Raw genomic sequence first — 216070 nt, 5'->3', positions numbered from 1 at the left:
GCACCACCTCATCCTCCAAGGCTCAGGGCTGGGCCAGCAAGTCCTGCAGAAACTCCCAAAAACCTTCCAGGGGCAGCTTCAGGAGGTGTTCTGGGCAGTGCGTGTGAGTCAGACTCAGAGGGGTCCCACCCTGTGGCCTCCCAGGGGCAGCAGCTGGGGGTCCAACTGTGGCCAGGAGTGCTACAGGCAGTGCCATGGCCCAGGGGAGGCCCCATGCCTGCTGCTCTTCTCAGGGGGCCCCATTCAACCCACCTGCCTGGCTGTCCCCGCCCCCCTTCCAGGCCTGCACACTGCTCAGAGCAGTGGACCAACACCCTGCCCCCCAGCCTCAGCCACACCTAGGCTCCCACTGGCTCACTTACTACTGTGCACCTTGAGAATCATGTAAGCCATGGCTGTGAGCACGCACTCCCTGTCCAGGGTGTAAGTATCCCAAAGCTTCAGGGTGAGCAAAAAGAGGGTCTGTGGGGACAGCTGGGGTGGGAGGGGTGGCCTGAGCAGGGCCCATGGGGGTCTCTTCCCAGAGAGCAGAACTGCCTTCCAGGCCTGGAGTGGCAGGGCCAGAGGACCCTCGTCCTCACAGAGACCCCATTGGGTCGGTAGCCAGGCTGAGGACCAGGCCTGTCTGACCCAGCATCCTCTTTCCTGTAGTGGCCACAGTGGGGGCAAGCAGGTCCCCAGCACCAAGGGACAGGGAGTGCAGGCCACAGGGAGGGTGATGGATGTGCATGGCCATCTCTGGGGCTTGGGAGGCAGGCTGGCTGCACAGAGGAGGAGGGAAACCTGGGCTTCATTTGGCAGGGTGGCCTGGCAGGCAAGCAGGCAGCCAGACAAGAGGCTGAAGGGGCAGCAGGAGTGCAAGACTAGTCTGCAAATGGTGGGGCCAGTGGCTGTGATTCCAGGACCCTGAAGACCACCTGGGGAGGCAGTGCCCTTGCCAGTGGGAAGGTGGGCTGGGTGGTGGTCCCTGCCTGTCCCACTGCCGGAGCAGCCCTGCAGGGAGGCTCTCCTGAGCTCCAATCCCATCCAGTGGCTAGTCTAGCCCCTACCGTGCATGGCATGCCTCTCACTGGTCATCAGTTGGGCCAGTGCCCAGAAGGCATCATCCTCAGTCAGGTACATCAGCAGGATGGCCACAGTCTGGCTCATGCCCTGGCAGTAGCCCACCTCCTGCAAGAGCCAGAGCCCTATGGAAGGTGTCCACCCTGGAAGCCACCTCAGCCCTCCTCAGCTCAGGCATCAGGCTCCCACAGCTTCCTCACAGCCGACTCTCTCAGAGGGTGCTCCCAGAGGGCGAGGAGAGCAGGGTGCAGAGCTGCCCAGACCAGCTAGGAGCCAGCATCATGCAGCCCCTCTACTGAACCCTGCTAGTACCATGCCAGGGCCCCCTTCCTCAGACCAGGAGGAGGTGCCCCTACAAAGTGTGCCAGGCTGAAGGGGATCAGCCCGGTCTAGAGACCCCACCATGAGTGCAGGTCGGAGGCCTGACTGTGGCACCTGGGAGGTCCCATGAGGGTAGCAGGGCCAAGATACTGCCATTGAGCTGTGGAGTGTCTGAGCTGGTGTTCCTTGGGGGAACCTTCTGGAATGTACAATTGAAGGGGAGCAGCCTCCTGGTCTGCCATGGCCTTATGCAGTTCAGGGGAATGGGAGCCTTCCTCCTGTCCAATTTCTGATTAGTAGTCTGGTCTCTTCAAGACCCAAGACCTGAGTTTTAGGACAACAGCGGTGCACACTAGAGCCCCTGGCAGCCCCAGCACTCAGGCACTCAGGTTCTCTCCCTCCCAGCAGTGAGGTCTGCATCCCAAGCCCCCTTTCTGGGTCCTAGAGGAGAGAGACCCTTCCTTGCATCTTGGGACAGTGGGAGCTGGGGTCCTAACTATGTATCTTGTTTGGTCACAAATACTCAAGACAAGGATACCTGTGGGGCAGCAGGCCTGGGTGCAGGAACACTCATGGTGTTGTACATGGAACAGGCCAATAGCACATGGAACAGGGCTTGCTGCCTAGGAGGGGGGATGGTAGGGTAGTCTGCTCAGTCTGGCCATATGCCCAGCAAGGCCGGCAAGGTGCAGATACCAGCCACACAGGCCCTGCGGTCTTCAGGGCACCTCAGTGGGGGACGTTTCTCTGGGGTCAGGTCTGCACACAGTGACACGCAGTGATTTTAGACATACGACTCCTGGGCTCTCACAGCCGCTGTTCCCCCCTCCAGCTCTGGAGCAGCCCCCTACCCTGAATGACCCCTGGGAGCCAGGTGTTCTCCCTGCACCCACTCCCAGTAGCCCCTTATGCCTTTCCTCCCCCTGCTCTGGCTTGTTCCTGATATCCTGTGAACACCACCAGCCACCATCTGGCCGCCTGCTCTGAGCACACGCTGCAGGTGCATCCATGGCACTGAGCGCATCCACAGTGCCTTCCTTGTGTCCCTGAACTGGATTCTGTTAGGGGTTCCCATGCCTGCTCATCCAAGAGCATCTTGGGTGCTTCTAGGTTTGAGCTATCGTGAGAAAGCAGGGAACATTCATGCAGGTTTGACATGGATAAAAGGTTTTGAACCAGTTGCGCCACTATAAGTACTTTGAGGCGTACTGTGGTGAGGCCCCGTTCAGCTTTGCCAGAAGCCACCCACCTGCCTTCCCACATGAGTCTGTACCCCCACTCCCTCTGCCCTCTGTGCCAGGACTGCTGGAGGCTGATTCACCCTGGACCAGGGGTCACAGGTCAGCCTGATTCAGCTGCACTCTCTGAGGGCCAAGGGCAACACAGGGGTCACCAGTTTCCTTGCATGGAGGAGCATTGACATCTTGTGGTGAGACAGTCTGAGTGGCCCCCTGAGAAGTCCCAGTGCACCCCTGGCTGGCGGCTCCTCAGCCCCATCCCTAGCAGCCCTCCAGGTCAACCTCCATGGGCCCCTGGGCCAGCACCACGGTCCAGCATGCTCTGCACACAGACAGAGCTCCATCCTCTGCCTCCATCCACCTGCACCCACCCTGTCTGGGGGCACACTGCCTTCCCCTCCCTTCTGTTCAGCCCCTGGGGACTCTACAGGACACCCGGGCTTCTGCTGGGAACAGACCATCCGGAGAACCCTAAGATGGCTGGGGAGGCGTGAACATGCCCCCACACTAAGCAGCTGCATCACATCCTTGCAGGGGGACAATGGTGTGGGGAGCATGCAGGCACAGGACATCCCCATTTTCTAAGATGCATATGGAGACATCTACAGATAAAGTTGACCCCAGGTCAGGGTTGCTGTGACACACTTGCTGCTGGAGGTGCCTATGGTCAGCACAGGACCCTGGCTGAACCAGAGATGGCATCTGGGTGGGGAGGGGGGGGGGTCATCATACTATGTATGTTTACAAACAGTGCAAATTGTCTAAAATAAAATGCAAAAAATTCAAAATACATAAAAACACCAAGGGTGAGGGGGATCCCTGGGTGGCGCAGTGGTTTGGCGCTTGCCTTTGGCCCAGGGCGCGATCCTGGAGACCCAGGATCGAATCCCACATCAGGCTCCCGGTGCATGGAGCCTGCTTCTCCTTCTGCCTATGTCTCTGCCTCTCTCTCTCTCTGTGACTATCATAAATAAAAAAAAACAAAAAACAAAAAAAACACCAAGGGTGGTGTCACTTTGGCTCCCCTCATTCGGTCAATGTGTATCCTGGTCCAGCTGCAGCTGTGCTACCTGGCCCTCAGGTCCCCTAATGCCCTCCCACAGCCCCCACCCTCTGCCCCCCGATCTTTACAGGCCAGCTTCACACCACCTTGGAGTTCGGCTCATACAGTGATACTGGGAGGCCCTATCCTCAAGCCCTTTCCATCATGAAGACCCCGTGGAGTGAGGGGGGTGGTCACGTGTGTCATCCCGAGCACTTTACCATGCAACAGTATTTTGTTTGCTGCTGTCATTCCCTTCCCCCTGTCCTCAGAGACCCTGTGTTCCCCATCCAGAAGCCCCCTGGGCCTCCCCTGAATCCTGGAGTGTCCCCTGGGGCCCCCAGAACCCTGTTTGCCCAGCAGCCTCACCTGACCCCATAGTAGTTCCAGAACATGATGTGGTTGTGGAAGGTTCTGTTAACATTCAGGTTGATTTGTTTGATGTCCCGGGAGGAGACCTGGCCTCCTCCTTCATTTCCTGTGGGGAGAACCAGGGAGGAGGAGCCAGCATGAGGGACACAGAACCCTGTCACCAACTGCCATCCTAAGCAGGGAGCACTGCTGGCCACCAGGTGAGTGTATCCTGCAGAACCTCCTTCCTTCCCCTGTCTGTGAAGCCCCCTGGGGCACATGTCCGGGCTCCTGCTCAGTTGTCGTGGGCAGGGAGGAGACTCCCAGGAGTCAGCCCTGGGCAGGGAGGGGACACGGAGGGTCAGCCCCAGGTGGGGAGGTGACACAGGGGGTCAGCCCTGGGCAGGGAGGGGACACCAAGTGTCAGCCCTAGGTGGGGAGGGGACTCCTGGGGGTCAGCCCTTGGTGGGGAGGGGACACGGAGGCTCCTCTTCTACCCCAGCACAGGGGCCTGTCCAGGACTGAGTGCCAGACTGTGCCAAGCTTGCCCCCAGGGAGGCTGCTCCCTGGAACCTGCTCCCAGGGTGCCGTCCTATCTCTGGCCACCTAGGAATACAGGGAGGGTCAGGGAGGCCTCTGCCCCTCATGCCCACCTGAGTGCTAGATCCACCCCCAAGTGGGGCACAGCACAGGCCAGCTTTCCTCCCTTCCCATCCCCACCTGAGAGCTCATTCTGCTTCATCCAGCAGGAACCTGGCACCTACCCACCTGCTCGGCCCCACTCTGGGCTCCTGGGTCAGGAGGGCTGCTGGAGCTCCAGGCCTGTCCAGGGTGCCAGCTTCCATAACCTTGACACTAACCCTGCCCAGGAGGAGCTCAGAGCCCTGCAGTCCTGTCCCTCTCTGGACCCCAGGCCTACCCTACTCCAGGGACAGTGGGACTGAGATAGAGGCAGCAGGTGGGGCCCTCGGGTCTGGGAGGCACCAGGAGATGCTGGGGCCACCCCGGGTCCCCAGGCAGGTGACTTCACCCCATCCCCATGGGTTTCCCTCAGTTCCTGCCCAGGCCTCCACTAAGGGCCATGCCTCTGCTGGGAGTGGAAGGACCCTACCTGGTATTTCCCTGGGTTCCTTGATTTTATCTTCTTGATGTCCAATAGACACAACCACACCTATCCCCACACCTGGGGAGGGACCCCCTTATAGCCCTGATGACGCAGCTATAGGAAGGAAGGCAGTGCTGGTGAGACGGACCCAGGGCAGCACCCTGGAGCCCAGAGAGTGGGTGGCATCCAGAAGATTCTGGCTTCGGCTCCACAGTGTCTCCAGAGAGGCTGGGTCTCCCTAGAGTGGGGCCCTGTCCCCCACAAGGAGCAGGAGACCGTGGCCCTGACCTGACCTTTCCCCCACCACTGTCCTTGGGCCTGGGGAGGCTTCAACTCTGGCAGTAGACTCTCCCTAGGAAAGAGAGCTCTCCGGGGGACAGGGACAGGAGGAGACTGTGGGTGGCTCCCCCCACCTCCATCAGGACAGAGTGCCCTCAGGGGGCACCCAGCACCCTACCTTCTCGCTCTGATGATACTGGCCCCATTTCCTCACCCACTTGTTGGCTCACCAGGTCTCCTGGTGATGTTTCTGGAAAAGAACAAATGGGAGCAGCAGATGAGCCACCAGCTGTGGTGGGTTGGCCCTTGGTGCCATGTCCAGTTGTCTGACTCAGAGGAGCCAAAAAGGCACAGGGCTGCTCACGCTGACTGCAGCTCTGGGTCTCGGGTGTGTCCCTGGCAACCTGCGTAGTGCTGGGATGGGATTTGGTAAGCTACCCCTGGGGGGTCCTGAGGGACTGGGACTGCTGACAGCTGGCCCCATGCCTACTGACCATGTCCCACCAGGTGCCCAGGACGGGTTCTCACCTTTGCCTAATGGGGGCTGGGGCCGGGCAGCTCCTTCTCCCTGGAAGCAAGAGAAGCAGAGCCCTGAGGACCAGGCCCGACAGCCCCACATCTGGGCACAGGAGACACGGAAGGGGAAGGCTCCCCCCAGGGAGGGCAGGGGCTACCGGCTGCCTGTGGTTGTGTGGGGGCAGTATTCTGGGTGGGGGGCATCTGAGAAGGTTTGTTGCTGGTGGTTGGCTGGACGGGCCCCTCAGCACCCCCAGGAGGTGACCTGTCACTGTCTTGGGATGGACCAGCCTGAGAGCTGTCAGCGCGGCTTGGGTGCCCCTGTGACTGGCTGAGGTCGCCACGCCTTCCCAGGGTCTGACTGCCCACCATCCAGCCTGCCTCTCCCTATACCCTGGCATCTCCCCATCTGTCCCCTGACCCCCCCCCCCCTCTTGCAGTCACTTCTGCCACTCTGGCCCATTTTTACCTCTTGTCAGAACCCCTGAGCATGACCCACCCCTGACCCATCCACTTGCCACTTGCCACTGGGAGGTAACCAGGGAGAGAGGGGGCCAGGAGCACCCCTGTTGGTCCCACATGGAGTCTCCTGCCTCTGTGAAGTTCTTGTAGGACTGTCAACCCAGCTTCCTTCCCTCCGACCAAGGCCACTGGGCTGTCCCCCTTACCCTCGTTCCCACCCCAGGGCAGCCTCCTCCTCCTCTTCCCTCCTTCTACCTAAGCTGGTCATCCACTCCCTCTGCTGCATACCCTACCTCCCAGACCTTGCCTTGTACCTGGCATCTACCTGCAGCTGAGCAGAAGTTTTTAGGACTGTGGAGGCCCTGGCCTGGGGGGTGTCAGTGAAGAGCACCCCTCTGGCCCCATCCCAGACCAGACTGTCCTCTTACAGAAAGGATGCCACCATCCCAGAGTCCCTCATCCTCTGGAGCCCCTGCTGAACTGACTGGGCCCACCCTCTGGATGCAGGAGGCAGATACCTGGCCCTCCCCAAAGCAGGCATGGAGGCCACCCCTCTGAGTACCCAGGGGCCTGCCCCAAAGCCCAGCTCCATTCTTGGCTATTTCCAAGGTTTGCCTCCTGGGTCTCTCAGCTCCAGCCTAGTGCAAACATGGCCATGAGAGGGTTCCGGGGGATCAGTCCCCTGACCTGGGGAGATGGGTCAGCCTCCAGAGAGGCATTCTTGCAAATGCAAACCACCCCTGAGATGGATGAAGTGGTGTCTAGCGGACTCACTGCAGAAAGCCGTGATGGTCCATGACCTTCCACAGTGACAGGTCAGCATCATCCCAAAGGTCCCATGGATGGAGACCCTGCTTGGAGAGCCTGAAACAGAGGGGGCTCCGTAATGAGGACCGATCATAGCTAGTGACATGGATGCCTCCCATGGATGCCTCGGGTGCCTCCCAGACCCGAGGGCCCCACCTGCTGCCTCTATCTCAGTCCCACTGTCCCTGGAGTAGGGTAGGCCTGGGGTCCAGAGAGGGACAGGACTGCAGGGCTCTGAGCTCCTCCTGGGCAGGGTTAGTGTCAAGGTTATGGAAGCTGGCACCCTGGACAGGCCTGGAGCTCCAGCAGCCCTCCTGACCCAGGAGCCCAGAGTGGGGCCGAGCAGGTGGGTAGGTGCCAGGTTCCTGCTGGATGAAGCAGAATGAGCTCTCAGGTGGGGATGGGAAGGGAGGAAAGCTGGCCTGTGCTGTGCCCCACTTGGGGGTGGATCTAGCACTCAGGTGGGCATGAGGGGCAGAGGCCTCCCTGACCCTCCCTGTATTCCTAGGTGGCCAGAGATAGGACGGCACCCTGGGAGCAGGTTCCAGGGAGCAGCCTCCCTGGGGGCAAGCTTGGCACAGTCTGGCACTCAGTCCTGGACAGGCCCCTGTGCTGGGGTAGAAGAGGAGCCTCCGTGTCCCCTCCCCACCAAGGGCTGACCCCCAGGAGTCCCCTCCCCACCTAGGATGAAAGAAGGAGCAGAATGGCTCCTCTCTACCCTGAATCCTGAGGGAGCTAGGACCCTCTGAGATTGGCTGGGCATGAGAGGAAGTTCCTGTCTGCCCAATGGGAGCAGCCTGAGAGCCTCACCTGCTTCTACCAGCGACGATCCCCACCTGGGCCTGACTTGACCTGGTGACTCTGGTCCGCACCTGGGCCTCACTGCTACTCTGCCTATGATCCCCACCTGGGCTCATTTGCTACCAATGACTGTGATCCAGGACACACCCTCACTTGCTACTGATGCCCAGGACCATCCCCATGGTCTCACTTGTTCTTGATGACTAGGATCCTTGTTTGAGCTGACCTGGCTCATCCTTGGTTCTGATCATTACCTGGGCCTCACCTGGCTCTGAGGCCTCCAGTCTTTTCCTGAGGCCCTGTTCCTCTTGTTTTCATTTCTGCCTGGGCCCTACCTATTCGGCTTAGAGTATGATCCCTATTTGAGTCTCACCTATACTTGCTGGCTAAAACACCCTCCTGGACATCAGGTTCTCCTGCAGACTATGATCCCTGCCTGGGCTTCACCTGTTCCTACCGGCAACAGTACCCACTTGGGTTTCAACTGCTCCTCTGCCTATGATCCCTACCTGGGCCTCATCTGCTACCAATGACTATGATCCAGGATGGACCCTCACTTGCTACTGATGCCCAGGACCATCCGCAGGGTCTCACTTATGCCTGATGACATGGTCCTTTGTCTGAGCTGACCTGGCTCATCCTTGGCTCTGATCGCCACATGGGCCTCACCTGCTCTTGCAGGTTATGGTCCCCACCTTTCATGGGTGCTCTAGTGTCTATGGTACCTCTCTGGGCCTCACCTGATGGTATTTGGCTATTATATCAGCCCTTTCCAAGGTCAGCAGGGTCTCCAGGTCCTCTTGCATGATGCTGCAAACTAAACATATCCAAAATGACACTACATGAAAACCTCCAGAGAACGCATGCATCTGTTTGGCAGATCCCCATCTGTCTGACCAGAGCATGGAGACAACCCTATAGCTCTGAGGGGGACATGCTAGGCTGGCAGTCTCCCACCTGCAGATCACTTTCCCAGCCACTGTCCCAGGACATGCTATCATGCTGAGATGACAGAGATCTCCCACCCAATTATCAGGAGCACACAGGGGGCCCAGGAGCCTCCGGGGAACTGCTGACCTGATTCTTGGAATGACGTCTCCCAGCCCGGGGCTGGTGCCAAAAGGATGGTGGATGGGCCAGCCAGCGAGTGTTCTGTGGGCTTGGGGGGATTGAAGGTTTCTCTTAGATTCCACAAATTCAACAACCAAAGGGAAAAGCAATGAAGTGGGCTTCCATCAAAGTTAAAAAATTGTACCAGCAAGAGGGTGAAAAAATTACCTATCTTGAATGCAATGATTTGTGAATGGCCTAAGGAAGAGTCTGGGGGGAGCATGAGGGACTCCATGTTCCCTGTTCATGAAGAGTAAGTCTGCTCATGGGCCAGGAGGACCCAGAGAGCCCTGACCATCCACCCAGGGCCACAGGGGTCATCATGTGTTGGGGTCCATGGGTCTAGGATGGGCTGGAAAGGTCGTGGCTTGGGTCTCCCCTGCACAGCACAGGGCTTACAGTGGAGTGGGGGTTCCGGGTGAGCTGCCCGAGCTCTGACCTCAGCCTCCTTCCCTGGGCTGGGGCAGCAGAGTGGCAGCCCTCACCCTATGGAGCTGTGGAAGGGCTGCAGGAGCTGCCTCATGGTCATCACATGGGGGTCAGTGTGTTCTTGACCCCAGCCCAGGAGGCCAGCGCCCCCACACAGAGCCCACAGGCCCCACAGTGGCCCGAGGGGAGCAGGGAGCTGCTCCTACTCCTGTGACCTGCCGCTGTGTGAGCTGCACCTACTGTTTATACACTGGGGCATTGGGAGAGTGGGACAGTTCAATTGTGGCAGAGCCAGATACGGAGCACGAGTGCCTCCAACTGCCTGTGGATACAGAGTGAGCAAGCACCAGGCAGTGGCGGAACCGTGGGGCACCGCAGTTCTCCCCACAATGGGATCCCACATTATCACTGTAGGCTGGTGGGGACCAGTCAGCACTTAGCCCTTTACCCTTTACCCTGAAGGCCAAGCATCCCGGGGGAGGGTGCTGTCACCACGCAGGGTGGGAAGGGGATGCAGGCACCCTGCCACATCCTTAGGCTCTCCAGGCCTCCTGCCCTTTTAGGTAGACTGGGTATCGCAAATGTCCTCCCACCCCCAAGGGTTCACAGCGTGCATTTTACACTTAAGAACATTTGAGGGGCTCCTGGGTGGTTCAGTCTGTTGAACATTTGACTCTTGATTTTGGCTCAGGTCATGATCTCTAGGTGGTGGTATTGAGCCCCATGTGGGGCCTGGGCTCTGGGCTGGGTGAGGAGTCTGCTTTAGATTCTCCCTCTCCTTCTGCCCCTCCTCCCTGCTTGCTCTTTCAAATAGTTTAAGAATTAACATTTAAGAACATTTCAGAAATCTTTATCACTCTACAGAGGTGACTTCATATTTTTAATGGCTCCATAAATGCATTTCATGGATCCACCATGATTTCTCTCAGAAATTCCTATTCTTTAATATTTATTGAAGTATAGTCAACACACAATGTTATATTAGTTTCAGGACTACAACTTAGTGATTTAATAATTCTGTACATTACTCAGCTCTCCCCTCAAGAGGTGTAGTCACCATCTGTCCCTGTACAGAGTATTATAATAGTTCTACTCTATTACTTAGACTGTACTTTTAAAATTTCCATGACTTGGGATCCCTGGGTGGCTCAGCGGTTTGGTGCCTGCCTTTGGCCCAGGGCACGATCCTGGAGTCCCAGGATCAAGTCCCATGTCAGGCTCCTGGCATGGAGCCTGCTTCTCCCTCTGCCTGTATCTCTGCCTCTCTCTCTCTCTATTGTGCATAAATTTAAAAATCTTAAAAAAATAAAAATAAAATTTCCATGACTTGTTTATTTATAACCAGATGCTTATAGCTTTTATTCTTCTTCATCTATTTTGCCCATCTCCCCCCTCCCACTTCCCCTCTGGCAATCAATCAACATGATCCATCACATTAACAAGAGGACAAAAACCATATGATCATCTCAATAGTTGCAGAAAAAGCACTTGACAAAATACAACATAAAAAGCTTAGTGCGTTTTGGGGCAGCCCCAGTGGCTTAGCGGTTTAGGTTTAGCACTGCCTTCAGCCTGGGGTGTGATCCTGGAAACCCAGGATCGAGTCCCACATCAGGCTCCCTGCATGGAGCCTGCTTCTCCCTCTGCCTGTGTCTCTGTCTCTGTCTCTGTCTCTCTCTCTCTGTGACTCTCATGAATAAATAAATAAAATCTAAAAAAAAAAAAAAAAAAGCTTAGTGGATCTTGAGGAAACGTACAGCAACAGAATAAAAAGGCTGTGTATGAAGGTCCACAGCTGACACATCCTATTCAATGATGAAAACCTGAAATTGTCTCCCCTAAGAGCAGGAACAAGACAAGGAATTCCCCTCATATCACTGGAAGTCCTAGCCACTGCAATCAGACAACAAAAGGAAAAGACATCCACAATTGTAAGGGGGAAGTCAAACTGCCCCTATTTGCTGAAGACATGGTACTATAAATAGGAAATCCTTGAGATTCCACCAAAAACTGTTAGAACTTGGTACAGCCACTCTGGAAAACAGCGTGGAGGTTCCTGAGGAATTTAAAAATAGAGCTGCCCTATGACCCAGCAATTTCACTACTGGGTGTTCACCCCAGAGATACTGATGTAGTGAAATCCTGGGACACCTGCACTCCAATGTTCATAGTAGCAATGTCCACAATACCCAAATTATGGAAGGAGCCATGATGTCCTTCGACAGATCAACGGATAAAGAAGATGTGGTATATATATATATATAATAGAATATTACTCAGCCATCAGAAAAGACAAATACCCACCATTTTATTTGATGTGGATGGAACTGGAGGGTATTATGCTGAATGAAATAAGTTAATTGGAGACGAACAATGCTCATATGGTTTCACTCATATATGAAATATAAGAAATAATGAAAGGGATTATAAAGGAAAGGAGGGGAACTGAGTGGGAAAAATTAGAGAGGGAGACAAACCATGAAAGACTCTTAATTCTGGAAACAAAGGATTGTGGAAGGGGAGGTGGGTGGGGGGATGGGGTAACTGGATGACAGGCACTGAGGAGGGCACTTGATGGGATGAGCACTGGGTGTATTACTATATGTTGGCAAATTTGAATTCAAATTAAAAAAAACATTAAAAAATGTTAGAATTAATGAGTGAATGGGACGCCTGGGTGGCTCACCAGTTGAGCATCTGCCTTCGGCTCAGGACATGGTTCTGGAGTTCCAGGATTGAATCCTGCATTGGGCTCCTGCATGGAGCCTGGTTCTCCTCCCTCTGCCTATGTCTCTGTTTTTCTCTGTGTCTCTCATGAATAAATAAATAAAATTCTTAAAAATAAGAACTAATGAGTGAATTCAGTAAGGTTGCAGGGCACAAAATCAACATACAAAGATCAGTAGCCTGGGGATCCCTGGGTGGCGAAGCGGTTTGACGCCTGCCTTTGGCCCAGGGCGCGATCCTGGAGACCCGGGATCGAATCCCACGTCGGGCTCCCGGTGCATGGAGCCTGCTTCTCCCTCTGCCTGTGTCTCTGGCTCTGTCTCTCCTTCTATCTCTCAAGAATAAATAAATAAAATCTTTAAAAAAAAAAAAAAGATCAGTAGCCTTTCAGTGTACCAACAAGGAACTATCCAGAAAGGAAATTATTCCATTCTCAGTATCATAAAGAAGAACAAAATAGTTAGACTGAACCAAGGAAGTGAAAGACTTATACACTGAAAACTACAAGACATTGGGAAGACATCCTGAGCTCATGAGGTGGGAGCCTTCATATTGTTAAAATGTCCATGGTACCCGAAGCAACTCTCAGTTTCAATGTAATTGCTATTAAAATCATGATGGCAATTTTTATTTATTTATTTGGCAGTTTTTAGAAATAGAAAAAAACAACCCTAACATTCATACACACCCCACAAATGACCCTGGACAGCAAAAACAGTATTGAATAACAGAGCTGAACACAGCACTTTCCCATTTCAAACTACGTTACAGAGCTACAGAATTAAAACAGTGTGGTTTGAGGGCACCTGGCTGGCTCAGTAAGTTAAGCATCTGACTCTTGATCTCAGCTCAGGTCTTGATATCAGGGTCATGAGTTCAAGCCCTATGTTGGGCTAAAGACAGGGTGTGGAGCCTACTTAAAAAAAAACAAACCCACAACAGTGTGATTCTGGTGTAAGCTAATGGAGCAGAAGAGAGAGCCCAGAAGAAAATGCAATCTGATATGGTCAACTGATCTTTTTTAAAATTTAATTTTATTTTAATTCAGCTAAGTAACATATAGTGTATTATTGGTTTCAGAGGTAGAATTCAGTGATTCATCAGTTTCATATAACATCCAGTGCTCATTATATCACGTGCTCTCCTTCATGCCCATCACCCAGAATTATTAATATTTGCATATAAATTTAGAAATGTGTTCAGATTTGCAATAATTTTTAACCTACATTTAAGATAAAGAAGGAACAGTAAGAAATAAACAAGATCTCAAAATACCTAGAAGATTATTGTCCTGAGAACTGTTGAACATATAGGTGACTTGAGGTTTGAATTGAAGATTGAAAGAAGAAAGGGACAGGGGTGCCTGGGTGGTTCAGTCGGTTAAGCATCTGCCTTCAGGTCAGCCCAAATCGGACTCTCTGCTCAGTGAAGCACCTGCTTTTCCCTCTCCCTCTGCCTGCCACTCTGCCTACCTGTGCTCCCTCTCAGTGTCAAACAACTAAATAAAATTTAAAAAAGAAGGAAAGAAAGAAAGAAAGAAAGAAAGAAAGAAAGAAAGAAAGAAAGAAAGAGGGCAAAGAGGTCAACACTCAAGAACTAGGTATCTTCCAAGGGCAGAGAAAATAAGACACCTTGTCATAATTGCACCTTATTACAGTGGGCTACATGCTCAGCTTATAGCATAGTAGAATAGTGTAGATCAGATCTAGTATGTGGTTAGGAAATAAGGTATAGGGATGCCTGGGTGGCTCAGAGGTTGAGTGTCTGCCTTCAGTTCGGGGCTTGATCCTGGGTCTGGGGATCGAGTCCCACATCAGGCTCCCTGCATGGAGCCTGCTTCTCCCTCTGCCTGTGTCTCTGCCTCTCTCTCTCTGTGTCTCTCATGAATAAATAAATAAAATATTTAAAGAAAAAAGGAAATAAGGTATAGATTCAGATTTGGGCTTAGGGTCAGAGTCTGGGGTTAGGGGTTTGGGGTCAGAGTCAGGGTTAAGTTTAAAACACAACTGGCTTTCTTCCCCTCCCCCTTCCCGGGGCCTCCAGGGTGAACAGGACTTGCCCAGGGTCACATGCGAGTCCAGGATTGAGCTGAAGCGTTGGTTTTCTGCCTTTTGGTCCTGGGCTCTAAGAGAAGAGTGAAGTGTCTACCTGGTCACTATTTCATATCCAACTCAACGCCAGTCAAGGGTTGTAGAGGGTGTCAGAGGTCATGCTCTTTCCACTCTCCCACCTGGGAAGAGTGCTGGTGGCATCATTCACATTGGTGACTTCATAATGATAGAGGATGTAGAGCATATTTTTGTAGGCTTATTTATTAACTCTACATCTTCTTTGTCCAGATGTCTGTTCAGATATTCACCCATTGTTAATTACGTTGTGTTTTTAATGTTGAGTTCTGAGAGTTTTTTGTATAGATTGGATAAAAATCAAATAGTTTGAATATCAGGTGTGTGTTTTGCAAAGATTTAATATAGTTTGTGAGTTGTCTTTGAGTTCTCTGGGCAAAATCCTTCCCAGAGTAGAAGTTTTTAACTTTATAAAGTTCACATTATCAGTTTTTTTTCTTCTCTGGATCAGTGTTTGATGTTGTGGTTAAAACGCATCCCCAAACTCAAAGTCATGTAGATTTTCTTCTTTGTTTTCTTTTTGATTTTTGATAGCTGCGTGTTTTAAATTTATGTAAATGTTGAGTGAATTTTTGTGGAAATTGTAAAAATTTTGTCCACATTTTATTTCATATCATATGGCTTCCAATTTGTTGTTCCTTAAGTATTTCTGGAGAAGCTGGGATATTGTACACCATTTCAGTGAGAAATTTCCAAGGCTTATTAGACTCAGCTGGGCCCTGGAAGGAGGCAGGCGCCTCCATGGAGCGAGCGCACCGCAGCCCGCACGGCTTCCTGCAGCGCCTGAACTGCCCGCAGGGGGCGCCCGAGCCCAGCTCCCGGAGGATCCGGGCACGCGTGCGCAGTCGGGCTTGTCCGCCTGCAGCAACAGGAGCCCGCCTTGAGGAGGCTTCGGGAAGATGTGGGGCAGCGAGCACGCTGACAGGAGCCCCGGCCTCCTCAGGACCCGCTGCGAGGCTTCGAGAGGGCGTGGAGCCCTGTCCACACAACAGGAGCCCGGGCTCCTCAGGCCGCTACGAGGCTTCCGGAGGACGTGGGGCGCGTCCACAGAACAAGAGCCCGGCTTTCCTCAGGCCCCCCCGTGAGGATTCTGGAGGACGCGGGGCAGCGTCCACGCCGACAAGAGCCCTGCCTCACAGGACCCACGGTGGAAGAGGTGGGTTAGGATTAGGGTTACGGGTTAGAACTTGGGGAAGTCGTAAGGGTTAGAACACGGGTTAGGGTTAGGGTACCCGACAGGGTATGGGTTAGGGTAAGCGTTAGGGTTAGGGTACCTGTAGGGGTTAGGGTACGGATAGGGGTTAGGGTTAAGGGTTAGGATTTAGGGGTTAGGGTTTGGGTTTAGGGTTAGGTTAGGTTAGGTTAGGTTAGGTTAGGGGTAGTGTTTGGGTTAGGGTTAGGTGAGGGTGAGCGTTAGGGGTTAGGGATAGGATTAGGGGTTAGGGTTAGGAGTTAGGGTTAGGTTTACGGATTAGGGAATAAGGGTTAGAGTTTGTGGTTGAGTTTATGGTTAGGGTTAGTGTTTATGGTTTGGGTTAGGGGTGAGGGGTTAGGGTTAAGGTTATGGTTATGGTTCAGAAGCTCGGATGTTCCAATATGCTGGCATTGGGCAGACCTCCTGGCAGGGCTGAGTTGAGGGCAAACCTTAGCATGAGGCTCAGGTGCAGGGCTCCGGTGCAGAGTGGTGCTGAACTTGGGACTCCTCTCATCAGGCCCTTCAGATTGTTTGAGCTCTATGTATGTGCTGCTTTCCCAAATGGCACCATATCAATCTGGGTTAGAGGTTTAAGGTTAAGGCCTTGGATCTTGCAAGATCAAGTCTTAGCCTGAGGCTCAGGTGCACGGTTTTCGCACAGCGCACAGCGGGGCGCTGAACTTGGGACTGGTCTCAGAAGGCCCTTCAGATTGTTGGCTCTCGCTATGTGACATTCTCCTAAATGGCACCCTATCAATCTGTGTGGGTGGCCAAGCTTTCTTTGTCACACATGTGCCTAAAATCCCTTGGGATTTAGAGCCAGGCTCTGGGGCTGGTTGGGCACACACCCAAACTAGGGTTAGGGTTAAGGCCCAAGAGCTTTAAGGTCCTATTTGCCTGTATGGTGGAGACCTCCCTGGAGGACTGAGTTGAAAGTGAGGCTCAGGTGCTCAGCTGGTGTGCAGGAGGGCGTTGAAATTTGCCTGGACTCAGGGAGGCCTTTGTCTGTCTCAGGCGCCTTTTATCTGCCCCTCATATAAATGGCACTTTTCCCTCCTGGGGTGTCAGCCGTGCTTTTTGCTGTTGCTCACTAGCCTCCATCCATCAAAGTTCAGAACCAGTCTCTGGGGCATGGTCAGGGCAGAAACCCAAAATAGGATTAGGGTTAGTGCCCAGGAGTTTGGACAGTCCTATCTGCCCACATGATGGAGACCTCGTGGGAGACCTGAGTTGAGGGCATGGCTCAGCATGTGGCTTAGCCTCAGGGCTGATGTGCAGGGAGCCGTTGAACATGTTGACTGGGCTTAGGAGACCTTTCTGAGTTTTCACCCTGTAATCATCTGCTGGCATTCCAAATCGCATATTTTCATCTGGGTATATGACCCAGCTATCTGGTGTCACTCTCGTGTCATCCATCCTTCAGGATTTAGAGCGAGGCCCTGGGGTTCGTTTGGGTATGTACCTAAACTAGGGTTAGGGTTAAGGCCTAGGAGCTTGGAAGGTCCTACCTTCCTACATGGTGGAGACCTCCCGGGAGTGCTGAGTTGAGGGTGAGGCTCAGAGTGAGGCTTAGCCTCAGAGCTAATGCACAGGGTGCCGTTGAACATGTTGACTGGGCTTAAGAGGCCCTTCTGATTTTTCAGGCTAGAATCATCTGCTGGAATTCCAAATCGGAGAATTTTATCTGGGTGTATGGTGCAGCTTTCTGGTGTCACTCACGTGTCCTCGATCCCTTGGCATTTGGAACCAGGCTTGGGGCCGAAGTTGAGACAGAACCCAATCTAAGGTTAGGGCTAGGGACCAGGAGCTCAGACCTTCTAATCTGCCAGTATTGGGCATTCTGGCAGGGCTGAGTGGAGGGCAAGGCATAGCACAGCAACCCCACACACAGACGTTCATGGTAGCTGTCTTCATGACTGCCTGGACTTGGAGGTGACCAACTGAGAAGTCCTTCAGGAGGTGAACGACTCTCTAGGCCCAGGTACATCTGGGCCACAGAATGTTTTTCGAAGGTGTTGAAAAGAAATGAGGGAGCTACAGAGCCCTGGGGAGCCAGGCATGGGAACCTTCCCCACGTGGGTCTTCCTGACTGAAAGATGCCAATCTGAAAAGGTGACTCCGTAGGTAGATAAGCACAGTTCTGACTCTGTGTGACCTTCTGGAGAAGGCCAGTCTCTGGAAAGGGTGACAAGATCTGCAGGGCTGGAGAGCAGAGTCTAGCATTGTGGCAGATAGCATCGTGGCCGGACCCGTGTCTAGAGAGGGTTTCTCCACATCTTTGAGCAAGTTTTAGCAGAAGGGAGTACAGCGAGCACTGTAGTCCACGGAGGCATCATGTGCTTCCAAAAAAATCTTGAGGAAATGTATTGCAAGCAACAGGAGTAGCTGTTGGTTCAGGCTCTGAAGGGAAGGGTGGAGAGATTCAACCAAGGCACATGAAAGTTGGAGATAAATGTCAGCTCCCAGAATATGGAGGCATCGAAGTATTCTAGATGACACAGATCATTTCTGACTTGGTGACATTCTCGGAAAATATGTAGACTGAAATAAATCGTTACTGAAAGGGCATCCCGTGAAACCACCCGTTCCACTGAAGTTGTGAAATCTTGCATCATGTAAATAATTTCCACGTTTCTCTTTTATAATAAACTAAAGATATCCAAATTAATGATTTTGGTGGGGGTGGGGGTATGGGGAAATGATGAATAGAGCCCAAAGCGTTTACTTTGAAAAAATTAGAGAGTGTTTTAACCAGGTCCGAGCTGCCTCGATACCACAGCTAGGAATAATAAATAGGATGTCGGTTCTATTTTGTTGGGTTTTGGAACTGAGTCCATGATTAAGAGGGACAGCCAGGGGCATTTGTATTGTGCCACTAGAGGTAAAATTCTTGGACCGGAGTAAGATGGACCAGAGTGAAAGCATTTGCCTAGAATGTTTTCATTCATCAAGAATGAGAGTCGGAGGTTTGAATATAAGATACGGTTGTAGGGATCCCTGGGTGGCGCAGCGGTTTGGCGCCTGCCTTTGGCCCAGGGCGCGATCCTGGAGACCCGGGATCGAATCCCACGTCGGGCTCCCGGTGCATGGAGCCTGCTTCTCCCTCTGCCTGTGTCTCTGCCTCTCTCTCTGTCTCTCTGTGACTATCATAAATAAATAAAAATTAAAAAAAAAAAAGATACGGTTGTAGTTCTGACCATAAACAATGCGGACTGGCGATGCAGTGGCATTATTCCCATGACCCGCTGGGCAGCTTCCAGGAAACCACATTCTTTGGGTTCTGGGGGAAGTATGGTTGCAAAGCTGAAACTTAAAGGAATTGATGGATAGGGCACCACCAGAAGTGGAACCTTCAGCTTATTTGACTCAAGACGGAAAACCTCACCTGGCCTGGACATGGACAGGGTTGACAGATTGATAGCTTTTTCTTGATTCCCTGGGTGGTGGTGCATGGCTGTTCTTGGTGGAGCAATTTGGTTAATTCCAATAATGAATGAGACTTTGGTATGCTAACTAGTTATGCAACCCCTGAGAGGTCGGCATCCCTCAACTTCTTAGAGGGACAAATGGTGTTCAGCCACCCAAGATTGAGCAATAACAGGTCTGTGATGCCCGCAGATGTCCAGGGCTGCACGTGTGTTACACTGACTGGCTGTGTGTGTGCCTATCCTACCCCAGCAGGTGTAGGTAACCCATTGAATCCCATTTGTGATGGGGATGGGGATTGCAGTTATTCCCCAGGAGCAAGGAATTCCCAGTAAGTGTGGGTCATAAGCTTGTGTTAAGTCCCTGCCCTTTGGGAACCCTGGGTGGCTCAGTGGTATGGCGCCTGCCTTTGGCTCAGGGCATGATCCTGGAGTCCCGGGATTGAGTCCCACGTCAGGCTCCCGGCATGAAGCCTGCTTCTCCCTCTGCTTCTCTCTCTCTCTCTCTCTCTCTCTCTCTTTCTATAATAAATAAATAAATAAATAAATAAATAAATAAATAAATAAATCTTAAAAAAAAAAAAAAAGAAAGTCCCTGCCCTTTGTAGACACTGCCCTCCCTACTACAGATTGGATGGTTTAGTGAGGCCCTTGGATTGGCCCTGCGGGGTGGGCCCAGGGCCTTGGTGGAATTTGACTATCTAGAGGATGTAAAAGTCGTAACACGGTTTCCATAGGTAAACCTGAGGAAGGATCATTAACAAGAATGTGGCAGCAGCCCGGAGGTTGGGGCCCGTCTGCTGGCGAGGTGTTCACGGGTCTGGGAGAAGGCGGCTGCTGGCCGGGAGGGACACCTGCCGCCCAGTACGTTCTCGGGGCAGCGGATCCCCGCCCTCCGATCCCGCCTCCCGCCGCGGACCCCCGCCCTCCACCGCGGACCCCCGCCCTTCGTGACCGTGGCCTGGGTCTCGGGTATGGGGAGGGATGGGGGGGTAAGGTAAGGTGGCGGGTGTGTTCAGAAGCGAGGGGACCCCGCCCGCCCCTGCGGCTTTGGGGGCGGGAAGGGACGGGATTAGGATGGTGGCGGGCGGGCGGTGGCGGGGCCTGTGACAGCGAACTGCGGCCTCGGTCACGGGCGGGCAGAGACCAGGGTTCGTGCCCTGCGGCGCGTTGGCTGCGGCCGGCCGGATCCGCGTCGTGGCAGCGGCCTGTGGCCTCGTCCCCCGTGTCCCTCCCCCCCCCCCGCCCCCCCCCCCCCCCCCCCCCCCCCCCCCCCCCCCCCCGCCTTGCAGGTTCCCGACCCCTTTTCCAGGTACCTAGCACTTCCTGGCGTGGAGGTTTAAAGACCCTTTAGGAGTCGTCCATCCGCCTCCGGTCGGGGCAGTGGGGCCAGTGGGGCGCCCCCTCACCATCAGGCACTGCACCTTCGTGGGGAACCCGGTGCTAACCCGCAGACGACCTGCTTCTGGGTCCGGGTTTCCTAGTAGCGGAGCAGCTCCCTCACTGTGATGGATTGGATGTCAGCCCACCCACTGGAGGGCTTTGTCCCGTCACCCGCCCCCCTGGCCTCGGTGGGAGCCGGGTGGGGGCTCGCAGCCTTCCCATCTGTCGCTCCTCCTTCCTCTCGGGCCGCTTTCCGGTACCGCCCCCGCCCTGCCTGTCGGAGCTGTCGCCGGGTCTCCAGCACACACCCGCGGTCTCCTGCACACACCCGCAGCCGGCGGGGTGGGGTGGGGCCGGGTCAACCGAAAGGTGAGGGGGGCGCACCGCCGCCTTGTCCCATGTCAGGGTGGCTGGCACACTGACCCTCTCCCGCCCTGCCTGGGTGCTTGGCCCCAGGCTGGGACGGGAAGGGCGCAGGTGGGTGGGCCTAGGCCCACTGGCGTGTGGCGTCCTCGGGGGCAGCCGCGCGGAGCCCTTCCCAGAGGGGACACGAGGCTGGAGGGTGGCTGGCGCGTGCCCCAGGGACACCGATCCATGCCATGGCCCTTCCCCTTTGCGGGTGTCAGCCGGGGGAGGCGGGGGTGGGGTGTAGGCCCCTGTGCCCCTTTTCCTTCACAGGGTGGGCTGGTTCCACCAGCAGCCAGGTCGGGGCCCTGGCCCAAGCCTCTCAGCTGGGCAGCGCTGCAGTCCCCTGGGTCCCCAGGTGGACCAGGAATCCTTTCCTCGCTGCCGCTGGTGGTTCTCACTCTGGTAACTTGTACCCCTTGTTCCATCACAACTGGAGTCTGTTCACCTGTACCATGGACCCACCAACTGGGCCCCCAAGCCAACCCTGATGGTGCCTAGTCCACCCCTCTTATTCTCCATTGCCACCCATATTCTTGCGTGTACCTGTTTCTCTGTGAAACACATGACCTCCTGCTGTATCTACTTCCATCTCTAGACATCTACACCCAATGAGACCTGACTAGGGAATAGACTAAGATGGGACTGATTCTCATTTGACCACTCTTGTGTTGAGGACTATCCTTGACTTGTTTGCTGTAGTGGTGGCTGTGAAACAAAGGGTCTCTATCCACAAATGGTGCCAGGTCATGGGGAGATGACACAGGAAGTGCGGGTTTCAGTTTGCGGAAATTTCTATAGCTGATTGGGAATGGCTCCTACCATCGGGTATCCCAGGTCTTTGGGGGTGGGGGTGGCAGGATGCCTCAGATGACATTTACAAGTGCACCCTTGCCTGGGGCTAGAACCAACCACTGCAACCTTGGCGGTTTGGAAGGTGCTTGTGGCAGCTGGGGTGGGGGCATGCCTCCTAGCGGTGCAGATGTCTCCGTCCCAGGGAGGAGGGAAAAACATCCCCAAGGCCTCTCTTGGGCTAATTGCACGCACAAGTGTCCACCTGTCCTGAGTAGGGAAATGCTACTGACCCGGTGGATCCAGACAAGGCTGCATCCCAGCCACCCTGCGATCCCATATTTGTCACACCTGGACTCACCAGAGTGCAGGTTTTCAGGCCCTGCCTGCCTGTCTGCTTGTCTCTGCATCTAACTTGGAACTTTAAGTCCGTGAGGTTGGGAGCTTTAGCTCTCTAGTTCTTGCTATATCCCAAACACAGAAGGATGTTTGCCATACAATAGCATGAAATTCAATAAATCATCTGTTAAATGAATATTGAGGAAGGAAATTGTCAGCCTTTAATGTTTCTGGGTTCTGCTCCTGGGCTTTCACATTGACCCAGGTCCAAATGGCTCTGAAAAACCTCAACACGTGGGCTCTGTTTCTACCTCCCTGGACACACACTGCATGTCTGCTTCCTTTAAAAATAAACGGATAACTGGGTGGCTTAGTGGTTGAGTGCCTTTGGCTCAGGTTTTGTTTTTTTTTGTTTTTTGTTTTTTTTTAAGATTTTATTTATTTATTAATGAGAGACACACAGAAAGAGAGAGGCAGAGGGCCCGACATGGGACTCGATCCCAGGTCTCCAGAATCATGCCCTGGGCTGAAGGCAGCCCTAAAGCACTGAACCACCCAGGCTGCCCTGGCTCAGGTCTTGATCCCAGAGTCCTGGGATGGAGTCCCACATTAGGCTCCTTGCAGGGGGCCTGCTTCTCCCTCTGCCTGTGTCACTGCCTGTCTCTGTGTGTCTCTCATGAATAAATAAATAAAATATTAAAAAAATAAATGAGTAAATAAGTAAATAAACAATTAAACAAACAAATAAAATCAATCAAGGGCTGCCTGGCTGCTGGCTGGCTGTCAGTGGAGTATGGGACTCTTGGAGTATGGGTTGCAAGTTTGAGCCCTACGTTGGGTGTAGAGATTGCCTAAGTGTAAAATCTTAAAAAAAAAAACTTCTTTTTTCTATCACAAATAAATAAATCTTAAAAAAACAAACAAACAAAGAGCAAATAGGTAAACCTTTAAAATAGATTCCAAAATCTTTGGTGACCTGAAAGTTAAGACTGACTCTGAATGAAACAGGAAATACAGGAAATTGTAGAAGGGATTTCTGAAGGAGAATTTTTGAAAAGGAATTTTAGGCATGGTCAGGACTGAAATCGGGAGAAGTGAGTTTTACAAGTACACTGGTATAATAAGATTGAGATTTGGCTTTTCTCTCTGTCAAAACAAGGTTTTCTTGCATTGTTAGTCTACTCTTGATAAGAAATTATGAACAGAGAAGAAAAGACAATTTTTTTCTTTACCTACCCAGAACAACAAGGTTCTTATATTCATTTTTATCCGGTCTTTACCTACGCAAGAAAGTGAAAACTTCCCAATATTAAAGGAGCTACATTTTGGTGACAACTCTATAACCTCCTGTAGAATCTCCTAGAGCCACCTTGGTGAAACGGATAATGAAGTTTTCAGTTTTGTAATCATCCGTGATCCTTTGTAGCACATGCCTTGAAACCTTCTGAGATGTTTGTTTTTTGGTTGATTGGTTGGTTGGTTTGGTTGGATGGCTTGTTCACTTGTTGGTTCATTCTTTCATTTATTTTCAACAGATTCCCAGAAAGTCAAACCCTAAATAGTCTGTTGACTAATTAATGTAGTTTATTTGGTATATTAAGTCACATGGGAAGCATTGTCAAACAAATAATGATAAGCCCTCTTAGATATATTGGGTATGTGAGTGCTGTAGCTGTTCCAAAAATTAAATGAAATTCCTAAAGTTTTAATATGTTCTGGTACAGTGCCATCACTTGACATTCAAATTGTTTTTTTAAAAGGTTTTTTATTTTTTAAAGGTTTATTTATTTATTATGATAGAGAGAGAGAGGCAGAGACACAAGAAGAGGGAGAAGCAGGCTCCATGCAGGGAGCCCAATGTGGGACTCGATCCCTGGACTCCAGGATCACGCCCTGGGCCAAAGGCAGGCACCGCTGAGCCACCCAGGGATCCCCTTGACATTCAAATTGTTAAAATGGAGGATCCCTGGGTGGTGCCACGGTTTGGCACCTGCCTTTGGCCCAGGGCACGATCCTGGAGACCTGGGATCGAATCCCACATTGGGCTCCCGATGCATGGAGCCTGCTTCTCCCTTTGCCTATGTCTCTGCCTCTCTCTCTCTCTCTCTCTGTGACTATCATAAATAAATAAATAAAAATTTAAAAACAAAACAAAAACAAATTGTTATAATGCTGTGTGTTACAAAAAATAATCAAATTTTCTTATCGACTGCATTATATTGAACTGTCATCGGGTCTTTAAGCATGTCTATTTTGTCCTGTCATTTACAGGTATTGTTCTGATGCTCTTGCAAAAATATGGTCCAGCTTCAAGAAGATGCACAAAAAGCACTTTTAACAAATACTGGTTTCTGGTCACCCTAAGATCATAAAACTAAAGTATGAATTTCCAGAACTAATGAAGAAGTTGCATTTAAACAGAACAAAAAGTAATAACATGGAACTGAATGACTTAAGGAAAATGATGATTGGTTTGTTTGTTTCTCAGTATGGAAAAGGATGACCCTTTTGAAGGATTCTTGTTCAAAATATTGTTATCCCCTCATGTTTGCTCTTCCAGATTGAAGGAAACTTTTTCTCTTGAGATATCTATAACTTACAGAAATCTTATAAAAATGTTACTTTGTAAACAAATTAAAATACTTATCTTGTCTCTCTACCTATAACCCTCCAGAATTCAGAAACTCTCAGTGAATATTCTTTCTTTCATGGCAACAGTAAATCATCTGTGTAAATTCGGTGGGCATCTGTTTTCATTTTAACAAGACACTGTTGGAAGGATTGGTTATATTAAGAAGGCCTTGACTACAATGGCATCTTTTCCCCTACCCCCACCCCAATTTTATTTTTTAAAGTAATCTCTACTCCCAATGTAGGGCTTGAACTCATAACCTTGAGATCAAAAATCGCGCTCTCTACTGACTAGCCGGCCAGGTACCCCCGGAATCTCATCCTTAAGACACAGGCATAGACTCAGATAAGGATCAGACAGCTTTAAGAAACTCAGATGACTTTATGGAGTCAATAAAGCCCCTTGAAAATGTTGGCCTGATACCTTCCTTACGGAGTTCCCCACCCACAGCCTTACCAGGTGAGTCAAGAGTGCCACCTCCTGGCAGATGAAAGCAACAGTCAGATGCTTACCCCCAGTGAGCCTCCCAGGTGCCCCTAAAAGGTGCTTTTAAATGCTGAAGTTCTTCCTTCCTGCCTTGGCTTTACAGGAATGAGGACATCTATGCCTACTGTCACTGACTATATCTGTCACCTGGAGAAGAAGAAAATATTCTAGATTGCTCAACCCTGGTTTTCCACAGTGCGGACCACAGGACCCCCTCCAACCTGAACCAAGAACTCCCTTACTCTGAGCCAAGGACAGGGGGTCTTGTTGTTTTAAGTTGTGGTTAAAAACAGACATCACCTGGGATCCCTGGGTGGCTTGGTGGCTTAGCACCTGCCTTCGGCCAAGGGCGGGGTCCTGGAGTCCTGGGATTGAGTCCTGCATCAGGCTCCCTGCATGGAGCCTGCTTCTCTGTCTCTGCCTCTCTCTCTCTGTCTCTCATGAATAAATAAATAAAATCTTAAAAAAAAATAGACATCACCTACAATGGAGCATTTTAGCTGTTTCTAAGCATAGAGTTCAGTAGTATTAGGAATGTTCACATCCTCCTCACCGTGTTATCTTTCCATTCCATTTTTTTTAAGAGCCAAACATTACATGCTTAATTAAAAAAAAATATTTTATTTACTTGACAGAGAGTGAACACAGGCAGAGGGAGCAGCAGACAGTGGGAGAGGGAGAAGTAGGCTCCCCATTGAGTAGGGAGCCAGATGCGATGGGGGAGGATGGGGTGTGATCCCAGGACCCTGGGATCCCCACCTGAGGCCTGAGCTGAAGGCAGATACTTAACCGACCAAACCACCCAGGTACCCCGTACATAACTTTTTTAAAGTAAGTTCATTCATTTTTCATTATCTCTAGACCCAATGTAGGGCTTGAACCCTGATTGAGATCAAGAGTTGAGTGCTCTTCTGACTGAGCTGGCCAGATGCTCCTTCCATTTAATTTTTTCAAGAATCCTGGGATCATGGCTCAGAGTCACCGTTTGTTCAGAGAGACCCCCCCCCCACTCACCCCTCCATGCGGAGGTGCCATCTGTTGGGCTGGTTCATGTTTGTCCATCTTCCCTCCTCCTTTTAGTGGACAGAAGGTGGCTTGTGAAACAGCCAGTGATTATGTGGAATAAGACTGAGGATTTCCCATGGGAAGTGGGTGAGAGAGGGAGGACAGGTTGATGGAAATCAGTAAACTATTGGCATCGCAGTAGAGGAAGGAGTGTGCTTGCTGCGCCCTTGCCATCTCAGGGTGGATGAGTTAGGTGTTCAAAACCTGTCCCCTGCCAGGCCTCCCTTAGCCCTTCGCCCTTATCACTCCATGCCTATGTTTGGCTTCTGAATCCTAAGACACCACCGTCAAGTGTTTAAGGTGCCCCTCAGACTCAACAGGCCACACCATGCCACACCCTCACAGATGCACCCCCACCCCTGGAAGGCATTAGAGATGAAATTCAGTAAATTTATAGTAACAAAATTCCAATAATCTAAGTGCCTAATGTAGTACAGCCATTAATATGACACCTTCCTACATTAATTATAATTGAAAAATGAACGTAATATACTAATTTAAAAAGCTATAAATAGCATATACAATTCAATCCCATATATTTTTTTATTTATTCATGAGAGAGAGAGAGAGGCAAAGGCACAGGCAGAGAGAGAAGCAGGCTCCATGCAGGGAGGCTGACGTGGGACTCGATCCTGGGTCTCCAGGATCAGGCCCTGGGCTGAAGGTGGCGCTAAACCGCTGAGCCACCCGGGCTGCCCTTCAATCCCATATTTGCAAAAAATTTAATATGTACACGTATAGGAGCATAGAAAGCAGTCTGGAAGAGGTGCCTGGGTGCTCAGTGAAGTGTCTAATCTTGGCTCAGGTCATGATCCCAGGGTCATGAGATTGAGCCCCACATCAGGCTTGGCACTCAGCAGGGAGTCTGCTTCTTGTCCCTTGCACTTCTGCTCTTGGGTTGTTTTTTTTTTTTTCTCTCTCTCAAATAAATAAATAAAATCTTAAAAAAAAAAGAAGAGAAGAAAAGAAAAAGCCGACTGGAAGACTATAAATAGATCATCAATGACTATTCTCTTTTGTTTTTTAAAAATCTTATATTTAAGTAATCTCTACACCCAACATGGGGCTCAAACTTAAAACCCTGAGATCAAGAGTTGCATGTTCTACAGACTAAACCAGCTAGGTGCCCAAAGACTATTCTCTAGTTAGTAAGATTACAGGCTTATGGTCTTCCTTATAATTCTCTGTACTTTCTACTTTTTTTTTTGTACTTTCTATTTTTTAAAATGAGCTTGTGTTACTTTTTGGAATGAGAAAAAGTATTTTGAAAAACTAAAAATGTTTGTGATTAAGATCATATAAAGAAAGCTCTTCAAGATTCTTAGAATTATTCAGAGACACAGCCACACTTTCATTTCCCACAAGACTAAGACCTGATTTTAACCTGGTAAAAACAAAACAAAGATATGAACTTATTCATCATCCTGAAAGTTAAGTTGTAACTTCTCTACTGGTTCAGCTTCACTTTGGCTACTGGGAGATGACTCAGAACGGAAAACCTCCCTTCTACTAAATAAGAAGCCTCAAAATCAGGATACCTACACAAAAGAAATTTGTTTTGTTAATTAAATTAAGCATATTTAAAATTCACCATGACATTAGGGCCACATGACTATAAAACCAACTGCTAGGGGATGAAAACAAATAGGGCCCTTGGTGTTCAAAACCATCATCTCACGTGCAGAGCACTGAAAATCTATGTATCAGGAACAAAGTGTATATGTATTAAACAAAAGTCACAGAAATCTTTTTTAAAAAGATTTTATTGGGGATCCCTGGGTGGCTCAGCGTTCAGCGCCTGCCTTTGGCCCAGGGTTTGGTCCTGGAGTCCCGGGATCGAGTCCCGCGTCAGGCTCCCTGCATGGAGCCTGCTCCTCCCTCTGCCTGTGTCTCTGCCTCTCTCTCTCTCTGTCTATCATGAATAAATAAATAAAATCTTTAAAAAGAAAAAGGTAAAACATTAAAAAAAATAAAAGATTTTATTTATTTATTTATTTATTCATGAGAGAGAGAGGCAGAGGCAGAGGGAGACGCAGGCTCTGTGCAAGGAGCCCAATGCAGGACTCGATCCCAGGATCATGCCCTGAGCTAAAGGCAGATGCTCAACCTCAACCCCTGAGCCACCCAGGCATTCCAAGTCACAGAAATCTTAGAGCTAAAAGTTTTTAGAGTTTTAGAGTTAACTCCTTCATTCCAAACATAAGTATAATGCTTCTTACCAAATGTTTAGGTTGGGAGGAAGACAGGAAAGGAGTTAGATATTTAAGCAAACTCATAAGAATTTATGAACCCCAATTCAGGACTCATTGGAAAGCCAATGGATCTTGTATTACCAGTAGGAGACTCACGTTGGTTTCCTTCCAATTCTCCTTTTTGGCTTCTTCTTTCCCCTCTATCATCAAGGTGAGCGGTGCTCTGTGCTGGACTGGAAGCTTCAAGGACAGTTACAAAATCTTCATGTTGGCATCACTAGTACCTAGTGTAGTAGCTACAATACTAAATATTTAACAACCGAATGAAGTGAATAAATAAATGTCTGATAGTTTGGGTTAGGGGCTTCAATTCTTCCATAAGAGAACTAGGTAAAGGTGGGTAGGCTACTCTCATCCAAAACTGTCTAGACTTCTCAGTAATTGTCACCCCCCCCCCAAAAAAAACCCCTCATTTCAAAGTAGCACTTCTTTAAAAAAGAAGTTCCCATTTGTATTCCATTGCCTATTTTAATAGATGTCAGATTATTTCTATTTTTTCCCATGTTTTGTTTAAAGTCCACCTCCTGAACCTCAGTCCTGCCCTCCGGAGTGGCCCTGGACAATGTAGGGTTTAATCTGTGTCCTTCCAACGCTGGGACAGAGTTACCCTAAACGGTTGGAAATGAATGAGAGGAAACCTCAGAGCGAGAGGACTCAGCCACGCGTCCTACCCCCTCCCAGGCAACCCGAGGAAGGATGCCCTGAGCGGGGCGCGGGGGCCGAATTCCCGCCACGGCCGCGCACCGCATCCACGCGTCCCGAGGCGGGCTCCTGCCTGGCCCCTCCTCGCCCGCGCCACGGTCCTGGCGCCTCCCTCCCACGGCCGCCACCCCCAGGGCCACACCCAGAGGCCCCCCTCCCCCGGCGCCCAGGGCAGGGTCTCCCCTATTAGGAGGGAGAGGATTTTAGGTGGAGGCTGCACTAAGGTGGGAGCATACCTGTGTTCAAACAGCAGGAAGGAGGCTGCTGGAGCGTAAGCAAGGATTTTGAGAGGTGGAAACCAGGAGAGGGTGAGGTCTCCAAAGGTTCCCTCTGGTTACGGTGGAGTGAATGGACTGATGGGAGGCAAGCCTGGAAGCAGGAAGACCACTCAGGAGGCTGGATTATCAAAGGGGTAGGGATAGGTGGAGAGGAGCACCAGGGCATTTCCATGTTTACTTGGGTGAGGAGGGATGGACATGGAGACTAAGGATTCACAGCGGCTGGAGGCAGGAGGAAAACACAGTGTCTCAGAAGCCACAGAAAGAACTTCTGTAAAAGAAGAGAGAGGGATTCCAATGTGTCAAATAAATTGAGGACTAGGAAGTGACCATTGGAATTAGCATAGGGTTAGGTCGTTGGTAACCCTGACAAGTGGTTTTGGTGGAAGTAGGAGGAAGCACAGTAACGTGGGAGAGCAAGTTTAGGAGCGAATGGGCGGTGAGTATCCGAGATGGTGAGTTTACTGCCAAAGGTAACCAAGAAAGGGTGCTGTGATAGCTGGCGAATGTAGTGGGTCTTTTTTGGTGGGAGAAGTTACTGCATATTTACGTGGTCATAGAAATGGTCTGGAAAAGGAAAATCTGATTATGTAAAAGAAGGGAATTGGTGGAGCAACACCTTTACAAAAAGGCGTTGAGAAGCTGGGATCCAATGTGCTGTGGAAGGAAATGATTCGAGAGAGAGCACTGTGGATAATTCCTCTGTATTAGCAGGTAGGAAGGCAGAATGTGTGGGTACATGTGGTAAGAAGCTGGGGCTGGGGGAGTCGTCTTTTCAGCGCTCAGAGTCTCTCAATGCAGTAGGAGCCATGCCATCCACTCAGGGGAGAGGAGGAGCAGGGATGTGTAAACAGTCATGGAAGTGTGGGAAAGTGAACGGAGAGGGAAATAGTGGCCTGTCAGACAGCATCAGGAGTCCCACCTGAGGATCATGGTCGTGGATTTAGTGTGACTGTGATGTTCTCCCCAACGCCGTTCAGCTGTTGGGGTGCTGGCAAAGTACGAGGGGAGATGTGGCTTTAAATAGGCTTGTGGTGGGGGATCCCTGGGTGGCTCAGCAGTTTAGCACCACCTTCAGCCCTGTGTGTGATCCTGGAGTCCCAGGATTGAGTCCCACATTAAGCTCCCTGCATGGAGCCTGCTTCTCCCTCTGCCTCTCTCTCTGTGTCTCTCATGAACAAATAAATAAAATCTTTGGTAAATAAATAAATAAATAAATAAATAAATAAATAGGCTTGTGGTTTGATGAAAGCAGTGAGGGATGAGGAAGTTGAAGGTGTGTGATGATTGGCCATGGGATTTGGGTTAAGGAAGAGGAGAGGACAACAGAAGGGTGAGGGAGTGTGAGATGTGGTGCTATGAGTGGATTGGGGGCTTGGGTTGCATCAAAGGATTACAGAGTTGAGTTGAGGTATTAAGGCAGATGACATGAGGGGTCATAGATGACTCCAGGCTAGGAGGCTTTAATAAGGATGATCTGGAAGTTGCACTGAGGGGACCTGCTGATGGAGACACACATTCCATCTCCACACCCAGGGATTCCAAGGCTGTGGGAGAGACGGACAGTCCCCATTTGCCAGGGTTTAAGGGGGACAGTGTCCTCAGATCATCCCGGTTTTCCCTGGAGCAGTGAGGTGAATGGGACTTTCACTGGAGGGGCTCAGGAATAGCAAGATGGTGCTGATCCAGAGTTTATTTGTTGGGCTGGGTAGGGGGAATGTGCTTGTGGATCTTCGAATGTCAGTGGTAAGGAGTCCTGGGCTTGGTGAAGGGCATCATGAAGTTGGTCCCACAGAACTGATGTTGGCAATGAGACAGGAGACATGGGGGGGAGGGGAGGAGAATATTGGAAGTAACCTCTTGACTCTGATGTGGGCCAGAAGGTCTGGGATGTGGTCTTGTCTCTTGCTGTTAATGGAAGGTAGGAGACCTGCTAAGGTGGCGTCCTAGATGCTCTGAACTGACCTCACTCTAGACTTTCATTGGGTAGAGGCGAGTGCTTTGGGGCTATTCCTTGCCTCCATTGAGTAGCCTGAAGATCAGGGTTGTTAGTCTGAGAGCCAGGACTTCCTCTGGCTGCTGTGATGGTCAGTGCACAAGCCTGCAGAGGCGTGTTCTTAGTCCCTATGTGAAGGATGGCTTCTGTGGCTCCTTCTGGGGGAGGGTGGAATTTATGTTTTAAAAATGTCCTTATTCTGGACAGCCTGGGTGACTCAGCGGTTTAGCGTTGCCTTTGGCCCCGGGGCATGATCCTGGAGACCCGGGACCAAGTCCCACATCGGGCTCCCTGCATGGAGTCTGCTTCTCTCTCTGCCTGTGTCTCTGCCTCTCTGTGTCTCTATGAATAAATACATAAAAGTCTTAAAAAAAATGTTGAAGGCATTGCTACATGGTGTGAGAACTCTGATGTCATTTTGGTAACTGACCGTTTATAACTGAACTTTTTTCTCCGTGGAAACCCTTAGAAGAATTTCCCTGAGTCTGTGGTAGGTGCCCCCTGCCCCAACTAAATTCTAATTGGCATCAATCCAGAGATTTGTGTGCTTTCGTTCTAGATGATGACTATTACTTTGGTAATTTTATATTTTTCTTTCTTTCTGAGACTATTGTTTTGGATTGCCTGGGTTGGTCTATTTCTATTATTTTTTCCTTTTTTTTTCTTTTGTTTCAGTGCAAACAGACAATGTTTTAGATAAAGTTCCTAATTTTTTCCTACCCTTCTATTAAATCATTTGGCAGTCATAATTTTGAGAACTCTTTTTCCTGGTCTTTTTTTTTTTCTTTTTTTTTTTTTATAATGGCTCCTTTTTGTGAATGTAATAGCTACTTCAATGTTTTCTGAGAATTCTGAGATTTTTTTTCAGAGTTCTATAAATTATCCTTGTCTGTGGGGTTTTTTACTTTGTTCATCTTTTTTTTTAAGATTTTATTTATTCATGAGAGACACAGAGAGAGAGAGACAGAGACAGAGACAGAGACAGAGACACAGGCAGAGAAGCAGGCTCCATGCAGGGAGCCTGACGTGGGACTCAATGCTGAGTCTCCAGGATCACACCCCAGGCTGAAGGTGGCACTAAACCGCTGGGCCACCGGGGCTGCCCTACTTTGTTCATCTTTATTTTTACTCTCAAGCTGCTCTTCCTGCATTTGATTTATGGCTGTCTTTTAGGTTGCTAGTGCAGGCTTATGGGTATCCAGGTCTCATTTTAGTGAAGTCTTCATGCAAGCTGGGCAGTTCTCTTGGATGGCTTTATTTTAGGGCAGCAGGCTGAGGAGTCTAACATTAATTTAACACAGCAGTTTAACACTGCTGTCACCACCATAGCTTCTCTCTGCACAGCCATTTCATATGCCTTTTCTGGAGAAGAGCCTTCCTAGGTGTGCAAGCATCATGTTGACTCTGCTGTTTTGTTTGTGTGGATTAGGGAGCAGGAGTGGAATACTGCCCAGTATGGGCATCTGATAGACTTTCACTCAGCCCCTCACTCTGGACTCCTTTTGATGGGCTAATAAAAGCAAGTGATAGGTATGTATAGTTTTGAGGAAGTGGATTTAGGGGAGGTGGTTAATTTAACTGGCTCTGTTATAAAGTTCTAACGGTCACAACTACAGTTGACCCTTGAGTGACCCATGGGTCCACTCATATACAGATCTGTTTCAATAAATATGTAGTACTATAAATGCATTTTCTCTTCCTCATGATTTTTTAAAAATTTTTATTTATTTATTCACGAGAGACACGGTGTGGGGGGGGGGAGAGAGAGAAGCGGAGACACAGGCAGAGGGAGAAGCAGGCTCCATGTAGGGAGCCCGACACAGGACTCAATCCTGGGTCTCCAGGATCAGCCCTGGGCTGAAGGCAGCGCTAAACCGTTGAGTCACCCGGGCTGCCCACAATGGGGGCACTTTAAAAAATATAAAGTAAACCTAAATATCATGACTTGTTTATTTCATGTCACCATCTTCCCTCCTACACCACCTTTTTAAAAAAATATGTCATATAGGGATTTTTATTGTCTTTCTTTTCCCCTTCATATTCTCTTTTTATTTATTTGAAATATAATCAACATATGTTAGTTTTAGTTATACAATATAATGATTCAATATTTGTATATACTGTGAAGTGATTAACACAAGTCTAGTTAATACCTGTCACATAGTTACAGAAATTTTTTTTTCTTGTGATGAGAACTCTTTAGATTTACTCTTAGGAACTTTCAAATTTGCAATACATTGTTATTACCTGTAGTCACCATGCTATCCATTATACCCCCATGACTTACTTATTTTATATCTGAAAGTTTGTACCTTTTGACTCTCTTCACCCATTTCTCCTTCTTCTGGTCCCCCACCTCTAGGAACCATTAATCTTTTTTCCTGTATCTATAAGCTTTTTTTTTTTTTTTTTTTTTAAGATTCTGCAGATAAATGAGATTATATGGTATTTGTCTTCTAAAGCAGAGACAAATCTTCTCTGGGGAAATGTCAAGTTTTAGGATGAGCAGTCCTAAATGAATAGTACCAAAGCATTACCACCTGGTAGAGATCACATTCTGTTAAAAAGGTTAAATTATCTAAAAAAAATGTGCAAGTCTTCAGGATGGCACACACAAAAAAACAAAAGGTTAATGCTTCTTGGAGCACATTTCTTAGAGGGCTTGCCTAGTGTGTAGATAACTGACTTTTGTTTGTGTTACATGACTGGTGACTTCATCGAAAATCTGCACAATTCGGTTTTAGCTCTGGATTACTTCAGTTGACCTTTGTGAAGGTTTTATCTGTGTAGAATGGTTGTTTGACTTGTTTTAACTTATTAGGGTTTTGTTTTTTTTTTTTTCCACCCTGTATTAAAGTAAAATTGTAAAAGAAAAGAGGTGTGTGTTAATGCTGAGTGGGTTGGTTTAAGGTTTGGTTTCTTCTAGTCAGGCTTTGTGAACCTTGAGATATTAGATGATAAATCCTGAACATGGAGCTCTTCAGTTCTAAAATCTTAGTTTGAAAGCCTTTTACTTGAACCCAAACCAAAGTACTCTCATTGCCTCTTTTCTAAACGTTCAGGAAAAACATATCACCAATTAAGACTTTTCATAATAAGGGAGAATCATTTGCCTACCTTATAATAACATGACTCAGTGCTTATCTTTAAAACTGGATTTTAAAAATTGGATAGTATAAATAACAATAAGGAGTGAGCCACTTTTTATGGGCACCCTATAGTTTTATAGTTATTAATCTAAACTTAAAATTTGGGGATCCCTGGGTGGCTCAGCAGTTTAGCACCTGCCTTCAGCTCAGGTTGTGATCCTGGGGTCCTGGGATCGAGTCCCACATCGGGCTCCTGCATGGAGTCTGCTTCTCCCTCTGCCTGTGTCTCTACCTCTCTCTCTGTCTCTCATGAATAAATAAATAAATAAAATCTTTAATAAAAATAAACTTAAAATTTTATATTTCTTCCTTATGGCGAAAACTACAAGCCACCACATGCACAGACTACACAGTGAGTTGGGTTGGCTCTCCCACAGCTTTTGAGGTGTATTACAAGAGTTCTGACAATTATCATCTTCCTCCTGTTATTTTGAAAAAAAATTTTTTTGTACATTTTGGCTACAATATTGGTGGTAGAACATACTATAATATGGATGATCTCTTAAAAATGGTCTTATATCTCAATATATAAAACATGAGATTTCAATTAGCCAACATATAGTTTTATATTTAGTTTTAGATGTAGTCTTCAGTAATTCATCAGTTGCGTATAACACTCAGTGCTCATCACATCGTATGCCCTTCTTAATGCTCTCACCCAGTTACACCATCCTCAAGCCCACCTCCCCTCCAGTGACCCTCAGTTTCCCAGAGTTAAGAGTCTCTCATGGTTTGTCTCCCTCTCTCTTTTTTTCCTGTTAGTTTCCTCTCCTACCCTTTACTCCTCTGCACTATTTCTTATATTCCACATATGAGTGAAACAATATGATAATTGTCTTTCTCTGATCGACTTACTTCACTCAGCATAATACCCTCCAGTTCCATCTGTGTCAATGTAAATGGTAGGTATTCATCCTTTCTGATGGCTGAGTAATATTCCACTGTATATACAGACCACATTTTCTTTGTCCATTCGTCTGTTGAAGACATCATGGCTCCTTCCATAGTTTGACTATTGTGGGCATTGCTGCTATAAACATTGGGGTGCAGGTGTCTCAGTCTTTCATTGCATCTGTATCTTTGGGGTAAATCCCCAGCAGTGCAATTGCTGGGTCATAGGGTAGTTCTATTTTTAAGAGCTACCCTACGAGGGTAGGTGGCTAGGTAGGTAGGTTCCTCTTTGAGGAACCTCCACACAGTTTTCCAGAGTGGCTGTACCAGTTCACATTCCCACGAACAGGGCAAGAGGGTTCCCCTTTCTCCACATCCTCACCAACATTTGTTGTTTCCTGTCTCGTTAATTTTAGCCATTCTCACCAGTGTGAGGTGCTATCTCATTGTGGTTTTAATATTTCCCTGATGGCAAGTGATGTGGAGCATTTTTTTTCATGTGTCTGCTTTGGAGAAATGTCTGTCCAGGTCTTCTGCCCATTTCTTGACTGGATTTTTTTGTTTTTTGGGGTGTTGAGTTTGATAAGTTCTTTATAGAACTTGGATACTAGCCCTTTATCTGATAAGACATTTGAAAATATCTTCTCCCATTCTATAAGGTTGCCTTTTAGTTTTGTTGACTGTTTACTTTGTTGTGTTGAAGCTTTCTATCTTAATGAAGTTCCAGTAGTTCATTTTTCCTTTTATTTTCCTTGTCTTTAGAGACACATCTTTCAAGAAGTTGCTGCAGCTGAGGTAAAAAAAAAAGTTTTTGCCTGTGTTCTCCTTTATGATTTTGATGGATTCCTGTCTCATATTTAGATCTTTCATCCATTTTTAGTGTATCTTTGTGTATGGTGTAAGAAAGTGGCCCAGTTTCATTCTTCTCCATGTGGCTGTCCAATTTTCCCAAATCCATTAGTTGAAGACACTTTTTTCCATTGGATATTTTTTCCTGCTTTGTTGAAGATTAATTGACTATAGAGTTGAGAGCCCATTTCTGGGTTCTCTATTCTGTTCTACTGATCTATGTGTATATGTTTGTGCCAGTACCATACTGTCTTGATGATCACAGCTTTGTAATATAGCTATATTATATTTATTAAATTATATTATATTAAATTATATTAAATTATATTAAATTATATTAAATTATATTAAATTATATTAAATTATATTAAATTATATTAAATTATATTATATTATATTATATTATATTATATTATATTATATTATATTATATTTTGTGATGCCTCCAGGTTTGTTTTTATTTTTCAACATTGCTCTGGCTATTCGGAATCTTTTCTGGTTCTACACAAATCTTAGGATTATTTGTTCCAACTATGTGAAGAAAATCCATGGTATTTTGGCAGGGATTTCCCTGAATGTGTAAAATTGCATGACATTTTCATATTTATTCTTCCAATCCATGACCATGAAATGTTTTTCCATTTCTTTGTGTCTCCTCAACTTCGTTCATAAGTGTTGTATAGTTTTTAGAGTATAGATCCTTTACCTCTACGGCTAGGTGTCTTAGGGATTTTGGTGCAATTGAAAATGAGATTGATCCTGCTGCATCCTGGAAATATGGCTGGATTATTATCGGGAGGACTTTTGTCAGCTCCCAGAATTTGCCTCCCTGAAGAAGATTCAGGAATTCATAAGGCAGCGCACGCCAGGCACAGACATGGAACTCCGTGCACGCCAGCGTTATCTCCAACAACTCAGAGGCCTCCATGCAGCGGAGCCAGAGGCTGGGGCTTCCGACGAGCAAAACACCCTGAACCACTTCAGGAGCCCGCCCCAGCTCCGACTGCGGGGCCTGCTGCCTCGTCAGGGCCTGAAGTGATCGAGGCTGTCCTGGCTGCTGGGGCTGAGGGCTTGGCCACAGCTGAGGTGCCAGCTGGGGAGGCGAAGCCCCTGTAGATAGTGGTCACTGCTCTAGTTCACCGCTCCACCCTGGAGGAGCCACCTGCACCCGCGGCCACCCTAGAGGAGGAGCAGGCCCCGGCCTGCAATCGGGGTCCCCAGACCTCAGAGCCACCACCTGCCTCCGGAACAACTGGCTTCCACCCCTGAGCAGCACCCTGACCACCTCGGGAGCCCGCCCCAGCTCCCACCGTGGGGCTCGTGATGGGTGCAGCCCAACGGAGGCTTGCCCTCCCCTGTCATTTCACTGTTTCTATATTTTGAGTTTTTCTTTAACGTGTATAATGGCTTATGAGTTTTATTGTAATAAAGTATAAGTTAACTTCAAAAAAAATTATTTCTTTTTCTTCAGCCTCATTATTAGTGTATAGAAATGCACCTGATTTCTGTGCATGATTTTGTATCAAGGTTGCTGAATTGCTGTGTGAGTTATAGCAATTTTAGGGTGGAGTATTTTGGGCTCTTCATAAACAGTATCTTGTCATCTGCGAAGAGTGCGAGTTTAACTTCTTTGCCTATTCAGACATGCCTTTTATTTCTTTTTGTTGTCTGATGCTGAGGAAGGACTTCTAGTATTATGTTGAACAGTGGTGAGACTGGACACCCCTGTTGTGTTCCTGATCTTAGGGGAAAAGCTCTCGATTTTTCTCCATTGAGAATGATACTCGCTGTGGGCTTTTCATAGATGGCTTTTATGATATTGAGGTATGTTCCCTCTATCCCTACACTTTGAAGAGTGTTAATTAGGAATGGATGCTGTATTTTGTCAAATGCTTTTTCTGCATCAACTGAGAGGATCATATGGTTCTTGTCTTTTCTTTTATTAATGTGATCTATTATATTGATTGATTTGTGAATTTTGAACCACTTTTGCAATCCAGAATTAAATCCCGCTTGGTCTTGGTGAATAATCTTTTTAACGTACTGTTGGATCCTATTGGCTCGTATCTTGGTGAGTATTTTGACATCCATGTTCGTCAGGGATATTGGTCTCTAACTTTCCTTTTTGATAGGGTCTTTTAAAAAAATTATTTCAGGGATCCCTGGGTGGCGCAGCGGTTTGGCGCCTGCCTTTGGCCCAGGGCACGATCTTGGAGACCCGGGATCGAATCCCACGTCGGGCTCCCGGTGCATGGAGCCTGCTTCTCCCTCTGCCTGTGTCTCTGCCTCTCTCTCTCTCTGTGTGACTATCATAAATAAATAAAAATTAAAAAATAAAAAAATAAAACGGACCAGGTCTCTGAAGAAAGTCCATGGTATTAAAAAAAAATTATTTCAAATGTTTATTTGAATTCCAACAGTACACATTCCAACAGAGCTTATAATTTGATAGCATATTTATACACACACCTTTATCGATTTCCTACTGTTCTGTGGTCTACTCTAAATACTAAAACAAAACAAAACAAAACAATAAATAAATAAATAAATAAATAAATAAATACTAAAACAATATTGATTTGTTATAAATGCAGATGCATATTGAAGCTGCCAAGATGGGGGGATCCCTGGGTGGCGCAGCAGTTTGGTGCCTGCCTTTGGCCCAGGGCGCGATCCTGGAGACCCAGGATCGAATCCCACGTCGGGCTCCCTGCATGCAGCCTGCTTCTTCCTCTGCCTGTGTCTCTGCCTCTCTCTCTCTCACTGTGTGCCTATCATAAATAAATATAAAAAAAAATGTCTGAAGCTGCCAAGATAGTGTCTTTCACTGAAGAGGAATTTATGAAGGTACTTGAATGGGGAAATTCATAAATGATCTACTTTATAATTGAAGTATACAGACTAATGTCTGTATAACTGACTATGTGACCCATATACATTTTATTTAAAGTTATAATGATTTATTTTTATTCTTTACAAGTAATAAAGATAGTTGGTGAAAAGCAAATGAAATCTAAGCAACTCCAGAGAATTTCCTGTTTAAATTTAGGGGATACAGAATTGACATGTAATTATTAAAGGAAATATTTTGTAAAATAATAGGAATTTAACTTTTGATTCTTTCTTGTGACCCACTTGCTCTCTTATGTTTTACAGATTCAGCTTTAGTTCATAAATGATAGTTTGTGTGATAGAAATTCTGTTAAGTTCTTATTGACAATAAAACACTTTGAAATTCCTCAGTCTTAACTATTCTCTTCCCTTATAGTATAAAGAAAAAGAGGGCAGGCCCCGTGGCGCAGCGGTTTGGCGCCACCTGCAGCCTGGGGTGTGATCCTGGAGATCAGGGATGGAGTCCCACATCAGGCTCCCTGCGTGTTGCCTGCTTCTCCCTCTGTCTGTGTCTCTGCCCCCTTCTCTCTGTCTATGAATAAATAAATAAAATCTTAAAAAAAAAAAAAGAAAAAGATACTTTGGCCAAATCTGGGAAGTAAAGTTCCTAAAACACAAATACCTATGGAACTGTAGTCTGAATGGAGATGCAGAAAAAGCTCTAAGCTGTAGGAGTAGAATGGAGAAATTAGTCTCTTGGTTTGGCCTGTAATGTATTTTTATATATGGAGTGTTGTGACATGGTATGCAACTCAGATCTTCAAATTATCAGTACAAGAACAAGAATTTCACTAAAAGCAATTTTGCAGCTAAAAAAATATTCTGTAATTTTTAAAATCAGAAAACAAATATTTTCTTTTTTTTAAAGATTTTATTTATTTATTCACGAGAGACACACAGAGAGAGAGAGGCAGAGACACAGGCAGAGGGAGAAGCAGGCTCCATGCAGGGAGCCCAACGTGGGACTTGATCCTGGGTCTCCAGAATCATACCCTGGGCTGAAGGCAGGCGCCAAACCACTGAGCCACCCAGGATGCCCCAAATATTTTCTTATAATTGTTTACAAATGATGAATTACCAGAGATGCTTTTAGAAAATCCAAATAGATTACATTTCAGGGATAGTGAATCCATAAAACGAAAGTTATAGTGACATCTAGCGGTAAAAACAATCCATGTTTTGCCACATCTTTGATGGTATCACTTTTCTTCACAAATTTCATTCCTTTTCCTAAATTCTTCACCAAACATATCAATATCATCCTCTTTTTATTTTTTTAAATTTTATTTATTTATTCATGAGAGACACAGAGAGAGAGAGAGAGAGGCAGAGACACAGGCAGAGGGAGAAGCAGGCTCCATGCAGGGAGCCTGACATGGGACTCAATCCTGGAACCCCAGGATCACGCCCTGGGCCGAAGGCAGATCTAAACCGCTGAGCCACCCAGGGATCCCCTATCCTCTTTTTAGAATACTCCTGTAGGGAGATATCCTACTGATTTCGTAGCATGTTCTCTAAGAAGTTTTAATCTTTCTTCAATAATTCCATCAATGTGTCCTTGTTTTCTTTGCTACAACTGCCATTCTTCCAGTTCACATTATCTGTTAGGAACTGGTTGCGACGCTCTTCAGTGAGTTTCCCATAGCCCTCCTGTATTCTAGTTGCTTCATTCTTTGTTTCTGAGCATTCATCAGTTCTATCCGGTCATCCTCAGCAAGATTAGCAAGCATAGCCTTTCAAAAGCCTTCCTCAAAAAAAAAATAAATAAATAAATAAAAATAAAAACAAAAAAACAAAAACAAAAACAAACAAACAAAAAAACCAACAACAACAAAAAAAAAACAAAAGGCATCCTCTTCCTCTTTGGCAGCTTGGAGTACTAGTTCCTTCATGGCCATTTATTCTATAAAATTTTGCTTCAACTCCTTTTGCTTTTTCTCAATTTCTCTTCTGCTTCTTTTTTTAGTTTCATCTTATGTATTTCAGCTTGTTTTTCCTGGTATAATTCTTGTCTCACTTGTTCCAGATCTTCACGTTGCCACAGCATTTCTTCCAATTTTTGAATCAGTGTATTCTGAAGCTGTAGCCTTTTTTCCTCATTTTCTTGAACTTTTGCCATCTGATCTTCTCTTTGTTGCTGCATGTTGGCAAATTCAATGCTTTTTCTGTTTTCTTCTTCCATCTCCTCACACTTCTTCTTCGTTCTCTTCTTTCTGAAACTCGTCTATATATCTTCGAGTTACATTCATTTTTTTCTAACTTTTGTTGTCTTTCCAATTGATCTTCTTCATAGATTTTCCAAACAATCACATCAATCATGAGTTTCTCTTTCAGGAACTGCTCATACCCTTCCTCCTTTTTCTTGTTCTTCAAGTTGTTTCTCTAAGTCCAGATAATACCGTACTTTTACCTTATTTCATTTGTCCTCTACAGCAGTCTCCTCTTTCTTTTTTTTTTTTTTTTTTTTGTTTTTTTTTTTTTTTTTTTTTTTTTCCTTTTTTTTTTTTTTTTTCCTCTTTCTTTATTGCTCTCTCATGTTCTTCCATCCTGGTTTTGGCTAGTTCAGCATCACATTTTATTTGCTTGTATTTAATGGCCTCCTTCTCTGCAATCTGGGCTGCCCTTTCTTTGTTCATGTAAACTGCTTTTAACTTCTCCAATTCTCTGAGCTCAATACTGTTTTCTCTTACTTGTTGCCTCATCTTTTTATCCTTTAGAGTTTCATGTTTTAGTTTTGCGAATTCTATAGGCAATGTTTCTTTTTTCAAGCTGGAGTTCCCTCAATCTTTTGTTTTCTTCTGCCGTTTGAATGGCTTCTTCCATATCCAACTCAAATTGTTCATTCTGTAATAATCCGAGGAGTCTCTTGTGCTCCACGTGGTCATCATTTTCATTCTGCACCACCCAGTCCCTGATATTATTCTGTATCTTTCTTAGTGATTGCACATGCAGTTGTTCACAGTAATTTATATATACTGATTTCTGATGCCTTTCACTGAAGCTCAGAGTTTGCCTTCTGAAAGCCATCTTGGCAGAGGGAAATCCCCCTCTTGGACTCTGGTGGCCACCACTTCCCACTGTAAAAGCAGTGGCAGGCATCCTTTTTGATAGGGTCTTTGGTTTTGGGATCAGAGAAACACTGGCTTCATAAGAAGTTTGGAAGTTTTCTTTCCATTTCTATCTTTTGAAACAGCTTCTGTAGAATAGGTATTAGTTGTTCTTTAAATGTTTGGTAGAATTCCCCTGGGAAGCCATCTGGCCTGGACTTGTTTCTTGGGAGTTTTTGATGACTGATTCAATTTCCTTGGGTTATTGGTCTGTTCAGGTTGTCTATTTCTTCCTGTTTCAGTTTTGGTAATTTGTAGGTTTCCAGGAATGCATCCATTTCTTCCATTCCTGCCTAATTTTGGCATATAGCTGCTGCTAATACCTTTTTAAAAAGATTTTATTTATTTATGGTGGGGGGGGCAGCAGAGACATAGGCAGAGGGAGACGCAGGCTCCATGTAGAAGCCTGATATGGGACTCGATCCTGGGACTCCAGGATCATGCCCTGGGCTGAAGGCAGGCGCTAAACCGCTGAGCCATCCAGGGATCCCTCATAATATGTTTTCAAAATCATTTGTATTTCCTTGGTGTTGGTTGTGATCTCTCCTCTTTCATTCATGATTTTACTAATTTGAGTCTTTTTTTTTTTTTTTTTAATAAGTCTGGCTAGGGGCTTCTCTATCTAATTAATTCTTTCAACGAACCAGCTCCTACTTTCATTGATCGATTCTACTGTTTTTCTGGTCTCTATTTCATCGAGTTCTGCTCTAATCATTACCTCTCTTCTTCTGCTTGGTTGAGGCCTTGCTGTTCTTTCTCTAGTTCCTTAGGTATAAGGTTAGCTTTTGTATTTGAGATTTTTCTAATTTTTGAGAGAGGCTGGTATTGAAATATATACCTTTGCCGTATCCCATATTCCAATATATGTTTTCATTTTCATTACTTTCCATGAATTTTTAAAATTCTTCTTTAATTTCCTGGTTGGCCTGTTCATCTTTTAGTAGGATGCTTTTTAACCTCCACGTGTTTGAGTTTCTTCCAAATTTCTTCTTGTGATTGGGTACTAGTTTCAAAGCATTGTGGTCTGAAAATATGCAGGAGATAATCTCAGTCTTTTGTTACTGGTTGAGGCCTGATTTGTGACTTAGTATGTGGTCTGTTCTAGAGAAAGTTCCATGTGCAGTTGAGAATGTGTATTCTGCTGCATTAGGATGGAATGTTCTGTATATATCTGTGAAGTCCATTTGGTCCAATGTGTCATTCAAAGCCGTTTCTTTGTTGATCTTCTGTTTAGAACATCTGTCCATTTCTGTGAGTGGGTGTTGAAGTCCCTTACTATTAATGTATTATTATCTATGTGTTTCTTTACTTTCGTTATTAATTGGCTGATATGATTGGCTGCTCCCGCAGTAGGGGCATAAATACTTATAATTATTAGGTCTTCTTGTTGGATAGATCCTTTAAGTATGGATATAGTGTCCCTCTTCATCTCTTACTACAGTCTTTGATTTAAAAATGAATTTATCTGATATGAAGGTTATTACCCCAGCCTTCTTTTGAGGTCCATTTGCATGGAAAGTGGCTTTCCACCTCCTCATTTTCAGTCTGAAGGTGTTCTTTAGGTCTAAAATGAGTCTCTTGAGATAGTATATAGATGAGTCTTGCTTGTTTATCCAGTCTGGTATCCTGTGTCTTTTGACTGAAGCATTTGGCCCGTTCATATTCAGAGTGGCTTTTGAAAGATATGTATCTAATGCCATTGTATTATCTGTACAGTCCCTGTTTCTGCAGATTGTCTCTGTTTCTTTGGACTCCCTTTTCACTTACAGGATCCCCCTTAGTATTTCTTACAGGGCTGGCTTGGTGGTCATATATTCTTTGTTTCCATCTGTCCTGGAAGCTCTTTATCTCTCCTTCCATTAAGAATGACAGCCTTACTGGATAAAGTATCTTTGGCTCCATTCCAAAGAATGGAATTCCAAAGTTTTTCTCATTTAGTGCCCTGGATATATCATGCCAGTCCTTTCTGGCCTGCCAGGTCTCTGAGGATAGGTCTTCTGTCATTCTAATATTTCTCCCCCTGTATATTAGGAATCTCTTGTCTTGAGTTACTTTCAGGATTTTCTCTTTATCTGAAATTTGCAGGCTTCACTATTATATGTCAGGATGTTGATCAATTTTTTGTTGGTTTTGGGAAATGTCCTCTCTAGCTCTTGGAAATGAATGCCTGTTTCCTTCTCCAGATTGGGGAAGTTCTCATCTGTAATTTGTTCAAATACACCTTCCGGTTCCCTCTCTCCATGTCCTCAGGAATTCCAATAATATGGATTTTTTTTTTTTTCAAACTAACACATCTCTTGGAGCCTCTCTTCATGGGTACTTAGTTATTTTTCTCATTTTCCTTCTTTTTCATCAACTTGTCTTCTAAGTCACTTACTCTCTCTTTTGCCTCATTTACCCTAGCTTATCATCCAGTTTAGACTGCATCTGTTTTTTCTTTTCTTTTCTTTTGTTTTAAATTTTGGCTTGATTAGATCTCATTTCTGCACTAAGAGATTCTCTAGTCTTTTATGTTTTCAGGCCCAACTGGTAACTTTATCATTGTAATCCTGATTCCATCTCCAAAATTTTACTTAGATTCATATCTATTAGATCTATGGCAGAGAGTATTACCTCTGGTTTTTTCTTTTGTGGCGAATTCTTTGTTCTAGTCATTTTGTCCAGTGCAGAATGATGTACAAGTGAGCAGTCAAAATATCGACCATGATTCAAGCAAAATACACACTAGACAATTCTGAAGAGATAAGGGACCAGAAAATTTGTATAAGAACAAATACAAGTAAAGAGAGAAATTAAAAAGGGAGCAAAGGGTGGGGGAGAGACTATAATGTCGCAGAGTGGACCAAAATAGTGATCCCCTTGTTTCTGAGTGTATTTTAGCCTGTGTATCAGAATGTACTAAATTCCAATTTAAAAAAAAAGATTTTATTTATTTCTTCATGAGAGACAGAGAGAGAGAGAGGGAGAGAGAGAGAGGCAGAGACACAGGCAGAGGGAGAAGCAGGCTCTATATAGGGAGCCTGATGTAGGACTCGATCCTGGGACCACAGGATCAGGTCCTGAGGTGAAGGCAGACGCTCAACCACTGAGCCACCCAGGCGTCCCTAAACTCCAAAATTATATAAAAAAGCAAAACTTATATAGAGTGACAACACAAAAAAGAAAAAAAATGGGAAGTAGTGGAGAGGGAGAATATAATCTCACAGAATGGACCAAAACCGTGATCTACTTGGTTCTGAGTATATTTTGGTCTGTCTGTTAAAGGGTACTAAATTCCAAAATTATAAAAACAAAAAGAAGACATACATATACAATATATACAAAATTAAAGTGAATATGGTGAAAAGTAGCCAGAAATGAAGAATATATGTATAACATGTAATTGTGAAATACGAAAGTTAAAAAAGAAGAGAACTTAAAAACGAAGAGTTGATAATATATTAAACTGAGATGAGAGAAAAGAAAGCATATTGGAAAATCTTAACTTGAAATATAAACACATCGTAAGACAGAAACCTTGATTTCTACATACTAGTTCCCCTCAGTCCTGGAGTTTTCCAGCGCTGACTGGTCAGTAAACTTGCTGCTTCCCTGTTCTTCCAGCTGGTCTTCTAGGGGAATCAGCGAGCGCTGATTCTCAGTTGTCTGTACCTGGGGGGAGATGCTCTGCCTCTTGCCAGGTGGCCAGGCTCAGTGTTTGCAGTTTGCTGCTGAGCTCTTTGTTCCCTGGAGGCTTTTGGGCCTCTTTTAGGAGTGAAAGGAAAAAGAAAAAAAAAAAGGGGGGGGGGGGGGGTTGGGCCGGGGCCCAGATCTCCAGACCGAGCTGAGAGATCCTGGCACGTGCCTAACTGCAGACTCCTCTCGTGTCCGGGGTGGGGGCGGCCAGAGGGGGTGGGGGGGCAGCAGGGGACACTGCTTTGTGCAAACCAGGGGGGAGGGCTTTTGCCCGCTTGTATGCACACCTGTTCCGTTTCTCCCAGAGAAAGTGGAGGGGCGCCCTGCTTCTGTCCATCGAGGAGCGTTCCCGGTGGTCTCAGGTGCCCCTTTCCCAGCGACCCCCGGGGGCCGCCGCTGTTGGTGGCCTGTGGAGGAGCTGGTGGAGTCGGTAGGGGAGTCCGCGGTTCCCTCCCCACCCCCTCGGTGGCCGGGTCTCGCACGTGCCTCCCCCGCCGGCCCGCAGGGGCGAGGGGCCCGTCCGGTCCCCAGGCGGGGGGGAAGCAGGGTCCTGCGTACGGTCTCCGCGCTGCATGTCTCGGGGGTGGCGCCCGGCGCGGGCGCTCGGCCTGGAGCTGGGGCCGGGGAGGGGGAGGCCGGTGGGCCTTGGCCGACAGGACCGTGGGTGTCGCGGGGGGGGGGGGTGGCCGCACGGACCCCTTCCCAGAGGGGACGTGAGGCCGGAGGGCGGCCAGCGCGCGCACCTCCCGGGACGGCGGTCAGCGCCACGGTCCTTCCCCTTCCGGGCCTCGCGTTGGGGGCAAGTCTCGCCAGATCGCACAGTAAATCTGACGGGAACTCAGCAGGCGTGGAAGTCTGAAGCCTGGGCGCCTGTGCCGCGTGAGAGGAGCGCTGGGACCACCTTGTTCGGGGAGCTCCGGGAACGCCTGCAGGGCCCTTCTGACTTGGGGGTGCACAAAGCACTGAAATCGAGATGCTGGGGCATCTGGGCCCCTTCCTGCCACTCCAGGAGGGCATTAGGTCCTGAGAGGGGCAGTGAGCCTGCCCAAGCGCTGGCTCGGCTACACAGAAGGGCTCGCCCGTGCATTCCCGGCTTCCAATCTTTCAGGACCGTCGGTGTGAGCTGCCGCAGGCAGGAGCAAAGCTGTCACCGGGCTTTGCCAGATCGCACGAGATTTGGCAAATCCCGAGTGATCTCAGTCCACATCTCATGAGATCTCATCAAAATCTCCGAGATCTTGGGCCCGGCCAGGGAGCTCTAGGGCGAAACGGTGAGATGTCTTGCCAAAGCTGCCTGCCCTTGAGCGGACGGTCCCTCGCCAGCAGAGTCTGCTCTGGGCTCCTCACACACGTGATGACGCACAGCAGGACTGGGCACAACCTGCACCATTTCTGATTTCAGAAGTGCTCCCAGACACGATGTGCCAGAAGACACAAGGTATCTCACACGCCAGTCCCTGGGGCTTCACGCCCCCCGTGAAGTGGGCCTAACACGACAGCCGCGAATTCAGGATGGATGATCCCCGTGGTCTCTTATGCACAAGACACCAGAGGGGCTAGAAGCTGGAGGGCAAGAGAAGGAAGAAGCCATGCGCCCCAGAGGAGGCCATGTCAGCACCTGGGCGGGGTCCCGGCGGCTTGGCCGGTCTTCACCATGTGAAGGCTATCTGTGCCTCACAACATACCAGCAAAGAAAAAAAAAGAGAGAGAGAATCGACCTCTTTCCTTGCCGGATGTCATGTAAGCTGGTAGCAAGTCTCGGGAATTCTCTGGCTGCCTTTCAGGAATCCACCGACCAAATCTCACAAGAACTCTGGCCAAATCTCATGAGATCCAAGTTCACTCCTTGACCTGGGCTCAAATCCCCGAGACATTGGGCAAATCTTGCAGATCTCATACGAAATCTCACAAGAGCTAAGGAGAAATCGCAGGGGAACTCAGCAAGGGGTGGGAACTCCCTAGCCTTGAACCTGCACAGCAAGATAGCCGGTGCTTCGACATTCCTGTGGGGAACCCTGGGAGCACCTGGCATTCCATTAGGCCTGCAGTAGCCCTTCTGATGTTGGGCTCCAAACAAAGCAGTGAAATAGGGACATCGAGGAGTTATCTGGGTCCCTTACATATATTCCAGGTGAGGTGGTAGCACAGGAGGGCATAATGTCCAGGAAGAAGAAATGAGCCTGAGAGTTGGCTCATCTGTACACAGAGAAGGGCTCTCTGGGTGCTTTCCCAGGCTTTCGAATATTTCAGGACACTCTCTGTAAGAGTTGCCACCTGTGGGAACAAGCCAGGATCTGGCTTTGCTAGTCCTCACAAGATCTTGGGGGCAAATCTCAGGTGATCTCAGTCCAAATCTCCTGACGTCTCCTGTAAATCTCGTGAGATCTCTGGCCCAGCCAGAGAGATCCAGGGAAAAACTAGTGAGATCTCTGGTCAAGCTGCCCTGCCCTCCGGAGGAACTGGCACTCCCTAGCAGAGTCCGCTTTGTGCTTCTTACATAGGTAGGGATCACACCTGCCAGGACTGGAACACAACTGCTACCCTTCCCGCATTCAGAAAAGCTCCCCAACGCGACCTGCAGGAAGTCACAAGGAGTCTCATCCCAAACATAACTGGTGTTTTAGCCATTGGGTGAGGTGCTGTAAAAAGGGAGAAGTGCATGCAGGACAAATGGGCCCCATGGCTCTTTTTCCCAGGAAAATGGAGGTGATAGAAATAGAAGGGAAGGAGGAAAAGGGAAATGCCATAAACCCCAGAGCAGGATATGTGACCACATAGGCAGGCTCTCCCTGGGGGTTACCGTCTCTTACACCCTCAAGACCGCCTGTTTGTCTTGCAAGCCCCCGAAAAGCAAAGAGAAGCCACCTCATTCCTGAACCAGATCTCACATCCATTGGCCTATCTCACCAATTCTCTGGCTCCCTCTCAGGAATCCTCAGACCAAATCTATCAAGAATCTGGATAAACCTTGGCAACCACAAAGCTCACTCACAGGAACTAGGCCCCAGGCCCCTGAGCGGTGGGGCCAAATACCGCCAGATCTAGATGGAAACATGGAGAGCACTGGAGCACAAGGGGACCTTGGCAGGTCTGGATACTCCTGAGGCTTGATACCTGTGAGGCCTCAGAGCTAGTGCCCTGACATTTCCATTTGGCAAGGCTGGGAACACCTGGCATGCTGCTAAGGTCACAGAGGCCATTCTGATGTGGGAGTCCAATGGGAGCCCTGAAACGGGGAAGAAGGGATCCCCAGGGCCCCTACCTTCAGTATGTGAGAGGCAGTCCACCCAGGAAGGTTTAGGTACAGGAAGAGGCAAGAGGAAAAAAAAAGAAGCCGCCTTGTTCCTGAGCTGGATCTCCTGTCCTCTTGGGGCTGATCTTGCCAATTCTCTGGCTCCCTCTCAGGAATCCTCGGACCAAATCTGAGAATCTGGACAAACCTCGGGATGGCAAAGCCCACTTGTGGGAACTGGGCCCCAGTCCCGAGAGGTGGGGTCCAATCTTGTCAGATCTAGAAGGAAATCTCATGAAATCTGGAGAGAAATGTCAGGGGACCAGCCAAAAATGCTGTTTCCCAGGATTATTCCCCAGCTCCCCAAGGTGCCTCTGTTTTAGAGATCTTGATTAACTGATCATTTGGGCCACTTGTTTTTTCTCTTCCCCTTTTAAATTCTTGCTTTTAACTCCACCAATAGAGAGTGAGCCCGGCTAGATCTTGGATCTTCTCCTCCCTTTAATAAAAGCAGAACCCCAGGCCTGGGTGTTCTCTCTCACTGTAAGCTTGCTGGGTTACAGCTGTGCCATGCAATTTCCAGGTCCTGTAAAAATAATAAACCTTTTTTGTTGTTGTTGTTCCCATTTCGTGATTGTTCTTGCTCAAGAGGATCTTGCAATCATAGGGTTGCACAGGGTTGGTTCCGCCACAACACCAGTTATTGATAGGCTGAGACCACACAACAGCAGGGCTGGGACGAAGGCAGGTCTCTCCCAGGCATGAACAGAGTAAAGCCATGGCTTGGTAAGCCAGAGCAGGTTGACCTTTGGTTTTTTAGAAAATCCTGGTGTTTGACTTATAATGCCTAAGCAAGTCAACTCACATTATTCACCTTTTCACCTTGCTCTAAATCTCCAAATCCCAAATCAAAGCATGCGCCCGAAGTCTACAAAAACAGTCCTTCTATGCAAACCTCCCAGGGAAGAATCCTTTGTTAGATGTATGTGAGCAGGTGTATAGGTAAACAAACATACTAGTTGGGGCAGATGTAAAAATCCTAGCTCTGCCACTCACTTGCTCTAATTCCTGCTACTGAACTCAAAGGACTTGTTCACTTGCTACGTAGAAAGACAACGAACTGTATAAAACTAAGTCCGTTCCAGTGCAAAGTGCAGTGGAGCTCAGGAAGGCATGGCCGACATAACCCCTGGGGCCGACCTACCTTCGAAGACCAAGGAAGTCCCCTGGAGAGAAACTATAAGCAATCAGAAGAGGCCCTGAGCATGTTCCTAGCGCTGGCGGTGGCTGGCTGCTGCCCACTGTGCCTTGTCCCCCAAGGAACTAGAGCCGGCTGTCCACCTCGCCAGCCTACAGGGTATCACCCCAGCAAAGCTCTCCCCGCTGGTCTCTTCCTTCCTGCTCTCTTGTCCGGTCTGCACGCACATGCTCATCTGCATGTAAAGCTCTTTGCTTTCTCTAAAACAAAAACCTCCTTGACTCCATATCTTTGTCCCTTCTCCCCTCTACAGTACACATCACTGAAAGAATTATCCATACTGTTTTAACCTCCTTTCCTCCCCTTTTCCCTGAAACGATGCCAGGCAGGTGTTCTTTGGCACCACTCAAAAAAAAAAAATGCTGCCCTACCCGCCAATGACCTTGCTAGGACAGGGATGCTTCTGATGTCTCCTCCCATGTGATGTGGGCTCCACTACTGGAACCTTCCTGCTTCCACAGCCCCTCACAGACCCCCAGGAGAGAAGCGATCATTGCGAGTTTGGAAGGCATAACAGCCTGGCCACTTCCTCCCTTCTAAGACTCTCCAGCCTTCCGGGAACAGTCTGTTCCTCTCTACTTTTGCTCCTTGGAGGTGGCCAATGACAGCAGCGCTGATGTCCCTTGGAAGCTGACAGGAAATGCGTAATTTTGGGCAGCACCCCAGACTGCTGGGCCAGAATCTGTTCGGTAAAAACGCAGGGGTGTCTGGTGCCTCCACGCTCTAATCCTCACATTCTCTAATCGAACCTTTAGTAGTGATCAAGGAGATTACTTTGATCTGCCATGTACCTACTGTTTCTCAGCTGGCTTTGAAACTGGGAAAAATGGATGGTATCCTCTGGCCCTTTCAACCTCCCAGACCTCCCTGTTGCTCAAAGCTGTGGGTGCTGCTTGGTTCTGACCTTAAACTGTGAGCTGCTCTGGACACCATCCTCACTGCCTTCATCTTCAAACATATCCTCAACTTGGCTGCTAAACATCCCCCTCTCTCCATGGCCCCCTCCTGGCTTGTCCTGGTGGCAGTGTTCCAGGAGCTGAGCCTTGGCTCTCACTGGCCACTCATTTCTGGGCCTCCTTGTCTCCTGTCACCCTCATGCTGACAACTCCCAAAGGTACGTCTCCAGCCCCATCTCTCCCCTTGAATCCAGCTGAGTGGCTGTGCTGTCAGGTGGAAACAGGGTCTCCAAGTGAACGTGACCAGGACCAAATCCTTCACTGAGCACCACCCCCCCTCTGCTCTCCTAATCTTTTCCATCTAAGCAATTGCGATGCATTCTTTGTGTTCAGGCACACATCCCAAGTTACCTTTCTCCCCAAGCACATGCAGTGGCTTAGCAAAACTGTTAGTTCTAATGTTAGAATATCCTGAATCTGACCACATTTCCCACCTTTGCTGCTCCCACCTGGGTTGCAGCAGCCATCCTCCCCTGGGGACACTGGGCAACAATTTCCTATTTTGCCTCCCTTCCTCCACTAGTCCCCCATCCACACCCCCACAGGCTGTTTTCCACTCAGCTCTTGGAATGATCTTTTGAAAACACAAATAGAACCATGTTGACTCCTCTCCCCCAAACTCTCCACTGGCTTCCTATTTCACACTAATAAAATTAGGGTTACCTAAGCCTTAAGCCACCTGGTCCTTGGTTACTTGCTGCTGCCAAGACTCTAGGGCTCTCCCCGTTACCCAGACCAGCTGCCTCCCTGCTATCTCTGGAACCTACAGAGGACACTGCTGCCCCAAGGGCTTAGCTTCTCTATCTGGAGACCTCCTTGCCAATGGCTTTGCATGCATATGTGTCCCTTCATTCAAGTGTCTGCTCAAAAGTCCTCTGCTAACACAGGCCTTCCCTGATGACAAGGCCTAAAAGGATGCCTCCCTCCATCCTTTCTCACCTTCCGCTCAGCTGTTATTTACTCTGTGACTGGCCACTCGACGTTACACATTTCGCATTTGTGTCACGGAGTTCTTTCCCCATGGGGACGGGAACGCCGGGGCGTGTTCTTGTTTGCTGCTGAGTTATCACATCCCGGGTGCGGCCATGTGGTGGGCACGCAGATGTGCGCTGACTCCATCACTGCCCTTTGCCTTAATGCTGCTTCTCCCTCTTCTTCAGTCTCTCCCCAAACAATCAGGACAGTGGTCCCTGCTCATGCTCTGCTCACAATGGGAACTTGTTAAGTTAAGCCAACAGGGTGAGTGCTTCAACTTCTCCACCTAGAAAAACCACACCACTGCTGGAGAATCACTGGCAGGTGTGTAAGAAGGAGCTCCAGGAGAACCTAGATAGAGCGCTGGAAGAAAGCACTTTCAGAGAAACAGCACAAAGAAATAGCACCCGGCTATGTAACAACCCTGCTCTGAATGATCAGAAAAGAACACATAGGTCACACCACCGTATCTTTGCAAGTCAAGAAAAGGGATCATGTGTAAATACCTTCCAAAGGATGCAAGAATAAATGCACATCAAGAGCCTTCTGATGCACTGGTTGTACCTTTATTGTTTACCTCGTTCACTAATAGTTCCGTGATGCAAGGTTACCATACACAGTTAGATAATGTTTGCATTGCACATCTAAGGCTATACAGCAAAAGAACCAGAATTAGTACAAATACAAGAACTATATTTACATTCTGTATACTCAAGCTCCAAACATCAGATAATATTTACATAATAAAACATGAAAATGAAAATCTGAAATTAATAATGTACATTGTTGCTAATGTGCTCAACTCCTTACTGGGGAGAGATCAGTTTGCAAAGTCTTGGTTCAAAAAGGCCACGTGTGCTCCACGGGTTTTGTGGCAGCGCACGCGGATGGTGAGAAGAGACCCGAAATCCCGACGGGTGGCGCTCTGCACGCGAGAAGGCCGATGGAGTCCTCAGGTGAACGATGCCAGAAGGTGCAGCCTGAAAAAAGGGAACTCGAAGACACAGAGACGACACACAACAGCCAGGGTTTGGCAAGAGACCAACCTCAGCTTGGACTTTCTGAGCACAGCTTTTAAAATGAAATGTGCATCAACTCTCATTCTTTCCTTTAAATGATCAGAGGCTTTCCTAAGATTTCATGGGGCTCAAATCCGAATTTCCTAAATGGCCTTTTGAACAACCACCGTGGATCATCTCGCAGCTGACATCTTATATTCCTAAGGAAACACAATCAATACATTCCTGCCGCACCCAGTCACGGTTTGGCTGCACACTGGGGTGAGTCATTACTGGCCATGGTGGATAGCTGCTGTGTACGCGAGTCAGAGTCCTCTTTCAAATACATTCAGCAAACCTTCTGAGAGCAGCAGCAGAATTAGTGTCTTCTTTTTAAGGAATGGGTTAACAATCACATTTTAGAAAGGGAACCCAAAGCAAAAACGAAGGATCCAAGTGGAACAGAAAAGCCCTGACTCCGTCCAGGAGAACCTGAGTGGCCACAGCACAAGGAAATGAAGCGTACCAGAGCTGCCACGCACTAGGTCATCCATTCTTTTCCAGTCCAATGTGCAATTAATTACAGCTGTATAAATACACAAATACCTTACAAAATTAAATATCCCTGTAAATTAGAACGAGCAGCAGGCAACAAAGTCTTTGCTTTGAAATATGTGCCAGGAGAAATCATTTTATTTTTAGATCCCTAAAGATCTTTCACAATGATTTAAACTCATCCCTTCATCTTAAAAGAGCTAGAAAAAATATGAGTAGTTGTATAAGATCTCTACAGCTGAAGGGGGAAGAAAATTGTAAAACAACAGTGGTTTCTCAGCTGGGAAAAATAATTTTCCTTTCCCTTGCAGTGATCGCCCGAGTGTTTTAACAACACGTTCAGATTTGTATGCCCACCCAGCTGCCAGCAGCAGCCCTTTCCTGCTCCCCTGGCTGTGTGCACGGCTGGCCAGCCCTGCATAGCCTGGCCCGAGAGCTGGCTGACTCCCAGGCAGGCGCAGAGGTTAAGCAGGCTGTGGGTGCTGATTTGGTGTGGGCTGTGAGGTCATGTTTTACTTTGGCAGGAAAAGGAGAGTGGGGAAGGAAGGGAGGATATAATTACTTTTAACTAGCACTCATTTCTTCTTAATTGGTGCTAGAGCTTTTTCTTCCTGTTTTATGCTGTTTAAAAGAGTGGTTTAGGAAAAAAAAACACAAAAAACCCTCAAAAGGTAGTTTTCTCCAATACTAATACAATATTATTATATTAATATTAAATATCAAGCTTCCTGCCACCGAGCTTCAGCTAAAGCCTCATAAATAGTTCCTGCCGTAAGTGCTCTCTCAGCTTCAAAGTGTGGATGGGATGGATGTGTCCAAAAAGGGAACATTAATCCTGAAACTGTTCCAACTCTGATCTGGAAATGGGCCACCAGAGGAAGAGGGGGAACCAATCAGGGCTGTTCTCAGATGACGGAAAGCACACCCGCCAGAGAACCCTGGACGCAGGCGTCCTGCTTCCTTAATGGGCCCTCTTACCCCTGGCTGTTACCAATAGTCCAATAGTCCAGTTCCACCTCTTCTAATAACTGACACATCCAAAACAAAGCAAAGACTTTCCAAGCCAGTTTTGCTTGAGTTAGAAGAAAAACCAGACATCATTTCAGTGTATCACATGATTTTACTTTCCCTCGACCCTCCCATCTCCCTCTGTCATGGACATGGGTCCCTCTGTCAGACCATGTGACAAACAGCAGCGGCACCCGTGACTTCATTCTAAAACATAACCTTCAAATTTCATTTCCCTGAAATTAGATTTAATTCCAGCCCAGGAGCTATCTCTAAGCACCGACAGATCCTGGATCTGAGTATACACCAGAAAGGCATATTGTGTCCATTAGATGCTGAAGGAACCTCTAACTACATTAACAATCTCACGCACCGCTCAGAGAACAAGTAACATCACAGTTAATGACCTATGTTGTAAGGAGAGGAAGGAAGTTAAGAAAACCTACTATAGAGTTTTTATTGATTACTTTTCAGCTAAGGTCCCAGCCTGGGATTTCTATCCTTTCAAGTTCACCATGATTCACTTTTCCTCCTCTTTGCAAGGCAACTCTACCGAAGTCAGGAGACCTGTTCTTAGAGAGGAGTCCACCCTAGAAGTTAGAAGCAAGGGTCTGCAGACACGCGCCTGCCCAGCTCTATTCCACAGCCTGCATGAGCCCCTGCCCTGTGCTGAAGCAGAAAATTGGCTGGTCTCCACCATCCAAGAGCAACTTCAAGGCTGGGGACCTCAGTGGAAGTGGAGAGGGCAGATATTTTCCAGAATGCCTGAGGAATGGTCACACAGAGGGTTGGTACAAAACACTGCAGGTCAACTGGCAAAGCAGCTGAATTAACCTGCAGGCCTTCCTTGCCCCAGGTCATTCCTATAAAACTTACTGATGGCTGAAAGAAAAACAGTATCTTCTTCCATGATGGCCTCTGGATGCAGATGACCCTGTTCTGTCCACAGTGACCTTCCTCCTTTGGCAATATTTCTACATCCCATGAAGACAGCCAAAGAGAGGCAAGGCAGATGCAGCAGCAAGCCACTGAGGCCAGGGCTCAGATGAGCCTCTTCTCTGTCCCCAGGTGTCCTTTTGTTTTGTTTTAGTGGCAGGAAGGGACTGTTTTTAATCCTGGGATCCAGAAGACAAAGACTGCTATGTCTGCTTATTTAGGATCATATAGGGAGAAGCATTACTCAAAGTACTTTCAACTGGACAAGGATCATTGGAAATGACCATGGGATTCAGAGGGAGACTCCAAGTCTGTACTAAAAGTTGAGTTTCTTTGACCAAAGGGAGCTACAACAACCACAAGGTTGCTACTCAAGATTACCATAATGATGACGACAATCATGAAGATCATTACCAGAAAGTGAGTCACTCCTTCCTTGTGGGACATTTGTGTATGATGCTGCACTAATTCCAAAGTGTACCACCCATCACTAATGCCAAGGAGAAACAGAAGAAACTCTGAGAGAAAAGCAGTTCATAGGAGCACTGCTGGGACGAACTTCCCTCATCTACTGTGCCCACCTTCAGGAGCTACGGTAAAATCTCACAGTCCTTTCGAGTCCACTGGAAATATTCTTGGCTTTTCCCTTCTTACGAGGTCAGCAGCAGCCACTGTTCCAGGCCCACTAAAAAATCCTCCCTTCTCTCTTCCACTAAAAGAAAACCGCCTAATTATGTTTTAAATAAGTTCCAGTTTCAGAGAATACACCTATGCCATTTCTAAGCTCATCACCACCTTTTCCCTGAATGGAAAATGCAGGGATTAACAATGGCAAAAAGAAATGGAAGGGGAAAAGGTAAGTTCTTTCCTTTTAGGTTCTAAAAAAAAAAAAAAAAAAAGCCAGATGTTTCCTCCCATAGTCTCTAAGCCACCCCCGCCCCAAGTTAAAGTGATACCACAGATAGAGAAAAAGAAAAAAATATTATGTTGTCTTAAAAAACAGACAAAAATATCCAAAGACAGCAGTACAGACATCACAGGTGGTCATAACAGGGACCTATCATAAAAAAGGAAGCCAAAGGACACGAAAAAATTATTTGGAGATTCACTGGATCCCCTCTGGGTTGTTCTTGTTTTTTTTTTGTTGTTGTTTTTCTCCCTTTTGTTACACCACATGCTACTACCAAGATTCTCAGCACAGGAAAAAAGAGAAGGGTAGAGAGCATTGGAGATGGGGACCAGGAGAGCTAGAAAGTGTGTTGACAGGACGGAAAGAAAGCAGTTACGCCACAGGCTTACACACGAGAGGGGCCGTCAAGAATCACAGAGAGAAGTGAGAGGCAACACTTTCTTTATCTCTCGAAGGCGAGTGAGGGTGTTCAGCAGAGTCACTTAGTACTTCGATTCACTTGGGCATCTGCGGGAAAGTTTTGACCTATAGGTGGCAGAGGAAAAGGATGGATTAGAAACCTGGATCCAGATGTCTCTCCCCTCATAGGTCTCTCTCCTCCGCAGTTCTGTCCTTGAGCTGCCTCCCCTCAAACACCTAAGGCCCAGGTCTCTAGGCTCCCTGAATAAGCAGGGTAAGTTGTGGTCTCCCTCATTGTGAGGTCCCTAGGATACAAGCCCCTCATAGGATCAGAGGCCAGATCACAGGGTGGAATACCAGGAGACCACAAAGGTTCTTGCCACCTTCCTCTGACTCAGTCAAAACATTAAAACAAAACAAAACAAAAAAACAAACTCGAAAAAAAAAATCAAAGCAGGACATTAACTGCAAATGTGATCAGGTCCCCTTAGTCATTCAGGATACTGGGTGACACCTTATGAGAAGCAGAGGCTTCATTACCATCATACAACCACACTTATACCAATGTCCTTCCTCTGTTTTCAACCTATTTTTTGGGAACAAGACTTCCTTCTTGGTTTACATGGATGTCCCTGGGACCAAAAGCTAAGAAGAAGGAAATACGAGGACAACTTCTTACCGTATCGTGCCAGCAAGAAGTGGGTTAAAGGCATATAACCAGTCGTTCATGTCTTTGTCATTGAGAGCCTGTAAAAGGACCCCACGATGCTTTGTGCAGACAGCAAAGATGTTAGGTGTCTGAAAGAGACACAGGTAGACAGAAAAGTTACAACGGCTGCTGATAACAGGGACCAGCCTGCCATATTCACAGGACACACAGCACTTCATACTGAAGGTCCAGAGAGCCCAGACACATGGGAGAGATGCCATACCACACAACAGAGAGTTTACTTGGAAGGGAAGGGTGCAGGTGGCCATAAAAAGCCAAGAGAGCAGGACTAACCTTCACCATGGCCTGCTGGTCCTCGCTATATTCCACCTGTGCTGTGGACAGGTTAATGATGCCACGCTCCACTGGGTCTTTGTCGCTGTTATAGATGAAGACATAAGGGCGGCGAACCACAACAAAATGTTTGGCCCAGTTGCTGTAAAGTGGCTCCTTGAAATGCAGATATCCTTTCTTAGAGACCACAGAGCTAAAGAGGACAGTATGAAAGACATTAGTTTCTCACAAAAAGAAAGTGATAATGGCCTGAGGACCATGAAAATCTGTCTCACCTAAGCCTAGTCCCTAGGATGAACAAAACAGGCAAAAGAGACAAAAGATCCGTTTGGTCTAGAATCTTCTCTGTTAAAGTAATACAGCAAAAAAACACAAAGCATCACCATAGCATACTGTGGTGTGGTGGAGATGCCTGACAAGACACAAACGGAGCAGGAACCCAGCCTGGTTCTTTCCTCCCAGATTCCATTTGCATCAACAATAATATTCATCTCATGTACAAGAACAGTGAGTATATCATGCTGATTTGTCTTTTGTACCTGGAATCCCTGTCAATACAGTACTCACCCTGGTCTAATTTCTTCAATATCTGGAACAAGATTGAGAAACTCATTTTTTCCTGCTCGGGCCAAATAGGGTGTTTCCACAGTCGGGACAATCTGAAACTGTTCAAATTCTGTGCAGGGACTAGAGGCCCGGGAATTGGCTTCTGGGGTCCTTTAAAAGAAAAAAGTTGGGAATAAGAGGAGCTTCAGGAAGTCCAGTGCATAATGTGTATAGCCCTCTCACCAAGAGGAATGAGACCTCCCCTTAACAGCAGGGGGCCTTGCAAACAGTTTCAGAGAGCTCAGTTGAGAAGACAAGCTGGTGTCAGAAAGTTAATTCCAAATTCAACTGAGGTCGTCCTTTAGAAGTTACAAAAGTCATCAAGTCATGCACAGTCCCTCTTCCTCCTCTGAACAGAAGTATCTGGGGCATGATATTCCATTCAGTGATTCTAAGTGTAATCCCTGACCAGCAGCATCAACCTCACCTAGATACCGTTAGAAATTAAAATTCTCAGGCTCTAACCCAGACCTACAGAATCAGAAGTTGGAAATCAGCCACCTGTGCTTTAACAAACCTCCCAGGTGATACTGATGTGCACTGACCTTGTAGAACCACTGCCTTAAGGGGCTGGCAGAGAAAGCAAACATGTGGGAAGAAGCTGGCTTCCTGAACAACCACCAAACTAGAGCAGTCTAGGCCCATGACGTGGGAAATAGTTCCTATGCTCTGCACTGTGAGCTTAGCCTGATGAATTGTATCTCACCAATTTTAAAAAGCCCAATTTTTAATACTTCACCATTTCTCAAGTTGGGGTATGCACCTTACAATTGATGACAGGTCGCATGACAGTGTTTTTTTTTCTTAGTGGCACAATAAAATAATGCTATGGTTGATGACATCCCAAATTAATTACATTATCTGGGTGTGTTATTTTCTCAATCACACTCAACTATGGCAGTGTTGTTACAGTCAGACAGCTAGCTGGGTGATACCCAGGTGGGTTCTGACAAGTGAGCACAGTGAATGGAGATAGGCACAAGTTTGGTGAGGAGTCACAAAGAAGTGATTACAGTGATAAATTCACTGGATCTAGACTAAACTTGTCTCTGTTATTCTTACCAATATGTTTCACTGTGCCATCAAAATATTTTTTCCAAACTAAGTTTTAAGCTGTTTTCCTGAAGATGAGGCTTGTTCTGTCTGATATGAGTAGGGAGCCAAGCAGGGGTGGGAACGGAAGGCCAAAGTGAGCACAGAGGGGTTCAAAAGAGGAACCAAGGGCTTTCATGCAGAAAGTTGGTGAGACATAATGTTAGAAGTTACGGAGCATCTCCTTGGGACTGTGATATCCAGAAAAGGCTCCCACATACTTCTGAGTGCTGCTGAGAGGGATGGTCCAGCCCTCAGCTAAGAACCACTGAGCTAGAGGAAGGCTGGTATTTTCCTCGGTTCTTAGACTAGCTTCTCTCAGTGAAGTCTGGGTACTTGTGACTTCTTTTTTCCTTTCAAGTTTATATTTACTATTTATTTATTTTTAGTAATCTCTACCACCAACATACGGCTCAACTCACAACCCCAGAATCAAGAGTTGCATCTTCCACCAACTGAGCCAGCCAGGTGCCTTCAAAACAAAACAAAACAAAACAAAAGAAAACAAAACAAAACAAAACAAAAACTAGGGTACTTACTTCTGATCCAGAGAGTTGCTCCTAGCATCTACCAGAGAAGGGCAGGTGGAAGAGGGAGTGAGGGTAGCACTGCTGAAACTGGACACAGAGGGATCCCGTCCGATAGGAGAGATATCAGACAACTGGAGGCAAACAGAAGATAGCAAGTGAGATTTAGCTGGAAAACAAAATGCCTCTGCAATGAGGAGCTCTGACACCCAGTGACCTCACATTCATAAATCTGATGCAGCAGGTTATTCAAGAAAACGACTTACAGATATCTTATGCCCTGAGTGTCACATTAGGAATCATCTACAGGGGCAGTCCAGGTGACTCAGCGGTTTAGCGCCGCCTTCAGCCCAGGGTGTGATCCTGGAGCCCCGGGATCAAGTCCCACGTCGGGCTCCCTGCATGGAGCCTGCTTCTCCCTCTGCCTGTGTCTCTGCCTCTGCACCCGCCCCCCCCATGAATAAATAAATGAAATCTTAAAAAGAAAAGGAATCATTTACAGAAGAGGCAAGGCTGGCTTTTTATTTTGTGACTGTCCTGCATTAATTAAGTCACCCTATCTCTATAAGCCCAGTATTTAGAACAGGCACTATTCTAAGAATATGGCAGAGGCCTTGCCCTCCTGGAGTTTATATTCCAAGTGGAAAAGGCAGACAACAAACAGATCAACAAACACTTTGAGAAGTGCCAGTTAGTCATATGATCCAGTAATTCTACTACTGGATATTTACCCCCCTAAAATGAAAACACTAATTCAAAAAGATATATGCACAACTATGTTCACTGTAGCGTTATTGACGATAGCTAAGATATGAAAGCAACTCAAGTGTCTACCGATAGATGAATGATAAAGAAAATGTGGTGTGTATATACAATGGAATATCACTCAGCCAGAAAAATAAATGATCATTTCATTTGCGATGAAATGGATGGACCTAGAGGGTATTATGCTAAGTGAAATATGACACAGAAAGACAAACACCATATGCTTTTACTTATAGTGGAACCTAAAAAACAAAAAAACAAGCAAAAAACAGACTTAAATATAGAAAACAAATTGAGGGGAAATGGGTGAAGGGCTGGGTGAAACGGATGAAGGGGATGAAGAGGTACTGACTTCCAGTTATAAATAAATAAGTCATGGAGTTGAAAAAAGTACAGCATGAGGAAAACACTCAATAATACTGTAATAATGTTGTATAGTGACAGATGGGGATGATGCTCATCACTGCGATGAACACTGGGTAATGTACAGAACTTTTCAATCACTATATTGCACGCCTGAAACTAATATAACTTTGTGTGTCAACTATACTTCAATAAAACAAAACGTCCTTTGGGCAGCAGGTGCTGCCCAAAGGTAGTGGTGAGTGCGATAGTAAAAAATGAAGCAGGGAAAGAGATCAGAAAGTTTCAGGGAGCTGTGGCCTTTATGTAGGCTGGTTAAGGAGTCGGTATTTTTTTTTTTAAAAGATTATTTATTTATTCTTAGAGACACAAAGAGAGAGAGGCAGAGACACAGGCAGAGGGAGAAGCAGGCTCCATGCAGCGCCTGACGTGGGACTTGATCCAGGGTCTCCAGGATCACATCCTAGGCTGTAGGAGGCGCTAAACTGCTGCGCCACCAGGGCTGCCCAAGGAGTCGATATTTAAACAGAAAAATGAACAAGATAAGGAAGCAATCACCAGAATATCTGGAAGAAGCCTATCTCAAGGAAAGGAACAGCAAGGGTGCAAAGACCACTGGCAAGAAGGAAGCTGGAGTGTCTAGGAACAGTAAAAAAGGTCACAATGACTAGAACAGAGTGAGCACCACAGAGGTTCTTTAAAGTGTTCACCTCACTCTGTCAAAGGCAACAACATTTTACGCTATCAAGAACCTCAGGACTTTTAGTGTTCTGTCATACGGTGACATACCAGCCCCCTACAGGGTCTTCTCTGAGGGATTTGGGAAGAAGCCAAAATGCTTCCCATCTAAAACACTCTAAGAGACACAGGAATACTTTTATCTTCAGAAGTCAGTGTTCTGACTCTGAAAAATGAAGTAAATACAAGAGCAGATCTGCCCTATATCCTCAGACACAATGCCACACCCATCTGAAGCCACCTAAAAGCAAGGAACCTGGGACAGGAAATCTGAGCTGCTCACCTTACAGTCACTGATGCTGCCATGCACCTGGCTGAACTCCCGGTTGAAAGTGTGGGTGAGGAGTTGCAGGCACTAGGGGAGAGAGAGGAGAGTGTCAGTGGTTAAATGAAATCCTGGATGCAAGGCAGTTAACAGGCTAAGACACACAGAGGAGCTCAGGTGCTGTCCAAACACTCCAGAAACTGAGTAAAAACACAGTGAGAGAAGCCTGACATATGCCTAACAAAGTTAAATTCAGTGGATAAAAAAGCCACTCTCAAGGCTAGAAAAGCAAACAGCTGCCACCACTGCAGTTTAGAAGTGCTTAAGAAGACAACAGTGCCCCTCCGATTCGTCCTGGTACTGAAAGGCATGGAGACTTCTGGATGGACAGATTTTTCTAAACTGCCTAGACCATTCGGTTATTGAAACATGACACAAAAGCCTTCTCATCTCTGTATTCCATTGTAGGCCAATTGCCCAGACACCATAAAGCCTGGGAGTCACTCTCAATGACCCCTCTGCTCTCTCCCACCCCGTCGAGGCAACAAGGAGTGCTGACTCTCTCTCCCCAATGTCTCTCCCGTGACCACACTTTCCTCTTCACCCTGCAGCCCCCCACCACACCTCTCATCCAGGTCACTGCAAAAAAAGACCTCTTTGGGCCTCTAGTCTGTTGTCTCCCTGAACCCATGCTCTTCCTTGTTGCCACAGGAGTCTTCCTAAAACACAACCTGTTTAAAATATTTCCATGTTACTTACCCCCAGGGTACTCTAAACTCGAGTCCAGCCCATAGAGCCTGCAGGATCTGGTCCTGCCTCACATCTCTGACCCCATCTCCCGCCTCTCTGCACGTCCCCAGTGATTCCCTAGCACTGATGTTGTAGCACACGCGGCTGCCTCTGGTGCAGCCTTCCTAGATCAGCTCACCAACACTGGACCATGGAAGCCTTCCTCTAGCTCCCCCAGACTCCAGACCTATACCACCAAGTCACCTGTGAGCTCAGTGAAGGTAGAAATGGAGTTTTATTTATTTCTACCTTCACAGCTAGTACAGGCCTTGAAACAAAGGCCCTCAAAAAAAGATGAAAACGAAAAATCCAACTAGCTCATGGAGTCTCACAGTGGGAAAATGCTCAGCAAAGAGGAAGGGATTCACACCTTGGTAGCCAGCTCCTTCTCCCGATCCACAAGGCTTTCAATGTCTGCTGAGTCGTAGCCACTGCTCTCGCTGGGGGTGATGGCGCTTTCAAAGGTGGTGGTAGAGATCTGAGAGGAGATGCTGGTGGAAGTGCTGAGGGTCCCACTGCTGAGGCTGGGGGACAATGAGTCACTCAAGGATTTGGGGATGCTGTCACCAAGTCTGTCACGCAGCAGCAGGAAGTGGCGAGTTTTCTCCACCTAAGATCAACACAACTGCCTCAGTACACATAAAACTTATTAAGATCTTTGTAAGATTTGTTTTAGAGAGAAGGGAGACAGAAAGAGAGAGAGAACACGCGCGCATGAGTGTACACACATGAAAGAGCATGCCTGAGTGGAGGGAGGGGCAGAGGGAGACTGAAAGGGAGAATCTCCAACAGAATCCCTGCTGAGCATAGAGCCTGGCATGGGCTCAATCCCACAACTCCAAGGTCATGACCTGAGCTGAAATGCTTAACTGACTGAGCCACCCAGGACCCCAAAGCTCATTAAGATTTTTTTTAAGATTTTATTTATTTATTCATGAGACACACACAGAGAGAGAGAGAGAGAGGCAGAGACACAGGCAGAGGGAGAAGCAGGCTCCATGCAGGGAGCCTGACGTGGGACTCGATCCCGGGTCTCCAGGATCAGGCCCTGGGCTGACAGCGGCGCTAAACCACTGAGCCACCTGGGCTGCTCCTCATTAAGATCTTAATAAACAAAATATTATGTCTCCATCATGATCAAAAGCTGAAAAGCGGGATCCCTGGGTGGCTCTGCAGTTGGGCGCCTGCCTTCGGCTCAGGTCATGATCCCAGGGTCCTGGGATCAAGTCCTGCATTGGGCTCCCTGTGAGGAGCCTGCTTCTCCCTCTGCCTATGTCTCTGCCTCTCTCTGTCTGTGTCTCTCATGAATAAATAAATAAATCTTAGAAAAAAAAAAAGCTGAAAGGCCAGGATCACACAGAGAAGTTGAGTGTGAGACTGATACTTTGGGAGTCATGCTCAAGAGTTTATCTGAGTGTTTCCAGCCCTTGGATACCTCGTGAAGGAGCTCCAGCTTCTCTAACTCCCACTGGTGCTCAAGGATGAGGCTATCCCCACGGGGCCGCCAGCCTGCTAAGTTCTCTTCTCCTCGCACATATGCTACTGACGTATCCAAGATTTTTCTTCTCCTCCTCTGCATGCCTGGGATGGGACAAGAAGAAATAATGTTTTTTTGTAGAGAAAACTCTGATTCCATTTTTAGCTCAAAACAAACTAATAATTCATATACACGGCAAACTAAGACATTTAGTCAAAATACATAGAATTCTGTTTATTAGTAAATATTCACCCCTTTTTCCCAAGGCAATTCTCTGACCCTCTTTTAGGACTGATTTTTATATTCTTTGATAATTATGAAGATTTGTAATGCAACTTGAGAAAATGCCCAAGTCATTGTATTATGTGAAAATATAGAAAGATTGAATAGTCTGTAACCTAAGGTTCCAAATGTATAAAAATACACCCACGTGAAGTAGGAAAGGACCTCCCTGCCCTCTGCCCACACTACATTCAGGAGCTCAGTTAGGACTGCAGTTGAAAAAAAAAAAAAAAAAAAAGGACTGCAGTTGACAGATAGCTTCAACCTCATTTTCCATTAATTTTTAAAAATATTATAGTTTTACATATCAAAGACATGAATTTATGTTAATTAAAACATTTATCAAGGAAGTATCTGGACACTGTAATTAGCTGCTATTGGGACATGGATTCACACTCAAATTCTTTTTTTAAACTAAATCTTGTCTGTGGGCTCTAACCTTCTTCCGTGTATGTTCTCTGAAATGATTCAAACTCACCTTAATCGAATGTTTTTTAAGAACCCTGACTTTTGTCCATGTTCCAGTTTATAAACATAGAAATGCACAGGGCTGCTTAAGGCCACCAAGCTAGAGGAGTAGCAGCAGCCCAAAGAAACACCAAAAAGGACACACAAATTCAACTTAATAATTTGCCTTCCTAGAGCACAGAAAGTTTGAATTCTAGTTTGGCAGCACCTATAAAGTTATACTGCCAAGGTATCTTTGGTACTAACGTGGAGAGGAAAATGGTTATGAAGTTTGCCAAGACAAATTCATTCTAATATGCCAAAATTTTTATGTTACAACCTCATCATATTTTGTTCAATACAGTTTTTTTTTTTTTAAGGATTTTATTTATTTATTCATGAGAGAGACAGAGACATAGGCTGAGGGAGAAGCAAGCTACCTGCGGGGAATCCGATGTAGGACTCGATCCCAGGACTCCAGGATCACAACCTGAGCCAAAGGCAGAAGCTCAACCACTGAGCCACCCAGGTGCCCCTCAATACAGTTTTTTTTTTTTTTTTTTTTTTTTTTTTTTTTCCTCAATACAGTTTTTATAACTGTTTTGCAGGTCACAAACGAAATAGTATTGTAACTCAGATAAAGGTCACTCTCACCACCACCAAAAAACTAGCTTATAAGATATACTTGGTCCAAAAATTTTCTATATATCCTACGTGGGTAGGATAGATTTTTGACATAATATACTCCAAGCACAGGCAAAGATATCAATCACCTCCCCAATCCATAAGGGCTTACCTGGACTACCCGTGTCTGCCATTTTGCATAAACTGAGTTCATAAATTCCAGTGACTCGATTGCTATTCAAATTAAAACAAACAACTATTTAACTTCTTGTAGCACAAAAACAGGAAAATCTTAATTCTTTCTACTTAAAACACTGTCCCTGCATAAGGACTGCAGCCCACCCTCAAATATAGATATTTCTTATTTCTTATATTTCTTTCTTTTCTTATTTCTTATTTCTTTTCTTATTCTGAACTTAAGAAGTATATTTTTCTGAGGAGTTTGTTTTCATCCCAATCTTTTTAATTACTTTAACAGGATGAATAAAATTGAATGATAAACTCAAAAATTTGTAATAAAAATTAAAAATCTGCCTTTTCTGACCACAAGAGAAGAGATGAGGGGGAAGTCTGACTAGAATGAAATGATGGGCATCAAATCTGGGAGCATGCGATTAGGAAGCGTACTGAATCACTCGTGTATTAGTAACACTTATTATTTAGGCTGGGTGGTAAGGAACGGGTCATCCCTTTATTAGTCTTGACATATTTTGATATATCTTAAATATGAATAAATCTTTAAAAAAAATCCCAATGAAAATCCCAAATCTAATTCTAATCAGTTAGAATTAATGACATCTGAGAGAACATTTAGTCCCTGCAAAATTGTTCTGTGAGTGTTCACAATGTAATACTCCTTCCTTCACTCATACATTCATCTATCCATCAATATTTCAGTAAATGCCAACACTTAGAAGTTATTGTACTCCAGGTATGAGGTTGTAAGCCAACCCTGAAACAGCAGGCCAGTGACACCGAGAGATCTGCTGATTCTGTAGTGGGCAAACCAAATGGAAGCAAAACTTGTCTCAGAAACTTACGAGTCTGGTGACTTTGAGTAGCCACTGCCAAAGAGGCTGCGCAGAGAGCGTGGCGGTGAGATCTTGGCATCCCGGGAGTAGAAGACCATGCACACGTCCTTGGTGATGACCGCTGGCTGGATGCAATGATCCAACTGAAAGCAGAAAGGAGCGGGCTCCAATTAAATGCAGACAGAATATCTGTGTCAGGACTCTGCACCTGCACAGTTGGAAAGCTGGTCCCAAAAGTGGGGGCTGGAAGATTTCAGCTCTACCAATTACTTCAACAGCAGCTTAGCAGATAATAAATGCAAGATGAGGAAGCAGTCCTTGCAGCTCCTTTATTTTTCCCAAATTAAAAAAAATTTTTTTCTGAAATAATGGCCATAATTATTTATTATGTGCAAGCAATGTTCTAAATGCTTTTATATATGACTTCTCCACATCTTCCTGAGGCAAATGCCATCATTATTACCCCTGTTTCAGAGATGAGGGAATTGAGGCACAGACAGAGTCTCTGTGGAAGGATATGCTGGCAGTAAGTGGCAGCACAGGCACCTGAACTCAGGCTAGTTCCAGGGTCTGGGTTGTTAATTGCTCCTAGGCTCTGCCCACAGCTACAAAAACAAGAGGTGAAGTTCTCTTAAAATCATACCTTTGGTCACCAAAACTGAAGTTATAACAGAAGCCATATGACTTTTTTTTTAAGTTTATGTATTTTTTTTTTTTTTCAGTAATCTCTACAAGCAACATGGAGCTTGAACTCACAACTCCAAGATCAAGAGTCACACACTCTTCTGACTGAGCCAGTCAGGCACCCCATTGTAGGGCTTTGTGATTACAGAGACTAGGAACAGAATCTAATACAATCAGAACAGTAGCAAACAGTTTACAGAAATCAGTGAATCTTTCTTCCTCATTTCCTGCAGTAATCTGCCCACTGTTCAGGTCTAGCCATTTGTGGTGATTTAGGTTCAGAGTCTCCTCACCTCTAAGTATGCGGACAAGGTCATGTAGATCTTTTCCCCATAGGGCGTCACTCTGTTCAGAAGGAGAGAGTTATGGAGGGAGCTGTCCCACACGGCCTCGAAACGGTAGAAAGTCCTGAGGTCAGAAAGGCAAGAGGGAGTCATTCAAAGAAGCTGGGTCATCTTAGTCCAGGTACTCTGTCAATAACACTACTGAATCCTACACCAACAGACCCTTGCAATGTATCGAAATGTGAGAGTGGAGCCTTTATCCCCTAGAAGGAAAAGGTAGGCTACCAGTCTCTAGCCCCACCCCCCACCCAGAAGCACTTAGCTATGCTTTTTTTTTTTCTGGACGAGCCTGCTTCTCTGCCTATAAACAAAAAAACCAAATCAATCAAAGTGATTAAGATGAAAAGGATAAGTGCCTATAGACAAAAACTGAAGGAAGAAAGCCTAAATAAGCTCCTCTGTCAGTCAACAAAGAGAGAGCAGGAAGCCAATCCTCAGGAGCTCATAAGCCTGTCTTGACATCACAGTCCAGTTCTGCTGAGCCTCAGAAATGTCACAAATTCCTGCGAGGACTGATGGACCAAACAGGCAGAATAATTTAAGTACAGAGAATCTAATTTTAAATAAAAGGATAAGAGGCTATTCTTACTGATGTTTCAGTAGAATGATTTTAATACCAAAGCTGTATAACCATTATTTGTTACTTTTCAAAAAAAATCCACATGAAAGTCAATCTTACGTTTCAATAACAACCAGAAGCTTGATTTAATAAGCACCTACAAACTATTTTTTAAGTTGTCCTAATATCTTCCTTTTTTCCTACTGGTAAAACCCCATAGACCTGACCTGACATTATAGACCAGCCCCCAACTCTGCCCGCAGGTGCGCCCGCAGGTTCCTTAACAAGTGTCTACACCTGCACAGTGCATGTTCCATCACTACTGGCTCTCACCTGGTTCAGCCAGAGTTTCTGTACACTTTACTTCCTTTTATGTTCCTCCTTACTCCTTCCCAAATGGTAACCTTGCTAGTGTTGTCTTTTCTAGATTTCCTATGAGACAAATAACTTCCCTAAATCAGATGAAGAGAGATGGGAAAAGACTTACTTCACTACTGAACGAGGACTTTTTCCTACCCCCCAAAGAATAAAATAGATAAGACAAGCAGCTCTGACAGCAGAAAGAGAAATGTTTAAAAATAAACAACCTATTTCTCACAGACTCAGCTGCCCAAGTAGCTGAACTGGTCTCTACTATCTCACAGGACAAAACAATGAAAACAGTGAATAATTATGCAAAGCTACAGAGCAACAAACCTTCAAGTTTCTGACACAGAGAGGACAAAGAGAACAGAATACCCAGCCTGAGATTCTATATGAAAGATGGGGGGGTAACATTCTAATTTGTAATCTAGCAGAGGAAAAGCTGAAGGTGCATAAGAATAAAATGGACAAGTTTAGTAAATGGAATGGGAAAAGAACTCTACCAATTACTTAAGAAGCTGTGTGAAATTGTACACACATCAGGAAAAGCCAAGGGCACAAAGGGTGCAGGATAAGGTGTTGCTCTATCCTAGGTCTGCATGGGGAAAAATTACTAAATTAACATAGTAATCTAAGCAACATAAGACATAAAGCATTCTGATAAATTAGAATCTTTATTTGCAAAAAGCCAACAGAAAATACCTAGGCATATCCTTATCAAGAAAGAGCCTGCAAAAACATAGAAAAGGCTTTTGTTAGTACAGAAAAAAACAAAACAAAAAAAACAAAAAACAAAAACGGAAAGGAAAAAAGAGAGAAAAAAATTAAAAAGGCAAATTTGTTAAGCAAAGTGAATCTAAGTGGACAATTAACAGAGAACTCCATGGGGTACAATTTGATAGCTTATAATGACATGGGTCCCTCTCCTGAGACATTTAATTAAGGAAAATGTTGGGCATGGAAGGGATGGTGGACACCACCCCTATTAAGACCCCATCTGCAGGTGACTCAGTACTGGCAAGTAGGAAGCTGCTGTGGAACTGAGGGAAAACCCAGTCAATTAGGTAACACAGGTGCAGGACTGGGAAGAAAAGCAGCTGTGACCCTTGTGGGCTCCACACCATGAGAGCTCTCTCATAGATGTATGTACATCTCACACCCAAAGTGGAGTTAAGTTCAACTTTAAACATTAAACTTTAGGCAAATAGAACAAAAGCTCTCTTAACCAAACTCCACTTAGCAACTTGCCAAATTAACTTATGCTGTGTTCCTAAAATATAAAGATGGATATCTATTTTTCACTGAGCATCCTAAACTAGTGGTATCTCATCTACCCAGACAGTTTGCTCCCAGGAGCTGAGTGGTGTGAGTGTGTGCTTATCAAGTATCAATAGTATTTGGCCCTGAACCTGTTTATACTGTACTTATTATAATCGTTTAATTTAATCAAATATTAGGCAAATCCATGAAACATGAGGGCAAAAATAATCTTTAGTGTGAAACATAACTAAGTCGAACATTTTTGTTTATTTATTTATTTATTTAGTTTTGAGAGAGTGAGAGAGCACCAATGAGCAGGGGGAGAGGTAGAGAGAGAGAATCCCAAGCAGGCTCCACAGTCAGTGCAGAGCCGGACAGAGGGCTTGATCTCATGACCCTGAGATCATGACCTGAGCCAAAATCAAGAGTTGGTCACCCAAATGACTAAGCCACCAAGGTGCCCCAAGTTGACCATTTTTAAAAGATGTGATAACTGCTGAGTTGTGTAAAAACAGCTGTTAAGCTTGGGTGTCATCAGTGTTTTTAAAAAAGGGGGCAGGGCAGCCCCTGTGGCGCAGCGGTTTGGCGCCGCCTGCAGCCCAGGGAGTGATCCTGGAGACCCAGGAACGAGTCCCACATCGGGCTCCCTGCATGGAGCCTGCTTCTCCCTCTGCCTGTCTCTCTCTCTCTGAATGAATAAATAAATAAATCTTTAAAAAAAAAGGGGGGGGGCAAATAGTAAAATTTCGAGAATAAATGATAAAAAGTTCAAAGGATTTTTGCATTTATTTAGTTATTTTTAAAGATTTAAAAATTTATTTGGTGAGGAGAGAGAACAGGCACAGAAGGAAAGGAAGAAGCAGACTCTCCACTAAGCAGAAAGCCCAATATGGGCCTCAATTCCAGGACCCCAGGATCATGACCTGAGCTAAAGGCAGACACTTAACCAACCGAGCCACCCAACTGCCCCTAAAGGATTTTGCAAGAAAGACAACCAGAAGTACAATAATTAAGCCTATAATTAAAGGGAAGGCCTTGGCCCTACAGCAAGAGCTTGACAAATTAATATGTTTATATAGCTTAAATTAAAGTATTAAAGTATGTATCTTTTTATTATATTTGACTTTAACCAATTTTTTTGGTTAATTAACTCTAAACTTCTACTGTGAAAGATAAGCTCCTTCTAACAAAAGCCAAATTAATCTCCTAAGCATCTGACTCTGGCTGGGTATGAATCAGAGGACTTTTGAAGGTTACTTTAATGTAGGCAACAAGCATTTCAAGCAAACATCATTGTTCTGTGTATTTCGCTGAGTATTCTAGAGAAATTTAAAATATATTTCTCATAGTTGCAAAGAAAATATGAATGCCAGCTGAGTATCTGCCATCAACATCCAACTGGAGAAAATACCATGTGGGGTTAATGCTGTCTTCAGAGGGATCCCTGGGTGGCGCAGCGGTTTGGCGCTTGCCTTTGGCCCAGGGCACGATCCTGGAGACCCGGGATCGAATCCCACATCAGGCTCCCGGTGCATGGAGCCTGCTTCTCCCTCCACCTGTGTCTCTGCCTCTCTCTCTCTCTCTCTCTCTGTGACTATCATAAATAAATAAAAATTAAAAAAAAAAATGCTGTCTTCAGAGAAACAGGATTGTTCACAATTCTGCCCCGGAATAGACCAGAAAGGGCCAGAGCACACTTCTTTACCTCTGCTACCACTCCCAAACGTGTACACCCTCATATTCCTTCCCTCTCTCTCACAGCTCCTCCTACAGGCAAAAAGCAAACAGACATTTTCTTTTTCTTTCCTATGCAAAACTCCAACACAAGGAAACAATGGAAAAAAATTAAGGCTGCCCCAAACTTTTAATCCTGTTTCTTCCTTTTGTCTCATTTTTCCTCTCCCTCTTTCCAACAGAGATGTGAGCACATTCTTCAGGAACAGACGTATACGGAACTCCTCTTATAATGCAAAGGCAGGGTTCTATGCCAACATTAGAACATGCAGCCACCTCTGCTTCCCAGCCCTTACCACATAAAGGAGTGAAGTCTCTGTGCACAGTGACATAACTCCTTTCCTGGGGAGGTAAGAGGGCCCCAGCAGATTTATCTCCAGTTGGACATGGGAAAGCAGACTGGCTATGTACTTTATGCACTGTCATCACTTGATTATAAAATGGAATTTCAAGGGAAACTAATTTAAAATTAAAAATAAAATAAAATTCATTATTTATAGCAGACAACCTTGTTCAGAAGAGTTTACCTATGTTAATTTATCACTTTTATGAGTAAATGAAAAGCAAACACTGAGACTCCTGGAACCTATGCCGGCAGCAGCATAGGCTGAACATGAGAGGGTTCGCTATACCTGGGAGGGCAGGTTTCCATGACACTGAGGACCAACAGACCTTTCTCCACAGCAACCCCTTCACAGGAAAACAGTCTCAGCAACAATTAATTCCTACTTTTAAACCCTTGGGTAGTATGCTGCATTTTCTTTTTCTGTTCCTGTCTCTAAGACTGTGTTACATTCTACTCAAACTCTACACAGGATGGAGCATTTTCACTCCATACAGTAACTGACCCACATACACCTATCTCTAATTCTTTTTTTAATTTACTTTTGGAGAGCAGGGTGGCAGGGAGGAAAAGGATGTCCTCAGTGAGAAAGGGATGCATTTCTGCACCTGAGCAGGAGTCACTGGTGAACAAGGAATCTTAACGGTGGAGCAATCAGCCCCCATAGGGCAGACACCTTGCACTTATGTAGCGGCCCTACCTGCTGGAGTTGTGGGAGGACTTCAGGTACTTGGCAGAGATGATATTCAGAGAGAGGATGGCATCAACTGCAGCCTCATCCACCTCAGCCTTATTTCTGATCCGGCCTACAAGGAAGAATAAAGAAACTAGGACAGGGGTACACTTAAAAACACAACAAATTCATTAAGCTGAAGACAGACTTTTACACCTGGGTAACTTCAGGTGCTGGGAGGGTCATGTGGCTAACCACTGAGTGGTCCCCCACAATTCTCCGTGTCGTCTTCCACTTACTTCCCACATTTAGTCAACTGTGAAACCTGACTGATTCTCTGTTCAAAGAGTTTCTCATATCATATTCACCTCAACTTTTCTGTCCAACACCACCCCCTACTCACAAAGGTTATCCCCTTCCTGTCTGGAACACTGCAGTGGCCATTTCACTGGTCTCCTGGCTGCTCACTTCTCCCCCTTCCAATCCATCCTACACTCACTTTACAGAATCTTCTTAAGCCACTGCCCTCATTATATCACTTTCTTGTTCAAAATTCTACAACCATTTTCAAATTACCATTAGGGGAGCCCTAAAGGATGTGCAGCACAGAGGTGAAGGGCACACAGCCTGTGGAGCTGGACTGCCTGGGTTCCAACCTCATCTTCAATGCTTTGTCTGCGAGGCTCTGACACATTGTTCAACATCTCTGAACCTTCCTTTCCTCATCTGTGAGGAAATTCTTCCCTCATGTGATTATTACAACCATGTTATATGTTTTTTTAAAGATTTTTTAAAATTTATTCATGAGAGACACAGAGAAAGAGGCAGAGACAAAGGCAGAGGGAGAAGCAGGCTCCTTGAAAGAAGCCTGATGTGGGACTTGATCTCAGAACCCCGGGATCACACCCTGAGCCAAAGGCAGACAGACGCTCAACCATGTTATATGTTTATGTTATGCCATATTAAATAAACTATTATTTTTAGAGCATTCAGGAATGTACTTGTCACAGAATAAGTACTACATAAGTGTTTGTTTTTTAAAAAATGGCACCTGGGTGGCTCGGTCAGTTATGACCTGCCTTCAGCTCAGGTCATAATCCCAGGGTTCTGGGACTGAGCCCCACATCAGGCTCCCTGCTCAGCAGAGAGTCTGTTTCTCCCTCTCCCTTTGCCTGCTGCTCCCTCTGCTTGTGCTCTCTCTGTTAAATAAATAAATACAATTAAAAAAATAAAGTTTGCAAGCCACTGCCCTTGATAGGAGAGAGTATAATCTTCCTTCTAGGGATTCTTTTGAAACTTTTTAAAAAAATATTTAATTAATTTATTTATTTGAGAGGGAGAATGAGAATAAGCAAGGGGAGAGGGAGAAGCAGACTCCCCACTGAACAGGTAGCTCAGCGTGGGGCTCGAACCCAGAACTCTGGGATCATGGCCTAAGCTGAAGGCAGACACTTAACCAATTGCACCACCCAGTTCCCACCCCCGCCCCCACAGGTTCTTAATCTGGTCCACAGATACTCAAAGGATCTATGTATAGAATTCAGGAGGTCTGTGAGCTAAAAAAAAAATACAACTTTATTTTCACAAACCTCTGACTGAAATTTGGCACTTCCTTCAATTACAAAGGGAGGGGACAATCCACAGGAAAATCAGCAATACCTGTGATGACTGTCTCCAGTAGAAATTATAGAAGTTTTCACATCATACTGAGGTAAAATATTCTGACATTCACCCCACTCTGAATGATAGAAATTTGACCCATTGCTTCTTTAATGCACTTAATGCATTAATATAAAGAACAGTTTATATTATAAATTTGTTTGGTATTTGAGCAATTTCAGTACCACTGGTTTCCTTTGTACCCTTGAACAACACAGGTATGAACTGCATGGGTCCACTTGTACACAGATTTCTTTCTTAGGGCTGCATGACAGCCCAAATCAAGAGTCAGACATTTAACCTACTGAGCCATCCAGGTGCCCCCTATTTTCTTAAAATTTTCTTTTCTCTAGCTTACTTTAAGAATATAATATATAACACATATAACATATAAAACATGTATTAACTGACCAAGTTATTGGGAAGGCTCTGGTGAACAGGCTGTTAGCAGTTAGGTTCTGGGAGTCAAAAGTTATAAGGGAATATTCAACTGTGCTTCTAATCCTCATGTTGTTTAAGGATCAGTCATACTTTATTTCTTTGTTTATTTTTATTTATGAGAGAGACAGAGAGAAAAGCACAGGCACCAGGAGAAGCAGCCTCTCTGTGGGGAGCCTAATACGGAACTCTATCCCAGGACCCTGGGATCAGGCCCTGAGCCAAAGCAGACACTCAACCACTGAGCCACCCAGGTGCCGTTTTTCTTTTCTTTTTCTTTTCTTTTTTTTTTTTTCCCTCCCTCCCTCCCTCCCTTCCTTCCTTCTTCCTTTCCTTTCCTTCCCTTCCCTTCTTCCTTCCCTTCCCTTTCCTTTTCCTTCCTTCCTTTCTTTCTTGCCCCTGTTTTCTACATTTAAAAACATAGTTCTAAAAAAATAAAATAAAATAAAATAAAATAATAAAAAAATAGTTCTGAGGGCTTCGCCACTGCCAAAGGGGTTCATGGCAATAAAAGATTCAGAATCCTGCCTTAGACTCTAAAGCTTATATGGTTTAGTCAATTTTTTCTTTTCATCATGAGACCCTGGCAGGGTTTCTAGCTATTTGCATACTAGACACATTCTGGACACTCTTACTCAAGATGTTTCTGTGTGTGGGAAACAAGACAAAACATGAAAATGCTCTCATATTTCTCCTGCATCTATTCAGACCCTCTGGATCCTTTCTGTTGTTAATTCTCAGTACAGATATTTCTCACTTGTTCTCATTTTGGCACTTACTCATCAAACTGCTTACTTGTTATTTTTTTAAAAGTTTATTTATTTATCTAAGTGCTCTCTACACCCAGTGTGAGGCTTGAACTCATGACACTGAGATGAAGATTGCATGCTCTACCGCCTGAGCCAGTCAGGCACCCCATACTGTTTTAATCATACATACATTGTTTCCTCAATGAAAATTCAAATTCACAACGAGCAGAAACTTTTCTTATGCCTTTTCAGAGCCTCTAGAACCATTCCCACAGTAACTGAGTAAAATAATGGCTGGTTGAATAATATATTCCTAATGATGGAGGCTGAGAATTAAGAGTAGTTTCAAACTCAAGGCCACATATTCTCCATACTCTGTGTTCTCCAGTACTCTTTCCACATATTCCCCATGTTCCTCTAAAAAGCCTGGCTGCATCCTCGGCTAATGGAATGTACTCACCTACCACTAGCTCACGAACATCCTTCCAATGGAGTTCACTCCCCTTCTCATGGATAATGGTCACTGTGATCCTTCGCTGGATGCCCTAGGTAATGGAGGAGGGTTGCAGTTTAGTGGGATAATCTATGATTTCCTCTTGTGTGTTGTTTTCTGGGTTGCATGATACAGGATTGGGTAAGAGGAGAGATGTGGAGAAAGGGGAAAATGCTGTCCACACTGTTACTCTAAACCAAGGGATATAGATCAGGAGCTGAGGAAGAACCTGTACCAGGTTCTAAGTACAGATGACCAAAAAAAAACCCAAAACAAAACAAAACAAAAACCAGATGACCAGATCGTGTGACTCATAATATACAACCCTCAGCTCCTATGCCCACCTGGGTCATAAGCATTTTTTTTAAGATTTTATTTTTAAGTAATCTCTACACCCAGCGTGAGGCTTGAACTTACAGTAACCCTGAGATCAAGAGTCACCTGCTCCACTGACTGAGCCAGCCAGGCACCCCAGACAAGCCTTTTTGAGCACTGACTAAATTTACTTTTGATTTACCAGAGGAGGATCTACATTTCATGCCTAAATATTTAATCCATTGTAACTTCCAACTTCTAACACTATTAAGAACTTTTAACTGTAAAAGCAGTTTCCAAACATGAAAACTGTATACAAGAAAATAAAATTGTATAAAATGACATAGGAGCTGCATGAATTATAGTAATTGAAAAAAACAAAGTCTTTTTCAAAATAGGTCTTCTAAAATATATTTATATATATAAGCAAGGGTATAAGCCAAGGTCTGAGAAAAAAACAAACATACAAAAAAAAAGAAAAGAAAAAAAAAAAAAGAATGACAATGTCTTTTCAATTCCCAAATCTACTTAAAATAGAGAGGAAAAGCAGAGAAACAGAAAGAGTTCTGTGTTGGTCCTCTCCCAGGCCCTTTCTGGTTCCCTGGTTAGTACCTGGTGAAGCAAAAATGTCCCCTGGCAGGGCAAGCCTGCTGTGTGGTCAACCACAGCTGGGATGTACCTATAAAAATAGAAATGGCATGAGAAAGCAGTTAGATGGGATGCTTGCACTGAATGCCACCTCATCTGGAAGGTCCTCCCTGTTGCTACACCCCACATGGTCTCTGTTTCTCCTGTCTTCCTCACCATCTGGGCACTTCATCACACAGTCATTTCCATTTAATGAACCTTTTCGCTTATCAATGTCATATCACCCTCACTAGACCAAAGTGCTCACAGCACAGCAGTATCTTTTGGCTCCATCCCATTCTCTTGTATAACACATATTCCATAAATAATGCACAACTGCAACAAGTGTCAAGAGAGAAGAAAGGGATCATTTCAGATTTTAGGTAGTTTTTAGGAATCAGAAAGGAATGAACTCAGTAGTAGACACTATTATTGTGGTCTCCCTCAAATGGAAGTTATAATCACATTATAGATCTGTCTACGGAAAGTACAATTTCTTAAAGCAATGTCACTATTGACAATTAAATACAGAACTGATAGAGTTATACTCTCATACACAGTAGGAACTCAGAAAATGTTCCATGGAGATGATCATGATGGCGGTACTCAGCATGCTGAACAGAGGATCATTAGGATAATATTTATTGCCTACCCTTTATATTAACTGATAAAGCCCCTTGCCTCTGTTTTGGAACAGGATCTTCTTTTGTGTTTTGCCAAGCGCATTTTTAGAGACAACTCTGAACAACAATTACATTCACCTCTTACTCTAACACAGCTCACACAGAGAAAGTAAGCTGATGTTGATTATTTTGATCTAGGTTAATAATCCTCAACTGGGGGTGATATGCAATGTCTGAAGACATTTTTGGTTGTCACACTGGAGGGGAGGTGCTATTGGCATCCTGAGGGTAGAGGCCAGGGATGCCACTAAATATCTTAGAGTACACAGGACAGCCCCCCATGACAAAGGGTTATCCAGCCCAAAACAGTGCCAAGGTTGAAAAACCCTGGTCTAAAGAAACATTCTACCCGCAATCCTCTGAGATTATTAAGGTAAGTTTTGACTATATTATGTACAATATACTTCTGATCCTTTTTGCTTTGCTGCTGAAAAAACCCACTATGTAAGTTTTCTTTCTTCGTACAAAGTGCCAGTCTCCATGTTCTTGTTGCTGCTTACAAGGCAAATTATTATTCTGGACAGTCACTTCTTTGACAAACATCTAATTCAAAGAATAATAGCAATACCACCAAAAATTCAATTCAAAACTGGAATTCAACAGTATCAATGATTCTTTAATCTGAATATGAAAAGAGAGACTCAAAATTACATTTTCTGGTTCTGAAAAACTTTGCCTTTGTTTAAAAATTTAGAAGGCTGGACTTACTCTCCTGTAGGCTCCAGTTCACTGATCTCAAACCAAACCAGAAGATCATACTTGCTCATGCTCTGGCCGAGGCTGGTTTTGCTCATGGTGTTTAACTTGGTGGCTGGAACTTGTAAAAGGTTTTAGAAAATGTCAAAATCTGGTTCAAGTCTACTTAGAAAAAGTATAAGCTTTTCTTCAAGGATACACTTAGGAAAGGCAACAAGAGTCAAGGCTAGATTTCAATGTAGAAGACCCAGATAAACATCGCTATCAATAATACTAGCATCTCTAGATTCAGAGAACCGGGAAAATGGAGAATCGACATCTTTCTCCTTATCAGCAAACAGTATCTATTGATAAGAAAACAGGTTTTGTGCAGAGTAAATGTGCACAAAATGTGAGCACATTTACTGTGAGCACATTTACTCTGCACAAAACCATTCAGAAACCTTCCTTAGACTCTCCTATTCTGTGGCATACTGAGCATGGAAATAATGTGGGAGAAACAATGTGGGTAAATAAAGTGTGTCGCCCCCCCCCCCCCCCAGGGTCTCCTCAAGGACGGAGGGCATGAGAGAAGACCCATGCTACAGCCCAGTGGTTCCCAAACCTCCCTGCACTTGGGAGTCGCCTGGGGATCTTAAAGCAAAGCCCAGGCAATTAAATCACAATCTCTAGAGGTGGGATCCAGTCCTCTGAGAGGGACTGAAACCCCTCCAGGTGATTCTAATGTGCACATAAGTTTAGGAACCACTGGTCTAATATGTAGGTACAGGATTCTATAAAATATGATCTCATGTTACATATTTTCTTCACATTTAAATTCCATATACTTAACTGTCCTGGTAAAATAAATTAGCCAGAAATGCAGTTATCTGTAAGAATTCCAGATTCTACATAGTAGGTATTTTGGAACACTACACAGAATTTCTAAAATCTGACAATACATAGAGCATTCTCTGTTCAGAACCTGGGAGCACTGGAGTGAGAGTCCAGTGACTTAGGATCTAATATTGTTCAACTGCTAATTACTATGTGGCTTTGGTTAAGTCACTTCATCTCTGGAAGTCTGTCTCTTCATCTTTAAAATATAGATTATAATATTTAGCCTGTTATCTTGAAAAGGTTATCATAATGACCCACTGACACAAAGTATCTAAAGGGGCCTTACGACTCATACAGTACTGTCAAATGTCAGCCTATCTGCACTATTCACTCCAGCTGAATTCCACATGATTTGGTGCTGTTAGTCAAGAAAAAAGTGGTGCCACTGATTCTGGCAGTCATCTGAGGACCAAAAAGCAAAATCAGAAGCCTTAAAAGAAAAAAATCTTTAAAGATACCATTGCAAAGAATCCAAATGAACAAACATAAGGCGCCCCACGCTTAGGGTGATGTGAAAGAGGCACAAGTAGAGGTGTGTTCTCACATCTCTCCGAAGAAAACGTACTCTTGACAATGTGCTAGACCCTAGATTTGGTTCAAGCAGCAAACAGCAATGCCAGTGTTTCATACACAGAGAGCCAGGCTTTGGGATCAGCCCCTGAGGATGGTTCTACATCTAAGGCAGAGCTAAGTCAGCTACTAACCATCTCGTTTAGGTGCCCTCTCAATCTGGCAGCTGGGAACTGGAAGAAAGAGAAAAGGCGGCACTGTGTCTGCCCCATCCTGGAAGGTGGCAACGGCAGAGGAAGCAAGTGCACTGGCGTGCTCAGAAAATGTGTCCAACACATGCGCATTCACATAGCCAGATATGAGAAATCGAACCAGTTCAATCTTTCTCTCATGGTCTGAAGGCAGGATGGAGAGCATGACAGAGGTGGAGAAGAAATACAGGGTGGGGTGGGAAAGTGGCAAGTGGGCAATGAGGAAAAAGGATGAAAATAAAGAAAAAGCAAAACAAGATGAATGAACATGCAGAATATATCTGAGATGCAAAGAAATGCCCAGTCACCCAACAGTTAGGAGGTGTTACATATAAAGCAGCGATATTTAGGAACAGGAAGTTTATCAAAATCTATAATAAGAAGACCAGAAAGTTGGGAGGGAAGGAACCCTATTGTTTCTTACTTCTTATTTAAATCAGGAACCAAGAATTACAGTTCCTGCTGGACACAGGAATATGTATGGATACACGGAAGTGGAGTGGGCATTTGAAAATGATTTCTGTCTGAAAAGCCATCAGAATAAGAGCCATGTCACCCAGAGAAGGGCTCACCTGGCTTGGAGAGCGGCATGGGTGGAGGGAAGAAGCGTCGAGATGGCTGAGGAGGGCTGCAAAGGAAGAGGAAGAGAACAAAGTTCAAGGCTGAGAAAGGGTCCCATGTTGACATCAATAGCACATTTAAATCCCCACTAGAAACATACCATTTGCACTTTCAGATGAGGCATAATATCAGATACCAAACACAATCCCACAGTGAAACTGAGGCTTACACATTTTAATAAAAGTCTCCTTGTGGGTCCTAGCTAGTAAGTGGAATACGAGAAATTTTCTGTTAACACTGACACTTTGCCATCACCTGAAAGCCACCATCATTGCTCTCCTCACCAACTGTGATGTTGTCTCTCTCCTCTTAGTGCTCATGCTTCCTAAGTTCTGGATGGTGAGGAAAAATTACACACAATCCTCATGTTACACCATCTCACTTTCTATCCTTTTTTTTTTTTTCTCCCCTCACTTTCTATCCTATTCAAAGTCTCTTCCTACAAAAGAGATGGTACTTCAGGTCAGCTAGGCAAAATTCAATGTGCTCTACCTATAATTAGTGTTTCGGTGGCTTAGAAAAAAGGTGGTGATGTTTCTAAGAGGAAACATCAGGTAACATGGAAAATTGTTCTTTAGTTATCTGAATCCCTTAAAAGATTTCTTTCTTCCTGGCAAGTGGCAATAACAGTAATAACAAGATCAACAAGAATCTTTGCTTATCTGGTCCAAACCTGTTAAGCTCCTGTCCTTGCAGATGAAGTGGGTGCTGCTGATAATGCCCAAAGACTTCAAATACTATCGGCTTGGTTTTGATATAGTCCACAAATGATTCAGTGACCTCCACTGCAATCTAGTAAGGAATAAAGCCAAGCTAGATTATGGACAGATTTATTATAACACACGTTTGCTACAATCAGAGTTTTAGCACTTTTGAGCATCTAGTATGTGCTGGGTATCTGACTCTGCAGGCCTCCCATACCAAGACAGGGGTTCCTCCCTGGTTTTCATTCTTTTCTCTTTTCTTTTCTTTCTTTTTCTTTTTAAGTAGGTTCCATTGCCTGGAGCCCAACACGGGCTTGAACTCATGACCCTGAGATTAAGACCTGAGCTGAGATCCAGAGTAGAACACTCAACTGACTAAGCTACTCAGGTGTCCCTTCCTGGTTTTCATTCTAGGGCAACTTTACCAAGCTTTAGGCCTTCAAGAGCCTCCATCATCTGCCCTACTTGCTGCTCTTCACACACTTAGTGTTTTGGCACAAACTCACCTGCTGCTCCTCTTGCCTATGCTTCTCTCATTGTGCCTGAGGTCTGGCCCAGGCTATATATAGCTCTGCCTGGAGGGCCTGCCCCTGTCTCTGTGCCTCTAAGTCATTCCCATACTTCAGGGCTTGCTTTAAATAGTAACAACAGTGAGAAAAACATGACTGTTGACCAGGTACCTGGTATAATATCAAGTCTGACCTACCTTTTCTTATTACACTATATCCATCAGGAAGTTTCCCACTTCCTTTCTCCATCCAACCACCAACCCCCCAAAGAAAAAGTAACTTAAAAGTATCTTTCCGTTAATAGAAATAACCTTCCCTTCTTTCTTTTCCCTTTGCATTTAACAAATATCTTTCAAGATCATGTGCTATTGTTGTTTAAATATGTATTTTATTTCCCCTAAGCTCTTTGGGGGCATAATCCCCTGTCATTCATCATCATTCCCCTGCAGTGTCAGACACAGTCCTTGTGCACACTATCCCAATGAATATTTATCAGATATATGCATGCTTATATTCATGCAATTAAAACTAAAAAAGAAAACAGTGTTTTGTGTCTGCTCTCTCATTTTCAGAGTTATCCTTTCTGCTCATACTTTAGAGACTTAAGATGTTTAGCAAAAGAATGAGAGCATTTCACGTCATGGTGAAGATCCTGGACACCAGAGCCACACTGCTCTGGGCTTAAACCCCATCTCTGCCTCTTCCTAACTCTGGAACTGTACTGAGTGATTTTAAGTACTCTGTGTCTGTTATCTCAGCTGTCATATGGGGGTTATGAGGGCCTATGGCATAAAGGTGAGGATCAAATAAATGAAGACACAAAAAAGGCACTCAGAACAGTGACTGACACAAAATAAGCTCTCAAAGAGTGTTAGCTATTGTGATGAGGATGATGACTTTGAACAGAGTCTGGGTGAGCCTTCCTAGAAGAGATGGAAGGCCTGTTGTCTTACTCCACAAACAAGAGCTATAAGGGGCACTAATGGATTCGTCATAGTATCAACTGCAAGGAAAAGAGACTGAGTCTTAATTTAGCTAAAAAAGGTAATTTAATTTTTTCTACAACTGAGCAATGCAAGTATCTTCTAGTTTAAAGAACAGTATGTTAACTTTAACAAAACTCATATTAAATGCACTTATTTTTCTAGGAAGGAAACACTAAAAACAACTCACTACATTCAAACTAATGGAAGATTTTATTGGCAGCCCAACCCCCACACCACTCATGGGGCCCATTGTAACTAAGAGAAGAAGGCTGGCCACTCAGTCCACAGAGGATTACCTCACCCCTCTAGCCACTCCCTCCATTGTCTATTCTCACCACAAAGCAGCTTGGATAATCCTCCTTCCAGGGCTGAGAAAGCCAAAGGCTGCCCACACAGGACGACTGCCTAACACCAGCCTCTCAGCCCCCAAACCTGCAATGCATTTGGTAAAAACGTCCAAGTCACTTACATTCTGCACATGATAAAAGCCCAGAGGACTTCCTCTGCCATTGTTTTTGAGTGGTTCAGTGGAGAACGCTTCATCATGGCGATGCAAAAAGCTGAATAAAAAAATAAAACACATGAATTTCGCATTACACAGTTTCAAGATCTGTTTTAAGAACCTGACTTGGAGGCGTGCTTGGGTGGCTCAGTTGGTTAAATATCCAACTCTTGATTTCAGCTCAGGTCATGACCCCAGGGTCGTGAAATCAGTGCTGCACTGTGTGTGTGGGGGGGACCTGCCTAAGATTCTTTTTCTCCCTCTGCCCCTTCTTAACCCCCCCACCCACCCAAAAAAATGGAACCTGACTTAGATCCTCTGGAAAGAAGCAGCCTACTTAAGCACAGTCTTTAACTGAGCCAAGTAATTTGTGGTTCCTTGTAATATATATGTTCTATTATCACTCATACAGCCTTTCAGATTTCATTTCAAAAAAACTGAAAGATTAATTGACCCTGACCACTTAGCTACGTGGACACATGTTGCAAGAATATCTCAGAAACCAAGAGTGAATTCAGTAAATTCCTGTTTCTCTGTAGGAACATCTTTTAGTAAGCGTAAAAACTATGAAATCATTTTGTGTGGGAGCCAAAAAAAAAAAAGAAAGAAAGAAAGAAAAGAAAAGAAAGGATCTGGCAGATTCAAGCTTCCACAAGGTAGTACTAAAGCCTGTGTTTGGTGGTCTTGCCTAGGAGTCTGACGACCTGCAAAGATTAGATTGATTGATTGACTGAATTTTTTTTTATAAAGATTTATTTATTTTTGAGAGGCAGAGAGAGAGGCAGAAACACAGGCAGAGGGAGAAGCAGGCTCCATGCAGGAAGCCCGATGTAGGACTTGATCCCGGGTTTCAAGGATCATGCCCTGGGCCAAAGGCAGGCGCTAAATCGCTGCGTCACCTGGGAGTCGCATCAAAGATTAGATTTAAATGTCATCTCTTCCAGGAAGTCTTCCCCAACTCACCCAAACAGTTGTGTTTCCCATAGCACTAGGGACCCATTTTTCTTCAATAGCAATGATTTCATTCTTTGTAATAATGTATTTATATGCCTGTCTCCCTGAAAGACAGCAAGTATCTCCTATAGTGCTCTAGATATAGAAGATCTCCTGAAATATTTGTGAAGCAACAAACTATGTTTATTTATTCTCACAGTGAGTTTTTCTCCCTCCCTATTACTCTGAAATATACAGAAGTAGAGAATTAAAGGATACCGAATCCAAAGATTTACTCCCAAACAGAAATATCCATCAGAAAGTCATCCCACATCCACAAGAAAAAAGGAGGAAAAAGGGAATACTTTGAGGAGGGTAGAGAAACCAGGATTATGAACCATCTTCCAAATCAGTTCACTGAATCTGAGGATAGTAGTGTATTTTGTCCCACATTCCCTAGCCCAGATGCCACATGTTGCTAGCACTGAAGCAGTACATATTACATGTACCTTTTTCTATTTGCTTTCTTCTCACTCTTCTCCTTACCCCTCCTCTCTCCTTCTTGCACTTTTTTTTTTTTTAATAAAGATTTTATTTATTTATTTGAGAGAGAGAGAGAGCACATGAATAGGAGGGAGGGGTAAAGGGAGAGGGAGAAGCAGGCTCCCTGCTCAGCGGGAGCCTGGGTGGCTCAGCTGATTTAAGTGGCTGCCTTTAGCTCAGGTCAGGATCTCAGGGTCCTGGGATTGAGCCCTACATGCATCGGGCTCCAGTGGGGGGATCTGCTTCTCCCCCTGCCTCTGCAACCGCCCACCACCCCCCCCAGCTTGTGTGTTGGTACACGCTCTCTCTCTGAAAAAATAAATTAATGAAATCTTTTTTTTTTTTTTTTTAAGATTTTATTTCTTCATGAGAATACACAGAGAGAGGGATCCCTGGGTGGCTCAGCGGTTAAGCACCTGCCTTCAGCCCAGGGCGTGACCCTGGATCCCCGGATCGAGTCCCACATCAGGCTCCCTGTATGGAGCCTGCCTCTCCCTCTACTGTGTCTGTGCCTTTCTCTCTCTCTGTGTCTCTCATGAATAAATAAAATCTTAAAAAAAAAAAAAAAAAGAGAGAATACACAGAGAAGAGAGAGAGAGAGAGAGAGAGACAGAGACAGAGACAGGGGGAGAAGCAGGCTCCATGCAGGGAGCCCGACGAGGGACTCGATCCTGGGTCTCTAGGATCACGCCCCGGGCTGAAGGCAGCGCTAATCCGCTGCGCCACCCGGGCTGCCCCAAATTAATAAAATCTTTAAAAAACATATTTCAGTTGCCTAACTAGTATACTAATGAAAGCTCAAAGCAACTGAATCATCTACCCAACTCCATCCCATGTTAATTTAGGGCTGCTAGTAAAAACACTCTTAATGGGCAAAATCAACACTGGATAGATAATACTTACAACAACAACAACAACTGTGAGTTATAGCAAATGATATTAGTGACTTACTGTGCAGTAATCACATTAGATTTGGGACTTGGCTATAATCTCCATAAAGGCAGTGCTTTGTCAAATGCATTAGGACCCCTAGGAAGGCCGAGGCAGATTCTGAGGGAGAGGGCTAACAGAACTCCAGAGCAGCAACCTGGTGGCCCCCTGAGGCCAACTGTGGACTTTAGGAATGGGGTGAATGAGACACCACTCTCTTATACTGTGGCCTTTCACAAGTATTGAAAAGATACACTGATGTTTGGAGGTGTTGATGAAATGTTTTCCAAGGATAGGGTCATAAGAAGAAAAACTCTAGGGTTCCAGAGGGTTATGGTATAGAAAGAGCTTGTAAGTGGATAAGGAACGAAACCTGTCACATCTTCTTTACATAACTATTCTTCAGTTGATGTGCAATTTTACTGTCCTTTATATCACACAAGTTTTCTTTTCCCCAAATACTGAACCAGCATAACTGGTGGCTGGACAACTCATGGTCTTCAGACCTGTTTATCAGTAAGATATTTCCCCAGGAAGAGCATTAAAAAGACTGACAGGCCGATCTCTATCAGATCCTGTATCTCCAACAGAGGGGCCCAGGCCACAGTGGAACCCTCTTAGCAGGCAGGATGCCCCCCCACACTCCTCCCCACAGTGAACTCTATTTCACACCATTCTAGGTTTCTGGTTCTGACTCCCTCCTGGCGTGAAAAAAGTGTTTTATTTCAGAAATTGGTAGTTGTTTACCTCTTGAGACTGTTAACCCCTCACATATGTAAAGCACTCCGTGTTGCACAAAGGCAGAATAAAGGTGCTAAGGCTTACTTGAATTGGCAGAAGATATCAGCGTACTCGGGGAGGATCCCACTGGCCTGCAGCACAGTTACCCGGAAAGTGAAGGCACTGCCCAGTTTCAGGTGGTTGCCGACCTCTTCTGAAAACCCTTCCATGACCATCTTACCATCCAGCAAAGTGCCTGACTTCAAATCTAAGGAGGGCCAAATGAACACACATATGGTTCAAATAATGCACAGATCACCCTTCAGAAAGGAGAGAGAAGAGAATTCTTTTCATTCCTAGTCAATGAAAGCAACTATCTCCCTTGACAGTGCTCATTGTTTGGTCCTCTTTTAAAATGTCCCCATCATGGTAAACTGTCTACGTACCCAAGTCATTCATTCGATTGATTTCCTCTGGAGGAGTGATGACCTCAGAACTCTGACCCTGTCCTTCCACGATCCTCAGCTCCTCCAAGGACAGACCAGAACGAGTCATTGCAACTGATGAAAAGTCATTCTGAAAACAAGGCAGGAGCAGGGGTATGATCAAGTAGCACAACAACGTATTCCCCCCAATCTCCTTAATGTCTATTTGCCCAACAAGTATCAGTGACTGGAAAACTATGTGGATTAAGAACTTCCTGAGATAAGGCAATAAAGTATAAATACCTTTACCTCTGTGATTGTTAAGACACGTCCCATGTTCTACAGAACAAGTCTGTGGTAACCTATCTTTTGTAGTTCTAGGTTCTATTTTCCAGTGAACATCTTCCTTATAAACCTGTCTTCTACCTTTTCCTTCTATGAGTTTTTCTCTTCCTGGAAGGCTTCTCACCTGATTAAAGTACTCGTTATCAAAAGATATTTTAGCTGTTCCCGATTGTCGAATTCCAGAGCCATAATCAGGAGCTTCTTCATCCGCTAAGTAGAAAAACAACAACAAGAAGGAAGGATCAAATGAAACTACATAAGAGCCAGAGAATGGCTCTTGCTGGATTAGAAAATAAACAGGAAAGTGGCAGAGTCTTTGAGTTTGAGGACTTTAATAAGACGAGATGCTAAAGAACAATCTTTTGTGTATGAAAGAAAGAAAAAAAGCTGGAAGCAGTAGAGTTACAGAAGCTGCTTCCAACTCTGTTTAAGTAAATTTACTAACCTGCTTAGTTAGCTTAATGAGACTAATTAACAAAGAATCAGTTTTATTCTTGATATTTTTCAAATGTCTTGCATGCCTAGAAACACTGATCCTTCACTTGGCAAGATGATGTTCAATACCACCCAAGAAATATTTGAAGGTATTATTAGACTGTACTTGCAGAAACTTTCATGAACTCAACCCTGGTGACTGTGCCACAGAGTTTCACAGAGAAAAGCTGAAAGGTCACTCCACACCCCATAGCATTTGGAAATTAAAAGAGAAAATTCATAGGAAATGGCCACATTCTTTCCTCAGAATGTAGGCTGAATCATGGAGAAGTATAAAATATCAGAATCTTGATCCATTCACAGCAAAATAATCAAAGGACAGAAATGTCTGGTACAAGTACTGGGAGAGAAGATTAAGCAAGAAAAAGTCTGGAAAATCCTTTGTTACTTCCTTTTTTTTTTTCTTTGTTACTTCTTGAAGCAGTTTTATAAATGACTTTTATAAAGTTAATCCAAGAGTTTTTCCTTTTTTTTTTTTTTTTTTAAAGATTTTATTTATTTATTCATGAGAGACACAGAGAGAGAGAAGGAAGCAGAGACACAGGCAGAGGCAGAAGCAGGCTCCATGCAGGGAGCCTGACGTGGGACTTGATCCCCGGTCTCCAGGATCACACTCTGGGCTGCAGGCAGCGCTAAACCGCTGCGCCACCAGGGCTGCCTGAGTTTTTCCTTATGTTAAAGGAAATCCCTTCATCCCATTACTGTCAAATAGCTGTGGCCCAGACTAAACAACCTATTTATGATACTGGAGAATAATTAAAAGGAAGCAATAAAAGCTTTCTCTAAGACAGACAAGGGATCATGCAACTGAAGTGTGGCCCATATAGAACTGGCCTGCTTTGTCTATGGGCAAAGACTCTGCAGCTCTCACCCCAGAAGATGGTCACCTACCTGCAATGGCCTGCACAGCCACACGCAGAAATCCCCGCACTTCACCTTTCTCACTGACAATGGCCACCCTATGAATCAGGGGCACAGGATACAGCAGGTTGCTCAGGTAAACAAATGCCCTAGAGACAGAAACCAGGAGACAAACATCTGAGCACCCCGCAGACAAAAAAAGATGGGTTTTCAGATTTACCAAGAATATCTTCAAGACTTCTGGGCCCTGTTTTAAGGTCACCTTTCTGTTCTGTACTACCAGACTGCCTCCCATTGGCTTTTTCAGCACAGATAATACAGAAAGAAATGCAAATGCTTAGTAAAGCAGTTGACAAAGACCAACTTATACCAAACTACTCCCTATAAAAATGACTAGTTAAAAAGACTAGTGTAGGTAGAAGAGTAACAGTTGGAAGTAGACTTTCAAGATAACTGCCCTATGGATCCTGCTAGGGGTACAGAAAAGGGAATCCATTGAAGAGCTTAACCTTTTAACATAAGGAATTATAAAGGTGTTTTGTTTTGTTTCTCCCAAGAGGTAAAACAGAAGTCAGGAGACAAAAAGAGGCAGGGAAATGTGACTGAAATACACTTAGTAATTTTAAAATAGATTCCAAATCACAGCATTATGGAAATGCTCCAGGAAATAACTATTGTTTTCAGGCAGGTGGCTGACACACTTGAACGGAGAAGCTTCACAGCCAGAAGTTTCTGAGTTCTGAGTAACAAGCTTCTAGGAGACTCTGGTTGGACCCTGAGGCAAATGTCCAGGGAGAAGACAGCTCATCCCTTGAACTGCTTTTGCTCCTGGAGTCCTAAATGTAACTCAGAAATGGAAACACAAAAGGGAAGTTACAGACCTATCATCTATTTCAAACAGGATAGCAGAGTCCCATCACGTTTGTACTCTTTTTACTTTATTTTGTAGCCTTTTTTTTTTTTTTGAAAACAATAAAAATGCAATCACAAAGCTGAGATGTGTTCATTTCAGTTAGTGGATATGATACAGAATCTAGTTCCTACTGTTACTCCTGTATTCCCACTAGGTATATGCTGATCTTTGAACAAAAGGCAAGACAAAGAGTAAACATATGCACCAAGAAATCAAACATAACTGAACGTGACACATATACTTGTCTGCTTCTTTTCCCGCTTGAATCTACATTGAAACAAAGAGAAATGGAAGATGGGTGGATTTGTGGGATTTCAACTCAAAGTAATGAAAAAAAATACTGCAAATAGACAAAATACACCGCAGAAAAACACATGTTAATAAAACTTTAAGAGCATAAATGAAATGTGAATGAAAAGTGTAACAAAAAAAAAAAACTGTAAGTAAAACACTGAATCAGATCAAATGAAGTCTACTTCCCTTTCAGTCTGCTCCAAAGGTGGGGAAGGAAATGCTAAAAAACGGGAGGATTAAAGCTTTGTTGTATAAAAATTTAAAAATGAAAAGTATTTTAAGAAGGACTGCAAACAAGACTCAAATATAAGCTACTGTGAAAGACTTTAAATAAAGACTAAGAATTTGGCATACAGTACCTAATGGATTGCTTTGCTTCCAAAGTCAGCATCATACAGACTACCTTTGTCTCTTAATGGCATTCCAACCTCACTTGCTCACTTTCAATGCCCCTTGCCATTACAGAGTCACCACACATACTTGTCCTTTGCCTGGAGTCCTCTCTGAACTCAGCCTTTGGTTTCACATCTTATGTAGATCTTATTCTGAACACCACTCTTAGGACAGGTTCCCCCAGTATTAAGGGATCTCAGTAACACACATGATTCTATCACTGCTATGATTAACATTTATTTATGTCATTGTTTAATTTGTCTGTCTCACCCACCAGACTGTAAACCTGTGAGACCAGGAATCATGTCTGATTTTGCTTGCCACTGTCTACAGAGGATCTGGTTATATTTATTAAGTACGCTCAACATTTAATCGATATGACTGAACAGCTATGTACATACATGAATAGAAAATGCTATTTGTCCTCTATCTTTAAGTAGAAGTGGAACATTTTCGAGAAAAATGGGTTACACCAGAGGTAGAGAAGCAAAGCCATCCAACTTATATACTAGGTTGATTTTTCTAAGCTAACCTCAAGATGGCTATTAACTATATATAGAACATGTTTAGGTTCCTAACTATACTTAATTGGTACAGTTGTTTTTAGACTATACCAGGAACCCCTGTTTTTAATTTTCAAAAATCTTCCCACTTAAAGGCACTGCATATCATGTTCACACATGCATTACAACAAAGTACTGTTTGATCACATATTAAAGACAAGAATCACCCTTCTACCTATGGCAATGGCTCTTCCAAAGGTGAAAGAACAGAAAGTATTCTTGTGTATTTCCCTTTTTGGAAAAGAGACTTCTGTAATTCTACAGTAGTGGCAGGGTCACTGGCACGGTAGCTACACAACTGAACAAGTACTAAACAGCTCTCCCTGTCCTATTTTCAGAAGACAGTCCTTAGCCCAAAGTCAATGTTGTAGATGTTCTCCTCTGAAGCTTTTTAAGCTGGAATTTTTATAAATACTCTGCATTCTTGAGAGTCCTTATACTTTGACCTAGCAGACTGAAGGAGAACAGGGATGAGAGAGGGGAAGATGTAAAGGGTATATTAGCATAAGTTCTGTGAAGTTACATCAAAAAGGGAAACAAATTTTGTCAACATAAAGATAAGACAGATTAGCATAATTATGGTTCTAGTTACAGAAAACAATGTCAGTTCAGACTTCAGTATCAGGATAACCATCTTTTGCCCCCTTTGATCCCAGAAGACTAGCTTAAACATTTTACATTTAATCCCAAATTATGATGGATGGTTCATAACATCCCAGCATGCCATAAGAGAACAGCTAAAGGGACAAGCTCTTTTCATTTTCATACAAAAATTCACCAGAGGCAGCCAAAGCCAAGAAACAAAACCTACAAATGGAATTTCACAAGAAACTAGAAAATTTTACAAGTGAATTATATTTGCATATGAGCCAATATGGGAAATCCAATCCTGTGAAAATCACAAAAACAGGAAAGAAGTTACTTCTTTTGCAGTTACCACTCAATTTTGATTGCAGATGAGAAATGTAGATAAGAGTGAAAGTAAAGAGCTATCTTTCACTTTATGGATGGCCATGATTTCACCTCCTCCACTAACCTCTTCCTCGAAAAGTAAAGTTAGTTTTAGAACCTGGGAAGCCAAACACATGCAAATTACTTGAAAATCAAGGCAGAGTTGATTGCTTTATACCTACACTTAAATCTGATTTGATTAAGATGAAAAAAATATAGAGAAAATAATGCATATATTTTAAGCCAGTGAATATCCATATTAAGCGGGATTCTGACTTGAGTTCTCCATACAAGTGACTCAAAATACAAATGCTTTGGAGCAAAACTCTTAACTAGGATATTCACTTTGCTAGTGTGGATGACAGAATCTGAAAGATAAAAAAGATCTTTAAGGCTCTTTGTTTTCCTACCTAACTCCTCATTTATACTTGAGAACCCAAGAGGCCTCAGTTTAAGTTAAGCCTATCTTACACCTCAGACTTCTCTTAGCGTCAGTATTCTTCCCTACGTGCCATGTAAGAGGTAGCTACATATTTCTTTCTGTGTGAGATGAGCGGCAAAAGAGTGGCATCAGAAGCTGCACAACTGGCACCAGGATCAAGCAGTTTATGAATAGAAACTTGGTTCTAATTTCCAATCCTTTTAGAACACACACAGCTATAAAAGTTTTAAAAAGCACCATGGTCCTATTATTTGTACAAAGAACTACTTTTCTTGGTTTTAATACAAATCAGCTTCTCCAAAATTCTAAGCATCTATTCCTGGCAATGCACCAGTAGAAAATAATATTCATGGCTACATAATCCCTTAATGTTTATTCATGGAAAAACTGAATAGATGCCCCTCCACTATCATAAAATCCTGAGACTGTCTAATATTAAATTACTCATGACCCATGATCATAATTGAGGCTTTCATGTCTACCAGAAAACTTGTCTTTCTCTCCTTCCACAATAGCGATCGTATGCTACAGTAGTTAGTCCTTGCCAGGTGACCAACATCACACTACAAGCCCAGTTCTAGAATCTTACCTCCCTACTGAGTCTGGACACTTGCTGCACTTCAATTTTTAGAGAACTGGTGCTTATCCATTTAACACTGGCATAGTTCCTTATTTTTAAAGGACTTAGCAGTATGTGGTTCAAATGCACTGTTTAAAGAATAAATTGCATACCTTAAAACCTGGACATACTTTTTGTTAATTCAGTGAGTGCTGCACTGTTGAATTTGTAATAAAATTACTTCAGCATGAAGACTGGGTGCAGACAAAGACTCCAGTATGAGGAGCATGTGCGTGAGAGCTCTGCATCACTGACAGATGGGGTCAGAGACAAGGCTTCAGTTTGGAAAACCAAACTTAACACAAAGCAGTTTCATGTAGTGCTGAACAAATATCCATTGTTGATGGTGTCAATAGATAATTTCATGAGATTCATCGTTATAAAACCTATAGGTAAAATTCAGGCAGAAGCCAAAGATCTACAGATAGGCTCAGTGAAACTGGCCAAAGAAAGGCATCCATTCCAGACAAAAGCAAACTTCATGTTCCTGATTCTTTTCTTGACTCAAAGTAAACAAAAAATAAACCTAACACTACTCCTTTATATTTACTTATTAAGATTTTATTTTTAAGAAATCTCTATACCCAAGGTGGGGCTCAAATTCATAACCCCAAGATCAAGTCACATACTCAACCAACCCAGCCAACCAGAAGCCAACCAGGAGCCAACCCAGAGCCCCTGTTTTAGATTTTATTTTTTATTTTTATTTTTTTAAAGATTTTATTTATTTATTCATGAAAGACACACACAGAGAGAGGCAGAGACACAGGCAGAGGGAGAAGCAGGCTCCACGCAGGGAGCCTGACGTGGGACTCGATCCTGGGGCTCAAGGATCACGCCCTGGGCTGAAGGCGGCACTAAACCGCTGAGCCACCGGGGCTGCCCTAGATTTTATTTTTAAGTAACCTAACACTACTCCTGATTCCACTTTTGTCCTCTTGATTCCTGCTCGTGTTGCAAATCTTTTAGTCTAACCTTGGCCTTGCTCTGCTCTCCTTCTCATGTCATCCCCATATGCTTTTTCACTCACATTCCTACAAAAGGAAGCATCAGAACATAGTAACATTCTCTGATCTTGTAATATTAGACTCTTAGCTTTAATTACTTTCTCCTCTGGGGTTTTCTCCTTCAGAAGGAAATTACTGGGCACTTTAAGACAAGGGGTACTATTCCATGTAGAGCCTTCACACATTGCCATATGCTGTACCAGATTGAATACCTCACAAACACTGCCTAAGAGCTCTCCCTCGCCCAATCAGCATGGCGCAAATTGAATCTGCTAAGGAAAGATATCCAAAATTGCACAAGGAGCCTCTTTAAAGCAAGAGCTGGTCCCTTTTCGCCCTTCTCACAATAACCTCACCAACCTTCCCACTAAAATGAACCATGGGGATCGGTCGTAAAACGGGTCATGCCCGTCACTGAAGAGATCTGATCCCTCCTCCGTCCCTGCGTCAGAGCCGGTGTCATCCACGAATGCCTCATCATCAAAATCCTCCATTTCATCTTGCTGCTCGTCAGCCAGCTCAGTGATGTCGGAATCGGCCGTGGAAAAAGTGGGGGAGGGTGTGCGGTCAGCAAGGCGCTCATTGACACAGCCGTGGAAAATGGGGGAGCTAGACACCAGGGAAGACGCCAAGGGACACAGCCAAGGAGAGAGGAATAGTCGGTTAAACAGGAAGCTACAGGTGTCAACAGGACAGAACCCACTGGGGAATCAACACAATAAAAGCAAGTGGAAAAGCAAAAGGATAAAATAAGCATAAATCATCTGGTTCAGGGGAAAGGGAACAAGGACTGGTCCTTAGAATAAGAAAAGCAAAAGAAATACATGAGTAGAAGATCCCAGGTAAATAGTGTGTCGTAAAAATGTTTATATTTTCCAATACACACAAGAGATCAGCAGGCAGGCCTCAAAGGAGCCACCCAACACTTGATGAAATAAAAAGTTGAGATGTTTATTCCAATTCCATGTCATTTTGGAGCAGAAAACAAAATGGATAGAATGGTGTATGCCAGAGCAAATATATGCCTTGTGTGGGTAAGATGTGTTTGGCCAATTCAACTTTTTACAAACCTTCTACTATCAGAGTGGAATGGATAGGATTTAACTTCTTTTCTACAATATACTATGACTTCAGCTCTTCATTTATACCTAGTTCCTTTAAAACTGTCAGAAAATTTTTGTTATGGAAAAACAATTCAAATTCCGAAATCATAAAGCTAAAAACTTCAATCTCTATGCTTTTTAAATTTTAACCTGTAAGAACCTGGACTCAGTATGGATTCACAGGGGCACTACTTGTTTTCATTACATGTTGAAATTTATGTATACACGAAAGAGGCTCAAGCGGATGACCAAGGTCTGCAGCTGGCTCACCTGTGGTAATGACTAACATGAGATAAACTGCCTTTAAAAAAAAAAAAAAGCAAGGACAGGTCGGATCAAGGAGAGGTTGCAGGCTGGTAAGCTGTAAGTCATACTATGATTTTAAACCGTGCAAGACAGAGATACAGGTTTTCTTTTTCTTTTAAATCTATCGTGTTCAACTGTACATGGTAGGGAAGACTGTCAATTACTCTGGTTGAAAGATGAGACTTCAGTACACACACTGAATAAAACGAAGGGAAGTATATCCAGCGACACAGTGGCTCTGCTAGAGTGGGTAAGATTATACACAGAGCATTTCTGCACATATTTTCTTTTAACTTTCTGTAATATCTGCTGAGGTTTTAAACAAAATCATTCACTATTTAAAAAGAAGACTGATGAAATCATCACGTACCTTCCTACCAGTTTGAACCAATGGAACCGATCATAAAATGGATCACTGCCAGTCACAGTGGCTTCACCATCATCTTGGGCACCAGAGGCCATCTCACCTGCCCTGTCATACATCTCTCGCATCAAATCCAGCCTCTGCCTAAATAAACATAAAGTGCACTGGGTTAATATTATGAAAATGCATTAAAATTTCACTTTGGAAGTATCTTCCATGCAAGATTTAAAAAAAAAAAGGGGGGGGGCTGCTCCCATCATTTAAGGAATATTAAAAAAAGATGAAGGCCAAAAGTACAGAAACTCAAAAGATGTCTGAGTGTAGAGACAAGCCACCAAAAGTAAAAAATGGCCCCCTAACCTCTACTGAATCATAAGAGAACATGGTTCAATGGTATATGATGTCTCAAATACACTGAAGCCTGTGATTAACTGGGGAAAAAATATCTCACCATGTTAAAGGCAAAAGAAACCTGATCATCAGATCCAGAACAGAAAAGATAAATAATTACTAGATCTGTAATATTACTGGTGAGCAACAGTATTTAGCACCACAGAAAAGGAAGCAGTAGTGCCATCATACAGTGGAGAGTTTGAAGGAGCCCACATGAGCAATTCATTATTATTTCCTAAATAAGATAACTGGCTTTATGAGGAATGTTTTCATACTTGAGTTTCTCCAAAGACCAATAATGTGTCGCTCCGTTCTTCAGATCCTGGACTTCTACTGCCACTACAGTGCGAGGGAAAGGCCTGTCTTCATGAGTTTTTTCCATCTCAGTGGGAAGTAATTCCGGAGGCAAAGGGGAGTACAACGTGTCCGTCAGCAGAACAAATTGAAACTGCACCTGTGTGGAAAGAAGAAACCATCCTTTATGTTTTCAGCAAGTCAGCTTCAGAAATGAGGTGATATAATCATGCCCCATGGAAAAGAGGCCAAATGTGTACTATGTGCTCAACCAGCAGCCTGTGATTAACTGGGGAAAAAATGGACACTTGTATATTATTTGTAGAGAATAATCCTAATTTCAAATTAAGCTATTTACAGAACTTGTTTTTCTAGCCTGGCACAGTGTTTTACACAAACTAAAATCTCAGTACATATATTTTGATTGACTGAATTTACACAAGAGAACAAGAGTTGGACCCACGAGGACATCTCTAATCTCTTGCTGAGTGGGGGGTGGAAATGTCACAGTTGGCCTTTCATCCTAAATTCAAAGATCACAAGTGCTACTCTTAAAAGTGTCTACAATACATGGTAAGTACTTTGGGTGTACCATGTCATTTATTTCTTGCTACCACTCTATATTTTCACCTACAGACCTTAAGTAAATGCTGGGTACAGCAGCAAGAAGACAAGACATAGTCCCTACCTGCATTTCATCTATTTCAAGAGAGGGGTAAGTAATTACAAAATGAAATGGGTTGCCAAGCCTGAATGAAGAAGATACCTTATCCCTATTTTACAGAGCTAGGATACAGCCCTGGGGGAAGAAAACGAATCTCTCCAAGGCTGAGCAGTCTGTGCCCTTTCCTGCATGTGATACTGCACACCCCCTGTCATCCTCATAGCCCCCAGACCATCCACCAGTAGGACATATAGAAGAATGAATCTAAGACATGGTGTGATGTTCTGGTAATGAGAAAAATCAGTAACATTTATGGCTTTTTACCAAGTCCACGAGCTATTTCAGTTCTTTACACCTACTCCCTCTTTCATGCCTCACAGAACCCCAGGTGGCCCATTCCCCACTGCCAAGCCCATTTTACAGATGAGGGAATGCAGGCACAGGGCTATAAGGGCCAACACATAGAGGAGTGCTGCAATTGGAGCCCGGCTGGCTGAGTGCAGAGGGCTTATCCACTACACACACCTGTCTCTCAGATCCTAGAAGAGCAAAGGCACTTAGGACCTATAGGTGCAAATGTAATGGTAGAAAACTAAAAGAAAATTGAAATTTTTAGAAACCCAAGAGTAGCATTCTCCTATTAATCAGATGACCCAGGCCTCCCACCCTCCATACCTTCTTCTTCAGTTCCACACTGATTGCGTTGGCCTCTTTCAGGTAAACAGCATTGCCCCAGAGTAAGTCCCTTAATGAAGTGAACTGGTGAGACTTCCATTTCCGGAAGGCCCAATGGGCCAGTTCAAATTCATGTTGTGTCCAAGGAGCTGAAAGAGTAAACGAGTGTAACAAAAGCTGATCTCATAACTATAAGGAAATTACATCTCTCCTCTACCTCATCTCTCTTAACAAGTTAAAGTATTTTCCCGTATTTCTCCATTCAGCTGCTTTTTGTTTTCTGCCTTTCAGTAAAGCTGACTAAATTCTGTTGATGTTATGAAGGTAGTATCTATAGTTCAGAAAACCTAAAAAAATCCTGTTTAAAACAGTACATGAAAGGAATAGACTTCTTTACCTTTTTAAAAAACATGTATCTCATACATAGCTTATAGTAAAGAAAAAGTCTCTGGTATATTGTACAACTTCATATATATCGATTTCTCTTACTAGTACAAGAAACAAAAAGGTCATATTTTACTTTGATATTGAAAAATAAAGAATCTAGTACATAAATCAGAGTTTCTCCAAAGTTAATTTGAAGCCTTGAGATTACTGGGAGGTTGTGTGGAAAAACGAAATGGTCATACTGTATTATAATGCACTAACAAGGGATCCCTGGGTGGCGCAACGGTTTGGCGCCTGCCTTTGGCCCAGGGCGCGATCCTGGAGACCCGGGATCGAATCCCACATCAGGCTCCCGGTGCATGGAGCCTGCTTCTCCCTCTGCCTGTGTCTCTGCCTCTCTCTCTCTTTCTGTGACTATCATAAATAAAAAAAAAAAAAAAAAAAAAAAAAAAATTAAAAAAAAAAAAGAATGTTTATAATGCACTAACAATTAAAGCCCTGATTCAGCTAAGAAATTCTGAGAAACTCGTAATAGGCAGGCATGACTACGCAATTATGATGAGAAATCTGCCACAAATGGCTTTAGTGTACATTAATATATTCCAAAGTCCTCTCTGGAAATTCCTGGGCATAAACCATAAGTTAGCAAATAAAAGAGATTATCTTTAAAGATCAATCTCTACATTTATCTGCAACAGATACATGAACTTCATGTGTACAGTAATTTGAGGCAGTATATGCAAACTGCCCAAAATATTTCTATGGAGATTGAGTTCCATTGGGTTCTAAGGAACCCAATCAGCTCCACTCCCACCTCAGAGAGCACAGTCTGTATTCTCCGCACTGAGAATCTTTGGAATCAGCTTTAAACTGGCTTGGTGAAATCTCAATAAATGGAAGGGTCACACACAATCAACTCCAGCTTTGATCACGGGTAAAGGGTTAATCTGATAGTACAGATCCAAAAGTTATCCAGAGGAAAGTTTCCATCTCTGGATTTCACCTTCTTCCTCCTCTTCCTCCTCTTCTGTGGTCTCTGCAGCGAGGGAGCGGGTCTCGACCTGCTTCTGTAAGGCCTGCAGCTTACTCTCGTAGTCCTGGGCAAGAAGAGAGGAGAGGACATGTAGGAGAGGGAGGGGTGGATGCAGGAGAAGAGTGAGAGCAGTGTCAAGGAAAGCAGATAAAGCAATAGGTGGAGGAAAAGATGGAAGCAGAAAACCACAAAAAAACAGAGAAATACTTAGGAAAAGCCCCCAAAGCACACGAAATAGTCTGTAAGGGGTAAATGCTGAAGCAAGCTAACTGCAGTCTCTCTCTGCTCTCTCAGATTCCAGAGTTCTTTATCTGGGGTTGATGTCCACACAGAGGGGGACTTGGAGGAGCCAAACATGTGCATCTCTTAAACTTATTTATTTGTGATATTTAAGGAGTACCTTCACACCTCAAGGAATTCCAGAAAAAAAAAACAACACTGGAAAATTCACCAATGTCACCAACAGTTCTGCTTCTCCAGCTATCTGGACAGGAACTGTGGATTCTGAAGCTCTCTGTGGATAAACTATTGCTATCTTTGCAGAATGCAGGATGCAACCTTCAGGTAACCAAAAGATCACAGGGCTAGTAGGGCCAAAATAATCTACAGATTGTATTTATTCAAGAAATATATTTTAAAATACACTATTATAATACAAAATGTATTATTAAAATACAAATAAAAAAATACAAATCAGATGTACCCTTCATTTCTCCATCTAACTCACTGCACACATTCTCAGTAAGTTTGGTATCACCTTGAGGAGGCCAAAAAAATGTATATACAGTAAGTAAACAGATATGTATTTGAGGTATTAAAATTTCATGATGGGGAAAGATTAAGAAAAAAATGTCAAAAATGGTTCCTTGGAGTGTTAATTTTAAAAAGTTTGTTATTTGAAAATAAATCAAGTAAAGAACAGAGAACTTTACATAATAAAATACCAAATCATAGTATAAGTATAGTATTTTAAGATATACTGCTTGAGTTTCCTGCTTCCTTGGAGTGACCCAATTATAGGCTTCTGTGAGACAGAGGGTTCAGGTATGGCCATGTACTGTTTTCAGAGCTCTCCTCAGGTCATAAGTGAAATATTCTTTTTATTACAAAGGACCACCGAAAGCCTTCTAACAAACTCTATTATGAAAGGAGCTCCCAATGGCAATGTTAAGAAGGATGCAAATATTCTCAAGGCTCATCATTTATCAGAGTCTCACAAAGGAAGCTTTCTCGCTTTAGTGGAGCTGGCAGTGACCGGGAGCCAACAACACAGCCCTTTTTTTTTTTTTAAGATTTTATTTATTTATTCATGAGAGACACAGAGAGAGGCAGAGACATAGGAAGAGGGAGAAGCAAGCTCTCTGCAGGGAGCCTGATGTGGGGCTTGATCCCAGGACCCCGGGATCACGACCTGAGCCAAAGGTAGACATTCAACCAGTGAGCCGTCTAGGCGTCCCTGTTTGAAATATTTCAAAATAAAAGGCTGGGGCAGGGGTACTTTTTCCCCCCTTAGAAAACCTATATATTCTTTGGTATCTTTTCAGTGAGAAGAGAAAGATGGTTGGTCTACCTAAAAATCCTCAGGTGGAAAAAATATTAATATTTTATCTTGAGGATTTTTTATTTTTTCACTTCCTCCCCAATTTTTTATAATAAAATGCATGTAACATAAAATTTACCACCTGAACCATTCTTTTTTTTTTTTAAAGATTTTATTTATTTATTCATGAGAGACACAGAGAGAGAGAGAGAGAGGGGGGGGGGGGGGGGCAGAGACACAAGCAGGCTCCATGCAGGGAGCCTGACAGGGGACTCGACCCCGGGGTCTCCAGGATCATGCCGTGGGCTGAAGGCAGCACTAAACCCCTGAGCCACCTGGGCTGCCCATGAACCATTTTCAAGTGCACAGTTTAGTGGTATGAAATACATTCACACTGTTGTGCAACCACCACCACCATCCACCTCCAGAACTCTTTCCATCTTGTAAAACAGAAACTCCACTAAACACTTAACTCTCCATTTTCCCTTTCCCCCTCCTCTGGCAACTACCTACCATTCTACTGTCTATGATTTTAAATACTCTAGGTATCCCATGTAAGTGGAATCACGTAATTTTAGTTTTCAGTGACTGGCTTATTCTTGAGGCTTTCTTCAAGAATCAGTTTACAAGCTGGTGAAACTACTGACAAAAATCCTTAGATTTTGACATTTAAGGTATGAGGATGACCTTCCCTAAAGGCTCTAGTTATGCTTTAGAAGCAGTAAAGCTGACATTAAAAGGTTTCCTGTAACAATATGGGCCTAGAATTTTAACTGCATTTAGACTTGGGAAAATTTCTATCTTTGGTTGATAGTCCAAATATCAACACCATAACCTGAACTAGCCCTCCTCTTCCTCAAACCAAGCTATACATGAGCTTCCGATAAGGACATTTTATATGTCATCAGAAAACTCTAAGTATTGGATTTTCCTACAACAAATGGATAAAGAGATTTAAAGACTACTGTTCTGTTGATTTTATGGCAGAAACTAGGATAATTATGGGAAGCACACCAAATAATAATATATTTATCAATAGCCTTTTGTGTTTATAAGAAGTCTCAACTGGTGGGGATCCTTGGGTGGCTCAGCAGTTTAACGCCTGCCTTTGGCCCAGGGAATGATCCTGGAGTCCTGGGATCGAGTCCCGCGTTGGGCTCCTGGCATGGAGCCTGCTTCTCCCTCTGCCTGTGTCTCTGCCTCTCTCTCTCTCTATGTCTATCATGAATAAATAAATAAAATCTTAAAAAAAAAAAGTCTCAACTGGTTAGATATATCTCTGTATTTATAAAGGTACTGGGTGTTCCCTCTTCTAGGATGTTCTGTCCTGCCCATCCTTGTTTTTAAGCTTACTTTGTGCCAGGAACTGCTCTTAATGTTTTGTATGGATTATGAATCTTCTCGGGGTGCATGGGTGGCTCCCTCAGTTAAGCATCTACCTTCGCCTCAGGTCATGATCCCAGCACCTGCGCTGGACTCCCTGCTCAGCAGAGGGTCTGCTTCTCCCTTTCCCACTCCCTACTCTCATGCTCTCTCTTGTGCTCTCTCATATAAATAAGTAAAATCTTAAAAAAAAAAATTATCTGAATCTCCCCAAAAACCCTATGCAGATGGTATACTATTGTTAGCCTCAGAAGAAAAAGGCTTAAAGAAATTAAGTAATTTTGTAAAAATCAGAGTTGGTAAGCATGGATATGGGATTTGAACTCAGGCAACTGGACTCCAGGGCATGCTCTTTTAATCACTATCACTCCTACCACATGCAGATGCTAGGAGCATAGTGGTCAATGAGACAAAAGTCTCACCGGAGAGGGAAAGAGTGATGATCAATAGTAAACAAATACAAGATACACCATAATTTTAGTAGTAATAAGTGCTATGAAGGAAAATAAAGGTTGGTAGGTATCAGGGCTAACAGGGAGGAGAGAGGAACAAGAGGAACTTTCAGATCAGGTGCTCAGGGAAGGTCTGTCTATAGAGAGGATCTTTTTTTTTTTTTTTTTTTTTTTTTTTTTATAGAGAGGATCTTTAATTAGAGCAGGCATGTTAAGGTCTCTGGGGGGAGTGGTGGCAATGGTGGTAATTCCAACCAAAGTAGAACTAAAGCAAGTACAATGGTTCTGAGAGGGAAAGGAGTCTGGTGTTTGTTTGTTTAAAGATTTCATTTATTTATTCATGAGAGACAGAGAGAGAGAGAGAGAGAGAGAGAGAGAGAGAGCGAGAGGCAGAGGGAGAAGCAGGTGCCATGCAGGGAGCCCGACATGGGACTCGATCCCAGGACTCCAGGATCACGCCTTGGGCTGAAGGCAGCGCTAAACCACTGAGCCACCCAGGCTGCCTGAGGCTGGTGTGTTTTAAGGAAAAGCAAGAAAACCTGCATGCATGGAGTAAGGATCGAGAAGGCTCAGAAACATAGTTGCGAAGGAGGCAGACAGGGACTGGGTTATGGATGACCTTTCGGGACATGGTAAGGACTGTGGATTTCATTCTAAGAGAAGCCATCAGGCAGTTTAGAGCTGGGAAGTAATATGGGTCTAATACACGTTTTAAAAACATCACTCTCAAACAAAACAAAACAAAACAAAACAAAACAAAACAAAACAAAACAAAACAAAAAAACAAAAAAAACATCACTCTCTTGGGCAGCCCAGGTGGCTCAGCGGTTCAGCGCTGCCTTCAGCCCAGGGCCTGATCCTGGGGACCCGGGATTGAGTCCCACATCAGGCTCCCTGCATGGAGCCTGCTTCTCCCTCTGCCTATGTCTCTGCCTCTCTGTGCGTGTCATGAATAAATAAATTAAATATTTTTTTAAATTTTAAAATAATAAATAAAAACATTACTCTCCCTGGAGAAAAGCTTGAGGACAGCAGTCATGATACTGTCAAAGCAGTGCTGAGGGAGATGGTGGTAGGTGGCCCAGGGTGCCAGGAAAGGTGGTGAACAGAGAATGGAGCTGGGGTATGCTTCACAGGTAGAAGAAATACAACATACTGATGATGTGGTCATGGGATGTGAGAAAAAAGAGGGCAATTGTGGATGGCTCTTGGATTTTTGGCCTGAGCTAGCTGCCAGTCAGCTATAAGGTTATCAGGTCATAGTTGTGTATTGGCGTCTTGTGGTCAGGGCAGAGGACTAAGAAAACATCACCAGGTTTGTCACTGTGGAGATCTTTGGTGACTCTGAGAAGAGGGACTTCACTGTGGTGATATGGAACATGAGTCTGACTAGAGTGAGTTCAAGCAAGAATGGGGAAAAGAAACAACGGATGAACAAGAAGAAATAATAGTGGTGGACAAGAGGGAAACATACAGCAAACTCTTTAAGAAGCATTTCTATAAAAAGCAACAGAGAAATGGAATGGTGGCTCTCAGGCAACATAGGAGTGCTTTCCAAGTAGTAAAACAAAGCCATGCTTGAATGGAGGTGTTCAAGAAAAGGGTAAATGTATGGTGAGTTCTTGAGAAGGGGACAGAAGATGGAATGCTGGGAAAGTGGACAGGGCTAAGGTTGGAGGAGGCCAGTCCATCCACCACCAGGAGGGAAAGATGCATGATGGATGCACAAACTACAAGTGGGCAGTAAAGGAGGTCTTCTTAGGATCACTTCTTTATCTCAGTGTAGCAAAATGGAGGTCATCAGCTGAGAGCAAGGAAAGGGCATCTTTCATTTCGAGTCTCCCAATTGTAAACTTTCAGAGTACTTCGCATTTCTCCCTCATAGCATTGATCACAAATATACCCTAGAACTACTGATGTGACTGCTGGGCTAATGGCTATCTTATCCACAACTGTGAACTTCCTAAGGCTGGGTATCTGCCATTCACCATGGAATCACTACCATCTGGTGCTTATCTGTCTTCTAGATCAGTATATAGTCATGCAGTAAGCTACTAGTGGAAGTTCTCAAAAGTTCCTTTTATTTTTTTTATTTTATTTTTTTTAATTTTTATTTATTTATGATAGTCATACAGAGAGAGAGAGAGGCAGAGATAGGCAGAAGGAGAAGCAGGCTCCATGCACCGGGAGCCCGACGTGAGATTCGATCCCGGGTCTCCAGGATCGCGCCCTGGGCCAAAGGCAGGCGCCAAACCTCTGTGCCACCCAGGGATCCCCAAGTTCCTATCTTTTAGATCAGGGTTGACAATCTACGGCCTATGCAACAAACCCAATCCCATTTTTTATAAATAAAAATTTTTACTGACACATAGCCACACTTGTTCCTTTGTATACTGCTATTCAGCTGTCGCAGGGGAGCTGAGTCGTTGCAACAGAGACCATGGAGCCCACAGAGCCTAAAATATTTACTAACAGGTCTTTTACATGAACAGTTTGCCAACCCCTGTTCTAGATCAGTGGTTCTCAGAGGTGGGTGCTGATAATCCAGCAGCATCAGCATCATCTGTGAACTTATCAGAAATGCAAATTATGGGGCACCTGGGTGGCTCAGTCTGACTCTTGATTTCAGCTCAGGTCATGATCTAGGGGTCGTGGGATCAAGCCCCATGTTAGGCTCTGTGCTGGATGTGGAGCCTGTCTGGGATTCTCTCTTTCCCTCTTCCTCTGCCCCTGACCGCCCCCATCTCTCTCTAAAAAAATAAAAATAAATAAAAAATAAAAATAAATAAAAAAATAAAAAAAAAGAAGGAAAGAAAGAAAGAAAAGAAAGAGAGAAAGAAAGAAAAAAAGAAATGCAAATGGTCATACCCTAGACCTCCTGAGTCAAACTTTGGAGATGGGACCAGCAGTTTGTGCTCTCATGAGCCCCCAGGGAATTCTGATGCACACCAGTTTCAGAACCATTCTTCTGATAATATGTACAGAGGGACGGTAGCGCTAACTTGACAGATAAGGCATTTATTCTAGGTGAGTTTATATTCCCATGGAAGAACCAAACAAGCACAAAAACAATTACAGGTTGTCATTATTAAACCTGGGAGAGCTGGCTTGGGGAGGGCTGGGGCAGCAGAAGTACATGTGAACACAGGTCCGGAAGAGGAGTTACACATGATGAGGATTCCGGCACTGAGGAAGTGCAAAAGCCCAGAGGTGGGGACAAACTTGGCATGTTCAAGGAACAAAAAGTCTGAAGTGCTTGCAGTGTGGGAATGTTAAGAGATGAAGTCAGAGAGGCAGGCAAGCAGCCAGAACATGGAAAGCTCTGTAGGCTACAGTAAGAAGGGTTAGAGTTTAAAGCACAACGGAAAGCCACCAGAGTCCACTCCTACAATCTGATTTTTGTTTTTACAGGATGATGCCGGTCGCTATGCGGACAGTGGCTTAGAGTCCAAGACAGAAATGAAGAGACAAGGTAGGAAGAGCACTCTCAGAAAGAGATGACAATGCCACACTGGAGCATCTCCGGGGAGGTGACATTTAAGGTCAAATCAATGTCACCAATCCGGGATTTCTGGTTAGATCTGTTTATGACATTAGAGACTTGGCTCCTTTTGCTAATACTGCCTTCCTTTTGTAGTGGCAGATTATAATTATCAAGCAATAGCCGGAAGGGAGCTATCCGCGTCCCAGTTCTTGTCAACACTGTACCCTGCTCCCCACCTGCAGCACCATGACCTCTCCCTCCAGGGATCCTACAACACCTGTTCTTAGATCTGAGTGGCTCCTATTTCTTCCCAGGCCCCCCCCAGTGCCGTCTTGGTCTCATTTACTTTCCAACCATGATCCAACTGCGCACATTCATCACCCTTCGGGCTGTACACACAGGGTTTATCTCACTCACAAACGGATTTGTTGATTGTATCTCAATCAGAGTCTCCCTCTCTCCTTTGTCCCTGGCTTTGGGTGGAAAGCATTCTCATTTAGTCCATACAGCAACTTCCCAAATGGAGCACTAGGCTGTCAATTTGCCTCCTTTCAACCCAAATTTTAACCATTTCTAAAAGGTGAATCTAACCATGCAAACTCCCTGTATAAAATCATTTGGTAGCTTCCCATCACACTCAGGATAAAATCCCAACTCCTTAGCATGCCATGATGTGGCCTCTGTTTCCCCTGTGCTCCTCATCTATTACCTCTCCCTGATACATAGCTGCTGTTCTGACCACCTCAAGTTACTAGCAGTTCCCTGGACCTGACGTGATTCCTCTCTCACTCTGCCATTCTTTACTTGGATAAATTCCCAGTTGTACTCTGGGGCTCTGCTCTTGGCTCAAGGCCTCTTCCTTCAAACACCTTACCCCACTCTCCCCTTGTGTGAACAACGATCACTGCACACTTCATACTGCACTGGAATTGTCGTCTGTGTCACCCTAGAAATGGTCAGATCTTGGTAACAAGTACCCTGAGTGACAGGGTATGAGACCTGAAGCAGACCCATCCAAGTATAATATTTTTCTCAAGTTCCAAATTTCATATCATAAACTCACAGGGGGAAAAAAAAAGACTCGTAGATTTTGTATTCTAATCCATAATACATGATTGTGTCATTTTTCAATATAAAAAATGCCATTTCCAAATGATCAATGAGACTGATGGCCCACTCCAGAAAACTCTTCTGCTTTACCCTGTGTCACCTCTAGCACACCACTAATAATCTGGGTGGAGAAAAGCAGAGATTAAGGGGGAAAAGAGAGGCTAAACAGAGTTACTGAAAGCTTTGTAGAAATTCAGTTTCTAGCCATATGAAAGGAACTATACGATTTCATTTTTAAAACTTTCAGATTATATGATAAAAAGATTGAAAACACAGTTAAGGTAAACTCAACTTATACTAGACAAAATTTTATTTAAATAAAATATGGCATAAAATAGTAAAGATCCCATTTAAAATAGAATTTTGATAAACAGAAAAGGGAACAGAAACCAAGAGCTTTAAATGAATCAAGTTTATGCAGAAATACATTTTAAAAAGATGTGATTTGCAACCATCTTCTGATGAAAAAGGATTAAATAAAAAAGTCAGGACCAGACTTAACACCACCCTGCTTCACTTTTCCTTCTTCCCAAATCAGAGAGAAATCACACTCGTAAAAGATAGTTTCAACTTTTATTGAATAAGGACTTTACTTTTTAACATAACAAACTAACTCCCTTTCTGAAAAGGTAGATCTTACACTCAAAGACAATCTTCAAGCATTTTATTTTAGAAATTAGGGGAGAAATCCATAGTTCATTAACAAGAAGATTCACAACTTCTTTTTACAGTAATGATGGCAGGAAACCAATACATTTCACAACCTAGAGTGGTTCAAACTAAGTATCTAGAGCAGATTTTGAAATCTTGGAAAGATGACATACACTGGATGATTATGAAAACTGCTCAAAACGCAGACTCTGGCTCTAACAGTTCAGGATATATGTTGGTCTGCACTGCACCTGAGAAGGTGTCTTCACTACAGCACACCAGAACATGTCAGCTTCCCCTCCTCCCAGGCTTTTGAACAAATCATCAAGGCAAGTCTACAATTGACCAGTCAGGCACAAGGGGTATAGCAGCTAACCAGAGGAAATCTACGTAACTTCCTACAGTCTGACAGCCTTTACTGCAGACATCGGTGTGGCAAACTCTGTGCTGTGTTGTGTTTATTTTCAGCATCAACCTGTACCTAAAGCACAAGAGGTCACTTCAAGTCAGTTCAATGGAATAAAAATCTCCACTCATTGCATTTCCAGTGAATGGAGAAAACAATCTGAAGTGCTAGAAAGAATATGAGATGAAAGAAAGAAAAGAAAGAAAAGAAAAGAAAAGAAAAGAAAAGAAAAGAAAAGAAAAGAAAAGAAAAGAGAGAAAGAAAAGAAAAGAAAAGAAAGAAAAGAAAAGAAAGAAAAGAAAAGAAAAGAAAAGAAAGAAAAGAAGAAAGAAAGAAAGAAAGAAAGAAGAAAGAGAGAGAAGAAAGAGAGAGAAAAAAGAAAAAGCCCTTTGGTTTAGACTTATTAGATGAACAGGATGTCTTTAACTCTTCAGGGAATACCATTGTGGTATATAAAACTATACTAATTAGCACTCCTTCACATTTCTGTAATTTTCAGATTATATTTCAGTAGCACACCCCCCCATTTTTCTATAATAGCTATGAATACTTCAATAACATAATTAACTGTTTAATGATGACCATTTCTCTTTGGTCATGTAGTATTTAGGCTTATGGAGAGATCCTGTCAAATTTAAAAACAAAACAATGTAAGCTACACCAATAACTCACAAAAGCATGACACTAGTAAGCTTATTTAGTAAAAAGTCAATGAAGCCATTTTATTCACCCTGTTATCTTCTAAGACAAGCATCTGCTCTGAAATACAGGAGGAGACATATGTGGCAATCAATCAAACCTTGGTTCATTTCTTTCTGGTCGTCTGAAATTAGGGCTCCTTTAGAGATCTAAACATTTTAGCAATACGAGGGCACCTAGATCAGCAGATGAAGCACAAACACAAACCTAATTCTTTGGAATATCAGTGTGGGTACAGTGCTTACCACAACCCACATTTGTAAATGAAAATGCTGTATTACTTTTCATTCTATAATATCACCTCATCACTCCCACTGTTTAGCAGGAAAGGGAGGCACCTGCTCATAACAAGATTAAAAGGTCACCATAAAAATGAAAATGTATAGGCCTATCCTATGTTATTTCAAGTAGGGAAAATGAGAGCCCACTTTTACTACAGAGTTGAAAGCCAAGTCAATTATTACTATTATTAATACAGGTATCCCCCCCAATTCGATCGAGACTGTGTGTTAGGCCACTTTGCTTCTATGAAAGACCTATGTTAGTACCTATTTTTGCTAACTGAAAGAAATCCAAAGAGAATTTTTGTTTTTATAAAAAACTGCATTTAGTGTGTCTGTTTGTTTTGCAGGGAGCCAGTTTAGAGGTAGGATGCGCATGCAGCTAGTGGCCCCACCACACTCTTTTCTGGGAAATACACATAGCAGCTCAGCGTCCAGCTACCAGAGCTCTGAACTGTGATGTACATCTGCGCTTTATCTCGATTTATTTTGTGCATCTGTTAGCAAGATGTGTCATAAGGTATCAGAAAAGTGTAAGAGAATTTTTTTTTGAGTCTGGGAACCCTCAAAAATTTTTCCCATATAAATTAATGGTAACGGCTTCTTCACTTTACACCATTTTCTGCTTATGAAAGGTTTCACGGAAACACTCTACTTTTGTATAGTGAGGGAAACCTGTAGTAGACAATGAATTTTTTGCAAGAAAGGAGCAATTAACATATCTAAGAATAATAAAGAACCAGGGCTTATGCAAGATGCACTGAAATGACTGATCTGAAGTAGCCTACTGAATTTCTCAAACCACATGGTACAGGAGATTGTCTCAATTAAGTCCAGCCATTACAAATATCACCCTAATCTGCGGAATCTGTCTCATCTTCCATAAAGCCTCAGCTGAAGACTAGAACCGTTTTAGCTACAAAAGCAAAAATATCCTGAAAGTTAATTGGAAGCAACTTTCTGTGTATTAAGAAAGCATTTTCTTAGAAGCAAAACAAAACAAAACCCCTATGGTTAAAAATAATGTATTCTAATAAGGCATAGAGCCCACACGCAAAGGAAAAGAAAACCATATAATCACAATCTTTAAGGCTTCCTTGAATGCTAATCACTATGTTGGTTGCAATTCCACACTGTCTGAAGACAAGTGTTGGGCAGGTGACTCCATGACTCAGGGGAGTCGTCAACGCGAGTCAGGCAGTATCATAGACATCTCTGGCTCTTCGCACTGCCTCTTTAAAAAAGTTGCTGAGAAGTTCAAGAGATGAGGAAGGATGTAGAAAACTATTCTTTTCTTCCATTAATATCCGTATTTTTTAGTGGATTCTCCAGTGAGGCAAACTGAGACCACGGCAAAGAAGAGTGAGGTATTGATACAATAAACGTTTATCAGGACTTCTCTCCTTGCTTCAGCATCTATCTGTGTGCATTACTACTGTTACGCAAAGAATAGTTTATTTTACATCATCTCCTTTATTCTCAACCCAACCAAAGTTAATTTATTTCATGATCTCATCATCTACTGAGAATAAATAGCACAGAGGCATACGCTGTGGCCTTCTCCCCACATCCCACCTCTTCCCTCGCCACCAATAACCTCCCTGTGAACTTATACATACTGCTCAAGGAGCCATACAAGCATTTTGTTGGCATGATTTTGGTGAATGGTTCAGAGTGTGAGTGTGTGTGTGCACGCATTTGTGTATGTGAGAAATGATATGCTAAACTTCAAAAAGCAAACTAAAAACAAATCCAGAAATGGTGCCAATTTAAAGATTTCAGTATTATGACAAATTTCATACACATACTGATACATTCAAAACAAACAAACCAACCAACCTACGGAATCAGTTCTATGTAAAATATGGTAGAAGAAGATGGGGAAGTTCTGTGATAGGATACAAAGCTGTGTACTATAAACTATGTCCAAAGACATATAGTTTTGGCTTATAAAAATTCCAATTATATTTAAAGACAGGAACAGACATGGATAAGAAATCCAAAGCTGTGTCCACATAGTCAAATGTTATTAAACTAATGTCTAACATTTATGGGGAAATAATAGATATTTAATTCTGTGTATCAAATTCCCCTCTAGAATGTCTGCAAACCAAGAGGCAGGTCTTTCTGGATATACAATCAGTTTATAGGCAGTATGAAAACATTAACAAATTTACACCAAAATAAGACCAGTCTGTGTAAATAAGTGTATTATCTAGGCACCAAGAAAGGAGGAAAGTCTCAGAAAAATAAGGGAGGTCTCAGTGTTTTGTCCAAAATTCCAGAAACTGCCCACTTATGGCATACAAACAAAAGGGAGGTGTTGAAATGTCTACCAGTGTTTTATGTTTTAACAATATTAAAATCAGTTAAGATTCGTAGGAACGCAACATTAAAACCATAATGTAAATACTAGGAAGTCAAGGCCAAGGCTAGAACCAACTCAAATCATAAGCTAACATTGCCTGTTTCCTCCACCAAGATTTCAAGTTTGTCCAGTAATTTATACTGTGGTTTCTCGACCAGCTTTGAGATTGGGTGCCGAAAACTGGCGCCTCATCCTTGGAGGTGTCACAAACTGGCTACAGTGGTTGGGCTTGTCAGTCTGCTTCTGAAAGGAACCGGCTGCACTGCCCTCTAACTGACCTCCAGTGTTATAATTACAGTAAGACTGACGGTGCTGGTGAATATGGCGCTTTGCCTGGAAAGTCTGCAGATCAGCAGTGGGGTGACCACTGTGGGAATTTAATGATTCTGAGGAGGCAGATGCCTGGCAGCGCGTACTTTTCGGTTGACCATTATTGAGAGAATTGCTTCTCCAGCGTAACTGAGGTGGCTGTTGTTGAGTGTTAATATGCTGCTTGCTAACTTGAATGTGATCTTGACTTCGAGTGCCCTGAGAGCCCCATGATAACTGGAGATCCTTAGAAGTTGTTCTACCCCCCTTTTCTTGGGTCTCCTCTTTATTTCCTTTCCTGTCTTCATCTTTTGGGATTCGAAGCTCTATTACCTCATCTTCTGTTATGATGATATGCGTCCCAGGGCTCCAGGAGTTTCTGTGTTTAGGGTTGCTCTTAAAGGGGAAGCGGGGCTTGCGGTTCTCAGGAGGGATGAACCTATGAGGTACGTTCTGCTTACGCAGCTGCTTTGCAATTTCTTGCTGTTGCAGATTCTTAAAGCGGATTTGCTCTTGCCTCATCCAGCGCAGACGTCCACGTCTAAAAGCTGGATCTCCATTCATCAGCTGGGAAACGCGCTCTTCTTTCCCAAGGTCTCCACTGTCCCCTCTGCTTCCGTCATTCTCAGACTTGCTACTGACACTAGCACCAACAGGTTCCTTTGATCTATGGTTTCCTTGGCCTTTCTGTTCTTGAGATCCAATCAGTGGCAAGACTTTCTCCATTTTGAGCATTTTGTTTCTTAAGATTTTTATTTCCTCATCTTTCATATTATTTTGCTTTTTAACTTCTTGCAAAATATCTTCCAGCTTATCGATATGAACCTTGAGGTCATCTACATCAGTTCCACCTTTACCACTGGCCATCATGTCTTCAATCTTTTCATCCCCTACACCAACAGTGTCCCAGACATCCCTGGCCACTGCCCTCCAGGAGTCCCGCTCATTGGGATCTTTCTTCCCATACATGGCACAAAGCTCTTTCATCTTAACAATGGCCAAGGCTTCAATCTCCTGCCGACTATGCCTAAAATCGTTGAGTGCAACCTCATAGCATATCTCTTTTACTGCCTGAATCTTAAGATCTGAGATGGTGACCCACTTGGAATCTTTACTCAGGCGCCTTCTTTGGGGGATTTGATACATTTTAATTGGTTCTCGTTTCTTCCCACTGCTAGGGAGGCCACATTTTTTAACAATGGTTTGCAACTTGCTAGGAGGTAGCTTTTCTCTCAGAGAAGTAATCAGTTTCCAGCTCTCTTCGCAGGACCTCTTGTCAGAATCGTCCCCGCTATCAGAATCCGCGTCCTTTGGAAAAACAAAATCAAAAAATGGCCCCGAAATAACCAAAATTAAAATGTAAAAAAGGAAAATCAAATTGAAGAAAAAACAAGCAAAAGAGCCTTAACCAAATTTAAAACCAAAACCAAAAAAAAATAATAATAAAATAAACTTAAAAAAAAAAGATAAAACAAAAACCCCCTAAGTGGTGTGTAAGTTTATTAACACATAAGTATATACAGATCATAATATAAAGATTTGCTTTTGCTTGTTTAGTAACATGAATGTGAATTCCCACTTTCTGGCTTATGTGATGAAATCTGCAATCCCATTTCTTAGGAGGATTGACACAATGACCTTTCCCTCTAAGGTCATGTGAAGTTATTAATAAAATGCTGCGAAATAACACCTCCACCATCCTGAGAAAATGCAATAAAACCTACGCCCCACACATGCTAAAATCCATGCAGCCATGTCCCCACATTTGCCTTGGTTATTGCTGTTGCTTCTTCCAGAAACTCTTTCCCCCATGAGTGAGCACAGATGCCATACAAGATGTGACGAGCAGGCGGATTAACAAAGGTTAGTAAGGCTGTAGGATGCCACGTTTTGTTTAGCTTTACTAAAAAGAGCAGCCCTAGAAAAAAGTTAGAAGAGGAGAAGGTAGAAAAAGAAGCAAACAGGGATGATGTTAAAAATGAATCCCTATTAGCAGATCACATGAGGTTCTTATTAACCAAACTGTTTTTTCTAGAAGACAAGTGAATTTTGAAACTAGGCCTTCCATGAGCATATATTGCATTTACTATTTTCTTGTCAAGCCAAACTGATGCACTACATTTGTATAATTAACGTTTGTTATCCAGAGAACAAGAAAGCATAAAAGAAAAGGATCATATAGTGAGTCTCCTTTTTTGTTTTCACACACTTAAACCAATAAACACTTCACCTCCAAAATTTTAAGAAGTTTCTGGAACATAATTAAGCTAGGCAAATATACTCTCATTAAACATTTTAAATTCCCCCAAGTAATATTTTAATAAATACAAGATATTTTCTATCTATGAAAACTCACGGCATTTCTATCTACTTGAGGAGTATCACTTTAAGTGACAACTCTTCCTATCAGCACATAAAACAGAAAGATTATATTCTGCTTATGTAAAATAGATCCATTTTAAGATGCTGTCTCTAATTCTGTCTTTCCAGCTTTACCTTTTTTTCAAAAACTTTAGTTGGGCAGTCAGGCTGCTATTTTAGGACCAAGTAAAACAGCCTAATAATTAGTCTTCAAGGGTTATCAGGATAATAATCAATTGTTCCTAACTAACATAAGTATATCTTTATAACACGAAAGCAATGCTGGATTTAAAATTCCCTATGATGGATAGGCTTAAGAAGAAGTTCTATTCAGGAAATAAAAGCAACAATTCACTTAGAAGAGTAGTTCAGGATAGTCTAGGTTTAAAAAAAAAAAACAAACAAAAACTCAGTACTCTTTCACTTGGCTGTGATTACCACAATTACATCTAGTAAATAATATCTTACTTTCTAGGCCAAAGAATCCTATGTACAGTTACTTTCTATGCACAGTTATTTCTAAAAAAAATAACTTTAACAATAATGACAATAATTTGATCCCTCAATTTGGAGGTGCTGATCTTTATTATTTCTGTTGGTCCATAAATGGGTGCTAAGCCCACATATAAGCCCTACCTAGTTGAAAATGTAACAACAAAACAACAGATAGAGTTAAATTTGTAGACTATACTTTTTTCCTTTTCACTTTTAGTTTAAGCCTCAGAATGTTTAATCTGAAGTGATAAAAGAGGACACTAATAAACATTAGAGAAAAAAGGTCTTACCAGTATGTATAAGCTAAGTTTTATATTACATAATATACTCTGACTGTTCCCACATAACTGACAACTATCAATTCATCCCATCTCAGTTTTTCTGTTCAAGATTGTTCAAAGATGAAATGAATACTACCTAATCTACAAAATAACATATATTCTAATCATTGCTTTCATATTACACTTGAGAGATAGAGATTAGGTCTTTAGACTCTAAAACAAAACATAAATAAATAAGAAAGTCTACATAAATCCAAAGGAACTCAAAATAAGTGGCCTTCATTTTTTTTTTCTTTTTAAAATACTGTCCCATTAGGGGCACCTGGGTAGCTCATTCAGTTAAGCATCTGATTTGATTTTGGCTCAGATCATGATCTCAGGGTTGTGAGATCAAGCCCCACGTCAGGCTCTGTGCTAGGTGTGGAACCTGCTTAAGAGTCTCTCTCCCTCTATCCCTCCTCCAACAAATAAAATAAAATAAAATACTATCATATTGACTTTGTAGAATATGTTCTCCTTATAGCCCCCACATCCCATACTGACCACAACACTAAAAACTCTGTATGCAAAGTTTATGTGCCAAGGTGTACACCCTATCTCACAACAAAAAAGATTTAAAGATATTTAGATTCACTTATTGCAGGGTTGGAAAAAATACTCAGATCTGGCCAATTCATGTCACTAAATGATGCTTCCGTTTTCACTAAATCCCAACACAAAGACCTCCTGAAGAGACTCTGCAAGGAGCTTGTGCAGACAGAAAAGAGAAAATACCCAGAAGACGTAGGTGAAAAAGCAAGCACAGAAAGGACCAGGTGTGTAATAGAGCACTAACTAGAAGAGAATGTTCAGCAATGGGACAATATGACGCACTTGGGGAACTATCATAATAGAAAACTCATGAGCCTGAATTACATTTTTTAATGCTGTCATTATGCAAAAATGATTATATGTATAATATTAAATGCATATTTACTGAATAATTATTCCTTTGTATCCTCTCTGTTTATTCATAAGGTGCATTCAAAATGTATCTGTTGGTTGACCAATACAGGGTCATAGAAAAATGTATTTTCTATTCAGTATTGCTACTGCCAGATATTCTTCAGGCTAAGGCATTAGAAATCAATTCCTCTGGAGGACAAGAAATCTAAATTGTATAGACAATTGGACTTAGAGGAGGAAAGCAACATCCTTGCATTAAGGAGCTGCTCTTAAAAATCCTAGCTTGTTTTCAGATACACAGAACATACGACAACCAGAACCTGATTACTTGCAAACTAAGTATGTCCCCTGGAAACTAAAAATCTCTTAGAGACATTACTTTCCCTTTATTTAACGGTCATCATCTTTATTTCAGAGCAAAGAATGATCATCAGCTCTTGGTTATGGAGAGCACCAGCCATCATCATTCTTTCTCACCTGGTCCCTTGGGACCAACAGCATTGGTTATCACCTGGGAGCTTGTTAGAAACAAAGACTCTCAGGTACCACCCCAGACCTACTGAAATAGCACCTGTACTTTAATAGGACTCCCATCTGGTGAAGCAGCACTGCTCTTACTGGAAAGGACACTGAAACAATTCAGAAGACCCAAGATTAAGCCTCAAACCCATGATTTAACAGGTGTTTAAGAGTAAGCAAGACAGCATTTTTTAGCTTTGGTTTCCTCAACTATACATTGGAAGTAATATTACTCATTTTATTTACACACACACACTCCTATCCAGGAGGGCTGTTTTGGGAATCGAAAAAAAAAAGATGGATGTTAAAGCTCCCTGTAAATTATAAAGCACTAAACAAAGTACTACTGTTAATGATACACAGAGCTTAATGATACCTGTCCTCATTTGATCTGTCACAGAACATCAGAGGCATGTTATTAGATTATACGTTAAGATAAAAGGCTCCTCATGTATCACAAGCCTTTCAAGCCCCTAGTCACACGGTAGCCAAATCCTTCCGTTTTCATTAAAAACTAAATGTCAACTAGGCCTCTCGAAGGGACTTGAACACTGCTATTATCTTGCCCCAAACACTTGATTTATTCTTACAATCCATTATCTCTTGGACTTCACTACAGTTTCCAATATAACAAACTAACTGGTTTAACCCACTGCCCGGCCTAAGAAATGAGTGGCCCTGGCTGTTTTTGCTGGAGCCCTTGGTGTTTCTGGCCCATTTAGCAACAGACTCTCTTCTTCAAAGCAGAGAATGACCAGAAGGCTGCAGTTTACACACAGTATTTTAGATGCTGTGCTTTATGCTAAGGGAAGAGACCAGTATCCCAGCTTCCTCCCTAAAACCCCCTTATCTTAAAGAACTATGAATCTCAAAAATTCCTAAATTGTATCCACAGTATCCAAAGGTTTATTATACCTTTTTCTTACATATCAAATGAATGCCAAGAAGCCTTTTATGACCAGGGCTTTGTTAACCAAAACTGGATGGCTTTAAAAATGAAAATCTAACTAATGGATCAACTTACGTATTCATGAGATTCAATTCCTATCAAACTCAGAGAATCAATTTACATCATAAAATGCCCATTATTAGCATTATCAGCTGCAACCTTAAACCAACTTCTTGGCTGCTCCCCGGACCCTCTCTCAACCTGGAGAAACCAGGCTTCCTTTTGCTGAGGGGGCTGCATAGCCCCTGCTTCTACTAACCTCCCACATGCCACAGAGACCCTTACTGAGAACTCACACTCCATGCAGGGGAACAGAAAAAGATGAACACATGCAACTGTGCAGCAGCACTTTTAGACAGTTTAACTGAAAAAAGAAAAAGAAAAAACAAAAAGTCTGCCCAGCACAAGAACAATCCCCAAGTCAGCCCAAGAGCAGAGAATTAGTACTATCAGGTGATCAGAAACAAAACCAAGGCAAACACCCACCAAATTCAATATTCAATATAATTATCATTAAAAGAATCACCACCGATGCATACTCAAAAACCACTACCAAGAGGCAAAGGCTACCAGAAAAGCTCCCACTAGTTCCTCAAAAAGCACTTGGTTTTGCTAGAACTAAAGATTTGACTTTAAGACATACTAGGCACAAAACTGTACCTTTATGGACACTTTTTCAGGCTAAGGCTACCAGGAGTTGTAAGTTCATTCTCCATTAAGGAAATGAGAGAATAGCATATGGTATCAGTGAGAGCTGGACAAGCAATCGGGGTAAGTGCTTATCTGTGGAACCGGGATGGTATGAGAGTAAGCTGCCCTTTTTCCTAACACAGGGTTCAAGACAGACTCCTACCAGTCTCTGCTGCTCCAAGAGAAGATCTGCTTCTTCCTTCTCCTTTTTGTATAGGATCTCCATCTCCTGTAGTCTAGAAGGAAAAGAAAAACAAGAGAAGAAAGAATAAATGTGTGAAATCACTGGGCTGTTTCATGAGTGTTATATACACCAGATGTTAAAAGAAGTGATAGTCATGGAGGCCACATCATATTTGTGCATTACCTTTTTTCCATCTCTTGCTTCATATCAATCCCTTGTTTTTCCAGAAGTTCTCTCTGGGCAAATGTCCAGTCCACAGGCTCAGAGGGGGTCTCAGCAGAAGGAGTCTTTTCCCGCTCTGCCCGTGCTTGCTCCGGATGGTTGAAACGAAACACATGGTTTTTACCCATAATAATACGGTTTCCTAGTACAAAACAGAAGCAGTTAAGAAGCCATTTTTAAAAAGTATACTTATCTAGGTTTTAAAAACCTCTCTCCCCCTCCCTTTCCCTAAGACAAAAAGACAATTTTTGGAGTTTTACAAGAACAGACATCCAAATGCTGACTATTACAAGTCAGTCTTTAAACAAAGAGTCCAAAGCTAGAGTTGCTCACACAAACATGTTCTTTATTGAAGACTTCAAACTTTTCCCAGTCTCAGGGGTGCCTGGGTGGCTCTGTCAGTCATCCAACTCTTGATTTTGGCTCAGGTCATGATCTCAGGATCCTGAGACTGAGCTCTACAGCAGGCTCCCCGCTCAGCAGGGAGTCTGCTTCCTCCTCCCTCTCCTCTGCCCCTACCCCCTCTTGCATGCTGTCTCTCTCTCTCTACCCCCCTCATATAAATGAATAAAATTTAAAAAAGAAAAAAAAAAAAGGAAAGAAAAATGGAAAAAGCAAAGTACTTAAAACAAAACAAAACAACTTTCCCAGTCTCACCTGACCGCAGCTGAACAGGCTGGGCCACCCTCTTGCCATTTACATAGGTTTCTGAGCGTTCGCAGGGCTCTAGGGTCACAATAACTAAGAACACAAACTAGTATTAGCATCACAAACCACTGTAATAAAACAATGGAAAGGAGATGACCATGAGGTTACAGGGTAACTAGAATACATTCCTGTAACCAACCAAGTGGCAAAGCATCTATATAATAGTTCATTTTAGGGTATCAAAACCATTTTGGGGTATGGCTAAAAGAAACAGTTGAATGCATTTGACAACCCTCAAAAGAAGACTGGAATGTTAGTTTTGGTGATATCTGACAGTTCAGTCCATAAAAAAAGGAAATCTTAAGTATAAGATATAGGTACTAACCCGAAACTTAAGATTAAAAGCAGCTAATATTTTGACGAAAGGAATGAGTCATATAGCACAAAAATACCATTACATTATTGTTTTGTTAGTAACCCAGGCAAAAATCAAGATTGACTTTTTCTTCCCTTTTAGATAAAAATAAGCTCTCGTGGGTTAAGATTAGAGGTCCTTCAAATCTCCCACTACTCAGGGTATTTGTTCCTTTCTTGTCTAGTAAATAATTAACATTCAAGACCAAGCCTAATTGCCTATGTTGTCCTGCTTGGTTCTTGGCAGCCACAAAAGAGCTCCTTTTGTCCAGGCGATTTTCATGTAAAATAGCTATGTCTGTCCCTGCATTTTAAGCAGGCCAGGTTTCTCCATTTTCAAATATTAGATTGTATAAGAAAGCATCACTGAAAGAGACAGGGAACAGCAAGCCTTGGGGATTTCTAATAATCTAGAATTAAAAGGCTGTTGGAAAAGCTACGACAGGAGCTCTCACCGTCCCCACTGTTGCTTCTCTCGCTCCGGAAGATACAATGCTCTTCCTGAATGTGAGCCCCACTCAGCACGATGTCCTGGCGCCGCTCAGCATCTGCTTGGCCAACCCTGAACACAAGGGGAAGTGTTTCCCAGGGAAATTCAGACACAAAAAGCACTGAAAACAACGAACCTCTTTCTCTCAAAGAATATTCTTTGGTATGTACAAAAAAGGTATCGTTTCTTTTTATCAGAGGCTTTCAACTGCAAATGTTATTTTCACATATAATCAACCTCCCTACATTAGAATAAGAAACCAAAGAGCAACGATACAACAGTGTAACTCGCTGAGCTTTATAAAAAGACATGAGTGAACTAATCTCCCTAATTAATTCATATAAGAAGTTAGGAAAAAAATTTTTTTACTTAGGGTTTTTAGGGAAAACTACATGTTAACTGGTTCAGATGACTAAGGCACTTACATAATTTGGGAAGACAGGATAGTGTGTAACTATTTCAGACGTGAAAAACAGCAAATCATTACAACAAATTTTTCAACAAACAACTTCCCTTTATTCAATCGTTTAAGAGAACAGAAAACAGTAAGTGACCAAAAGAAACAAATATACCTTGTAATTCCATCTTTGATGTAATAAAGCAGGCATTCGGACATTAGTGGGTCCTCATTGAGGTTAACTAGATGTGGGGTCTGAAAAAGGATACAGATGATCAATTTGGAGCAAGCACCACTGGGCGGGCTTGACAGTAACAGTGATCTACAGGAAGCCAATGGCTTCCTGGATTATGCACCATCCCTCAAAGAGGGAGGTCTTTTATTTATTCCTAGTTCCTAGCTGCAATTCCATTAAACAAAGAAAACACTCTTCAGGCCTTCTCAAACTGCACTAATATATTCTATTTAAAAGCATGAGTTCAGGGAAAAAGAACAAGATCCAATTCTTGATAATGTCAAAGCATGAAAAATACAAAAGAAAAATAAAGACAGGTTGATTCTCTGGATGGGTTAATCATAATTTTTGTACCTAACTGGACAAAAATCTTAAAGGGTAACAAAATATGCCACCTCAAAATATGCCACTTTGACATATTGATTATTTTGAGCTGAAGGCACCAGAAAAACAGCAAACACAGGAAGAGGCTTTCTTTGACCGCTTCCCATCATGCCTGAAGATAAGTTCTCCTAAATGACCTAAGCTGTCGTGTCCCTTCTGGGAGTACATCAACCAAGGAGGATGGTCTTGTGTCCCAGGAGAGGACACCAGAAGTCGATACCACACCCAGACAGACTTTGTCAAAAACGATCACATCTCCCATCTATTCTCCCAAGGGCCCTTCCTCTTTCCCGAAAATCATTTATTCCCTCCTGAGAGGTCTATGTCCCTTCTCCCCTTTCCCTACCAGGATGGTATTTAAATCTGATTTCTAAGCCATCTTGGGGAGTCACTCATTTTCCCCTGGGCAGGCACATTCACATACATGAGGCATATACATTCATAAACTTGTTTCGGTTTGTCTCTTATTAATCTTTTATTACAAGGCTCTCAGCCAAGAACTCAAAAGGGTAGAGGGAAAATTATCTTCCCTTCCTACAATCTCCAGAAATACTTAATTTTCATTTACTTTATAAAAATGCTTTAAAAAAAATGGGGTGGCTGGGTGGCACAGTTCGTTGAGCATCCAACTCTTGGTTTTGGCTCAGGTCATGATCTCAAGGTTGTGGGACTGAACCCTGCATTGGGCTCTGCACTCAGTGGGAAGTCTGCTTGAGACTCTCTCTCCTCCCTCTGCCCTTCCTCCCCCTAAAATAAATAAATCTTTAAAAAAATGTCCCCACATCTCCTGGCATTTCCCTCTATAATTTTTATCACTTTTTCCATGGTACCAGTTATTGTCTTTAGTTTATTAATCTTTACCTTAAAGAAAAATTTAAATTACTGACATTCAACAATATACATATCTTGTAAAAATCCTCTTCATCTAACTCTAGTATTTCTAAAATCTTTGAAAAACCAACCTTCTTTGGTGAAAATACCCCACTGGAATCCAAAAATAAGTCACATGGTCTTGGGGTCAAAATCTACTCAAGACAGTGCCAGCAAATGTGGAAAAATGAAAGAAGAATCAGATGAGAGCAGGGAATGAGAAAGATGATTAAAAAGAAATTTTAAAAAGCTCTACATTAGCACCTGCCTCTGTAGTTTAAGAACTCTGCTGTTTTGAGAAAGTCAAAGCCCTATGTGGGTAGTGTTCTTGAAAGCCCATCACAACACTGGCCTCAGAAAAGCAGAATCATAGAAACAGGTTTTGCTTCCCCTTGCATTAAAATTATTTCCCCCAACCCAGTTTTATGGAGAGTATCATTGACAAGTAAAAATTATATACATTTAGGTTGTACAACATGATTTTTTAAGATGTCCAATGTGTCAATTTAATATACACACACATCATGCAATGATTATTACAATCAAGTTAACATATCAGAAACAGGTTCTAAATCTGAATTTGAATGTAGCCAGTGATGTACCCCTTATTTTTCTAAGGAAGTAAGATGCATAAAATTAAAGAAAGAAAAAGCTTTGGAAACAGAGACCTCAGTGTGGAATTCTATGGTTTATATCACAACAGTTACTTAAATTGTTTATGACTTGTGTTAAATGTCATATTTTTACATGTTGTTAACAAAATTTTTCCATATAGTTCTTAACACTCAAAGATTGTAAAATCTCTTCCAATATACACAAAGGCACAAATGTGATCAAACCTATAACTGCTAAAACCTCTACAATTTTAAGTATGATATCTCAATAAATAATGTCTTACTGAAGGAATCATTACTTCCTTAAAGTAATCATTAAAGCAATCATTACTTTACTGTAAATCATTACTGATTTTACAAATTAAAAATCACAGGTGTTGGCAATATAGACATATAAAACACTGGTATTGTTATTCCATTCTATAACAGGTACCCTAAAATGCCTTTAAAATTATCTTCTTTGGGGGGGACCCCTGGGTGGCTCAGCAGTTTAGCGCCTGCCCTTGGCCCAGGGCGCTATCCTAGAGTCCCGGGATCGAGTCCTGCGTCAGGCTCCCAGCATGGAGCCTGCTTCTCCCTCTGCCTGTGTCTCTGCCTCTCTCCCCCCCGCCCCGTCTATCATAAATAAATAAATAAATAAATAAATAAATCTTTTAAAAAAAAAAATCTTCTTTGTTGAAAATAATGCACTAGAATTCCTAAAAAAGTTCTGACCTTGACAGAAAAACCAAACCAAAAGAATTCTAGCAAAAACTAGGAATACCTCTTACCACATAAAAACAAAAAGGGAAAACCCCCTGCTCATTCTATGCCAACCTAGAGAAATCATCATGAGACCCTGAAAAACATGTGTAAGTCTCTGATAGCCAATCTGGGGTCATCTGAAATGAAGAATCATTTATTACTGGCATGAATATATTTGCTTTGTAAATCAGTATGTGTTCCATTATTATCATATAAGAAGCACACAAAAATAATCATCTGATAACAGTTTTCCAATACCTAAAAATAACTAGGAAGCAACTTAGTAAAACAACAAAAAAAAAAACCCCAAAACAAAACCTACCTTACTATTCTAATTAGCTATAAGGTTATCTACTATCGAACAACTAAAATTATGTAAGTAGGAGGGTAACTAACTACCAGGGTCTTTAAAAAAAAAAAAAAAAACTAAGAAAGGAGCAGAGGAGGCTAGAAGGGTGAGGACAGGACTGTTTTACTCAGGACAGTGGTTGTCTGTAACACAAACTACAGAAACAAACTTGAGTGGTACTTTTCTACACAAACCTGAATAGCTGAAATTGCTTCCAAAGAATTATACATCAGGCCTGCTGGCATCTGTGGGAAAATCTACATAGAAAGAGTAGCCAAATTGAAGCAAGGTATGCTAGGTGAGAGGCTGGGAATTTAAGAGAAGCAACACTACAGGTGAGTAAATATACTGAATCATGACTGAAAGTTAGATTTACTGCCTTGGGTTTTATTTTGTAAACAGCAAACATGATGATAGGCATTTTAGAAATAGGCTGCCCTTGTACTGTATGATGAAATCAGAAATGTCATGGGCAGCCCCGGTGGCTCAGAGGTTTGGCACTGCCTTTGACCTGGGGTATGATCCTGGAGACCCGGGATCGAGTCCCACGTCGGGCTCCCTGCATGGAGCCGGCTTCTCCCTCTGCCTGTGTCTTTTCCTGTTTCTCTCTTTCTGTATCTCTCATGAATAAATAAATAAAATCTTTAAAAAAAAGAAAAGAAATGTCTGAAATTAAAAAGGAGGGGCCAACCCTGAAAGACCAGAAGTGCCTCAGTGACCAAGACAAACAGGAAGTACTTCTGTTGGGTTGAGTTTCACAACACAGTTTCCTACCTTCTTAGGTGAGAAAACTCCCAGGGTTCCTCCATCTTCCCGAATGGCCACTCCCATCTCAGCCAACAAGGCCTCTCTAGAAAAATAACAAGCACATCAGAATACCAATACCAAAATGTCACTTAAATCAGTCTCATATGAACTGGTAAGTAAAGCATGCAGAGCAAAAAACTACTGTCCATTTAGTAATACAAGTGTGAAAAATCTGTCCCATCATTCATGAAAATTTAAGAGAAACAGAACATTCAAAATAAATTCTGTTCCCATGTTAGGTAAAGTTGTATTCATCCAAATAACAACTTTGTCTCATTGGACTTTGGAGGCAGACAGTAACTCATAAATAATATGCCTACTAACATAAAAAAAGGAGGACAGGGATATCCCTTAAGGCCAGACATCTAACTCAAAGAACCATTTCTTCAAAATCTAAGAAAGCAATCAGAAAGTAATTTTGTTTTTTGTTTTTTTTTTTGTTTTTTTTTTATTTTTTTTCAGAAAGTAATTTTGATATATGAAGATTGTTCATAAATGTGGTGATTTTCTCAAATGTGATCCTCCCATGCACACCATCATACTGATTCAACAATTCTAAGTTAAAATCCCAATAATAAGAACATTCTAGTTGTTTGGTATATCCACTGTATCTATACATCAGCACTCACTTCTACCTCACCTTCCAAAAAGGGGGAAGACAAGTCTGACCTTTTTTAAATGTACATTCATCCCAACAGGAAAAGTATTATTTTAGGTTATGTTCACTGTCACGGTAGAGAACTGAGAGGTTAAAGTAAAAAAGGGATTTTAAAACTCTGCAACTAAAACTATTTCACCTCTTATGTAAGAGGTTCTATAAAACAGAACTCATAGACAATCATTACAGAGCTTTATTATTTGGGCCTTTATCAAAGGTGGTTGTTTTGCAAAGTAAAACTCTATTCCAGGGTGCCTGGGTGGCTCAGCTGGTTAAGCGTCTAACTCTTGATGGTCTTGGGATCATGGGATCGAGCCCTGAGTTGGGCTCCATGCTGGGTGCAGAGATTGCTTGGGATTCTCACTCTCCCTCTGCCCCTTTCCCATTTGAAGAAAGTTAAAAAAAGAAAAACACCCCACAAAAAACCCTCAATTCCTCAATATCTTCCATTTTACCTGAACTATGAGCGCCATGCAGTATGGTAATGAGAACAAGACTCCCAAGAGAACATCTGACTATATAAGCTCTGCTGGGGGAAGGCCCAGAACAGGCTGAGTTCTGTTCTATTCTGTGGTTGGTTTGCAGGGGGGTGGGGGGACGGGACTTCATTTTTACTTTCAGCTCAATTTCTTCTTTTATAAAAGGAATCCCAGTTCCCCTGAGAATGTGCAGACACCTCAAGAGCTTAACTTGCTGACCTCTCCATTCTGATGGCTTCTGTTTTACGCAGCTTCTCTTCCCAGGTCTCATTCAGCTCAGCAATGATCTTCTCCGATTCCTAAGGGAGGAAGTCCACAGTTAAAGTGGAGAGGAGCCTTATGATGTATGTGCTACGTCCAGGAAAGACAGCAAGAAGCACACGATGCCCTTTGTGAGTATGAGGCAGAATCTAATACAATACGATCTTTTTTCCTTTCTTAATATTATGTGCAATAAGATCATGAAGACTAGGCCTAACATTAAATCAGTCATATATATAGAAATTTTCCTAAGCCCTAGCAAAAATACCCTAAAAATGAGTATGTCCTTGTGCATAGAAGAAGAGTAATATTAACATCCCACAAAGTGAGACACTATTTCTGACAGCCACTTCCACAAGAGAACAATTTATTGCTTTTGTCTCACCATAATTTCACCATAAAACACCGATGGGGCTCAGAACACGTTCACCTAAAATACAGCATCTTGGCATATTGACCATTTTAAGCTGAAGTAATTTGAGAAATGTTATCTGCAGGAAGGACCTTGATCTCCTCAAACAGGTTTTAAGGTCCTCATGAGAGATGCCTTCTTACACCTGAAGGGAAGGAACATCCTCATCTCCAAAGATGGAGGACCACCAGGAGGAATGTGAACAAATAGGCCTTGATAAGTCTCCCACAGGTCCTATCATAATTTTCTACGACTCGTCCCTCTTTATCAAATCTAGCAAAAACATGCTCAGGTTTAATATTTCTTTGGGGGAACCCTGGGTGGCGCAGCGGTTTAGCGCCTGCCTTTGGCCCAGGGCGCAATCCTGGAGACCCAGGATCGAATCCCACGTCGGGCTCCCAGTGCATGGAGCCTGTTTCTCCCTCTGCCTATGTCTCCGCCTCTCTCTCTCTCTCTGATGACTATCATAAATAAATAAAAATTTAAACAAAAATATTTCTTTGGGCTTTTATTTCCTTATGAAGGCTCCCATGTCACATAAAACTCATAATAAATAAATTTGTGTTTTTCTCTTATTAATCTGCCTTTTGTTTGTAGAAGCCACAGAGAAGAACCTGAAGGGTAAATGAATGATATTTTAACTCCTCTACAACACAATACCCTTCTGAACACAACCCAGTACCTGATATAGAAAGGGTTAGTATTAACCTCAGCCAAAGCCATATAGCCACTGAAGTGACAGCTTCCTAGTCTCCTACTGAGTGTTTATGAATGCCAGAAATATAAGAACTAAAACCTGTTTCCTGCTCTCAAGGAGTTTACTGTATACTAGGGAGACAGAAGTAATGATGATTCCTTCATTCAGTAATTATATATCACTATGTTATTTGTTGAGCCCTGTTTCCGGCAACTAGGGATGTGGCAGGGAACAAAACCCCTGATTTCGTGAGACTTACATTCTAGTAAAGAGACTGAAATAATCAATTTTAATCAATAATTCAAATATATAATACATTAGATAGCAGGTGCCTTGGGAAAAAAGCAAGAAAAGGAAAAGAGTACATGAGGGAGCATCTGGGAATAGGGCTGTTAGAACAGGGCTCACTGACGAGGTTCTGTGCAAGCAGAGAAAAGAGCAGGAGCTACCACACAAGGAAAGAGGTAAGAAAAGCCTGGCACTTCCCAGGAATCACAGTGTGACCACAGCAGCATGCTTGCAGACTGTGAATGGGTAGGGCAGAAGAAAACCACAGAACAGTGTGCCACATGCTAGAACTGACGTGTTCACAGGTTGCTGGAGAATGGGTGAGCACAAAAATAATGCTTAGACTTATGAATGAAGGACAAGTAGGAATCAATTCAGTGAAAAAATGGAAAGAGGATGAAGACCTGAAAGGAGGATGAGCAAAGCTCTTCTGCAAAAATCAGAAGAAGATCTAGTCATGGAGACAAAATTAGAAAGTCAAATGATGATGCCAAGGAGCATAACAGTGATGAGATGACAGTTCTGATGATGGCAGCGCCAGTGATTCAGGATGAAAACCCTGCACAGTTTACAAAATAACTCACTGTTTGATTCATTTAACAGGCTATTGTAAGAAGCCTCTGGGATCTGAAAACATAATTATCTACATAGAAACAGCGAGCATATAATACAATCAACCCTAAGGTGTCTGTGATTTGATTTTCTGGAACGAGGCATGGGAGCATGTTAAATTCCAGGCAGCAGCTGCAAAAGCAAATACAGGAATCAGGAGAAACAAACAGCAGAGCATCATGATGATCATGACAATGGTGAAGAACAACGAGCTAAGCAGGGCAGAGAGCAAAACTGACGATCGAGTTGGAAAAGTCAGACACAGCATGGGCATCAGTAGGGTCCACATAAAGGGGCCATTGAAAATCAAGTGCTCGTTGTGAAGAGAGCCAGTCACAAAGTGGGAGATGCTAGAACAAGTCTGCAGAGGGACTGTGAATGGTGGAGAGGAAGAGACAAACCACCTAAATTGGCTGTCATTAACCCTCTGGACACTCACAGAGAATGAAAGACTAAAACAGCTACCTGAACAGCATCTCTACAACAGCTTCCAAGAAGACTGACTCAACATGCAGTGCACATGCCCCTCCCAAGCTAAGAGAGGAACCAATGGGCTACACTAGAGGGCCAGCAACCAAAAACACCCATACAATTTAAGGAAGGACAGAGACGGTCAGGAAAGCAACTGAACCAAGTGGTCAGTAAGCACCACAGAAGTTATTCAAACAACTCTTAACAGAGTAGCATTAAATACTTTTGCATAGGATCATGAAAGGGCAAATACAAGATGAACTGGTACCATATCCATATTGTATAGGATAGCAAAGCTTATTAAAGATTGCTGGAGAGAAACCTTTACAATCTCAAAATGGTAACTTTGAAAACAAAGGACTAGGGACAACAGGCTGCTTAAACCAGAGCATCTAGACTAGTGCTTATTATGCAGAGTGTGGCCCACAAATCACTGATGTGATGGAATACAAACCGACCCATGAGGAACTTAAATATCTTCTTTTTCCTGGTTGATTATTTTCAGGAAAAGACCATGTCTGATAAGAGATCTATATGGCTGTATGAAAGTTATTCTATTTTGGGGCAACTGTAAATTCACCCCAAGGTAGCAAAATCACTGTCTAGGGATCCTGTTGTCATTCTGATGCCAACTCTAATGTGAACTCTCTGATTTTACTTTCCACTTGGAGGGTAAATCAGGACATGATCTCTTTGTAAAAGAGATTTATGAATTAGCTGAATTTGGTACTACTTTTTGCAACAGCTTCATGTTGCAATTTTTATATTGTCTAAAAAGCTATTTCTTAAAACTCTGAAGGTTAAAGAAAATGATATTGAACAAAACTTCAGTGCTAGAAAAAGCCATTTATTACAGAACCATTCTAGAGATAAAGAAAATGGGAACCAGAGACACTAAGAGACTAATCTGAGGCCACACTACTTCCTGAGCCACTAGAGCAGAGTTTCTTGACTCTTTATGTTCTTTCTTCAATTAAGGCAGAAATTAATAGGCTTCAAAGAAAATATTCTACAGAGATGCCTGGGTGGCTCAGCAGTTGAGCATCTGCCTTCAATACAGGGCATGATCCTGGAGTCCCGAGATCGAGTTCCACATCGGGCTCCCTGCATGGAGCGTGCTTCTCCCTCTGCCTGTGTCTCTGCCTGTCTCTGTATCTCTCATAAATAAATAAATAAAATCTTTAAAAAAAGAAAAAGAAAAAGGAAGAAAATATTCTGTAAAACCGCTCACCATCAATTAAGAAAGAGTCAAGGATATTATTTCTTCAAGTCTGAATAGCACACTTAGCATAAATAAAACTGAGATGTTGACAAGAGATGGCTTTTGGTCGCTGAGTTGTCTACTTACTCTGCAGGCAGGCCTGGTACACTGGTACCCAGTGCTGTCTATAACATACTCTAGAAACCCAACTTAAGATTAAATTGAAATTGGGATGCATACTTCAGAAATGAGGAGTTAAGACAATCTTTAAGAGTCCTTCTTCTCCGCAGGTAGTACATACAAAAAAGTGCCCCCTCCCCCCAAAAAACTACTAACCTCAGGGAAAAAAGTTCCTGAGCTCACTAGTTTTTTTTTTTTTTTTAAGATTCATTTATTTATTCATGAGAGACACAGAGAGAGAGAGAGGCAGAGACATAGGCAGAGTTGAAGCAGGCTCCCCATAGGGAGCCCGATGAAGAACTCAATCTCAGATCCCAGGATCATGACCTGGGCTGAAGGCAGGCACCCAACCACTGAGCCATCCAGGTATCCCCATCAGGAATTTTTTAAAGCTCCAAGACATATTGGACTCAGGCACCACTCGACTCACATTATGAACGTCTACCTATCTATGTAGCACTCACTAATAATCATGTTCACACAGCTAAACACAATTTAATTTCTTTGTAATGATTCAGTTTACGGTGGCAGAGAAATCCACAGAACAAGCCAGAAATACTTCCATGAAAAAAAAATCACAGTTTAAACTGTGATATATAAAAGGTTAAATGCTTACTACATGGAACATTCCTTGAAGCCATCAGATAGCCAAGGTTTTACTGTACTGAACATAGCATGCTCCACAAGTGCGTTCCAAGAGTGGGCCCCTCGGGTTGCCTAGCACAGCATCTGCCCTTGCGTGCTTCTGTAGTGGATACTTACGGATATTTATAGTCCAAGCCTACCCGATGGCACTCATAGTACTGACTCTGATGCCAGACTAATAAACAAGCACCAGAGTTACCACACAGTAGCTATAGTTACGTATTTAAATTCTTACTGAGTAAGAATCCAAATCAAGGATACACACATTCCAATTCAGTTTGAATTGTGATTAAAAACTGAAAGTAATTACATTTCATTCTCTTTTGCCAGAGAGGCTTGTGGAGGGGTCGAGATCTTTATGATGGGATAACATGGGTCTCTTCCTCAAGGCAAGAAGCTATTCAAAAAGCTAAGCAGTAGCAACACATTCTGCAAAAGTATTTTGCCAACTAATCGTATTTCTGAAATCAAAAATAAAGAGAAGCAAAGGGAAATAAAAGGTTAGGAAAGTAAATTAACCTCTTCTATTCCTGTTTTCCATTATAGTATTTTTCTCCTGCAGTATCATGTCTTAGGAATGCAGCTCCTACACACTCAACAATGAAATAGTCTAAAAACGAGGAATTCTCAAGCACTTCTGTGGTATAACCACAGCTTGCCCTGCGCATGCAAGATGCTGTCTACCCAGGTCTGCTGTATGGAATTCTCACTGTTCACAAAACTGAAGCAGAACAAAGGCGCGTATGCCTCAGTGGACTGCTGTGCTGCATTAAAAACTCAAGATGCAATGCAAAATCATCAAGAAGCAATTATCTAAAGCTAGGGAAAATGGAAGATTTCGCTTATGTTGACTTAAGGGAAAATTAAAACAGAGAAATTCATTTTGTGATAAAAGTAATAGTTTTGTTTGTTTTGGTTTGGGTGGGAAGTTGGAAGTTGGGGGAGGGTTCCCTGAATAATAGCAGTGTTATTCCTCAGAAACTATTTGCAAGGCGCTGGATGACCTAATTCTTTAAGGGTCTGGTTAATGTCTTGACTCCTAACTTCCAACACTATTTTCAGTTGGTCCCACTTGGCAATTAGGATTTTTTTTTTCTTTTACGTCAAGATGTGAGTTAACGGAAATTATAATCTTATTTGTACACTAAGGCTTTAATAGGCGATATAGTAAGATTCAAAATCCCCCCCAATAAAGAACATTTTATATTAAATAGTAGGAGATTTTACTTCCTTCCCAGAGAACCCCTGCATTTCCCCCACTGACCCAAACAGAACCCTGCACAGCAACTTTGTCACCAATACCCATAGTGAAAAAACAGACACAAAAAGCTAGCCTGCATGGGCTTCACTAACGTCTTTATTACAATTTCAAAGACAATTTTACAATAGCAGAAATTACCCTTCCATTTGCAACAATTAATGAAAAGATTTCTCACCCTTCTCCCTTCGCTAGGTATTTCAGAACTTTACCCACTTCCTACAAACATGTTCTGAAGGAAGAAACAAGAACATTACTGTTGTTTCTGAAATACCTCACTTTAGAAGTGAGTAAAAAAATGCTGAGGGAAAATGTTGGCTAAGAAACAGAGTCTCATGCTTCATATAAAATCTTTCTTGGTCTCACCTGAAAACCAAAGCGAAAGCATTTGCCATCTTTAATTATCAAGCTTCATTCCCTTTTAGTGGTGAAAAGGTTCCCCAAACCTTTTCCATCATTCATTTGTCAAAGTATGCCATTGTTCTCAACAGTCCCCAAGCAAGCAGCAGCAGCTGTGGAGAATACTGAGCGCCACATAAAGAGGCCTGCTGGATGCAAGCACAACTGCAATTCCCAGCTTCTGCAAAAACCTTTCTCTGCCCTCCTTGTTTTTCCTGCCCTGGCACTTAGAAACACACAGGCCCAAAGGTGTGGATCAAATGATCACCCTGGATGTAGTGAGCAGGGAAAGAAAAAGCATTTGTGATACTGTCGCAGTGATCTGGTGGATGGCAAGGTCTGTTCTCACTACAGTCACTGAGGGGAAGGGAGAAACCAGGAGTCAGGAGTCAGCAGGTACTGCTCTGCTCACTTTCATATTCATGAAGAGAGACAAGAAAGAACTCAACAAAACCAACCACAGACCGCAAAAGCAAAACTCAGTACCATGGCAGGTGGACCTGCACACATAGGGTGTAAGCGCATAGCACATGATCCCCTGTGCACCAGCATGGGAGGAGTCAGCCCTTTCATGGCAGCAACTTTCTGTGAGCTTCCACAAGTTATCATTTCACATGTCTCTGCATAAACCTAGTATAGCTACTCACCTGTTCAAACTTTCTCTCGGCTGTCTATTTATTCTACTAACACAAACATGGCTCTATACAGAATTCCATCTTCAAATGAAACCAAGTACTTCTAACAAGTTTCCAACTAAACTTCTAACTAAACAATTTCCCTGTGACTTATAAACTACCTCAGAATTAAAGGACACACCTATTTATCAGTTATTTTCATGGCCAACCTATCACCTGCCCATACATCTCTCTAGCCTCTGCCTGCCCATGTCAAATTCAAGCATTCTGGTAAAAAGAAATTATTTTATAAAGCAGCAAATTCCATTTTCAGGACACCTCTAATAGAAAGTTCTTTCATATCCTGAACAGAAATTTCAGTGATTTTTAAGTCCAACTCTGCTTTGTGAGCTACTTAAAACACCTTTCATTCAGTCTGAATTATTACTTACCTTTAGACGTTCAATGGCTTCCTCTCCTCCAGGTGTAGACATGATCCTCTCCTGAATACTGGTCACAGATGTTAAGCCCACCTGACTATTCAGTGAGCAGGAAGATGGAGATGAAGTAAGGGACCCCATGGATGCTGTGGAAAAATTGCCAGGGCGTTGATTCTCAGAGGCTAGCAAGTACCTATGCTTATTGTTCTGAAAATCTTTCAGATCTGGGAGACAGAAAGAAGGGAAGGCAGAAAAGGTGGAAAAGAGGGAAAGGAGCAGAGGGAGAAAAAAGACAGGAAGGAACACCAGCGTAAGAAAGGATAGCATTAAAGCGCCAAGACAAAGACACGTTATAATACAAAGACAAGTTATAATTGTTCTAGATGGCAGTTCTAAAACATGTCTGTTTTTAATACTGGTATCCTAGAGGTTAACAACCACTTCTGAAACTAAAAAATTTAGAAACTAAAAAATCCCAGGGTGGGTTAACATTGTATTTGGAAGGGCGTAACCAGAGCCTCAAAGGATAATGCTCAGGCAGTCTCCTATAAACAAGACATGCTACATTCCTTTTATTCCTTCTACAGCTCCAAATCTACAACATTTTAGATTTACACTACTCTTAAATTCCAGTAGTTTGTAATGGTACAGGAAAAAAGATGATAATTTATTTATCAGTAATATCAACCTAGCCCAATATTTCATAGCATTCAGTAAAAATTCCCAAGAAGATATTACAGGTCAAACAAAAATCTGTAGTGCCCTTTTGTATAGCAACATTCTAACATGCTAAAAAGGATCTTTAAAATATGCTTTTTTTAAAAAAAAAAAAAAGGAGAGGTCAATGGAGAAATCACAAGAATGTTAAGTCCTGGTTAAGAACTCAAGGCCAATTACCTAAACAGGGAGAACAATTAGCAAATTAATGAAGCGGTTACAGTTTACATTAATCTGTTAGAGTAAGCAAAAATCAAGGCTATTTGCTAATTATTGCAAAGTAAGGCTCTTACTCTGCCTAACAGTACTACCATGAGTCACTGGTAAGCCAAGTTCCTATGAAATGCAAGTTTCAAGGATATATTTTCACTTACTAAGGTCTTTAGTAGAACTGTAAGTTTTGTTTTTAAATTTAGTTTTGATAAAAAGAGTCACAAACACAAAATTCATTAATTTGCTGTTTGTACTTTCCTTCATTAGTCATCCTTGTCAAACACCAGAGAAAAACCATAGGTACTGATGGATTTCTAGTTTTTAAATTAGCTCATGTTTAAAATTTGAAAAAACTACAATACTTAAAATTCACACCAAAACTAAGTTTTCCTTAAATGATACAAGTCAATACAAAGAGTCAGAAAACATTATTATTTGTCCTCTTTGGGTCTACTCATCTCTACTTAATCAAAGCCAGTTCTTGAAACCCCTTGAAACCAGTGGTTGATTCAAGACAGTTTGAAAACCACCATCTGCAAATATAGAACATAGGAAAACGAGCAAGTTTTAAAAGTGGGATAGGAACTGGAGTAAAAAAAAAAGACCAGCCATCAGGTGATGGCAGCAAGGAAGGAAAGAATACGATGGGTGGAGTTTAGAAGATCCAATGGACACATGCAAGCCCTAAAAGAAATCAAAGTAGATCAAAATGGAAATTCAGAAGTAGTCAGGGCTGCTTTCCTGCATGGAGACAAAATTAAAACTTAGTCATGCATAGCATTTTGGGAGATGCCACAACTGCTCAAAAGAGGCAACAAGCTGATAGCAGCACCACCTGGAGCACAAAAGCAAGAACAAGATGGTGTCTTTCTCACATTGGTATCAGTCAGCTTTGGAAATCTCAGACAGAGCTGTTCCAGTCCAAGAGTCACTCTGTATTGGAGTGTTATTGTGTCTTCAAGGCCCAGCCTCATCACAGTGGCCAGGGCTACATTTGCTTTCTCCTATGCATTTCCTCCCTGTCAAGCCCTATTATGTGCCTCATTAACTGAACAAGCAAATCAATTAAAATCTAAAACAACCAAAAAGTCAAGATTCTTCATTTCTTATTTTTTTAATTAATTAATTTATTTATTCATGAACGATAGAGAGAGGGGGAGAGACACAGGCAGAGGGAGAAGCAGGCTCCATGCAGGCAGCCTGATGTGGGACTCGATCCTGGGTCTCCAGGATCACACCCTGGGAAGCAGGCGGCACTAAACTGCTGCGCCACTGTGGCTGCCCATATTCTTCGTTTCTTCTAAGATAAGAATCCCCTCATGAATTATCTTACAAGGGTAAGAAATCATGTCCTCACCAACTTAATGATACCTATGGAGAGAACTAGTGTGATCCTTCATAAAATGCTCTCTTTTACACTCAAGTTTTTAAAATTTAATTTCTAATTCCAGAAAAGGAGGGAAAGAAAAGGTTTTCCTAACCACCATGTAAACTGAGGCCCAAGATATAGAGGAAACTAACTAAGCATAAGCTTCAGCATAAGCTAATCCAACACTCACAGAGATAGTCATGGCCAGTTTAGCCAACAGGAAGTGATTGTTTTTAATTATAATGCACAGCAAGGCTCAGAATTACGTAACTAATTTAAAAGGATTTTTCTATTAAATAATTGGACCCCGAAGGATTTCAAGAGGCCAGAAAGGTAATGATTTTTAAAAGCTGGGGCTCTGAGTTATACTATCCAATCTACACAGAAACCATGAGATCTCAGGAGCAAATTAACCACCCGATGCAAGCATCGGGTCCTCATTGGTAAAATGGGCATAATGGAACTTTTTCCAGAATCAGTGACAGGATTAAATAAGAGAATACATTCAAGGTCCCGAGAATAGAGCCCAGCACACTATAAACACTCAGGAAATGTGAGGTGCTGTCATTGCTATCATCAATCATCCTCTATGACTTTGGACTCAGTTTAATTACATAAGTGGAAAAACTGAAGAGGAGAAGCAAGAGATTAAGCCTCTTGACTACTTAAGTCACGAACTGAAATACAGTAGTGTTTGCTAAATGGAGAAGGGCAAAAACAGGATCATTTCTGAATCTACAGTATGCTCTGTCTGGGATTTCCCTGTTAGGATTGCTGGCATGCAAAGCTCATTTTAAGGCTGATCCAGCAGAGGCAGATTAGCAAATTAAGAGTACTGGAAATAACCAATACATGAAATACACACATTTGCCTCCGCTTCCAGAGTAATCATCGATCAATGGATCAACTGAAGGTAAGCAGGAGGGAAAATACAAGAAGGGTCAAAGTTCAGGTTCAGCAGTGACACAGAGAGGGAACAGAGCAGCATTTGGCATTTGTGAAGATGAAAAAAATTAATACTAAGAATATATTATCATTTTGCACACTCTATTCACTTAAACTCAGGTACTAATCAGAAGAACTAAACTAGAAGACACTTTGAAAATCTTATTAGAATTCCAAACTATTAATTTTTCACTCAAAAAATAAAAAATATTTTGTCAAATAAACCCATATATGCTATTCTACCTGAAACGTCCAGTTAACTCAACTTCTAATTAGGTATTATGCAGGCAGATCACTGAGGTTAAAAAAAGACTAATTTTAAAACAATGCTGCAAAATAATTCTCTCTGGAAGTCTAATTCTTCAGCTTGACAGGAAATGGATATTTTTCCCTTCATGTGTTCGGAGGGAACTGGGTGAGGAGTATTCTTCAATCATTTTGCAGGAAGGGAAAGATATCACTCAAAGTTTATCTTCTCTGAAAGGAGACTGGAACAGTGGGTTTGTTACATGTATATTACTGCTACTACATTAATCCAGAGAAGCCCCTAATACAAAAAAAAATTTAAGTAACATTTTTATGAAGTGATTAATATTTCAGTAAGAATAAGTTCAACATTCCAAATAAACTTCACTGATAATCTAAAATGAAAATCTATTAAAAATGCAAGCAGTAAATATTTACATTTTAAAAACTAATTCCATGAGTTCAGCTGGATAGCCTACTACATACTACATAAAGAAAGATTCTGAGATTATTTTCATGGGATTTTTTTAAAAGTTAAAAAAAAAAAAACCCAAAAAGCCTTTTTCTACCATCTAACTTCACCAAATTCTTTGAATCTAAGTTTAAATCTAGGAACCCTGAAGAGGAAAAGAGTAGCATGTTGATCCTTAATTCACTTACTATCAATAATATCTCCCAGCCCCTGAGCACGAAGAAGGTCCTTTAGTCGAGTCACCTCCTCCTTTAATTCACGAACCAGTTTGGCATTGGGGTCCTCGTTGATAACAGCATTGCACTTAATTTGTTTTGCACGATCTGCATATCTATATCCAAAAAGAACATTCATTTTTGCCATTCCTCAGATATTCTACTTCTCATAAGTAACATACCATTATTTCTATCTCTAAATTTACATTTTATGAGTCTTAATAATAACATAAGCACAGAAAGTTTTATAGTATCTCATCAAGATGAAGAAAAAAACTAAGAAATTTAGTGATTTAACCAAAATCATAAAAAGAAATAAATACCAGAAACAGGACTCACAATGCATTTGTCAGAGTGCATAGGGTTCATCAATGGGAAAAGAGTAGAAAGTTCCAGATTAAAGTAATAAAAACTATTCATTTTTAGAAATGCAGCTGACCCTTGAACAACACAAGTTAGAACTGCATGGGTCTACTTATATCAGATTTTTTTCGATAAATACATTCCAGTACATTTCTTATAATTTTCTTAATAACATGTTCTTTCCTATCACTCACTTTATTCTAAGAATACAGTATGGCATTATATACATATATACAAGTATACTGTATATTATATACATAATACACACAATGGGGAGTCAAGTTTATAGATGCAGATTTTTGTGCAGAGGGCTGGCACTCCCAACCACTGGACTGTTCAAGGGCCAACTATATTCTATATTCTATTAGTCAACGTTCCATAAACTTTTTAACACTACGTGTATTGTTATTTGCATTACTTATTAAGATATGAGCATCTCTATAATGACAAACCCTACAAGGCAACACTTCTTTTTATAGCAATGAAAATTTTAAGAAATTGAAATTGAGATTGAAAACCATAAACAGGTAAATTCTATTATAATAAAAATCCCCCCAACACAATAAATAAAAATAAAAATCTCCCTAACCCATGTTTTTCCTGTTATGAGAGGGATAGGATCATTACTTACATAAAAAATTATCCATATAACATAAGAAAATCCCTATGGCATAACAGAATAACTTATGGTTGCAGTGTATTCAGTTATCGAGATCAATTGGAGTACCTCAGAGTGCTCAAAGTTTCATCATAGTTGATATCTGCCGGGCTCAGAGCAGCAACCATTGCAGTCCGAGAATTGCCACCTAAGATGATGAATCATGGTTACTGTAAATCATACTCATTTTAGAAAGAATTTTATTAAAAGTGTCATATTAGACAATGCTATCTCAAATCCTAAAATTTAATTAAGAGTCAACAAATGTATTGAATGCTCCTATGCGGGGCACTCTTAATCTTGGTGCTCAGACCTACTATGATCGGTTTCCCTCTCCTCGTTTAAGATCTCAGCCACTCCACCCAAGTACTCTTAGGTAGGGAGTGAAAGTCACAGTGATGTGAACAGCCCAACAGGCTCTTCTCAGCATCTTCCTTCTGTCAGCGACAGTTGACATAACTGATCACTCCTTTCTCATCAGGAAGGAGAGAAAGAGGCTAACAAAACAGAGAACAAAGAGCAAAGACCTGACTGAAGATCCAAAACCATCAGCAGAAAGGTAACATGCAGTTTCCAAAGAGATTTGAAGGAGCAATGGTTTGAAGCAGGTATGGTTAGGAAGACAACCACACCACAGACCACATTCCAAGGTCAACAAGATAGGAGAGAAAACCCTGATTAAAAAGCTAGCAAATCCAACCAGTTTAAATCATGAGTAAAAATTTCAGAAAGGAGACAGCAGTCAAGTTAGTGACATGGATATGTGGAGATTATTCTTCTCCAAAACAAACACACAAGACAATTAACCACAGTAAACAGCTTTAAAAAGATAACTACACACCAGTGATCAACATACCTAGATTTTCTCGAAGGAGCCACGTAAGTACAGAATCCCTGTAAGGAATAAAATCAGTCTTCTTCTTCTTCTTACTCTATGAAACAGAAAGAAATGGTTTTAGCATGGTTAGGGAGGAGAAAATCACATGAAAGGCAAACCAGTCTAAAGTTTGTAAGTAAACTACAGTAGAACCCCATCACTGTTGAAATTAGCACTCATGGCTTCAATTCTTCATAATATCCAGAGTTCATGTAATAAAGTAATTTTTCCTTTTTATATTTTATTTTGAAAAATTTGCAACATACACAACAGTTTAGAGAACAGCATAAGCTACCATATATCCATCATGCAACTCCAACTCTTAATTATCAATATTTTGCCAATCAGAAAAAAAAATATATATATTTTGCCGATCAGGTTTCTATTACCCCTAAATCACTTTACACTTTTTCTTCCTAAACCATTTTAGAATAAATTGCAGACACCATGCCCTTTTATCTCTAAATACTCCAGCAGATAAGGACATTCTCTTACATGGTCACAGTTCAATGACTTAATTCAGGAAATTTAATATCATACTATTATCTAATATCCTGTCTACATCTTATCTTTTATATTTTTATAGCTGGTAGTGTTCTAAAGCAAATCCAACATTTCACCTAAAAATAAATATTCCAGATACATATCTCCAACAGAGAAAGATTTCCTTTTTCTTTTAAACATAACCATAAACCATTATCACACATAACAAAATAATAATAATTTATTAATATCATCTCATTTCTAAGCCTCAAACAAGGATTTTTTTTATTGTTGTAGAGGGGCAAGTATGAATACTGGGCATTCCAGGTTAGATGTGTAGGAGCAAGTCATTTAGTTAACAAATTTACTTGGCCCACCATCAAATCATTAAGTGGACTGTTGCATCTCTAACAACTCTTATGAAAGTAATATACATTTGATTTCTCTGGAAGGAAATTATACTCCAAATAAGTCCAACCAACAGAGTTAGGACTCAGAGTGAAAAGATCCAAGACAGTGATGTGATTTGCTAATCTGGAGACCTGTAAAGCCTGCAAGATGAATTGTCTGTATATATGTGTCAAGTATTTACCTATACTGTTATGATCCTTCTCATTATCATGGGATAGAACAAAAGGCACCAGTGCAAAGCCAGTGCTAAAATGGAGGAAATTATATCCTTTGAAAGTAAAAATTAACAAAAACTCTTTGAAGATAACAGCTACTGCAATATGTCCTGGCTGATGACCAGGTCATGATAATTTAAGAAGCTACTAAGGGGAAGCCAGGGTTCACTGATAAAAACATCTCCCCCCATTCCTGGTATAATGTGAGGTTAAACTAAGGATGATCTAGTTCTTGTAAAAGTATGCGTATTCAGAAAAGGAGTGCTAAATAGCTGACCTCTGGTCTGTTGAGGAGGAAAGGAAACCGGCAAGTAGCACTTTAATTCCATCTCTTATCCAAAATGTCCCATCCAATTCATCCCATTCCACCCACAGACACACTTTCCACCAATTAGAGTCATTTCCCATAGCAGGATCTATTTCTAAATGACACAGAACTCTAGGGAGAATTAACCTTCTCAGTCATTCACAGACTAGCAGGACTGTCAGCCCACAACAAAATTCTTGAGGCCTGAGACCTCAAGTTCTTCCTTCTCTAGCTCCTCACCACACCTGAACACTCCACTTGGCCTGTGGTTTACTGAAAATGCTGCAAGATCTAAGGTATGTCAGTTATGAGGACTGCAAATAGTACCATAAAAATAAGCTATGTCTCTTTGCCAAAAAATGTTCTATTTTCATTTTGGTCAATTAGACTAATTTAAGAAGGAGCAGCTAAATAAAGAAGCATAAATAGAACTTCCAACTTTTCCATTTGAAAGTATCTCAGAATTTTAGCCACTTCTTTTGCATTTGCTCTCTTACACAAATTAATCTCAACTGTTCTCACAAGGGCCTCGGTAATTACAGAAAAAGGTTTACTTACATCACTAGCCTCTCTAAAAAGAAGTACTACCAAGTATGGATGGTAATAATCCTGTTTCTCTCCCCAGTGGAAATAACAGTACGTTTTAATTCACCAAATATTATGCTTATTATGTAAAAACTAAAATTTGTCTTTGTTCTGTTATATAGTTAACAGCATAGATGCAAAGTACTAAACAAGGTTTTCCAAAACTAATTCTAAAAAAAGTCATTTGCAAATTATTGTGGCACAGAGCAATATGGGAAATATGTAGATAAATATTTTATAAATTTTTCCTTCGGTTGATAAAGAATATTAAAAATGAGCAAATGGACATGAAGTTAGAAAAACCACATTTTAACAGCTTTCATGGTTCTGGGACTTAGATTTCTGAAGAATATCTACATATACATAATATCAAATAACAGATAGACTTTTTATTGAAGGCAGCTTTTTCCAATAAGCTGAAAGAAACCAAAAAAAAGTATTACTTTTTATTAAGTAATTTTTGTACAAAGTAGAGAATAAACCCATATATTAAAAGTATGAACATAAAGTATTTCATTGCAGATATTGTCTTTATCTCCAATGTTATTCATGTGATTCAGAATAAACTGTTGAGGGCTCTATTATTGATGCAAAATAGTACTAAGAAATTTTAAGAGTATTTAAATAGAAATAAAAGGAAAAGTCTAGGGGATCCCTAGGTGGCGCAGTGGTTTGGCGCCTGCCTTTGGCCCAGGGCGCGATCCTGGAGACCCAGGATCGAGTCCCACGTCGGGCTCCCGGTGCATGGAGCCTGCTTCTCCCTCTGCCTGTGTCTCTGCCTCTCTCTCTCTCTCTATCATAAATAAATAATTTAAAAAAAATTTTTTTTAAAAAAAAAGGAAAAGTCTACTGTTTTGGGATTAAAAGGATGCAAAGACCCTGTGTTCTAGATACAGTTAAACTTGATTCTACAGCCTTCACTTTGTGTATAACCAGAGTAGAAAAAAAATTTTTTAACAATTCAAAAATCCATGACTTTTCACAAGAAGATTATACAAAAAAGGTTTAAGAAAAATATCCTAATAATTTCAAGAAGGCAGCTATGTTTTAAAATGGTACCTGGAAGAAATCTTTTTATTGCCCTTTCAAGAGGTTTATAAGTGACTTCTTCAAGTGACAGACCTACAGATCACTAAGAGAAACATCATTACGATAACACTATATAGAAGATTCCTCAATTTCTCTCTTGTTCCTTTATTCTAAATCCCTCTCGAAAGCACATCATGTTCCCTAAATTAGGTTTGGTGGGCAGTCTCATGATTCATGGTCACTCTAAACAGCAATTCTAAATTCCAGAGCCAGAAAGCAAGTAACAGAAAGTTATTTTTCAAGGTTCCATTCCTACTTATGCTTCCTTACATCCTGCTGAGAATTTAAAATCACCACAATTGATTCTATACCTAGTTCATTTCTATCAAACACCACCGTACCTTGCTGGTGCAGTTATCCTACAGATGAAGCATTTAAGAGAAAGAAAGAATGAGAACACAGGATAAGCCTTCACACAAAAAGTACTTTAAGGTAATAAATTGAGAATGACTTTTCAGAAATAAGCAAGGAAGCATCTTATTCTTTTCAGGGATTCAAATGATGTACTAAGTAAGAGTACACAGTGACTAAATACTTCCTTAGCCTTAAACCTACAAAAATGAAGCCCTCAATTCAAAACTGTTTCAGATTTAGTGTCCACTGTTAAAAAATAGGAAAGAATAACACAATTTTATAAAATATATTATTGGCCCCCAAATCAACAGCATTCACCAAAGGCAAATGTTCCTCCTACTTAGAAAAGACTGTATAGGAAAAGAAACCCTTGGTTTTGATGAGAGACATGAAGCAAGGCTCAAAAAAGTAATCAAACCCTAGGTCTCTGTAAAGAGCTAGTTTTCAGTCTAGACTTTACAGATCTATGTTTACTTTCACTCTCCTTAATCTCTTTTACATTCAGTAGAAAGTCAAAGTGTGTTACACCTAGTATCTTATCTGAAAAGCTCTAAAAGGAGAAAAGCAAGATTGCACAAAAGGACCAAAGAAGGTCAGTCTTCACAAACACATAAAATATCAAGCATATTTGCTGAACAGACAAGTTTTCCCATGCAACCCAGTATATAATACTTACCACCTCTGCCAAGGCTGAAATGACTTTGCCCAGAGTTGTAAGAGACTTATTAATATTTGCTCCTTCCTGAAATCAATACCAAATGTGAAAGAATGATTATGAAGAATTTCTCCTATTGCCACATCATCTATAATGCATAGGATATAATTAAGCCTTGTGCCAGCACTGTTTGCTTACTTATGACAAGTTCTAAAAACCTCTTTTGATCCTCACGTCTCCCCAGCCACTTATTGCCATGCCAGGACCACACACCTCAGTCCTGAGTTGCCCCAAAATGACTTGCCTCACAATGACTTGCTCCAAAAGCTGATGGATGCAGCCTTCTTCTCCCAACTCACCAGTATGCACTTTCTGTCCTGGTTTCCTAAGCATCTCTCTGGAGAGGCCCGTGTCTGTTCTCACAGTCAGATCTTGTGTGTCCCTATCCCATTAGTGTCACTTTCATCTAGCTTGTTCCTTAAAACACAATCCAGCTCTCACCTTGACCATCAAATCCTCCTTACCTATTATGTTATGCTACTTATCTTTCAGTAAAGTTATATCAGGTGTCAGCAAAATGTTTCTGTAAAGGTTCTGCAGTCCATCAACAAATAGAGGTAGCTGTGTCTCAGTAAAATTTTATTTACAGCAACAGGTGGTCAAATTTGACCCTGGCCATAGTTTGCTGACCTACGTTACAGAACATTTATTGAGTAGGTCAACTGTTTGGTAAAATAAATACCTTTAATCGAGTCCCTTTGGCACCAGTTGAATCAGCTCGTTCACTTCCTGCTAGATCCACCAAGCTAATTTTGCTAACCTGTTCAAGAACAAAAACATTGGGGCAACTCAGAAATAGCAAGGCAGAACCAGAAAACATTAAGAGGCAGGAAATTAAAATTAGGCATGAAGAAGACTACAAATATTAGGGCTCTTACATATGATCTAAAAAGACAAAGAGCACACACAAAAGTTAGGAGCAATTATCTTGGTTCAAAAGAGGTAATTTTAGGATACACATGACATATTTTACAACCGTATGTCATAAAAATATATAAACATATTAACCCATATGAAGCCTCCAGCAACTGGAACTCTTACACACTCCTGGTGGGAATGTAAAATGATATAATCACTCTGGGCAGTCTGAGTGGCTCAGCAGTTCAGTGCCTGCCTTCAGCCCAGGGTGTGATCCTAGAGACTTAGGATCAAGTCCCACATTGGGCTCCTTGCATGGCACCGGCTTCTCCCTCTGCCTGTATCTCTCTGTCTCTCTCTCTCTTTCTCTGTGTTTCTCATGAATAAACAAATAAAATCTTTAAAAATACATATATAATCACTCTGGAAGACAGTTTAGTAGAGCTGTATACCTGCAGAGCTAAACATATACCAACATAAGACTCAACCATTCTACTCCCAGGTATGTACCAAGAGAAACAAAAGCAAATATCTGGGCAGCCCGGGTAGCTCAGCGGTTTAGTGCCGCCTTCAGCCCAGGGCGTGATCCTGGAGACCCAGGATCCAGTCCCACGTTGGGCTCCCTGAATGGAGCCTGATTCTCCCTCTGCCTGTCTCTGCCTCTCTCTTTCTCTCTCCCCTCTCTGTGTATTCTCATGAATAAATAAAAAAAAAATCTTAAAAAATAAAACAAAACAAAAGCAAATATCTACATAAAGACTTGTACACAAATGTTCATGGCATCGCCATTCACATGATCTTAAACTGGAAACAATTTAAATGCCCATCAACAGGTGAGTTAATGACTGTGATTATATATATATATATATATATATATATATATATACACACACACACACACATATATATATATACACACACACATATATATAATGGAATACTAATCAGCAATGAAAACAAGTGAACTACTGATTCACACAACACAGATGAATTTCAAGATTATGCTAAATGAAAGAAGCAAGGCAAGAAAACAGTACATACCATATAATTCCATTCATATAAAATTCTGGAAAATGTAAACTAATCTATAGTGACAAAAAGCACATCAGAATTGCCTACCTAGCAAGGTAGAAGATATGCTACAGATTATAAAGCAGCATGAGGCAACTCTTTCAGAGTAATAGAGGTGGTTATGACTTGGACCATGATATTGATTTTACAGGTGCATACACAGTAATCCAATTTTATACTTGAAATTTGTGTGGTCTATTGTACTAACAATACCTCAAAATGGTTGTTAAAAAAAAAAAAAAAGCTTCAGGAAAGTTAGACAAAACTAACCAAAGTGGATTACCAAAGAAGCTATGGTTATAGAATTAACATCATTATCTTTGTAGATGTGACATCATGGAAGAATGGAAAAAATGCTTTCACACAAGATGTACTAAATGGCGTTAATATTGTAAATAAGCAGTGTCAAGTTATTTGATCACTTATATGAAGAGTATTTTTTTAAAAATAATTTTCAGGGCAGCCCGGGTGGATTAGCGCCGCCTTCAGTCCAGGGCATGATCCTGGGGGGAGCTGGGATCGAATCCCACATGGGGCTCCCTGAATGGAGCCTGCTTCTCCCTCTGCCTGTGTCTCTGCCTGTCTTTGTGTCTCTCATGAGTGAATAAATAAAATCTTTAAAAAAATAATAATAAAATAAAATAAAAAATAAATAAATAAAAATAATTTTCAGCTAGGGAGGCAAACTATAAGAGACTCAACTACAGGAAACAAACTGAGGCTTGCTGGAAGGGGGATGCTGGAAGGGGGATGGGGTACCTGGGTGATGGGCATTAAAGAGGACATTTAATGTAATGAGCACTGGGTATTATATGCAACTGATGAATCACTAAACCCTACCTCTGAACCTAATAATACTAACTAAACTGAATTTAAATAAAAAATTAAAAAAATAACTTTCAAAAAAAAAAAAAAAAACTTTCAGATAAAAACGAGTCACTAAGTAAATGATCCTAGTTTTTAATGATGTCAGTATCACAAAGTACTCAGTTTATAAGGCAAAGGTATTTTATCATTGCCAGTATCATAAATCTAACTTCAGGTTTAAAAATCTGGGTGGCTCAATGGCTGAGCATCTGCCTTCAGCTCAGAAGGGGTCCTAGGATCGAATTCTGCATCAGGCTCCCTGCAGGGAGCCTGCTTCTCCCTCTGCCTATGTCTCTGCCTCTGTCTCTCATGAATAAAAAAATAAATAATCTTAAAAACCAAAAAATCTAGCTGCATGCTACTTAGGTACGTAGGCAGAGAGAAGAGTTCAACATAAATTTATTACTAACAATAATAACACTAAAATTCAGATTTGTTGAGTGGTTATTCTTTTTTTTTTTTTTAAGATTTTATTTATTTATTCATGAGAGACACAGAGAGAGAGAGAGGCAGAGACACAGGCAGAGGGAGAAGCAGGCTCCATGCAGGCAGCCGGACATGGGACTGGATCCCAGGTCTCCAGGATCACGCCCTGGGCTGAAGGTGGCGCTGAACTGCTGAGCCACCCGGGCTGCCCTGTTGAGTGGTTATTCTGAGCCAGGGACTATTTATTACATTCACTAACCTGTATCAATATTTAATCATCTTAACAATCCTATGAGGCTGGGGAAACTGAGGCACCGAGAAGTTAAGTAACTTGCCCAACCTAACAGTGCTGAGAAGTGATAGAGGCAAGAGTTGAACTCCAATGTCTGCTATATTTAGCTGTCAAAAAGGAGAGATTAGGGGATCCTTGGGTGGCTCAGAGGTATGGCGCCTGCCTTTGGCCCAGGGTGTGATCCTGGAGTCCTGGGATCAAGTCCCACCTCAGGCTCCTGCATGGAGCCTGATTCTCCCTCTGACTGTGTCTCTGCCTCTCCCTCTCTCTCTCTCTCTGTGGGTCTCTAATGAATAAATAAAATCTTAAAAAAAAAAAAAAAAAAGGAGACATTAACAAGCAAGGGATTCAAAGAGCATCAGGATTGCTGTGCAGTCTTTTACTTTCCAAGGAAAAACACACCTTGTCTGTTTAACTGTTTGGTTAAATATTTAATACCACAATAATAACAGAGCTCAAAACAAAATAAACAAACAAAAAAATCCCACATACCAAACAATTAAGAGGTTCTGTCAGGAAGGAAAAAAAAAAAAAAAGGAAGGATTTTCTCCCTACAAAACTGTTTAACTCTCTGACAGAGAGTATTTTTGAAACCCAAAGTCTTCGTTTATTCTTAACCCTATTTTCTATCTTGCAATTTCACTCAAAAACTCACATTCAAACTGGTTTAGAGTGGGTATAAAAATGACAAACAAAAGATACAAAAGAGTCTCTGTTAAATAAAAAGACAACTTTCTTCCCTCCATAAAATGCACAGGGTAGCAAGACTAACTTCTGAAAATCTCCATTCTATACAACACAAGGCCGGATACTGAAGTTATCCTACCTTCTCAGTGGAAAGGTTGGTCTCAGTATCATGTTTCTTCTGGGTGAAAACAATGGTAAACACAGCATGGGAACGGCTACTTGTTTCATTCATGTTGGTAGCTGCCACTGTCCTAAATAAACATAAAGGTGACATGTGACAATGGAATTCTTGGATAAAAGTTAAAATGAACAGCAAGCTCCATGTAACCATAACATTCACAAGCAATAGCTTTATACAGATCATGAGATTGAAATGGTCACACAAATTGTTCTCAATACATCTTATTTGTGAGCCTATCAAGTTACTCCCAACTCCAAAGGTCCCTCATCAGAATTATTCTTCACATTCCAGCTGTCCCTTTAGAAACCACTAAGGTATTTAATTTGTATTCTTGGAACACCTTGGTGGCTTAGTGGTTGAGCATCTGCCTTTGGCTCAGTACATGATCCCGGGGACCTGGGATTGAGTCTCACATCAGGCTGCCTGCATGGAGCCTGCTTCTCCCTCTGCCTGTGTCTCTGCCTCTCTGTGTCTCTCATGAATGAATAAATAAAATATATTTTTTTTAATTGTATTCTTTATTCCACAATCAATTACTAATTACTACCATAGGCATGTGATTATCCAACATTTTATTTACCATGACTTGATCAAAACCCAGTATTAAAACTTAACCAAAGTCCTGACATGTTTCAGTACTACATTGTTTTGAGGGGAGATGCTGAAAATGCTGAAGCCCTTACTTTTTTCCTAGGCACAGCCAAAGGATCAGAGGATCTACAATTAAAACAACTTTCAAAGCTATATATGTGGTCTCAAACCCTTAATTGGAAACAAAGGACCCAAAAACGTGTCAAAGCCTTCAGTTATTAGTCTATTTCTACCATACCTGGCTTTGTTCCCAGCATCCATGAGGTCAGCGATGTCTGTGTAGGAAGTGACTGCCAGCTTCGACAGATCCTCCACATACGGGCCAAGAAGTGGGTGTTCACGCACACGCAAATGACCCTTGTTTTTTGGATTCAGGAGGTCTCGTACTCTTTCACAGTAAATTTCCATGTAGCTCACCTACGAACAAATTATTAAAGTGAACTGGAGGGCTTGGAAAAAGAAATGCCATACATTAAATTTTTTTTTTTTATAATTTTTATTAAAAGTTCTATAATTAGGGGCACCTGGCTGGCTCAATCAGTAGAGCACATGACTCTTGATCTTGGGGTCATGAGTTTGAGCCCCACAATGGGTGCAGAGATTACGTTAAAAAAAAAAAAAAAGCCCTACAATGAGACATCGGTAATCTTTACAAAGGGAAATGCCATCGTAGGCCTAGTCCATTTTATTCTATTCAGTGTGCACAGACATCACTGACTAGCTTAGAACCAGCCTTCTGACAGTCTCGCAGAAGAAAAGGAGGTAAAAAGGCTACCTCGGCAGTCAGGAGCCACAACTTATCTAAGGCAGAAAAAAAATGCCATGCTTAACAGCAACCAGTTACTAATACACTTTTAAAAATGTATGCTGTTGTCAATCACTGAGGATTACAGTAAGGTTACTCTAAAAGCTTGGAAATAAAAATTCTATTAGTATTGAAACCAAGAAACACTATCAATATTTCAGAGCACGTAAGACAAAAGACCAGCAACCCCAGTGCTGTAAGACTGACCACACTGTGACTAATTATAGACACACACTGTGACTAATTATAGACAAACAATGGATCTACCACAAGGAGTGAGGAGTGGTCAGCACCGAACCCGATGGCGTGGCAGGACCTGTCCATGATTCAGGAGGGAAGAGGAAGCCTCCACTAATAAAACGCTGAACTCTCGTCTCACCAGCAAGACCATTCCTATCATGGAGATGGGGGTTTCAGGCTATCCTTTCTTCACCTGAGTCAAGCAAACATCTAAATTGTCTAGTCAACTCTTGGCTCTCTAATTCCACACTCACTAAAAAACCAACAGGGTTCCAACAGAAGTCTATCCACAGGAAGATAAGAAGGTAATATACCAGGCTTGCTTATGTGGGTGTTCTGACTGAGCAAAGAGGTTTTCCTCAAGGGAAAGTAACAAATAAAAATGGTGGTTTCATAACATAAGTCAAATGAGCTTCACTCAAGAATCTGGCTTTGAAGGATGCTTTTGGTCCTGATGTATCTATAAGATCAGACTTCTAAGCAAATAAGGCTCTGGACTGAGGGAAATTCACCACAAGAAGCCTCATTATGGTCTTCCCTTGTGTGTCCTGAGCTACTCAAGCACACAATAAAATTTCAGCACTTGTCAACTTTAAATTTCTAAAGAACATTTCCGAGTGTCTGAAACAGAATAGAATCTCCATTTCTACTTTGTTTTCCTTTCTCTCATTCTCAGATTTGACTGTATATTTATACTATATTTTAAAATCAATTTTAAAAATATTGAGAACCCTCGAAGCAACTGATTTCCTATGAGGTTAAAACAACAGACCAACAAGTATTCCTTCTTAAAGCAAGTCATCCTACAAAGTGAAATGGTACTTTAATCATTCTTGTGTACTTAAACATACACTCCAGAATCCCAGAAAGACACTTTATCTTCTTGGAAAACTTATTGTCTCTTCACCCAGGTGTGGAAGCATGAGAACCCAAGTAACCTGGGTAAAGGCTGCTGTGCTCTGCTATTTAGTCTCTAACATGCAAATCCACCTAAAGCCAACACTATTTCTTTCACTTCTGAGCCAGCCATTACAGACCCCACTTAGCAAATTCAATTCACTGAGCAGCACTATCTTCCAGCTACTTTCCAGGCACTTAGCATACAACAGTAAATAAAACAGACAAAAATCCCTGCCCCGGTGAGCTTATGCTTCTAAATGGAAATAAAGAACAAATAAATAAATAAATAAGAAGATAGAATTATAAATTAGGTTAGAACATGATGAGAACTATGGAGGAAAACAAAGGACAGGACAAAACAGATGAAGAGTGTGGGGTGGGGGGCGCGCTGCCGGGTCAAAGAAGGTGGTCAGAGTGAACCTAGCTGAAAGGATCAGACTAAATGGCTTGAAGGAGCTGAAACACGTAGACAAGAATATATCCAAGGGAAGAAGATTTCAGGCAGAAAAAAAAAAATCAATGTAAAGTCCCTGAGGTAAGACAGCTCCTGCTGTGCTCCAGAAGCAGCAAAAGAGCTAGTGTGGCCAGGGCAAGTAACGGAGAGAAGCAGAAGAAGAGGCAGAAGCCCCACACAGAGGAGCCACAGTATCAATGAAGGATCTACAATGCATCCCAAGCAAGCCTGTGAACCCCGAGAGGAAAAGAAATGGCAACTTTTCACTACCTATAACCTCAAAAATTCTGTCATCTTCTGTGAATTTCAATTTTGAATTTATTTAAAAATACTGTGATATTTTAATAAGAATAAAAATCTACTGAATTTTCATTTGCCATACATTTAGTCTTCAAAAAGAATAGTTATAGGAACAAGATATTTAGAGAATCCATTTTAACAAAAAATATTTCTAGAGCAGCACATTTCCCTTTTGGCATATGATAGTCAGAAGGCAGAATTCTCTAAAATTTATCAATTTATGCAACCCTTTACAGGTAAAGAAAAAAACCCAAACCAGCTAAGTGGCTCAAGTAGGAATTGTAAGTCCTATAGAAAATCACAACACATACATTAAAAGTAGTTTGCTTAAAAACAGCTTCATGTCTCAGAACAGGCTCAGATTAACAGAACACTTTAGTAATTTCAATGGCTATGGAACTGAGCACCAAAACTGGAGGTAAGTAAAACAATAGCTTCATAAAGCACTTATCAAGGAGTAGAGATGTTCATCACATAAATTAATGTATATAATGTAATTCTATAGACCTCTTCTTCAAAGAGTTGGGAGTGTATGCTGGATGGAGAATAACTTTCTAAGATTATAAGCAATTATAAAGAGGAGAGGAGAAAAGAGATCTGATTTTTTTTTTAAGATTTTTATTTATTTGACAGAGAGAGAGCCAGAGAGCACATGCAAGGGGAGGGGCAAAGGGAGGAGGCTCTCCACTGAGCAAGGAGCCCGCCCTATGGAGGGTTTGATCCCAAGACTCCAAGATCAGCCGAAGGCAGATGTTTAACCAACTAAGTCACCCAGGTGCCCCAAGAGATCTGATTATATAGATTTTAAAAACCAATGCCTGTCAAAAATCACTATTAATGATATAAAATGAGGAAAGAGTTCATACAAACGAGTAAGATAAATACTGTAATCCCAAAACGTAAACAAGCATATGCATAATTTACAAGATGTTCAACTACACTAATAATCAAAGAAACTCTAAATAAGTGCCCTTACCAAGTTGGCAGAGAAAAAAATGAAAATACTAAAAGTGGGCAGGGACACATTGGGTGCTTAAACTGTCATGAGACTGGAAATTGGTAGCGTTTCTTTCTAAAAAGTCATTTGGCAATTCACATGTGTTGACAACCAAATACATAATGGAAAGAACTAAAAATAAAATTTATGAACAAGCTTATGACGTATAAACAAGGATTTAATTGCAACATTATTCGTGACGATCAAAACTTAGAAATAGCCTAAAAATATAAAACTGGGGGAGTAGTTAAATGAGCTACAGCACAGTCATCATTTGGAACCACTGAAAAGTAACACTGGAGGGAATGTGGTCCAAAGGCCTGTGGCTTTAACCCATGGTTATACTCACCTCTACAGAGTAAGACATTTCTTCATTACAGTTGTCATTGATTTTCTCGAACAGTTCTTCACATAACTACAGAAACAGAAAGAGAGAGGTGTTAACAGCATAAATGAGAAAAGTACAAAGATACCCATGAGTGCTAAACGAATTAGTGAGATCTCTTTTCTCTTTCTCAAAATATTAAGGGCAACAACATCAAAGGAGAACGCTTTGAATGAAATTAAAGGACAGTTGTGAATTCGTTCTCCTCAGTTCATCTTTATTCTCTCTCAATGACTGTATCTCATAAATGTTTCCTTAGAAAGCAAGCCACATTTAGAGGAAGAGGAGGAGTTCTGGCTCTTCCTGTGTTAGGTCCTTGACACATTTAATTTCTGTGAATTCAATTCTTCACATTATGCTAGTGACTCTACTATAGATATTATTATGTAGCAAAATACTATTAAACTACATTTTGCAGACATTTTATTTATCATGCTATAGAAGCTTTATTTTATACTGTCAGTTACTATATACATTACAAATCATGGGGTTCCCTGCGTGGAGTCTGCTTCTCCCTCTGCCTGTGTCTCTGCCTCTCTCTTCCTCTCTCTGTGCATCTCATGAATAAATAAATAAAATCTTAAAAAAAACCAAAAACACAATAAAACCTCGGAGATAAAGAGTTGCAGGCTCCCTTGACTCAGTCAGCCAAGCACCCCCTACAGTCAAAATTATTCTTAAATACCTTTATTTACTCCCTTTAAATAGTTTGCATTCTCTCTTTGTGTGTGTATTATTTTTTTTTTAAGATTTTATTTATTCATGAAAGACAGACAGAGAGAGAGAGAGAGGCAGAGACACAGGCAGAGGGAGAAACAGGCTCCATGTAGGGAGCCTGACGTGGGACTCGATCCCAGGACTCCAGGATCACGCCCTGGGTCGAAGGCAGGCGCCAAACTGCTGAGCCACCCAGGAATCCCCTATCCCCGAGTTTTAAGTTCAAGCCCCACACTGGGTGTAGAGAGTACACTATAGTGGCTCAGTGGTTGAGCATCTGCCTTTAGCTCAGGTCATGATCCTGGGGTTCTAGAATCAAGTCCCACTACAGGCTCCACTCGGGAAGCCTGCCTCTCCCTCTGCCTATGTCTTTGCCTCTCTTCTCTGTGTCTCTCATGAATAAATAAAATCTTAAAAAAAAAAAAAAAAAGGTATCTTAAAAAAAAGAAAAGAAGAAGAAGAATTTTCGTCGTATAAAAATTTCCCCTTTACCTCTCTCTTATGATCCCAAGCCCTTTATAGAGACGACTACTCTACCATGCAGTGACATTTCCAATAGAAAATATTTATTTTTCGGGCAGCCCGGGTGGCTCAGCAGTTTAGCACCGGCTTGAGCCCAGGGCCTGAGCCTGGAGACCCGGGATCAAGTCCCACATTGGGCTCCCTGCATTGGGCTCCGCTGCGCCACCCAGGGATGCCTAAATGGCAGTTTTTAAATGATAATCCTGTCTTCAAAAATCAATACTTGGGGATCCCTGGGTGGCTCAGCGGTTTGGCGCCTGCCTTTGGCCCAGGGCGCGATCCTGGAGTCCCGGGATCGAGTCCCACGCCAGGCTCCTGGCATGGAGCCTGCTTCTCCCTCCTCCTGTGTCTCTGCCTCTCTCTCTCAATCTATGTCTATCATAAATAAATCTTTTAAAAAAAAAAATCAATGCTTTTGCACTAAAACAAAACATTCCAAAATTCTACCAGAAGAGAGACATATAATATAATTATACAAGAATTCCAATAGTAAACAAGCTAAAGGAGAAGGAAGGAGAAACTAAATGTGATGATGGAATAAACAGGATTGTTTAGTATAACTTACTACAATCTACAAAAAATTATTTCATTGCTAAAGAAGTATTACATAGTTATAAAAGCAAAGCCTCCAGAACCACCTGGACTACATTTGGATTCTGGTTCTGCCACTTCCTTAGGCAAGAGACATGACCTCTTTGTGCCTCAGTTTCCTCATCTTTAAAATGAGGGAAATAAATAAAATAAAGTAATAACAGCATCTTCTTCTTAGGGTCAAACAAGAAGGATTAGCTGAGCTACTTTTTGCAAAACACTTAGATCAGTGCTTGCATATGGCATGTGCTACATAATGTTTTCTCTAATTGGTATTTTTATTATTGTTATTCCTATTTATAAAGGACAATTCCCAAGTATATGTCTCAATATTGACATATATTTTTTACAGAAAAAAAAATGCTAGTATCTTCAGTTTTTTCTGAAAAAGTCTTAATCTTTACTGATGTTAAACATTTCAATTATACAGCTGAATTTAAAATTATAGTCCAATAATCCATTAGAAAAAGTAGCTATTGCTCTCTTATGTACTTTATTCTCAGAATACAGAGAGGTCACACTAGGCCTATAGTAAAAAGAAGACTTAAAATTAATTCTAAATATCAATAAAAGCAAACTCCTCTTCTGTTATTATTGAAAGAAGTTCCTTTTAAATATCTATGTCAGGGACCCCTGGGTGGCTGAGCGGTTGAGCGCCTGCCTTTGGCCCAGGGCATGATCCCGGAGTCCCAGGACAGAGTCCCGCATCAGGCTCCCTGCATGGAGCCTGCTTCTCCCTCTGCCTATGTCTCTGTCTGTGTGTGTGTGTGTGTGTGTCTGTGTGTGTGTGTGTCTCATGAATAAATAAATAAAATCTTTAATAAAAATAAAAACGAAAATAAAAAATAAGTATCATAAGTCTTCTCATTCCAAACAATACAAGGTGAAAAGATACTGCTATTAAGAATTCTCAGACTGCTCAAGCTTAAAGTGATAGTATTAAATTAATAAGACAAAAGGAAAATATCTCTGATAAGGCAATCAAAAAACAAAAATAACCACATGCTTAAGAAGTGTTCTATATATGGAACTTGGGAAAAGATCAACACCACCAACTAGGTGTCCCCAGGACTCAGAACAAAGTCTGGGACATACTACCACTTTTTTTTAAGAAGCTTATTAATAACACTGTTCAAAAGATAAAATATCCAGACACAGGTATACAGCAAAAACTTTACAGAATACCAACTTCCCCACCTTTAAAGACAGACATGTGTACACACCAGTCTTTTCCATCAGATTATTACCTCCTTTGAGGAAAAGAGACAAAGTATCTTTGTGCTTTTGCATGACAGTCCCTGAGTAAATGTTTGCTAAGTAAAAATAACTGTTATACAGCAATCTAAGACTAAGTAATAATAAAGAGGTATTTTTGTTTTTTGTTTTTTACCTGTGGAATGATGCCAGCCTGGCTTTCTTCTTGTTTACCCATCATTGTATAAGATTTCCCAGCACCAGTCTGCCCATAAGCAAAAATACAGACATTATATCCTTCAAAGGCATGTAAAAGCATTTCCTTTCCAATGTCATTATACACACGGTTTTGAGATGCAAAACAGGGATCTTCAGGCTGTAAAGATTAAAAGGAGAAATAAATGGCATTTTATTTGTATTCTTTCCTATGTTTGATTACTGCTGTAATAAACTGAAGTGTTTGGAATCTCAATAGTCATCAGTTAAAATATATTATAAAAATTTTAAGCCCCTCCTACACAGTTTATTTTTCTTTCCTTTTTTAAGATTTTCTTTATTTATTCATGAGAGACAGAGACAGAGAGGCAGAGACACAGGCAGAGGGAGAGGCAGGCACCATTCAGGGAGCCGGATGTGGGATTCAATCCTGGCACTCCAGGATCACACCCTGGGCTGAAGGCAGGTGCCAAACCGCTGAGCCACCTAGGCATCCCTATTTTTCTCTTTTTAAATACTCACATGCACAGAGTCACCCAGGTCAGCCATACACCTCACTTGATTACACGTCACTTTCTAAAACCTTCCATTTGTAGAAAGGTGCAAGATTTTCTTAAATGCAAAATGGAGGGATGCCTGGGTGGCTCAGTGGTTAAGCACCTGCCTTCGGCCCAGGGCATGATCCTGGAGTCCCAGGATCGAGTCCCAGGATCAAGTCCCACATCGGGCTCCCTACATGGAGCCTGCTTCTTCCTCTGCCTATGCCTCTGCCTCTCTCTCTCTCTCTGTGTCTTTCATGAATAAATAAAGTCTTTTTAAAAAATGCAAAATGGAACTAAAAGCTCAAAGGTCAAATCCACATATAAAAATATTTCCCTGCGCTCACTCCAGGTAGTATAGCTATTTTTCAATAAACCCACCTTTCAGTGACAAATGCTGCCTACCTCCCTTCATAGGCCCTTCCCTTGGCCATAAGGCTCTGCCAGTAGTTTAAAACCTTTCATACTCTCAACACAAGACAGAAAAAAAAGAAAGAAAAAAGGAGAAAACATATAATGAAGAGATGCAGAAGCAATCTGTAGTTCAGGAACAATCCCTAGAAGCTAGCAAGATTTGGGGTCCTCTACTAAGAAGGGTACCACAAAGAGCCCTGCTCTCTCCATTTTCCTAGGTGTTGGTCATCTCTATACTCCTTGTGGACCTGCAAGCTCTTTCAAAACTGTTCACTACTCACATTGTTTTATTATACTGGACTGTAGGTATACTCACCGAGGTGTGAGACCAGTAGGAGTAGTCGAAACTAAAGGACTTTGGAGCTTCCTTTGGGTTCTTTGGGTTAATAATACCTAGAGAATGAAAATAATTTGATTTTGTAAGTCACTCAGTTACATGTTAGTTCAACATGTTATAAGTTTAAAATACTCAAATCAGTAGTCATACCACTGAATCTAAAGAAAGCAATAAAAAATAATCACATATTTAATAAGCAGGATCCCTATATAGAACTTAAAAGAATCAGGCCATCAACATTCACTGAGTGCTACCAGGATTCAGAACAGAGCCTGGTACATAGCAGGTGCTCAGTAAATATTTAATGGCTGAATCATAGGTAAATAAGCAGCCAAAATTCAGAAGCAGCCTGCATAACTATTTCAAGATGCTACATAAATATTTCAATACATTAGAAATGAAAATTAGAAAATTACTGAATTGACCCAACTACTACTTGAAACAACCCCTTTTTAAAGATCTTATTATCTACTTTAGTAAGGCATTTGATAATTAAGTATTTATCAGAAAGACAATCTTATTTTTAAAATCCACAGTTGATAATAATGTTATATATATGTATATACATGTATACATGTATGTATTATGTGTGTCTGCAGTGGAATCACAGACCACAAATCATCTGTAGAATGTTGCAGACAAAATTACTTTTTTAAAAAACAATTTTTATTTATTTGACAGAGAGAGAGTGAGCGAGCATGTAAGCATGAGCGGGGAGAGGGACAGAGGGAGAAGGAGAAGCAGAATCCCTGCTGTCAGAGAGCCAGACAATGCAGGCTAGACCCCAGGACCCCGAGATCATGACCTGAGCCAAAGGTAGATAGATGCTTAACCAACTGAGCCACCCAGGCGCCTCTAGACAGCAAAGTTACTTTTTGACTGAAAAGCACAAAGCCTTACTGCCCCTATTGAAAGTATTTCTTGTATGATTAATCCAGTCACACTATACTTCAGGGACTGTCTGAACGTGGAGGCTTATTAGCCTCTCTTCCTTTCTCATACACACAAAGGTTTAGTGCCTCATATTTCACATGGAATAGAATCTTTATAACATGTGGTCATGAAATCTCCTCAAAGACCAGACATCTCAACCAATCCACTTCTCTAAGGCACGGCCACATCCCAGGCTATCAGTGAGATCAGGATTAAAAAATAAATCTGTCCAGGGCAGCTGTTGCTCAGGACACAAATAGCAACAGTTGCTACGGTGCCTAGTTCTCTCTCTTGCTGGATTCCACCGGGTATGGCCACACACTTATGTTCAAACCTCAACTGCTGACAGAGTATGAATAAGGCTCATACTGCACATAATCATGTGACAAGGAGACATGGTTCTAGAAAGAACACCTCCTCACATACAAATGGCAACTTAAGCAATGAAGTGTGCTTCTAACCAAAAGGCAATGGGGGGGACAAGATTTAAAGAATAACTAACGTTCAGGGAGCACTATAAACACTGCAAGTGCTGAGATCTAAACTCTTCCTGTGTTGGGCAGCCCGGCGGTTTAGCGCCGCCTTCAGCCCAGGGTGTGGTCCTGGAAACCCAGGATCAAGTCCCAGGTTGGGCTCCCTGCATAGAGCCTGCTTTTCCCTCTGCCTGTGTCTCTGCCTCTGTGTGTGTGTGTGTTTCTCATGAATAAATAAATAAAATCTTTTTAAAAAATTAAAATAAAAAAATAAAAATAAATACATACATACATACATACATACATACTTCCTGTGTACCAACACTCCCTACTACTAAGGCAGATATAAGTTGTATTACCGCCTTTGTAGAGATAGAGACACCATCACAAAGACACATCACAAATAACTTAACCAAGGCTACACAGCTAGCTAGTGGCAATCCAGGATGTGGACTTGGAGGGTTTAGCTTTGGAGCCCCCACTCATAGCCAAGACACCCATCCTCTATAGACTTATTCCCTGCCTATATGTAGCAACTGCCAAGGCAAACACAGTAAGGTATTTTCATGCATATGTATACAAATGTGTGCATGTACGCACATTTATGACCACCTCTCTAAAATTACATCATAGGCATTGCTTAAAACTCTCTTTACCCATTTAAAATGAGGAACTGTGAGGATTATGGTTCCTAAAAGATGAAAGACTACACAAACTCTACTAAGCAAATGGAAGTTAGTGTCGTACTAAGTGCACTAGATTCAGATTTCAGTGGCTCAGTGATAAAGACAACGAATAGGGATCCCTGGGTGGCGCAGCGGTTTGGCGCCTGCCTTTGGCCCAGGGCGCGATCCTGGAGACCCGGGATCGAATCCCACATCAGGCTCCCGGTGCATGGAGCCTGCTTCTTCCTCCGCCTGTGTCTCTGCCTCTCTCTCTCTCTCTCTGTGACTATCATAAATAAATAAAAAATTTTTTAAAAAAAATAAATAAATAAAGACAACGAATAACAAGATGTTAGATAGGATCCCTAAAGTAGTCTTCACTACTCAAAAACATGTTTAATACAAACACTTTCTAACCTCTAGGAAATTTGCTGTCATAAGACTATTAAGCCATACTTCACTTAGTCTTTTAGCTACTCCCTGGTGGTACCAATTCTGCCAAGAACTTAAGAAAGGGCTAGTTTTCAGAGCCTACCTCTTTGTTCTCTTTTCCCTAGTCTTAAGAAGCAGAAACACCACCAGTGAGCAATTTTCTTGATTCACATGAAATCCTTTTCCTCTTCCTCAAGATTCTCTCCTTCCATATCTTTGCAACCTCTGAAACTAATGAAGTCTCCTAACTTACAGATCTTACAGAAACCAAGTTGCCTTTTAAGTAACTGCCTATATGTAGACAAAACCCTTCTTATTCTAATATAAACTAAGTAAATCAAAATATAATTCTGAATAGCTATTTTCATAATAGTTATGTCAAACAAGATGAAATGTACCCATAATACTTATTTTAATTCTTAAACAAAAGACATTTACAGAAGACACATTAGAACAAAGTAAAACTCGGGCAGTCCCGGTGGCTCAGCGGTTTAGCGCCGCCTGCAGCCCAGGGTGTGATCCTGGAGACCCTGGATCGAGTCCCACGTCAGGCTCCCTGCATGAAGCCTGCTTCTCCCTCTGCCTGTCTCTGCCTCTCTCTCTCTCCTCCCTGTGCATTCTCATGAATAAATAAGTAAAATCTTTAAAAAAAAAAAAAAAAAAGAACAAAGTAAAACTCAATACTGTTATCTGTTTGAGGGGCCAGTGTAAGCAGCACCCCAAAGGCATGGATAATTTCTTATGTTAGCAGGGTAGTATTTAATAGGATATTGTGCTTTATAATTATATATGCATTGTACTACCTTGAATATATGAAATGTTTCCTAATAAAAAATTCTGAAGGACACCTGGTGGTTCAGTGGTTGAGCCATCTGCCTTCGGCTCAGGGTGTGGTCCCAGGGTCTGGGATCGAGTCCCCCATCAGGTTCCTTGTGGAGAGCTGCTTCTCCCTCTGCCCATGTCGCTGCCTCTCTCTATGTCTCTCATGAAGAAATAAAATCTTAAAAAAAAAAAAACTTCTGAAACTTCCCACCTCTGCAAATGAAAACACTGTTATAAAAATAAAACATCAGTGACAGCCCTTGACCTCATGAGAAGTCCATAAACTCCACCATTACTTCCAAGGACAACACACTAATGTTTTCTAATGTGCCGAAGGTTTTTTCTTTCTGAATTAGCAACAGCTGAGATCTAACTTCCTCCTTTAATTTAACTAAGAAACAGGATGTTTCCAACCATGAATAAAAGGGGAGAGAGGGACACACTACATGTAATGGGAAGGGTATGGGATTTGGATCAAAGGACCATTTAGAATATGTTAATATTCTAAACATATGATGAACACTTAATAAATATACTTAGAATTTTTTGTTACCTTGGGTTTGGCTGCACTTTTGAGTCCTCCCTGAAACTGAAATAATACCTAGTTCAAAGGATTAAATGAATAGAGTAGGGAAAGCTAGCAGTATGGCAGCACAGTACAATCACAGTAGACTGGTGGTTTTCAAGGCTATCACCAAGATGAGAAGTTAGGATTGTGATCAGGACAAGTTAAAATGCCTACATAAATAAATGCTACTACATAAATGCTCATTTTCAAAACTAGGTATTTTATCCTGTTTTTAACTCTCTCAAGTGTGTTGGTGGATTTGTTAACCATATCCCATGATCCTTAAACCAAAGTGAGGAAAATTCATTCACCAACCAACAAAATAAGAATTATACTTCTTAGCAAGAATCAAAGTACTACATTGGGGTCCTTTAGCTGTACCACCAAATCTGTGGTGTTCCTACATTTGAAATCCCCTCAGTACGTGGATCCAGTCTTGTGGATCTACAATGCCTTACACCAAACAGGCACTCAGATGCATGTCCTTCTTTTGGCATGTATGATTTTAATTTCATTAAATCCTGTATCATTTTCAGAAGCATAAAAAGAAAAATAGTGCATACCTATGCAATATACACATAAAATATCAGTTCATTTCATCAACTTTCACAGAAAGAATATAGAGAGAATTGTATTACCAAAAGATTAGGCAATATTTAATACAGTGGTTCTTCATATCAAAGTCAACTGAGCACATAAGAATGGAATAATACTAATTAATGAATATCTTCAATGTATAAACTATTTTCACCAATGTAAAAGCTGTTAAAAACATAGCATGCCTCCCAGGGCCATGTCTCATCAGTGTGCAAGCTTTGTTTAGGATAAATAACCACTTTTTCTGCAATGAATGGACTCCAGGCATATTTTGAAGACTAGAGTCAGAACAAAACTCTACTGTAAATGCTATCTATACCCCTCATACTGCTTTATTTCCTATAAAATCACCTTTTATGCCAATTTTCAAGCCCCCCCCTTTTTTTCAAGGCCCCTTTTAAGCAATTTCTGCACCTGAGGCCTCCCTTCCTATTGAGACTTCTCTGGACATAGTATACTCCAGACCTGGACCCATCTCCACAAGCAGCTTTTCATAAATGGATCTCAAGAGTCATCTTCAACTTTCTTCTCTCACACCCCACATCTGATCAGCTCTACTTTCAAAATGAATCCTGAATTCCATAGCTTATCACCATCATCATTACCACCTTGGTCCAAGCCACCAACTCTTTCACCTGGAAGATGGCAGTAACTCCTAACTGGGCTCCTGGCTTCCCCTGAGCCCCTGGAGAATCTTATCTCCACACTGCAAACAGTGGTCCTTTTCTCACACTAACCCAGATCACATTCACATCATGCCTCTGGTGAACATTCCAACAGCTTCGCGCCAAACACTGAACAAAACTCTACTCCCTCTGACCTCCTGCCCAGTTACTGGAATGATTCACCCCCTACTCCAGCCCTGCTGCTCCCCCCCCCCCCCTTTTTTTCCTGCTGTCCTTTTTTTTTTTTTTTTTTTTTCTGCTGTCCTTCTAAATGAAGATATTCTATCATTTCAGGGCCTTTGCATTTTGGCCTTAACAGGAATGCTACTGCCCCAAGTATCTGAACAGCCCACTCCCTAACTTCATACAGGTCTCTGCTCAAACATCAGATGGCCCTTTTCTGACCATCCTACTTAAACAGCATGCCTTCACTCTCCATCTGCTTCCCCTGCTTTATTTGTCTTCACTGCACTCCTGACTGCCTGACTTATTATGTGAGTCACTGGAACGGAGGTTCCATGACACCAGAACTTGTTTCATCTACTGCTATATCCCAGCTCCAAGGAGAATACCTGCCATATGATAGATTCTCAATATACACCCAAAGATCCAATGACTATGTTAGTTATATCTTTCCTTACAGACTGTTACTTCTTTGTAGCTGGAAACCATGACTCCTCTTTCTGCATCACTCACAGTGCTGACTTCATAAGTAGGTGATGCTTATTTGTGGACTGGTACTTAGCTCTCTCAACATAACTTGCTTCCTGAGTCTCTTCTCCTTGAGCAGCCAACTTATTACTCAACTTCTGTTAAGAAACATTCATCTCAAGGATCCCTGGGTGGCTCAGAGGTGTAGTGCCTGCCTTGGGCCCAGGGCGTGATCCTGGAGTCCCGGGATCGAGCCCCACATCAGGCTCCCTGCATGGAGCCTGCTTCTCCCTCTGACTGTGTCTCTGCCTCTCTCTCCGTGTCTCTCATGAATAAATAAATAAATTCTTTAAAATTAAAAAAAAAAAAAACATTCATCTTGGGATCCCTGGGTGGCCCAGCGGTTTAGCACCCGCCTTCGGCCCAGGGCCTGATCCTGGAGTCCCGGGGATCGAGCCCCACATCAGGCTCCCTGCATGGAGCCTGCTTCTCCCTCTGACTGTGTCTCTGCCTCTCTCTCTCTCTGTGGGTCTCTCATGAATAAGTAAAAAAGTCTTAAAAAAAAAAGAAAAAAGAAACATTCATCTCTGGGAGAGGAGGAATCTAAATCCAATCTCAGGGAGTAGAAATACAACTTTTAGTAAATAGCAGTAAGGGGTAAACAGGGAACAGAAGGAAAGATGGGAACAGAAAGAAAGATGACCAAGTTTTAAATAGGAAGATGTGCTGATGGGGGTCACCAGGAAAGACAAGGGTAAAGGAAAGTATAATGGGAGGCATATTTCACAGGAAATATGCAATCCCCTATCAGGCAGAGGTCTTACCATTCAAATTTATTGCTGTAAAATTTTCTACAATGTTCTAGATATGACAAGCTTGCTCTGAATAAGGATTCTTATGTGGGTATGAAACAGATTCTTGACTTCACACACATGACACACACTCAAGAGGTAGTGATATGCTAAACAGCAACAGACATAAATAAATGCTAATAGTCTCAGCATTTATCTTCCCAAGTAGTTCCTCTGAAACGTACATTCAATTAGAAGGGTAAGGTGCAGGAACTCGATAAGCACTGGTTGAGTCACTGCTGAATACCATAACTAAGGTACATCAATCCAGAATTGATCAAGGATCTTCAACAAAAACACTCTGTTAGACAGCATACATCTGAACAAATCCACTTTCCTGATCTTTCTCCCTGTTTTCCAATAGTCCCTGCCCCTTTGCTTTCTGTACTTTCACTCACTGTGCTCAGCTTTCCAAGTCTCCCATGTTGGAAATAATGCTAGCTTCTATACTAACATTAATCCCTCTCAAAACAAGCATTATTGGGGTGCCTGGGCAGCTCAGTCAGTTAAGCATCTGATTCTTGACTCTGGTTCAGGTCATGATCTCAGGGTTGTGAGATCAAGCCCGGCTTCAGACTCCACACTGGGTATGGAATCTGTTTAAGGTTCTCTCTCTCAGGCAGCTGGTGGCTTAGCAGTTTGGTGCTGCCTTCGGCCCATGGCCAGGTCCTGGAGACCCAGAATCGAGTCCCACGTCGGGCTCCCTGCATGGAGCCTGCTTCTCCCTCTGCCTGTACCTGTGCCTCTCTCCCTCTCTCTCTGTGGATCTCTCATGATTAAATAAATAAAATCTTTTTTAAAAATTAAAAAAAAAAAAAGATTCTCTCTCTCCTTCTCCCTCTGCCCTGGCATCCAAGAAGAAGAAGCAGAAGAAGCAGAAGAAGAAGAAGCAGCAGCATTATTGCAAAAGATCCCAAGATCCTATTTTAAGAATGGAAAAGTTGAACAGCACTTTCATTTATTGGGTACATTTATTAAGCATAAATTATTTGCCAGGCACTCTGCTGGGGATATAATGGCAAGCAAAAAGTTATTTCTGCCCTTCTAGACCTAATAGCCAAGGGAGGAGGCAGACATATAATCACACAAAATAAATAAATGCTTTCAAATTATGGGAAGAGCCATGCTAGATAAGCACGGGGTCTAAACTTAGAGATGATTTCTGAAGTCAGTAAACTTTGATTTGATAAAACAGAGAAGGCTGGGCTGAGGATAAACAGGAGACAGCTAGGGAAAGTGAAGAGTTAACACTTATTAAATGCTCACTATGTTCCAAGCACTGTGCTAAAGCATTACATGTATTCACTCACTTAGTCCTTATAATAACCTTATGAGGTAGATACTATTATCACCTCCATTTTACATTTGGGGCACTAGAGAGGGCACTTGCCTGAGGCCAGAGGCTGGACTAAAGTTTGGAACAACTGACTCCAAGGTTCCAAATCTTGGGCAGTATGCATCCCAAGCCAGAGAACTGCTTAGGAAGCCTTAGGGTAAAAAGAAACATGTGGCATCCAGATACTGGTTTGCCAGGTATGGCTCAAGTACAAGGAACAACAAAGAGTTAGAAAAGCACTAAAACCGCAGGGTCAAATAATCAACGAACCACAAGGAGTTGGTGAACCCCCGAGCCACGAGAACTCACTTGAGTTACTTGATTACAGTTATACACTGCAGTATGGAGAATGGATTGGAGGAAGGCATGAGTGGAAGTGTGGAGACCAATTACACACAACACAGCAACCGATACAGAATGTTTGGGAAATTCTGCTTGCCATTTATCAGATGACTCCCATGAGAACTGCATCTGGCATCAGAAATCCAGGAGTTCTACTAAATAGCATTTATGGGGGCAGGGACAGAAAAAGGTCCATTCCTATACCAAAAACATTGCGTCTTGTGAGCCAAAACGGAATTTCTGTCTTAAAGTATGACCCAAAATTCAATGATCAAAATACAAGTTGACCTAGAAATGGAAAATATTTTTAGAAGGTATTTTCAAGGATTTTAGCAATGAAGGAAATAGAATACTAGAGAAGCTTTAATCTAACCCCTCCTTCCCAAGTAGCCAGTACTAACCTAGCATTCATACTGGCTAGGGCATATAACAAACTGTTTAGTTAAGCCTCAATTTTCTTATCTGTAAAATGGGTACAACAGTAACATTCCCTAACTTTATAGAATTGTTGTGGGATTAATGACTAGACCATGTCAAGAATTCTAACACCAAACAAATGTTCAAAATATTCTTTCATTTGACAAATATCTGAGTGCCTACCATGCCCCAGATGTAAGTATGTAGTGAAAACCAGTCTCTTATCTTCAAAGAGTTTATATTCTAATCTGGGAGTTAGATAATTAACTAATATAGATAGTATAACCTGGGGAAGAAAAATTAAGGAGACTTAGGAGATACGACAGTGGCGGTGGTGGGGTTGGCTATGAAAAGTGGGCAGACCGCCACCACTGAGGTGCCTGGGCGGCACAGTCAGGCTTTTGACTCTTGGTTTCAGCTAAGGTCATGATCTCAGGTTCGTGGGATCAAACCCCACTTAGGGATCCATGCTCAATGCAAAGTCTGCTTTAGACTCTCCCTCCCTTCCTTTACCCCTCCCCCCACCTAAATAAATAAATAAATCCTTTTTTTTTTTTAAAGGGCAGACTGTCACCTCTGAGAAGATAATATTTGAGCAGGGATTTAGTAACATTTAAGAAAAAAAAAGACCAAAAAAAAAAAAAAAGAAAAAAAAAGACCACCACCATAGCCAGAAAAAAGTAAATGATGATAAGATGTCAAATCACATAGCTAGCCAGAGGCCAAATGCGACTGGGGCTTTGTGACCAAGGCAAGGATTTTTAGTTTTATTCTAAAAGTGACAGGAAGTCAACAAAGGATCTGAAGCACAGAGGTGACATCTGATTTACATTTCCAAACAAGACTCTGGCTCCTGTATGGGAACAAAGGCAGAAGTGGAAAGATAGAAGCTACTGCCGTGTATTGACTAAGGCTCAAAAGAAATGGTGCCTGTCCCCACTTGTAACGGCAGAGAGGACAGGCCTTCCTGATGGACTGCAGGCAGCCTATGAGAGAGAGAGAGAGAGAGAAAGAGAGAGAGAGAGAGAGAGATGACCAGAGTTACTCCAATATTCGGTCTGAGAAACTAAAAAAAAAAAGGCTGAGAATGAAGGAAGGGCCACTTGAGTGCACAGGGAGGAGAAAACAGCAGTTCCATTGAGGACATGTTAAGGGTAAGATCCTTCTTAGGCTCTCAAGTAGGATTAGGTTAGCAGCAGGGTGGTCGAGAGACCTAGAGATCTCCAGAGAGGTCAGTCCAGGCTGGAGAAATTAATTTGGGAGTCATCATCACCTCACGACACTTAAAGCCTTCAGCCTGAATGAACCACCTAGGGGATCACATAGGAGAGCAAAGAAAAGAGACAAAGTTTGGTGCACTTTTAACCTAGGAGGTGAGGAAGAACGGAGGTTGAATGGTCTATGAGGGAGGAAGGCAATCAGGAGAGCACAGGGATCCAAGAGCCAAGAGAGGGGATGGTAACATTCACAGAGGAAGTCAAGCTCCACTACCTATCATGACAATGCTTATTACCACAACCATGTCTGGCCCCCCTGGAGAAACGAGTCTTTGTTCAGGGGATCCCCTGACTTCCCAGAGTTCTGCTCACCCTCACCTCTATGCCTTGGTTTCCATCACCATCCAGATCTCATCTGGTTTCAAGGCTGTTTTTTTAAGTCCCCTTCACAAATCAGAAAGGCAACTTCAGCACTGAAGGTCTAACTGGATCTTTTCCCTAATCCACAGGGAAGAGGATCTTGCTTTTCTCTCTCTGGAGGCCCTATATACCTTTCCTCCTTTGTCTTCATTTATTCCTTGTGCTGTAGTTGACACTCATTACTTTGAGAAGGCTGGAGAAGAGTGAAGAACAGGACAGACTCTTTCATGTGAAGGCTTACCTGAAGGCCTTATCCAAGATGAACAGAAATGCCTTTAAAATGATTATCACAGGGAAGCCCCGGTGGCACAGAGGTTTAGTGCCGCCTGCAGCCTGGGGCGTGACCCTGGAGACCCTGGATCGAGTCCCACGTCAGGCTCTCTGCATGGAGCCTGCTTCTCCCTCTGCCTGTGTCTCTGCCTCTCTCTCTCTCTCTCTCTCTCTCTCTCTCTCTCTGCATCTCTATGAATAAAAATAAATAAATAAATAAATAAATAAATAAATAAATAAAATAAAATAAAATAAAATAAAATAAAATAAAATAAAATGATTATCACAGGGGTGCCTTAGTGGCTCAGTTGGTTGAGCATCTGCCTTTGGCTCAGATCATGACCCTGGGGTCGTAGGATGGAGCCCTGTGTCAGGCTCTCCAATCAGCAGGGAGTCTGCTTTTCCTGCTCCCATTCCTGTTACCCCTATTCCTGCTCTCTCACTTGCTCAGCACTCTCAAATAAATAAATAAAACCTTTTAAAAAATAAAATGATTATCACAAAATGTTCTATAGGTTTTAGTCTATTAATGAACCAGAAGACTGTCTTCTCTTTCTTAGAGACTCTTCCAGTCAAAATTGGCCTTACAAAGTCTGTTCATTCCCTAACTTTACTCCTTTTTCTCTTTGCCTTCTTCTCTATTTTGTTATTTCAGCATAAAGGTGCAGAAATAATGTTTTAATTACTAAGCCCTACAAAACACGGCAGTCAAAACAAGATTTGTACTTAAAATACTTTTTATTCTCCAAAATGAATTTGTTTATCTAATTTCTCAAAGTCTCTATGTAGCAATTATAGTGTTGTTGGCAAACTATGAAAGATTTTGCCCACAACTACAATTAACTTATCATTGTGCAACACTGTAACTTTATATTAACTTTTCTAACACTTAGAGCCTGTTGAAAATCCCAGTGATTTTTCCAAAATCTTCCTATACCCAAAGTCTTTTTGAAATTGCACATAATAAAGCCATTTTGTACACCATTTATATTCCAAAACCCATAAACAGCTCCCTCCTCTACACAAAATAACATATTTCTAGAAATACATTAAAATGATATAAAAGCATAATGCCCAAAGTACAATTAAGTAGAAAACCTACAATCATAAAATTCCTTTATCGTTTAAAATAACAAACTTAGATTCCAAATCCTATAAACAATATAAATACACTATATGTGTTCACTATATATTCAATCCCAGGTATTAAAAATAAATATACAATGGGAAAAAGAAACCCTACCAATTCTGTAATGTCACAATGTCATCAATTGGGTATAAAATAAATAAGCTAGCTATAATAAACACTTTGTTTTAAAGATTTTCTTTTAAGTCATCTCTATACCCAATATGGGGCTTGAACTCACAACCCCAAGATCAAGAGTCATATACTCTACCAATGGAGCTAGCCAGGCGCCTCAAGCTACAATAAACACTGAACAAACCCTCAATTAACAACTATTCCCAAGCAAATGTTAAACAATTGGGAAAAGAGATACTTTGGAAGGCCTACCTCTCTACCTTGCTCAGTCCAAGTAGGACAAAGATGGTGGAACTAATAATAATGCCCTTGTTATTCATAATTATCCTGCATCAAGGAGGGACATCAGAATAAATTTTAATCTAACAGGTTCAAATTACACACAGATAGTACTTCTACACAGAACAATAAAACTTACTATTTTGAGAGGCAATATGTACTAGGCAGAGATTAAAAGAGAGTTTCTGGAGCCAGACAGCACAAAGTCATTTTCTCCTAATTCCTAGACATGTGACCCCAGACAAGTCATCTGTGAAATGGGGAAAATAGGAGTATCTGCCCTAGGATTACCGTGAGGACTAAATGAGTTAAAATCTGTAAGTGCCTGACTGTGGTTGGCACAGCTTAAGTGTTTATTACTGTTTTTGTTGTTGTTAATTACTAATCATGGTTTGGTTTTTCCCCACTAACAGGCATTTAAAAAGCTGCTTTTGTTTCTCCCTTCACCCATTTTGCCTCCTCAAGTTTATTCACAGTTACAAAATAAACTCTTGGTATTGGACCGAACAAGGTCACAAGGAAATAGTAAATGCAGTTCAGTCATTCACATACCTTCTGCTAATTCTGGCCATACAGTTATCTGTTCTGCCAAAACAAAAAGGCTTCCCAGACATTCCCTACCTTTCCTGGCCTATCGTTCAATTATTCAGATGTCTCTCTTCAATGCTTTTATGAGTCATCACACTGCAATGTTTATCTATCTCTAAGGCTCTGAGAACCTGGTGGCCTCCCATGCTATGTTTGCTGAATAACAAAAACCTAATTTCTTATAGATGCTCTAAAAAAACCTAATTTCATATTTCTTATTCTTACCACCTATATGTACAGAGCATTCGTCCCTAAGCAATGCAACTAAGAACTGTTTTTAGCCCACTGGAAATGATTTTGACAAAATAAGCAATTGTTAACATGCTACCAAAAATTAAATCTAAATACCTACCCTTGCCTACCATACAACCAGATGCTGCAGGCCCTTTCCCAGTCTCACTAACAGCTCTCCAGACTTTGCTAGCTCCTATTACAGCACTTCACACTTCACTGGGCAACTACCAAAAGCAATCAGCACCATGTTACCAGCATGGACTCTAAAAAATGAACTCTAAAACATCTCTTGAGAATTGCAAAGAAGGCATGAAAGAAACAAAGAAAGAAAGAAAGAAAAGGAGGGAAAGAAAGAAGAAAGAAAAGCCAAGCCAAGCCTGGGGATGGTTGTTTTCCCCTTTGGGGAAAAAAAAAGCAAACAAACAAATGCATATATAAAGGCCACATGAAGTACAGTTTGGATTTATTCAAGTCCACCTCAAAAGCCTAAAACAGTAAGATGCAAAGTGACACAGAAGACTAGGTTTCCTACAAGATTTTAGCTAGTCATCTTCTCTTCAAGGTTTTGGAATCGAAATGGTAGATTTTTTTTTTTTTCAAAAAAAAAATTTTTTTTTTATGATAGTCACAGAGAGAGAGAGAGAGAGAGAGAGAGAGGCAGAGACATAGGCAGAGGGAGAAGCAGGCTCCATGCACGGGGAGCCTGATGTGGGATTCGATCCTGGGTCTCCAGGATCGCTTCCTGGGCCAAAGGCAGGCGCCAAACCGCTGCGCCACCCAGGGATCCCGAAATGGTAGATTTTTAAGCTAACTGAAGAAGTTTAAATTATAAAATGTAATAAAAAGCAGTTGCAAATACACAATACCAAAGGCTTCTTCCAATGTGGGGATAGGTATAATTGTTCCTGCCTTTACATTTATATTCCCATTGAAAATAACAATTTAGATACCAAAACTAACCACAAAAAAACAAGGTAACAAGTAACGTTTCAAATACCATCCTATGAAACACACACACACACACACACACACACACACACACACAAATACCATCCTATGCGGTATAACTGATTCCACTTGATCCTCACAGCAACCCTGGGATATTAGGCTAGGTAGGCACTAGCAACATTTCCACTGAATAAACAAAATTTAAGGTTCAAGTGTTTGACCACAAAGGAGGGGCTAAACAACATATGGTTCTTAAATACAAAAGAAGACATGGAGCCATTAAAATCACGTTGCTGAAGCATGGGGAAATGTACCCAATATGCTATTAAGTAAAAGACCAAGGAGGCTACAGAGGTTTGACAAAGTGGAGGGGAGGTCAGTGAACAAACTTTAGCTTTACTAGGAGTGACATGGGAACCATCTTAGAGTTCTGTGGGGGGGAAAAAAAACAATCTGACTTCCATTCTAAAAGGATTACTCTAGCTGCTCTGTCGAGAAAACAGAGTGCTAGAATAGAAGATGACTTGCTAAGACGTTACTGTGGGTGGTGGCAACAGGGGGAAAGAGTGGTCAGTTTCTGCCCCAGAAGTCCACAGGCCCTTCTGACAGAAGATAGGAGAGAAGTCAAGGATGATGACATGATTTTTGCCCTGAGCAACCACAAAGAATTTCCACTGAGTTGAAGAGAGTGCAGAAGAACAGGACTGGAAGGGGACATATTAGGAATTCAGTTTTGAACATGTCGAGCTCAACATGCTTATTAGGCAGGCAGAGAGCTGCATAAACTGCCTTCTAGAAACAATTCCATCCCCACCTGTGTGAGGCTTACACTCTTCCTTACAGCAGGCCTGTAAGAAGTGGTTTTAAAGCTCAATTGTTTGATGATAAGGGATCAGGTAAATAAATTATGGTTTACTTTTTTTGTTATGGTGAAAAAATTTATATTTAGATTTATAGCCGACTGGACTCAGTTTAGATGATCCCAATCTGATCAAGATGTTGACCTTGGCCACATCAATGTCATAGAGCTTCTTCACAGCCTGTTTGATCTGGTGCTTATTGGTCTTGACATCCACAATGAACACAACTGTGTTGTTGTCTTCTATATTCTTCATGGCTGACTCAGTAGTCAGGGGGACCTTGATGATGGCATAGTGATCAAGCTTGTTTCTCCTGGGGGCGCTCTTTAGAGGATATTTGGACTGACTTCGGAGACCCTGCGTCCTGTGGAATGTGCGTGTCTTCCTTTTTTTGTGACTATGTACACCTTTCAGCACCGCTTTCTTAGCTTTCAAAGCCTTTGCTTTGGCTTTGGCTTTGGGAGGGGCAGGGCTTCCTTCTTCACCTTAGGCGTCATCTTCATGAAAGGGCTAAATTATGGTTTATTAATGTAACAATATTATAGAGCCATTACGATTATGTTCTTCAGGGATCCCTGGGTGGCTCAGCAGTTTAGTGCCTGCCTTTGGCCCAGGGTGTGATCCTGGAGACCTGGGATCGAGTCCCACATCAGGCTCCCTGCATGGAGCTTCTCCCTCTGCCTGTGTCTCTGCTTCTCTCTCTCTCTCTCTGTATCTCAAATAAATAAATAAATAAATAAACAAATAAATAAAATCTTTAAAAAAAAAGATCATGTTCTTCAAGAATACGTAGAAGAAGGTGCTCAATAAGTTAATGATAGTTTATCTCCCCTAAAAGATGGTACATTCCAAGGATACATTCCAGGATATCATCTTAGTAAGTTGCCACACGAGAAGTCATTGTGTCAGATGTAGAAGAAAATACAAAGTCTATTTTGGGCCTGAGGAAAGCAAGGCAGAAGCGGCTTTAAAGACTGACGGGGCAAAAGAAAGGTCAGGGTGGGGATCCCTGGGTGGCGCAGCGGTTTGCGCCTGCCTTTGGACCAGGGCGCGATCCTGGAGACCCAGGATCGAATCCCACGTCGGGCTCCCTGCATGGAGCCTGCTTCTCCCTCTCTGCCTGTGTCTCTGCCCCTCTCTCTCTCTCTGTGACTATCATGAATGAATAAATAAAAATAAAAAATAATAAAAAAAAGAAAGGTCAGGGTGTAAAAAGGTGCACGGCAAAGTCAGGGGCCAGCAGATAGGCTAAATTTAGAAGGCTAACTTCAAATGTCATTCTAAAGGACAAACTCAGTTTCAGTCAACTCCCAACTGGGTAAAAGTACTATTATTCCTGTGGCACCTCTGTTCCCCAACATTCTCCCACATACATGCACACACTTCACTGCTGTAGCTCCAAACCCTGACTACAGGAAAAATTGTGTCACTTCAAAATTTTTTTTTTCACTTCAAATTTTTAAAAAAAAGTTTAATGCCACTGGTACCCACATGGATTTCCATAGATTTTATGAGTTCTTCTCCCAGTACCACATAAGCCTCATCGCTGTTCACCTTCTTTCATTCCAGGGACCAAATGAGTGTCACTGAATCAATATGGACATCCCATTCAAAGAGTAAACATTCCTCTCTTTGGAAAAAGGAGTGAAGTGTCTGGACGGATTCAGAAAGAGGGGGCAAGAGAAAAATTTCATGGGCATGTACCAATCACATGATAAGCCCTGGTCACTGATATAAATAGGTATGGTACATAATAGCTCTATTTGCAAAGTGAGGACTTATTTTTTTTCCCGTAGTTTGCATATTTTTTCAAAGTAAATACTTAGTATATATGCAGTAGATAGATCCATAAAATATATAAATTTATAGAGGTGCCTGGGTGGCTCAGTTGGTTGAGCATCTGACTCTTGGTTTTGGCTCAGGTTATTTTCTCAGGGTCATGAGATGGAGCCCCACATTGGGGTCTGTGTTCAGCACAGAGTCTGCTTGGGACTCTCCCTCTCCCTCTGCTCACCCCCTCCCCTCACTCATGCACACACTCTCTCTTCCTTTAAAAATAAATAAATCTTTATAAAATTCACAAGCTGAGACAATAGGGCAAAACCCCAAGTACCCACCAGACAATTAAAGAATAGGATTCTCACCTCTGCAGCTCCACTGTCTGACCCTCCCAGATCTCTCTGCCCACCATCTCAACTCTGAAGCATGCTAAATTTTGTCATTATTGCCTTACTTTTCTTCATAGCTTTCCCATGTGTTTGTAGAGCATAAAGAATATAGAGAACAGCTTTGCCAGCTGTTTATATAAATACACCAATGTCTTCTGAGTTGCTTGTATAGCTACAGTTTGTTTATAATTTGTGTGTGTGTAAACAGTAATTCTTCTCTTCTGTATATTTTATGTAAATGTATCACGATTTATTTATCCATTCCCCTGTTGATGGATACTGAAACTGTTTCCAGTTTTTTGCTCTAAGAAAAACTGTGCTGCTAAGAGTTTAAATGCCCAAAGGGTGCCTCTGTCATTTAAGTGTCTGACTTGATGGCTTGGGTCTTGATGTCAGGGTCTGAGTTCAAAAAACAAAACAAAACAAAAAAAGGGTCTGAATGCCCAAATCTTCAGCAGTTTTAGTGACTCAGGGAAATAGTTATAAAGGTTATAAGTTATAAAGATACATGACTGAGTGTGAATGAGATAAGCAGTTCACAGAATGCATCCTCACAAAGGTCAGTTAAGAAATACTGAGCATTCAGCAGTTTAGCACCTGCCTCCGGCCCAGGGCATGGTCCTGGAGTCCCAGGATTGAGTCCCACATCAGGCTCCCTGCATGGAGCCTGCTTCTCCCTGCTTCTCTGCCTATTTCTCTGCCTCTCTCTGGGTGTCTCTCATGAATAAATTAAAAAAAAAAACTTAAAAAAAAATACTGAGCATTCCATCTCTAAGGTTAGAACACATGGTGTGGATGTGGAGAAGTACAGCTAAAGAGCTGGCCTTATCCTACATCTCCAGCCACACTGGAAAGCACTCTGGATGCTGGATTATGGAGTTTACACCTCAGTCTGATCTAACTAATCATGGCTTATTCCAGAAAAGACTTCAGGAGACCTCATTCTGACTGTAGGCTAGAAAACACATTCAGATTTAAAAGAATTCCTTTAGGGACACCTGGGTGGCTCAGCAGTTGAGTGTCTGCCTTTGGCTCAGGGTCTGATCCCGGATTCCCAGGATGGAGTCCCACATCGGGCTCCTTGCATGAAGCTTGCTTCTCCTCCCTCTGCCTGTGTCTCTGCCTCTCTGTGTCTCTCATGAATAAATAAAATCTTTATTAAAAAAAAAAAAAAAGAATTCCTTTAAAAAGTCTTTCTTTCCGGGGATCCCTGGATGGCTCAGGGGTTCAGTGCCACCTTCAGCCCAGGGCGTAATCCTGGAGACCCGGGATCGAGTCCCACATCAGGCTCCTGGCATGGGGCCTGCTCCCTCTGCCTGTGTCTCTGCCTCTCTCTCTCTCTCTCTTGAATAAATAAATAAAATCTTTAAAACAAACAAACAAACAAAAAAACCTTTAAAGAAAAAAGTCTTTCTTTCCAAACTTCCACTTTGTCCCTTCCTCCATCCCAAATTTTCATTAATGGACATGAAGTCATTCTTTGTACTAGTTGTGATGTGCAGCATTTCATTTAGAAATGTACATGTGGAAAGGGGCATCTGGTGGCTCAGTGATTAAGCATCTGCCTTTGGTTCCTGTTGTGATCCCAGTGTCTTGGGATCAAGTCCCACATCAGGCTCCCTGCATGGAGCCTGCTTCTCCCTCTGCCTATGTCTCTGCCTCTCTGTGTCTCTCATGAATACATAAATAAAATCTTAAAAAGAAAAAAAGAAATGTACGTATGTGAATGAAAAAACCTTCAAAGGGGCACCTGGGTGGCTCAGTCGGTTAAGCGTCTGCCTTCAGCAGGGGTCATGACCAGGGTCCTGGGATTGAGCCCCATGTCAGGCTCCCTGCTCAAGTGGGGAGCCTACTTTTCCCCTCTCCCTCTGCCCCTCCCCCCACTCATGTGCTCTCTCTCTCACTCACTCTGCTCTCCAATAATAAAATCTTTTAAAAAAGAAAAGAAAAGGGACACCTGGGTGGCTCAGCGGTTGAGCATCTGCCTTTGGTTCAGGCTGTGATCCCAGTGTCCTGGGATCAATTCTCACATCAGGCTCCTAGCAGGGAACCTGCTTCTCCCTCTACCTATGTCTCTGCCTCTCTCTCTCTGTGTGTCTCTCATGAATAAATACAATCTTTAAAAAAAAAAAAGAAAGAAAGAAAGAAAAAAGCCTTTAAAAATGTACTGTGTGTTTGGGCAGCCTCGGTGGCCCAGTGGTTTAGTGCCGCCTTTAGCCCGGGGTGTGATCCTGGAGACCTGGGGTAGAGTCCCACATCAGGCTCCCTGCATGGAGCCTGGCTTCTCCCTCTGCCTGTCTCTGCCTCTCTCTCTCTCTCTCTCTCTCTCTGTCTCTCATGAATAAATAAATAAAATCTTAAAAAAATAAACTTAAAAAGATTAATTTTTATAAAAAAAAAATGTACTGTGTTAGTAATTAACAGGGTGGAAAAAAAAAAACAAAACAACCAGGGTCCCTTCTATCCCACTAAGATTTGAGCAATGAAAAACAAAAAAGACCCTCGGCAAAGGAAGATTCATAAATATATGAAGGAGACTTACCAAAGGGGTAGCTAGAGACATATTCCCGTAGTTAAAGATGAAGCAAACAATTACAATTTAATCACCTAAAGGATCGTGTTGGAACCAGCTTCACCTACCCTCCTGTTTTTCAGAGGGGAATTCATGCAGTTTCAAAGTCTCCAGATTTACCATAAATGTGAGCAGTTCAACCATTAATTCTGCCCCATTTTCCCTTTTAAGAGTAATTAGACCAAAAAAAAAAAAGGTTCCAAAGTGGGAGAAACTTGGAATATAATGGGATATTTTTAAACAAAGCCATTTGTATGCACTTGGGTCTCCAAAATGTCAAGGCAGTAACATTTATCTGTACCATGGAAAATATTCTGAGACCAGAAAGTGCTTAAATAAAACTGCTTCTACTCAGTTTTCAGATTTGGCATGTTCCCTAAAGTACTCTTCACCCTCTTCTACTTTTTCATAAGAGACCTTATGGTAGGAACATTCCATTGCATTCCATGTGCAATCAGCTATAATCCCTGTGAGCAACAGTCCAGGCCAGCTTGCCAGCACAGCAGTCTTTTAATGCAGCTAACACATGTGGCTATAGCAAAGTTATTTCATTTTTTGCAATGAAATACATGCTTTTTCCCAATCTTAAACCCAACTTTATTTTTAATAAGCCATTAATACTTTCTAACAGAACAAATAGCTTGCTTAAAATCTTTCACACAAAATTATTTGGATTACATTTTAGTCAAATTACTAAGAAATGGCCATATAAATTAAAAGCAGAAAGAGAAAACATTAGCAGAAAACTGAAACCATCAAAAATCTAGAGGAAAAAGTCTCTCATACAATTAATTAGTTTTCCAAGAACAAACACCTTTCAAAGGAATCAAAATTACCCCAAAACTTCTGAGCCATAATAAAGTATTTACCTAGAAAATAAACCTTACTTTGTCCAAGGCTGATTCATCAAATTAGGATTTTTGTTTCAGTAGACTAATGTTAATTTAAAAGTCACTAATTTCTGGGAGTGCCTGGCTGGCTCAGTGGGTGGAGTATGTGACACTTGGTCTCAGAGTTGTGAGTTCAAGCCCCACACTAGAGGTGGAGCCTACTTTTTAAAAATATATTTATATATACACATATATATATGTATATATATGTATATATATATATAAACAAATAAATGTCACAAATTTCTCCTGCTAAATGTTTACATGCAGAGAGGCAATGTCTTATAGCTAGATGAAGGTCAAGAATACCCTTATCTAGTCATAACACTAGGAAGTTCTAATGAGCTGCAATTCTGAAATTTTCCCCAAACACACCAGATTTTTTGCTTAAATCCTACTTACTCCACAAGGTCCAGCTGAAATGCCCCACCATCTACAAATCCTACAAGGGTCCTTTGCACTTTTTAAAAAACCCTTGTTTATGGCAATTACCACTTTGAACACTTACTTTGTACTGAGTTTATTTCAGTATGTCTTGTGTCCTCTACCACAAATTTAAAACTCCTTAAGTGCAGGTCCTATGGTACACATAACTGTAATTCCTATAGACTCACATTAGAGCAAACTCTCAAAAGAGAAAGGAAAAGAAATGATAAGGCAGAGCAGAGCCACTCACCCTATTGTCTACAACAGTTTTGAACACAATATGATAGAAAAACCATTTGGAAAAAGAAAAACCATTTGGGAGTTCAGCACTACGCTTAATGTGATCCATAGATTAGTTTGTTTTGTTTTGTTTTTAAGATTTTATTTATTTATTCATGAGAGACACAGAGAGAAAGGGAGAGACACAGGCAGAGAGAGGAGAAGCAGGCTCCATGCAGGGAGCCCGATGTGGGACTCGATCCCAGGTCTCCAGGATCATGCCCTGAGCCAAAGGCAGACGCTCAACCACTGCGCCACCCAGGCATCCCCATAGATTAGTTTTCATATGACCAGTACAATATGCCCAGGCCTACTGCAACCAAATTATTACTTTTAATAAAAACTAGGCATTTCTTCATTATTTTTTTCACAAAAAGATCAATATATTCAATCATTCTGAAGAGATTTTTGTGGGAGGTAAGCAAGAAGGTGAATAGAACTTAAATCTTCACAAACTATAAAATTTACAGCCCTACCCTCCAAAGGTATGTAACTAGGGAACTTATTTTCTCTTTCAATTTGCTATCTTCTACAAGTGAAAACATTTGACATTCTTCATCCAGAACGGATATATTTGGATAATTTTACTTTTCCCCCCTAAACTGACAATCAAAACAAGGTCAAAAAGAAAGCTAAATATCTTAGAAACAATGAGCTCTAACACCTTTTTTATAACCATTAATAATTTCTTAGTAAGCTTTTAATCTAAATGATAAAAAAAAAGCAAAGTCAGAAAATCTAGCAGACATAGATCCATTTCTCAAACTATCCAGAACTACAGAAAAACTTTTCTAATAAGATTTTATTTATTTATTCATGAGAGACACAGGCAGAGGGAGAACCAGGCACCATGCAGAGAACCCAACATGGGACTCAATCCCAGGACTCCAGCATGCCCTGAGCCAAAGGAAGATGCTTTAACTGCTGAGCCATCCAGGCATCCCCAGAAAACTTTTTTCTTTTTTAAACAATTTATTTATTTATTTATTCATGAGAGACAAAGAGAGAGAGATAGAGAGAGAGAGGCAGAGACACAGGCAGAGGGAGAAGCAGGCTCCACTCAGGGTGCCCGACATGGGACTCGATCCCAGGTCCCCAGGATCAGGCCCTGGGCCAAAGGCGGCGTTAAACTGCTGAGCCACCCGGGCTGCCCCCCAGAAAACTTTTAATTTTACTACATGCTCTAATAGTCTTATTCTCCTAGATAGTCAGTTGATTACTTTTTTTAATATTCTATTTAGTACTCAGCATATCAATATATATATAGTAGACATAAAACCTATTAACTTAAACAGATATTCTTTCAGGCTAAAATCTCAAAGGAAACAATTTTTACAAATTATAAACATGAGCTGTATTATTTAGGTATTTAAAACATGCCACTGAGAAAGGGATAAAAAAATAAACAAAACAAACGTCATCAAGACTGAAAAATAAACCACTATTATACCTTATCACTAATTAAAATGGTAAAATATGATCTTAGAAAAAGATATTGCTGCTTACACTATCTCTGGAAGGAAATAAAACACAAGTTGCTTCTGGGGAGAGGAATGGGTTGACTACGTGATAGGTGATAGGAAGTGTTTTAACTAAATATTTTTTGTAACTTTTGAATTTTACACTATGTGAATGAATGTTTTACCTAATCACAAAAATAAATAAAAATTAGGGGGAGATGAACACAATGCTGTCTGACTTTGACAATGAATAAAATTTATAGACAATTTAAGATGTGGGCATTCTGGGGATCCCTGGGTGGCTCAGCAGTTTGGCGCCTGCCTTTGGTCCAGGACGCGATCCTGGAGTCCCAGGATTGAGTCCCGTGTTGGGCTCCCGGCATGGAGCCTGCTTCTCCCTCTGCCTCTCTCTCTCTCTCTCTGTCTCTCTCTATCATGAATAAATAAATAAAATCTTAAAAAAAAAAAAAAAAGATGTGGACATTCTAAAAACGATTTGTCATCAAGAAAAAAAACACCAGTATCATTATTTATATTAATAAAACACCTCCATTTGTTTTTGTACAGTAAATTGATTTTTGCATTTCATGAATAGGGCCTTTTAATACTCATTTCTTTTTCTTTTTATTTTTTTAAAGATTTTATTTCTTTATTCATGAGAGACACAGAGAGGCAGAAACATAGCCAGAGGGATAAGTAGGCTCCCTGCAGGGAGCCCTATGCAGAACTTGATCCCAGTACCCTGGGATCATGACCTGAGCGAAAGGCAGATGCTCAACCACTGAGCCACCCAGCTGCCCCCTCTTTTTTTTTTAAGATTTTATTTATTTATTCATGAGAAACAGAAAGAGAGGTAGAGACACAAGCGGAGGGAGAAGCAGGGAGCCGGGCGTTGGACTCGATCCCAGGTCTCCAGGATCATGGCCTGGGCCGAAGGCGGCGGAAACCACTGAGCCACCCAGACTGCCCCCAGGTGCCTTCTAATACTCATTTCTACCTAAAAGTTTTTAGTAAGATTTGCAATCCTATAAGGGAAGTAACAACAGATACCTGTAACACTGGGGATTTCTCCTAGATAATTCTGTATGCAAAACATATCACAGAGAAAAGTAGTTCTTTTTAGGATTAATTCTGGCTCCTGACCCAGGATTTCTAAAGTCTACCTTTTAAAAGAACTATATACTAGCATTTTTAGAGGGAATGCCAACAGTCAAAAATGCCTCCAAACTAAGTTATAATTAAATACATTTTGCAGAGAGAAACAAGAGCTCAATAATTAGGATTTAGCGTGTTCACGTCACCACATATACTAAAATTGGACTACTACAAATTAGAATGGCCCCTGTGCAAAGATTTACTTACATACTGTGTAAAACATTAACTCTTAACATGAAGCACAAAAAACAACATAACTTAAATAAGTGACATTTCAGAGCATAAACATTTTTCTTGGGGCACCCAGGTGGCTCAGCTGGTTAAGCATCTGGCTTCAGCTCAGGTCATGATTTCAGGAGTCCTGGGATCAGGCCCTGCATCAGCCTCCCTGCTCAGCGGGAAGTCTGCTTGTCCCTCTGCTCCCTACTCCCACTTGTGCATTGTTCTCTTGCTCTCTCTCAAATAAATAAATAAAACAAATAAATAAATAAAAATCACTTAAAAGGGATCCCTGGGTGGCGCAGCGGTTTGGCGCCTGCCTTCAGCCCAGGGCACGATCCTGGAGACCAGAGATCGAGTCCCACGTCGGGCTCCCTGCGTGGAGCCTGCTTCTCCCTCTGCCTGTGTCTCTGCCTCTCTCTCTCTCTCTCTCTCTGTGTGACTATCATAAATAAATAAAAATTTAAAAAAATAAAAAATAAAAAATAAATAAAAAATAAAAATGAAAAGTCTAATAAAAGAGGCAAACTCATAGTAACAGAGAACAGAATGGTGGTTATCAGAGGGTAGGGATGGGGGCAAAAGAGGAGATACTGATCGAAAGATACAAACGTTTAGTCCTGAGATGAATAAGTTCTGGAGACCAAACGTGCAATATAATGACTATAATTAATGTTTTGTATACTTAAAATTTGCTGAGAAATAGATCTCCAATGTTATTACCACAATAAAAGTGGGTAACTATGAGAGGTGATGGATACATTAATTAGTATGGATTGTGGTAGTCATTCTGCAATGTATACATATATCAGAACATCACACTGTACACCTTAAATATATACTTTATTTCCCACTGATAGAATCTTCTACAGAGAACACTGGCTAATGGCCCACAAATAGATGAAATCAGAATGGTTTCCCAAACAACTTAGCATTAATTTGTGTGCCTGGAAGAGCAATGATTCTGCTTTATCACAAAGTTGTAGGTTTCAAGATAGTACAACCTACCACTACTTTAAATAATTTGCCTACAAATCCATATCAAGGCATTAATAAAGTTACAAAATAAACCAGCTTAAGTCTTTTCACCTAAGCAATTATACATAAAGAAAGAAACCAGAAAGCAAGGACTTCGATTTCAATAATAAATCATCTTATTTTTTAAAAAATTATAAGCAATTACTTACAATTTTGTAATAAATTTACAAGTTTATTTTCTATTTATAGCTACATCTGTTGTTCAACTCAAAGAACCATGTTAAGGAATGCAAGTAAGTTAAGATCATCTTGGCAAGCTCAAGTACCATTTAAAATTAAGAAAGAAAAATAATCTTAGAGCCTCAAAAGATACATTTCACATCATGATTAAGTAAAAATCACTGCTTACACCTTTATTACCATTAAGATTTCAAAGTTATAACTAGCTAAATTAATTCAGTTCTCCAAGGATTTCTCAATCATAAAGAACAAAATAAACAGTCCATATTTAAATATGCTACAGCAAATATCACAGGGGGAAGAATTTAGTGGATCATTCAGAGTAGCAAAGTTCAAAGTGTTACTACCCAATGTTCATTTATTCTGTACACAGTAAGAAAGGAAAAGAGAAAGGATAGGAAAATGAGATATAATTGGTAGAAAATAACAAGTACTCACTGGTCGAGTTGCCTTGCATCTGAATGATGCACTTGGACTCTTTGCTGGTCTCTCGAGAATTGAAGGGCCGAACCCGCACAGCCACCTTCACTGAGGCTCCCGACATTCTGATGGTCTTGTTATATATATGCAGTCCAGAAATAAAGAATCAAATCTTCTTCTGAAGTTATGTTCAAGTTTCTTTTAAAAAGAAAACAATTCCACACAGGTGGTCAGAATTAAAGAAACCATGGGCTAACATGAGTATAAAGGCTATTTATTTACTCTCTTATATCCTAGTACTATTTCTATTTCCATTTCTTAAAACCTCGTTCCTTTTCTTCCCAGACCTTATATTCTCAAAAACTTCCAAATAAAAATTGAAGACTGAAATTTATTTTCCTATTCCATTATCGTTTTCCCATACCTAAAAAGTCCCTAAATATAATAATAACAATAATAATAATTACAACTGCAACGTAACAGGCATCTTTCTTGCTGTTTTTCTGGATCAATCTAGAGTAATATATGAAAAATACCAAATGTTAAAGAGAGTTCCTTACACAAGTAACTCCATCCCCATCTGCAAAACCCCTTATTACCTTCCTTTAAAGAAATGCTCTGAACTTCCTATATTTTAACTGCAGTTTGAAACATTTAGTTACATGATATAGAATTAAACAGCAAAGGACAAAGATAAGCCCCAGCAGCTCCTTCCACCTCTAAGTACCCAGGGATTCCTTTAATTTCCACAGGTACCTCATGTGACCCTTATAACCATCCTGTACAATAAGCAGAGAAGGTTCCAGAGAAGGTTCTACCCTCTGATGTACCACTGACTCATGGCAAAATCAAATCACTACATTTCACTACTGAATGAAGCCACAGGAAAAAAATGTGAACATTTTTCAGAGGAATAGTTTCCCTCCCAACAGAACAAAAGACAATTCAATGAAAAGAACACACATAAGTAGTCTCCACAAGAAACGACAGATCTCAATTTGCACTCTATCCATTATATAAACATCTTCAAGAGGAATCAAAAGAAAAAACTGAAAAAGAAAACCACATATAAGTCTAATTATAAGGGAATCCATATAAAATTTCAATCTCATTCTTTCCCAATTAAGTAGAAATTAGCAATCCTAAACTACAACTGCACAACTACCAATGCTTTCCGATAAGGCAAAAATCAAAACAAAACAAAATAAAAACCAAAAGGTCACTCTTTACCTTATTACACTGTAGCAGCACTATCTGAAATTCTTGTTTTTAGAACATCTTGCTTTTTGTCCATCTCTCACACCTCCACCTCAGAGATCTTATTTGCTACCACTTAGTCCAGTGCCTGATGAAAGAGTTTATTAAATGTTTGTTGAAGGAGTGAATTAATGAATTGCAGTTGACCCTTGAACAATATGGGTTTGAAATGCACAGGTCCACTTGCACATGGATTTCTTTCAATAAATACAATACAGCATCGTAAATATATCTTCTCTTCATTATAATTTTCTTAACACTTTCTTTTCTCTTTTTTGTTTGAATATAATACATAACACAAGTAACGTACAACATGTCTGTTAATCGGCTAGTTATGTTAACAGTAAGGCTTCTGGTCAACAGTGGGCTATTAGCAGTTAAATTTGAGAGGCTGTGTTAAAAGTTATACATGGATTTTCCCCTCCAGGGGGGAGGGAGGGCAGGCACCCCAACCCCTGCATTGTTCAAGGGTTAACTGTGTATTTCCCAGTTTTGAGAATTATCTGTTCAAGTCTTTTGTCTGGTTTGCTGACATATTTTGGTTTTGTTTCAAATAATTCTGATATTTATTGATATTAATCTTTTTTATATTTGTTGTGATATTTTTCCAGTCTGTTTCCCATTTTATTGAACATTAAACAGATAGTTCTTGTTAAATATATCAAACATATATTGTAATTACATTTATCAAATGAAAGCTTAGTTATTAACTCTCCCAGTCAATAGATCATCACCTATAGTCACTAGCTGAATACTTTGCCAAAGAATGAATAAAGCATTCAGAAAAAGCAAGACATAGAACACACTTCAACCTCCCCACAAAGTTCACTGTGATATACAGCCATCAACGGAATACTCAACATACTTCATGATCTTCTCCCCTAAACTAGCAATCTCTGTCAATCTTCTCATTTCTATTGGACCCCATACCATAATCTTGCAGTCATCTTTGGTTCTTTCTCTTTGAATTTTTATTAGAGTTAACATTAATGACATACCATATAAAAACTTTTAAAACATAAATTTGCCTATTTCTATCACTTCCTTCTGCTTATTCCCATTGCCATTATTCTAACCCACTGCCACTACCTAACCTAGTCCTCATTACCTCATACTTGCAATTACCATACTTTGAATAGTGGAACTGATCTCTGAGCTTTTCATTTGAAGCACAAAACCGAACCACACAGGGGTCTTGTGAAAAGCAAATGAGCCTGGTATTTCAACAGTTCTGAAATTTTTTGGTTTTGTTTTTCATTTTCCAAATTATGTTGCGAATCTCCAGCTGAGAACCTTGCTTTATGCAACTGCTTAACCTTGCTGCAATATTAACCTTTCTAAAGCATGACTCAATTCAACTTCCAAACTCAAGAACCTCTTCTTATTCCCAGTGCTTACAACATCAAGACCAAAGTCAAGATACTCTGTGTTCTAGTGGAGCTCCTTTACCATCCCCCATACATGCTCTTTCACACTTTCTAACAATTTCTCCCCTACAATGGGCATGTGAGTTTTCATTTTTCTCCTACTTGATGGGCCCGCTCCGGTCGTACCTCTTCCTAAAATGACTACTCAAACATTCCAGGAATCATGGTGTTTTCTACAGCACTTATAGTCCCGAACACATTATGATAACCCTGCTATCATTTCATGTGACTGCATTCTATCTTGTATTGTTCTTTAATACCCCCCCAAAGTGAAACTCCTATTGCCTCGAAAAACCCTGTGAAGGGCTCCTTTATAAAATGGTTAATTCCAAGTCTGGGCAAGAAATTTCAAGATGATTCTGGTACATTTTATTGTGATCACAAGCAAAAAAAAATCTATCAAAGATGAATAGAGTCATGGCAAAAGAACACAAGCACCAACTTAAAGGGGCTCCCAAACATGGAATAATTAGAGCATAAAAATACACACATTCATACAAACCACAAATGGATTGAAAAACACCAAATATATAAATTCCTAAGTTCATAATGATACTTTTAAAAAGCCTCATTATTCTGGGATGCCTGGGTGGCTCAGTGGTTCAGCATCTATCTGCCTTTGGCTCAGGGCATGAGCCTGAAGTCCCGGGATCAAGTCCCGCATCCAGCTTCCTGCGTGGAGCCTGCTTCTCCCTCTGCCTGTATCTCTGCCTCTCTCTGTGTCTCTCTCATGAATAAGTAACTAAAAATCTTAAAAAAAAAAAAGTCAGAAATTAAATTTTTTTAAAAAGCCTCATTATTCTGAAAACTAGCAAAGAATTAAGCATACATATATATCCTGTATATGCTGTACTCCAGGACAGCCAACTAGTCAATGAGGGCAAGTTCTGGGACGCCTGGATGGCTCAGCAGTTTAGCACCTGCCTTTGGCCCAGGGCATGATCCTGGAGTCCCAGGATTGGGTCCCACACTGGGCTCCCTGTGTGGAGCCTGCTTCTCCCTCTGCCTGTGTCTCTGCCTCTTTCTGTGTGTCTCTCATAAATAAGTAAATAAAATCTTTAAAAAAAAAAAAAAAAAAACAATAAGCTTGGTTGTAGAAAAATATGGAATTAAAAAAAAATGAGGGCAAGTTCTTCTCACCAAAAAAAAAAAAAAAAAAGTCCAGCTAATAAATGCAGACAAGATGACAGAATTGGAATGTCACCATTTTCCGTCCCTAGTAATACAAAGGCCCTCTGCAACAATCATCACCAGCTACCAAACAAACAAACAAAAAAAACAAACAAACAAAAAGCCTCAGATGAATGACTGGTTGATATGTGAACACTTTATTGCTTGGATTAGGCTGACAATATGTGAGCCAAATAATCAATCTTAACATCACTAAAAGTGGGACACCTAGGTGGTCTATGCTTCCACCTGTGCTACAGTAAGAAACACAAAGCACTACCTAGGAAGTATTCTTATCCTACCCCCTTTAAAAAGAAAAAAAAAATGAAGAGAATGAGCCTCAATTCAAACTACCAGTTACAGGACACACAGTGGAGCAAATGAAAAATTTAAATGACACCTAAAAGATACAATCAGCCAAACCCAGAGTACAGAAAAATCTACAGGTCATGTCATCCAGTTTCTTAAAATAAATGGCATGGGGGAAGGGAAGGTGTAGTAAAAGAGACCTGTGTTAGTTACCAACCAGATGCAATTATTTTTTTAATCAAGAAACTCTGCCAAAGGGACGCCTGGGTGGCTCAGTGGTTGAGCGTCTACCTTCCGCTTGGAGTGTGATCCCGGAGTCCCAGGATCGAGTCCCACATTGGACTCGTTGCATCGAGCCTGCTTCTCCCCCTGCCTCTTTCTCTGTGGGACTCTCAAGAATAAATAAATAAAATCTTTTTTTTTTTTAAGATTTTATTTATTCATGAGACACAGAGAGAGAGAGAGAGATTGAGAGAGAGAGAGAGGCAGAGACACAGACAGAGGGAGAAGCAGGCTCCCTGCAGGGAGCCCGATGTGGAACTCGATCCCAGGACCCCGGGATCACGCCCTGAGCCAAAGGCAGATGCTCCACCACTGGGCCACCCAGGCGCCCCAAATAAATAAAATCTTAAAAAAAAAAATTTGTCAGGAGAAGACAGAAGAAATGAGTTTGCCAAAATGACAATTACTGAATACTGTAGATATTTAAGTTAAAAAAAAAAAAAAATGAAACCTTCTTTGTATTCTATCCAAGGCCTGCCAAAGTGCTGAATGCTGCTGATTTACAAAGAGATAACAAAGGCTGAAAAGTCCTGGTGTGTTCTTTATACAGAACCATGCATCTGTAAAATACTAACATCTCCAACATCTGCTTGCTTCCTATCCATCTAATCAACTGCCAAATTAAATAGCTTCTACCTATAAAATTTCTTTCCATTTCTACCCCTGGCATCCTTTTTAGATCTTCAATGAATTTCTTACCCAAGACTGTTAACCTTACCACTTTCTCTTGCTTCCTTCTACACAATACTGCCAAGTTCATCTATTCCATCCATACGAAGTGGTACCGCCAAACTGGTCTTTCTGAAGCACAAGTCTGTTCATATCAGTGTCCACTTAAAAATCCTCAAAGTTCCTCTACTGTCTCCCAAGCAATGACTAGACTTCCCACACTGGCATTCAATGTGTTCTGCAACATAAACCACGTATTTTTACAAGCCCACAAAACACTGCCTTCCATCCACATTCCTTCACAACCACCCACCAGAGGGCTTCCTGAAAGTATTTCATGATTTTCTGTTCCTGTGCCTTTGCTCCAGTGAACACTGCACTCTTCTTCCTCTACCATTCTTCTCAAAATCCAATTTATTCTTCTAAGATCTTCTTGTATGGGGCAGCCCAGGTGGCTCAGCGGTTTAGCACCTGCCTTCAGACCAGGGTATGATCCTGGAGACCAGGGATCGAGTCCCACCCGCGTCAGGCTCCTTGCATGGAGCCTGCTTCTCCCTCTGCCTGTGTCTCTGTGTCTCTGCCTCTCTCTCTTTCTCTCTGTGTCTCTCATGAATAAATAAATAAATAAATCTTAAAAAAAAAAAAAAAGATCTTCTTGTATGCCATCTATGTCTAAAACCTTCACAGAATCTCTCCACCTCCCAAAACAAATGCTCACACTTTTCCATTTATTACTACTCAGCTCATCAGCCTTACCCGAGGGCAAAAAAGTTATTTACTTTTATCTCTGCCATAGATTTTCAGTTCCTTGTGGACAAGAACGGAATTTTAGTCATGTTTCTAATAGCCTAGACACAGGGTCTCAAGTATAGTAGTTAAAATATTTTGGTTGAATTCTCAGTTATTGTGTCAACAGGCTGATGTTTGAGTGTCATTAATAAAAACCGTAAGTTGTTCCAAAATAGAGACAGGTTGTTTGATCAAAAGGAAAAAGGATAAAATTAATTTCAAATTCCTTCCTCATTAAAAAAGCTAACAGTCATTCTTTTTGGAAATGATAATAAGTAAATTTTAAAATTACTTTCCTCCAAATAAATAAGTATATAATAAAATTACTTTTTCTCTAACTTGAACCTAGAAGCTTTTCTCAAATTTGAACCTAAGAATATATATTTCTTTCTTTCTTTTTTTTTTTTAAGATTTTATTTTATTTATTCATAGAGACAGAGAGAGAGGCAGAGACACAGGCAGAGGGAGAAGCAGGCACCATACAGAGAGCCTGACGTGGGACTCAATCCCCGGTCTCCAGGATCATGCTCTAGGCTGCAGGCGGCGCTAAACCGCTGCGCCACCGGGGCTGCCCTATATATTTTTTTCTGATTTAACAGTCTTGAGGTAAAACTTCAACCATCTTCACAAGTGAGTTAAAATTCCAGTCATAGGAAACTAGAGTTAAATGAACCATAGAGACTGTTACTTTGTTTCTTCCCTACTACTATAAACAGTATCTCTTTATAATAGAATTACATCAAAGAATTACAGCTTCAAAATTCCCTGGCTCTTCAAGAAAAATTATATAGACCAATTATAGACCAATTATATAAGTCAAGACCAATTATAGAAGTCTGAATCCAGGTTTAAATTCCAGATGGAAACAATAATCACAGAATACTTTTACGAAGTTACAGGAAAACAATACTTCTTATAATTAGCATAAAAATCTATTTTCCAAGCTTTGAGCAGCCAAAGGAAAAAAAGGCACACAGGAAAGACAATCACACATACTCTATATAAATCACTTACACAGCCTCAGTTCTAGACTGTCCCTCTGACCAGTTTTCCTTCCTATGACACACAATTAGAAGCGTTAGGAAAGCGGAATGGAGCAAGAATTCCAGAAGCATTCACTAACAATACAGGGATAATAAAAAGGTTAGGCTCAATTTATTTGCATTTTTCTGAATTTTTACCCAATTGTTTAACTTTGATCTTGCGCAACTGAACTTGCCTTCAGAGGTTCCCTGGACTATTATTAGGAGCCAAAGAAGACGACTAATTTTCAAACTGACCTTTCAGCAAAGTGAATAAACACTAATGAAATAATTCTAGCTTTTGGTTGGTTTGTTTTTGTAATATCCCTTTTCTATAGAAAACAGCCAAGATTATACTCCTACAACAGAAGTCAGTTCATGTCATTTCCTCTCCTTGAAAACCTTCCATTGGTTTCCGAGGCCTCAGAACATAATCTAAAAATTCAAAGGCCTCCACAATCCAACCTCTTTTCCCCAGCCTCCATTCTCACTGCCCAGCTTCAAGCCTTCTTCACCAAGCATTCTCTTATTGCACCAAACACACAACTTGCAGATTGAGCTTCAATCTCCCTTATTAGCCCTATTATGAATCCGTATTTTTTGAGGACAAGGTCAAATATCACCATGAAGCAGTAAGTGTTAAGCCACACGTTCCTTAATGTGCCCCTTCTTGAGCCAAAAGTGGTACCTTCTTTCTCTTTGCTCCTTAAAAATGTTTTGTTGAAAAAAAAAAAAAAATGTTTTGTTGATCTTCATTTTCCTGCTTATTCCATTCTGCCCTATGTTGCAGCCAGTAGTTCATTTAACTCTCATGCACTGATACAGTATTTAGTACGTTTGTCACCAGTGAAAATAGAATTTAACCAAGAAATTCAGTCTTTTAAATTCAATATTCACACAACTTGCTATACACTAGGGAATTTACAATAGCAACAAGCAATCTATTTAAAAGATCATCTTTTCACTAAATTACAGCTTTAAAATAAATTATAATTTAAAGGATCAATGGGTCCCCAAAACTAAGTATCTGTAGCTAGTGAATCCATTTTGAAACACTATGAAAAATTGGTTATTCTAAGTTTTGCATCTTTCAGTTCAATACTTTCAATGAGGACCAGGCAGATTTTTAGGACTCAATATTCTATCTCTGACCATGCCTATACTGATAAAACAGCCCCAAAAAGGTAAGAATTTCTTCTATATGCATGAAGTATCTATTCTTGGTCTTTTTGGATCTATGAATAAAAATCCACCATGAGCCAAGCTGTGAAAGCTCAATAATAATCACATGCTGGGGGCAGCTCAGATGGCTCAGCGGTTTAGCGCTGCCTTCAGCCCAGGGCCTGATTCTGGAGATCCAGGATCAAGTCCCATGTCAGCTCCCTGCATGGAGCCTGCTTCTCCCTCTGCCTGTGTCCTGCCCCCCTCTCTCTCTCTGTCTCTCATGAATAAATAAATAAAATCTTAAAAAAAAAAAAAAGAATTAAAAAAGAATCACATGTTGGAAAAGCTTCTTTTTGCATTCTAACCCAATGCCAAGAATCAGATTACACAAGAGTCTCCTGATAGATCAGATTTTCAATCTCAAATGGGGTTAAACTAGCTCATCCAGACTCCCCAACTGTTTTCTTTTAACCCTACTACCCAAAATAAGTTTTAAAATATAGTTTTGGATTTATTAGACACACATCCTCCTGTCACTGCAATTAAGAAATCAAGGAGGGCAGCCCTGGTGGCTCAGCGGCTTATCGCCTGCCTTCGGCCCAGGGCGTGATCCTGAAGTCCCAGGATCAAGTCCCACGTCAGGCTCCCTGCATGCTCCTCCCTCTGCCTGTGTCTCTGCCTCTCTCTCTCTCTCTGACTCTTAAGAATAAATAAATAAAATCTTAAAAAAAAAAAAAAAAAAAGGAGGGGATCCCTGGGTGGCTCAGCGGTTTAGTGCCTGCCTTCTGCACAGGGCCTGATCCTGCAGTCCTGAGATCGAGTCTCATGTCAGGCTCCCTGCATGGAGCCTGCTTCTCCCTCTGCCTGTGTCTCTGCCTCTCTCTCCCTCTCATGAATAAATAAAATCTTAAAAAAAAAAAAAAAAAAAGAGGGGATCCCTGGGTGGCGCAGCGGTTTGGCGCCTGCCTTTGGCCCAGGGCGCGATCCTGGAGATCCGGGATCGAGTCCCACGTCGGGCTTCCGGTGCATGGAGCCTGCTTCTCCCTCTGCCTGTGTCTCTGCCTCTCTCTCTCTCTCTCTCTCTCTCTCTCTCTCTCTCTGTGGCTATCATAAATTAAAAAAAAAAAAAAAAGAAAAAAGAAATCAGGGATCCTCCTTTTCACCAGTAACATGATTTTATTCATAAACCAAGAGATGCATCAAGAGACAACAGCTCCTAGGGGCACCAGGCTGGCTCAGTCAGTAAAGCATACAACTCGATCTCAGGGTCATGACTTCAAGCCCCAGAGTGGGAATAGAGCTTAAAAAGTAAAAATAAATTAAAAAGAGACGACAGGGGTGCCTGAGTGGCTCAATTGGTTGAGGTCTACCTTCAGCTTGGGTCACGGATCAAGCCCCGAGTCTGGCTGCCTGCTTAAAAGGGAGTCTGCTTCTCCCTCTCCCTGCTCTTGTGCTCTTGTTTACTCTCTAATAAAAAAAAATTTAATTAATTAATTGAGACAACAGCTCCTATGGCTTAAGATAAACTATTCTAAGTGAAAGTGATTTTTTTTTATTCCAAAGAGTTACGAAACTCTTATCTAGTAAGTCAACTCGTTCTAATATCTGAAGCTATGTCTCATAATTTTTATTTTAGCAGATGTGCTGGGAATTTTGCTACTCAAATCCCAACATTCCACTGAAGCTCTTCTATTGTCAAAGTGGATGACACACAACACCTTCTCCTGGAATTGTCCAGGCTGAAATGAGCTCAGCTCAGTGTACTACACTGAGTGTACTACTCAGTGTACTACAGCGTAGAAATGGTAAGTTTCAGGGGGCCTGTGTGGCTCAGTCAGTTAAGTGTCTCAGCTGAGGTCAAAATCCCAGAGTCCTGGGATCAAGCCCACATGGGGCTCTCTGCCCAGCAGGGAACCTGCTTTTCCCTCTCCTTCTCCCTCTGCCTGCCACTCCCCCTGCTTATGTTCTCTTGCTCTGCCAAATAAATAAAATCTTAAAAAAAAAAGAAAGAAAGAAAGAAAGAAAGAAAGAAAGAAAGAAAGAAAGAAAGAAATGGTAAGTTTCAATCAGAGGTTAATGCAAATTTGCTATGGGTTGAGTCCCTGCCCTTAAAGAGACAGCATGAGAAAAAAGCAAGTTTAAAAAAAAAAAAAAATAGAAAAGGAAAAAAATTAGTATGAGTCAAGGTCCCCCTCCTTCTGAAACCTCTGCCTGACCATACCTCTGCAGATACCAGCCTGGGAGGCACCTCACTAACTGAGCAAGAATGCAAGTCAGACTTTTTTCCATGTGTCAACAATGTGTCAATCTTGCCACCTGATGAACAGACACTGAAAGTTTAATAGGTATGTTTTCATTTAGATGACAATACAAGTATTCCAGACTCTCACAAGGATTTAAATAATGAGTTTTCAGCTGGGATACTAAGATTTATCTTCAAATAAAGTTATGCATCTAAACCATATCAGTCACATCTTTCACCAAAAAAAAAAAAAAAAAAAAAGACTGGTTATATTTTAGTGTTGTATTTTCAGTTTGGAAAGCAGGTAGACTATTTTTTTTAAAGGTCTTTGAAGAACATTTCTCCTTGTACTTACAGACCTGTTCAAAACAGTGTGAACATCCTTATATCAGAATGTTCTGATATACACTTTTCTCTTACAGTTTTAGAACTTATTACCAAAAAACAGTTTCTCTTGATGAATCATTATATATAGCCATTATATATTTTTCTTTTCCTTTTTACCTTGAAAAGTTTCAAAACTAAATTATAATAACTGAATTACACAAGTTGCTGTAACTTGTTTATTTAGTTTTTCCTCTTGTTATGCAGAGTTTTCTTTCTTTCTTTAACAGCCCCCCTGCATTTGTAGTATTTGTGAGAGGCTGTTCAAATCCTTTTTGGAAGCAGTAAGTGGTCAAACTATAAACAATACAAAACAAAACAAAAAAAAAAACAGTTCCTGTAATAAATCTATTCTGCTATTTAACATCAGAAATACGTTATGTCAAAATTCTAGTTCCTAGGGATCCCTGGGTGGCGCAGCGGTTTGGCGCCTGCCTCTGGCCCAGGGCGCGATCCTGGAGACCCGGGATCGAATCCCACGTTGGGCTCCCGGTGCATGGAGCCTGCTTCTCCCTCTGCCTATGTCTCTGCCTCTCTCTCTCACTGTGTGCCTATCATAAATAAATAAAAATTAAAAAAAAAAAAAAAAAAAAAAAATTCTAGTTCCTAAAAACAAAAGACTTTAAAAATTATACAAAAATTTGTGTTGAATGAACTTGATAATAGTGTGAGTGGCCAGAAAAGCAGGCCAAGATCTGAAAGCGATCCACTAAACAGAAGCAGACAAAAGTTCAATGGAGGGAGTGTGAAGTAAGCAATACTGCCACTGCAGCGAAGGCATGAAGTGTGTCCCTTGGTTTCAGCAATAAAAGGCTGGAAATGAGAGCAAGAGCAGGTGCAGGTGAAGTGAGGGCCACTGAAGCCAGTCTATGGTGGGCTGGAGAGTAATTAGACTAGGAAGTGGAAATACAAGAATCCTCCTTGCTTCCAGAACTTCGCTGGGAGGCTCAAGAGAGTGACAGCTAGGAGAGAACAGAAGTGAAGGAAGGATTTTTTCTCCCTCACTTCCTTGTTTGTATTAGGAGAGATCTGCATATTTCTAAGACTTTATTCAAGAGCTATTTATTAGGTGCCTACAATGTGATAGGCAGTTTCAGGAGCTTGGGATCAATCAATGAATGAAACAGAAAAACATCCTTGCCATGGAGAAGTTTACATTCTAGTAGGGGAAGAGGGAAAATTAAAATAATAATTTCTACAGAAAGCTACATGATAATAAGCATTACCAGGGAGGGAAAGTACAGCAAAGGCAGGTGGCTCAAGATGATGGTGGGTAGAAACGCCGTGCAGGTACATAAATGACATTAGGGTAGGCATGCTGAGGTTGGGAGATTTAAGCAAAGACTTGAAGATGAAAGAGCTAGCCAAGCAGCTTTCAGGAGAAAAGTGTTCTAGAGGTAGAAGCCACAGCAAAGTCCCTAAGGTGGGACTATAGGGAAACAGCGAGGGGATCCCTGGGTGGCACAGCAGTTTGGCGCCTGCCTTTGGCCCAGGGCGCAATCCTGGAGACCCAGGATCGAATCCCATGTCGGGCTCCCAGTGCATGGAGCCTGCTTCTCCCTCTGCCTGTGTCTCTGCCTCTGCCTCTCTCTCTCTCTCTCTCTCTCTCTGTGTGTGTGTGACTATCATAAATAAATAAAAATTAAAAAAATAGGGAAACAGTGAAAGGGATAAAGAGTAACCAACACAGCAAGTCCCTCAAGATTACAAGGCAATGACATCCAGAAGACAAGCCAAGGGATTAGCTGAAGTCAGGGAGAGTAACTTTTTCTCTAAGACTTAAGGAAAGAAGGTAAGAAAAGCGGCAGAGAATTCTTTAGGTAGAGGAAGGGGAAGTGGGGGGAGTTCATGTCTTTTTTTCCCTATGAGGTGATAAGTAAGGTTTTAAGCCAAGCATGGGGCAGTAGGAAGGCTTAAGTAAAGCAGTCAAAATTTTACAAATCACTGTGCAGGGGATCCCTGGGTGGCTCAGCGGTTTGACGCCTGCCTTTGGCCTAGGGGGCGATCCTGGAGTCCCGGGATAGAGTCCCACGTCGGTCTCCCGGCATGAAGCCTGCTTCTCCCTCCCCCTGTGTCTCTGCCTCTCTCTCTCTCTCTCTCTCTCATAAATAAATAAATAAATCATTTAAAAAAATCACTGTGGAGAACAGAGGGAGAAACTGAACAGAATCACTTCAACAGACACCGAAGTGAGATTCAAAGGAGACCTAAGATTACACATTAATTGTAGTACTAACCCCCAGCACTATGTGAGATTTCTCCATGACAGACAAAAAAAAAACAGAAGCTATGGGTGGTAGGAAGGATGCAAGGCTGGCATCTGCATAATGGGTCTTGCAGAATAGTAAAAAATTTAAAAACTGCAAGTGCTGGTAAGAAAAGAGCTGAAGCAGAGCACCCCAGAAGTCACAGTGTACTAAAGGAAGACAAAGAAGTAAAATCTGGAAGAGGCTCATAGCCCAAGAGACATGAGGTAGAAGAGCTTGTGGAAAAAGACTACAAAAGTGAGAGCTGTAAATTATCAGAACTTCGGATCTGAAGGTCAACATGCGATCTGAAGACAGATCCAAAAATGATGACAAGGTAGAAGATATGGCCACAATACTGAGTTACTGAAATAGCATGAAGCTAACGTTCACTTGAGCTGAAGTTAAGGAATTTTACAGTTGCTAGTTACAGAAATTGTTCAGTACTGTGGTTATGTACTTATTTCTAGTGACTTGAGGAAGTCACTTAGCTTCCATATCTTCACTTGTAAAATGGGGGTAACAGTATCTATTCATATGGTTGTTACGAGGATTAAATTAGTGAACAATGTAAAGTGCTTGGAAAAGAGCCTGGCACATAGAAAGGCTAAATATGAGTGAGCTGTTTTGTCATTATTGTTGTTGTTATTGTTTATACAGTCATTGACATCTGCCAGGATGATGTCAGAAATTCAGACAGAAAGGAAAACTAAGCCAAGTATCAAAGACATCACACAGAGCAATGGTAAAGGATGGTATAGTTTAATGATGATACACTTTGGAATAAACAATGTAGGGGATCCCTGGATGGCTCAGCGGTTTAGCACCTGCCTTTGGCCCAGGGCGCGATCCTAGAGTACCAGGATCAAATCCCATTCGGGCTCCCTGCATGGAGCCTGCTTCTCCCTCTGCCTGTGTCTCTGCCTCTCTCTCTCTCTCTCTGTCCCTCATAAATAAATAAAATCTTTTTTTTTAAATGCGATATTAAATATGAAAAAATTTCTTTAATACATCAGACATTTACAACCTTGTGACTTCAAACACATATAGAAACAACCACAAAGCAATCATAAGAGTACCAATTGAGTATTAGGTAAGTATTATATGGCAATACAAAAAAGAAAAGGCTCTGACCATAAAAACCATGAAAACTATCATGGTATGGGTTAAACCGTACTAAATCACTAAATTGTACTAGAACAGAAGACCGAGAGTTAACATTAGCTTACTATGTCTGTAAACAAATGGTAAAGTGTAAATTCCTTGACAGCAAAAAACTAAATATTTGTATGTACTGTCAGTAAACTGGTAATGAACATCATAAAAGTGAGCATGAATGAATCACAGGACCATTAACCAAAAAGTCTACCTCAAAGAGAAGTCCAAGGACCCTTCCATATCGTTTTCCTTGTCACAGTCACATCTACTTCATTTATCTTCTATTCTAATGAGCTGCACAAAGAAAAGTTCTGAAAGTCTATATATTTATCCACACTTGTATGAACTCCAGAAATTCACCAGTTTGTTCCAACAAGGCCATCTTCCAAAGAGAATTACATGAAGTAAACAGACTATACCTTTCACTTCAGAGCCTTGAAAAATTATATCATATTAGTTTACGAGATCAAAAGGATATGCTTCACTCCTTGAAAAAACCTGCTGTGATTAGCAGCCCAGGAAGGGGTTTATGAACTAGAAGGCAGGGGCCCATTGTTGTCCTTTACTTTGTAACCAGAACAAGCCCATAGCAGGGAAGTAGGGTAGAAAGCTTTGGCCTTGGACTCCGTTGGCACTCTTCTTGAGAGTTTATTCCCTGCACAAATCCAAAGTGGGAAAGAGAAAAAAGGAAAGCTGCATTCATATCTGGTCTTGGAAGGAAAAATGGTCTGTTTAAAGCCTTCGAAGCTGTACTTAATTGAATAAATGCTGGAGAAACATTCATCAGGGCAGAGCTGCACAGATTCTGCCTGCAAATCAGATTCACAATCAGGTCTGATTTTATCAAATGCTGAAATTATACTTAACCACAATTCTTCAGATCTTTTTTGCTAATAAAGTAACTGTAAAAATTTTAAACTCAGAAATAGTTCTTGATTAGGGCACAGAATTTTAAGACACTAGTCCTCTCATGTTAAAGTAATACAAAGCACTAGTTTCTATGGACACCATTTTTGATTCAAGTAAGTTTCAAAAGGAAAGCTTAACATAAAAATATAAAGTATTAAGACTCTTCTTAGAAAACTCCTAACTAAAATTTTTTTGGATAGTTCCACTTAAGAAGTTAAAGGAATTTAAAAAGCAAAGGATAAAAAAATACAAAAATAAAAGCAAAGGGTACAATACAAAAGGAAGACAGGCATGCCAGTCTCCAGGTCCTATCAACGCCAAGCATGTAGGAGAAGCCAGATTTACAGGCTCACGCTGAATTCAGTTATCGATCATTTCCAGGTCTGCTTTACAATCCAAAGATTTGTGCAATCCTCATACTCATTTCTTACACAGTACATTTAACTCCACCTGCCTCATAATCCAACAGCCACACCGAGTTAATTAGAAAGCACCTCACAAGCTAAGATTTTATTATGACTAAGCTAAGTTGACAAAATGCCAGCCTTTAAATAAAATATCCACCATGATTTCACTTCAAAGCTATTCAAATCCAATCACCATACTTTCCTGAGGCTGAGACAGACCCATCTATGACACAAAGCAGCATATTCAGTGTCGGCAGAACAGCTGCCTAGAACAGTAAGAGATATGTGAGCAAGGGATCTGTTGACAATCTAATTTCAGCTACCTCCAGATTCCACAAAGATGACAACCTGCATCCTCAGAAATACTGCTGCATGCCTCTCCCACTGTCAGAATATGCCAGGTTAGTAAATCTCTGCAAGGTGAGCTACTCTGAAAATCTAGCCATCCAATGCAATATACCAGCTCGAAGCTTCCGTGCTGGTATACTGGCCCCAGCAATCCTCAGATCTGCCTGGGTACGTGTAAGGATCATCATCGGGCCTCCACGTCAATAGCACTGGCCATACAAGACGAATAGAGAAACAACAGCATTTCACCCCAACAAGAATGGAATCTTGAAGGCACTTCACCACAGAAGCTCTTTTAGCAATTCACCAAGGAGAAAAAGTGATTCGGGAGTTCAATTATGGTTTTAGGGCCGGAACGTGTTGTGTTGCATGAACAATGACTAGCTCGCCCGAGCCGGCTCCCAACCCCCACAACTTGGCTTCTGGCGGGGCCAGTCACCCTGAAAGCTGCCAGGGCTGTCACTCGGTGCCTTCCAGCAACCGGACTTGGCTACTAAAGGATTTGTCAGATCATCCTCCCAATATGGCTGCCAGAGTAATCCTGGGCTGCCGAACGCCGAGACCACAGCAGCCCTCCCCGCGGCTGGCCGGCATCCACACGCCCCCTCCCTCTCCACCGCGCTCCTCTCTCGGGTCCCCGCGCCATCCGCTGCCCCTCCGCCACGCCGAGCCCCTTCCTACCTTCATCTGGCAGAAGAGCAGAGCCGCGTTCCCAGGCTCAGCCCCGATGCCAACCACAAAGGGGGCGCGGGGAGCGGGGCAACGAGGACGGGGGGCTTCGACGCCGAGCGGCGCCGGCTGCACCGAGCTGCAGTGTGCGCAGAGAGCGCAGGCCGCCGACCGCCGCGGGCCGGCCGACCGCGGGGCACGGCACGAGGGCGGCGGCTCCGGGGAAGCCGAGGGCTGGTGCGGGGCACTGCGGGACCCGAGGGCCCCCGCCCCGCCCCGCCGCGCCCCGCCCTGCCCTGCGCCCCGGGCCCGCCGCGCGGCTCGCGCCGGGACCGCGCTTCCTCCGCTCGGACCCCGCCCGGCCCGGGCCCGGCCGCCCCTCCCCCCAGGCGGCCCCCTCCCCAGCCCCCGCGGCCGCGGCGCCAACCGCTGCCCGCCCCCTCCCCCCTCCCCCGCCTCACCTCAGCTGCGCTGCGGGCCGACGGGCGGACTGGCGGGCCGGGTCAGCAGGCGCCGCGGCGCGCGGGGGCGCGGGGGGCCCGGCACCTACGCTCCTCAGCGCGAGCAGCAGCCACCGCGAGCCGCAGGGCGCCGCTCCGCAGCCCCATCACGCGGCGGCCCGGCCCCTCATCGAGGGCCGCGGCGCGGGGAAGCGGGAGCGCGGGAGGCCGGGGCGCGGGGACGAGCCGGCGGAGGCAGCCGCGGCGGACGGGGAGCGGCAGCTCGCGCTCGCGCTGGCGCCTCCCTGGGCGGCAGCCGTCTGACTGCCCGGCGTCGGTCCCGGCGAAGCTCCGCCCGCAGCCGCCCGCGCCGGACACCGCCCCGAGCCCGGCCGCCGCGCGTCACCTCGGCCCGCCCCGACGTCCGCGATTGACGCGGGCAGCGGCCAATCGGAGCTTAGAGCTCGGGGCGGCCGGCCAATCGCAGGGTGAGCCAGAGAGGGGCTGGGGCGAGGAGCTGCGGAGGGGCCGGGCGCCTCCTGGTGGCCCAGACGTCCGCGCGCGTGCGGGGCTGCGGGCTGCGGGGCTGCGGGGCCGGGAAGGCCGGCGCCCCGAGTACCCCCCCGGGTGACCCGAGAAGGACGTTATTCAGCGGCAGTCGCGCCTGGCCCACCTGATGATCTGCCTTGTAAGGGAACAAAGCTTGGCCAAGTGGGGCGGGGCGCGCCTGCGGGGGGCAGGGGCCAGCGGAGGGGCCCAGCTGAGTCTGGGAGGCGGCCCAGTGTGGAGTCATTGTCCGCGGGGAAAGCTGCCTCCCCCCCCCCAGCCGCCCAACACGGCGCAGTCGGAATTGAAACACGCAAAGGGAGCAGTGCATTGTCCCGCAGCAAGCTTCCCGGCCTATTCTTACCGAGCCCGAGCACAACACCTCCCACACGCCACCTTGGGAGAAAAGGCGGAATGAGTAATGGAAAAGCATGACTTAGTGGGCATTCAACTTGTCTCCTTGGGAGCCCGGGGAAGGGCCGTGAGTAAGAGAATAAAACGCTTTGCATCGTCCCTTGAGCTAGCGACCCGAGCTTCCCTCCGGGAGGTGCCCTTGACGGAAGGGTTGTTCGGAATTCAGCAATCCCGGACGACACGAGCACTCCAGTAGCGATTTTCTAAAAATCAGATTTAGATTCAGCTCAAAAGGAAAAGTTGATGAGCGGTCCACGACTGTTGATGAGCGGTCCAACAAAGTACTTAGTGAAATGTAATAGTCAGCGGCGTGCATGTGCAATTACCACGCCAAGCACCGTTATTTTATAAGGTGTGTGAAATGTTTTTTTTATTTACTAACAGAAATAGAAAGTGAAATAGGATTGTTTTCCCTCCTGGGTTCAATATAGTTTGGGGTGTTTTACTTATTAGCAAACACTAAACCATCAAAATTAATTTCCTACACTAATGATTTTGGAAAATCTGTATCCCCGCTGAAGTCCTCATAGTCTCTATCCGGTGAACATTTATTGAACTTTTCTCATTTTACTTAGTTTTTTAAGATTTTACTTGTTTACTCATGAGAGACACAGAGAGAGGTAGAGACACAGGCAGAGGGAGAAGCAAGCTGCCTGCGGGAAGCCTGATGCAGAACTTCATCCCAGGACCCCGGGATCATGCCCTGAGCCAAAGGCAGATGCTCAACGAGTGAGCCACCCGGGTGCCCCTCATTTTATTTAGAATTTAAACTCCACCTGCGCACAAAAGGATTGACATAACTTCCATGGGCGCATACAAGGAACAAAATTGTATAGCATCAACAGGAGTAAAATTCATTTTTAAAAAATAAGAAGAATAAAGAAGAAGAAGAAGCTATATGGTGGAAGTGAAAGGCTTTATGAATAAGCACAGAGCATAGAAAGAAAAGTGACATTAAAAAGGAGGGTCAGAGGATGTGCCAGCATTAAGCACAACACGCAGCTCTTAGCTTCCTGAAAGCCAGAATAAAAATAAAGTTCCAATGGGTTAATGAGCAGAAGCTCATCAACTCATCAGTAGACACCCAAGTTTTTCATAGGTTGGAGCTTTTTGTGTAAGTACTAAGATAAGCACCATGGAGAGTTACAAAAACCTGGATGGTAGTAATATTGTTTGAGCTCTCAATGGAGCTCAATCTAAAAAGAATCTAAAACTGAGTGAAGGGAATGTGGTGAAAATCAACACTGAAATTAACCTAAGGCATACAGAGAAGGGTCAGTAGAGACAGGTATAGCCTGTTCTAGGTTTCACCGCCATAATAGCCAGCCCTGCATAAGCCTTTTGCCGCTTTAATAGCTGAAGTCATTCTGCAGAGCCATTCAATTCCTCAGATTACAGGTTTTATACAAAGGCACCTTTTAAAAGCTGTCAAGTTCTAGAAAATTGAATTTAGCCATGGATCCATTGGGTTATCCCTCAAATGCAAGAAAATAACAACATCAAAAAAAATCTATTAATGTGATGCACACATGCACACTACAATTAATAAGGTTTCTGGATACAAGATCAATATACAAAAATCCAAAGTGTTCCTTTTCATTAGGAATAGCCAATTAGAAAGTGTGATTTTAAAAGATCCCATTAAATCATTAAATACAGTAATAAAACTATTAAATATGTAAGGTTAAGTTGACAAAAGATGAGCAAGTCCTGTATGGAAAAAAATATATACAGCTGTATTATACAACTCAACACCAAAAAAAAAAAAAAAAAACCTCAATTTAAAAAAATAGGCAGAAGACATGATAGACATTTCTCCAAAGAAGACATACAGGAGCACCTGGCTGACTTAGTCAATGGAGCTTTCAGCTCTTGATTTTGGGGTTGTGAATTTGAGCCCCATGTTGGGTGTGGAGATTGCCTAAAAATAAAATCTTTAAAAATATTTTTTAAGATTTATTTATTCATCAGAGACACACAGAGAGAGGCAGAGACATAGACAGAGGGATAAGCAGGCTCCCTGCAAGGAGCCCAGTCAAGACTCAATCCCAAACCTTAGGATCATGCCCTGAGTCAAAGGCAGATGCTCAACTGCTAAGCCACCCTAAAAATGTTTCTAAAAGGAAGATACACAGATGGCCAACAGACATATGAAAAGATGTTCAACATCATTCATCAAAAAAAAAAAAAAACCATCATTCATCATTAGGGAAATGCAACTCAAAACCATAATGAGACCTGTCATTATGTCAGAATGTCAACCTGTCAGAATGGCCAAAATAAAAAATACAAGAATAAAAAGTACTGGCAAGGATATAAAGAAAAATGAACCCTCATGCACTGTTGGTGGGAATGCAAACTGGTGTAGCTGGTGTGGAAGACGGTATGGAGTTACCCCCAAAAAATTAAAAATAGAATTACCATATGATCCAGTAATTCCACTGTTGGCTATTTATTCAAAACAAAACAAAACAAAAACAAAAACACTAATTCAAAAGGATATATGTACCCCTATGTTTATTGCAGCATTATTTATAAAAGCCAAAGTATGGAAGCAGCCCACATGTCTATTAACTGATGAATGGATAAAGAAATACAATGAAACATTAGCCATAAAAAAGAGTGAAATCTTACTGTTTACAACAACATGGATGGAACTAGAGAATATACTGCTAAATGACAGAAGTCAGTCAGAGAAAGACAAATCCCATATGATTTCACTCATATGATCCCTGGGTGGCGCAGTGGTTTGGCGCTTGCCTTTGGCCCAGGGCACGATCCTGGAGACCCGGGATCGAATCCCACATCAGGCTCCCAGTGCATGGAGCCTGCTTCTCCCTCGGCCTATGTCTCTGCCTCTCTCTCTCTCTCTCTGTGACTATCATAAATAAATAAAAATTAAAAAAAAAAAGAAACAAAACAAACATGTGTACCTGGTGCTCAGTTGGTAGAGCATGTAACTCTTGATCTTGGGGTTGTGAGTTCAAGCCCTATGTTGCAGGTAAAGTTTGCTAGAAAGAAAGAAAAGAAAGAAAGAAAGAAAGAAAGAAAGAAAGAAAGAAAGAAAGAAAGAAAGAAAGAAAGAAAGAAAGAAAGAAAGAAAGACTACAGAACAAATTGATAGTTATCAGAGGGGAGGTCTGTGTGGGGATGGGTGAAATAGGTGAAACAGATTAAGAGTACATTACTGTATGAGCACTGAGTATTGAATTGTTGAATCATTACGTTGTACACCTGAAGCAAATGTAACTGTGTATGTTAATTATACTGGAACTAAAATAAAACAAATTAAAATTAGAATTCACTCAATCACCAAAAAGTAGAGGGAGAGGGATCCCTGGGTGGCGCAGCGGTTTGGCGCCTGCCTTTGGCCCAGGGCGCAATCCTGGAGACCCGGGATCGAATCCCACGTCGGGCTCCCGGTGCATGGAGCCTGCTTCTCCCTCTGCCTGTGTCTCTGCCTCTCTCTCTATCTCTCTGTGACTATCATAAATAAATAAAAAAAAGTTTAAAAAAAAAAAAGTAGAGGGAGAGATAGTCCTTATTTTTAGACAAGAAGGAAATTTTATGAAGTTGTCAATCCTCTCCAGGTTTAATCTATAAACAATGTAATTTCAATGAATACTTCAACAAGATTTTTCATGGAATTTGACAAGGTAATGATACAATTAAATAATAAATCTATTCCATGTCCATTTAAAAAATCCATATGCTAGAATGAAGCCAAGATTATCCATGGCAATTTTTAAGAATGAGATGTGGGGACTTGCCCATTAGATTAGCAGGATTTTCTATGACATCATTCTAATTAGAATTCTGTTGCATTGGCACAAGAATATACGAGTCCAGAAATGGAACAGAATAAAGTCCAGACCACGTGCATATGGTAATACAACATATGAAAGCATTGGCATTACAAATCAATGGGAAAATGGTAAGCTATACATGATAATAAATGATGCTGGAATAATTGTTAAACTATATAGTTAAAAATGTGCTCCTTATATCACATAAAAAATAAATTTCAGGTGGAATGCAAACCCGAATCAGAAAAACAAAGCCTCAAATATTTTAGTAGAAAATATAAAAAAGGGGCACCTGAGTGGCTCAGTAGGTTGAGCATTTGTCTTCGGCTTGGGTCATGATCTCGGGGAGCCTGGGATCCAGCTCCACAGCAGGTTCCTTGTGCTCAGTGGGGAGCCTGCTTCTCTCTCTGCCCCTTTCCCTGCTCATGCTCTCTTTCTCTATGTGTCGCTCTCATAAATAAATAAATAAATAAATAAATCTATCTTTTAAAAAAAGAAAATATAAAATACTTTATGATGTTCAAATAAAGAAAAATATTTTTTAAAATATTTTATTTGGGGAACCCTGGGTGGCTCAGCAGTTTAGCGCCACCTTCGGCCCAGGGCATGATCCTGGAGACTGGGGATCAAGTCCCATATCAGGCTCCCTGCATAGACCTACTTCTTCCTCTGCCTGTGTCTCAGCCTCTCTCTCTCTCTCTCTCTCTCTCTCTCTCTCTGTCTCTCATGAATAAATAAATAAAATACTTTTTAAAAATGTATTCATTTACCTTATTTTAAGTAAACTCTAGACCCAAGTGGGACTCGAACTCACAACCCCAAGATCAAGAGTCTCATGCTCCACCAACTGAGCCAGCCAGGCACCCCCAATGAAGAAAAATATTTTTTTAAGATTTATTTATTTGTTTATGACAAATAGACACAGACACAGACAGAGAGAGAGGCAGAGACACAGGAGGAGGGAGAAGCAGGCTCCATGCCGGGAGCCGGACGTGGGACTCGATCCCAGGACCCCAGGATCACGCTCTGGGCCAAAGGCAGGCACTAAACCCCTGAGCCACCCAGGGATCCCCAAGAAAAATATTTCAAACGAGAAACAGAGCACCCCGGTGGCTCAGCGGTTTAGCGGCGCCTTCAGCCCAGGGCGTGATCCTGGAGTCCTGGGATCAAGTCCCACGTCGGGCTCCCTGCAAGGAACCTGCTTCTCCCTCTGCCTGTGTCTCTGCTTCTCTCTCTCTCTCTCTCTCTCTCTCTCTCTCTCTCTCTCTCTCTCTCTCTTTCTCTCTCTGTGTGTCTTTCATGAATAAATAAATAAAATCTTAAAAAAAAAAAAGACTGATGAACTAGACTATAATATAGGGAAAAAAGGACACTTCTATTCAACAAAAATCACCATGAAACAAAGCAAAAAACAAACCATAGACTGGACAAATATATGCAACACATATAATACATATAACCAGTGTTTAGAATATATAAAGAAATCCAATCAGTTTATAATAATATAAACCAATATGAAATATACAAGCAGCCTAACAGAAAAACAATGTGCAAAAGGGTATGAGCAGGTAATTCACAGAGGAAAGAATGGAGAGACACTTAAATCATGGAAATGAGATACCATACCAAATCCATCAAATTGCCAGTAATGGCAAGCGTAAAAATACCCAGCTATGTAAGGAAAGGCAATGGGACAGCTATTTTGGAAAATTTGTTAGCAGGCAGGTAAATGGAGGATGAGCACAGCCCTGTAACCCAGTATTCCAGTAGATACTCTAGAGAAACTCTTGTACAGGTAAGTGAGGGAACAGGTCCAAGAATGGGGTCTTTCTGTTGTTTGCCAGAAGGAAAAATCAAAACGCCTATCGACAAGAGAATGGATGAATAAACTGTGAAAGAGTCATAGGAGGGAATACTACCCAGCAATGAAAATTAATGGACCAGAGCTACATTGAACACATCTGCACAGTCAGGACCCATTTAGAAACTACTACCATGGGGCAGTCATGCCAAACACAAGAGATTTAATAGAGGAATTGTTTGCGTAGATGTTGCAAGCTTGAAGAGGAAAAAAGAAAAAAAGAAGGGTTGATAATTCAGAGACTAGAAACTGCAGAAAGGTGCTAGCACTCCTAGCACTGGGAGAAAAAAATGAGGGGGGAGTGTTCAGAAAACTTGGAAAAGCCAGAACTGGAGCCCGGGGTGTAGAGGCAGCTGCATCAGGAAAAAGCACCAGGAGAAGGGAAAGAGCAAAAGAAAAAGGAAAACAGAGACTTCTTTCCTCTTCTCAACACCTCCTACTGGCAGAACCCAGAGGGAAACCAACTGGCAAAGCAGCTTGAGGAATACAAACAATATAGGAGGGTGGGCACAAGACTGAGAAGGAATCGGTGAACAGCTAGCACAATGACTAAATCTCAAAAACGTAAAGCTGAGCAAAAAAAAAAAGTAATAGTTTCAGAATAATTTGTGCAGCACAATGCCATTTATGCATAAAGTTTGAAAATGTGAAGATGAACTCCCTAGTGCCTAGAAACTACATTCCTGCATAGTCAGGAAGGAAAACCTGCCCAGGGAAATGATGTCAACATATTCAGGATAGAGGTTACCCTGGGAGAGAGGAAAGAATGGAATTAGGAAACAAGACACAGGAAGCTTCAACTGTCTCTGTAATCTTTTATTTCTTGGTGGGGGAGGTGGAAAGACACAAGGATGGAAATGTTCAGAGAGCAGGGTAGGGAGGGGTGATGGGTACATGGGTGAGAGCTGTTATGTTACTTTCTACACTGCCCTGTTAGAAGATGTTTCATCATTTAAAAATGGTATTTGTCCAAAGGCATCCCAGCTGTGATCCTACCAGTAATCCTCTGCAGGCTGGGTCAGGAGCTGGATCAGAGGGACCAGGACTCACCCATGGCAGCTGGGCGAGCCTGAGGGGCTGAGTGGGCGGGAGGCCATAAGCTATAATCCTCTCTCTGACCTGGTTTTAAGATGCCCTGGTCCCACAGCCTGCACTGTGAAAGGTCACTGCATCTTGGCCCAACAGTTGGCCTTCCTGACTCAAGAGAGTCTATATTCATTCAAAACTGCCACATGCCACCACTTGCACTAATGAAAATGTAGGGAGAATTAAGACCACAGTCCTCTGTAGGACTGTCCGTGCCCATAAAGAGAATTATCTTCTGGTTATTTTAACCAAGGTCAGGTAACACATGTACTCGACTTTTGGATCATGTTGCACATTTAAAAATAGGAAATGCTTATATATTCGGACCTATGCTGAAGCTGGAACATATCTGCTTTTTTAATACAAAGTCCTTGTGAATATTAATGAATGACTATTTGATATAAGTATGTGTGTACAGATTGTATTGAACACTGTATTATAAATAACAATACAGAGTTGGAGACAAATCAATAAATGCTCTTTTTTTTCAGTGAATACTAAGGATGCAATCTGATCTAACTCATTAATATTAATATACAATGACATGACTTCTGCTGAGGTTATTTGGAATCAGAGAATCAAAGCTGGAAGATACTTTAGCCCAGGTTAGTCCTCCTGGTCAGGAAACTGATGAGCACAGCAAGCCTCCAGTTTGCTGAGGACTGATTTTTATTTGGTGGCTTCAACTACCCAGAAGCCAGAAGGAAGGAAAAGAAAATCAGCCAAAATAGATGTCATAAAAATCATGCTTCCGTTGGCACCAACGCTTCTTATTCTCTGAAAAGTTCCTCAAGCCTGAATTCAGTGTTTCTTTACTTCTCTTTCACCATTAATCCTAACAAGCCCAACTGCCCCAATTCTTTGCTAATGAGATTAGTTGGAACAAATATAAAATGGGAAATAGGGGAGTGAGCTGCTGGGAGAAGTGAGTCTTATTCCAACAAAGATTAAAATTTTAAAAAGCATGTGTAACAGTTCAGAAAACTGAACCTGACAACGTTTGGATCCAAATGACTCCTGGACATCTCCAAAAACCAGATTAATACAAAAAGTGAATTCTGACACTGTCTAGAATAGTCAACATCATGCTGCAGAATATTAACACAAATATAGATTGGTAATTTAAAAAATATGTTGAGTACAACAAAGCTTATGCCTTTGACAAAAAGTTTCTAGTCTTCTTGAGAAGGCTTGAGGGAAAAAAAAAAAGAATCTCTGCCTAGACCACATTTTCTGAAGTCCTGAAGGCAGTAGCAAAATCAATTGGTGTCATTTTTTTTTCTTTTCCTCCAATGTTCAATTATATTGAAATGAATATCAGTTTATAAGGAACATATGCAACACACTGCAAATTAGCACCATTGCTAAGATCACCCTGACCCTGAGGACCCCATAGTAAATACCGAACAATCCATGCACAAGTAATGAATTGAGAACCAGACACTGATATTTGGTATTTCCGTAAAAACTAAAGAGAATGGGAAATTTTAATTTGTTGTGTTTCCTTAGTTCCCAATGATTAGTGCAAGGTTTTGTTTTAATCAGCTGTTGGCTCGTAGTAGACACAGTCAGCTATAATCAGCATGTCTGGCTGTTTCCCCTGGTCATGACTGGGGATCTATCATTTCAGCCAGATAAAAATACTCTGCATAGATTCCCCTCTTCTGAATTGCAGTTTATGTACACATCATTTTTCTGTAACAGGCATTTTTTACTAATTAGGAACAACCTTGTATCAATTAACTTTGGTTTTAAAGCCATGATTAAAGAAACCAAATTATTGTTTCTGGGAATTGCTGTGCCAGTGACAGATGGCCCCGGAACACATGGGCAGAACATGGTGCCTGAAATGGGCTTCCTACGGCTCTGGAGAGTCCAGCCGCCAGGAACGATGCCTAGGACATGAGAATAGGGAGGATCTGGGCAAAATGGAGAGCTGGGAACACAATGCCCACAGCTGAACAGTGCTCAGTAGGGTCAGGATATCTCAAATAACCCTGCTGTTACCACGATTCTCAAATCCCCAGTCCAAGGAGACTACCCTAAAGACACAGCCCTCTACAAAGCTCCAGCTCAAACGGCATCTCATGGAAATTGCATTTTCTTATTTTCAGTTATAGCATAACTACTTGAGATGAATACATAACTTATGCTGAGCAAGCATCTACTAGGAAGAGGGAGTGAGTAGGGAGAGGTTGAGAGCACATAGTCTTTACAGTCCTACTATTTGGATTCTAATTCTAACACTTGCTATGTGCCCTTGAGCATATAACCTCCAGTGTCCTCACCTCTAAAATAGGAATGGAGGGACGCCTGGGGGGCTCAGTGGTTTAGTGCCACCTTTGGCCCAGGGCCTGATCTTGGAGACCCGGGATCAGGTCCCACATCGGGCTCCCTGCATGGAGCCTGCTTCTCCCTCTGCCTGTGTCTCTGCCTCTCTCTGTGTCTCTCTCATGAATAAATAAATAAAATCTTAAAAAAATAAATAAATAAAATAAAATAGGAATGGAGATATTACCTAATTCACTCTTCACATTGTGAGATTCAAAGGAGGCATAAGTGTAAAGCACAATGTCTGGTACAACATCATATTAATACTAATAAAGCCATGCTCTCATGGGTCCAGAAACAAACTCATTGAATATTCTCTCTCTCTCCTCTCTTACTAAGTGATCCCCTATCATCCCTTTCCTTTGGATTTTCTATCTATAGATGACAGAGTCATAGTATCTAAAATGTTACAATGAGGGACACCTGGATGGCTCAGTCAATTGAGTGTCTGACTTCAGCTCAGGTCATGATCTGAAGGTCCTGGGATCGAGCCTCGCCTTGGGCTCCCCACTCAGTGGGGAGTCTGTTTGTTTCTCTCCCTCTGCCCCTCCCCCTGCTTGTGTGTTTTCTCTCTCTCTCTCAAATAAATAAATAAAATCTTTTTAAAATAAGATAAAATGTTACAGTGAAGGGCACCTAGGTGGCTCAGTTGATTGGGCCTCTGACTCTTGATCTCAGCTTAGGTCTTGATCTTGGCTCAGGTCTTGATCTCAAGGTCATGAGTTCAAGCCCCACATTGGGCTCCATGCTGGGTGTGGACCCTACTATCAATCAACCAATTAATCAGTACAATGAAATAAATCTGTTTTATTCTAGCTGTGAGGTTATGGGCAAGTCAATGCCTCTAGACTTCAGATTTTGATCTATATGTCAGAGGAGATGAGTTCTAAAGTGTTCCAGGTTCTACTATCTCAGCATTCTGTACTAACGGGATTTTTTTTTCATCCTCTCCAAGAGAGGAGAAGAACTTAAGTAGATGTTGGTGATGATGATGGTAAGGGTAGTGATGATGGCACTTGATATTCATTGAGCGTGGACTCAAAACCAAGATCTATGTTAAGCACTCCACATTCCTTGTCTCATTTAACCCTTGCAACAGTTCTGTAAAATAGGCACTCTTACTGTTGTCATATGAGGAAACTCAGAGAGGTTGTGGGGAGCTTAAAAAAAGGCCCCCCAACCATACCGGCTCTTTATCCCTGGGCCCTGTCAATATTACATTATAAGGAAACAGGGTCTTTGTGGATACGTTACGGATTTTAAGATGTGGAGATTATCCTAATCTATCAAGATCAGCCCTAACTGCCGTCATATGTATCCTTATATAAGGGAGGCAGAGGGAGAATTGACAGCACATTATAAATGTGCAGATGGCAGTGTGGCCTTGGAGGAAGAGCCTAGAGGGATACAACCCCAAGCCTAGGAACACCAGAAACCTTCAGAACCTGGAAGAGGCAAGAAACAATTTTTCCCTTAGGGCTTCTGGGAGGAGCACAACCTGGTCAACACTTAGATTTTTTCAGCCAGAATGATACCGATTTTGGACTCCTGGCCCCTAGAAATGTGAAAGAATGAATACAAAACTTCTGTTGTTCTACATCATCTGATTTAGTTTTATTTAAAGATTTATTTATTTGTTTTTGAGAGAGAGAGAGAGATCACACATGAGAGTTGGGGAAGGGGTAGAGGGAGAGGGAGAGAGAGAATCCCAAGCAGACTTCCTATTCAGCATGGAGCCTGATACAGGGCTTGATCCCAGGACCCTGAGATCATGACCTCAGTCAAAATCAAGAGTTGGCCACTTAACCAACTGGGCCACCCAGGTCCCCCATAAGTCACCCGGCTTATTGTTACAGCAGCCACAGGAGACTCATACCAAGATTAAGTAATTTAGTCAAGGTCACAGTCAATGAGTGGTAGTGTAGTCAGGATTCAAATCCATGAACATCTAGCTCCAAACCACATGCTCTTCAGCACAGAACTGTATACCCCTTATAACACCAAAAACAAACAGAAATGGACTAAATATTAACTAAGAAAAAAGAAAAAAGAATTTGAATTCTATCAATAGCAAGGGAGCATTCAAGTGATAGATTCAACCAAATTCAACCTTCCTACTGCAAACATCCCAGATTTGGAAGCACTGCTTTAAAAGTTGATTCTCCCACACACTTGACATCAAAATTATGTCATACCTGCAACACAGCCAAGAATGTGTACACTTCAACGAGAAGATACACTTTGTGAAAAGAGAAAAGATGATATATTTAGTTTATAGCTGAAGAGGTTACTTGGCAGCAATGTGAGGCTCAGTCCACTCAGCAATCTGAGAAGCGAAAGCTGCTTATCTTTTTAAAAAGGTTTGTTTCCTTTTTTTCCCCTTTCAATTGGGACTCTGTCTTCAATTTTCTCAAAAGGAAAGTAAGAACTAAGAACTTGATTTTTATTCCCCTCACTTGCTACCGTCCTGACTATTTGAGTTCCCAGGCAGATCAACTCATGGGAGAGTTGGGATTTGGGGTTTGAATTTAATCCTAACCTACAAATGTGCCCACATTCTTTTCTGCAGGAATGAGACCTTCAGTTCAAACTCTTAACACTCATTAAACCTTCTGGTTTATACTCTGAGCCTGTAATAGTCATCTGTGCGTGTTTCCCAGTCACCCAACGTTATTCATTTTATCCACTCACCCCCTCTCCTTTGGCCATTTAAAAGGATATGCGCAAAGTTTTAAGATGAGTAGTCATAATAGGTTGGTCTGCAATGCTCTAATTAAATGTTCTCCTCCCAAATGTATGGTCATGAAGCAGTAAGCAGGCAGAGAACTGAGGTAGGGACCCCATTGGCTGCCATCATATTTCTCAATCATCCTAAAGAAATCAACTGGAAAAGAAAAAGGTTTTCTCATTACTCATAGACTCAGTAGGTTGTGGTTTGAAAGGACAATAAAGCACAGCCTTCTAAGACAAGGAGCCTCTGAGGAAGCTAAGTACTTAGATCTATAATATTTATATAAACAGCTGACTCTGGTTTTGGCTAGAAATTAACCCTATTTATGTATAATGTGCTTTCTTTATAAGAGCTCTTTTTTTTTAAGCTTTAAAAAATCCATTATATCAGCAATTTCCTTCCAACCATATAATGTTGATAGGTAACATGCTCATTTTACAAAAATATTGAAAGGTACAGAAATAGTCTCCAGGGGCACCTGGGTGACTCAGCGGTTGGGTGTCTGCCTTCAGCTCAGGGAGTGATCCCAGGGTCCTGGGATCAAGTCCCACATCGGGTTCCCTGCAGGGAACCTGCTCCTCCCTCCTCCCTGCAGAGGGAGGGAGGCAGATTAACCTTTGCCTCTCTCTCTGTGTGTATCTCATGAATAAATAAATAAAATCAGAAAGAAAGGAAGGAAGGAAGGAAGGAAGGAAGGAAGGAAGGAAGGAAGGAAGGAAGAAAAAAGAAAAGAAAAGAAAGAAAAGAAAAGAAAGAAAAGAAAAGAAAAGAAAAGAAAAGAAAAGAAAAGAAAAGAAAAGAAAAGAAAAGAAAGAAAAAGAAAATTTCCAAAGGCTATAAATCCAGTTATGACAACCACCCAACCAATTTTCTCTCTCTCTCCCTCTCTGTCTCTCTCTCTCCCTCTCTGTCTCTCTCTGTCTCTCTCTGTCTCTGTCTCTCTCTCTCTCTCTCTCTCTCTCTCTCTCACACACACACACACACACACACACACACACAAACTGCACCAAAAGAATCCAAGGTACCAGGATCAGGGATACCTGTTTTGTTTTTTTCTAAATCACAGTCCAGTCTGCCTGTCCACTCTCTACCCCACGATGAGTGGCAATGTGCTTAGCTTTCAAACAAAACAGTATAAATAATTTAAACCTCCATAAAAAGAGATACATGAGACAAAAGGACAAAAGACTTAAAGGGGACTATCTCCTGGAAATCAGCAACAAGCCCGTTCCTCTGTCTGTCCCAGGATCCCGAGGGGTTGGAAATGGCTGAAGCAAAGCTCTCATCCACACTTCTTGATTCTGGGGACACACTACTCCAAAGGGCAGGCGTTACAGCCTCCGCAGGCAGAGGGAAACAGATGAGCCTCAGATCTTCCCTTAGCCGCTGTGTAGTTGCAGGCAAATACTGTAACCCCTCTGAATTTTCATTCTGATCTGGAGAAAGTCCGGGATGACAGTATCCACCACAAGTGTCCTGGGCAATGGGCCAGGGCATGTCGTGTACACCATGCAGCCCAGCCCCAGAGAGGCCAGGGTAGACAGGGATGTAGAGGAGCCTGAGAAGCTAAAAACTGAGAAATGCAAGAGGAGAAGGAAGGTGGTTGGGCTGGAGGACAGGAGGGGATGGCAGCATGGAGCAGACCAGGGTGTCGGCCTGGCTGGAGGGGAGGCTGGGGAAGGGTTGTTGTACTCCTTTCTCACCCCGGGGTGTCTCTGCTGGCTGTGCTGGGGGTGCAGGAGCAGCGTGCGAAGGCATGGATGCCTGGCCGTGCAGAGGACCACAGGCTTGTGTTGGAGGACAGCCACATCCCAACTGTCCCCTTCTCCTCCTCCCTTCCCTAAGGACCAGGTGATTACATCCAAGTGAAGAGGCCCCTAGAACAGAACTGCTCACTGAGACACCTGGATGGTTTAGCGGGGAGAGGATGCGACTCTTAATTTCAGTGTTGTGAGTTCAAGCCCCATGTTGGACTTGGAGACTACGAAAGAAAGAAAGAAGGAAAGTGGGACACCTGGGTGGCTCAGTGGCTAAACGTCTGCCTTTGGCTCAGGGTGTGATCCTGGGGTCCTGGGATTGAGTCCCACATTGGGCTCCCCATGGGGAGCCTGCTTCTCCCTCTGCCTGTGTCTCTGCCTCTTCTCTCTCTCTGTGTCTCTATGAATAAATAAATAAGTAAAAATTCTTAAAAACAAAAACCAAAGGGGTGGACTAGGGCCAGCTGGGTGGCTCAGGTAGCTAAACATCCAATGCATGAGCTAAGCTCAGGTTTTGATCTCAGGGCTGTGAGTTCAAGCCCTGCACTGGGCTCCACATTGGGTGTGGAACCTACTTTAAAAAAAAAATCAAAGACACAGACTATTGTTAACAGGTAAGGAAACTAGCAGTTATTAAAAAAACAAAGAACTGGGACGCCTGGGCTGCTTAGTGGCTAAGTGTGTCTGCCTTTGGCTCAGGGCATGATCCTGGAGTCCCGGGATCAAGTCCCATATCGGGCTTTCTGCAGGGAGCCTGCTTCTCCCTCTGCCTGTGTCTGCCTCTCTCTTTCTGTGTCTCTCATGAATAAATAAATAAAATATTAAGAAAAATAAAATAAAAAACCAAAGAACTAATTGGAAAGGGAGGGTTCAATAGGAAAATGCATACAAAGAAAGAATTAATGAACTAGAAAACCAGACTGAGAAAGTGTCCATCAGAAGACACCAAGAAGGGAGCCATTCTATGGTGTAGAAACAGCACCATAGCTTATAATGCTGAATCACTGCATTATGCAATGTAGTGATCTGAAAATTGGCATCTCCCATGTAGAGAAAAAGTAAGTGAGAAAGCTCCTAAAACCAGAAAAAGATACTACAAGGGAAGAAAACTGTAAACCAATACCCGTTATGACATGAATGGTAGATATAGAGAGATGCAAAAATTCTTTAAAAAAGTTTAGCAAATTGAATCCAACAATTAATAAATAGAATAACATGATATTCTAGTGGGATTTCTCCCAGGATTGCAAGGTTTGTTTAACTGTCAAAAATTAAAAAAAAAAAACCTTTCAAAAATTAATTGGTATTAATTCAGTATATTAGCCTAAAATTTAAAAACCATATGCAGGGAAGCCCCGGTGGCACAGCGGTTTAGCACCACCTGCAGCCTGGGGTGTAATCCTGGAGACCCGGGATCGAGTCCCATATCGGGCTTTCTGCAGGGAGCCTGCTTCTCTCTCTGCCTCTCTCTTCGCTCTCTCTGAATGAATAAATAAGTGAATCTTAAAAAAAAAAAAAAAAAAAAAAACATATGCAGAAAGTGCATCTATTGATTTGACAAAAATTCAAAATCCAACATCATGTGGACCCTGAAACATTTTCAAGAATGTTCACAGCCATATTCTCAGTAATAGTCCCAAACTGGTAACAATCCAAGTGTCCCTCAACAGTAAGATGGATACAAAATATTTTGGTTTATTTAAAAATGAAGTACCTATAGCAACAAAAGTGAATGAATCACAGATAATGCAGCAATACTGATTATACTTCCTCCTATGATATAATTTCAAAACAAGCCGTATTTAAATATATTACCTCTAAATATGTATATTTTTTATTTTTATTTTTAAATATTTAATTTATTTATTCATGAGAGACACAGAGATAGGCAGAGACACAGGCAGAGGGAGAAGCAGGCTCCCTGCAAGGAGCCCAA

The 216070-nt window shown here is 42.2% G+C and overlaps 1 protein-coding gene, 1 long non-coding RNA gene and 1 pseudogene across 11 annotated transcripts; 1 reads left to right on the top strand and 2 right to left on the bottom strand.

Moving 5' to 3' along the window:
- Positions 1-20639: 20639 nt before the first annotated feature.
- Positions 20640-24581, top strand: LOC121500492. Its single transcript, XR_005990397.1, has 2 exons — positions 20640-20748; positions 24187-24581. It is a non-coding gene; the product is annotated as an uncharacterized LOC121500492 (long non-coding RNA).
- A 15725-nt stretch (positions 24582-40306) lies between these two features.
- On the bottom strand, positions 40307-42201 carry LOC121500796 (annotated as a pseudogene).
- Positions 42202-52860: 10659 nt separating this feature from the next.
- KIF1B (kinesin family member 1B) lies at positions 52861-199909 on the bottom strand. 10 transcript variants are annotated; one of them, XM_041772638.1, is made up of 49 exons: positions 199624-199861; positions 182729-182908; positions 157054-157130; positions 155765-155944; positions 152509-152574; positions 148702-148880; positions 147831-147942; positions 144173-144250; positions 143452-143517; positions 142763-142780; positions 139311-139386; positions 138524-138602; positions 137407-137549; positions 136421-136462; positions 133269-133480; positions 125998-126077; positions 124609-124684; positions 120814-120893; positions 120207-120313; positions 119347-119430; positions 118651-118831; positions 118447-118519; positions 99331-99424; positions 97941-98089; positions 96583-96761; positions 95921-96058; positions 94502-94750; positions 88990-89108; positions 87728-87813; positions 87280-87409; positions 86939-87101; positions 83675-83765; positions 81680-81798; positions 80958-81013; positions 78758-78866; positions 77352-77418; positions 76392-76476; positions 73113-73218; positions 68103-68217; positions 67135-67268; positions 66267-66328; positions 64700-64845; positions 63635-63874; positions 62494-62565; positions 60357-60478; positions 58687-58836; positions 58120-58312; positions 57796-57914; positions 52861-57242 (listed from the first exon to the last, which is right to left on the bottom strand). In XM_041772638.1, the coding sequence occupies exons 2-49, from the start codon at positions 182832-182834 to the stop codon at positions 57200-57202; spliced, it is 5451 nt and encodes a 1816-aa protein (XP_041628572.1). In that variant the 5' UTR covers positions 182835-182908; positions 199624-199861; the 3' UTR covers positions 52861-57199. The 10 variants fall into 10 exon arrangements, with proteins under 10 accessions (XP_041628572.1, XP_041628576.1, XP_041628573.1 ...); XM_041772642.1 differs by having other exon boundaries at positions 133269-133402; XM_041772639.1 differs by lacking the exon at positions 199624-199861 and adding an exon at positions 199175-199512.
- Positions 199910-216070: the final 16161 nt, after the last annotated feature.

This window comes from Vulpes lagopus, chromosome 10 (assembly GCF_018345385.1).
Source record: "Vulpes lagopus strain Blue_001 chromosome 10, ASM1834538v1, whole genome shotgun sequence".
NCBI classification, from domain to species: Eukaryota; Metazoa; Chordata; class Mammalia; order Carnivora; family Canidae; genus Vulpes; species Vulpes lagopus.
Note: the sequence above shows the minus strand (reverse complement) of the source record. Positions and strands in the feature narration are given on the sequence as shown.

Bases quoted from the DNA above. Each gene is read 5' to 3' on its own strand.
- KIF1B (XM_041772638.1), bottom strand. From the start codon at position 182,834: ATGTCGGGAGCCTCAGTGAAGGTGGCTGTGCGGGTTCGGCCCTTCAAT. The intron at 83,766-86,938 runs GTAAGCCTTAGC...TTTTTTATTCAG, and splicing joins GATATCTTCTGCCAATTCAA to CTTTTTGCATCGCCATGATG. The intron at 66,329-67,134 runs GTAAGTTTCTGA...TAATTTGAATAG, and splicing joins TACTCAAAGTCACCAGACTC to CAATCGAGTCACTGGAATTT.